Source organism: Onychomys torridus, chromosome 14 (assembly GCF_903995425.1).
Source record: "Onychomys torridus chromosome 14, mOncTor1.1, whole genome shotgun sequence".
Classification (NCBI taxonomy): domain Eukaryota; kingdom Metazoa; phylum Chordata; class Mammalia; order Rodentia; family Cricetidae; genus Onychomys; species Onychomys torridus.
Genome location: NC_050456.1, coordinates 6567344 through 6855701, shown reverse-complemented (window position 1 = coordinate 6855701; position 288358 = coordinate 6567344). Strand labels below are relative to the sequence as shown.

The 288358-nt window shown below is 37.4% G+C and overlaps 1 protein-coding gene across 1 annotated transcript; it reads right to left on the bottom strand.

Moving 5' to 3' along the window:
- Positions 1–89439: 89439 nt before the first annotated feature.
- Agmo (alkylglycerol monooxygenase) lies at positions 89440–255308 on the bottom strand. Its single transcript, XM_036206357.1, has 13 exons — positions 255043–255308; positions 253533–253663; positions 245277–245428; positions 149455–149558; positions 141233–141328; positions 116816–116882; positions 113210–113275; positions 113034–113113; positions 109687–109821; positions 107996–108112; positions 90305–90387; positions 89715–89820; positions 89440–89505 (listed from the first exon to the last, which is right to left on the bottom strand). Exons 1-13 carry the CDS (start codon positions 255166–255168, stop codon positions 89440–89442), a joined length of 1329 nt encoding a protein of 442 aa, XP_036062250.1. The 5' UTR covers positions 255169–255308.
- Between the last annotated feature and the right edge of the window lie 33050 nt (positions 255309–288358).

Sequence of the window (288358 nt, the reverse complement as noted above, 5' to 3'; positions counted from 1 at the left end):
TAAAGCATTTTGCTTAGAAATGTCAATCAACCATACATTAGAGGAGATAATGAGGGAAAATAAGATATATTCTTATTTAAATATTCATAAATACATAGGTGGGATAGTATAAAACACATGAAGTAAGTGAGTATTAATAATTTCAATTGTACCATTTCTATTAAGTTGAATTTTAGAATCAGGAAAATATCTGTTTCATAATATATTTAATGTTTTTAAAGAATTCCAAGTGTTTTGTTGTTTTCTTCTGAAAATTCTGTTGTGTAAGTTTTTTTAAGTTCCTCTGAAAGAAGAGGATACATAATATATCTTTAATTATCTCAGACCATATATATATATCAGAAATCATTTGAAATCTAACATTCACTCATCATTAACATTAAAGACATTTTCTGTCCTAATGTCTATTCAAACATCCATACCAAATAAAGACTAGGTTTTTAAAGCTACACAAGAAAAATTTCTTTCTCTCATATATGTGTGTGTGTGTATGTGTGTGTGTGTGTGTGTGTGTGTGTGTGTGTGTGTTAATACATGTGAGTGTGTATCCTTAACTTTGTTAACACATATACTTATAATGTCATAAGCAACTCCAAAACATTTCCATTCTTTGAAGAAATTGCTTGCACAATAAAATGCAGCAATGGTTGAAGTCAAACCTTTTTTTCTTAATAAATCACTAAGACACAATAGAGTTTATAGTTACTAAAACAGTGGTTCTCAGCTCATGGGTCACAACCCCTTTGCAAACCTCTATCTCTAAAAAATATTTACATTACGGTTTATAGTAGTACCAAAATTACACTTATGAAATAGCAACAAAAATAATTGTATGGTTGGTGGTCACCACATGAGGACCTGTATTAAAAGGCTGTAGTATTAAGAAGGTTAAAAACCACTGTACTAAAGCAATGAAAACATAATGAATTTTAATTGATTTATTTTCATAAAATAATGTTTATTCCAATCCCAGACTATGAGTATTTTAAAGAATGAAAACTTAAGCAGAAAATTCACCATGAACTCCAGGAACTGAAACTTCTGTATATATTGGATGCTATTGTAGGACACAACCCACTAAAAACATTTTTCTTTCTTATTCTTTGACACCCATGGTAAGGGGTACTCCCACCCAATTACTTTCCTCCTTCACTAGATTCAGACTCTCTCAGTCTGTTGCTGTTTATTTTTATATTCCTCTACCTTAAGGTATGGGACTCAAAACTACATCCCATCACACTCTTTGACCAGGAGTAACTTAAAATAGAGCCTGAGTTAGCCTGCCTGACTGAAAGGAGCCTGTGGTTAGGAGCCTTTTAAATTAGTCCTAGATCCCTAATTAGCTCAACAGGGAATGAAATAGCATTCAGACTTCCTTTTTTGTGATCTTCCCTCAACTTGGCAAGACAGAGTGCAGCCCATGAGGCTCAGTAAAAATAAATCACTACCATAGAGGTATGGTGCACCATAAATACTCAAAACCCAGAACTGCGAACCTGTGAATCAGAAGGGTTTCATAAGTATATCTTGAATTCAGATCATTTTATATATGTAAAAAAAAAAAAAAAAAGAGGAAAATACCACTACAATTACCCGTAACAATTTAACCACCTTCATTTTTTAGCTAATTAAGAATATTATTTAACTCTGAAGGGAAGGGCTAATTTTCTAGTACAGAAATAACATAAATGCCTCTTTTTTTCCTTCTTAGGATTAGTACAAAATCCAGAGCTTAAAGGAATGATGGAGGAAGAGAAGGGAATCCCCAAAGCACTAACTAACAGGCCTGCATCCTATATATCATCATCCCTGGACAATCAGACACTCCATAAATGTTTCCATTGTTCGTTTCTTTCATTGCACGTAAAATGAAACTGTCCACAATGATTAAGTGATGTCTCACCACAGAAAAGAAAAGCATTTTTCTAGACTACATCACTTCTGTCTTTCTTTAAAAAAAGTTTATTAAATGCCTCATCTGTTTCATCACAATCCTTCACTTACTAAAGATAAAGAAATCATGCAATAATTCAGACTTCATTTTTATAGATTAAGTTCTATGCCAAAATGATTACATATTTCAGCAATAGCTCTCTAAGGATCCTAGTTTTACAAAATAGCTTCCAGCGGTAAAATAGGTAAGCATTTGCAAACTGAGTAAGCTGCATCAGGTGCTAAATAGACATTTGTTTAACTAATGAGTACATTTGCTCTTTGATATTCTGTTAATTAAAATGGCTCCCTGAATGATGTTTTAGATGCTGACAAAAATCTGTTCAAACCTTGTACCATACATACTTTAATAAAGTAGATTTTTTAAATGTCAATAGAGTTAATCAACAATAGCTCAATGAAATTAAATTGTGCTCCATAATTTACCATATTCTTCAGCAGAATAGCCAGCCACTAGAAGCTTTCTCAAATTTATATATATTATATATTGAATGTATAGAGATACATAGACATGGACGTATATGAGAGAGAGAAGCTAGTGAGCTCCAAGGAACTGTCTTGATCCTCCCCAACTTCCCAGCATGGGGGTTCCTCACATACATATATGGCTTTTTCTGTGGATGCTGGTGACCTATACTTTGGTCCTGACACTTGTGCGGTAAACTTTACCACTGAACCACCTCTCCCACAGCCCTTATAAAAATTATAATTTAAAAGAGTCATATATCACCAATAAATAAAAATTGAAATAATCATTCTAGAAGACAGTTTAGCAAATTGTTTCAAAAATCTAGGCAATAAGCAAAGATGTGTAAGCCTTGACTCAATGCTAGTCTGTTGTTAAAAATATAGGCTAAAACAAGAATATTGAATGTATGTTGTGTGTAATAAGAATATTCATCTCTCATTGTACTGATTTTACTTAGTAAATTCATGAACAATTTTGATATATAGTAATGCAGACAAAGGTAAATGAGTTTTTTATAGATATAAACACTAATCAACCAATTAACATGCTTCATAAAACTATGTATCTATAGTCACGAAACATTTTCAAGTTGAAATGATCAATTGTGAAACTACATAAGTATATTATTGCTGTTTATTTAAGAGCCTGGAAGTTGGGGATTTAGCTCAGTGGTAGAGCGCTTGCCTAGCAAGCGCAAGGCCCTGGGTTCAGTCCTCAGCTCCGGCAAAAAAATAAAATAAAAAACAAAGAGCCTGCATACAAATATAAAATATTGGGGGGATCAAAAATCCCAGTGTTGACTCCTCTTGAATTGCTGGAAGGAACTACAAGGGACTACAGGTGAATCCTTTTTGATTTTTCTTACATGTAGTAAATAAAACAAAAAACAAAAAAAATAAACTTCAAGGATCAAATATTTTGAAAGATGAGAATAACCAGAAAAATATTTCAAATCATTCTATTTGAATAAAAATTTTTGGTTAAAATATTTTGTGTAATTTGGATTTTGACCATATTAATTGAAATGGTTTTTTTTTTTGTGCCTTATTTAGTAGATGTTCGCAAAGGTTTGGTTCAGAGTACAGCAAAATGAGTATGTGAAATAGATTATGGAAATGAATGTGAGCAAAGAATTTCAATTTGAATGACAATTTCTATTAGATAGGTATAGTTCTGGTAAGAAAGTCAAAACCGTTTCAGTACAATAGTAAGACCATGTGATGGTCCACAAGTTTTACCTCCTAAAGCCAGAAAGAAATGTTGGTGTTACTACTGTGGTACATTCAGTTAGAATGAGTAAGGTCAACCAACAGCACTTCTTATGGCTACTGAATTTGAGAGTGCTAAAATACATGAAGCATATAGTTCATGTCTTATAGCTATTTCTGTACCAAAAATGGAGGTTATTCTTTGTAGACGTGTCAGTCAAAGATAAATGAACATGTAGGCACTATCATAATTCTGTTCTGCTGTGTTCACAAGTCTTGAAATGAGTAAAGTTCAGAATTATTGAAGACATTAAGGGACAGCTTAAAAATTCTGTCTCTATAAGCGGGGAGGTGGTGGCGCACACCTTTAATCCCAGCACTTGGGAGGCAGAGGCAGGCAGATCTCTGTGAGTTTGAGGCCAGCAGGGTCTACAGAGCGAGATCCAGGATAGGCAACAAAACGATGCAGAGAAACCCTGTCTTGAAATACAAAACAAGAAACAAAACAAAACACAACAACAACAACAAAACAGATTTTGTCTCTATAAAGACAATGGCTGGACAGTGTTAAATTGTCCTTTTGCTCTACCCTCTCTTTTTCCTTCTAGAACTTCCCACTCTGAGACCAGGAACACATCTGGAAGATTCTTAGAAGGCTCACTCTAACAGATAAGTGTTGACTAACTTTGAAAACTAATTGTTGAAAACTAATATTTTCAATATTAAAAAGGAATATTTAAGGGTACCAAGTAAATTCCCAACATTAATAGACTATGGGACTATGAAAGATTCACCAAAGATATAATTTGAATACCAGTCCCTAGGGAAACCAAGAGTATAAAAGGTTCTTCAAGGAAGAGTTAATATTTAGCTGTATTAAAAACCTTCAGTCATTTTGTAAAAATCTACATAATGATCACAAAATTAAGCAGTTGGAAAGTTACTGCTGAATTACAAAAAGTGATAAGTTGTGGGATTAGGAATGAAGTGAATGACCCAGAATGCAGCCTACTTTAGAATGGAGGATGAGTAGGAGCAGCATGGTAACAAACAAAAATAGAGAATTGAGGGCATGCTCCTTAATTAATACATTCCTGTTTATTATTAGAATATCTGTAGATGAACAATTGTTGTGGATTATTTAATACTTTGTCACTGTTTTCCTACTGGCCCTTATCTTTTGTGTAGAAAAAAATGGGAATTTTAGTCAAGATAAAAGGATAGTTTACAAGATAATTTTGAAGCCTGATGTAGAAAGCCATTTTAGATGAACAGAATGTGAACTAGGCTTAGGTTGTTGTAAGGAATGGATATTTCTATAGAGTTACAGAGATGAGAAGTGGGTATAGAAGGTAGTAGAATGTGAGAGACAAAATGTATCTATTTTCCAATATTTCCTAAACCTCTATACTCATGTCTAGGAGAAGATAGGATCCTCCTTTCTCTCCAGACATTTTTCCCAGATGTGAAATCAGGAAGGAATTATGACCTAATATTGTAGGCTTAATGATCCTAAAATGTAGCTTAAGAACTTTGGGCTTGCAAAATTTTCTCTTAGGAAAATGTCCAAAGGCAGATTTTAAATCTCATCTTAGAAAACATCGTTTGATAAATCGGCTTTTACAAGGTTGCATCTGTCAGTATTTATTGAAGGCTAGTAGACACAAGATTATAACCCACTCATGGATTTGTCCTCAATCTTTAGTAATTGTTGAAGTCTTCAACAATTTAATATAATTGTGCTGTTACCACAATTTGTAAAATTATTAACAAAGCCCAATATTCATATTAGTTGGCTGAGTTAAGTGAACCTAGGTCGTCCCTGGGGAACAACATTCATGAAGTTTTGTTTAAAACATCACAATTTAATAATTTGTTTAAATGACAATGTTAGTTTAAAAAGTCATGTGTTGATTATCCCACTGCAGAAAGAACCTTAAACCATTCAAAAAAGTATCTAGGTTTTCTTTTTTAGAGAAAGCAGACACATATGCATGGAAGATTAATCAAGAAATATTAAAGTATATATTAATTATGAAATTTATGGTCTATTTTATAGCAGGGGAAACTAAAGTCCAGTGGCATTCAAACATTGTTCAGACTGTCTGATGCTTTGGTAACATATTCCAGTAAGTAGAAGTAGAAGGCTCAGGAGGAAATGGGACTAAACAGAAGTTCTCTCTCTCTCTCTCTCTCTCTCTCTCTCTCTCTCTCTCTCTCTCTCTCTCCTCTCTCTCTTTCAAACACATGCAGTATATGCTCTCACACTCATACACACAAACTCCCTCTGTACACATGCACATACACAAATATACACATACACATACTTGTTTATGAGGAATATCAGACAACTCTTTAAAACAATTGAGAAGATTACCATGTGAGTTACTTGGTAAGGTCAAGCAGATGCAGCACAGGGAGTTTAGTTAAGTGAAGAAAATAAATGTGAATATTCTATCATATAAAATTGCTTGTGTGTGTGGTTTTTTAGCACATATACCTATATATTTTTAGCCAGGTCTATATTGCTTTCATATATTAATAGCATATTTGGCAATGCAATTAGAAAATTAAGTTCTCCAACTGTCACCATTGTCCCCTTCTTAAATATATCCCTTTGCTCTTTTCATCAGCCATGTCCTTACTAAAGTTCACTCTTCTTTGCAAAGATGATATTCAGAAGTAGATCCTGGCAGAATATAAACCAACTGAATTTTCTCGAACAGAGATCTGGAATTTTGAACTTAACCAGAGGCTGTGAGTTTGTGCCTACCACGTTTTAACCAGGAAAATATAAATTAGCCTGGGTTGCTAGAACTAAAGGAATTTGGTGCAGCTAAGCTTACATATTTGATGAAAAGGCTGAGACTCAGACATGGGACAATGTCACTGCAGAAGGCAGTCCCTGTCCCTTAAGGGTGGCTGTGTCAACACTACTGGGGGCCCAAACAGCAAGTCCTTCCACTGTGGGATTTAACAAAATTAAGGCGCACAGTAATTAAAATGTCTACATAGCTACCTTTTGGCCCCTCCAAACTGAGTTTAATGCCCCATCCAACTTATAGTTTGCACAGACTCAGGATAGGAGCACAAATGCAGGTGAGGCAGTATCACACATTCCTCCCCGTGGACGTCTGAGAACAGCCAAGTAGAAGGTAGCTTTTGTATAGGTGTCAGGAAATGTGGTCCTCAGAGGTGGGGAAGGAGCTGCTGGCCAGCACAGCTCTGCCTCCAACTTGATGCAAATCACTAAGCACCACTGCAGCATCTTCTGTAAGGTACATGGGTGCATGCTATTAATAAATTTATGACATTAGGAGTACTTTAAAATGTTATATTCTTATCAGCTTTACTTCACTCATTAACCCACATATTCTGATAAAATTTGTCAAACAAAGGCATTATCAGGACATGCAATAGTTTTTCCTCACAATGTTGGAGCCATCTTTAGGCTTTTTCAGAGAAATGTTACTAGGATTTTAATAGAAGGTATAACTTCCATGCAGCAGGAAGGGGGTTGAGGGCTGGTGCCTGTGACTTATCTACCACAGTTAGGACAGTGTGAAGGATGCAGGCTGTCGTTCTACTATGACATCCCAAACACAGCCCCTTCATGTCTGGCTTTGTGGAAGAAGTTATCATGTTAGAAAGACTCAGTGGAAAGGAACTATGGGAAGACTCCAGCCAAGAAACACCTCTTCCTCCAGTATCTCCTGAGGAACTGAAAGCTGTGTAAAACTGTGTAAGAGGAAATAGATTTCTTCCCATTCAAGCCTCAGGTGACTGATTCTGGATATATTTCAGAGGACCAAGCAAAGTAATTTTTGTACCCTTGACTCATTGAAGCTGTTAAAAATAGTGTGTTATTATAAGCTGTCAGACTTGTGATGACTCACTTAGGCAACAAGCAGCTAATACATCTAAATAGTTCCTGTTAATGATGTGCTTACATGACAGCTGGTTTTCAGAAGGAAGGACATTTAAGGAAGAAGGTGGCTTTAGTGAAAAACCCTGGGCGGGTGTAGTCTAGTGCAAGGGAGGAATGTGCATCTGCAACAGAATGAGCAGCAAGAGAGTAGCAGAAGGAAAAGAGAGAGCTCCCTCAGATTTACTAGATACACTAAAGACTTCCAGGATGGAGAACCCCACAAACCGAGTATTTTGAGCAAAGTAAGTAGAACAACATTAAAATAGCCCATATTAGATGCTATGGTGAAAATAAGCTGAAGGAGGGAAAAAATAAGACATGATAGAGATGATCACGATAATGTCAGTGGGAAGGGAGGGTGGCTTGGAAAAGAGTGAATACTGGTGTGCATTAAGAATCGGTTTGATTTGGGTTGAACTCTGAAGATACCATCCACAGGACTTCCAGATAAACTGCATATGAGTGCAAGACAGAGACACCTCCAAGTGACTACAGCATTTTGGGTAGGTGTAGTCAGGGTGAGGAAACTCCTAGTGAACTGGTTTTATATGTTGATTTTTCAGTGAGTGTAATGAAGACTGACACCATTAAAGGCACGAGGCACTTGAAACACACATTAGACTTGGTAGGCATGTCTCATCAGTACCGTGGTGCCAGTGGATGAGGAGTCAGCTTTTTGCTTTCTATAGCTGTGAGCCTGGGTTACCTTCTAAGATGGTGAATACAGAGACAAAGGGGGGCCATAAACTAAGCTTACAACTACTTCAAAATTCAGGATAAGAAGAAACTGATAGCTGCCTTAAAAAAAAAAAATGAAGCCAAAGAGACAGAGGGGATCAAGAGTCTGAGACAGCCAAAGAGAAAGAACCTTCCTGGGAAGAGGCCAGAATCCTCAGTGAAGTGCAGGTAAAGATAAATAATGGGGTTGGGGATTTAGCTTAGTGGTAGAGCGCTTGCCTAGCAAGCATAAGGCCCTGGGTTTGATCCTCAGCTCCACATTAAAAACAAAAAGATAAATAAATGGCCACCACTGTGTTTGGTTGAATCATTCATATATTCAGAAGAGCAGACACAAATCAACAAACAGATTCATTTGAAACAGTCCATAGGCCATGGAACAAACTACAAAGATTAGGATATCACTGAAGATTGGGATATCACTGAAGTTATTTCCAGATGAAATAACAATATAGAATAATTGGCAATGGAAAGAATTGTTAGAAGGACATTGTTGTGCAGATGAGAAGGGATGTTCTCTTTCCCAGATCAAAGAACTGGTAGAAAGAAAGAAAGTTCACTTCTCAGGACAGAAGCAGGTTATCAAAGTTGTTTTTATTTCTTAATGGCTTTTTTTTTTTTAAGTTAAACAGGAAATATAACTATCAGCTAAAAATACGAATGAAAGGAGATTGTGAGTACCTAAATTAGGAATTTTCATAGTGTAAAACAAAACCTTGGAGAATTGGCAAGAGAATGGCTGAGAAAGGAAGAAGTATTTCTGCATTAGAGAAGGATAAGCTTGCATTGCATGATCATGAACTCCATCTTCTTCCTCCTTCTTCCCCACCCCATGCTTTTCTTCTCTTTGTATTCTAGCTACATTCAGCTGGTCAGGTAAAGGCAATGGTGGTTAGAATTAACTAAGGCTGATGTTTTGTAACTCTCCATGGCAAAATAAATGTAGAAAGATAGTTGCAAATACATAAAAATGATTACTTATAAGTGTAAACAATGGCTTCCAAATGAATTCTGAGAGATGTCAACGATAGTAAGAAAAGGAGCAGACAAAAAGCTTTTGGTTAATCAGCATGTGGTAGCAGACTAATAATTACAGCTGCCATGCTACAGTTGCCATGTGGGAAGTGGTGGCACTGGGAGACAGAATTTGGAGATGTCAACAGTTATTAGTAATATGAGTTTCTGTGGTATATCCAACATAATGTGATTCAAGACAGGGATAGAGCTAAATAATTGGAAGAGAATAGATCTGATATTGGCTAAGAATATGACCTGGTATATTTAGAATTTCCAGAACTGAGTTAAGGGTGGTACTAGGTAAAGTGAAAATTTGTAAGAACATAAGAAAAGATCTAGAAGCATTAAGAAATGAGGGGAGCATGTCCTGGCGGCCTAATGATGGACAGCTCTGAGGGCTTGTAGCTGATACGGATTCATGAAAAGAGATTAGAAAGCTCAATGTTTTCGTATACTCAGAAAGCTAGTGGACAGGGATATGAATGAATCTGTCTCCCCAGAAAGCAACTGGTCTCACTTAGAACAAGAAAGTGAAATAAAATGTAGATCAGTGTATTTAGAAATTACTCCTTACATCCTCCCATGTATCCAACAACACAAGTTTCATAGTAGGACAGAGCCATATTTTTATAAAATAAGTAAGATAATGAGTATGTTTTGTTGAGTCAGTCCAGTGACTTGGAATTTTTGCCAGGATAGAGTCTGTGCTCTTCAGTACCATTGGCACTGGTCTGCCTCCCCCATCCTGAATCCACCACATCATCCCTTTTCTTCCACATGCCTAGTACACTGAAGCACGGCAAGCCATGCCCAGCCTTCCACTCTTTGACACATAAGCCATTTCCTTTGCCTAAACCCTATCTCCTTCCATAATTCTTTTCATGTACCTTATTGGCAAGATCCCTTCAGTTCCTTGCTTTAAAAATTGCTAAGATGTTAGAGTAACTCAAGTTTTCCCTAGTACTAATGACCCATCAGCCTGACTGACATCCTGCTAGAAGAACATGCGTATCTCCAGTCATGCCACTTCACAAAGCTATTCTTAAATTTCACTAGTAAATATAATGCCCAACATGTTTATTGTCAATATAATATGAAAGAGCAAGCCAAGAATGGATTCTGGGTACATCATATTTAAATGAACAAGTCTCTGAGGAATGACCTATTTGTATTTTCCTTTAAAAAAGAAGCATAGGGTTGATGGTATATCTCAAATGGCAGAGTGCTTGTCTAGCATTCATGAAGCCCTGGGTTCGATCCCAGCATGATATAATTAAGGTGTGGTTGCCGGTGCATGCTCTCCCAGCACTGGTGAGATGGAGGCAGGAGGATCAGGAGTTCAAGGCCATCTTGGCCTACACAGCCTGTTTGAGGCTAGCCTGAGAGCCACCTGAACTCCCACAAAACGTAAAAGATGAGAAACACAAAACAACCACAAATAAGATTCACAAGTTATTTACATTCCAATCATGTTCAAAAGAAAATACAAAGAATTTTCTCAATGTATTACTAAAGAATCCTTATATTCACAGAAAAATGCATTGAATTAATAGATCTAAGACAGGACTGAAAAAAAATGGACACTGTTTAACTATCTGATATCTAGGAGTTTCCCACAGAAACACTACAGATTTGCATAAATAGACACTCTGACAATGTTCCTCATTTAAGGTTCTAAACAAAGAGATGCTCTTCAGTGAGACTATCTTATTTGTATTTCTAAGATTCAATAGTTTAAAAACCCCTAAATATATATATATATGTATATGAGTAATATGACATAAGCTGAGCATATTGTATTTAGGAATATATAGATATATGCATATTTGCATATAATAACAATTAATAACAAAAGAGGCCCCAAATTTGAAAGAGAACAAGGGCTGTATACATAAAGCTTAAGAGGGAGGAAAGGAAGGTCAAAATGACGTAATAATATTATGATCTCAAAAATAACAGAAAAAAAATGATTAAACAAATTACTATTTAGTCATTTTTTTGGCTTGGTTTTAATATGAATTTTCTTTTTAAAAGAAATGTTCAAACCATAGTGTTGGCAGTTTTTGAACTAAAAATGAACAAGGATCCAATATACTATCAAATATAATATGATATAATAAATTACAAAATAAAAGTTGGTGATAAATTTAATAATCCATTTATGATTTTTCTAATAATTAAGTTTAAATGATCTTAATTTCCTTGTTGAAAATATAAAGAACATAATTTTATAGCTGTCTAAGTCACCAGAGGCTTTAAAATTTTTTCACCTGTAAATTATAAATACAATTTCTTTCAGGCATGTAAATTATTAAAGAATTCATTGCAACAAGAAGAATAGAGTTAAATATTTTATTTGTAAATGTAATTTATCTAAAACACTGTCTATTCAGGATGTTATTGTAATATTAAAAGTGGAGGTGGAGGGCAGGGGAGGACAGAAGAGAATATTCTTTGGCTTCTCTATTTAAATGAAATCATATGCTTTCCCATTGCATTGGAATACTCCTGTGTACAACTGTTGTGGGCAGTGGAGATTACCACCCACTTAACAATCCAAGCTGAAACATAGAGCTGCTGTTCAGCACCACACCCAGGCACATACTCCAAACAGATTTGTTTTGTGGAGTCTTCCTTTGTAGTTAACCAAAACTGTATTTAAATAATCTGCTTAGCATAATGTGAAAACTCAGAATAATAAAGTAAAAACACATGATTCCCAGCTCTTCATTAGACTTGTAATATTCCCACCAGATGATCATTTTACCACAGTCTGGCTGTACTATCCATATACATTACTAGTACCAAGCTGCATATTTAGTTCATAACTGGGTAAAGGTTGAAATATTGTCTTCAGATATAAACCAGAATATTTTTGCTTTAGTATTTCTTCTAATTATAAAACAGAAAACCGCAAATGAACTTTTGAACTGGGTGCAGCGCATGAGATTAAAGGTGTTCTTTCCATTTAGCAGGTTTAGATGCTCAAGATAGCTAGGTTACATTGTGTCCTGATTCATTGTATTTAAATTTTTATTCAGTGTATTTAAAAACACTGACCTAACAGGGGCTGTATCTTCAGTGTATTAGAAAATCTCCAAGTTCACTGGGAATTTCTTTTGTATTATCTAGTCATTCCCATGTTTGTCTATAATAAAATGAGATCAGAACGCATTTAACAAGCATTCTTTTGGGAAATTCTTACAGGTTTCCTTTGTGAGAATATCTCCAGCAGAACACAGGGACCATAAATGAAGTGTGAGTTACCTGTTACGCGGGCAATTTCCCAATAAGAAAGAATGAAGTGTGAGACATTGACACGATGACTGAAAAACAGTAAAGTGAAATAGATTTTGAGAGGGGGGGAGGAGGGAGAGAGAGAGGGAGGGAGAGAGAGAAAGAGAGAGAGGTCAGGAAGCTGAGTGTAGTGACACAGGTCTTCAATCCCAGAGCTCAGAAGGTAGAAAGAGGTGGATATATTGAGTTCCAGGACTGCCAGAGCAACACAAAGATGCAACAAAAAGGAAAACCACAAAACAAAACAAATAAAAAGTAGTATAGGATTATATCCATTTTCTCAAAGTGCATATAAAACATCCATTAGTGAAAACAATCTTTATAATTGGTATTTATTCTTTTCAAACAATAGTATGATAATTCTGGGAATACTCAAAATATTCTTTATGTTAATTTATTTCCACATCAGAATTCAGTGGAAAAACACAGGCATACAGAGAGTTTCCTAAGACAATAGACAGTTACTGTTCATTACACACCTGTATAGCACATGTAGGGTAGCAACCAGGGTAGCAGATGACCCCAGTCAAACAGTAACTTAAAACTATATCTGAAAAAAAAAAAAACACTTCTTGTAGTAATGCACCACACTATTTTTTCCTTACCAAGTATAATAAAGCTGTTGATTAAAAACAAAGTTTAATATTGTTATTTCTGCTCATATTTTATACTTTAATTACCCTTAAAGAGCCATTCTCTCAAAAGAGTCCTTCTTTGTTTGGAAATTAAGGCTTTACAATGTAGAAGCCTGTCTCTGATGGTGATTCATTTCCCTGTCTATCTGGGTTATTGGTACAGTTTCTGTTTCTGTTTGTACTCATCCCACTATTTGTCATTTTCAGACACTCTCCCAGCATCTCATTTTCTGAAAGGCATCCTTGAGATGTCTATGAAACAGACACAAACTTTTAATACTGAAAGAGGTTTGCATGTAGTTTTATGAATACATTCTCACCATTGATACAAATATATATATGTAGCATTTAAATTTACCTGCTTATGGGAAGCAGTCGTTTGTAAAAATCCTAAAATTACATACATACCAATAAACAAGAGAAATTCAGACGACAACATATAATATGTAGAGAAATGAAATATCTACTAATCTCACTAGTCCAAAGATAGCTAAATCAGTATTAACAGCCCCAAAGAAAAGTCAGGTTTCTGTGTAGTACATTGATATAACTCAACAACTGCCATGACTTTTGGTAAACTGCCACTTAGGGGTAGACTGAGGATGAATGTAAAAGGTGCTTTCTTCACTTTCTGGGTGAAATCATTCTATTGGATGCACTTGCTGTTTTTCAGAGAACTTCATGATAGGAAATCATCAAGAAAAGAATTCTGTGAGCACTAGATGAAATAGTGAAAAATTAGCCACTGTTTTTTCTTTGATCTAGTCATTATTTTATTACTTGGAAAATACTAATGTTTCTGGCTATTTCTCACATGTTTCTTGGAAAAAGCCACAAAAGATCATTATAATGAGGCATGTTTGCCACACTAAAATATATCCCATCTACTGGTCTAAATATAGATAGAAGAGTTCAATGAAAAAAATAAGGCTTTGACACTAAGCTCAAAGTACTTTTGAGGATCAGGGCAAAAGTGATTCTCTAAGTAGCAAATAGTATTAGATGCCAGGCATCAAAATGACCATATTGACTTCAACAAACATTTCACTGAAAATGTCTCATATTTATTTTAACACAATAATTTATTTATGTGTAGGATAATTATTCAGAAACAACTAAATTTTATAGTTTTTTTAAATAATACTACACAACTTTATGGTCCACTGCAATGATGGCTTTGCTAATCATTTCTTATGGTGATCTAGTCTCAAAGAAGAGGACAGTGCTTGTAGCTACTTGTAATAGCAGCACAAATTGAAAAATTGAAATGGGTGGACATGTTTATGCAAAAATATTGACATTTAAATGCCATGATTGTGTTAACTGAAGGCAAAAGCATACTGGAATAGTAATCCAAATTTTCATGCTTTCTTCCACAGAATACTATGAGTATTTCCATATCTAAGAAATATAACAAAGTAATTCTTATGGATTCTAATTAGTAACAGACATAATGAAATATAATAAACTATACTCAGTCTACTAAAATTTATTTTAATTTTGCATATTACCCAAATAGATGCTGTTTCACTTATTGATTGGACAATTAATATGGATACCAAACTTGGGCTATATTTTCATAAAGAACTAACATGTTCTTTATTCACATAAACATAGATATTACTATAGTTGGTGGCATTTTTGCTTCTGGGTCTTAGTTGAAAACAAGAGACACATAACTATTCCTTTTCAATGGCCTGTTGTTGTTACTATATCACAAAATAACAAAAATCATTCCAAGTTTGTAGAGATTGAATTGCCTTACATGTGCAATAAAATACATATGGAAAATGAATGTCTTGTATATATATTAAATAACCGATTTAATGCTTTGATTAAATAACCAATTTAATGCTTTTAGTATGCTGCTTTCCTTCTCTCTTCAGGATTATTTCTTTTAAAACCAGACTTCCTTCCATCTTAACTGCCATCTCTCTTCCTATCTTAATCCATTCAGTTACCAATATGAAGTCTGAACATCCTTCTTTACTCATGAAAATTAGGCTATTCCTAATATTTAAAAAAAAAAAAACAGAGGAAATTGTGAGTATACATTCTGCATAATCATTAAACTGTGAGGTGCTTTTTATGTCTTTGATTGGGGGTACCTAAAATTACATTAACTCAGTGATTCTCAAATAATAATAATAACAACAATAATAAACATAATATGCTATGCTTTAAAATAAGCTTAAAGAACATAACATCATGGTAATGAAGTTAATATATTGTACTAAATGGCTAAGAGCAAGATAACCCAACATTTCTACTGGTTTTAACTTTAACTGTCTCCTATTTGAAAATCCAGTATTGCTTCTCTATTCCAATATTGTGTCTTCTTCAGCACACAGTGGGAAATCTTTTTGGCATTGTTTGCTTTGTTTTAGAATGTATTTATAATAGATATTAGATAATATCTAGTAATAGATAATAGATAAAGACAACAAATATTAGTTAGATCTGTTGTCACAAACCTGCAACCCAAGCTACTTGGTTGGGTGAGGTAGGTGACTGAGGCATGAGGACTGTGAACTCAAGGCCTGTCTGGGCCACAGAGCGAGTGCAATGCCAGCGTGAGCAACTTAGCCAGATCCTGTCTGAAAACAAACCAAAAACACTAACATGATTAGGGAATGTAGCTAAATTATACAGTTCTTGCCTATCATGCAAGAGGCTGTAAGTTCAACCCCCAGTATCAATAAGTAAATAAGTAAGTAAGTAAGTAAGTGAGTGAGTGAGTGAGTGAGTGAGTGAGTGAGTGAGTGAATGAATGAATGAATGAATGAATAAAGCATTAGCTCACATTTCTATTTGGCTCTTAGTTTAAGTTACAAAGAGATCAGTCAAATGTTAAGGATGTGTACATTCCATTATTAAAATGAGTTTTATCTATTTAACCTGACATTGGTGAGAACTTGTCATTAATATATAGATGTCTAAGAATATTTACATGAAAACATCAGAGCATCGGCCAACAATTCCATGGACTTCTCCAGTTTCTATACCAGTATCTGATTCTGCTGGGTACCTTAACTCAACAAAGTCATTTTAGATATGTTAGGTTTGGTTCTTATAGAAATGTACCAGTTATACTTCAGCAGAAAACAATGCCTCCCCAAGAACACTTAGATTATTACATTAAATTATTGACATTCTGAGTCAAATCAGTACTTTTGTACCTACAGTAGGTATCTTTGAGTTGCTGTGGAGATTTTGACTCTTAAGTGTTTACACTAAGGTTTCTCATGGTCACTCTCTAAGAGTATCTATTTTTTTTTAAATTAAAAATCAGTTTTGGCTAAGTCTTTATTTTATACACAGAAAGTAATGACTCATTAAATATAACCTCTAAACTTTAAATTACACTGTTCTTCACTTTAGCATTTATAGTATACAACTGCAGGGTTAACATAACATGATCCATTTTATGTGTTGGCCTATGGTTGTTCTTTTGGAGGCATTTATCATAAAGCTTTCCTTCCAATAATCAAGACAGAATGAGTCTTCATAAAAACTGTGGATGGTATGGTCATCTTGTTTTGTCTTCCTTAAGTCAGAAGGGCTTAAAAACAACCCTACAAATTAATGAGGAAAGAGATCTGGCATCCATGTCAATCTTCATACATATTTCTGAAATAATTTACACATTAAAGGCAAGAATGAATTTCCCCTTAAGTTTAGACTTTACATTTCCTTTTCTTTTATAAATACTCTGACATAAATTTTTATCTTTAGTTCAATTTTGTTATTTCTATGATCATTTTTTTAATTTCTTTCAACCAAATCATAAACTGTGTTGAAGAAAAGATTACAGGAATTATATAGGGCTTGAAAAGAAAAAGCAAAACTTGCACATAGAGAAGAAAGAATAACTCCATCTTTATAAACAGAAGAGTTTAAAAGATCTTCCTTAGGGCCTCCAACAGTTTTGGCAAATATCACATAACTCTCCTCCAACTTCTAAGGCTGGGAGCTGTTCCAAAACTCTGGTAGACATAGAGCATCTCAGTGTGTTATTGTTCTAGTACTTAACAAATTTGGCTCTTTTGCAGTATTTTTTATTCACTGTTTTTCCCCCTTTATTGAAAATAGATCTTTTTTCCCTCACATCATATATACCAATCACATTTTGCCCTATCTCCACCTCCAGTTCCTCCCCACCTCCTATCCCATTCAGATCAGCCCCATTTCTGTCTCTCATTAGAAAACAAACAGGTTTCTTTTCTTTTTTTCCCCATTTTGGAGCATTTTTTGAAATCGATTTTCTTTATTTCTTGTTTTCTGCCCTTTTTATTAAAATTTTTATTCATTTCACATACCAATCACAGATCCCCCCTCTTCCCTCTTCCCACCCCTATAGACTTCTCCACCCACCCACTCCCTATTCCCTCCTACAAGAAGGTAAGGCCTTCCATGAGGAGTCAGCAGAGCCTGGCACATTCAGTAGAGGCTGGTCCAAGCCCCTCCTCTGCATCAAGACTGTGCGAGGTGTCACACCATAGGTAGTGGGCTCCAAAAAGCCAGCTCATGCACAAGGGATGGACCCTGAGCCTACTTCCAGGGGGCCCCTTAAGCCAATCAAGGTACACAACTGTCTCACTCATGCAGAGGGCCCAGTCCAGTTGGGGAGGCTCCAAAGGTGTTGGTCTAAATTTCATGAGTTCCCACCAGTTTGGTTTGGCTGTCTCTGGAGGTTTCCCCATCATGATCCTGATGCCCCTTGCTCATAGAATCTCTCTTCTCTCTCTTCAACTGTACTCACAGAGCCTGGCCTGCTGTTTGACTGTGGATCTCTGCATCTCTTTCCATCAATTACTAGAGAAGGGCTCTATGATGACAGCTAAGATAGTCACTGATATGATTACTGGGATAAGCCAGTTCAGGCACCCTCTCCACCATTACTATTATTCTAAGTGGAGGTCATCCTTGTGGATTCCTGAGAACTTCCCTAGCACCTGGTTTCTCCCTATCCCCATGATGTCTCCCTCTATCATGGTGTCTCTTTCATTGCTCTCCCATTCTCCCTGTGAGTGGACCATTCCTCACGCATATACACCTAATGTACTTGGATAAGGTCACAAAGATGGGCTTTCTGCCTCCAGGCTCCCTGCTTCCATTTGAACTGGATATCTGCATTCTGCAAATATCCCCTTTAGCTACATCCAAGGATAGGACTAGCTCCAAAAACAGCATCCAATGACAAGCAACCTGACCAGACCGCCTGCTAGGCACCTGAGTCCTTTGATTTAAGATAAAACAGCCTTTTGGAGACATAGCCTGGCTCCTAGGCCAAGCACCTGGTTCCTAGGTGCATAACTTTGCTTCTGTGAAAATCAAGCTCAGATCCTCTTCCTTCTGACAGGTGAAATGAGATCCCAGAGCAATTGACTTGGAACTAAAGGGTTTTTTGCATAACCAGGTTCAGTAAAGATTGAGGCAGAATTCTTAGAGCCAGGCAGAGTCGTGTGACCAAAGAGAAAGGAATAAGGCAGAGTTTCAGTAGATGGTAGGGATTGGGTCAGGTCAGGAAAGTAGGAAACGAAAGAACAAGCATGGATGGAGAAGCTGAGGACGAGATGAGATGGATAGCAGAAGAGCTTAGTTAGGGCTATGAGTGGACAGGAAGTGAAGGGACAGAGAGGGATGCTAAGTCTGGATCTTTTTGGATTCTCCTATATGCAACTATCGAGTTTGACCAGCAAAATTGGTTAAAGATGCTGGTTTTATTCTTTTTCTTCAACTGTGTATTTCTAGTTTCCTCATCAAAAATCAGCTCCACAGATGGGTGCATTTAAGTCTGTGCCTTCAGTTTGATTATATGAATTGACATATCTGTTTTTGTACCAATACTATGCTGTTTTTATTACTAGTCTTCTGTAGTAGAGGATGAAATGGGGGATAGTGATATCTCCAGCAGTTTCTGCATTATTCGGGACTTTGTTAGTTCTCTGGTTCTTGTTTGTTTGTTATTTTGGGTGTATGTGTTTGTGTATGTGTGTGTGTGTATTTCTGTATGAAGAATTGTGTTGGAATTTTGATGGAGATTGCATTGAATCTGTAGATTGCTTTTGGTAAGATTGTTATTTTTACTATATTATTCCTACTGATCCATGATCATGGGAGACCTTTCCATCTTCTGATATCTTCTTCAAAGATCTGAATTTTTATGATATGAGTGTCTCACTTGCTTGGTTAGTTACCCCAAGATATTTTCTATCAGTTGAGGCTACTGTGAAGGGTGTTCTTTCCCTGACTTCTATCTCAGTTCATTTGTCATTTGAATATATAATAGCTGCTTTTATTTGTGATTTAATTTTGTATCTAGATACTTTGTTGAAAGTGCTTATCAGTTGTAAGGGTTCTTAGTATAATTTTTAAGGTAGGTTATATATACACTCATGTCATCTACAATAAAATTAATTTGGCTTCTTACTTTGCAATTTATACCCCCTGGCTGTCCTGAAACTCACTCTGTAGACCAGGCTGGCCTTGAGCTCACAGAGATCTGCATGCCTCTGTCTCCCTAGTGCTAGGATTAAAAACATGTGCTATCACTGCCCAGCACTACAGGTTTTTAAAGTATATTCTTATGATTTTCTATATTTTCTTAGTTTATTATCTTAAAGATTTTTTTCAAAGAATCAACTCTTTGTTTCATTGGTTCTTTGTGCCATCCTCATTGCTTCTGTTTAATTGATTTCAGCTATGAGTTTGATTATTTTTTGCCATCTACCTCTTTTGGATAAGATTTCTTCTTTTTGTTCTAGAACTTTCAGGTGTGCCATTATGAGATCTCTCCAGTTTATTTATATATATATATATATATATATATATATATATATATATGCATTTAATTCTATGAACTTGCCTCTTAAAGGAGCCTTCATTGTCTCCCATAGTTTAGGTATGCTGTGTATTCATTTTCATTCAATTCTTGGAAGTCTTTATTTTCTTTCTTGTAGTTGCCTTCATTCTGTTCCATAAGTTTGGGTATGTCATGTATTCACTTCCATTCAATTGTAGAAAGTCTTAGATTTTTTTTAATTTCTGTATTTCCCCATTTTTCATTCAGTAGAGAGTTGGTCAGTTTCCATGAGTTTGTAAACTTTCTGATGTTATTGTTTTTATTCATGTCTTTGAATAAAATTTACATCTGGGGTGGTCAAAGAGGATGCAAGATATTATTTAAATTTCCTTGTATCTGTTGAGACTTACTTTGCGTTCAAGTATGTGGTCAGTTTTGAAGAAATTGCCATCTGGTGCTAAGAAAAAGATATAGTCTTTTGTGTTGGGTGAAATATTCTATAAATATCTGTTAGGTCCATTTGGTTTATGACATTCTTTAGCTCCAGCATTTCTCTGTTTAGTTTTTGATTTGTCTATTGAAGAGCAGGATATTGAAGTCTCCCACTATGAGTGTGTGAGGGTCAATATGTGATTTACACAGTATTAGAATTTCTCTTACATTCTTGGCAGTATTTTATTGAGTAATTTTGCATCAATGTTCATGAGGGAGATTGGTCTGTAGTTCTCTTTCTTTGTTGCGTCTTTGTTTGGTTTAGGAATCAGGGTAATTGTAGCCTCATAGGAGGAGTTTGGTAATATACCTTCTGCTTCTATTGTGTGGAACCATTTAAAGAGTATTGGTATTAACTCTTCTTTGAAGATCTGGTAGAATTCTGCAGTGAAAAAATCTGGTCCTGGGCTTTTTTTTTTTTTTAATTGGGAGACTTTTAATGACTGATTCTCTTTCCTTAGGGGTTATTGGACTATTTAAATGGTTTCTCTGGTCTTGATTTAACTTAGGTATGTGGTACCTATCCAGAAAATTATCCATTTCTTTTAGATTTTCCAGTTTTGTGGAGTAGAAGTTTTTGAAGTATGACCTGATGATTCTCTGGATTTCCTCATTGTCTGTTGTTATATCCCCCTTTTCATTTCTGATTTTGTTAATTTGGATGCTCTCTCTCTGTATTTTGGTTAGTTTGGATAAGGGCTTGTCTATCTTGTTGATTTTCTCAAAGAACTAACTCTTTGTTTCATTAATTTTTTGTATTGTTCTCTTTGTTGCTATTTTATTGATTTCAGCTCTCAATTTGATAATTTCCTGGCATCTATTCTTCCTGGGAGACTTTACTTCTTCTTGTTCTAGAGCTTTCAGGTGTGTTGTTAAGTCACTAGTGTAAGATTTCTCCAACTTCTTTATGTGGGCATTTAGTGCTATGAATTTCCCTCTTACCCCATAAGTTTGGGTATGTGGTATATTCATTTTCGTTGATCTATAGAAAGTCTTTAATTTCTTTCTTTATTTCTTCCTTAACCCATTGGTGATTCATTTGAGTATTATTCAGTTTCCACGACACTGTGGGTTTTCTGCAGTTTTTATTGTTGTTGAAAACTAACTTTAAACCATGGTGGTCTGATAGAATGCAGGAGGTTATTCCAATTGTTTTGTATCTGTTGAGTTTTGCTTTGTGGCCAAGTATGTGGTTGGTTTTAGAGAAGGTTCCATGGGGAGCTGAGAAGAAGGTATATTCTTTTTTGTTAGGATGGAATGTTCTGTAGATATCAATTAATTCCATTTGAGTCATAACATCAGACTCTGAGATACCACCTTATACCTGTCAGAATGGCTAAGATCAAAAACACAGAAGACACCTTATGCTGGAGAGGATGTGGAACACGGGGAACTCTCCTCCACTGCTGGTTGGAATGCAAGCTTGTACAGCCACTTTGGAAATCAATATGGTGCTTCCTTTGAAAATTGGGAATCCTTCTCCCCAAAGACCCAGCTATACCACACTTGGGCATATACCCAAGGAATGCTCAATCATATCACAAGGGCATTTGCTCAGCTATGTTCATATCAACATTGTTTGTAATAGCCAGAACCTGGAAACAACCTAGATGCCCATCATCTGAAGAATGGATAAAGAAAATATGGTACATATACACAATGGAGTACTACTCGGCAGAGAAAAACAATGACATCATGAGGTTTGCAGGCAAATGGATGGATCTAGAAAAAAATCATCCTGAGTGAGGTAACCCAGACTCAGAAAGACAAACATGGTATGTACTCACTCATAGTAGAATACTAGATGTAAAACAAAGATGACTAGACTGCTACACAACTCCAGGGAGGCTACCTAGAAAACGGGACCCTAGAAAAGACACAGGGATCGCCCAATGACAGAGAAATGCATGAGATCTACATGAACAACCTGGACAACAGTGGGAGTAATGAAGGGCAAGGTTCGAGGGAGAGAGAGCTTAAGAGAGCGGGAGATCCCAGCTGGATCAAGAACAGAGAGGGAGAACAAGGAATAACAGACCATGATAAATGAAGACCACATGAGAACAGGAAGAAGCAAAGTGCTAGAGAGGTCCTCAGAAATCCACAAAGATACCTCCATTGTAGACTACTGGCAATGGTTGAGAGAAAGCCTGAACTGACCTAGTCTGGTGATCTGATGGCCAAACATCCTAACTGGCGTGCTAGAACTCTCATCCAATAACTGATGGAAGTGGATGCAGAGATCTTCAGCAAGGCCCCAGGTGGAGTTCCAGGTGTCCAATTGGTGAGAAAGAGGAGGGATTGTATGGGCGAGAATTGTTGAGACCAAGATTGGAAAAAGTACAGGGACAAATAGCCAAACTAATGGAAACACATGAACAAGGAACCAAAAGCTGAGGAGCTCCCAACTGGATCAGTCCTTCTGGATAAGGGAGACAGTTGAATAGCTTGAACTGTTTAGGAGGCACCCAGGCAGTGGGGTCCTGGACCTGTCCTTAGAGCATGAGCTGGCTATTTGGAACCTGGCGCTTATGCAGGGATACTTTGCTCAGCCTGGGAGGAGGGGACTGGACCTGCCTGGACTGAATCTATCAGGTTGAGCTGAATCCCCAGGGGAGTCTTTGCCCTGGAGGATATGGGAATTGGAGGTGGACTGGAGGAAAAGCAAGGGTTCGGGCAGGATGGGGGAGGATAGGGGAAGCTATAGCTGATATGTAAATTTAAATTAAATTATATAAAAAATTACAATGTTGTCTTGGTTTATTTTTCTTTGATGAGCCTATAATGGTCTTCTCTATCTCCTCTAATTAGTTTTAGCTTGCTGTCTACTTTGTCAGATATTAAAAATTTTATAGCAGCTTGCTGCTTTGGTCCATTTGCTTAGAATATAATTTTTCTATTCTTTTACTTGGAGATGATGTCTATCCTTGATGCTAAGGTGTATTTCTTGAATGCAGCAGAAGAATGGAACCTTTTTGTACATCCATTCTATTTGTGTGTGTCTTTTTTGGGAGGAACTGATAAATATATAAAATTTATATTGAGAACACTGATACTAAAAGATAACAAAAACAGTGTTTTTTATTTCTTTTTATTTATTTTTGGTGTGTGTGTGTGTGTGTGTGTGTATGTGTGTGTGTGTGTGTATGTGTGTGTGTGTATGCTCTTGATTTGTCAATATGGGATTATTTATCCCATGTGGTTTTTTTGGAGGGGGTGGTTAATCCTTTTCTGGTTGGAGTTTTCCTTCTAGTGCCTTTTATAGAACTGAATTTGCAGATAAATATTGCTTAAATTTGCTTTTATCATGGAGTGTCTTTTCCCTCCGTCTACTGTGATTGAAAGTTTTGCTGGGTATAACAATAGTCTGGGTTGACATCTGTGGTCTTTTGGAATCTGTAAAGCAGTTGTTCAAGCCCTTCTGGTTTTTAGAGTCTCCATTAAGAAGTCAGTGTGATTCTAATAGTTCTGCCTTTATGTATTACTTTTTTTTTTCTTTTCCGCTTGTAGCTTTAAATACACCCACTTAAAGATGATATGGGCTGGAAACCCTTAGAATTACATCATCAAAGACAAGCCACACTGACAAGGACCATAAAGAATTACAAAAATGAAAATAGAAAGTATTTGTAATTCTTATAAAGAGCAAGCATATATAAATCATTGGTAGTACTACATTTTATTAATGTAGTTATTATGGAACACAGTTTCAAATGGCCTTTTTTCTGAAGTCAAATATAGAATAGAAATGGACCTACAACCATAGTGTGGTAAATTTCTAGCACTTAATATTTCATGAATGTAGCTTAAATCTGCATTTCAAAGAAAAGGTGTACTTCCTTCTTGACTTAAAGCAAGGTAATCACAGACAAATTAGTGTCATATTTGGCCATGAAATCAAGAGTAAGACAACTCAGAAGAAGAACATCACTACCCTATCTCCCTCCAAGGCACATTTATTATATGAATATGTCAAAAGTTTTCAAATAATTATGAAAATACTTACTTTAAGCATATTTACATGAAGCTATTGTTACATATGGAAATATAATCATATACACTTTAAGAGGCTGACAGGGAGGTAGGAAAGTTCATAGCAGTGAATAAGCTTTGTGTTAAGAACAAATTATAGATATTAAACTCCCAGAAAGGTGTTCCTGGGGTGATGCTGATTCTCAAGTTCAAAGAAAGCATTTCTGTCCTTTGGGGAGAAGGAATGCCTTCAACAAGGTAAGTCAACAAAATATGAAAACATGTTTTAAGTGGAAGATTTGAGTCAATTCATTAATTGAGGCATAAGAATTTCTGTCTTCTGGGCTTTTGGAAAATTAATATTTAGAACTTTGCACATAGACTATTAATAGTAAACATAGACTATAAAATTATACACTATTGCTGGCAAACAATATGCTACTTAATTTCTTACAATTTTATTAATGAGATAAACATTTAATTAGTTCAATGGCTGTGTTTTATTCAGTCATGTAGTCCTCCAACTCTGCTTTGTCCTCTCTTCAGGACCTGTCTTCACACCAGTCAGCATTCACCAAGTCTGATCCATTTCATGCTCTCTCTCATGTCACTTTTGTTTTTCCTTATTCTCCTATCCATTTTTTTTTTTTGAGATAACATGCCCTATAACCCCAACTGTCCTCCAACCAGAAACACAATCCTCCTGCTCCTGTTGGTATTATGGTGTGCACTACAATGCTCAAACTCATTCATCTTTTTCTATTATCAAGCCTGTCACATATTTCTGGGTATAGTCTACCCCACTTTTATTGGGTTATAATATGAGTGCCTCATCATAAAATGGTGATTTCTTCTTGCTCTCTCTAATTCATCATTTTCTCTTATTGCCATGGAACTATTTTTATTTTCCCTAACTCCCTACACCGTCTTAGCCTTTATACCCTCCCTTGCAGTGTCTCTCAGGTCTCTGATTTCTAAGTATCAGTTCAAGGGTTATCTCTTTTTGAAACTGATCTCTGGTACCTGTTTTATTATACCAAAACTGTTAGTTCTTTTTTCAAATGCTACTTTTAAATTTACTTTAAGTTATGGAAAGACAAAGCCCATCTTTTCTACTTGTGACTTACATGCCCAAATCATTAGTCTGATTCATTGTCAATCACCATATTTATACAATAAACAGCAGACCATATTACAGCGTGGCATGGCCTAACAACATAGCATAACATAACATAGCATAATGTAACGTAACAAAATGCAACATAATATAAACAATCCTTGTATATTAGTGGGAATTGAACCCTGGGCCTCATGCATGCTAAGCAAGTGATCTGTTACAATGTACTATGCTGGCATGCTGGCCACCTTTATAGTACTTGTTTAATGGAAATGAAAAGCCTGCCTGGAAAATTCAAGTCTGTTTGCTTCCTTCCTTCTGTGTTTTCTGGTCACAACTCTCTGGAAACTATGGAAAGGTATGATTGGTATGATTTACCTTCAGTTCTTGTTTCCAAGCAGATTCTGACTTTCTCAAGATTTAATACTATATGCTATATGATGCACTGTGTTATATTGCTTATCTCTGTCCCAACACCAAATCTAGGATGAAAGCCTAATGTTTTCCTCTTACAAGAACACATATTGAGAACTATACTGTCCTCAAATTTCTACAGATTAAAGGTGACATGCACCTCAGATTATTTGTTCTTAAAGACAGAGTCCTGATGGGGAGGTATCAAGGGATGATAGAGAAGATAGGACAGATAAAGCTGGAGCTTGGGAAATCTTGTACAAACTATGTCTCACATCAATCAACACATTGAGAAGGACAAAGCGTTATATATGATTTTCAGGAAGGAAATGGAACAGTGAGCAGAACTTATCAATGGGATGGAGTTAGCAGGAGGCTAATCAATCAATGTTGCACAAGGGAGCATGAGGTATCTCATTGTAGACCCAGCACAGAGCAGCCTTGGGACTGGTAACTCCAGTCTCTTTGAGGAGAAAAGCCAAGTTCCCAAGAACCAAAACATTTACTCCTTCAGGACCAAGACCTCAGGCCCAGACTGGTCTTGCCAAGTCTACCTCTGAGTAAGGACACAGAACTAGGTTCCTTTTGTCCTTTCATCGTTGCCTGTGAGATCAACTTGAATTGGTCCAGCTCTCAATAAGGGGTCTGTCTTCAACTTGTGTTTTCCACTTATATAACAGATGGTGACATTTAAGAGAGAGAAGATGCAGGTAAATAATGCCATAAAAAGGAAACTGGATGAATATTTGAGTGACTGTCTATGAAAGAATGGAATTTAGAAGGAAAAAAGAACGTTTTACTATTATAGGATTTGATCCCATTTATTTGTCCAATTATATTGGTTTCACCCTCTTCAATCTTTTGCATCAAAAGATTGACTGGTTGTCATGAATATTATTTATTATTAACTGGTAGGAAAACTTGAAAAACTTCCAGAAAATATATTTACTACAGTTATACTAGAGTTTCTAAGAGAAAATCAGGAAATAGTTTAAAAAGAGAGAAAAGAGATGATTTTTTTCTGATTAATATCATTGCCATGTAACACTCAAACTACATTTAAATGTGAATAGTACAGAGTGTTACCTCATCTGATGAATGGAAGAAGCTATTTTTCTACAAGAAATGGCATGAAAAATAGCAAAACTCCTGGAGGAAATTAGAAAATCATAAAGGTGTGGATGATGTTCTGTAATATGGCTTAGCCAAAAAAAGAAGAAGAAAACCCCCCAGAAATTATGGAACTGAAGTCTGAAGCCAAATAGCAGCAGACACTCTTCCTCAGTGAAGGAGCCATTTTCCAGGGATCTATCTCTAGCCGTGCCAATACTTTAGGTAATAATGGAACATTAGTACCAGTTAAACTTAGGAGTCAGTTGAATTACACACACACACACACACACACACACACACATACAGAGAGAGAGAGAGACAGAGTCATAATCACACACACAGGATTTCCCACTGGAAAACAGAATAATGTTTTTTTTTTCATGCTCCAAGAAACAACTGTGTGCTTAAAATTTTTTGCCCAAATATTGCTTCAATGATTCCATGTGTTTGACTGATAGCGTCATTGATAATAATCTGAAAGCTTATGTTGACTGCATTCAAAAGTAAAGTCAAATACTTTTTAATGTCTGAGCACCATGAGAAAAATCAGGCAAGTTGTTTTCAAGTGTTCTTTACAAGTAATGGCATGAGTCGTCATTTATAAATTACTTTGTACAGAGGACAACAAAGCAAAATGTATTAAAACACAAAGACAAATTGTATAAAAAAAAATTAGCGACAGGGCTGAGGACCCATGAAACTTTTATGGACTCCAAGAAGTTTTGTAACTCAATAGCATGCAAAAACAGATAAATACAGTAATATTCAACATATAAAGCATAAATTGCACAGAGATTTTTAGAAACATACTTAACACAATAAGTTTTTAACATTTTTATAGTGAAAATGAGCTCAGGTGTACAAACTATACAGGGCCATGAACACAAGGGTGTGTGATCCTACCTGGTGACTTTGGGTGTCAAGAGGGAATGAATATTGGAGAACAGAATATAGATAGACAGGATCCCTGACCTGTTTATGTAATACTATGTTCACTTAAAAATACCTTAAGTAAAGACCATATGAGTTTGGTAAAACTCATTATTGGAGCCACAAGTTTTCTGGTTTGTGTATTACTTCATCTTGTAATAATCATTAAAATATAACTTAAATTAATGTATCACATCAAATTAATTCTATTTTACTCAGAAATGATTGATATTACATATAATATTGTCTGTGAAATAAACAAAACTTCTTTGAAAAGAAATAGTTCATCTCAAGAGAAATGTGATTTTAATTTACAAGCTTATTCATCTAAAATAAAAAAGCTAGACAGTAACCCCTTTTGAAAGTCATGCTAGTTATGGAATTTTATAGGATATGAAAGTTCTGTAATAAAGTAGGTGTGGAGAGAAAGGTTGTAGCATATTTTTGCCAGGTTTCCTTGTTTCATGGTGTATTATTTTGTTCCAACTCCAGGACTCAATAAAAAGAAACTTTGGAATGTAAAAGAGATGAGAAATGTAAAAGTTACTTAAAAATTAAGATCTCTGGAAATATCACTAAGATATATAAATGAAAGTGAGCAGTCTGGGGTTTCTCCTTAGTGTGTGCTGCGGAAGAAGCATTTGTTCCCGTACACTGGCTGCTTCCAACAGGAGGTCGGTCCTACCCCACTAGAGTGTAAGCACCATGAAGTGAAGCTTCTGTTGTGCTGTTTGCAATACTTATGTCCTACCCGCCCCTGAACGGTGTCTCATGTTTAAGCGTGTGCCATTAGACAATGTGACAGGTGACCAATCAGCTAGGGTTGATCTTCAGAAAGAAGGTTAGATGGATAACTTGAATAGTTTTCACTCTCATATTAAAATGGGCAAATTATCTACATGTTTTCCCCCTCCCCCATAATGGTGGTTGTGCTGGAGTTAATGAACAATGTGAAAGATCTCAAAAGATGAAAGGCCTCAGGGATGGTAAGTGAAGAAGCAGCAGACACTAGCCCCTCAGGAAGTACAGCTCCAAGAGAGAGTCACCAAAACAATTGCATCTCACAAATGTGGCTAAAGATGCCAATACAGACACAGAGAAATGTACATAAGTAGTCTTTCAAAGTATGTTAAAAAGAACAAATTTCAGAACTACATGTTCAACCTAAAAATGAGAATCTATATCCTGGAGTTTATCTTTTATCTAAATACCAGTTTTTCAGCATTGTGTGTTTGCCTTTCATGTTTTAAAAGCAGTATGTAGAGAAGTAAACACCATCTCCTAAAAGCTTAACTTAAAATAGCTAGAAAGATTAATGTCTAAGCTTGCGTGCTTGGCATCCACCAAGGAAAAGAATAGAGGAAACCAGAGAGTGGGAGAAGGGTGGTGAACATCTGGGGTGGTTGCTTCTCTACAAACAGGAAAAAGGTCATATCCCACCCAGTGAGAAGAAGTGACCTACTGAAAAATGTAAGTGATCTTGTTTGACCTGTGGCACTAGCATGAAGGTGACCTCTGTTGCTGACCTGCAGTATGTGTTTCTTGTTAGAAAAAGTGAGAGAGCTGTTCTCTGCCATGAAAGAATGTGAGAGGCAGGAAGGTGCTGAAAAGCAGAGCAAAGAGAAGAGAACAAGAGAGTTCATGAAAGCTGTGGAAAATGGAATGTTGAATTGGCCATGCCCTGAAAATATTAGGTAGAAAAAGAATACAAGAAGTGTGTGAGCAAACTTTGCCAGGCATGCATACACACAGAGTTCTGTAATCTGCCAGGATCACTGTTACTTTGCAAATCTATTTATTGCTAAATAACATTCATCTGATCGAGAATAAGGCATTGTAGATAGATTTCTAACAGCTCAGAGTATTAGACTTCCAACTCTAGATTACAAATTAGGTTAGTTTGACTTTCAGTGTTTTTTTTTTTATAAAAAGATGATAATATCAAGTGGACACCCTTGCTCAAAGTTTAACAGGTTTCCTGCACACTTTACTCTGTAAAATAAGTTGGCTCTCTGCTCCAACTAACTGAAAAATCCCTGTACAGAATAAGTGAAAGCAAAGTGTACATGCCTTGACCTATAGAAACTCTTAACATCCATTTCATCTTTTAAAGTCTCTTTCATCCTTTTTTCTTTCTTAGCTCTTCCTGTCCTCTCAGCTTCCTCGAGGTCATCACAGAGACCCATTGTTAGATAAGATTCCCCTCAGAGAAGAGCCGTGGAAGAGAATAGTAAGGCTCCAGACAGAATCATGGGTGCAATCTCAAATCTACTGGATAAGAAAAACTGAAGCCATTCGAGTATTTGATTTGTTTATTGGGAAACAGTGGTAATATCAGAGGGTTTGTAGCATCCATTTTCTTATGGAAACACAAGGGAGATTTACCATCGAAGATATACCAGGCATTTGAGTTTTTCAGGTTATTACATACTAAAAAGTCTTATTTTTTTCACTTTTTGGTTATGTGCCAAATGTTCTGATTATGTATTTCAAATGTCTATGATTGAACATTCAGAGCTTCATGATTTTTTATAGTGCCATGAAGTCAAAAGACAACATTGTTTTTAAGAAGCTGCCTTTATGGATGGAGATGAACAGTTATTAGAGTTGTTTCAATAGACCTAGAAATTGGTACATGTCCTCCAACCCTGCTGCCCAGTATTCTCATAAAACATGAAACACTCTTGTTGTTTTTAACTGCACAAATCATTCAATAAGAAAGTAAAGCCTACCCAGTGACTTGATTAAGCTATCAGAGGAAAGCACTGCCCATCACGATTTCTTCTTGCTTCCCCCTTGCTCTGAGATTTCCTCTTGCAGTTTTTGCTGCGTTGGTTTCTGGTTGGTTGTTTGGTTGGTTTTGAGGCAAGGTCTCACTGTGTTGCCCAGGGTGACAGGCAGCTGGCTGTGTAGACCAGGGTTGCCTCAGACTCTCACCTGCTCTGGCTCCCAAGTACTGGGATTAAAGGCATGCGTCTCCATTCCCAACCCTACAGCAGTCTCAAAGGTGAATGAGACATCTGATAGGCAACAATTAAATTCCAATTTAATATTAAGAATGGTGCACGTTCTTTAGATACAACAATAAACACGTCTCCCAGGTGACTCACTGGCTTGTAGCCCCACCCTGTCAGAGCCCGCCCACCATCTCCCCATATAGTGTCCGCTATGGCTTTCCCTGAGACTCCCTTTTTTCCCATCCTGCTCCGCTCTGTAGGAAGGCAGCGGGGTAATCTGTAGCAGGAATCTTAAAAGTCCTTATAAATAAAATCAAACCTGAGGCCAGTTATTTGGGTGAATGCTGGAAAACCAGAGACACAGAACAAGCCACAACTACTTCACCTTACCAGTTCCTCAGCTGGTCTTATTTTCCTCACACTGGAAGCTTCTGTGTCCTCATTCCAATGGCTCTCAGCTGAACTGTGCTGCTCCAAAGCCTGAATGCTTAACCAGCCAATGCTTAACTAACTTAGTTCCTTGTCCTCATACCTTATATACCTTTCTGCTTTCTGCTATCACTCCCTGGATTAAAGGCTGGATTTCTGGGATAAAAGGCAAGTGTCACCAGGCCTAGCTGTTTCTAAAGTGGCCTTGAATTCAGAGATCTGGCTAGCTCTGCCTCCCAAATGCTGAAATTAAAGGCGTGTGCCACCACCGCCCAACTTCTGCTATGGCTTACTATTCCCATTTTCTAGCCACCATTTGTGGCTTTGTATCTTGTGGCTGTCTGTTCTCTGACCCCAGATAAGTTTATTAGGGTGCACAATATTGTGGGGAACATAATACCACCACAGTAATCCTTTTATGATCTCTGGTTTAAAATATATTAAGACAGGAAATAAAAACAATTATGTAAAACAAGATTGAAGATTAACTGCACACTCTCCTATGCCTTATCTTTCCCTGATATGTGGGACTAGACTACAATACTTCTGTATATAAGCACAGATTGAGTGTGCCTGGCAAAAACACATTGGGTCAGCTCCTTTTACCTGAGAAAGGAGTGATGGTCACATTGTAAACCTTGTGATTTTTCAACTATTCTCTTTGACTCATATGATTACCTAAAACAAATCTTAATTATATTTCCAATTTTACAGTAAGGAAATCATTTCAAAATTACCCTCAGATACACATACTCCCACACATACTTGATCTGGAACATATGATCTGGAATTGTGAATGAAGGCCTACATTTGCTTTGAAGCAAGATATAAATTCATCCTTTCATGAAGGTACATCAGTGTTTTAGTTTTCTACTGTGTCAGTATGAATGAAGTCACACAGAAGATCCTATCAATTATTCTTGACTTTTAATACCTTCTCTGTAGAAGAAATGTTCCAGGTATCATGGGTGAATAGCATTATAAGTAAATGGATGGGCTTAAAGATGAGGTCAAATTTTAACGATTGTTTTTGTTTTATAATTCTGCATAATAATAAAGGGAGAAAAAATTAAATATCTTATTTTTTCCAGAAACTCATACATTCTAAATATTTGAATAGGAATAAAATAAACTTTATGATAAAAAAGAAGAGCATTTTCCCCCAAAGAAACAAACATTAAAGGTGATTTAAGGACTTCCTAAATTCTGATATTTTATTTTAATTATCCACTTCAGTTACCTTGCTGTATTGCTTTTTAAATCATGTTGAACTGAGATGGAATCAAAATTTTTGACATACACTGGCATTGGCCTCATAAAATACCAAGTTTTGACAATTTTAGGAGGCTTTCCTTATTCCATATCAATAAATGGAAAGGTTTTCAATTTCAATGGCTGAAAGGAAGTCAGACTTCAGTTATATGAATTCAGGGTAACTTCATTCATGGATCAAAAGAGACCTCGTGGGGCTTGCAAAGTCTTTATTATTTTCAAGCTACAAGAAATAGTTTGGTGGAGAGCTGGGTAACAGGAAACATGTATCTCTGTGATCACTTCAGTTCCTTCCAGCTGTGAGACAGTCACTCAAACTAAAAAGTTTTCCCAAGTTCACTGGAGCTCAGATTACCTTAGAATATGACTGTAGTTTTTAAATTATAAAATACAGAAATTTTTGTTACCTAGCTAAAAATGTAATGTGATTTATAATACTACTTAGGTTGGTAAATTCTGCAATGGTTCAATTTTAATGATTTGATTATCACAATTTAAGTTTTCACTTAACTATTTTAAACCGCACTAATTGTTATAGAGTTAGCAGCATGTCCCTAAACTAAGATTACTATTTTATTATGTTAAGTAACCCACATTAGAAAAATCTACAGATTAATTTATTATCAAATATATAAAATATTATTAAACATGTCATGATCATGATAACAAAGCAAATGAACTAACTGTATAAAATAGATGACCAATTTAAATGTCAAACTCAAATTCATGAGACTATAAGCATTAAACATACTGAATTGGGTGACTTTTAAAATTAAAAGTTGTGTATGATGAAATTTGTTCCAAATAAGGATATGATCTTAAAAGAAAATATATATTTTTAAAATTTGTACTTATGAATTTCTCCTGTTGTTGATAAGACAATTATTCCAATAACAATGAGATGTCTATTTTATACTATACTGTTGTCTAGTCTAGTCACCTGGCTCTTAACAGCCTCCTGAAAGATAGACATAATTTATATTCCATCAAGGGAGAGTCCTCTGGGGCTTTAAAATGTGGAAATTCTTGTTTGACATGACTTGTCTTCAAGCCAAGCCCATTTATTTGGAAGAAATCTTGAATCACAAACTTTATTACAAGGTAAAAAGTTAAAGAGACCTACACTTTCATTTCAAATTACAATTCAAAACACTTAATTTAAAAGTGTCAGTGTTGATAATGGTGGATAAAGAACGGTTTTATTTAACTGGACAGATCAATTAAAAAATCTAAAATAGTATGATTTTAATAATTGACTGTTTTAAAGCTAATGGAGAACCTCTAAAATAAATCACTGACATACACTAGGCTTTAAAAATGACACCTATGGAGGAAAAGATAATATAATTGCCAATCATAATTGTATCAAAGTCAAAACCCCAGAAAAATTTCCCAAATGATTGTTCTATGCAATTTCCATAACTATCTCTGCTCATATAAGCATGCTCAAAGCCTACTACCTCTAGGTTCATCTATTTCCCTCATCTCCGGACTTCCAACTGTGACTCAGACATCTCAAGTGCCAGTCAGTGAACTCAGCATCTGTGCCTTCAAAGATGTCAGAGAGATTATGATCTGATCAGTCCAGAAAACTGAGAGGACAGGTGAAGCGTCTCCCTTCTTTGTCTCCTACCTCTAGCCAGTCAGTAAGGCGGTCAGATGTCCTTTGTTCTCATCTCTCTCTTGTCAATCTCAATTTGTTGCATTGCCTTATCTTTCAATAAAATTCAGCTTTGTTTCTACTGCCATAATACCTAGCAGTTCCTTCCAATCTCCACTGGCTCAGTTCTCTTCACTCACTTTTCCTCTTCCGCGCTCCAGTCATCACCTCTAAGCTGACACAGTATTTCTCAAAAGAGATAATATGTTCATGTGAATTCTACATTTAAAGAATTCGTATTGTCTTCCTAACCTCGGGAGGAACAAATCCTGTTTATCCTGTGTGAACATCACTGGGAAATCAAACTTAGAACTCATCACACATGCACCACAACTTTAAACCATGGATAACTCTATCGAGAACTCCACAGATTTGCCTATGTATGTTTCTCCCATTTAAAATATGTTCCTGTCTATTTCTTCTGCTTACTTCATTTCAACACTTCTTTAAGCCTTTGGGTGCATCTTTTTTGAGAAGATTTTTCCTAAATGCAAGGCTGTATGTGTCTCCTCTACTGTGATGGCTTTAGCTTACTATCGACCTGCATCATGGAAACTTTCAGTAGTCACAAGAACTGCCTGCTCACTTATTAACCTTGTTTTCTAGAAATTTCTTGTGAACAAAGCCAATGTCTTCAACTTTCTTTTCATCAAGGCATTTTGAATAATAATTTGAACCTTTAAGCAAGTGGGTCCCACCAACTCTTCTGTAAATAAAGCACTTTGATTATTTTCTTCATCTGTCATCTTTGTTGCTACTATAGACTGTATAGTAAAATATAAGAACCAAGATGATAAATAACAGAATATACAAAGGATTTCACATAACTGTTTTCTATGGTTGAGAATTGAGGGAGACCAGCTTCCTCTTTTTCCCCCAGGGTACTCTTGATGAGAGCAAAGTGAGAAATATGTAGATAGAAATATTGAGGAGAGAAACAATTAGAAACACAGGACAGCTCAAGAGGGCCTGGGTCAAAACCCACCAGTCCCTTCTCTGCCTACTCAAGGGATTTTAAAGGAATCCAAGATGTGGAGCAAAAGACCTCTCCTCAGCACAGCCAAGTGCAGACCCTCCCAGACACCTGGTAACCATGCACATGGTCAAGCCATCCCCTAAAACAGCCCTGGTGTGTAAAGCAAGGTCAGATCTCACTAGGAAACCTTTGTGGGCTTCCACAGGGAATAAACTTTTACAGTACTTGGATATTTATTCAAACACAGTCAACATACAGTAAAATCGAGATTCCACCTAAACTAAGTTTGCCTTTAAAAAAAAAACAAAAACAAAACACACCACTGATACATGTCAAGGCAAATGAAAGAGATTTCATTCTAGTCACAACCTAAGCTCATCACTTGTTACTATCAACAGCTTTGCAGTGCATCTCCTTGAATTCAATACATCTCATCCACAGGTCTCGGGCTAAAAATAACTCCCAAAAGTGATTATACCAAACAAATTTATTTCATCTGCAGAAGTAACGTCGAACAGTTCTTTGTCAAATATTTTTTTTTATAGAAAACTCATAATATATTGTAGAAAAATGTGCAAAAATGTCCAATGGGAAACTTTTTAATTTCTAACTTATACTTTTTGTTTGTTTGTTTTTTGTTTGTTTGTTTGCTTGTGACAGGGTTTCTCTGTATAACAGTTCTGGCTGTCCTGGAACTCACTTTGTAGACTAGGTTGGCCTCTAACTCACTGAGATCTGCCTGTCTTTGCCTCTCAAGTGCTGGGATTAAAAACTTGGACCATCACTGCTTGACCTAATTTTTAATTTTTATATTTTTTTAATTTAAATCAAATTATATCATTATCCCTCTTCCCTTTCCTCCCTAGGTATTGCTATTTTTCACAGAATGTTGTAATTTTAAAATATATAACTGCTGGTGCCAAAATAAGAAAAAAATATATATACAATTAAATAATATATATTCTTGTATATATACAATTAAATTATATATATATATATATATATATATATATATATATATGCAAATAAATAATTTAGGAACCAATTTGAGCGAGATCAAGGTGGTGAATGGGAAGGTGGGAAGGATGAAAGGAAAGTAGAAAAATGTTGTAGTAATTTTTGTTTCAAAATATACTTTAGTAGACAGCAAGAAATTATCAAATTGAGGGAAGAAATCAGTAAAATAGAAAAAGAACAATAAGAAAGTGAACCAAAGAATTAGTTTTTTGAGAAAATCAACAAGACAAACAAACCCTCATCCAAATCAACTATTTTTCTTCAGAGAGAAAAATAACAAAATTAATAAAAGCAAAAATTAAAAGGTGCCATAACAGATACCAAATAAATCCAGAAAAATCATAAGGAGATATTTTAAAAACCTGTCTTCCACCAAATTGGAAAATCTAAAAGAAATGGAAATTTATCTTGATAGATATTCCTTAACAAAGTTAAATCAAGATCAGGTAAATAATTTAAATAGACCAATAACCTCTAGTGAAATAGATTGTTAAAAGTCTTTCACCAAAAAATGCTCAGAGCCAGATGGTTTTATCACAGAGTTCCACCAAACTTTCAAAGAAGAATTAACACCAATACTCCTAAAATTTTTCACAAAATAGAAGCAGAAGAAACATTGCCCAGATCATTTTACAAGGCCTCAGTTACCCTGAAACACAAACCACTTTAAGAATCAAAAAAGAAAGAATCACAAACCAATTTCCCTTATGAACATAGATGCAAAAATACTCAATAAAATTCTTGTGAATCAAATCCAAGAACATATCAAAAAGAACATTCACCATGATAAAGTAGACTTTATTCCAGAGATATAGGGATGGTTCAACATATGAAAATAAGTCAATGTAATCCACCATATAAATAAACTGAAAAAAAAAAACAAAAACCCACATGACCATCTTATTATAAGCCCAAAAGCCTTTGACAACATCAAGCATCCCTTCATGATAAAAGTCCTGGAGAGATTAAGGATACAAGTTGATGTTTTTATCTAAGCCGCTATCATTCTATTTTATCAAAAAAGACTTGAGAGCCAGATGTTAGGGTGAAAACCTGCTGATTCAGAGAAACAGAGAAAGCACCCAGCTGCTTCTTCCTCCACCATCATCCCAGAAAGAGTTTTCTTCTATGCCTTCTCAAATAAAACTCCCCCAACTTGATGTGCCTCGTCTACTCTCTCTCTCTCTCTCTCTCTCTCTCTCTCTCTCTCTCTCTCTCTCAACTTCCTTTTCCCTTCTATGGTTTTTTTTCCTGTCAATTGGTTGTTTACTTGTCTCTTGACCTAAGGTTGATTTTATTTAATCCAATTTATAATATTCAAACAGAAAGCACTTAGATTAAAGATATGTGCTAGGGCTGAGCCACACCAAAGCTAACAGCAAGTTTTTTCAATAAATAACAGAATCTTAGCATTCACAGTGTGATCAAATATCCTACAACAACAAGGGATATCTAAACATAATAAAAGCAATTTATTACAAGCCAACAGCCACCATCAATTCAAATGAAGAGAAATTCAAAGCAGTTCCACTAACATCAAAGCAAGACAAGGTTGTCCATGCACTCCAAATCCATTCAATACAGTACTTGAAGTTTTAGCTAGAGCAACAAAACCACTGAAATATATCAAGGGGATAAAATTGGAGAAGTCAAAGAATCACTAGTCAGAGATGATATGATAGTGTGAAGAAGTCACCTTAAAAATTCTACCAGGGAATGCTTACAGCTGATAACCACACTTTCAGCAAAGTGACTGAAAACAATATTAACTCAAAAATAAAATCAGGATACTTACTATGTACAAATGAAAACAGACTAAGAAAGCAGAAAATCAACACCCTTAACAGTAGCCTCCACTAATATAAAATATCTTGGATTGACTAACCAAACAAATGAAAGGCTTATATGATTAAAAACTTCAAGTCTTTGAAGAATGAAATTGGAGAAGATATCAGAAGATTGAAAGATCTCCCATGCTCATGCATCAGTAGAAGTAACATAGTAAAAATGGCTATCCTACCAAGACCAATCTAGAGATAAGATGAAATCATCGAAATTACAACAAAATTCTTTACTGGCCTTGAAAAAATAATTCTCAATATCATATGAAAAAAATAACAATGATAGCTAAAACAATCCTGAATAATAAAAGAACTGTTGGATGTCTCACCATTCCTGATTTCAAGAGCAATTTAATAATAAAAACCACATGGTACTGGCATAACAACAGACACATAGATCAATGGAATCAAACTGAAGAACCAGACATAAATCCACACATACATGGACAGTTGATTTTTAATAAAGAATCCAGAAATACACACCAGAAAAAGACAGAATCTTCACTAAATGGTGCTGGTCAAATTGGATGTCTGCATGTGGATGAGTGCAAATAGATCCATACTTATCACCCTGTACAAAACTCAAGTCCAAGTGGATCCCAGACCTCAACATAAAATCAGACACACTGAGCTTCATAGAAGAGAAAGTGGGGAACAGCCTTGATCACATTGACACAGGAGATGATTTTCTAAACATAACACCTGTAGTGTATGCAATAAAAACAACTAATAAATGGAACCTTATGAAAAAGCTTCTGTATGGCTAAGTACATTGTCCACTGGACAAACCAGCAGTCTATAGAATGGGAAAATCTTCTTGCCAAATCTATATCCAACTCTACATTAGTCTATCCTTTGGAGACTAATATCCATATCCAAAATATATAAGGAACTCAAGAAACTTGATATTAAAAAAAATAAATAATTCAATTAAAAATGGGAACACAGGTCTAAATAGATAATATGCAATAGAGAATATCAAATGGATGAGAAACCCTTAAAGAAATTCTCAGCACACCCTTAGCCCCAGGGAAACACAAATAAAAATTATTTTGAAATTTGATCTTAGCTAAAATCAATAATACAAGTGATAGTTCATGCTGGAAAGTATATGGAGCAAGGGGAACACTCCAATATTGCTGGTGGGAATGAAAACTTGTATAGTCACTATGGAAATCAAAATGGAAAGGTCTCAGAAAACTAGCAATTGATGTACCACAAGACTCAGCTTTGGTACCCAATGAACACTCCATCCTACCACAAAGACACATGTTCAACCATGTTCATTGTAGTTTTATTCATAATAGCCAGAAACTGGAAACAATCTAGATGTCCCTCAGCAAAAGAATGAATATAGGAAATGTGGTACATTGACACAATGCCATATTACTTGGCCATTAAAAAATGACATCATGAAATTTGCAGAAAAATTGATGGAATGAGATAAAAATCACCCTGAATAAGGTAACCCAGATCCAGAAAGAAAATATGGTATATATTCACTTACAAGGTGATATTAGCCATTATGTAAATAATTACCAACTTATAGTTCATAGAACCAGAGTATAAAGTGAGGCGGAGGAGTCTAGGGGAGAAACAGGGAACTCCCCGCTCTGTGAGGGAAAATGGGGTAGATTTTACAGATGGACTGGGGACAGGTAGAGATGGCATCTGGTTGATCATTTGGAGGTGTGGAAGGAGAGAGTGCATGAGAAATGGTTGGAAACGTAATGCAGTAGAAACCTAGTAAGAAATATGCCACGGTAATGGTGGCACAGACTTGTTGGAGTAGCCAACCAATGTCCGATTTGACTTAAGGCCTACTCCAGGAGAAACCAATACCCAATACTGCTTAGGTTCTTGAACCATAGAGAGATAGCCCAAAGACCTAGTATAAAACCAAGCACTGCCATAAATAAATGAAATGATTCTACATACTTATAAATCAGTGCCTCATCTAGTCATCCTCAGAGAGACTTCCTCTGGCAGCAGATGGAAAGAGATGCAGAAACCCACAGCCAGACATTAGGAAAAAGAGTCTAAATTAGAGGTCTTCATCAAACCCCTCCCATCAAAGCTCAGGGAATCCTGCAGAAGAGGAGGCAGACAGACTATAAGAGCCAGAGGTCACGGAGGACACCAGGAAAATAAGGCCCTCTGAATCAACTGAGCATATGAGCTCACACTGACTGAAGCAGCAGGTACAGGCCTACCTGGGTCTGCACCTGGTCCTCTGTGTATATACTGTAGCTATTAGCTTAGTATTTATATGGGACTCATAACTATGGGAAGAAGAAAGTCTCTGACTCTGTTGTCTGCTCTTGGGACTCTCATCCTTTGCTGAGTTGTCACGTCCAACTTTGAAATGATAGCTTTTGTTTCAACTTATTATATTTTATTTTGTTGTGTTTGATTGTTATTTCTTAGAAGTCTGTTCTTTACTAAAAACAGACAGTATGAGAGTGGATCAGTAGGGGAAAGGAACTGGGAGGAGTGGAGGGAGGGGAAATTATAATTAGAAAATATTGCATGAAAAAGTGTCTATTTTTAATAAAAGAAAAATTAAGAAATACTAAAAATTGTTACTCACTAGAGAGAAACCTGGCTTCATAGTTGGTAGAAGTAAAAAGCAGAATTCTCTCAATGTTATCTTCACAGGTTGCCAAATTAACACTGTATACATCTCTATTTCTTGAGCTTCAAAAAAAGTTTTACAATAAAAAAGCATCCTGTGCTGTCTGGAGGAAAAGCTTCCTTCATCCTGCTGAATCTCAGGATTCCAGTCCCAGGCTCTTCCCATGCTCAGTGCCAGTCCTCAGGATTAGCAGCTGCCATGAGCAATGGGTAGTCTTAATGCTGAGGAACCTGGCACACTCTAAATAGATCAGGTTTGGTTTTAATTTGAAGAATAATTTCATTTAGCAATGTTATTTAAACAAATGTAAAAACTCTCATAAGCACTCATATGCAATAAATGATCAAAGCTATGGCTATTAAGCTCCTATTTGCTAAAAATGCCAAGATAATATTTTTAGCAGAAATTTCCATTCCATTCTTAGCTACAACCATGGAGGAATAGAGCCAGCAATAAGGGGGGGAAAAGTCAGTTTCTATCACTTTGCCAGAAATAAGCATATTTGCATACCACTTGGAAAAATTTGTCTTTTGCCTTCAAATTAACATATAAATAGCATAAATCAGTATTAAAAATACTGTTAAAATTGAATCAAATGAAATTGCTCTATATTTCCTTGCTATAATATTAAGTTATATCATCTTATATTATAAAGCTTTGAATAATTATATTACATGTTTAGCATACTGGAAATCTGGAGATAGCACTGTCCTTATTGTCATGGTTTTAGCATTTACATTCTTTATAAAAGAAGATAGAGTTTCTGCTTTTTAGTAAGTCAAGCTATGTTACTATCCCATCAATGATGTTAAGAGTTACAAACCTAATGGCTTAACAGGGTGCAATGGATTATTTTATAGTTGTGTTCTGATATCCACAGTGGGTTTCACTGTTCTAAACTTGCAGTATTGACAGAGCTACACTTCTCTAAAGGAGAATCTGTTTCTCTGCACTTTCCAGCCTCTGGATGCTGCCTACACTCTTTGGCTGTTGACTGTCTTGCATCTTTTGTAATGGTCTACTTTAAACCACATTACTGTGACTCCCTGTCTCCTTCTTTAGACTTTCCCAGTGCTGTGATTACAGAAGTACAGATAATCTATTAAAATCCCCAGAACTGATTAGCTGATTAGCACCTTAGTTCATCTACAACTTTAGATTCTCCTTACCTTGCTAGATAGAACAATTCACAGGTTCTAGATATTAAAACATGGCTGTGCTTGGATTCCATAACTCTGTCTTCAACAATAGGCAACACAACTGCTAATGAGAGCAAAGCCAAAAATGGGTTTCTGAGTTATTAAGTGTACTAAAGAGCTACCAAAAGAATAGCAGAAAGAAAAATCCAAGAGAGAAACTAGTAAACTACAAATCTACTTCAGGGAAAAGGTCATGGGAAACATGATGCATATTAAAACTAACAAATACTACAGACGAAAAGAAAATGCTTAAAGTTCAATAGGCAGAGGGAGCCCAGGCATAATGGTACACACCTTTAATCCCAGCACTCTAGAGCTTGAGGCCAGCCTCATTGACAAAGTGAGTTCCAGGATAGTCCAGGCTAAATAGTAAGGCCCTGTCTCAAAATAAACAAAATTAACTAACTAACTAAATAAGTAAAATAAAGGCAGAGGGAAAATAAAGGCAAGTTTCCTGACAGTGGAGACGAAGGATGACTTCTCATGTACAGCAATAGAAATCCAAGGGAATGTTTGCTGTGGGATGTTCTGTATGTCAAATGTGCTGCTCTGATTGGTTAAAATAAATAAAGTGCTAATTGGCCAGTAGCCAGGCAGGAAGGATAGGGTAGGCGGGGCAAGGAAGAGGAGGAGGCTGGGAACAGGAAGACTGGGAGGAGACACTGCCAGCTGCTGCCATGAGAAGCAACATGTAAAGACACCAGTAAGCCACAAGCCATGTGGCAAAGTATAGACTAACAGAAATACGTTAATTTAAGATAGAAGAACTAGATAACAAGAAGCCTGCCACGGCCATACAGTTTGTAAACAATATAAGTTTCTGTGTGTTTTCTTGGTTGGGTCTGAGTGACTGTGGGACTGGCAAGTGAGAGAGATTTGTCCTGACTGTGGGCCAGGCAGGAAAAATCTAACTACAAATGTTCATGTCCAAATGTTCTGAGAGAAAAGCGCCGACATCGTAGAATTTTATTAGTGTTGACAGGGTGGTGGGGAGACTCGGTGTAAGGGGGAGGGAGTCTTCTAAGGATGAAGTTGAGCGAAGGCTGTTTTAAAGACAGCCCGTTGAGAGCTGACACTGAAGGAAAATCTGAACACAGAAATTCATTTAGAAAAACGAAATCTGAGCTCAACCATGAGAGATAAAGGGAAATGTAGAGGAAGTTGTGATTACACGGATTTATCTATGTGTGCATTGAGAGTTGTTATGCTCACTGTTCTATGGGGCTAAAACTGAAAGGCGGTTTCAAGTGTGCAAGGGAACAACAGCTCTTTGGTGTGAATCCTTTCACTGTAATAAAGGCATAGTTGTCACTGTACTCCTACATTCTTGTCAAAATCCTACATCACTAATTTTCAGTAAAACTTTACTCAAATCCAGGGCTGTGCATTTCACAGTCATGATGCACAGTCTTTCCAGGAAGCCAAGACTAAATCACCTACAAATGAAGGAACCGCCGTCAATTAATATAAGTGTTCAGAATCTTAAGAGTGGCAGGTGATTAGGCTCATCCTCAGTCTTACTTTTGTCTGCTCTTCAGAGCCCGTGTGTTAGAGCAGAGATTTGTGAAAAGAATGAGCAAGTTTTATTACCAGCTGGGTCTGCATTGTGAACATCCAAAGGATTTAAGGTTCTACAAAACAGTACATTTGCTTCCGTGAAGAAACTGCTTAATAAACTGGAACAGGAGAGAGATGAGACGGAGTGGCATCATAGGAAATGAAACAATATCCAGAACCAACACGTGTATTGTTCGGTAAACACAGCAAACCAGTAAGGGAGCCAATCCCACATTTACACATGTCCATTTCATACTACTAATGCGATCAACATTTTGAAAATGAAATGACTTACTACAATTCAAATACAATTCACTCCTCAAAATTTAAAATGGATTTTCTTTACATTTCAATTAATCTAAGTTTCTTTATTTATTGGCACATAGCCTGTGAAACATTTCTTAGTTTAGTTCTAGAATTGTATTATGACATATCACAAAATATACACAAAAATGTATAAAGTGACAGATCCATTAGTTAGCTAAGCTCTACCTCTTCAAAGTCCCACCTTTTCAACAGTAGATACAGTTCAATCCTAAGATTTGTGAGGTTATTAGCACACATGACAGAAGGCACAGGACAGATATAATTAAAGGAGTGAATAATAAGGTAAGAAAATAATTCTGAGTTATTCAGGTAGACCCATTTTATTAATTGAGTTCTGGAAAATGGGGAAATCTTTCTGGCTTAAGGCAGAAGAGTAAAAAAATAAATAAATAAATGGAGTAAACAGGAAAGGAGAGCGGTGTAAGAATGAATGGGAAGGTTTTCTGTTCTGAGCTGACTCCCTAGCAGGGGGAAGAAAAGCACTGTTGTGCAGTGGCCTTCAGGACTTGACAACTGACAGCCAGCAATGAAGCCTCAGCCCTACAACCACAGGGGAGATTCTTCCAACAACCTCAATGAACTTAAAGCCAGCTTTGATTTTGCCATTGTGAGCCCTGGCATAGGAAAACCACAGAGCTGAGCCTAGAAAGTAAGTTTGTGATAATTTGTTATGTGGCTGTGTAACGCAAATGTAGAGCATCTGGAGTATAGTAAAAATGAAGAGGAGATGAAAACAGAGATGGGTGTCTTTTGCATACTTAACTCTGAGCTATTTAGAATCCATGACCAATATAAAACTATAATCTTGTCATATAACAGGTATGAGTTCTAGAAATGAATGAGTTTTCAATTGCATAAGCACAAATATAACCTGTCCTTGGGACTTGGAGAAACTAAAAAAAAAAAAAAAAAAAAAACCTACAATAGTGATGTATATATTCTTCCATATTTATAGAGTAAATAGTTTATCACAAGGCTTTATCTTTTCTCTATTTGTATGTTAATTTCACAATCATTGATCAGCTCAGTAAATATCAAACACAGCCTCTCTGATATCAGAAATTTCACTTACATTGAAGAATGCTTTTGAACTGATCTTTCAGTAAGCATAACTTTTGAAAGACAGTATTAGGCATAACATTACCAGAATACCCTGCAGTTACCAAGGCCAGGCAGAGTTCAATTCCATTGAAGAAGACACATATCACTTTACTAGTAGCCACCAGAAATGTATATTCAATTATATCTATTACTCTTGCATCTTGGTAAGGGAGTCTCCAAGGAGAAAACAACATATTAAAACAGTAGATCAATGCTTTTGCTTTGACAGGGAAAGGAGTGAATGAGGAAGATCAGCTCCAGTGGTGCACATCAGCCGACTGACAGTGAACCAACTTCTCCTTCACCTGCTTTCCTCTTCCCAGCCTACTACAAGCACAACTGCTGCCACAAGACAAGCATTGATGTACCCTACAAAGGAAGGGTATAAATGCTGGCCTGTGAACTATTCAGTACTTGAAACCAAAGTGCAGGAAGATACTTGACCACTTGACTCAGAAAAAGACTTATGGAATCTTAGGCAAAGGAAGACTTAATGGCTAATCTTTAATGTCAAACTGCCTGGATTTCGAATAACCTCAGATAACCTATGGGCATGTGTTGTTAGTATGTATCCAGAGAAGTTAATTGAGAAGAAAAGATCCACCCTAAATATAAGTGTCATTATTTCATGGGTTGAGGTCCAGACAAAGTAAGAAGGGAAACATAGGAAGGTAGCTGAGCATCAGCATTCATTTCTCCTCTTCCCTCTTGACTGCAGAGATAATGTGAAGAGGTGCTTGCTCCACATTCCTGCTGCCAGGCACCCTCCGGATAGCACCAGATCATCTCAAACTATGAGTTAAAGTGAATTCTTCCTCTGTACATTATTTTCATCATGGTAATAAGAAATGACTATTGCAAAAGGCATTCCCTCTCCAGTCAATACAATTAACATAGGTTGTCTGGTCTCTTTATTACTTGCTAGAGAAGGGTTCTAGACCCAAGGGCCATTCCCTTTAAGCCAGCTGCAGATTCTGAAGATTGCACCCAAATAAATAATATTCCAAATCATATTTTCAAAAATAAAAATTTAATAAGTCATGTAAGTAAACAAAATTATCTTAATAAAGTAGGTACTTTGCCATTATTAAGGTCTTTAGTAGGATAGTGTGCATACTATCCAAAGTCTAACTCTAGGCAATGTAATTTTAAGGAAAAATTCCTAGAAAACAAAGAATAAAGTAGATTTCCATATGACTCAATAAACCAGCTCACCTATATCATCTATATGATATGAAGTAACATAAAGTTAAATTATGTGAGTATTTTAGATAGTTTGTGGATGGCAGTGTCCCTGTCTAACAAAGCTACTATAGGTTCATGTTTGTAAAACAAAATTGTCTTCTTTAAAAAGAATATTTACCTTCTTGTTCCCCATTGATGGTAGAATGGACATAGGGACTGCATCAAGCATATCACAATGCCATCGTGACTAAAATACAAGTATTGTAAGTGACTGTGTGTTTATATGTCAAGCAAGTCTTCCTTGTGAGTCCAACTCTTAAGTAGAAACTAGACTTTTAAGTTGATAAATCTCATTATTTCATACAAATCGGAGAACTATTCTAGCACATGGTAACTTGAATATTCATCCATTAGCTTAAGATTGTTTTTGGTAGGAACTAAGGAGATATAGTAATTCTAACATACAGGTATGAAATCATGACCCAGAAAAGTCAATTACATAATCCCCACATAGCGTAAAAGCTTATTTAACCATAGTCTTACAATTGACATATGTCTCCATGAAACCAGATGCTTATATTTAGTGTGGGAACATAAAAATGTTGACTGGAATAAATCATAATAGAGTAATCCTGCTTTCTTTATTAAATCAGGAATGGGGATAGGCAAAGAGGTTCATATTTCTCTCACATTATTGGTACAATATTACCTTGTAATAAGAGAAGGTTCCTAACCTATTGGTTGGTCTAAGCTTTTGTATCGTTTTAAACACCTGTTAAGTCTCCTTAAAAGCTTGATTGGAATGAACATGAACACATTACTATTTAGCTACTAATAGTAAAATAAAATATCCCAGAAGAATTTCATTTATCTATTACTTTCCAAACCCATAAATTATTGAATACAAGTATCCAGGATAGCAAACAATATAAGAGAAATTGCCTTCAATGAAGACCACAGCAGTATTAAATAGATAGCAGCATCAGTCATTTTACTGGAAATGATTTAGAAAGCTTTCTGCTCTTTTCTGTGTTTATAAATATAGAAACTACCATGTCCTGAAAATATTATTTACATGAATTCCATTGTAAAAGAAAGCTGGTCACTTTTCCAACTGAAGAGAAGGATTTTGGGTGTAGTGTTATTATTCAAAGTGATACTATTTAAAAACAGACCAGCATGAAGATAATGTCTTAAGTGACCTTGAAATCAATTCTATGATCAAAACAAGTTAATAATCATGAGACAATGAAATAAGCGTCCACAGATGAGATTTGATTTCATAGAAATGAAAATCATAATACTAAAAATCTAAACTAATTCTTTATATCTTAAAAATTGATCTTAGTAACATTATTGCAAAGCATACTTCTGAATAAATTAAATTAAATTTTAGCCACGGTATGATTTAATCAAAATGTATTTAAATATATGTGCTAGAATTGCTCTGTGTCCTAACTAAACATGCTCACTGCCACTGTAGCTCCACAATAGCTAGGGCACGAAAGCAACACATACGTCCTCAACTGAGGCTTGCAGAATGGAAACGTGAAGAAAATGAAATGTTCTGGTACATGAGTGCAACTAGAAAATGTGTCCTTGAGTGAGGTCAGCCAGACCCAGAGAGACAAATATCTCAACATCTCTCTCATCTGTGGTACATAGTATTGATTCTTAAGATGTGTGAATCAAGAACCTGGGGTAACTGTAAAAACTAGGAAAGTAACAGGAGACTGGTGGGGGATGGGGAAAAGAAGATTCAGAGGTGAGCAGATGCTCACAGGTGTTGAGAAGGGGCAGAGGAGAAAACCCAGGGGGTAGAGGGGCTCCCCATTTACTAGGGAATGGGGAGGATGGGCAATGCAGAGGGGAAAAAGGGGAGGAGCAAATAACACAAAGTCAATTTAGAAAAGTCAAGGGAATCATGTTATTTTGTCTTTAGACAAAATTAATTATATTTGTATACATAATAAAGTTATACCAATAGCAGTGACCTTAATTTCTTAGTTTTTCATTCATACATATTTATACTGCCACTTCATAAATGATAGAGAATGAAAAGGAAAGTTACATATACACTCAGAAATTGTTATCGATTGAATGGCTTGATTGCTTATAGCAGTGAGCTGTCTTCTTTTTCATGCATGTATAGGAAAGTCAACCAAAAACCATATTAAATGATCCAATACAGATCACACTGTGTTATACGTGTGCAGCTAAATGCATAGATACAAGCAAGCTTGCCATAAATCACAAGTTACAAATCTAGGTTTTGCCATTTCAGCCATGGGCATCACCTTGAAGCTCTATTTGAATCAAATAGCATCAATTGCTATGTTTGGATTGTATAGCTGTTTCTCTTTAAGTTTAAAAAGTTGTACAAATCATAGGATAGTCATGTTAGAAGACTCTATCACAAGCTACCAGCCCACGCTGACCTCACAATACACAGAGAAGGACAAACATCTACAAAAGATTATAAGACAAATATGTTATGGTTTATTTTTAGTTGTTTCATAATTCTGAAGTCCACCTTTCTTTTTCTTGGTTGTGGCAGTCCTAAAATGCAAATGTTACTTATGGAACCTCATCTATTCTGCTTTTAAATGATTCATATAAGCTTCTGCAAAAAAAAAAAATGCTGACACAGACTCCATGGGATGACTACATCCTGTACTTTAAACTACGCCCAGTCCCGCATGTGCATGGTGCCAAATGTTTTTAAAGTAGGATGTTTTCCTGTGAACAAGAGTGAGGATATGGTGGCAATGTTCTGGAGGACAACATCTTCTCACAGCATGAGATGGTACATCCAAAACTAATAAAAACTAGAGGCCCCAATGATTTGATTTTGAGGGGAGAGAGGACAAAAGGCATTGGAAAGATATGTTAACATTTTACATTTGTGCAAAGGCTGTTGACTCATAGATTTGTATTTTACAGTACAAGAGGGAAATCTTTTTAAAAGAAACCATCACTGTTACACTAACAAGACATCTATGCAACAAGGATCATCTTGAATAGAGAAGAAAGACAGGATCGCTGAGATGTTTCAATAGTCTCCCTCTCCAGCATAACCTGAACACCAGAAGGTTCCAAATGTGCAGGTAGAATGTAATTACTACTCCCCACAGGCTAGTAAATTACTTGCTTTTTTTTCTACGTTGACTTCACAGCAGGCCCACTCTTGAATGTCCTAGGTTTTGAGGTGCCATAATGAAAAATTAGTGCTGTGCATGATTGATTGATAAATAAAGTGCTAATTGGCCAGTAGCCAGGCATGAAGTATAGGTGGGACAAGGAGAGGGGAGAATTCTGGGAAGCAGAAGGCTGAGGCAGAGGAGATGCTGCCAGCCACAAGGAAAAGCATGATGTAAGATACCGGTAAGCCACAAGCCACATGGAAACTTATAGATTAATAGAAATGGGATAATTTAAGATGTAAGAACAGATAGCAAGAAGCGTGCCACGGCCATACAGCTTATAAGTAATATAAGTGGCTGTGTGTTTATTTAAGTCTGAGTGGCTGCCAGCCCAGGCAGGACTGGAGATAACTCCAGCTACAAATTAGTGGTCTGTTTAATAATAAATTCTTTCTACTGTTTTTTCCAGATTAAAAAAAAGAAAATACAAGTAAGCAAAATAAAAGATTATTTCACAATCTCTATTTGCTTTTCTCCAATTTTCCCATTGCTTAAGTTTGAGCTTGGTAGAATATAAGCAGATGTATGTGACACCCACATACATTGGGATTGGGAAAGCAGGAAGTGAAGAGGATCTTACTAAGGTTCACAGCTTCTAATGTGAACATATGTGACACTTAATCATCATTTCAACCTAATGGAATGAAGAACTACTAAGGAAACACGCTTATGAAAGTGTCTAGGAGGGTGTTTCTAGGAAGGTTCTTCTGAAGAGGGAATACCCAATTTGAATGTGGGCAGCACCATTCCATATCCTGGAATGAACCAAAAGGAGAAAATGAGCTGTGCACTAGTATTCATCTCTTTCAGTTTCCTGACTATGGATGCATGGTGACCAGCTGCATCATGTTCCCACTTAAAAGACTGAGTGCTGGCATCACAGGTGTGCACCAGCACCACCCAGCTCTGATTTCTGTTTAATTGGCTGGCTTTAGCCCAGTATGACCAGAGGACCAATGTTTGACCTTCATCCTTCTCCTTGTTCCTGATGTTGGAGACTATCCTCTAGTGAAACTTTGAATGCCACTTGTAACACATTCTAAATGGCAGAAAACTTTATTTTAAAAATCACATCCTTAATACACAGAAGCACCATAATTATTTTATTGACAAGTAAAATTTGAATTAAAATGGCTATTAAATCTGACTTTAATTTTACCCCTTGAGAATGGATGCTGAATACATAATTAAGTCTTCATGGTGATGCTTATGCTTTATATTCAAATATATACATTCTAAAGTTTCAATGCTACTATTATTGGGAAGGTATAAGACACCAGAAAGCTGCATTAATTTTATCTAATAAACTTACCAAAGATGTGTTTAATTATATAAAATATATACTATGTATATTAGCAATTACATTCATATTATGTATAAATTTTAATGTGTTTTACATGTAAAAATCAATATATAATTTAGATGTAATAAGTGAATCAGTAACAGTCTATGGGCATCTTAGATGAAAATTTACTATGTAAAGCTTATAATTATTCTTTGAGCTAGCTTTTCTCACATGATACATATGCAAATCCATCTACTAAATACTAAAACATTTCACAAAGTACTTGAAATGGTACAATTCAACAGGACTTTAGAAAATACTTAATTCTAGCAACAACCAACCACCACCACCAACAACAACAAAAAGCTGTTGAAATGAAGGCAACCAATCAAAACTATAGAAGAAGCCAGGACGCCATGTAAAGCAGAAAGCAAGGACTAAAAATGTGGGGTCATCTCACCCTCATCTACATTTTTACTCAGTTAATCTAGTCTTCATAGAGCTCCTTTTCAAACTTACTTATCTGTTTCTTTTTGTTTGTGGGGAGTGTGTGACAAGATAGAAATGTGGAGGTAAGAGAATGGTTTGCATGAGCTAGTTTTCTCCTTCCACCATTGGGCCCTGGGATAAACTTCAGGTCATCAGAAGCATGCTGACCCGATGGACCACCTCACCATCTCTTACATAATTTTTTTGGAGCTGAGGATCGAACCCAGGGCCTTGTGCTTGCTAGGCAAGCACTCTACCACTGAGCTAAATCCTCAATTAATTTGGCCTTCATTTTATTCATCTGCCAGGATCTTTTTCAGAAGTTGTACAACTGTTTTTGCACAATTAAAAAATAAGTTAGTTTATGACACATTAGTTTGATGGTCCTACACATCTTATGTCCCAGTAAATAAGCAAGGAGGAAAAAAGATACCACAAGAATAACATTTATGGATGAATATTCATTGATGTGATTAAGCCAATTCTACAACTCAGATAAAATAAAATGTCCACATTGATGGCAGCAAGTTAAATTGTGGACAAACTTTTTACTTTGGTAGTTCTTCTCTCATAAAGAAAATCTACAACTTAATTAATGGCGTCCTTCAGATGCAAATTTATCTGTAAGATCAAGGAACGGTTTGGGGAAAACGGAAAGACCTACAGTTAATGTTCAACCACTAGATGGCACCCAGGCATCTATGGCAAACTCACCATGTGCCCATAGACTGATCACTGACAGAAACATGTACAAATCAGTGTAAACTGAAAGTGTGTGTGTGGGTGTGTGTGTATAGATACCCGCTAGACTGTCATATCCTAACAGAGTGTAAATTAGACATAACTTATTCCCATGAAGTCCTCTTTCCTGAACACAGATTGTCTTTCACACAAAAGATATAGACCTCTTTTGTTCCTTGTTTTCCTCATTCTTCTTCTAAAAGCTCTCTCTATCCCATTAAGTAATTCCTCTTCAGTCATTATAAACCCATTGCTCTTGCTATTTGATGAACTCATTCACCATATGAAACATTCCTTTTGTCATGATGACATGTAGCAAATATATGTGGGTATAGGGACTTAGCTAGAAAGTGTGGCCTTCTTTCCCATGGCAAACCTCTCTGTAACCCTGCAGAATGCATATGCCTTCTAACATACAAAATGCTGCTTGAAGAAAACATACACCATGCATTTTGTTTCACATTACAGTCATGGAAGGAGGCTTCCCACGCACAAAATAAACATAGTAAGGACTAAGAAAGCAGATTTCCTGCCCTGTGCCATCAGTAAATAAGCTGGTCACACTGATCTTCAAAATGATGAGAAACTAGAAACCAATCAAGCTGACGAGGCTGTTGGAGAGTTTGCAGCTTCCCAAGTACAAAAAGTTTTACAATTGTAGTCTAAATATAAATGTTTTAATTGCTTTTGACCAATGATGAGAGTTTATAACAGATAGTATTACTAGCCACGTAGATAGGGAGAGGAATCAGCATTGTTCCCTGAGAACACAGACCAGCCTCTGCATTGAAGAATGAGAATAGTTATCTACCTAGAATGCACATCAGGACTTTGTTCTGCATTCTCAGCTTGCTATTTGTGAAGGGAAAATTATTTTTGCATTTGTGAGACTTAGGTATTTTCTCTTTAACATTTGGAATAAGGATGGATGCTTTCTGTAATGCTCAAGGCATAGAAAAGGATCTTTGAATAGGGACATTGCATCTGCCACGTGGCATATTACAACCTGGAGTTGGGGGGCTGAGCTTTGCCTGAGGCTCAAATAATTTGTGAAGCACCTTCTATGTACCACCCATTGATTAAGACTGTACATGTAGATTTATAAGCAATCAGAAGTTCAGATAGGTTGAAGGGTAATGAGGAAAGAGATTGGAGGTTAGAGAACTGTCTACCATAGTTCATACTACAGGAAACAAATGACATAAGAAGACTATGGGGAGATTTCCCACGGGCTTTCCACACAAGAACAAGAAGCTGATTGTACCGAAGTCCAAAGATCTTCCACACATACAGAGGTAAGGAGGAGAATAGGACTCTCTAGGAGAAGGTCATACAGGGATAAATTAGATAAACAATCCAGCTCTGGAGAGTGCCCCAGAAATGTTTATTATGTTATGTGAAGTACGTAGAGACAGCTTTTGGAAAGTTTGTGAGAGGACTTATATTCTTTATTTCATAGTAACCAGTCAAGTTCCCTTTTAAAAAGTATATTTTTTTAATTTTCTTTGTCTTAGCCGGTACACGTGCCTGTGTGTGTGTGTGTGTGTGTGTGTGTGTGTGTGTGTGTGTGTGTGTGTGTGTGCAGTGTGCACACATATGAGAAAGCCAGATCAGTATCTGTCTTCCTCTATCAGTCTCCATCTTCTGGTCTGGAGTGAGAGTCTACCACTGAGTGGCAAGCTTGCTGCTGTGCCTAGACTGGTCATTCAGAGGACTGACTTATGGGAGTTTTCTATTTGTTCCCTCAACAATGAAGTTCAGTCATTTATAACCACGGCTAGCTTTTTAAATGGGTCCTCAGGATTTAAACTGCTGGGGAAATCACATTATTTAAACTTAAGAAAATAAATCTGAAAAGAAAGATGTTAATGTTTTGTTTTGTTTTGATTTTGCTCTCATAAATAATGTTCCTGAAGCACACGACACATCTCAGGAGCCTTGTGTCAGTGACGTGATAAGCATTTGATTAATGGGAAAATGAGGGCTTCTAGAATTTAAAAAACAGAAAGAAAGTGCAAACATTTCTGTGTGATCAGAGAGAAATGAGGTAGAGGCTCTCTGGTACAGTTTTACGAGGTTAATTTTATCGAAACTATAGATATCGTTTACTGACATGTTACCTATGATCTCTGTAATACATGTGTTCCTTCATCATCATATTTAATAATATTCACTTCAGTGATGGCTTCCTCGTTTTATTTTTTTTTAAAGGAATAGAGGCATGATTAAGATCATAGCTTAGGGAGTGATAGGTTGAGAATTCAGTCCTTTCTGTAAGAGTTCTGGGAGGCCAAGGGCCTTCAACACCATGTGCTCATCTTTCTTTGCCCAGTTACATAGAGGGAAGATTGTAGCTGCATCTAATTAACAGAGATCAGCACTGTGCTTCAGGTAAGAGGACTGAAAAATACATAATACACAGACATTACACTCCAATAACTTACAGTCAGGCAGAAGGAAAAAATCATTAACGTGCTTTAGGGCATTGTGTTGGTTACTTGTTGCTAGGATGCATATGTGGGATAATACCAAAAGGGAGGGATAAGAACTGGGGAGGAAGGATTCACTTTGGCTCAGGGTTTCAGTCAAGGTTAACTAGCTTGGGACTAAAATGAGCATCACCAACAGGGCCTGTGATAAAGGCAATAAACCTCCTGGCAGACAGGCAGCAAGAAGACACATGTGGACAAGCGCAGCACAGAAGTGAAAGGCATGTCCCCAGCAACTGCTGTCTGCAGCAAGTCCTGCCTCCTAATACTGAAGCTGCATGTGGGTGAGCACATTGGTAAAGTTATCATCTTCATGATTCAGTGAGCAATCAGATTGGATTCAGCAGCCAGGAAGGAAGCCTCCAATGGGAGCCTTTGTGGGAAGGGTACTTCATACAGTCATAGAATTTATGATATCCTACAGGTTCTATTACAAGGTGGTGTAGAATGACTTTAAATATTTGTGAGTTCACTAGTTTTTGAACATTGCACTATTCACTTTGGAGACAGAAATGCAACCTGAATTATCTCAAAATGATTTAGAAGTAACCAATACCAATCAATTTTAACACTATGAAAATATAATCTTCAATATATAATGAATTGTATACCTCTCACATGGAGCCATTGTAAATATTAGATATCTTTATCTTTGTAGGATGAGGAAAATCTTGGACAATGTCAGTTAAATTCCAACCCCATGTCTTACCCTGGCTGTTCCTCTTTTACTAGTTATTTTGTTATAAAAATAGAGCTGGTGACTTAATAGAATGTAAGTGGACAGAAAACAATATTTCACAAATTATGTGTGCTGTCATTTCTTGATCTAAGTTACTAGAATGTTTTGAGTATTGATATTAACAATTTTCTTTCAGATTCTGACATTTGAACTATTTGGGTGTCTACAAAAGCCTTCTATTCTGTTTTCTTAAGAGCTGCACACTATTTCTTTTCCTGAAAAAAAAATACATGCCTGCACTGTACATCATTGCCAAATGTAATTAATATAGGATGATATTAATTTTAGTTGTTAATACAGTCATTATTATAGAAAGAGAGCAAATAGGCAATGAGTCTTTGAGAGGGGTTGTTACTAGGTCCTTAATACCCATTCTTACTCAGAGTAAAGCGTTGGTGGCAAGGTTTACCAGAACATGTTATCAAATTGAAAATGCACTTAACTTTGTATTAACATACAAAGGTTTTTAAAGCATTACATTAGATTCCCATTCTTTGGCAGATGTTACAAAGTGAACATCAATGTCTTACATTATGACACTCTTCAGGCATATGAAAGTTATGGGGAAGATTGCTTTGTGGTGCATTTTAACATTTCCCTTCTTAATTTGAAATCTCTCTGGCAGCAGAAACTCTTCATGGATGTAAGGAAAAGCTAATAGTCCAAACACACAGCCAGAGAAGTGCACTCTAACCTACCTTCCTCTGATGCCCCGCACTGATGGGATGGCTCAGCTGACAGCCTGAGGAGCTTGGTGACACTTATCTCAGAGCAGCACTTTGTAGCCTGAAACTGATACTCATTCCAGCAGGTGTCAAAACTCAGCAACAATCCACTTTCAAAGTAAAATACAAATGAGACAGCGGAAGTCTACGGAGAAAGCAGCTCCACTCCTGCCCACTAAAGGGACTTCTTCACTGTTCACTAATGAAAGTGCTCTTGACTGATGTAGTAAATGAATTAGCAAAATTCCCTTCTGATCTAAAAACCATTAGAGTCCACTTCCTAAATGAGAAATAAAAGAAAACATTCCATCCTGTAACCAAAACAAACATCTCATGATGACTCTTTATCATGTTATCAAGGGATTTAGGGTCTTCCTAGCCCCTTTGAACTTGGTAGTAAGTTTCAATGTATTTGGCCTGTTGGTGCTAAATAGAGCCCTGACAAGTGCTAATGTATACTCTCTGGATTATTTGATATTCTGTGCAGAGATGTCCGAAAGCAACAAAATTATAAAAAGGCATTTCTGTTACTGTTTCAAACGCTTAGAACAAGAGTGATGAAGGAAAGTCACCAGTACAAAGGCTTGGTAAAGTAGCAACTAGGTAGCAGTAAAATAACACACTATTTTACAACAACTTAGACACCCGGTCAGAGGTTCTCAACTTGATAGGAAAAATATCTGGAAAACAATTAAAATAATTTGTCCTGGTCATTGATTGTGCAGAATTTTCAATTTCCTGTGGTATTTACTCCTAAAATGTTTTCTTCCAGTAATGTCAATATGTTAATACTCAGATTGGGCTTAAATTTTAATTTTTCAATAATTGTTACTGAATACAAGTAAGTAAAATAAGTGTGTAGGAACAAATTATCAGGTAAAAGAGTAAAATTCCTACAAAGCAAAGGGATTTTAATAAACATTGTCTCTCTAGATGATACAAAAGCAAGGGCCACATACACCACAGTTTCCTATTATCTTCCATATGTAAAGAATTATCAGTAAATAACATTCAAAACAACAAAGCAAAGGTGAGGGTACAAAAGAAGGATGTGTACAGCAAATTTGGAACTAAAATGCACAATTTTAAAACATTCCAAAGTCATTAACGATTGCAGAAAATGCTCAAAAACCATTTAAACACTGACTCATTTTTAAGGAATATTCGCATCTTCTCTTATTTATTTATAATCACCATGAAGTGTTTTCAAGTAGTCATATCTTTATAGCATTAAAAAAATCATCACCTCATTCTATTCTTTATGATTATCAAAGTGACTGAACCATGGGTCATTAGAAACTTAACAATCTGTTGCAACTTCAATGTCTTGCCTTTCCCCCAGGGCACTGGATTATTCCTCCACCATAATATGTTAGTTAATACCAAAGGCTTTGCCCGACTTCAAAGCAGAGATATTAAAGGCTCACTTTCCACTACAAGGCAGGTGTATTTTTATTAGCTTTCTCTTTCAAAATTGCTATGACTTCACCCGCAGATATCCCGCCAACAACCATTATTGAAAGCCGTAATATAATTGCTAAGCTACGTGCAACGTCTGAAGCTAAAAAACAATGTCACTTGCAGCTCTCAAGGACTGACTGAAACCAAGTGTTCCATCATTAAAACTGAATTACAACACACAGTGCCCTGTTTTCCATGTGCTGCATCTGAGACAATGGGAATGCAAAACCTGCCTATAAACAGACAGATTCTTCTATTTATTCCAATTTGTGAAAAGTAAGAGATGCCATGGATCAGAACTAAATGTTTGTTTCGATTGAAGTTAGAAGAGATGCATGCTTTCTGCTGCGGTTTTGAACAACTCGTGACAAAGGGAAACTCACCTTCCTATCACTTTTGCGAGCCATTTTTTTTTTTTAATTGTTTGGTTTAGCAGAAATCAACAAATGCAAAGTGTTCCAGTTTTAAAACCAGCTTTATGCTAAAGTGATGATGGCCCAGGTTTTTAGTGGGTTCAGATCGGATTTCTTGTCTTTGATAGAGTTGCACATGGAACCCATGTGCTCAGATAGTGTTTGCTTTAGGAAGATTGTTTTGGAAATACTTGAAAATACACTAAGACATTCTTCCATGCTGATCAAAGGATGTATTGGCCACACACTTGTTCTACTCTCCATTTTTCCTAATTAGGTTCTACTCATTTTGTTATTTGGTGATCTAAGTGGAAATATTCTTTCTGTCATAGTGGTATGCAGAGCTATTATAATTACTTTTTTAGAAAGGTTGATTTTTTTTTTTTTAAATTTGGCTTCAGTGATTTTATGGTGCCTAGATTCCACCGGAAAATATTTAGTCACTCACTTACTTGGACAGAAATCCATCACCTGGAATAGAAATCATAGTAAGTGTGCCAGCATCTTTGTGCAGACAGCCCTGAAAATATATACTGGGAAAAGTCTTTGCCAAGTGACTTGTGTCTGGCCAGCACTACCTTTGAAATATTCTCTGCATACCAGTTAATGTTAAGATTTATTATAGCATGTGTAAGCATAGTTTTTGCTTGTGTATCTAGAATTTAAATAATACAGTAGCAACACATACTAGATGCATTACCTCTCTTCATTTGGTGTTTTACTAGAGAGTCACAATATTATGGTTTCTTACTTTTAAGATTTCTTCTTTTAAGAAGATCACATTTTAAAAAACATAAAATAATTCAAATTATTGTACAAACCCTTAGAGAAATTAGTGTGACATTTACATGTGTACCCACATGAGAAAATGCATAACAATAAATGAAATACATTGGAGACCAGGGACCTTTCAAAAATATACAATAGTCTTAAAAGTTTTTGTTCAGTTCAGGAAGCTAAGCCAACTACTATTCTTTCTACTTATTTTAAATGTTCATTTAATTCATGTAGGAAGTAAACAATTAACAAAATAAACAAATTGGAAGAACATTCACACTTCCAAGTCCATGGTACCAATTATGACAGCAAAAAGGATTTCTCATACTCACATAGAGCAGGCAGGCTATGTTCTCACCCTAGATATATGTCCACCCAGTTCTTTTCTTTATTTAGAAATTCACAGTGCCAACCGAATCAAGACAGCCATGTTATTTTAAGGTTTATTTGTTTTCTTTAAATTTGGCGGACACTGATCTTTCCTATAAAATTGGTTGACTCAATACGGAAAAAAAAACATACACCATTAACTTTCAGCATGCCCACGTGTTATTCCTTAACTTGGAATCCTCAGACCAGTCCTAATGATTCATGGAGAAAGATGGCTGGAACATAAAAATATTCATGAAATTGTATACCAAGCTAATTACTTGGAGGATAATTCAATGTTCATTTAAACATGTGTCATTGGCTGGATCAATGACATTCTTTGAAGAACAGAGTATGGGCTGTGACACTTATCAAGTATTTGTAATTTTGTTTGTGTTCTCTGGTACACACATTAAGTCATTGAGTAAACTATGTTACTTTCATTTTGTGCATCATTTTTAAGTATTAAACTGTAACATATGATTTAAAAAGATTTTATTAAATAACTGCTTACCTGATTCTATTCATATTTCAACAAACTAAGATGAGCTTGATTTTATTTATATCTTAGACTATAGTGTAATTTTTACAAACCATATAAACAAAACCATTTGACACCTGGCTCTCTAAAGTTCATGAACTTCCACATCTAAAAACATGTGTGGGTTTGTCAAACATTCCAGTGCCCTCCCTAGGGGCACCCAAACATATGTAGCTGTGTATATCATGGTGTCATATGCCAACAAGTTTCCTTAAAGAAAATTACTGTGTCCTTTTATTGGGGCAGCAAAATATCACATCTCTGAATCTGTGAGATGTGAAACTAGGGCTTCTCAAGGAAGAAGTTTAACCATAGACTTTCTGAAGTTTACGTGAAGCACGTTCACTCTTAACAAATCCTTCCCATTCAAAACAATACGGACCCAAATAATAATGCTAGAAGTAAGCAAGAGAGGAGACCTCAAGCCAAAAAGTATATTTCAATAGGGCAGACTTGTCTGTTATATAATTTGATCTCCATCAGGGAAGGCATGGATACAGAAGTCAGGGAGTGTCCCAGGCATTAAGAGGCGGTTGCTCTTAGAGCAGGCTGTGTCTGGTTCACGGAGATACTCAATGAAATCCGTGTTACTCAGCTACTCTTCTCAGGCTCATACAGGATCATTGCGGCTGAGCAAAGATTTTGGAAAAAGAGAGTAGTGGAAAGATTGATGAAAGCCCCTACTACCTGCAACAGATGTGCGGTGTTTCCCGGAGAAGAGCTTCTATACTGTTGCAAGGGGGGATGGGAGAGGCAATTACAACCTGCCTGCTCAGAAGCTTAATGCTTGATAGCCATAAGTTTGCACAAAGCCCCAGCTGTAGCAGCAGGAGCTGCAGCAGCAGCAGCCCTGAAGGGGCACAATCTCTTTAACAGTCTGCCCCACCTGTCTGAGTGCTGCAAGCCAGAGGCAGCAGAGGCAGGGCAGCTGTTTCTCACATCTACCAGATCGCTAACCCCTTTGACCAGGGACAGATAAATCAAGCCACCTGGACAACACCTTACCAACTTTGAACTCCAAGAGGAAGCTTCTTTCCAGTGGCTTCTCAATCCCAGCAATTAACTGGAGGAGGCAATTCAAGACTTTGAGGTAGACATAGGAGAGGATTTGGGCTTATAATTGAGCAGTGATTGGGTCTGTTGAAAGCACTATGTTGGGGAAAATGTGAGCTGGAAAATAATATTTTCTGAAGTACCTTAGAAATACGTTCATGTATATAGGGAAAGGTTTATTTTATTTTATTTTTGTTACCATTTAGAGACAGTTTATGATGGTGAGTTCATATTTACATTGTGATCTTTATTACTGAGGTAAAACACATACACAATAAAATTATTTTCAACATACAACTCTGTGACTTTTACACATGCACAATGTTTTGTGGGCACCTACTTTATCAACCTCTCAGGCATTTTTGTCACTTTAAAATGAAAAAGTCACTTTCTACACATTCCTGTGATCGACAAATATTGACAGTTCTATGAGTCAATGTGAACGACAGATGAGCATCAACCTCTACAGCTCTGTCTTTGGTAGAGCTTTAGCACAGAAACCAGGAGACTTTATCCTTATTAATCTTGAGCCAAGTTTAAAGTAAATTAATAAAATACAGATTAAATTCCTAAAGATGTGTCTGTGGGAGGTGGGTTGAGAGGTAGAGGAGGCATGGGAGGTAGGGGAGAGGTGAGAGGTTCTATAAAACTACTTGTATTAGCTTCCAGAGTTGGCATTCCAGTTCTCTGACTCTTCTGGACTATTGCAACTTCCAGCCTCCTTAGCTCTCTATGGGAAAGGAAACTCTAACCCTGAGCATTTCTACTTCCCCTTCAATTTACACGCCTCACTCATCCAAACAAAAACTGCATAGCACCCTACTTACGTTCAGCCACCACACAGCCACTTCTCTCAAAAACAGAGAAGCAGAGGGCTGGCCTGTGTGTGAGCTGTCATTTCAGATCGGTAGAAAATTCCTCAATTGCCTAAAGCTTGCAATCACTTGGAGAGATTGTGTCTGTAGGCTCAGAGTGTGGGAATGATCACATCATGATTGGTGTGTTAGTTGTGGATCTCTGTTACATATGAGAATTTATCGACTTGGAGGAAGAAAGGATTAATTGATTTTAGCCTCTGTTTTTTTTTTTTTTTTTTTAAACATATCTGTCCATGGTTCTGTTGCTTTTGAATGTATGGCAAAGTAGAACACCCAGTTGTTGGGGAGCTCATGGAGGGTCAAAGATATCTACTATGTGAAAGCCAGTAAGCAAAAGAGTGAAGGAGATAGGGGTCCCCACACCCCCTTAAAGGGCATGCCTGCAACATGTGACTTCCTTCTAGTGGACCTCCTTCCTAAATGTGATACCATTTCCCAGTTATACCACAACTTACAGAACAAACTTTCAACACATGAAACATTGACAGATTTCAAATTCAATTCAATGCGAATGTGGTGGCAACCCTGAGAAGCTGAAGAAATCTTCCTTTTCAGCAGAGATTCCTTTGTCATAGTGGCACATGTTGCTGGGTTGTCAAATGTCAGACTTAGGAAACCCATGGAGAAATTAATGACAGTAAAGATAAATGAATCAAATGTATTATTTCTCACTCCTATATGACAATGATTTAAAAATTCTAGTAAAGTTTATCACTCTTTAGTTTTTTTTTAATTATTAGCTTTATCTGTGGTGTTATATTGTGTACTCTAATAAACTTGCCTGAGGATTAGAGGACAGAGCCTACTACTAGATTAGACGTAGAGGCCAGGCAGTGGTAGCACACATCTTTAATCCTAGTACTGGGAAGCACACATGCCTTTAATACCAGGAAGTGATGTCGAGGCAGAGAAAGATATATAAGGTGTGAGGAAACAGGAACCCACTCTCTTTAGGCTGAGGATTTTATAGAGGTAAGAACTAGTGGCTGGCTGTTCTGCTTCTTTGATCTTTCAGCTTTCACCCTGATATCCAGCTCTGGGTTTCCTATTAATACGATCTCTAAGATTCGAACAACATTTATCTGTTACTCAATATAGATATTGGTCCATTTCCATGTGAACAATAGCAGTCAACCACTTCCACTTAATATTCTATATAATGAAGCTGTACGGCACACAAACCAGAGTAACTTCACAGGGGGAAGTTATGGAAATAAAAATACTTCATGTCCATGCTTCATGATATCCCCACAGATTTGTTTTTGTATATCTAATTACAAGCACCTATAATCCACAAAACTGTTCTCTTCTGAAATCAGAATAGTATTTTTAATGTTTTTAATATCTATACTATACCACATGGATGACTAGACTTACAGAAGAGATTAAATACAGCTAGCCTGCTGCTGCAAGCCACAATAATACGAAGTAGTATTTCAGCTGATTATGACAAGCTAATACCTGGAAGAAGTCTTACAGAGGTCAAGCTGAGGCTCAAGGAGTCTTGGTGATATTGGATTTTGATTATTAGCTGTTTTCCTGCAATAAAATTTCTTGCATGATTCTTGCCTTTTCATTCAATTCCTTTTCTAAGAACAGTGTGTTGAACATTTATTGGGCACCATTTCACCTCTACTAAAGTGATGTTTAGATAACCTTCTGTGCTAATAGCAATATGCAGCCAGAACCCAAGTTTCAAGCCTCCTTGTAATTATTGTCATTAGCAGCATCCAGCCAGGACCATCCCTAGATAGACAAAAGTAGCTTATCAGCAATACTTCCATACTCTAAGAACAGACTTAAGCATCCAGACTATCTGTTTGAAAAGGCCTGGTGGATGTGCTAATTAAGCTTGACTTTCTCCCTTTCCAAAGTCTTATCTCTAGCTTTAGATCTACCTTTAACTATTAACTCAAAACTAAAAGGTTTCTTTTTACAGGTATATCAAGCTGACTCAGGCTGCCCAGCCACCCATTCATTCCTCTGCCCTGCCAGAAATCTGCAGTTGCCAAGATAGCTTGGACAGAGATGGAGCCAAAGGAAAACAAGACAGTTCTATTTTCACTCATCACTCCTAGACTCCTAACACTTTAACTAACCATTTCTAAGAGCGTAGATGAGAACATAAAATCCCCTTTGTTCAGATATTAACCGAATTTAGTTGATTCTATTCCCCATTAGTCACTTCCCTTTTGGGTTGCAGGTGATAGCTGGCAATTAATGCTCTTTTGTGTGGATCTTATTGCCCCTCCTTTTGACCTTGAGGGAATTCATGCCTAGTGACCTTGCTTTAGCCAGAGCATTGCTATTGCATGGGTATATAACTGCAAACCTCGGAGACTTGAGGAGAACATTGCTGAGGAACTAGAAGAATGAGATGGAAAATGAGGAAGAGCCAGATGGAGAAGAACTAGGTGGGTAAGAACAAGAGAAAGACCAAGCTGGGGCAGAACTAAGATGAATGAATGAAGATAGCTAGCTCTTAGAGGGAACAGCAGAAAGATGCAGAGAGGCCAGAAAGGAGCTAGATAAGAGGGAATAGAAGCTGTGAACTGACTCAGAATTAAGTGAATGAATTAAGAGTTTTGTATATGTAGATTTATTAGAGAATTCGGTAGATTAATCCACCACCAGTAGCATCTCTTGGGACTCTAGAAGAAGGCTATCAAGGGGCTAGACCCCAATAGCTTTCGATAGCCTGCCAACCACATACACTTCTATATTACTCTTTATTTTTAAGGAAAGTTTGTTAGGCAAAAATTTCCTCAAATGTTCTTTAATAACAACATAGACCTTTTAAAAGCAACTTTCATAAACCATCACTAGTGGAAATACCAAGCAATTGCTGCATACAAAAGTTACTCAGGTAATGGCAAATGTCTAAATATGTAGCCTTTAAGTTACAGGACACCAGAAAGAGATGGTATCTAACATGCACATGAATGGATGCAAGTTTGATGAAAAAAAGCCCAGTGGTTGTTAAGACTTTAGGTCTCTTCTTACTCGTGTTCAAGATTTTAGCTACTTCAACTCTGCGATTCCACAGCTAGCAGATAGTGAGGGCCACAAATAGATAAACTAATAAAGCATTTACAACATACAATTATTGTGTATGTCACCAATGTATGCCAGCAATTATGTAATATGTTAGGAACTTAAATCAACTTCTACTTATTTAATTACTAGTCATTTACTAATGCAGTACTGTTTTCCTCTGGTTATAACCTAGACTTCGTTGTACGCTCTGATTCTCCTATGCTTTAAAATAAAATTAGGCATGATCAACTTCTTAATCTATCATTAAGGTCTATTTTGAAGCAATTTGATTTTCTGACTGATTAACCCTAACCATGGACTACCTTTTTTTCAAGTGTTAGTTCTAGGCAGAGACTTTTAAAATTGTAAAATCATTAAATGCTATAAATAGGCAAATAAATGAACTTAAAAATAATATGGGTTAGTGCTGAAATTATTTTATATTTACACACATCTAGCCAGGGCATAAAAAGCACCCTGAAGTATCTCCTGTCTGTCCAGGGTTATCAGTTTTCATGGATGTCTCACAAATGTACATCTCCACTTACACCCCTATCATTTCCAGACCTGTACGCCATATACAGAGAAAAGCAATTGGTTGCACGTGTCTGGATTTCAGTGGAGATAACAGAACAAGGTTTATAAAACTTGCTGTCAACAGCGTTTAGAAGGCATTTTAAGTCACAGGGCTGGGAAACGTGTTTCCAATGACTTAAGAGAGAATAATGGGATTAAAACAAAGCCATGAAGCACTGTGAGGGGTGGAAGGTTAGAAAGCAAAGTGGCTGCAGTGGCAGAGAAGGAATAGTCAGAGAATAACAGAACTGGCTAGAGCTCATTGCTTTGGAGAACAACCAAAGGATAAAGGAGAGCAAGGTCAACACTCTTGTTCCCCGAGGCCTTCCAAATCCTATCCGCCTGAGAGTGGATGGGATCCAGATCCTGAGCCTCTCCAGCTCTGGTGTGGATGGCTTCCTGGTAATGTTTCTGGCCCCTCTCACATCCCTCTTCCTGCCGTGAAGCACAAGTCGGGTTGCCAGACCAGGCAGCTTCATTGTATTATTATTATTTTCCAAGGGTTCATTTATGTTCCTCAAGAAAATTTCTCAGAATTGTTTTTGTTCTATGAATAAGAGATTTAGTTTGCTGTCCTGACTACATTTTATCTTTAAATTTTTTTCTCAATATTTAGACATGAAATTGTCATTTGTTTTAATCTATTAATCAAGATAGACATGGCTTTTATTCTCCATATAGGAATACAGCATACTTGTAAAATCATGGACTGAAAAAGAACCTGAAGTCTACCCTTGTAACTGTCTGACCTTTGGTAAGATAATGACCTCTCCAGGCCCCAGTTTCTTCATTTAAGAAGTGTGGTTGACAGCAAGCACAAGCATCTGCAAGTCTGTGAGACCAGAATGGACTGAACGCTGTGTCCTTTCCTTTGAGTACTTCGATTTCTGTGTGTCATGTCCTGCATGTTACACTTTCAAAAATTTCCTACTGTTTTATGTTTTCATGTACCCACATTAGAAGCAGAAATGACACGATATCCAATTAGTCCCAGAAGGCACCACATACAATTGTATGCTAATGTATATCTTGCAACTCATTGTTGGAAAATGATAAATTCTATTTTCTAATACCACATAGCAACTAGGTTCAAGCTAGTTACTTTTCAAAAGATGAAAAAGTGGTTACTTTTATCTTTTTTGTGGTCATTGACAAAAACAAAATAAGGGAAGAAGAGTTTATAGAAGCTTCATTTTCAGAGGTCTCCACTTGTCAGACAGGGAGGAGGCAAGTTTAGAGCAGTTCCCATCAAGCCAGGGAAGAAGCAGAGATGGGAAATCCAGCACCGGCTTACTTCTTCCTTTAGTATGTTGGTCTCAGGACAATGAACGGTGCCAAGCACATTCAGGGAAGGTCTCCTTCCTTATTACATTAACCCTAGAATCACCCTCACTGTCACACAAGACACATGTTGATAATTTTTACATACTTTTCTGTCTATACACAAAGACAGTTAGAATGAGTCATTGCAACCTTAAATGACAAAAAGTATTGATGTCTTTTTCCTAAAAACTTTTGCAGACAATTGTCTTACTGCTAGTAAGAGTTGACTTTTTAAATCACCTTTATTTTAATTGACTTTTCAATATCACATTCCAATAGTCATGGTCTATGTCAAATATTTACTATTTTCTTATCCAAATACCCTGTACTTCTAAGTAATATAAAATAAAGTTAGACAAGTCCAAATATTGAGATTAAAATGAAAGGCTTTGGGTAGAGTTAAAAGAATTTGTGGTAGATGCAGGTTACTTTTTTGGCAGTTATGATATCTTAGTTATTCAGAACTTATTACCATCTAGTAAAGAAAAAGTATTCAAAAGCTCAAATTCTAAAAGAAATATTAGCTGGATAGCAACCACACCACCTTTGTAAAAGATGTGTTTTGCCTTACAGCCTTGCAGAGTGATTCTGAACCATGGAAAGGGAAAGGAGATACATTTGTTACTACTGAAATAGTGGGTAAAACCTGCTTTTGGGTAAGTCTTAAAGAAGCATTTCTTAAGAATTGAAATTTGCATTCATTCATGTGCACAGAGAAATAAGAGTTTTCAATAAGTTTTTCTTTAACTGTGTATACGACTCACTGAAGACATAGGTATTTTCTTTTTACAGACACCTTTTTATAGACACGGGGACTTAAAAATAGAAATGTTGGGGACTCAGAATGTAGCTTAGTGATAGAGACCTTTCCTAAATAACAACCGCAAGGACGTGTGTGGGAGGGAAGGAAGAACAGAAAGAGGAACCAAGAAAGAAAGGAGGGAGGGAACAGGGGACAGAGGGAGGGGAGAAACAAACTTCCCAGTAACTAGAGTTGATACAAATTAAAATGATAAAATCCCAAACTTGAGAGTAAATTAATTAAAAGTATTTTGGTTTTCCATTTAAAAATAATACATAATTTTGTTAACTATGTTTAAAAGGTATGTCAAAGTACATGACTTATAGTAGCCACTGTCACTTTCTGAAAGAGTAAATTACATAAACATGTGTTATAATTAAATAGTGCATTTCTTAAGTTTAAGTTGTTTTATACAATGCCAATACAGCACTGATGTTGCTGGTCTTAAAATAGGACAAATAGTTTCAGGTCTAGATTTTCTCAGGGGAATAAAAATGTAACTTAAATATATAAATATAAATATGGACACAGATTTTCTTGGTTATCAAAAGAAAACTTCTGGTTGATAAACATGGTAGGTCTACCTGGATATTTTAAAGAGTCTGCATGTATCTCTCAACTGAAAAAGGCATTACAATTTTATCTGAAATTTTAACTTCACTTTTTGTTCTATAGGTTTTATGTTGATAGATAAACATAGTCTTATGTTAATGAGATTGTCGTTTTTTTGAGATGCAAAGAATGCAATGTGGAAACTGAGACAAATTCTCTGAACTTTCTCAGGTTTCTGGTCCCGAGCTTCCATCCTCCCAGAGTGACTACTCCATCAACCTGCTTCTGTGTCTTGATGGAATTACTTACTGGAATCTGATATGTCTCCTTCCTCTTGCCTTTCTCTGCTTATTCCTTATTTATAAAGCTACTTTGAATATTGTATTAAAGAGCACATCAAATAAAATGTGCTCCAGTCTTAAAACTCACCAATGGCATCCTGCTTGTTCTTCATCCATGCACAATTTTTCTGGAGTTTATTTTGGTTAATTTTTCTATTTCCGTCCTTTGCCTTTCTTGTATTCTCACATAATGTTACAGCTATGCAGCACCATTCTCAATTCCTCACTGTTAGTTATTTTATCTCTTCCAATCTTTAAATTAAGCTACTTGGTATGGATACCTCTCTCATGTCTCTAAGATGTGAAGAAATCATGGTGAACTCATGCTTACCACATACATATCCACCTTGGAGATTTCATCATGCATCAAAATGGGTTGTTTATGTTCCCTTTATATTTTCATTCATATGACGCTGTGCATCAGTTTAACACAGCATTACAATGACTATTTGATACTTAAAGACTGGTGTGATGTCTAATCGTTTTTCCCTCCAACTCTCTGTGTTGATGTTATTGTTCTCATCATCATGAACAGTAACAACCAGCAATGGTTTAAACTTCCAGTATTTAATATTTACTATTTCACATTGCCATAAAAATGCATAAATGTTAAATATTTACCAAGTAAGCTAAGCTATTTACTAAAAATATTCAATATACTACTTGCAACAATTCTATGGCTCCCCTGTTATTTTTCCCCAAAAGACTTAAAACTTAACAATATTCACACATATGGTAAATATCAAAGTCTAAACCCAAATTAGGTTTGTATGAGTCCTGCCTTTCTGTTAATAGCCACTAGTGATATCCTCTCAAAACTCATACTGAATAGGTATTCCTTGAGGCCATGGATGGATCTACATAATACAAGTAAATGATATGGACATCACACACGGGTGCTTCAATAATAGTAAGATAACTCTTCCTAAATGTTCTAATATAATAACTGCTTTTACACAAAGAAATGTTCATTTAAGCATTTAATGATCTTAAATGATCATTTTGTTGCTAACTTAAAGAAAAGTGCTCTTTTATCATTGGTGTATATAAAAAGTCTTACATTCAGGTACATTTTAGAATCCAGTAGGAGGATTCTTCACCATACAAATGGTATTCTGGAAACAGACACCTCAGACTGGATATGCTGTATATTAGTTTTCAATCAGCAATGTAAACCATAGAATAGAAGCATTACATGGACTCTGCATTAAGATAAACCAAACTGCTCTTGGCAAGCCAGATGTAGTCGCTCTAATTCCCACCGGGAAAGAGGTAGCCATACTACTTGGTCTAGGTCCCAAGTATTTTATTTAGTAAATAACTTGGTCTTTGTATACTCATTTTTTCCTAACACCTATTTCCAACATTTAAACATTACAGTGTTTCAAGTATGCTAAACTTGAAATTCAAATGTAAACAGGACATGTGCTAGTCTTCTGTCCTTAGGCTATTGGGTAAAGCACATCACACACACACACACACACACACACACACACACACACACACACACTATAAATAAATAAAGTTACATTCAGAACCAACCAGCAACTTAATATGAGACAAGATGATAATGTAAAATGTTATTCAACATTGAAATCTAAAAACTGAGTTGACTATATGCAAATTATGCTTTTGAGAATTTTACTTTAATGCTGAAAATGAAATAATTTTTAGTATGAAATTAGTTGTCTCATTTGAACTATACATTCTTATCTTTTAAAAATTAGATCTACTGGTTAATATTGAATGCTTTGGTGATTATGTTTCATATTTAAATGTACATATTATAAGTATTATATTTATTTCTTGTGCCTCCATAGGCAAATTACTTATAGATGTAGGCATTTGTGCAAAGTGAAGATGTCAACGTTTAAACAGCTCAACTGGTGGGAACTGACAAAAGCAGGTAGTTCTTCCCATATTTACACCTCAGGTTTTAATTAGCATCTTTAAACATCTCATTTGTCATGCTAGAACTCTCATCCAATAACTGATGGAAGTGGATGCAGAGATCCTTGGCCAGGCCCCAGGTGGAGCTCCAGGAGTCCAACTGGCAAGAAAGAGGAGGGACTATATGATCGAGAATTGTTGAGACAAAGATTAGAAAAAGCACAGGGACAAATAGCCAAACTAATGGAAACACATGAACTATGAATCAAAAGCTGTGGAGCCCCCAACTGGAAAGAAGTTATTTTAATTGACTCTTATTTTTTTTATGAATGAATCATTGTGAATTGTACCCTAAGGCTATAATACACACAATGTTGTATATAGTCAACTGCTCTTATTTTTTCAGGGCTACTTTTTACTTGGTTTGCATTAGAGATAAAAGTAAACATTACCCTTGAAGGTTCTGGAAATAGAAGAAACCTGAGATAAAAGTGCCATTTTGGGTGGAAAAAAGAGGTTAAAAGTAAGTGGAAATAATATACAAACTTATCAAGCAATTCAAGAATTCATCTAAATAATATTTGGTAAAATTTAAAAAATGAGAGTTGCATTGTGTTTTCCACACTGTATAACTAAAAATATGGAAAAGTAAATCTGCCTAATGTGTTCTGATTAAACACCTCCACATGTTTGTTAGAAACCACTGATGTGTCTCACATTGAGATCTTCTGTGAGTGACACTTCAGTAGCTTATATACTACTTTATTAAAGAGAACAGCAGATATATGCCTCTGGTTACATTCCTGAAGGCTCATGGCCAGTAATTTAATCTTACTGGATGTTCTTTCTGCACACTTATCATCAGTTCTTGGCAATAAGATTCTCTGAAAGCTTTATTACAGACTTTTTCTTCTTTAATCAAAGAAACTGCCTCAATGTTCCAATATCTAATATTGTTCCAGGCTGCTTTCCTATAATCTCAGTCCTTTCCTGTGATCTGAGACCCCCATGAGCTCTACCCTTGCCACTAGGGAGCTTCCCAAAAGGTGAGTTTAAAGCAAGAAAACCAGTTTTCCTTCATCTGCTTTGATTCTTCAGTTATTTGGATTAACTTTCAATGTAGCAGAGGTCAACACACCAAAGCACAGCTCCATTTTCACAAGACACTGGATCACAATCACCTCAATTGTGCCTTCCATGTTCTCACACACTGTAAAACAGAAATTGACATACCCAACTCCCTCACCCACTGCTTTCTGAGTCTCTGGAATTATATTCTTCTCCATAATTACATAAACGTGAACGAAAACAATCTTTATCTTTTTTAAAGGTTTGTTAATTTATTTTATTTTATTTTTGAGGTAATTATGATATAGTCACATTTCTCCCTAGCCTTTCCTCCCTTCAAACTGTCCCATATACCCCTCTCCAATCTCCTTCAGATTTTCATTAATTGTTATTGCATGTATATATGTATATACATAGATATTTCTAAATATACCTTGTTAAGTCCATATAATGTTACTTTTATATATGTTTTCAGAACTCAGGGTTTGGCACTGGACAACCAATTTATCTGCTCTTTCTTGGAAAAGACCTCTCCTATTCCCAGCTTCACTCAGTTGCCTACAGTTCTTTGTGTAGGACTGAGGTCTCATGGACTTTCCTCCATCCAATTTGACGTGTCCACTCATATTGTCCTTTGTGTAGCTCCCGGTGGGCAGTCATACTGGTGAGACTCTATGTTGTAATATTACTGATATCCCTAGGAGTCACAATCTCACAACAAACGTCCTGATCCTCTAGCTCTATAATCTTTCTGGCCCCTCTCCTGTTCTACAATGTTCCCTGAGCTCTGGATGCAGAATAGTTTTGTAGATGTATCCATTGGGATCAGGACCCATAACTCTACATTTTTATTGGTCATGGTTTGGGGTAGTGGTCTCCATTTTTCACAAAAATAAGACCTGCTCGAAATGAGAAGCCATGCCTGGTACGGGAAACCTAGCTAACTACTCAATGCTAGAGAAGGCACGGTTGTTGGAGAAGAACCTCCCGACACTCATTTACTAAGCCAGAATTTTCTCCAACAAACTATAAGCAGTATTCTTTTGTTTTTGTTTCTGTTTTTATTTTGTTTTGTTTTATTTTTCAAGACAGGCTTCCTCTGTGCAACAGCCCTGGCTCTCCTGGAACTCACTTTATAGACCAGGCTGGCCTCAAACTCACAGAGCTATGCCTACCTCTGCCTCCTGAGTCCTTGGATTAAAGGCCTATGCCACCATGCCCTGCTAACATTGTTCTTATAACCACAAATAAGTGTAGTCTTCACCCCTCATCAAAGAAACTTCTCTTTGAAACGAGACCTTTATTCTTTTTTAGTCACACATCTAGCATGGAAACTTAAACAAAGAATAGTATTAGAAAGTTCCTCATTTGTGGTTGATATATTGTGCACCCCAGTAAACTTATCTGGGGTCAGAGAACACAACAGCCACTAGATAGACATAGAAGCCGGGTATGGTGGCACACACCTTTAATCCCAGGAAGTGATGGCAGGAGGCAGAAGGGTATATAAGGTATGAGGACCAGGAACTAGAAGCTTTTAGGCTTTTTAAGCTTTTAGGCTTTTAGCAGCAGTTCAGCTGAGATTAATTCAGATGAGGACTCAGAGGCTTCTAGTTTGAGGAAACAGGATTGGCTGAGAAGTTGGCAAGGTAAGGTTAGCTGTGGCTTGTTCTGTTTCTCTGATCATTCAGAATTTATCCCAATAGCTAGCACTGAGTTATTTTTTTTTATTAATAAGACTGTTTAAGATTCTTGTTACACTCATTCTCTTGATCTCATGGATGATGAAACTGAGAACTAAGGAGCTTTTCTTTTAGTATTAATTCCTAATATTAGTGTATTTGGAATCTGAGTCCAGTTTTTCTATACCTCAAAGTAACTTAATATTGGATTAAGGCTAGGTAGAGACTCGCAGAGATAAACACAGGAAGAGACATTAACTTATTTATTATGCTGTATGTATATACCAGGTCCCCAACAGAGATTCACCAGGATTGGATCTTAATAGGAAATTCGATGTGTATAAGATGCAGCCAGTATAAAAGTCTGTGAAAACTGTGCAGAACCATCTATACCATCTATATGAACAGCCTACATTGACCAATGCGTTAGGATTGTGTCAAGTTATAAAGAAGGACATACCAAGCACAAAGCGAATTTACAAGTGGAGTGGAGAGTTTCAGTCAGCTACTCTGCGCCTGCAGCTGCTTTTCTCTGAACTGCACACCCAAATGCCATTGAATGCTGTTGCTGCCTCACCTTCTGGAAGCCCCTCACAGCCAAGAGTCAGAAAGAGCAGATCTCCTGTCTTAGGCTTGACAGCTTCCCTTGCCACCCTCCCTCCAGCTGCTATTCCTGAGTGTAGGGGTTTCATACTGACCTAAACATCTTTAAGAGAGGTGGTATAGGGAATGCTCCTATACCTATTGGTCAAGATTCCCTTGTTGTAACTGTTTAAACAAGTAAATCCTAGAATATCTTTAAAAGTTGAAAGTGAGATGGAGAAATGGCCCAGAGGTTAAGAGCTCTGGCTGCTCTTTCAGAGGTCTTGGGTTTAATTCCCAGCACCCACAAGGTGGTTCACAATGATCTATAATGATATCTGGTGCCCTCTTCTGGGATGCAGGCATGCATGCAGACAGAACATTAATACATACATAAATACATATATCTATTTTAAAAAGTTGAGTGTGGCTTTTTCTCTTAACTATAGAAAGCCTGGCTTATTGGTAACATGCTGAACATATCTGGATATCAAAAGTCGTAAAGAAGGCATTATTTTTAAAGAATCAACTTTGTTCTTATTGTTATCAGTATGTGTCACTTTACTCTGGAATTGGTTAGGCACAATGTGCCCTTTAGCCAACTTTATGTCAGTGTGGCCTGCACCAGAAATTCATATAATTTCATTACCTACCAAACTTCTGTTTAGAAATCAAATTGATCGTGGGCAATTTTCTCACAAGAAATTAAACTTATCCCTCTTGTTCTGAAATAGATAATACAAGAGGGGGCATAGTACTGCACACCTCAACCACTATGTGCATAGCAATCACAATACTTTAGGGGTAATAGCAGGTGTGAATATTTTAATTCACGGAGTTGGCTAGACAGCTCAGGACTTAAGAGCACTTACTGTTCTGGGAGAGTGTGGTAGGTAATGCAGTTCCCAGCACCTACATCAGATGGTACAACCTCCTGAAACTCCAGTTCCAGAGAACCCAATGTTCTCTTGCAGCTTCTGCAGGTATGAAACATGCATGCACATGTACATATAGGCCCATACACATAAAACACAAATAAAAACATGTTATTTGTCTCCATTTTGACTGTAAGAGGTATATCTAGGGGCTAAAATGCTGCATGAGTGGTACGATTGGATGGCAAGGGGGGGCTGATAGCATTTCTTGACGAAATAATCGATCGGTGTGGTGACAAAATCTTCACTTGGTAGAACTGTTTTATTAGATAGTGTGAGAAATAAAATTAAACTTCCAGTAGATACATCTGTCACATACCAGAGGAAAGGCAAGGCCATGATGGTTACCAAAGTTTAAATTAAATGTTATTGCGTATGTATGTATGCATGCATGTATGTATGTATGTATGCATGCATGTATGTATGTACAACTATAAAGTGTTAAAAATAAAGGTGCACTGTGGATCGATAGAACTTTGCTATTATATAGCAGCATATTAATTGAGTAATGATAAAGGCCCAAATCACATGTAAATTAACATCTACAAATAAATAAGTGTTCTCTTAATTCACATTATTTAAGAAAATGGACTCTGACTCCCATTAGTCTTGGCTGTTTCCACTTGTCAAGCCATTACCATGATTGGAGATAAATTCCCTTCCAGCAAGAATATCCCTGTTCAGATGTCTAACCTTTGGGTACAACCTCTCGAGGAAACGGCAGATTCAGTACAGATCTTCACTCTCCTCATTATGAATGAAATAAACATACAATTCTAATTTAACTTCACTTTCAAAGGCACACAAGATTGTCTCTCAACATGTCTTGCCTATTAAAAAAAATTTTATGATGGTAAATAAACCCTGGAAAATTCCTCCTCAGATTTTACCACCCGAAAATGCAGCTGTTGGCCGCCACTACCACGGCCTCACAGCTCTAAACTCACGTGCAAACCTCATCAAGGGCAGACATTTCTAATTGATTCCAGAAGGATTTCTTTTGCTCAGATCAGGGGGCAGAGGACAAATAATGAGCAGCTTTTCAGAGGGAATTGGGGGTTAGATTGTTGAGCGGAGAGGGGTGGGGGCTTTTAAAATCTTGGGCTTGGTCCGAAATGCGTCGCAATTTTACGGTCCATTGGCCCGAGCATCTGGAATGAGGCTTTCTGGCCTTGTGGTTAATGACGGTGCAACTGCTTTACAGACCATGGAGAGCCCAAACTAGCCCTTGCCATGTCCTTGTAGAAACCATGGGATGCTCTGCTATATATCCCTGTGGGAGGGTGCCCTTCAGATCTCAGGTCTGGAACCTGAAATCCTGTCCATCATGGATCCTCACCTATTTTCATCGTTTTAAAAGTACACATAAGGAAGCTAACCACACATTAAAACATGCATGTCTTTAATTTCAAGTGTGTTGACAAGGTTTTCTATCACAAGTTTGCGTTTGCTTTCATTTAAGGCCTTCTTGAGAATGCATGGGGAGTGTTGGATGCTCAGGTCATAAATCACAGCACAGAGCCAGGCACTCAGGAGAGGAGGCACAATGTGAGCCTCTTTGTTATTTCAAATCAGGGACAGGTGATTATGTGGGAAAAGGTGTGTGGGAAGGCATTCCTTTTCCAACGCCGAGAAGAAAACCAGGAGTGATATGGAAATAATTTCTGTGGAGCAAACGATGTTTACTTTAAGCTGTGGTTAGGAATTCACCTTGCTGTCCTGACAGGCTACACCCACCAGGAGCCAGGAAAAATGCAGAGATGTTGAGTCCAAAGGCTGGAAAGCACAAAGTTAGATTTCAGGCATGCCCTCTATTTTTATCCAAACAATAAAATTAATAGGGATTGTATCCATTTGAGGACTTACTCAAAATTCCAAGGTCTGTGATGTTAAACTAAATTCAATGTGTTTGCCCTTGGCAGAAGATCATTTCCTGTTTTCATTTGAAAGTAAAACAGAATGAAAAAAAAAAAGATAAAATGAAATGAAACAAATACTAAACAAAAATAAAAATACACTTAAACTGATTTTTAAAATATAAAACACGATGTTCCCAGATGCAAAACTTTCCTTCTAACATCTGTAATTTGATCACAACAGTATTTTTTAAATCAGAAGTAGTAGATCTGTGTTACTTAAAATATATATGACAATGTGGAAAAATTCTAGGTAGTAAAATATCTTCGAACATAAAGGGCAAAAGCAACTTCACTTGATGAATTCTTAGTGCTAAGCCTTTTCAAATAATGATGTTGGAAGAAGGGGCAGTAGGTGAAAATACATATTACACCCCTTTGTTTAGTTTTTCTCAATTCAGTTCATTCTCCATCTGGAAGCCAAGAAACTGGAGCTCACTATGTAACAAAAGGTAGCTTCAAGCTAGGTGTGGTCCTCCTGCCTCAGGTTTCTGAACACTAGGCTAACAGACATCCGACTGTGTCTTTTAATTTATAAGTGTCTTAATAAGATAATGCACAGAAAACTATCATGTACGGATATTTCCTTGGCTGTGATATCAATGTTGGGAAATAACACACAAACTCTAGTGCATCATTTGGTCATTTATAATTTTATGTCAATGCTAGTATATTCCTCCCTTTACAAGCAGAGAAATACAATACTTCAGTGCAGTTTTATCTTATTTACCTGGTGATTCCTTAATGGAAAGAAGGGGTCATCACTAACACAAGAAATAGGTTAACGTATATAGTTCATACAAATCACCTCTGATGAATTATCTTCATCTATATCTTGACTTGCTGTGTGTACATGTGACTCTGTCAGAATGGTCAGAGGTGGACATCAAGGTCTTCCTGTTTGGCTTTCTACTTTATTTTCTGAAACTGGATCTCTTCATGGAACTGGAAGCTCACTGCTTAGGCTGGATTTGTTGACCAGTGAGCTTCAGGGATCCTTGTTTTGCTGTTTCTCCACCAATGCGTTACTGATGTGTGCAAGCTTGCCTAGCTTTTAATGTGTGTGATGGAACTGAACTCAGGTCCTCATGTTCACACAGCCAGACTGTCAACCACTGAGACATCTTTGCTGCTCAAGGAAGATACTTTGAGTAAATGTGACAAAGGTCTCATATTATGATCACACACAGAACTTCGGAAAACCGAAAACAAGACAACCAAACAGAAGAGGGTTTAAAAGACACGAAAAGAAAATGAAACATAACATAAGAAAGGAAATTCAAAAACCAGCAAGCATGCAATAATTATCTCCCCAGTACTAAGTGAATACTGTAATTATGGATAAAGTGATGTACTATTTAATATTCTATGTAGACAATGAGTAAGAAATCTGAAAATTATAATTCGGGTGGGAAAATTTGTACTGTAAAAGTGTACTTTGGAAAACAAGTTGGCTTTATCCCATATTTAAACACATACACATTTTAAAGTCTAGAAATTCCGTACCTAGCCATGTAATCCAGGGAAACTCTATGTATATGCACATGTATAATAAGATTTTTACATCAATTTTCATTGCAATACTGAGCTAGAAAGACCTAGAAACAAGCACTAGCATATCTTGATAGAGACACATGGGAAGATATTTTAATAAGAAAAATTAAACAAAATGGTACATTTTAATCAAATATTTTCACTGGAATACATAGGACAAAAAACCACACACAGTATGATAACATTTTAGTGTTAAAATTTTTTTAAATAAGGGCTGGAAGATGGTTTAATCTCACTAGGCACAGGTGATTGAAGACCTCAAGCACAAAAAAGGCTGACTTCAACAGGTTGTTTTCTGAACTCCATATGGCAATATGATGCTACGAACAATTCACTTATCTTATAAGATTATAATGCTTTCTGGACAGGAAACAATATTTTATCTTTTAAAAATAATTTAATATTTATCAAATACTACAAAAGGCTAAAATTGTGGAATATGTAAAGGAAAACATCAACTAAATTTAGTGTAATTGCTACCTATATATGTAAAATTTATAGTTATGAAAGTATTTAAAGTCTGGATAATACCAACATGAATAAGATACAATAATATTTGCTATGAATATTCATAATATTCATAAGTTTGGTTGAATGTGTGTTTTAGTTTCACCTTGAAATAAAAATTTGTATTAAAAGCCATAACGTGTATCCTGATGAAAGCTAGATGCACTATCACCTTACTTGCATAAAAAAACAGACATAAAGTTGAAATGATTTAAGATGGCTGGCTATAAACACATTTGTCTAACTTCAGTAACTACAGATACACTGTAATCATCATTGTGGTATGTACCCACCCATGTGACAAGTAGTTTTTTTTTCATGTCTATACTTTCATGTGTGTCCTTTTACAATTAATTCCTGGCCCTTCCAAGCAACACAAATCAAGGTTTCCGTCACCCATTGAATAATATCTCTTTGGTGATTTCTTTGTAGACCAAATGTGGTAAAAGAGTGAACTCCACAGCAGCCCAGCTTCATGGAGTGTTACAAATTCAGCACTCATGTGATCTGGCCTTGTAAACTGGACAGTGAGGAGCCATGGCGGGTTAATAGTGTCCTCCCCTGGGTTCCTCCTGTGCCCCTTCAGCTCAGCTGACCCTCAACATTTAATGCAGTCAGGGAGCAGCTCAGTGGAAATAGCAGAGCCACCTATACAAGACTGTCAGGAAAGGAAATCTTCATTTTTTTTAAGGCCATTAACTTGTGGGTCAGTTTGTTATAAAGAAACTAGTAACAGCAAGAAATGTTCAATTTTATTATATTAAGAAATGTAGCGGTAATAAAAAAAAATAAAGAAGAATCTATGAAAATATGGAACTGTTAACTGCTGAGTCTTCTGATAATGTGTACTTTTCTCAAATACTTGGGTAATAAGCATATCTGAGGATGCATTCTTTCAAATGTGAAATCAATACTTATTTAATTCAGTCTTCTGTTTTGTTTAAAAATCACATCAATATGCTCACCTCAATTTTGTTGAGTGGCATCTAATGGCAGATGCTGTCACTACAAATTCAATATTTATTGAATAAATGAATATTAAATAGTCATTTTCCTGCTATTGTGAGGGTTGTCTTCCATTTCTGCACATATCATAACTGAGCGGCAATGCACAGGTTTTGGTTTGTATTTCATCAAAAGAACTGAACTGTTCAACCAAGACTATAATGGGCAAAAAATAATTGATAAGTAAGTATGATGCTGAGATCTGAACAGGAAAACAAGTAGCTTGTCTCCAAAAGGATGAATGAAATGCACACTAATGGTGGTGTGCACAGGATTTCAGACAGACCAATTAATCAAGGAGCTAATTTTTTCCCTAAGGATTATCTCTATGAATACAGAAATGATTTGTCACACTTCACATCAAGCCCTTTCCTATCATCCTTAGGAACTCACATGCTACTCTCTCTAGCTCAGCAGGAACTTCCAAATTCCCCAGCAAGGATGCATCTCCTGTCCAACATGCTAGGTAACTCAACCCCAAGTGTCACGTGACACTGGAACATGAGGGCAGGATATGCCTGGGGGGGGGGGACGACACTTCACACACAACATAAACACATCTCTGCAGATTCAGAAACTGTTCACTCATCTTTATTTTGTTTGTTTCTTTAAATAAGTTTTTAAGCTACAACAGAGGAATTGGGACGGAAATATGAAAACTTGAAGTGTTATTATGTTGCTATGCCAAAATATCTGAGATGAACAACTTTAAAGCAGAAAGATGTTTTCAAGTTTTTATATCTTTTTACTTTATAAAATTGTAGTAACTTAAATTTATGTTTTGGGCATTTCTATGCCTTAGTATTCTGTATCTACTACAGTAGCGAAAAACATCTTTTGTTTGAACATGAAATTTTGAGGAAAATGAATGGAACTGGAAAAAGTCTTCCTGAGTGAGGTAACCCCAGTATTCACTTATACATGGATATTATCCGTGATGTCAATGATAACAAAGCTGTAATACATAGAACCACAGAGAGTAGCTACAGATAATGGACTAGAGTGAACAGCTGAATCTCATTAGGAAAAGGAAATGGAACAGACAGTTATGGAAGGATGGTGGGGACTGGAACAGGAGAATCCAGTGGGGAGGGGAGAAGAGAGGAGGTTGTGGGAAGGAACACAGGGGAAAAACAGCTACAACCGAGGAACATTTGAGAGTAGTATGAAAACTTGAAACAGCAGAACTTCCTGAAAGCAGTTGGGTTACATCTAACTGAGTTGTTAGCCAAAGTGGCCCCATGGGAATCCCCAAACTGCCCAGGCTATTCCAAGACTCTAAGTTGCTTTCCACAAACTGACATAAGGCCTCATTACTGACCACCTACACAATATCTCATTGGACATGGAGATATTGAGCTGGTGACTACACAGAACCTCATTCTCTGTTTTAGTGATATTAGCGCATATATATATTCATTAGCTGCTTCTTGCAATGATTTTTCTTGTGCACTATGGCAGCTTTCCTAATTGATGCAAAATTTTCAGCTCCTTCCCCAACACTATGCCTGCCTGCATCATGCTCCCCATCATGACAATGAAAGACTAGGCCTCTAAAAATGTAAGCAAGACCCCAATTAAATGCTAATTTGATGAGAATTGCCCAGTCATGGTGTCACCTCACAGCAACAGAAGCAAGGACAAAAGGAAGACAGAGTAAGCTCTCCAGACCACCCATTAGGTAAATATCCATACAGAGATACCACTGGACATTTTTAGGTACCTAGTAGATGACAGAACAAGCTTTCATGGGTTAAATAGTATCTTAGTATCTTGGTTCTGTTGCTTTTGTCTAGAGCTGGCCCTGGTGGTGAGGATGGGGGAGAACTAGTGGGCTGTCCAACCCTGCAACTGACCAACTGGACCAGAACCAGGGTTTATGAGGGGACCACCCCTGAACATCCACCCCATCTGTGATCTGCTGGAGCATGTGAAGGGGCAGATCCTACAGACCCAAAGTTGCTGGATCTCCACCACACAGGTCAGCAGCACAATATCCAACAGAAGTCCCAAGGAGGGCCCAGCATGGATAGTGTAGGATAGTGTAGCTGAAACCAGAGGCCTCCAACCAGACCAATGACTTTTTTTAATGAACACTTGCTGCATGATTCACTGTGTTACGCTACACTTTCAATGATGAGGTTTTTCCTTTTGTTTTTTGTTTTTTTTTATTTAATTTTATTTGGGGGTGGGAGGTTGCAAGAGGAGTGGGTGTATATGAAAGGAGAGGAAATGAGTAGGTTCGAGATACATGATATGAAAGACACAAAGAAAAAATAAAAAGAAAATTTTTAAATAATAAAAAATAAAACAAAACAAGCAAGGAAAGATATAAATAGGCATCTAAATAATAACAATATAAAATGAAAACAAGCAAACCAGAATAGTACAAAATAAGCAAATAGAAACAAAAGAGACAAATGTACTAATTCTCAAAGTGCTGTCTTAGGCCTGAACATATATGCTTGATATGTAGTATAGAGCAGGAGATATTATTAGTAGAATTCACAACTTACATGTCAGATACTATGTTTTAGATGTAAAAATAGGCTACTTAATACTTTTATTATCCCTTTTCCTGATGGAAATTATATATAAGGGCCAAAGCACAGTTTGGGGAATAACTTTTAAAAGCTACATAATGAATTAAGTGGCAGAGCTGGGATAATAGTATTTACGTTAGTTTGACTTCAAAATGAATGACCTCACTATAGGATGGGTGACATCACAAACTATTTCTGTTCCTCTCTTTAATGAAATATAAGGTCACCTGCACTCAAATGCAAATAATTGTTGAAATATGTACAAATCAGTGTCTCTCTTACATCCCTATGCAAATTCTGTCCAACTTAGGATGTAGTAACAGCCTCAAAAACACATCATAAGTTTGAAATATTGTAAGTTAAACTTTAACTCAAAATTTCTAAACTACAGAGCACCAACACTGAAGAATAGATTATTCCCTGTGTACATCCTGATCATGTGGCTGTCCAGGAAGTGTGAGTGGGGCCTGCAGCCCAATATTTTAAGAAATTATATGGTATATTAAAGATCAGTATTCAAAGTTCCAAGTGTAGTTTCCATTGAGTGTATACCACTTCCATAAAATAAGTCAATCCATGTAAGCTTGACCACACACAGGACCATTTTGTATACATGACTGTGGCAGTTTGAACATAACTTGTCCCCATAATCTCATAGGGAGTAGCACTATTTAGGAGGTTTGGATTTGTTGGAGTGGGCATGGCCTTGTTGGAGGAAGTGTGTCACTATGACAGCAGGCTTTGAGGTTTCCTATGCTCAGGATACCATCTAGTATTTCAGTCAGCTTCCTGTTGCCTGCAAGATATAGGACTCTCAGCTACTGTCTCCTGCATACTGCCATGCTCCAGCCATGATGATAATGGACTGAACCTCTGATACTGCAAGTGAACCATCCCAATTAAATGTTTTTCCTTAATAAGCGTTGCCATTTCATGGTGTCTCTTAAGTTCTAAGAGGTAAAAATTTGAAGAAAGCACAAATTTGAAATGTACGTTTAATGATCTTTGTTGGCTATTAACTTCCAGCTGTTGATAAATGAGTAAATGACATAGAAAAAGAAAGGCTACATTTAAAAAAATTAAAACTGGCTTCTAATGGCTCCAGGGAGTGATACTATTTCAGAAGGATTAAGATGTGTGTACCAGTTGGGGGAAGTGTGTCACTGCGGTTGGGCTGTGAGGTTGCAAAAGCCCACTCCAGGCCCAGTCTCTCTCTCTCTCTCTCTCTCTCTCTCTCTCTCTCTCTCTCTCTCTCTCTCTCTCTCCCCGAAATTCCCTCAAGTGCCCACCCTGAGGAGATTTCTCCCAGAGTCCTGGGGAAGATGCTATGAGCAGCTGGGATTACTAATCTGAGGGCTATCAAATGAATCTTCTTACAGGAAACTCTTAGGTCCATTTACTTTATTCTTCTGAGTCAAATTCTATCTACACAACCTCAAATCTGTTCTCATACTTAGCTCCTCTCTGTCCCTTTTCCTCCTGTCCTCTCGTAGTTCTAAGCTCTTTCCATCCCGATCTCATCTTCATCTTCGTTCCTATCCCCCCTCCCCCCATGACTCATGGCCATACACTTATCAGCAATGCTCCGGCCCTGCTGTTTTCTGGTCCTTTGAGGTAAGTCTGCTTGGAGCTAGGAAACCTGCCTCATAGCTTGATGCACCTGGAGTAAAAACTTTTATTCTAAGTTGCTCAAGGGTGCTACTTGGGCTGTGAGAAAAAGGGGGATGTGAGCTTAATTTGCACAAGAAGCAAAGCTTTTTACCTTAGTTCTATCAGCCCGGCCTAGGTGGTGAAGTGTCTCACAAAAGGAATATTTATCTAGCAGATGGTCAGGTTTATTCTGTCTTTTGCCTTTGGATGCTTTTGTCTGGAGCTGGCCCTATGGCCCTAGCTTTGTGAGCTTGCTAAAGGAGATAATTCCAGAAGGCAGACATCTGAATTCTAATGCTAGAAAGAAGAAGCAGAAAGCGTGGAAGCAGGAAGCCTTGCCTGCCTGTGTGATTGTATCCAAATGCCTTAGTTGTATATGCCCAAGGAATGATCAATCCACACTGTTTTGAAGTTCTTAGGAAAAGAATCAACTGGGAAAGCAGCTTGGTCATGGTGTCACTTCACAGCAACCAAACAGTTTCTAAGATACTATTTAACACATGAAAGCTTGTTCTGTCATTTACTAGGTGGACTCTGGTCAGAGAAGACTTGACTCTCATAGTTTTAACCAGTAGTAGTTCAATGTCATTGTCATTTTAATGACAGTAATATAGCAAGAGTACCAATATTAATGATAACCAAAGAATACTGAAATAGATTCTATGTTGTTTTCTTTGCAATGTCTTTTTTTTTTCCTTTTTTCCTCCACAAATTACATATATTAGTTAGTTTTTAGTTACTCTAACAAAATACCTGAGGGTAGGCAATTTTGTATGAAGATGTTTGCTTGACTCATGGCCTTAGAGGCTGACACACACTTTACCAGCATCATTTTTGCCTTTATTAGGACCTGAAGTGAAGATGACATCACAGTAGCAGGAGCACATGCAAGAAGGGGAGATCACATCCAACAAAACGCCAGAGACAGGCAAGTGGCCAAGATTGTTCTTTGATGACTACATTCTCACAAAAACTACCTCAAGAGTCACAAGAGTGAACACTGTCTCCTGTAGGAACATAGAATTACTTCATTTGGCCCCATATCTTAAAGCTTCACCATTTCCCACACTTGCCACACTGAGAACCAAACCAACAATGTATGCACAATGCAATGAGCACATCCAAACCTTTGCTGTTGCTAGGGTCATGACACCATTTGGGTGGCAAATCACAGTCACATCTATCCTTGAAGTACTGGTCAAAATGAGCAGATGCATATTCTTGAAAGAGTAGTTAAGCACCATGAACATTTATGCCATGATCTACTCCCTCTGTTGAATCATTAAATAACATATAATTCAGAATTAAATTATAAAAAATAATTTACAATTAAAATACATGTTTGCTGTATTATATTTCTTATATTTTTGGTTGTGAGCCTAGCCTTTAATGGCTGAGCCATCTCTCCAGCCTGCTGTATAATATCTCAACAGAAATCCATGAGGTATTTGAGCACTGCACTAAATTAATATAAGAAAAATTTTATTTTATTTTGCTTTTGTTTTTGTTTTTGTTTTTCAAGACAGGGTTTCTTTATGTAGCCCCAACTGTCCTGGAGCTAGTTCTGTAGTAGGCCAGCCAGAATGTTTTCAAACTCAGAAGATCTGCTTGTTTCTGCCTCCCAAGTGCTGGGATTAAAGGTGTGTGCCACCTCCACCCAGCTAGGAAAATTTTCCCCTTCCTTCCTTCCTTCCTTCCTTCCTTTCTTTCTTTCTTTCTTTTTTTTTTTGTTATTGTTTGTTTGTTTGTTGAGACAGGGTTTCTCTGTGTAACAGCTCTGGCTGTCCTGAAACTTGCTTTGTAGACCAGGCTGGTCTGGAAATCACAGAGACCCACCTGCCTCCAAAATGCTGGGATTAAAGGTGTGTTCACCACCTTCTCAATAGAAAAGTCTTCTTAACTATCTTGAATAATGGGATAGAACTACCTTAGTTTGCATCCTTACGTCTTCCCTTTTACTTCTCTTGCTATGTACAGACTAGTAAGTCATTTCCCCTTAATTTTCCATGTTGATATTGTAAAATTGTTGAAGCCCAGGTTGGTTTGAAACTATCAATCAGCCCTCCCTTTCAAAATTAGTTAGTACTGGAATTACAGGTGTGTGCCAACATGCCCCACACCTTATAAATTTATTATTACAAAAAAATATGCCAGGCAGTGGTGGTGCACGCCTTTAATCCCAGCACTCAGGAGGCAGAGCCAGGCGGATCTCTGTGAGTTCGAGGCCAGCCTGGGCTACCAAGTGAGCTCCAGGAAAAAGGCACAAAGCTACACAGAGAAACCCTGTCTTGAAAAACAAAACAAAACAAAACAAAACAAAACAAAACAAAAAGGCATTGTGTTACTTGTTGGGACAAAACATCTGAGACAAAAGACGACTTAAGAAAGGCAGGTTTGGGAGCTGAAAGGGTGGCTCAGATGGTAGGAGCTGCTCTTTGAGGGTCCTTGGGTTTGATTTCCACTACCCACTTGGAGTGGCTTGCAATCTCAGGTAGGTCCAGTTCCAAGAAATGCAAAGCCCTCTTCTGGAATCCATGGGTACCTGTACACATGTGGTGCTTCACATATAAGCAAGCAGGTACACACATACACATGAAAATATTTTCTAATAAAACATAAAAGAAAGGAAGGATTTCTTTGGGTTCACAGTTTGAGGGTAGTATCTATCCTGACAGGAAAGTCTGGTGGCGAGGGCATGAGGGGCTGATCACATTGCAGCCGTAGTCAGGTAGCCAAGAGAGAGAAATGCTGATGCTTGGATCACTTTCTCAGTTTGATTGACTCCAGGTAACCAGTCTGTGAAATGATGCTGCCCACACTCAGAGGATATCTTTCTAGTCCAATAAGCCCAATTTAGAAAGTCCCTCAGAGATGTACTCAGATAGGTGTTTTTCCATAGTGACTCTAAATCCCCTCAGTTGACAAGATTAGCCACATCAAAAAGAGTGAAAGCACATCCTGGGTTGGTGTGAAAATTCAAGGGAAAATTTTGAGCAGTGCAGTTAGAACACTGTGAGAGCTATAAACTTTACCTCTTTTAGAACCCGTTTAAAGGATGAGTACCCTAGGCATAAAGTCTAATGTCAGCCCAAGTGTCAGCCAAAGGACTCAGAAATAGAAGTTTGCATTTCCTTTATTACTTTCCTTCCTGTCTGTGACATTAGGCTCAGACTTTACTTGTGGACCTTGAGGTAAACCACCAACAAATTTCTTTCTGGGTTCTGTGTATTCATATAAATAACTAAGCTGCCGACAACAATAATAATATTGAATATTTACTAAGCATTTGCTATCTGTTAATTATTACAGCAATCCTCACATGGGCAATTTTCTCATGTAATCATCAAAATGTAGTAGATAATAACTGTTATTTTTTCCTTTTACAGGTGAGACAGCTAAGGACGGATATTTAAATGACCAAATAATCACCCAATAATTCACACTAAGGAAGTGCTCAGGGTAGCAATCACATTCAGGTAATGGGGTATCAGAGTTCAAATCTTAACCTGGCACTTCAATGTCTCAACTGAATAAATAAACTAAGCATATTGCTGCTGTAGTTCACCAGACTCAAAAGGTGAACACATGTTCTGCCCCCTACCATCCCATCTTAACCTTCAAATACAATGTGTTTTTGTAATCATGTAGAAAATGATGCTGACATAAAGAGCTATTTGCTTCCAGAGCACTTAAGATTAGCTCCCACAATATACACAACAGTAGGTTCATTAAGAAGGATTTTAACATTTCCTGCTGGAAATAGGAATGTATCCCTTATTTAGAATGTGAAGATTCTATCTCATTTGATTTTAGGGTTTTTCTGCCATATATGCCTGAATTTCAATGAAAAGGTTATGTTTCTAGATTATAATATGTATAAAACACTTTTACACACTATGTAAGTATGTAAGCTTTAGTACCACTTAAACGTAAACTAAGTTTGTGGAAAATGGATGAAGTTCTTTGTGAATGGGTTTTGGTGTCATAACACTGCCATGTCAAAGACCCCCAATGCCTCAGTCTCTTGGGGGAAGACAAGGACTTCCCTAGGTCAAGATCAGAGCAATGGCAAAGCATAGATTTTTACAAGTATTAGATTTTACAACAATTTGGCTGAAACCAATGTTTGCAGAAACTATCAACCACAGCAGCCTCATGCAGGATGACTGTGACCTGAACTGGTCTCCTATAAAGAGCCCCTATCAATATCAGCTGGCCTATTTTCTCCTCATTCACCTGCATGCATTAAACCCATCACCTCTGTCAGAATGGATAGTAAATGTGCTGAGTTGCTGGGCTGCTGGTTTATCTCTATCCTCACACAGCCTTTCCATGTGTCTGTCCTCCCTTTATTCCCCTATTGCCCCATTCAGGTCAAATTCAAAGCTGTGCAGATCATGACACATGATTTTGATACCAAAATTTTATGCTTCACTATTAAAATTCATGTCATTTAAAAGTAGAAAATATATTCTGAGAGCTTAAAAACTTTGAAGGTACTAAAGAAAGTCAATTTAATATAGAATCATCCTTTTCTGTCTTCTAATCACATAATTAACCTTGCTTTTCCACAGTAAACTATGTGTTATGCTCTCCTTTGTTTTCTAAAGTGTATTCAAAACACTCAATAAAATACACTAACTCCCTCATTTGAAATCTTCTACTGCCTGTATTTATAGAGCTATACCCATCACAGTACTGAATATTACACATAGATAATTTATAATTTTGAGACCGATCCATATTTATTTTAATGGGTTACCTGTTTTTATATTCTAGATACTGAATTTGTGTTATGAATACAACAAAGGTGTTAAACAGTAGCCTGTGCATGGCATTAGATGGCTCTCAGTTTTGCACCATTACAGGTGATGATACCCTGAGTTCCATTACATATACATTAATCCATGCATGTGAGCATATCATTCCTATGGCATAAATTCACATATGTGAAATACTTGGTCAAAAGTAGACATATCTTTGCCATTTAAAACTGCTTTCAAAGAAATTGATCAAATAGAATCACTACAAAGTATGTCTCTGCCTTAGCTAATGTGATAAGTTATTTAGGCTGTCAACTTGATACCCCTGGAGAGGGAGACCTGATTAAAGAATTCTCACCATGTCTGGGAGGCAGTCTCTGACCTGATGTAGGAGGGTCTAGCTGCATGTGGGTTCTGGGATCCCTAGACGGGTGGCCTGAGCTGTCTAAGAGACGTAGCTGAATAAGTGATTCCCAGGAGGCAAGCCAGGGAGAAACATTCCTGCATGGCCTCTGATTGCTGCTTCAGTACAGCCTCCAGCCCTGCCCCGATTTTCCACAGGGGTGAACAGACCTTAAAACATGAAATGAAGTAAACTCTTCCCTCCACAATCTGCTTTTGGTCACTGTTTTATCACAGCAACAGAAAACAAACTAATTAATATCTTTGTCCTTTGATAACAGGAATGTTAGGATTTATGATTCCACTTCAATAAGCTGCCGTGTTGCATAGTCTCATAATATTGGTATATTGTTCAAGAACAAAACTTAAAAAAAATTTAAAACTCTGATAAACACAAATAATGAGTGAATCTAGGCATTTCCCGAGTAAGAGAAAACAGACACCCCAAAATTTCTGAGGAATCATTGGAGAACAATCTTAATCATCAGATATCATATCAAAACATATCTATAAACTGGGTGGTGGTGACACACACCTTTAATCCCAATACTCAGGAGCCAGAGGCAGGGGATCTCTATGAGTTCAGGGCAACCTGGGCTATAGAGTGAGTTCCAGGAAAGGCACAAAAACTACACAGAGAAACCCTGTCTCAAAAAACCAAAAAAAAAAAAAAAAAAAAAAAATCTATAATTTTTTAAATCTCGACAAATTTTCATTTGCATATAATTATGTCTGTTATAGGCGATTTGCAAGCATCTCAAACACTTTCCATTGTCAAAGCTTTCTTTAGAAGAATTAGATGGCAGTATCCTTCTTGTAAAGTCACATTTATCACTACTTTTTTGAGGATCTACAGTGTACCCTGGTCTTTTTCAAAATGCTCTGAAATGTATTTTGCCTAATCTTTATGATTTAATGATATTGACCAAAATTTTGGGATAAAAACTCCATGGCTCACCAACATTAACTCTCTGAAAGTTATAAAAATAGAAATTCAAGATACATTGCACAGAAAAATCTTAGCTACAAATACTGGTCACAAATTCAGTAGAGAGAAAACATCATTGAATGAGTGAATTAGTTTTGCTACCTACGTCAAATGTCTTACCTACATCAAATGTCTTACCTATGTCAAATGTCTTACCTATGTCAAATGTCTTACCTATGTCAAATGTCTTACCTCGAATACAAATGATAAAGATGGGACAAGAGGCTGTAAATGGCCAGATCTGTAAAGGGTTAGGAACATCAGGCAACGAAGAGTTTCCACAATGGCTGCCTGGGGCCTGAAATAACACGGCATTAATATCCGTTAGCTTTACATACAGTCTTCATGTGCTTATGTAATAATTTACGCAGCAATAAAAATTTACTTTTGATTTTCAGGAAAGGCGAAGCATTTTTTTTAACATAATTGAGTGGTAGATCTCTGAAGTACTTTGAATGTAGCCTTAAACTAAGAAAGAAAATGTATCTTTTAAGAAAAACATATTTTTTTCAATGTATTGTTTAGTTAAAGCAGTGATGACTGTGGCAAAGCAATGAAATGTCCAACCACTCGATATCTAGAATGCAAGGCATGCTCTCCCAGTAGCCCACTGTGCTTTGATGGCTTTGGAGGAAAACTGATACAGTAACTCACTTCAAACATTGCATTCAGCACTAAGGTCTAAAAGCTAAACTATAAAGTATATAAACATTGATATTTTATAGTAGTGTTGGAAATTTCTCTATTGAATAAAAAGATAACAGAAGAAAGTCACGCCTTGCCTTTGATCCAGAAGGAGACCAATGGATGTCAAGGTCAGGAAAATGAAGCAGACCCTCAGGAGCAGAGCGACTTGAGACAGAGCCTGTAAATAAACACAGAGATCCATGGATCCTTCGGAGGGTGGAGGAGAGATATTAGCAGCTAACACTGCCATGGAACCAGCCTGCATTTCCCAATGTACCAGTTGTCACTCTCTGCACAGAGACGTGGATACTGAGGACTATTTGCTTTTTCTAGTGACACTTAGTGACCTTATCCGACACTTCAGAAAGGAACAGATAATTTCATCATGAGCTTTTGCTTAAACTGTTATGTTTACTTGTCTATTGTAAAATTTTGTCTTTGATAATTACATGAAGCATCAGAACCCCCAAATATGGATAAGTAATTCACATTTAAGAGATAAGTATTTCATTCTAGTACATATTTTCAACATGAACAACTCATTCTGGTGTGAAATCCAAATTTTCTTTACATAAGAAAATATATAAAGGAAAATGTGTTCATCAGTGCTGTATTGGTTTTATTTTAATTTTTTTATTCTTTTATTCTTTCATAAAAGCTAGAGTCATCCAGAAGAGAACACTTTGTCTGAGAAAATGTCTCCATGAGATTGGCAGCCTGTTGGAGGTGGTCCTGAGTTGTGTGAAGCAGCAGGCCGTGTAAGACATGGGAGAAAGCCAGCAAGCACTCCTCCTTCATGGCCTCAGCTTCAGTTCCTGCCTTGGTTTCCATCAATAAACTGTGACATGGGGTGTACATAAGCCAGTTAAACCCTTTCCTTCCCAACATTGCTTATGGTCATAGTATTTGTCAAAGCAATGGAAACCAAATTAGGACAAACATAAACCAAAACTTAAGAGAAAATGCACACATACACTCACTTTTATGCTTTAGGAAATCTCTATATTCATATTAACAATATTCATTTTTAACAAGACAGTTACATCTACATCTGACACCCAATGTTTGTGGTACGAATTCATGAAAAAGCCTCTTGCCTGTGGCCTTGTGGGTCCCAACTCAGGCCCGAGCTACACTCGGCCGGTTGTGGTGATGAACACTGGTTGGATTTACTGAAGAAAGCAGAGGCAGGAGGATCCCTGAGGCCTAGGAGGCCTAGGAAGATTGCTAAGGAGAAGCTTCGGCTGGGGCCCAGACACAAACAGTGGCAGTGGGACCATGGAGGCAGCGGCTGCTGCTCCAAGTTGCTGGATGCTTCTCATCATGTTGGTGACTGCAGTGATGCTGCTACCTGGGAGGAAGAGCTTACTGTTGCTTGTTCAGAGAAGAATTGCCAGGACCATCATGTTATAAGAAAGCATTGACAAAGGTCAGTTTGGAAAAGTTTGGCAAGAGAAATGGTGGGGAGAAATTGCTGTGAAGATTTTCTCTTCTAGGGAAGAGACTCATGGTTCCAAGAGACAGACATTTATCAGACTGTGATTACTCCAAACCACAGAGGACACACACACACACACACACACAAACACACCTTCAGGGAACCATGACCATGCTTAACAGTGACTTTGAAATCTTCAAAAAGAAGACAGGAGCCTACAAAGATGATTCCACATGGACTATGATAAGGCCATTAAGCTGATTAACACTACTAAAAGACTGACGTTGGACTACAAACTGCTCAGGACAATTTTGAGATGGCTAGCTGAGATGATCCAGCCTGACAGACTACTTGAACAAGTACTTGAAACAAGCCCTGCACTTTCTCATTATGCAGCAGCTGAACAAATGATACAGGACTTGACAATTAACCCCAAAATAGAATTTTTGTTTAAAAAAGAAAAAGGAGAATATAAGTATGAGGTAGATCACTGAATCTACCCTGAGGAAAAAGATAAAGAAATAATAGGATAAATGGGTAGATCATTGAATCTACACTAAAAAGAAAAAGGGAAAGATATAAAAATGACAAAAGGTAGATTATTGAAACTTTTATGAAAAGAAAAAAGAGAGATATGAATATAATAAAAAAAGATCAATTTTTGACTCTACTTTTAAAAAGGAACTACATGTTTTAAATAGGATAAGTAATGAAAAATTTTTTATCTGAATTTGTCAAATGTTACTAGACTGGACATTGTTATATATAATGGAGTTTTACACCTGAATCTGTCAAACGTTAATGGACTAGACATCATTAATGTAATCTTGACTATCTATATTGTATATACTTACTGCATATGATTTTTCTTGTATTAGTTATAAGCTTTTTTAAATTTTAGACAAAAACAGGGGAAATGTGGTGGTATTGTGTTCCCCAAAATATTGTGTGTTCACTGAAATAAACTTATCTGGTGTCAGAGAGCAGGATGGCCACAATAATAAACATGAGGATAGGCAGTGGTAGCACACGCCTTTAATCCTAGCATTTCAGAGACAGAAATGCCTCTGGATCTCTGAGTTCAAGGCCACATTAGAAACAGCCAGGCATGTTGACACATGCCTTTAATCCCAGGGAGTGGAGGCAAAAAGAGAAAGATTATATAAGGCGTGAAGACCAGAAACTAGAAGGATTTGGCTGGTTAAGCATTTGGCTGGTTAAGCATTCAGGCTTTGGAGCAGCACAGTTCTGCTGAGAGCCATTGGGATAAGGACACAGAAGCTTGCAGTCTGAGGAAATGAGACCAGCTGAGGAACTGGCGAGGTGAGGTAGCTGTGGCTTGTTCTGTCTCTCTGATCTTCCAGCATTCACCCCAATACCTGGCTTGGTTTGATTTCATTAATAAGAACCTTTAAGATTCATGCTATAGTCATAGTACTTGTCAAAGCAATGAAAACCAAATTAGGACAAACATAAGCCAAAACTTAAGAGAAAATGCACATATATACTCACTTTTATGCTTTAGGGAATCTATATATTCATATTAACATGTTCAAAGTTAACTTTTGAATTATTATATCAAAAACCTTTTTTCAAGAAATTTAAATCATACATTTAGTTTATGTGCCAAATAACTTCCTTTCTTTTTTTTATTGAAGATAGATTCTTTTCTTGTACATATGCCAATCACAGCCTCTCCTCCCTCCCCTCTTGCCAAACCTTTCCCACTTCACCTCTCCCCCTCATTAGTCTTAGTGTCTGCATTGTCGGTGTTCTCTCTGAAGCTGTCTCCTGTGCCAACGTGTTCAAGGTAGTTCTCCACTTTCTCTTCCATTAGGTTGGGTGTGCTGGTTTTATGCTTATTTCATAAGCCTCTGTGTGTGGTTTATTTGGGAGTTGGGTGGTGGGCCCCCCAAAAGAGCAAAAACAATTAACAACACTGGAATCTCTGAATATCTTGGGTGTCTGTTGTTATAGACCCTTTTCATTTCTAATTTTGTTAATTTGAATACTTTCTGTCTTTTAGTCTGTTTGGACTAGGTTTTGTCCATCTTGATTTTCTCAATCAATTCTTTGTTTCATTGAATTTCTTCATTGTTCTCTTTGTTTCTATGTTATTGTTTCAGCCCTCAATTTGAAATTTCTTTCTGTCTACTCTTTTTGGGTGTGCTTACTTCTTTTTTGTTCTAGAGATGTCAGGTATGCTGTTAGGTTGCTAATATGAGATCTCTCCATTTTTTTAATGTATATGTTACATTTCTTGATATGAACTTTCCTCTTAGCACTGCTTTCATTTTGTCCCCTAAGTTTAGGAATGTTGTGCATTTATTTTCACTGAATTCTCAAAAATATTTCTTTCTTTGTCTAGACCCATTTTCAGTCAATACAGAGTTGTTCAGCTTACATGAGTTTGTAAGCTTTCTGTTGTTTGGAGAAAGGTCTGTTGAAGTGCTGAGAAGAAGGTATATTCTTCTGTGTTTGAGTGGAATATTCTGTAAATATCCATTAAGTTCATTTTGTTTATAACCTCAGTTAGCTCCAGCATTTCTCTGTTTAGTATTTGTTTCCTTTTTGGTGAGCTTTCCACTGGTGAGAGGTATTGAAGTCTTCCACTATCAGTTTGTGAGGGTCACTGTGTGATTTAACCTGTACTAGTGTTTCTTTTATAAAAGTGGGTGCCCTTGTGTTAGATGTTAAGAAATGGAATGTCATCTTGGTGAATTTTTCTTTTGATGAATATGTAGTAACCTTCCCCATTTTTTTTTATTAGTTTTTGTTTGAAGTTTATTTTGTCATATATTAAAATGGATACACCAGCTTGCTTCTTAAGTCCAGTTACTTGGAATAACTTTTTCCAACCCTTACACTGAGGAATGACTGCTGATTGTCAAGGTATGTTTCTTGTATTCAGCAAAAGGATGGGTCCTGGTTTTTATCTGTTAATCTGTGTCTTTTCATTGAAGAATTAAGGCCATTGATGTTGAGAGATATAAATTAACTATGATTGTTATATTTTGTTGTTGTTGGCAACAATGGTGGTGGTAGTGGTGATGATGTATGTTTGTGTGTATGTGTGTGTGTGACATACAGAGAGAGAGAGAGTTTGTGTGTGTGTGTGTGTGTGTGTGTGTGTGTGTGTGTGTGTTTCCCTCCTTTATGTTTTGCTGAAATGAGGTTATTAATTTCACTGTATTTTAGTGGGTGTAATTAACTTTCATGGTTTTGATTTTTCCTTCTAACATCTTCTGCAGGGCTGGATTTGGAGATAGATATTGTTTAAGTTTAACTTCATCATCAAATATCTTACTTTCTCCATTTATGGCGACTGAAAGTATTGCTGGGTATAATAATCTGGGGTGGCATTTGTGGTCTCTTAGAGTCTGCAATGCATCTGTCCAAGCTCTTCTAGCTTTTAGAATGAGCAGTAAGGTGTAATGAGAAGTAAGGTGTAATTCTAATATGTCTGCCTTTATATATCTTGCTTGGTCTTCTTACTTGCAGAGCTTCATATTTTTCTTTGTTCTGTATTTTTGGTGTTTTGATTATGTGATAAGAGGACTTCTTTTTCTTTTCCAGTCTATTGGCTGCTCTGTATGCTTCTTGTATAGACATCTCTTTTTTTTCAGGTTAGGAAATTTTTCTTCTTTGATTTTGTTGAAAATATTTTCTAGACCTTTGGGCAAGTATTCCTCTCCTTCTATTTTTATTAGTCATAGGTTTGGTGTTTTCCTTGTGTCAAGATTTCCTGGATGTTTTGTGTCAGGAACTTTGTAGGTTTAGCATTTTCTTTGACCAATGTATCTATTTCTATTACTGTCTCTTCAGTGCCTAAGATTCTCTCTTCCATTTCTTATATCCTGTTGGTGAAGCTTGCCTCTGTAGTTTCTATTCACATTCCTAAACTTTTCCCTTTCAGGATTCTCTGAGTTCATGATTTCTTTATTACTTCTGTTTCTAGTTTCAGGTCTGAGCAGGTTTATTTGTTTCCTTTCTCCAAATATTTGTGTTTTCCTTGAGGTATTTTCCATTACCTGTATTTGTTTTTGTTTCCCTGGATTTCTTTAGGGGATTTATTCATCTCCTCTTGAAGAAGATCTATCATCTTCATATAGTTTGTTTTAAGGTCTTTTTCTTGTGCTTCTTCTATATTGGAATATTCAGGATCTACTATGGTAGGGTAGCTAGACTACTATGATGGTTACAAATTTCTCTTTCTGTTACTGTGTTCTTTTTTTTTTTATTCTCTCATATATTAAATTCCAACTGCAGTTTCCTCTCACTGCGTTCCACCCAGCCCTCCTGCACCACCTCCCCTCTCCTCCAGATCTATTCCTTCTCTGTTTCCTTTCAGAAAAGAACAGGCCTCCCAAGGATATCAATGGAACTTGGAATAACAAATTACAGCAAGGCTAGGCATCTACCCTTGTATCAGGCTGCATGAGGCAACCCAGTATGAGAAACAGGGTCCTAAGTGCAGGCAAATGAGTCAGACAACCCCCACTCCCACTTTTAGAAGTCCCATGAGAAGACTGGACTATACTCCTGTAACATATCCACAGAGAACCTTGAACAGACCCATACAGGCTCTGGGACTGTCACTTCTATCTCTGTGAGCCCTGCTCAGTTGATTCTTATCTGGGTTTGGAGTGCTGATTTCTGTGTTTATTTTAGTTGTGTGGGAGTTTTGTTTCTGTTTCCTCTCGAGATTTTTAGAGTGCATTGGCTGAGTGTTCCCTGTTTAAATGGCCTGCTTAGCTGGTGTGTTCCTGGGGAAATGTTTGCTGGTGTTGGAGGCTGGGGGAAGAGAATGTCAGGGGGAGATGATCTGAGGGATCCACAGGAGGTATGGGCAGAGGAGCAGGAGAAGCTGACTCTGTGTTGTAACGTTAAGGGTGATTCTGAGAATTGTGTCTTGGGTAACAGAGGGTGGGATAGGCCCAAGGTCTGCCTACCTGGTCTTCTGACAGGTGTGGCCTGTTTGAGCAGGAGGTGTCCACCCAGACTGGGGGCTTGTAAATAGCATTGGGAAGGAATGGAATGGGAAGGAAATGGCAGCAGGGAATGGTCTGTGGGATTACTGGAGGCTTGCACAGCAGGGAAGGGAAGCTGGCTAGTGTTCTGTTGCATCACTAGGGGAGAGCCTGAGAACTAAATCTGAGATTGAGAAAGTGAGGATGGTCCAAGGAAAGCCTATCTCATCTTCTACATGCCAAAATTTAATAATAATGCTTATTGAGTATCTGTTATTTCTAGTTTCCAAATGATGTGTTTCTTAACTTTGTTTCTATAATCTCAGTGTTATAGCTGATATACATACATACATATTCTCTGAGATTCAGAGGTAGCACAGTTTTTCCATTATTGCAAAGGAAATAAATGGTTCCTGTGAAATTGAAACTAGGCCTGTTGTGCTCCAATAGTAGAGCAGCAACAGTAGAGCACGCGTGATGAACAGATTAAAGGGGACGGGACAAGTAGAGCCCTAACAACTTACATCATGTAGCCCAGGTTTAGAGCTAAATGAACCCTGCTTCAGGGTGAGAGTGTATCAGCAAATTCAAAGGGCTGGATGCACAGCCCCAGGGAGGTTTCCATGTTCCCTGGTGGTGCTTAAGTCTCATCCTTATGAGAATATCAGAGATGTGATGTCATTGGTTGACTAAATCGTATTCTAAATACTATGCAAACATCCAACATTTCCCCCCTCAATAACTATAGGCAGTTGGAACTGACTTAGCTACTTGTTCTTCCTACAATCTAATTGTACCCACCAAAAGCTACAAACGGTAAGCAAAAGGTGACCAGTTGCAATCCCTTGAAAGCAATTGCTTAGTAGAAGAGTCCTCCTACTAAGTTTGAAATCTCATAACTGTCATTGCATTTCTTAGTGTTGGGATACTGAGGAAGAGAGTCAGAGCCTTTGTCTACTCAGAACACGGAGCTTAGGGACAGCCAGCATGACAACAGGAATCAATGATGAGGTCATCAGTAACTACTGCATTGGAAACATTTTGTTAGCTGTAAGAATAACTAAGGTGTGACTGAGTAAATTAATATTCAATTATGTGAAACAGTTTCTCCTTAAAGAAAAATGCTTTTCTTACCATATTGTTTCACTTCATTTTGCCATATGGACTTACAAAATGATTTCTGCCAGAAAACTATTTATATTTTATTTATTTATACATTATTTTATTTATAAATTTATAAATGCTTATAACATCCTAAGAATTTGAAGTCACACACACACACACACACACACACACACCTACCTATTAGCCATGTGACCATGGACAAATTATTTAACATCTAAAATTTGCCTATATATTAGATACATTTGACATAAAATATGACTTTAGTAAGAACTAAAATAAAATACTTAGGCAAATAATAAGTTCATCATCAGAATACTTATTGCTGTACTTAGACATTTAGGGTAATATTGATTATAATACCACAATGAAGTAAGAAACAAATATCTATTAGTACTTCCAAATATCATAGGAAACTCAAGACAAAGTGTATGTTTTTTTCTGGTTGGAAGGTTATGATGAGAAGAGAAAGGAAGGACTCTGTTGCCCTAATTTGCTCCCAAATTGTGGGAAACAGAGTAGACACCAACTTCATACATGGATCTAGCTACCTTCTGATCAGGGTGCTGGGCTAATAGACATCCACAACAGCCTGTCTGAACATCACATTTGACCTCCTCTTCCTTCTAACCAATCAGGGCTCAGTTTACACCATCTTAGCAAATGTCCCCTCCAGATTTCAATTTGCTCAAAACAGATGTCCTTGAATCTTTCTCTTTCTGCTTCTCATTCATCAGATCTAAATGTCAGCATTATAATTAAGATCTGTCCAGCATTAAGGCATTTTGTGACAAGCACTCCAACTAATATTCTCTTCTATTTCCACATCAATTAATGACATACCTTTATAATTAATTTTCCAGCTTCTAAGAGCATCTCTCTGTTTTCCATATCTTTAGTGTTTTAGAGCTATTATTTCACATTATAAAATATATCATATCACATGAGTTTCAAAACTTGCAGGGGCTTCAGCTAGCACTCAAAGCAAAGCTAAAACTCATCATTCTAGCTATCCATGTTATATTACAATATGGTCTCCTTTCTTTCACACATTTTAGTTTAATTGTTTGATAATCTTCTACTTGCTTGTAATATATTTTGATCAAATATAATTCTTCCCTTATTTTCCCAACCACATTACCCTCCCAGCTTTACTTAACCCTTTAAGGCCTACCTGTATAGGCAAGGGTGAAAGGGCTATCTACTGTCATATGGATAGTCTCCGGGGCCTTCATCAGTGAACAAAACTGACTATCCATCACTTAGCAGCCATCAACTGCCAATAACTTTTCAGCTAAGGATGAGGCTTCATAACTACTCTGCTGCCCATGATGGTATTTGGGCTGACTTGATCTTTTACTGGTCTTATTCATACAGAGTTACTGTGAGTTCATGTGCACAATGACTCTGTCTTGTATAAGTATTGTTTTGCTGCAGATAACTACAGCCTCTGACTCTCAAACTTTCTGGACCCTCTTGCATTATGATTCCTGAGCCTTGGGAAGAGGAGCTGTGATATAAATACACCATGTAATGCTGAGTACACAGTCTTTTCTCTGTATGTTGAGTGACTTGGGATCTATGCATTATCATCTACCACAAAAAGAAGCTTCTCTGATTTGTGTTATGATGTGCATTAACTTATAAGTATGAAGGTTAAAATTTAGAGACAGTTTATTATTCTAACTATCTAAATATCTAAATATCTCTAATATTAGAGTCTTCCCTAGAGTCTATGTCCTGGGCAGCTAAGATTTTTGCCTAGTTAAAGGCATAGGACATAAGTTCCATCTTTTGGGGTGGGGTTTAAATTCAGTGAAAAAGTGACTGGTTACTCCCTCAATGTTTGTGCCATGATTGCACCAATGATTATTGTAACAGGAATCTTAAAGGTCTTATTAATAAAAACAAACCCCGAGCCAGGTATAGGGGTGAATGGTGAAAAATCAGAGAGACAGAACACGCCACAGCTAACCTCACCTTGTCAACTTCTCAGCCAATCCTGTTTCTTCAGACTGGAAGCCTCTAAGTCCTCATCCAGAATGAATCTCAGCTGAACTGTTTGTTGCTCAGAAGCCTAAAAGCTTAGCCAGGCTCTAGTTCCTGGTCCTCATGCCCTATATAACTTTCTGCTTTCTGCCATCACTTCCTGGGATTAAAGGCATGAGTCACCATGCCTGGCTGTTTCCAGTGTGGCTTTGAACTCACAGAGATCCAAGTGGATCTCTGACTCCAGAATGCTAGGATTAAAGGCATGTATGCCACCATTTTCTGGCCTCTATGTGTATCTAGTGGCTGTTTTGTTCTCTGACCACAGATAAATTTATTAAAGTGCACCATATATCGGGGAACACAATATCACCACAGGTTATACCATTCCAGGTCAGTTGTTATTATAACTTGCAAGGTTCTAACATAGGTAAAACAACTGTTGCACTTTCCAGCACTATGAGAGCTAGCCAGTAGGGGTGAAGCTTCCAGATAAAATCCAGCTTGATTTCTGCATTTCCTACGAGTATAATTTTCTGCTGATCAATTGGTTGATTGGTAGATTCAATCATTTTTCTAAGTTGTTTAATCTGGAACATCCTATATAGCCCACACCAAATTTGAACTCTTGGTCCCTCTGCCAGGTCTTCCTGAGTATTGGGATTATAGATGTGCTCTACCACATCCTGGTCCCTGCTTATCATCTGTAAGTCATTTAGAAGTGCAAGTGTTCCTAACAACCTTATTCCCCACTCAAGGCTGTTTTTGTCTACTGTGCCTTCTACTTAGAATGACTTCCTCCATGATCCTTATTGCTCATTTAATTCAGATATTTATGCAAAAATGTGCCTTCATCCATCCATGTAAAAACATATAACACTTCATCCTTTTATAATTATCTACTTAATTGCATGACTTATGACATGTCTTCTGTGTACTTAATCTTTCTGTGAATCCTCTGTTCATTATTTACCTCCTCTCACTAGAAGGTGTGCTTTTTTCATGGTTGTGTCTCAAGTGCCTAAATCCTTGACACATAGTATTCAATATACATTTGTTGAAAAACTAAGCAAATAAGTGTGTACATTTGCATTTAATACTAATCCCTTAATTACACAAAATTGAGTAAATAATTATTATATTAAACTTTAAAACTAATATTTAAGCTTTAATACATATCCAGTTAAACCATTTAATCAGAAATTTAACATTAAGATATTAAATTATTTTAAACATAATTATTTAAAATACTAAATTACTTAATATTCACTTATGCAATCCTTAAAGGGACACAAGTATTCTAAAAATGTTTTGCACTAAAAAATGTGAAAAGGCTTCAATACCCAACAATTGAGTCTGTCTGTATCATATTTATGTTAATTAAGACACATAACTATTTGATCTTCTCTCATTCATACATAGTCCTTCTAGAAATGTATAGGGTACATGTACAGCATGTATTTATGATAAATATGTATGAGATTGTACAGGAAGACAAAAGCTCTGTCACTGAATTCACAGCACCTAATTCTTATTCTCTATGGACAAACCCATAGACCTGCTAGATGAGAATAAAAAGGGGAAGACAATAGCAATTATCTGTTTTGACCAATTTATGTTATAGTCTCCTGAATTTTGAAGATTATATGAGTCACATCTTGTTTATTCACTTTGCATGACAATTATTTTCATTTTCCATTGGATTTATTCCAATTTAATTCTATCTACTACTATTCACATCAAATAATGTATGCCTAACGTGTTAAAATAGAATTATTCTAAATTACATTTGACTTACTGTTATTTATCATAAAAGAACACAAGGAAGTTTCTTAAAAATCTTTAGTGTAGCCCCCCAAAAGCATAATAACTTGCTTCAGAGATAAATTTCTTGTTTTCATATAGTTTGTAGCTAATAAGTAAATGTTAACGTAAAAATTATGCAATCAGACTTTGAGTGTCCAAAGTGAAATTAAAAGGCTGCATTTGCAGTACTGGAGAGATGCCTCCACAGTTAAGAATGTAGCAACTCAGAGACTATGGCAGAATGCACAAGTCCTGACAAGTGCCAACATTGAGAGGGGGAACTAGACACTGGGCAGGAGCATCCATTCTCTCCAGTGGAGTCCTGCTGTGTCTCTCAACCACACTCTAGTGCAAGTTATCTACATATGATAACCCCACAGGAGCATCCATTCTCTCCAGTGGAGTCTTGCTGTGTCTTTCAACCATACTCTGGTGCAGGTTATCTACAGATGATAACCCCATAGGAGCATCCATTTTTTCCAGTGGAGTCTTGCTGTGTCTCTCAAGCACACTCTAATGCAGGTTTCTGTCCCCTCACAGAAATTCAGTGGTGCTTCTGTGCAGTTCTGCTTCTTTTTACCTCACTTTGGCATATTTGTTTTTTGTCTCATTGGTCATTTGCCTGTTTCTTTGCATGCACGCATGCACACGTGTGTGTGTGTGTGTGTGTGTGTGTGTGTGTGTGTGTGTGTGTGTGTGTCTTACTCCCACTTTTGGTTTGGAGAGCATGCTAATGTAGCCCATATTTCTATATCAAGCATTTGTTAATAACATCATCCCATGAAGTGGACCTTATCAGGTTAAGACTTGATCTCACAATTATTACTAAAGAAATTTAAGGTAAAGTCTGTGGGTCCGACCACTAAACACTGTAATTAAGTAGCTACTGCACCAAGTTCAGGGAAAGGGGAATATGCCTCTCACAACTTTCTGGTGGTCATCATGTTAAATTTTTAACTCCAAAAGTTATTTATACAGAAGTTTCACATTTAAAGTAAGTATTTATCTGCTCTAGTATTTGGATAAACACAAAAGCCTCTGCTATTACAGCAGATTCCCCAGCCCCAAATCAACCAGAATCTTTCTATATGATTATGGGCTAGAGTAGATGAGATTAATAAAAATAGTGCAGTTGGATTTTAAAGTCTTCATACACCTTTGGAAATTTCATAATAGAAAGGCATTATACAATTTTGCACATAAGCAAGCTTTCTTCTGAGTCATGTTGCAAGTGTTAAGTAAAGAAAAACATATGAGGGAAATAAATATGTCCTTCTGAATTAACTGTTGTCAGGAATGAAGCTGTCCCAGCTCCAATTTCAGCTTGAAAAAGATTTCAACACTAGATAATTCTCTTTGCCTATCAACTATACCAGCTTTTTCTATACTTTTCTTATGATAGGAGAGAATTCTGAGTTCCAAATATGTCTCTTAATATGTACAATGCCTGCCTAAATTTTACCCAAGAACAAATCACATGCCCCCAAACATTGAAATCTATTGATGAATTTAATATTGAGGATGTCATTTCAAAACCAAAATTAAGGCCCATATTCTTGAAACAGATAATTTTCCAGTTTTAACTTTGTGAAAAAAGAGTAATACAAATACAAAGAATAAAAAAGTACTTTAAACTGTACTTGACATTGAACAATGTTGAATACAATCAAGAGTTTGATATTTTTATGGAGATGGTCTAGGGTTTTTTGTTTGTTTTTTTGTTTGTTTTAGTCTTATGTACATATCTTAAAACTATTACTGTTCATACAACTTAGTCATATTTTGTTTGAATAAAAGTAAATGTATTAAACAATATAACTGATAGACAAATTCTATGATCCCAGAGAAGATGATTCCAACTTATGCCAAACAATGACAATGAGCTTTCTGTGTCTATGGACTCTGTGATTCACCTGACCACAGAATGAACAAACTCAGGGAAATCTTCTGTTTGTACTGAACATATGCACAATGTTGTATTGTCATTGTGCTCTAAGTGGTACAGCACAGATAAGTACAAGAAGTCTAGAAATCATTAAAGTATAATGAAGGATGTGCTTACACTGTATAAAAGTACCATGGGACAAATGTAATAGATTTGACTACCCTTAAATTTTGGTAGTTATGGGGTAAGAAAAAGGTACTGGAATCAGTTCCCCTAGATACCATAGAGAGATTATATGCAATTTAATCATTTAGGAAGGTTGATGTTTACATGTGGCTGCTAAAATTAAGGTAGTTCACATGGCCATTTTGAAAGTCTTACTCATACAAGAAACTCTTGAAGGCAAAATTTGTCATCTGTTGACCTAACAGCAAGCCATTGGTTTCATAATTAGTTTTTGAATATGTAACAAAATCTTAACAGTAGACAAGTATACACTCAGTCATTATACTTTCAGAATATGTTTTCATATAATAATTGTTTTTATTTTCATTTTAAGAAACAGAATCTAGATTTAAGTCATTGTTTTCTGCTAAAACTAATAGTCCATTCTGTTTCCTATAATTTTCCTTTAATTTATTTAAAGTATTTAGACAGAGAACTCATGCAAATTTACCTAGGTGAAATCATTAAAAGAAGGAATATTTGTCTACTAACTTTTAATGAAAAAAGTGAAATAATTCAGAAATGTATATGGGCAACACCAGAAGTTACTGTCTTTAAACTGTGTTAAATGAGCATTGTCTCCTTCCAACTATATAAGAAGTTGCAGCAAATTTCCTTAATTTAACTGGATGCCTTGTGGTATATGCTATTGTTTCCTCACCCAGGATGTGTCTCTCATTTCTTCTATGTGAATCGTTTGCTGAATCTGCTAAGTCTGGCAGGTGCCAAGAGGAAAAGTAAACACACTCTCCTGGGGGCAGCATCACACTTGGTGTGACTCTCACTCTCCTGGGGGCAGCATCACACTTGGTGTGACTCTCACTCTCCTGGGGGCAGCACCACACTTGGTGTCACTCTCACTCTCCTGGGGGCAGCATCACTCTTGGTGTGACTCTCACTCATTTCTAACCCTGACCTTGTACTAGTTACCAGTTTAGTAGAGGCTGGGGAATGACACCCACATAATGAAACATGGAGTTTGTTGACAAGAAATTTTGATTATGTTCTGTAAATTTTGAAATGAAAGCAACAAGATAGTCTCTGAGAATTCAACTTGTTGTCTTTGGCCACAATGTGTGTGAATTTTGGAGGCAAACTAAATCATAGCACGTTCTTTTTTTGTTTTGTTTTGGTTTTGGTTTTTGGATCTCACTCTGTAGACCAGGCTGGCCTTGAACTCAAAGAAATATGCCTGCCTCTGCCTCCTGAGTGCTGGGATTAAAGGCGTGCTCCATCACCGCCCAGCATCACAGCACATTCTATCAGTTAATAAAGAATATTTTTAAAATACAAATGCAAATCATACATTCATGGCTAAATAGGAGATATATATATATATATATATATATATATATATATATATAGTACATCATGTTGAGAATATATGCTTTTATGTGTATGTGTGTGTGTATGTCAAGCAGATGTTGAATTTGCCTCAACTCTATTTTCCTTTTTCTATGTATTTTTACAACCATTTTTCTTCCAAGTCTCCCTGTTCCCTCTTTCAGAACATGAGAATCCTACAGTTGACCCTGCTGGCTTCCCATTCTTAAAATACATTGAATTCAAATCCACTGGCAAATTTGGGGATGTACAAATGAATGTTTGATTCCGTCTTGCATAGTCACACCTGAGTTCTTTGTATGCCAATATTTAAAGCTGGAGTTCCTGGTAGCCATCTTGGTTCATGCAGGAGACTTTACACTAAGAGAATACCAAAGCAAGCAAGGATCTTGATAGATGGAACACTGAGGAGTCAACCATCCCAAAGGTGTAATTGTGTGAGGCAGTAAGCTCACCTGAACAGTATCCTTGTCATATAACCAATGAATTCTGTTCACCACATTCAACAACCTATTTCAAATGGAATTCTATATTCATAATTCAATATATAAATTATGTAGACCCTATAGAATTGTTTCAGTGGAATACTCTATTGATATATAATTATTTAATTACATAGGATTTAGATAATGATATTACTAACAAATAGTCAGTAGGACTAGTTTCAGTGCACATTATTTATTTCAGCTGATGATGTGATTTTCAGAAGTGTTTAAGTTATCTTAGTTTCAAACAGGGCTCATAGGGGCTCACAGAGACTGCAGGGGCAGTCATGGAGCCTTATATGAGTCTGAGCTAGGCCCTCTGCATATATGTTGTGTAGCTTGGTGCTCTTGTGGGACTCCTCACCGTGGGAGCAGGGCTGGCTCTTGCCCACATCGGAACCCTTTTCCTCCTACTGGGTTGCCTCATCAGGCCTTGATATGAGGTTTTGTGTCTGGTCTTATTGTAACTTTTCATCCTGTGTTAGGCTGATATCCCTGGGGGCCTCCCCTTTTATGAAAAGAAATGGGGGAGGGAGGAGATGGGGGGACTGGGAAGAATGGGGAGAGGGGAAAACTGTGTTCAGGATGTAATATATGAGAAGAATAAATAATATATATATATTTTAAAAGGTATCTTAGTTTCTTTTAAATTTAGTCTGTTAATTCAAACAATTTTGCTTAGTATTTTGACTATACTAATTTTTAATACTCTGATAATTTGGGTCTGTGGATATAGTTCAAGTTTTTTTCTGTTTTTTATTTTCCTACTACTATGATTTTATGATTAGTATTTTTTAACTGTCAGTTTGTAATTGTTGGAATATCATCTCCCAACTTAAATTTACGTATTAGCTGGAGGAATAATTTTATTATTTTATGTACCTGAACTCTGATCTGAGACCAGATTAAAATTTTTTTTTAATCTGGAATTTATCCAGTGCATTGTTAGTATAAGCTTCCTTTCAGTCCTCTGTAAAGCGAGAGAGTTAAAATTCTCAAAACTGGTCAGCCCTGAAAGCACACATACAAATAACTTTAAATGGACTTAACAGGGTATAGTTAGGAATATGTGTATATACATGCATGCACACATACACATATACATACATACATGTATACACACACAAACACATTCAATAACAATTAATGAAAAAAGAAGCCATGAATATGAAATGTAGTGGAGAAGATTTCATGTGAGGTGTTAAAGGAAAGAAAGAGAAGAGATAAATGTTGTAATTGTATTAGAATCTCAAAAATAAACCAAAAAAAAAATTCTAAGTATAGGACCCCAAATCTTCCTTTGAATATTTTTTCTTTATTAGTGTTTTGCCCTTGTTTTCCTGAAAATGTTTTAAGTTTTATTTTGGAGTCAGTTACTTTGCCCAGCTGTGTTGTCTGACTGGGCCAGCCCTCAGTCTTATCTCAACAGACCACAGGCAACTGCAATTGCCATAGCCCGACCAAGTAAGCCACTGCACCAGCTTGCCTGCTTCCCCATTCACAGTTCCTCAACATGTTTAACATCTCAGAGATTCTGCATATTTTTCTATCTCTTTTGTGCACTCCAGGAGATATTTTTGTACATTTAATCCACAATTAGTAGAAATTCTGTATATCTTAAAAGTATATATATACCACACTGCAAGGAATAGACTTACTTTAAGGTATAGTCATTATTTGTACAGAGTAATTGTCACAACCTCAACATCCCTGACTCTGAGATTATTTCCTGAGAGTCACAGTTTCTTTGTAACAAGGACAAATTCAGGATCTTTTTCTCCCGTTGTATTTCACCTACTATTAATTTAGTTACCTTATTACCGTTATCTACCTTTTTTAGAGTCCTACACTTTTGTGAGGGATATATTATAAATGAGTCAATGAAACAAAGGAAATTGGCTAAAATATTTATTTTATCATTTTCACAGTTTGCAGTCCATTTTTATTTGCTTTTGGTTACTTTTGTTTTCTCCAGAAAACAACCAGTGTAGATAATGCTCATTAGCTAAAGTATGCTCATTGTTAAACTATTCATACCTCTTAGTTCACTTACATTTCAGTTCTTAGAGGTTGGGTATTATGTACACTTTAGAGAGAAAACAGAAAAGCTGAAAACCTTGCAATGGAAATTCTCTAAACTCAATTTATCAAGTAACTGTCTAAATATATTATGCATCTTGAAATTGATAGAGAATATGCTGTCCTAAACATGTTTAATTTTGATTTTTGAAGTCTTTTATTTCAATTATAAAAATATAGAAAGTAATCTCTTATTTACAATTTAGACAGGTGTCAAAACATTTGATTTATATTTTATATAGCAGCACATGGATACAATTAATCCGTTTACACTTAATAGTCTTGAGGAAATTAATTTGCCTACTTAAAATGTGTGGTGTTTCCCCCAAAATTAAAGCAATCAAGAAGAAAAATAGATCATAGTTACAAAGAAAGAGCTGACTTTAATTTTTGAACATTGACAGGTTAGTTTCATATATGATATTAAAATTGATGCTACCTACCTCTGTGTTTGCAAAGGTCTCTTCATAAAATGCCAGCATCACTGCAAACTGCAGGACAGTGTACATCTTTAATAGCTGGGATGCTGCTGATGACAAGGGGACCTCCTGTCCAGTGACCTAGGTAGACAAGAAGGACACTTGCCATTACTCTGCCATGGCACCGTTCTCTGACTGAAATTCACACTGCAGGAAAAGACGAGTCACAGCAAAAGGAATTTGATATCTTTGCTCCAGAAGGACTCTGACATTCATTTCCTTGGCTAGAAAATTGTTTGAAGAGTAGGAGACTTGCTTCTTGATGCAGAATATTATGTATTCTAGTTCTGATTCAGTCTTCCTTAAACAGAAACATCATAGCTGCTTCATATATATTCATAATTGCAATAGCCAAGGAGAAAAAAATTAGAACCAATCACATTTAAAAATATGTCCAGGAACATTCCAAGAAAATGAAGGCAGGTGAATCTGGACAGCATAGGTAACCATGATACAACATCAAATAGTATTTTTTTTTTTTAAACAAATTTCCTGAACTACTAAGATTTCTAGAAGTACAGTGCTATACTTTTCTTTAGATAAAGCAGATGTAGGCACTCATATAATTTAAAAATATTTACTTTGACTATTCTGTTAAAAAAGGAAAGAAAAGTAAAACCCTCCTTCCTAGGCATTTTAAAGAGGAAATAATCGATGTATTTTTCACGTCTATCAAGCTGACTAATTACAACTAATTATGGATGTAAAATATATGTGAGTAAGTCAAGTATTTAAAAACAATAAAATATTATTCAGATAAAGTATTCTTTAAGACATCACAAGATTTGTATCTGAAATGCCTTCTTATAAATGACAATTAGCTCTTCCAGTTGCTTCTCTACTTGCATTTGTGATCTTTATTTGATAAAGAAGCAGCAATATCATGAACTATTGAATAGAAATCATATTTTTCACCTAGAAGAGAATTTCAGATTTAAATTAAAATTTTCTTGTTTTCATAAGCCAGATGCTAGTGGCACATGCCTTTAATCCAGCACTCGGGAGGCAGAGACAGGCAGATCTCTGAGTTATAGGCCAGCCTGGTCTATAGGGGGAGTTCCGGTCAATCAAGGCTACCCAGAGAAACCCTGTCTCAACAAACAAACAGCAAAAAAGAATTTCTTAGCTTTTTATATTAAATTTCTGTATTTCTTTTTCTCATGTTTTTTCAAGTTATTTCTATACTTAATATTTCTATTCTAATGTCAAATAAATTCAACCATGGTTTGCCAAAGCAATTTGACTGCCATGATATGACTATAATTTTTACTTAGGGGACTTCATTTTGTCCTAAGTGAAATTAAGAATAGACCTGATTTCTAAAGCTCTTTCCATCTCTCAAGTTCTGGGACCTTGCATGGGAGGACATACACCTTTGTTATTCACCAGAGGAGGCTCTTGCCTGTAGGCTTGAAAGGTTCTGAAAATAGTTTCAGTTGTTATACTTCCCAAATTATACTCCCTGTAATGAATCAGTGCCCACCTAGAAGGCAATGCCCTTCTTATTCTACCTCCAAGGTGGTATGTCCTCATTAAGCTCTCCATTTACATCGGGCTAAGGTCGCATCTTTTTATAGTATCACAGGAACATAGCACACATGCAGACTCGCTGCATATTGAGCCTTACCACATCCTTTGCCATGACCTCTACTTACCTCTGGAATTTCTTCACTTAGGCCAAGTCTTGGTTTACCTGGACCCCATCCTGGTCCTTTAAATAGGACAGAAAACTTATGGAAGAATCCAGGTGTAGCCCAGAATGTATTCCATATATAGAGTAAATGGTGAAACTTGGAAAAAAAAAAAAACATGTATAGTTTACTCTAAGTAGGAGAAGCATAACAGATAGCATTAAATATAATTCATTATATACTTCATTATTTTGTTCAGTGTAATTTTCATATTTTCTTTAATATACATCATGCATGAGTAGATAGATAATACATTGATATGTAATCACATTCTGTTTTTTAATTAATTCTATACATCTTATATACCTTTGGTGTGTTATGAAAATCCTTGACATTAAGTGAAATTATAATTTTATTTTAAAATAAAAAGAACATAATTGATTACAAAATCATCAAAGTAGAGTAAATAAGTTATGAGGCTGTATCAAATAAAATTGACTAGCTTGTGTGAAGCAATAACCTGTCTGCTGACTCCTTTTCTCACATCTTACTAGATGGATATTTCAGTTGAACATGGAAGCATCATAAGATTGCTGATCTATTTAAATATTTTTAAAACAATGATTTATTGTGTTACTAATATGATATTAACAAAATATATTCACAAACATTTTAGTTTGTAGAGTTCCAAGTATTAAAAAAAAAACTCATATTCTGTCACACAAAAAAGAAAAGGCTTGGTGACTGAGGGAGACTTTTACAATGAGTGTTACAGCAGGAATACGAAGTCTTTAAATAGCATTCATTTGACATACGAAGAAGTTAAAAAACATGCCCACGTATAAGTGCCCAATAAATTTTAACTGTAAGGAAATTTCACACAAGTGCCCATAATGCACCACAGGATTAAACATATTCATAGGATTTGGGCATCAGCTCTAGACTCTAGATGTGAGGGGTTTATTGAGTATAGAAATGCATTAATGGAAAGAAAAGCTTTTGCTCTCAGAATTTGTGGTCTTGCTGGTATTTTAGCAGTCCCTGGATGAATTTAAATTGCTAGGTTTAGAAGAATGGATTTTATAATTACTTGAAATATTCCAAGAATCAACCTGAGTTATTATAGGGCTTAATGGAGAAGTTTCTGAGGACGAGGTAAATGTTAGATGGATGCTTAGCCTGGGGATTTTCAATACTAGTAATACAGAAATTAGTATATTTAGAACTTCCAACACACATTAAAATACTAAATCATTTGGTTATGTTGTAAATGGATTTCAATTTTCTTTCTACAAATCTGGATACTACCCATGAGCAATATATCATAACAGCTTAATGACATTTTCCTAGTTTACTTGGTTTCCAGTCCCCTGGGACTTTGGGTCTTCCAAAAGAGAGCAGAGTGGTCTACAGCTAAAAAAAGGCAAGCATATCCCTGCTTCTAGTAGGGAAAATTCAAAACACTTTGCAGGTAATAAACCTAAATAAGCAATTTAGCTCTATTCAAAGGGAAGTCACTGAAAATAACAAATTTGTGTGATATAAACTCCTAATTATCATAACTTGCTGACTTGACATTTCGACTAAAATGAGCACATAGGAGAAGAGGCCTTAGACCCACACATGACAACTACCATCCTGAAGAAAACAATTTGAAAGGTAGATACCTGGAAGCTTAATACTCGACTTAATGAGCAGTGGCTCAAAGCTGCCTGCCATTGTCTCACCTGGGCACCTAGTCAATCCCTACTCATTCATCTAACTGTATTGTAGTGCTTACAACATCCATTCACTAACCATTTCTCATGTATGAACCCTTCTCCTCAAAAATCATATATTCCCAAAGCCTTGCTTCCAAAAGTATTATGTATCCATTAACAATGTTGACATCACCTATAATCTATTCCAGATAGTCCACAGTGCTGCTAAACAAAACCTGTACTTCACAAAGATGGTCGCATGGGTCACATTGGCATCAGGGTTAGAAAGCTCTGTCCTAGAGAAACAGGGTGGACTTTTATATTTCTCTTTACTTACTCATTTTAAGGAGACAATCTACCTACATTTAAGAAAGAGGGCCTTTCATAAATATTTTCTAAATTGGTGATAATTTAATAGAAATGGTTGTAAAGATTTGAACACTTTTATTATGTGTCTCCTGAGAGACACATCTTGTGTGAATAGAACCTGGAGTAGAAATGCAAAGAGATGTGCCATGTAGTAGAAGAGAGAGAGAGAGAGAGAGAGAGAGAGAGAGAGAGAGAGAGAGAGAGAGAGAGAGATCAGTAATTTTCTTTTCAACTGTGGACACATAGAAATGATGGCATTTGGCCAAAGTTGGTATGTGAAACCACAGTCAGGTGAGGAGTTTAAATGAATTAAGCAAGCCTTGGTCTTGGCTTCCTAGGGTAAATTTACAGCTGTCAATTGAATCTGGAATTACTTAAACTCTGAGCCTGTGTTACCCATGCTAGAAGATAGAAATCAAAGAGGCACTTCTTCATGAGGTACTACTGATGGTGAGTGAACTGCTTTGTGTTTGCAGGCACTTCACACAGTAGGGATTTAACAGTTGTAGAGAATTCTTCTGTTTCAATGTCGTGTGTAAACTTAAGTGGGTTGCACAGCAGGCCCAACAGGAGCCTGTAATTTTGTTACTTCCGGAACATTGCAACCAACCAGCCCAGTGCACAAATCTGTCACTGGCTGACCATCACATCTTTGAGAGCATTCTTATCTTTCCCTCATTGGTGATTCCTTAACCCCAGGAGCCTTTGTGGTAATCTGATGGTGACACACTGGAACTCTACAGACGTTCTTCATTTCTCACGTGCGGACCACTAAAGCCAGTGAACAAGCAATACCACATGTCTAACAGAAAATTGATCTGCTCCACCAAGTCTTAGCAGGAGAGGTAATATGTGCACCTCACTGATGGATAATACTCCTTGACATCCAGTTTTGAGACAAGAAGGGTAAAGGCCTCATGGTAAATTTCTAACCAGAGGCTGAAGGCTCAAAGCAAATATTTTTCTGACTGTGGGATCAGCCTTAATTACATGTTGTACCACTGTTCCTGAATACATGAATACATTTCAGCTCTATTCTGAGAAAGAACATGTTTCTTAAAGAATCATCTTTTTGCATTTGAGGTATTAGACACATTTGAAAATTCTTATAATAGCTTTTAATGGATTTTACCCATTTGACTCAAGTGTTACTTAACTGCTAAAGTTATTTCAAATTCTTTTATATGTAAAACATTTTTTCCACAGCAATGTAATGTGCTTCCATCTACAATAACCATTTTCCTCTTAAACATAAACTGTGAAATCCTATGCATTCAGAAAGAACAGGGCTGAATGAATTACCTGAACTTTGAATGGCTCAAATGTATCAAGGGGGTGCGTTAGACCATATACAACTTGTTCATTCTCTGCTTCAAATGTCCCTGGAAGATAAACATTACAACAAGATTACTGATTTTCTACCATTTCCAAAGCAGCCTAGTTAGTTATTTTGGTAGTTGTACATTTATTTTACTTACCAAACATTCTATCCCAAATAATAAGAGTGCCGGCATAGTTCTTGTCAATACAGTAACGATTTCTGCCTGTGAGACAAAAGATTAAAAGTAATTTTTCAAGCATATGAAGTTGAGCTTCTGAAACATTTATTTCTCTTGTTTTAAAAACATACAAGAAAAAGTTAAGCAGTAAAGTAGCTCTTAAGGTGTCTTCTCCCCAGTGCTACACAAATAACCAGAAGCAAGTGAGGAAAGTTGGGAGTGATGGAGGTGGTCTTGCCCAGCGAAGACCACAATTGATTGTTCAGTGCTGAACAGTCAGCCTTGACAACATACAGACAAGTAACATTAAACAGACTGAGCAGCCATATTTAAGAATATGCATATACATACATCTTATATTGCAAAGAACCATGGAGTTGGCCTGACCTAGCTGCCTTGAGACACATGTCAGAGGTTTTCAGATGCACAGTCTGGGGCACAATATCTTTCAGTTCCTGAGAGACTGATGCACTCCCTCAGGCAGTGAAGCATCTGTCTGTTCCCTCAGGAGTCAAGGAAGCTTGACAGGACAATGGGTCTTAGACACTGATCTTGTCTACCCTGTATGGCTCACAAACTTCACTGTATCCTGGCAACTACAACTGTATTGATCCTAGCAATTACCATTGTATTCTGTTTCTGATAAAGGTATTAAAAAGTCTGACTACTCTCAATGAAATAGTCACAAAGCCTCAGTTGTTGTGGCCCCTCCAACTGGCCTGATTTAATTCCTCAAGACCATATCAGGTGACCTTAGCCCAGTAAGTATGCACAGGCACTTATAAATATATCATATATCAAACATATATGAAACTGTAATAATTAGTGAAAAAAGAGATCATGAATCTGAAGGGGAACAGGGAGGAGTATATGGCAGGGTTTGGAGGGAGGAAAGGGAAGAGTGAAATATAATCTCAAAAATTAAAAAATCTTAGATTTTATTTGTAGTCTCATTTTAGTTATTTTCTAGCTAATTTTATAAAAGCAATAAAGGTTTTATTAATTTATGCACATTTTCCCAATGTTTTAGTTAAATGTCTAGATATAGTTGCATTATTTTATAAAACTAACAAATAATTGAAGATCACATTGTTTAGAGGAAAGAAACAAGGGGATGAGATGGAAATATATGTATTGGGGGGTTGGGGGACACTGACTGTTCTCACAGAGGACTGATGTTCAGTCCCCAGCACCCATGGTGGCTCACAGCTGTCAGCAAGTGCAGTTCCATGGCATCTGACACCCTCTTCTGTCCCCTAGGGGACTGTATGCATGTGCTATACAGTTAGAGATGCAGGCAAAATACCCCCACACAAAACTATAATAACAAAAATAAATTTTTAGAAAGGAAATGGATTTACCTTTATTTTTTAGTGTTATTTTTAGTCTTGTGCTCTCCTGATGTTTCAGAAAGAAAATTAGTACACTATTTCACTATTTTAATAATAAAAGATATAATTAAAAATTAAATTAGTCTTGGAATTACAACTCTTAGTAATATGTTAATTTTCCAGCTCCCAAACATCCAAATTACAATTTAAACTTAATGTAAGTAACTGGCAACTGTTTTTATTTTATGTGTTTTAAAACTTAAATAGGTACAAAATGTAAATGTTACTAAATCTGAAAGAAAGGAGTTTTAATCTACTAAACTATGTATCTGTATTTGTGTACCCACTTTCTGTGCAGGCCAGCATGGGAACATAAATTCACCCATAATCTAAACATGGTTCTCCACTAAAGGGAGTGTTGGCAATGTCTGAAAACTCGACAGGCCATCATGTCAGAGGAGGGCACAGACAAAGCAGGCATCAATCAGGAACCCTGCTAAGCATCCTGCAGTGCCCGGGACAGCTTTCAACACAAAGTTTTGGTCCCCAGGTACAGGACACTACTGATGCTGACTAGGTCTGATTGAAGGCTGGGGAATTGGAAGATGAGGTAAAGAAGAAATGACCAGCTGTTTGTTTTTCAGTGTGTTCTTCTCTTTCCAGATTTTTCTGTTTATGCGGAAGAATCCACAAGAATCCTACACTCCTTTGCTAACTGTTCCCAGGGGAGGAGAGTGCCGAGTTTGGAAGAGCTTGATCCCTCTCCTATGCTGTTGTGGCCCCTGCCTGAGAAAGGGGGAAGTTCCCCTTGAGAGGGCCATAGTGTTCTAAAACTGCCTGAGGGGGCAGAGACTAGGACAGCAGGAGACAGCTTTCCTTCCTTCGTCCAGTGCCCTCAGCATTTCGTCCCTCAGATTTATTCATGCCAGTGTATATAGTTCCTTGGACAATCTCACTGCTACCTGAAGAGTCTATTATGTATTCATCCACGCGCAGGTCATACACATTCCAAGTTTACTTTTATTTTCCGGTCACAAATAATACACGTTCTTAGTGGTTCCTGTGCAGCCCAAATAAAACACATTCTGATTTTCACTGAACCTGGTGTCTCTATGCCTTAGGCACTAGCCACGTGGAGTCCTCTCATCTGGCCACTGCGCGTGTGCTGAGTTAGACAATGAGCTTAGGCAGAGGAAAGTGTTGCTTATTATGTTTTTTTCCAAGTCCCAGTATGTATTCTTTTAAGTTTATAAAAGGAACTTGTTTGTTTTGTTTTGAGTTGATTTTGTGATTAGTTTCTCCTGTTTTATTTCCTGGAGTACACATGCTTTAAAAAATAAAAGCTTTCAAATCCTACTATTTTTCAAGACTAACAATTTCAGTGTAGACAGGGCAGATCTGCAGCACTGAGTTAGAGTAAGCTACAGAGGCCTCTTCAAGATGTGAACGTTCCTATCTAGCTGTTTGGCCTCGCTTCCTGGCTGCAACTAGGTAAGATGGGAAGCAGTTGAGAAAGGTCATTTCCACTGGGCTGTGCTCTGAAGATGAGGCTTCCTTCCATAGAAGAGGGAAACTACTTATTTATACAATGTCTGCTAATAGTGCATGTGGTGGGTATTGTGTTCCTGAAATATTGTGTGTTCCCCGAAATAAACATATCTGGGGTCAGAGAACAGACAGCCACTAGAACAGAGCCAGAAATGGTGGCTAGAAAATGGGAAGAGTAAGCCATAACAGAAGTTGGGCGGTGGTGGTACACACCTTTAATCCCAGCACTTGGGAGACAGAGCTAGCCAGATCTCTGAGTTCAAGGCCACTTTAGAAACAGCTAAGCTTGGTGACCCACGCCTTTAATCCCAGGGAGTGGGGGCAGAAAGAAAAAGGTATATAAGGCATGAGGACCAGGAACTAAAGAGGAAAAAGCATGTAGTTAGTTAAGCATCTGGTTGGTTAAGCATTCAGGCTTTGGAGCAACACAGTCCAGCTGAGAGCCATTGGGATGAGGACTCAGAAGCTTCCAGTCTGAGGAAACAGGATCACCTGAGGAACTAGCAAGGTGAGGTAGCCGTGGCTTGTTCTGTGTCTCTGATCTTCCAGCATTCACCCCAATAACTGGCCTCAGGTTTGATTTTATTAATAAGACTCTTTAAGATTCCTACTACAAGTGCAAGGTATGTTTTTACTAAAGTAGCCCCAAAATGAAACTGCCAGTTTTAAAGAAATGACGAAAGGAAAAGCAGCAGAACTGCCTTACCGTGGTGAACCCGGTGGTGGCTAGGAGTGTTAAGAACCAGTTCCAAGGGGCCAAGGCTTCCGATGACCTGTTCATAGCAAAAGAGAGAGCCACACACATAGTTATCCCTGAATGTGTCTATGTACTGCACAATCACATGACATTCACACGGGAGATGTGGTACAGAAGGCTTCAAACTCATTCTACCCCTGGGGTATCACAGGAAGGCGGCGGTGACCATCAAACTGTTCTGATGTGTGGTGTGGCAGTAACAGGCTCGCCTGACTCAATTCACTGGCTAGATTCTCATGCTTTACTGTGTCATCCCAGGAAAACCAGTTATGCTCTTTGTAATTCAGTGCCAGCATCTCTAAAATAAAAATAGTAACAGTGCTATAAAACAATATAATTCCAGACTTCTAAATGTGACTGTATCTTGCATTCACTATGGCTAATGGGAAAAACAGCCACTATCAATCATGATATTGATGCAAACTGGCATGTCAGTGGTACAGAGAAAGAGCAGGATGATGGACTTAAGAGCCTGTACTGCCTATAACACAGCAACAAAACTCACCATGGGCATATTATTTGGATATTTACCTGAGACAAACAACCATAAACATTATCTTGTAGGTAATGAGAGGATTAGAAGATAAAACCATTTTACTTAGAGTGATAATAGTATTGGCATTGGGTATGAAAATGCAATTTTCCAATAGCTTAACTGATGAGACCAGGACTTTGCTTGAAAATATTTTGGCAGTGAAAATAGTGAGAAAAGCAGAATGATTGACAGAAACTAATAAAAATCTCTACATTTAATAGAAGCAACAAGCACAAATACATGGCTCTTCCTGCCTTTCTGAATTCTTGACGAAAATGAAGGTAAACATTTACAGAAAAGAATTTATAATATATCAATATATGACAATGTTTATTAAGTCAGTTGAAAGATTTAACAGATGTCCAAACTCAGAAATATACTTCTATTTGTAAGGATTATGTTCTTAATTATGTCACCAGCCTATGACGGCATCCGAGCCTAAAACGCAGGCGTGCTCTCTCTGTGTTCTCTCTTTCTGCACTCTCTCCATCCGTATTTCACCCCCTCCACGTGGTCTCTCTCTCTCTCTCTCTCTCTCTCTCTCTCTCTCTCTCTCTCTCTCCCTCTCTCTCTCTCTCAATAAAGCTCTGGAAAGGTTACCATGACTAGTGATTCTTCCAATAACCTGCACTCACCTCTGTTGTCATGGTTGCCGTAGGTGCTGCTGCTTAACCAACACTATTTATTCATTTATTTATTTTGAATTATGCATATTTGTATGTGTCTTAGTGTGATTTGTGCATCAAAGTGCCACACCCAAGTAGGTCAGGAGAGGATGTTGAATCCCCTAAAGCTGTAGTGCCAGACAGTTTTCAGCCACCAGACCTGGTGATGAGCACCAAATTCAGGTCTCTGCAATAGAGTGCATGTTCCTAACCACTGAGTCATCTTCCCAGACCCAGAAACGTACTTCTTAGTGGAAATTCTTCTTCTACAAGGATGTGTTTTGCTTTATTTTATTAGTCTTTAATGTTAAAAGTACAGGTTTGCAGTTGTTCTGTAGATAAAAGAAGCTGGGCTGGCCCACACTGTTCTGAACTTGTGGTTTCACAGAGCCTCCTGACGTTGAAGCTGGAAGCTCATTGGCAAATGGCCACCTGTACCCTCCACAGCACAGGCACCCACATGCTCTCCATGCTGTTCACTATTTACAGGCCTGACAGGAAGTCCTTGCCTCCATCATTGCTGCTGTTTTCCTAGGGTTTCTCAGTTTCTGTCTGAAATGGACAGATGTCTGCATGCAAAAGAATGTAAATTATTACATGCCATGTGCTAATTTAGATTTCCTAGGTCCCTCCATTCCTCCCCTTGTTTCTTCCTTCTTTCCTCCCTTGAGCCCTGCTCTCCTCTCCATAAGGCTATTAGTGACAAAAATGTTTGGAATTATACAGTGCTGTTACTGGGTATGAATGGAGGTACAGTGGTGCTGTCCTTGGGTGTGAATGGAGGTACAGTGGTGCTGTCCTTGGGTGTGAATGGAGGTACAGTGGTGCTGTCCTTGGGTGTGAATGGAGGTACAGTGGTGCTGTCCTTGGGTGTGAATGGAGGTACAGTGGTGCTGTCCTTGGGTGTGAATGGAGGTACAGTGCTCTACCCCTGGGTGTGAAAACCCCTTTGATTGTTACAGGTATGGTACTGAGAACTGTGTGACACAAACACCAGAGTCAGGCCCCTCCTCTTCCTCTTTTCTTATCTCCTTTCCTCCTTCCCTCATTTTTGTGTTTCCTTTCTATTTTCTTTCTTCAATCTGTCCTTCTTGTCCATCTGTCTTTCTGTCTTTTTTAAAAATATCCAGCCTAGGGTGGGGGGTATTGTCCTACCCACCTATTTTCTGGTTATTTCTAGAAGAATTGCATTTTAATCTCTAAACCCAACTCCTTTTCCTCATCAGAACAGAAGAATCCATTTCTACATTAAGGGCTGTATTTCTTCTTTAAATAATTTCTGCATTTTCATATACTTGGACTCTGTGTCTTGTATTTGTTAAAATATAGTTCTGTGAAATAAAGCATAAGACTATTGTCTCACAAATATATTGTTACTCACTGGGGATTGAGAAGGAGCAGTGTGTTATATTACTTAAAGGCTATCACTACAGCCTGGTCTACTGGTGGAAAACTGTGTGTAAGGAGGGTAGTGATGGTCGGAGGATGGGAGAGTGGGCTCCTCAGCATTCAGAACATTACAAACTGAAGCTTTGGTCTCTGCAGAGAACCAGATGGGAATGGAGAAAGCCATTTCACCCCTGTTTGTCTCTCTGGTGCCCAACATTTGCTACAAAAACAAACAAGAAGAGGGGTGGAGGGGCCTACACTAAGCAGCTTCTGCTGACCAGATGCTTTTCTGAGCTTGAGTCCTGGCATGTGTGCAACCGGATCCAAAGCCACACGAATGAGTGCCTTCAGATGACTGGAGTCTGAGCTATACGGCGGGCTTTTTTTTTTTTTTTTTTAATGTCAAGTTCTTTTCCTTAAAAAAACCTTTTGCTCCTTTAGGCTAAAACATAGTGATATCACTATTGAAAGCTCCTTTTCAAGTTTTTTTTTTAGGTAAAAGCCAAGTACAACACAGTCCACCACAGTTAAATTCTCTGCTACTGTGTCTATGAGTACCATGGAGCTGAGGGAGACCACCACAGGGCTGATGATTCATCATTCAGACAACCCGGTCAGAAGCTCCCATGTAACAAACTCTCTGATTCAAAGTCATAGAGAATTCATTAATATTTAATAAGAGCTGAGCGTAACGATTTAATTATCACCCACTTTTGCAAATTCAGCCATTTGGCAATGCTACCACATCTAGCTGGGATTCACTTCCTGAAAACATGTTAGTTACTCTGGGAAAATTCCACCTATTCTAAATTTTAGAAGATGTTGTCTTAACTTATTAGATATAAATGAGTTATCTGAAAATACATAATTTTATAATTATAGGGCTTAAATATAGTGCAGGTCAATATTCTATCATGAACAAAAAGCATTAGAATGTGAAATTCTGGGGGGCTAAATCACTACTCTTACTTCTAGAAGGTTATGATAAACCTTGAAGTCTTTCTAATTTCACATAAAGAAAGTTTCTATTTTCTCTCTTATCTCTTTGAATCACATATAAAATGATTTTCCATCAAGTAAAATGAATTTTAACCTGTGTCACTCTAATAGGAAGGGACAGCTAATTTCTTGACTACATTGGAGTGAAAATAACTGAACTATTTTGAAAGGTTTCTACTTTTACAAAGGCTTGTCCCACCACTTGTGATTCTTAGATTGTTAAAGAGATACACTTGGTCTTGTAATAGTTTGCTTTGAGTTTTATGATGAGCAACATGGATGCCCAGGAAAGCCTCGGAAAAGCCTCAGAAGGTCAAAAATACTTTGAAGTTTTGTATCAAATTTCATGATTATTTTTCTGGGGAGGAAATATTGCTTTTATCATAGGCTTGAAAGAGGAATATAAATTTTCAAATACTAATCCCACACCTAAGCAGAGATGACTGTTGTTTATTTCCTATGCCCTTCCTATTTGTTTTATGTTGTTAGTTTCCACATCATCAAAACTTGGGTGGGAATTTCTTTCCAAGACTTCAAAAAAAAAAAAAAAAAAAGAAAGAAAGAAAAGAAAAGAAAAGAAAAAAATTAACCATCTTTGCTTATTCTTGAAATCATAACTCTTCTAATGAGACAATTATATAGGGCATTTAATTTGCAGAATAAGAAAATAAAAGTGTGTGGTTAGTAAAAACTAAGATTTTTGTGATAGTGAATTCCATAATAAATTAGGGATCAGACTTTGTCTGTCAGAAGTGCTTTGACTCATTTGTTAGACTAGTCACAGGCCCCTTCCTTCCTTCCTCTAACAGTCACAGACTCCTTCCTTCTTCCTCTAACAGTCACAGACTCCTTCCTTCTTCCTCTAACAGTCAAGACTCCTTCCATCTTCCTCTAACAGTCACAGACTCCTTCCTTCCTCTAACAGTCACAGACTCCTTCTTCTCTAACAGTTCCTCCTTCTTCCTTAACAGTCACAGACCCCTTCTTCTCTAACAGTCACAGATCCTTCCTCTTCCTCTAACAGTCACAGACTCCTTCTCCTCTACAGTCCAGACTTTCCTTCTTCCTCTAACAGTCACAGACTCCTTCTTCCCTCTAACAGTCACAGACTTCCTTCTTCCTCTAACAGTCACAGACTCCTTCTTCCTTCCTCTAACAGTCACAGACTCCTTCTTCCTCTAACAGTCACAGACTCCTTCTTCTTCCTCTAACAGTCACAGACTCCTTCTTCCTCTAACAGTCACAGACTCCTTCTTCCTCTAACAGTCACAGACTCCTTCCTTCTTCCTCTAACAGTCACAGACTCCTTCTTCCTCTAACAGTCACAGACTCCTTCTTCCTCTAACAGTCACAGACTCCTTCCTTCTTCCTCTACAGTCACAGACTCCTTCCTTCTTCCTCTACAGTCACAGACTCCTTCTTCCTCTAACAGTCACAGACTCCTTCCTTCCTCCTCTAACAGTCACAGACTCCTTCTTCCTCTAAACAGTCACAGACTCCTTCTTCCTCTAACAGTCACAGACTCCTTCTTCCTCTAACAGTCACAGACTCCTTCCTTCCTTCCTCTAACAGTCACAGACTCCTTCTTCCTCTAACAGTCACAGACTCCTTCTTCCTCTAACAGTCACAGACTCCTTCTTCCTCTAACAGTCACAGGCCCCTTCCTTCCTTCCTCTAACAGTCACAGACTCCTTCTTCCTCTAACAGTCACAGACTCCTTCCTTCTTCCTCTAACAGTCACAGACTCCTTCTTCCTCTAACAGTCACAGACTCCTTCTTCCTTCCTCTAACAGTCACAGACTCCTTCTTCCTCTAACAGTCACAGACTCCTTCCTTCCTCTAACAGTCACAGACTCCTTCCTTCCTCTAACAGTCACAGACTCCTTCCTTCTTCCTCTAACAGTCACAGACTCCTTCTTCCTTCCTCTAACAGTCACAGACTCCTTCCTTCTTCCTCTAACAGTCACAGACTCCTTCTTCCTTCCTCTAACAGTCACAGACTCCTTCCTTCTTCCTCTAACAGTCACAGACTCCTTCTTCCTCTAACAGTCACAGACTCCTTCCTTCCTCTAACAGTCACAGACTCCTTCTTCCTTCCTCTAACAGTCACAGACTCCTTCTTCCTCTAACAGTCACAGACTCCTTCTTCCTTCCTCTAACAGTCACAGACTCCTTCTTCCTCTAACAGTCACAGACTCCTTCTTCCTCTAACAGTCACAGACTCCTTCCTTCTTCCTCTAACAGTCACAGACTCCTTCTTCCTCTAACAGTCACAGACTCCTTCTTCCTCTAACAGTCACAGACTCCTTCCTTCTTCCTCTAACAGTCACAGACTCCTTCCTTCTTCCTCTAACAGTCACAGACTCCTTCTTCCTCTAACAGTCACAGACTCCTTCCTTCCTCCTCTAACAGTCACAGACTCCTTCTTCCTCTAACAGTCACAGACTCCTTCTTCCTCTAACAGTCACAGACTCCTTCTTCCTCTAACAGTCACAGACTCCTTCCTTCCTTCCTCTAACAGTCACAGACTCCTTCTTCCTCTAACAGTCACAGACTCCTTCTTCCTCTAACAGTCACAGACTCCTTCCTTCCTCTAACAGTCACAGACTCCTTCCTTCCTCCTCTAACAGTCACCAGACTCCTTCTTCCTCTAACAGTCACAGACTCCTCCTTCCTTCCTCTAACAGTCACAGACTCCTTCTTCCTCTAACAGTCACAGACTCCTTCTTCCTCTTAACAGTCACAGACTCCTTCTTCCTCTAACAGTCACAGACTCCTTCCTTCTTCCTCTAACAGTCACAGACTCCTTCTTCCTCTAACAGTCACAGACTCCTTCTTCCTCTAACAGTCACAGACTCCTTCTTCCTCTAACAGTCACAGACTCCTTCCTTCCTTCCTCTAACAGTCACAGACTCCTTCTTCCTCTAACAGTCACAGACTCCTTCCTTCTTCCTCTAACAGTCACAGACTCCTTCCTTCCTCTAACAGTCACAGACTCCTTCTTCCTCTAACAGTCACAGACTCCTTCTTCCTCTAACAGTCACAGACTCCTTCCTTCCTCTAACAGTCACAGACTCCTTCTTCCTCTAACAGTCACAGACTCCTTCCTTCCTTCCTCTAACAGTCACAGACTCCTTCTTCCTTCCTCTAACAGTCACAGACTCCTTCCTTCTTCCTCTAACAGTCACAGACTCCTTCCTTCCTCTAATAGTCCAGAGGTAATAAATAGATCCAGGATAATGGGATTGAAAATCAGAAAAGTAAGAGCAAGCATAACAATTGATCATATATTTTAGCAACTAAAATTTCAGTCAAAATGAAGGTGAAGTGGAGATAAAGACCAATTTCAGAGCAATACAGGACAGAGAAGGGCTAAGTGGTTAATGGGCTAATGGACTGATGGTCATGGGCAGGTGGAGCCTTTTAATAATGCTTGGATTCTTAGAATAGATGTTTGAGACCAACACAGACAAGTGCATTCCTTGTGTCACCTGGCAATTTGTAAGTAATTTCTTGAAAATCCTTACATCCTACTATTCACAATCAATGTCTTAGACAGATGAAAGATTGACGAGCCTACTGTTTTGTCTAAGTGAACAGTCTGGATTGATTTTAATGTGGTGAAATAAAATGCCTAGGAAATCCACTAATTAAATGCCTATCACTAGCTAATCATATGTTTCCCATTTTCTGACTGCCATCCATAACTGAAAAACATTGCCTTTTTCAATTCAAACTGAAAAGTCACTTGGAGTACGAACTATCTTTAAAAAAAAAAATTATTCTCAGTAATTGTCCTATTTTAAATTATTTCATAGGGAGCTAACTTATTCTGTTTTATGTAATTATTAATTATTTTAAAATATTCTTTACAAATAATGACTAGTGTCTATATTCATTGTTCAGTAAGTAAGAGGTAAAAAAAAAAAGCTGTTAACATGGGCGATGGTGGCACATGCCTTTAATCCCAGCACACCAGAGGCAGAAGTAGGTGGAACTCTGTGAGTTCAAGGCCGGTCTGATCTACAGAGTAAGTTCCAGAACAGCTAGAGCTACACAGAGAGAACCCGGTCTTGAAAAACCAAAAAAAAAAAAAAAACCAAAAAACAAAAAACAAAAACAAAACAACAACAACAACAAAAAAGTTTCTAATACGTTGAAATTGAAAACCATCACTTTCAGCAAAAATATTCAGTTAATTTATTACAAATTAATGCACTAACATTGCTCAGAAAATTGCTTTGTCTTGCTTCAGCCCAATGAGAAGTTAGAAAATAATAATAATACTTTCTAATACGTTATAAATCTTAAAGCAAAATGCATATTTCTCCTTTGTTATCAAATTTTAGAAGAATATTAAGAATATCACATGATATTTCTATATTTCAGGTTTTATATCTGCAAATGGCTGTTAAAATAATAAAATATTGACTTGAAAATCCATAGCGATATTTATAACCACTTTTTAGGAAGAATTCCTGAGGCAATGACTCATTTTAAAGTTACTTCCAAATAAGAGATGGTTACAAATAATCTGCCTTCCTGTGTGAGAACAAAAACATCTAATGGGGAAAATCTGTTCTGAGAAGCTTGTGGTGTTTTGTTGTTGTTGTTCATTTTATTTGTTTGTTTTGTTTTGTTTTGTTTTGAGAAGTCTCCATATAAAACTGACTATGCAGCAATTTGATAGATCTTGAGGAGAGACGGGCTTGAGTGTACAGACATCTCCATCACAGCAGCAGTGGTGGCTCTCAGATGAGTATGGCTTAGAGTGGTGACATGGGCTGTAACTCCTCAAGACTTAGGGCATCATGCATGATTGATGGGCCAGAGGCCCAGATCACTGTGGGTCTCCTCATTCCAATGCATACAGTACAAGAGGAATAAATACTATGTCAGTCCCTCATTCATTTATCATCTGTCATTTATCATCATTGTTGTGCTTTATTTCACAAAGAAATATACACCCTAAGTGCCACTGTCAATGGGAAAATTTCTCAGGTAAAGCAGTGGCAAGACTCCATGGAGCTCCGACCAAAATTAAATTATACTGTAATGACTTTTTTCTTCATAGATAATTTAATACCACACTCTTCCTTCTCTTGTTCACTCTCTTCCCACTGTCCTTTTTGCTTATTAATTGAAGTTAGCAATCCACGCATGAATGATTAAACATTTGTACATATAAATGTATATAATACCTATAAAGACTTTTTATCATTTTATATATTACTTGGTGTATCTTTTTGAAACATGAATGGCTATAAATATTTCTGTCACCTTTGAACAGTCATTTTTATTCCAGTTGATAGATACAAAACATGAAGAATGCATGTGTCAATGTACATATGTTTGTTTTATGGTCTCCTTTATTAAATGTATATCTCATATATTAAATATTAAATATATTCTCAAATACCAAATGATCACTACTTTAAGTACTAAACTACCCATAAGCACTTTCTATGCATACTATAAACAATCAAAGCATTAAAATCTTATCAGAATCTTGTATTTAAAGTGATTTTCATATTAAACTGAGCAAGACCTATCTTAGCATTTCTGTAGTCTCATGAATGGCTAAGAAATTTATAGGATTTTAGGAGTAAAATGAAATAAACGTACACAGGAATTTCTCAAGTGCAGTTTGTTTACAAGACTAAGTAACCTCCAACAGAAAGTGTTAAGATTGTGATAAAAATATTAACAAAATATTAAAAATAATAAGTTGCTTTTTCGTTCTCTCTTTGGACAGATAAGAAAATCACTTATCTTGTTTTCTATTCAATGACTACTACATATTTGATTGATTTAAATTTATACTCATTTTGAATTCATTGTTGGCACAAGCATTATCTAGAAGTAAATTGCATTCTTATCAAGATGTCAATGTGAAAAAAAAATGTAGTAAAAATGTGTGTTCTAAAATAGCCACACTGACTTAGAAGTCTTTGCTCACTAACTTCTTCATTGGCCAGGAGGCCATCGACATCAGCTTCATCCATTCTGTGCTTCTTTGGTACACAGGGAGCTTGTTCTAAGATTTCTCAAGAGGACACAGACCAGGACAAAGGAAATCACACTGTAGTGTCCCGGAATTTAATGATTTATTTCAAATGAGTGATGGCATAAAATGCTGAGGAATATTGTAGAAATGTGCATTTCACTCTCAGTAACACTACAGCAATTCTTATTTAAAATTTTATAAAACAATGCTGTGAAATTCTTGAACCACATAGATCTACATTATCAAAAAGAATTTTAGCTGTTGTTTGGGATTAGGTGATTTTTAATTCCTATTGTTTTCTTTGTTAACAGCTTAATTGGTCTGAGCATTTGTGTTCTATTGCTGATTTATGTTATATTGCTGAGGGTCTGGTGAAGAAATGTAAAGACAAAATCTTAATTGTACCCTCCAGTAGTGTTGCTGTTAATTCAAGACAACACACTCTAGTATTTAGACAGATGGTGGTGGCAGCCATATTCGCCCCAATCACTCTACAGGGAAGCAGGAGGAAGCAGAGCTCTTAGGATATGTGCTTGTCTGCCTAGTTTTACACTTTGAAATGCCGGACAAATGCCGATTTATTCATGGCCAGATGTTTTCCTACCTGATTCGGCAGTTTCCTACACCAGTAGGCAAGTAATATGGAAGTCACTGACTTTCTACACCAAGGAGTGAAAAAACAACATTTATAGTTTGGAAGTAAAACAATCATTAGGAATCAAGACTGTTGCAATCATAAAGTGCTTCATAGGGAGTATATTTCTGGTGGATCTGTAGCATAGGGTTAAAGACTTAAAGTCTTGGTTAGAACAAAGACTGGCATTGGACTATGTTTATATAGTAAACAAGTTTTAAAAGACTGGGTTTATAATAAATTATCTGGGAGGCTGATTCTTGTCACTTCCAGTTATGGGAGTCTTCTACAAAAAGATACTGTTAATACAATGTTGGCATTTATTTAATTTGTTCTAACATATTTTAAATAACTTTTAAAATAAAAATAAATACAAGAAAACGCTAAACATGTTCCTTGAAGGAGAGACGGATTCCTGGTGACTTATTTTTTAATAATTATTTTTTTAAATGAAATATAATTACAACATTTTCTTTCACTGTCCTTCCTCCCTCTGACTCCTCCCATGGGTCCTCCAACCTCTTGCTCTATCTTAAATTCATGGGTTCTTTTTCTTTATCAGTGACTTGTCTGTAATACCTATTTAATACCAGGGGGAAACTGGAAGCTTTCATAGGCATAACCACATTAACCATATAAAAGTCCATTTTTAGGAAAAAAAGCCTTGTATCATTTTGCCAGTTTATGCATACAGTGATGAAATAAGCCACATTGCTATAAGTAATATAATGCTACACTAAAAGAAAATGCTTGAAAAGCTGACAAATTGTGCCACGCAGTGGTGGCTCATGCCTTTAATCTCAGCACTCGGGAGACAGAGCCAGGCAGATCTCTGTAAGTTTGAGGCCAGCCTGGTCTAGAGAGTGAGATCTAGGACAGGCTCCAAAACTGCACAGAGAAACACTGTCTCAAAACAAAACAAAATCAAAGAAAAACAAAAAAACAAAATGATAAATTGAGTGGTCTATGTGAGAAATCCTCTCTGAGAGCTAGAGCTCGGTGGTTAAGTGTACCTCCTGTTCTTGCAGAGTTTCTAGCACACACAGAGCAGCTCACAACCATCCACAATGCCAGTTTCAGGAGATCTTATGACCTCTTCTGGCCTCTGCAGGCAATAGGCACACACAGTGCATATACTGACACAGGCAAAACACTGATACACACTAACTATTTATAACTTTAAATTCCACTCTAAGAGTCCTATAATGTATGCTGTGTGCATTTGAGCATTCTAAAACTCTATTTTGACAGACTGTGTTATATCCTATTCTCAAATAAACAAAGCACATGCGAGCCTCCAACTTGGCTTCCCTTCTCAAAAGTTAAATCTCCTTACTGTTATTCATTATTAATACGTTCGTTAAAAGTATTTACAGTACAAATCTGTTTAAAGTCAAACATTTCTATGTGTATGTGAGTGTGTGCCTGCTCATGTTTGTAGGGGTGAACATGCATGTGTGTGCATGCACGTGTGTGTGTGTGTGTGTGTGTGTGTGTGTGTGTGTTTGAGAGAGAGAGATAAAGAGACAGAGTTGGGATAATCTCTTTGTATGCTATATAAAGATGTGTCTCTATTTTACCTCATCTGTGTAAGGCACCTTCTGGTTGGTTTAATAAAGAGCTGAATGGCCAGTAGCTAGGCAAAAGAGAATAGGCATGACTTCCAGGCAGAGATACAAACTCGGGAAAAATCTGAGGCACAGGAGATTTGCCAGCAGACACAGAGGAAGTTGGATATACAGTACTGAGAAGGGGTAATGAGCCATGTGGCAGAATGTACATTAATATAAACTAGATAATTTAAGTTATAAGAGCTGGTTGGGAACAAGCCTAAACTAAAGCTAAGCTTTCATATTTAATAAGAAGTCTCTGGGTCATTTCTTTGGGATCTGGAGGTCCAAAGAAAGACTGACTACAAGAAAGAGCATATTTAAAGTCAAATATTATAAAATAAATTTTCAGTCAGTAGATTAAAACCTACAATGACTAATAGATATTAAAAATTATTTTGTCTGTCATGTCCATCTACATAGTTTTCCTTCTAAAATCAAGGCCTCTTGCTTTAACTCCATCCCTTCTCCTGGACTCTTGGTGCTTTAAAGCCATACATCCTATACAAACAAGGTTACAAAAATCATATTGTAATAATCCCTTTGCTCTTTTAATTGAAACCTGTTGGTTCTTTTGAGTTCCTCTCTACCATTTTATACAGAGACTTAACTAGATCATTATTTTGCTTAATGTGGAAGCCTGCCAGATAAGTAGTGATCAAAAATTCATTTCAAAAGACAACTTTACATAAATCATAAGATACTAATGTTCTGAGCTTTAAATGAGACAGTGTGGGCTCACAAAGATCAGTGAATATAAATACTTTTCTTCTGAGAATTTAATGCATACATTTAATATGTAAAGGTGTATTTTTTTGTCAAACATCATGAACTGAATTCAGTCCAGGCATCTGTAAAGTGATAGAGATAGAGAGAACCAACTCCTCAAAGTTTTCTTTGGACCAGCATCAGCACTGTGGCCCATGGGTCCTTACCCGTCCCCAGGAAAATATAAATAAATGTAAAAATTTGTCTTTGTTGTTTGCTATCATGAGGTTTATAACAGGTAGGCTTTGAGGTCTCATATATGCTCAAGCTATACCCAGTAAGTCAGTTCACTTCCTATGGCATGCAAACCAAGATGTAGGATACTTGGCTACTTCTCTAGCACCTTGTCTGCATGCACAACACCATGTCTCATCATGAGGATAATGGACTCAACCTCTGAAAATGTAAGCCACCTCAATTAAATGTTTTCCTTTACAAGAATTTCCATGGATGGTATCTCCTCACAGCAATAGAGACCCTAACTAAGACAGAGACCTTTCCTCAGATGAAACCAGAATTCTAGACACTGCTACAGAATAGAATTTCAAAGCAAGACATTATGAAGCAGAGGTGGGATTTATTTATTTATTTATTTATTTATTTATTTATTTATTTATTTATTTATTTTCAGTAGTTTGATATTTTATTGTAAGCCCAGGCTTGGTTGAGATTGTTACATTTGTGGGCTTCTCACATGCCATGAAATCATCTTTATGTAACTTACATTTCTTCAGAGAGATGGTATTTATTAGGATGTGATTTTAACACAGATTTAGGTATAAGGTTAATAGAGAGAGAGGTACATAGAAAAATGATAGCTCATACACAATTTAGATTTGGCTTCTCAGGAGACAAAAGGGAGTATGTGAGCAGTGAGTTTAAGGTCCTCTTGGGTAAAACTTTAGAAGATTAGTACCTGAGTAGCACTAGCCATGCAAGCCCTGTGCCTGCCCCTTGAGTCCCTGTGAGCCTGTGCAAGACCATTCAGTTGATTCAGTGGACCCTGCTCTCTTGGTGTCCTCTATCCCCTGACTCCTACATTCCTTCCTGCACCCTTTTGTGGGGTTTCCAGAGCTCTGAATGGGGGTACCTGGTGGAGACCTTCAATTTAGACTCTCTTTTAGCATAATGTCTAGCTGTGGGTCTCTGAGCCCATTCCCATCTGCTGACAGAGGAAGCCTCTCTGATGATGACGGGCAAGACAATGATCTATGACTATAGTACAATGCCAGAGGGAATCCGAAGTGTTTGGTTCTACCCTAGGTCTCTGGATTTTCCATTCTCTAGTTCCTGGCCATCCAGGCAGTATAGGGCATGGTCTCCCTTTCATAGCATGGGCCTCAAATTAAACCAAATACTGTTTGGCCACTCCCACAAGTTCCGTACCACGGTTGCCCCAGCACATCTTATAGTCAGTACAGATTGTAGGTCGAGGGCTCTGTGGGTTCATCAAGGTAGATCAGTGTCCAGGTTCCTCCTTCTGCAGCCTACAGAGTATCTTCTTGTGCCAAAGAGACTAGAATATTGGGTGAAGGCTCCAAGCCTACACTGCTTCCACCTCTGAAAGGTCAATGAGCTGTGTGGGTGCTGTCTTCGGCACCCTCTGCAATGTGTCTTAACACCATTCTGGGTTGTTTAGGGATCTCCTTGGCCAACAACTCAACCAAATGCAACCCATTCCCACTGCTGGAAGCCTTGCCTGGCTACAAAGAATGGACAATTCAGACTCCATATCCTCCATTACTAGAGTTCTCACTGGGATTATCCTCACAAATTCCAGAAGTTTCCACCACCCTATGATTCCTCACCATTCCACAAATGCCCCTAATTGCAGTTGTCTCTCCTGGAATACTCTCCCTCTATCACTCCCCCAACACCAGATCCCTCCCACTCCTGTCCCCACCTACCCCTAGTCCATCCACAAAACTTGTCCCAGTTCCCCTTCCCAGGGAGACCATACACCCTGCCAAATGGCTGATAAACACTTAAAGAAATTGGCAACATCCTTAGCCATCAGAAAACGCAAATCAAAACTACATTGTGATTCCATCGTACACCTGTCAGATGGTTAAGATCAAAAGAACAAGTGACAGCTCATGCTGGAGAGGATGTGGAGCAAGGGGAACTCTCCTCCATTGCTGGGGGGAATGGAAGTGTGCACAGCCACTGTGGAAATCAATATTCCAGTTCTTCAGAAAATTGGAAATCTACCTCAATTCCCATCTATACCACTCTTGGGCATATACACAAAGGACATCCATCCTACCACAAGGACAATTTGTTCAACTATATTCATAACAGCTTTATTCATAATAGCCAGACCCTGGAAACAACCTAGATGTCCCTCAACCAAAGAATGGATAAAGAAAATGTGGTACATGTACACAATGGAGTATTACTGAGCTGTTTAAAAAAATGGCATTGTGAGATTTGCAGACAAATGAATGAATCTAGAAAAAATTTGTCCTGAGTGAGGTAACAAAGACTCAGAAAGACGAACATGGTATGTACTCACTTATAGGTAGATATTAACTATACAATCCACAGACCCAGCCACAGACCCACAAAGGTTAATTTTTTCTTTTAAAATAAAATATCACAACATGACAGAGAATTTCAGTAGAGAAATAAAAATCATCTTGAAGTAAATTGGAGTTCTTTAATGAAAGTATTTAGTTTGTAAACTCTACTCAGAATTTTACAGCCAACTAGAGGAAGAAAGTGAGAGGATTAAATTTTTGAAGACGGGGGGCTATGCAATCATATCAAGAAGGAAAATATTTAAAGTTTTTAAAAATATATTGTCTTAGTTTCATCTCTTTTTGCTAATATAAAATATCCCTACAAGAACAGATCTAGATGCCGGGGTTGATTTTTTGCTCACAATTCCAGGCTACAATCTATCAGAGTAAAGAACCTACAGTGTCAAGAAATTGAGAGAGCTTTTCATATTAAATCATCCAATCAGAAACACAGAGAAATGAATACACACATCCAATGCTTAGCTCACTGTCTCTGCTCCTTTCCAGCACAATACCCTAAGCCTTGGGAATGATGATACTTGCAAGCTGTATTTTATTATGGCAATTAATATTTCCATCAGTCCTACACAGGCATGCCAAATACCAACCAAATCCAGACTAGCACTTTCTTTAATTGTTTTAAAGCTTATGAGACCTGAATTGTATGTCAGACCTGGTTATAGTCTAGTAGTATTTAAGGCTTATTGAGGGGTACTTATTTCCTCCTAGGAAACAATACATGAATACAGATCTGGGTAGGGGCTTAGAATTCTACTTAGATTCAACTTAGGTCACACTAAAGACATGAATGGAATAATTACACCTTGGATGTGGTAATGTCCTTTCACTTCCCAGAAAGTTCTGACCCTGTATTGTCACTTATGACTGAATTAATCCTATCTGATTTTCTGAATTAGTCAGAAAAGCATAACCTTTCTTCTTCTTCTTCTCCTTCTCCTTCTCCTTCTCCTTCTCCTTCTCCTTCTCCTTCTCCTTCTCCTTCTCCTTCTCCTTCTTCTTCTCCTTCTCCTTCTCCTTCTCCTTCTCCTTCTCCTTCTCCTTCTTCTTCTTTTTCTTCTTCTTCTTCTTCTTCTTTTAAACATTATCCCGTCCCTCTACTCCTGCCTTCCTGATGTGACTGCTGGGAGCTTGTCTTTTCCTTTCTCCATCTTCACACTCTTATCTGATTGATTTCCTTTCCTCCATCATCTTCATCCTCTTCACCCTCTTGTCAGCTCCTAAGATTTTCAGCTTTCCTTACCTATTATTTTTTCCCTAATAAATTTGGATTTGAGATTCTTTCTGAATACACTTTTTTTGTGTGTGGTTTTTGAGACAGGGTTTCTCTGTGTAGCTTTGCACCTTTCCTGGCACTCGCTCTGTAGCCCAGGCTGGCCTTGAACTCACAGAAATCCACCTGCCTCTGCCTCCCAAGTGCAGGGATTAAAGGTGTGCACCACCACCACTCCGTCCTGAATCCACTTTGAAATTATTTAATTTATGAGATGAAGAACCCTGAGTGAGAAACTAGTTTCCTTGTTAACACATGGTAGCTCAGGTAAGACTCCCAATAGTTATAGGAACTTCTTCCTGCATTTTGACCTGCTGTATTTTCTGCAATGATCCTCATCTGCTGCCAAGACAAGCTTCTTTGATGAGGGATAAGAACTATACTTTTTTATGCCTCAGTCTCTATTGATACATCTACAACACACCTCCTACACCTAAGGTCCACAGAACATTGAAAAGGTAAGCACAAAAGGACCAGAAAATCTGCTGCCAGATGGTGTCTCTAAAAATAAAAAAAAATAAAAACAAACAACTTCATTCATGATGTCCTAACAGTATGGCTGCCTTAACAAAACCTGACAGGTAGAGCACCAATGAACATTCTAAAGTGGGAGGAGGAAGTCTACAGGGCCACACTCAAGATAAGTTGGGAGTGGGAGAAGCAGTCTTCCCCAGGATGAGCCCCGTACTGAATATCCAATTCCAGTTGGTCATCCCTGATATCATATACAAACAAGTAACACTAAATGAACTAGCCAAGTTTTTTTTTTAAATGTATTTAAGCATAAAATGTATACAAAAAGCCATGAATTCAAGATGGAGTTAGGCCAGGGTAGAGTGCAGAGGTTTACAGGAGACATTGAAGGGAGGAAAGAGAAAGGGGAAATTATTTTAATTTTAAAAAGATATTACTTTTTACTTGTCAAGATAAAAGGAGACTTTCCTTTAAAAAAGAAAGTTAGGCTATTGTCCCATCTTTAAGACCTAATCTGAAAATGAGCCCCAATCCACATGGACAGTAAAATGTCCAGAGAAAATCTGTCCCAAAGACTTTACAAAATTGTCTCTACATAGTTTTTTCTTTTGGCCATTGTCCACTCTCAGTCTTTGAGGGTGCTTCAGTTTTCTCTTCAATAAACTTGGCCTATCGTCTCTGCTGTACCCTATGTGTCTTGTCCAAATTCTTAAAGTGGAGTTTGCAAGGGCTTAGGAACTGAAGGCAGGCCAGAGCAAGATCCTGATAACAGTAGCCTTCAAAATGAAAGGGGAAAAAGATATCTAAAGCATATGACTTGGGAAGCCATATGCTTCTGAGGCCTTAAAAGCCTTGAAAATTACTGTATGGAAAAAAACAGTTGGCATAAAAAAAGGTATGGAAATCTCCCAGCTGAGGTCAACCAAAAGGAGCTCATACCACCAGCAAAGGCAAAGGACCCTCCAGATTGTCTTAATAAGGTCTAAGGCTATTGTAATACTAATACATACCCTTGAACAGAGAGTTACAACATAATACATGCACTTGAGTGAAAGTTTAAGATGCTGATTAGATTGTTCATGTAGATCTCATCCATTTCTCTGTCATTGGGTGATCCCTGTGTCTTTCCTAGGGTCCCGTTTTCTAGGTAGCCTCCCTGGAGTTGTGTAGCAGTCTAGTCATTTTGTTTTACATCCAGTATCCTCCTATGAGTGAGTACATACCATGTTTGTCCTTCTGAGTCTGGGTTACCTCACTCAGGATGATTTTTTCTAGATCTATCCATTTGCCTGCAAACCTCATGATGTCATTTTTTTTCTCTGCTGAGTAGTACTCCATTGTGTATATGTACCATATTTTCTTTATCCATTCTTCAGTTGAAGGGCATCTAGGTTGTTTCCAGGTTCTGGCTATTGTAAACAATGCTGATATGAACATAGCTGAGCAAATGCCCTTGTGGTATGATTGAGCATTCCCTGGGTATATGGCCAAGAGTGCTACAGCTGGGTCCTGGGAGAGATGGATTCCCAATTTTGTAAAGAAGCTACATATTGATTTCCAAAGTGGCTGTATAAGCTTGCATTCCCACCAGCAGTGGAGGAGAGTTTCTTAGTGCATGAGCTGGCTGTTTGGAACCTTGGGCTTACACAGGGACACTTTGCTCAGCCTGGAAGGAGGGGTCTGGACCTTCCTGCACTGAATCCACCAGGTTTAAATGAATCCCCAGGGGAGTCTTGGCGCTGGAGGATATGGGAATGGAGGGGAGGGGCTGAGGGGAAGGTGGGGATGGGGGAGGGAGGGGGGAGGACAGGGGAACCCATGGCTGATGTGTAAAATTAAAACACAAATATAATAAATTTAAAAAAAGGAGAAAAAAGATGCTGATAAGATATATAACACATAAGGATGCATGTATATTTTACATGAAATAAAGCATGCACACAGAATCCAAATTATGCAAATGAGCCTTCAAACCATGCTACTTAACAAGTACTCCTTCCTTTGTGCACTGTAGCTACTAAATTTCCCATGCCCTGCCTGCTCCCTTCCCTGATATGATACATACTAATTTAGAAGACCTAGCAAATTTCTTCAGACAGAAAGAAAATAATACTGGAAAGAAGTTTCAATTTAAAGAAATAAAAAAAATACAAGAAAAGAAACTTTTGGAGACATACACTGGATTATTTAATTTTGTTGATTTCCCTAAAAGAAAACTGACATGTTAAGCCTACAAAAATTTAATATTTAGAGATTTACACTTTATGCATAGCTAATGTACTTAAGAATACTATTCAAAAGATGAAGAGGTTAGAATTATAATTATAACCAGAATGCAAATTTTGGGGATTACAATATATCAGCAGACTCTTACCCCAAAGTCACTTAAAAAAAAAAAAAAAGAAGAAGAAGAAGTGATATTGAAAAGGTCATAAAGACAGAAAGGATGTTAATTAAACTCTTTATTTAGAAAGACAGGAATTTGGTATTCCAGTGTATCTTGCATTACTGACAAAAATCTTAAGTAAACCGAGGAAGAAGGGTGTTAGGGGCAAAGGGTATGCTTAATTAAACATTAACACTCAGCCTAATCATTGCATCAATTCTAATTTTGCAAGGTAGACTCAGACAATCCTCATATTGTCCTGGGACAAGCTGTGTCCTATCAGATGATTGTTCCTGCTGACACCTGCTTAGGAGAGAGGATTCAATGTGTGGTGTCTGTCTGAGAAATCATTTTTTTTTCTAGAATCCAAGGTAAAATCAGATTTGGAACAATGTGTGGAGAATTCCAAGTACTTTCCCAGGGTTCCGGAACACAGCATTTTAAGAGCCTGAAGTAAAAGTGCTCTAGCTCCTCTAATCTAATCTTTGTGCTTTCCACCTTGAGAATGAGATAGATTCTAGTACCAGTTTTTAGAGACTTAGGGCTGATTCTTTAGAGAGGCAGTCAGGAGTCTAATCCAAGTAAAGGGAATACATACAAAATGAAATTGTCATACTGTTATACTGGTTTTAGTTTGTAGGTGTACTCGAGGACTCAAGCATTTTGGCAAAAGCAGTTTCTAAGTGAGTCTTGGGGAATTATGATGCATTAAGATCCCTACATGAATGACAAATGATATTTATGCTGTAAGAGCCAAAATTAATCTAGAAGACCAACTGCCCACCTGTCCGAGGACAAAGTGACTTCCTGGAATGCTGAGAATTGTAGTTCTTGGGAAACAATAAAGCACATGTTTCACTCCCCTAACCAAGTTTGTTTGACCTATCTGCACTGGATATGCTTGATCACAGGTGGGTGGGAGGTTCACAGGCAGGAAATATGTCAGGATGTATGCTTGCCCCTGATTGGATGTAGGGTGGAGGGAATGTCAGGATGTGTGCTTGCCCCTGATTGGACCTAATGGAAATGCAGTGAATTATGTGATTTTGTTTGTTTGTTTGTTTGTTTGTTTTACTTTTAAACCTCTGCAAAAGATATGACTGGTGGCCGTGTCCTGGGATCCCACAGATGAGCCTTGCTAGAGTCCTTTTTATCTGGCCAGTATTTAATAATGGGAAATCAGGATAAAACACAGATGGAGATAGTCTCAGCTGTCAAGAGCACTTACTGCTCTTTCAGATTCCTGTAACTCCAGTGCTAGTGTGTTAAACACCTTCTCACATTTGCACACGTGGTGCCCATGGAGACAAGCAGGCATACACACATATTACATAAAAAGAGTGTTTTAAGTAATGTGTAACTAGAGCAACCATTACTAACAGAAGGAGGGCAAGAGTGAATTTCACAGAAAGACAGAGAAAGAGACACAAGCCCTGAGAACATGCCTGTAACTGCCTCCAGATCTTATCTTCTGCTGTGGCCTCTTGCCAAATTGATAAACCAAGAAAAATTAAAATAAATCAGACACAACTAAAATACTGAAAGAAATAGGGGTTCTCTTTAACATTGTTCTTGAAAAATCTAGTGGAGAATGTTAAACAAATTTCACAAAGGGCACCATAATACTACTAATTACAGTAATTCGTAAAGTGAGAGATCTGTGTAAAGGAAAACCAATGAAAGAGATTGTAAAAACAGAACCACCACAGTCAATTTCTTTTTAAGAAAGGTATTTAGACCAGGCAATATAAAACTGCTGGAGTGAGTGTATATCTGCACAGAGCACTGGATCCCCAGTGGGTCTTGATGTAAACCATGGGTCACGTGCCTAAGTGACAGACATTTAAGAGTAGGGTAGACCTAAAGGTAAAAGTTAAAACTGTAAAAGTTTCGAAGGTAATCTGAGCAGAACATGATTCAGGATTTATGATGATGAAAGAGAGACTAACAGAAAGAAATTAACAACACAACATGGAAAACCTAAGCCAAAGAAGCCATGCAGAGTTAACGTTCGTCAAAAGTTTCAGTTTAATGTTTTAAAGCTCTTCAGATTATGATTCTAGCCTTCCATATCACAGCATTAAATGAATCGTGTGTAGCATTCATCTCCTCAAGAATGGTAACAGATTACCACAAACTAGATTAATTCAGGTTATTACCACTGTCGTTTGATGGTGCAGCTGAATACCAGTAACACTTAACACATGGACATTTATAGCTGTGAAGTTTAAAACTTGTATTTAAAAATGTTCTTGTGCTGTACTCATGCATTTCCAGAAAAAGAGTACACCAAGTATGCATTGCCAGCACCCTAGGTCCACGAAAAGCGAATAAATCTTTAGACTTTAAAAAGTCAGCAACAGCTAGGCATGATGTGCACACCTTCAATCTTAGTACTCTGGAGGCAGAAGCAGGTGGATTTCCATGAGTTCTAGTCCAGCCTGGTTTACACAGGGAGTTATAGGTCATCCAAGGCTATGAAGAGTGACCTTTTACTCCTGCTCCAAAAAGAAAAAAAAAAAGCAACAGAACAGACTGTCAAAGCAAGCCGAAGTTTTCTGTAACTTTCAAAAATGAGAAGGGACTAAGATACTCTTGTTCCTTTACTGAAAGAGTCCACAGTTAAGCAATAACAAAAACATCACGCTTGATTCTGCTCTTCTATATGTTCTATCAAAAGTTTTGTGCTCTTTTCTTCTTTCCTCACACTTGGAGGTGTGGATTTGAGGTGTGTCTCCTTAACCAGCTTGCCATTTCTTAAGAACTGAACTTTAGGGATGGTAGAGAAGAAAACCTGTTTGTGAAAAGACCAAGCTACATAACCAACACTGGCATGCCTGCAGCTCACCCAGGATTTCTTTAACTAGAGAGTCACAACTATGGTGCTGGATACTAGAGGGTGCCAGGAGCTTTAGAGGATTTGAGGAAGAAGCTCACAGGTTTTCAGTCTTAACGTGTACACTTTCTAGACAGAAACCAAACATTTTAGTTTTTACCTTTACTATGTGCGGTAACCCTTAAAAGCACTTAATTAGATTTATTAAGTGTGTGTGTGTGTGTGTGTATTCTGTGTATTGCCCTTGTGTCCTAGGGCTCATGTGGAAGTCTGAGGACACCTTGCTTGAATAGGTTCCCTTCCTCCACAATGTGGGTCTTGGTGATCAACCCCAAATTGTCTGGCTTGGAGACTCAGACTTCTAATTGACAAAGTAGGATAAGCACATGTTGAAAAGATATTCTTTTAAATTCAACCTCCTGGGGAGATGGCTGAGTGATTAAGAGTCCTTCCTTATCACTCTTGCTGAGGACTGGGATTCAGTTTCCAGCACCCAAATGATGGCAGACAACTGTCTGTAACTCCCTGGAAACTCTCTTAACCTCCACAGGCACTTCATGCATGGTGTAATACTATTCAAACACACACATGCACACGCACACGCACACACACAATTAAATACAAAAATATTTAAATACTAAAAATAAAATTAAGTTCCCCACCTGATGTCTATTCAATTTGTCTCTCTCCAGAAACCACCACAGCCACCAGCCTTTTGAGTCTCTTCCTGAATAATTTTCTTACTTATAAACACATGAAACTATGTTGCCTGAATTTCACAGCTGTAGAATTTTTTAAAAATGAATTCATAGCTTATAACACAATTCAAACAATAAGTTATTATTGGGCTTGCCTCTTGTGCAATCCATCTAAGACAACTCTGCTTATTTAAGTCCCTGCAAAGATATGAGGTGCAGAGCATGTGTAACAGGCGCTAACATTCTGCTGTTCAACAGAAAGACAGGCAGCCGGGGAACTGATCTTTAAATAATTCCCCACTGGCATTTGGTCTGCACTTTTCTTCTGAGAAGCCACATGAACATGTCTCAGTCATCTCCTGGAGAGACATGGGACAGACCTAAGCTCCTTGGACATCATCATTGCATATCCTAACTAACACTGGGTCTGATAGCAGGCATGGCCTCGGGCGGAACCACTGTAAAAATGCAACTCCCCTTTAACCCCTTCAAGTAAGTCAGGGGAAGGCTTCCCTTTCCCGACTTAAATACATTTGCTCTTTGACCTCTAGAGTCAGAATTGGCCTCGACAACTCTCTCAGACGGCTGTAGTGTGAGCTTATTTGATGCACGTCAACTATCATAAAACAAAGAGTACTTCAGGACAAATCTTCAAATAATATGCATGTGTCCACAGTCAGGGTAACCGTGTCTCTAACCCAGAGTAAAATACTGCAGACAATGAGGTGGTGCTTCTCTGTGCCAAGATTTGGTGTCTGCTGCAGCTGAGATTGGTGACCCCGTGCACCATACTGCACCACTTACCAATGTGCTTACTGTCGGAACTTCAAAAGGCTGCCAGTAGATGCAAAATGCTTTAAAGATTTCTCCTGTGCTTGTAGCATTTTTTCTGAGTCTATAATATTTCTATATTTAACAGCACAATGTTAAATATAGAAATAGACAAATAGTTCATAATTTAGATGGTTGCTTAGTAATATATCTGCAATCATTCAAGCCTGAAGAGCTGAGAATCTCTAGAAGAACTGAAAAGTTCTATACTCAGTTTTCTAGAGAAAACAAAATAAAACTCTAACATTATATTGAGCATGTTCAAAGAAAACAGGAACTCTCTGATTAGAGTTACCAAAAATATTTTCTTAATTTCTATAAATGCTAAACATTTTTCAAGTGATCTTCACACACACACACACACACACACACACACACTTCCATGTCTAAATTGAAGTGGATTTCAACATCTCTTGTTTTGTAATGTTTAATGAACTGTAATACAGTGAGATATTGTAGCAAATATAGTATTAAAATGTTTTGGTACTTAATAGTTCAAAAATTATTTTATTTAATTGAGACCAACTGGCTTCATTGCATCTTATAAACTTTGCAATATATATTCAGAATAAAAGGAATGAAAATGAACAGATGTTTTTCCTTAAAGAGGGCAGACTAAGATTTTTCTTACACAATAAATCAGCTCCTGGTACAATTCTAGGACATTGCTTAAGTCTGTTTTAGTATAAAATTTTTAGCACAAACACACACTCACCCTTACCTCTGTATGAATCCAAAATTGGTAAAGGAGATTGAATTGGATGTGAACAGCAAACACTGGAGGTGGGATGAAGAGAGCCAAGGGAGAGTAGAAAACCTGTAAGAGAAAAAAGTCTACATCACTTTACAATCATGAGTCCTCAACAGAAGCCTTATTAATGGTCCTTCTTCAGCAAACATAACTTTCCATGTATTTTATGACCATTTTACTTTGCAATATTAATTTTTCACAAAGTGATAGGGTTGCAAACGCTAATCTTCTATTTGTAATTTAATATTTTGTAATTAAAATATCACACACTGTGTGTTAGTTCCTTACTATGGAAAGATTAGATGTGTTTCCTGGAAGTAAAGTGGTGGCTTATAATGCACAAATACTTACTTTATTGAAGCCTTTGTACCTTGACCACTCCCAAATGCTGTTATTGTCTGGCATTTTCAATAATAAAATGTAATCACAATAAAAGAAAATAGGTGGCATAATGAAAGAGTAGAATGTGGTTTCCATTTTGATGTTTATATGATTGAATAAAGGTAAAATATCTCTTCAAGTTTTATCAACATTGTTAAGGTAGGAAGTGTAATGTGAGGAGACCGGAAGCAAGTCTTAAGGGCCCAGACTTCTTAAGAGATAGAAATGTCAATGCCTTCCAAAACCAACCTTTTATTAAGCCACAAAATTGCTTGACTAGTAAGTATGATTTGCTGTGGCATCCTAACAGCTTATTCCTGTGATCATTTACATAGTTTCCTTGAATAAAAACCAAAGAACCAAATAGGTATCAGAAGAATCTTACTTCTCCCTTACATTTCTGATTTTATAGAATCCATACTTCTAAAATGATGCATATTTTCAAAACAGTTCTTCTGAATGCTACAATTTAATTGCTGACTTATTAGGAAGCTTTTGTTCTCAGTCAAGCAGTCATATGAAAGATATTTAGAAATGGGTTTGCCTTGGAATTAGACATTTATATAAATTTTTATTTATGTTTCTAAGTTTAAGTCAAGTAAAATATAAGCTTTTATCACTTGCAAACAGGATTGGTTTTATTATTTTCAATAGAGAAAGAAGCAATGGGGCAAATTAGTAGGAAATAAAGAAATATAGATTTCTTATTCAAGAGTTCAACTTCTCAATCATGATCTCACTACAGACTTCTTTCTTTATGAAGTTAAAAAATTTTTTGCCCTCTGGGTTCCTCAAAGAATAGTAAAGAACAAAAGTTAGAAATCTAGCTATCCAGTTGGTTCCAAAAATTCTATAGTATGTATGATATAGGGTAGTACATGGTATAAATAAAGCATTACTAAAAAAGAATAGGAAATAAATATTTTGAATGTTCAATAAATAACATTTTTATAAAGAAAGTGTCTGACAGATGAGTACTTAGAGTACCTTATATTTACCCAGGTTTAGAGAAATAATCTCTTATGATAACAACAACTGGTATATAAAAGGTGGTTTGATAGCTACATGAAACATATGATTGTTCCATAAAAGGGCCTTTCAGATCCTTTTCCTTGCTCTTGTGAACCAAAGTCTGTTAATCTTTAGAATAGTTTTTTTGTTTTGTTTTATTTTGTTGTTGTTGTTGTTTGTTTGTTTTGGATGAGTTTCCCACAGGATCAGATCGCCTTTAAAAAGTGCCAGAAATCTTCTCTCCCAATAAATTACAGTGATGGACTGATCCTTACAAATCGGAGGCCACCATGAGTTTTAACTCAGTGTGTGTTCTGTTTTTCCCCTGAGGATTGATGTGAGTGCCTGGCACACACTAAGTAAACACCCTGGGCTATGTTAGATGTGGCAGTTTGTTGTACTAAGATAGTTTTTACCATGTAGCTCGGGCTAGTCTAGAACTAGAAATCTGACCACTTTCGCCTCCAAGTGCTGAGCTTTCAGCTGTGCGTCACGTTGCCTTGCAAAAACTCATTTTTTTCTAAGAATTAAGGCCAAAGTTGGGGAATAACTTACATTAACAAACTTAATGATAATTCATTGTGAGTAATACAGAGTTATAAAGGAAACTAATTATACAAAAAAAGAAAGAAAGAAAGAAAGAAAGAAAGGAAGGAAGGAAGGAAGGAAGGAAGGAAGGAAGGAAGGAAAGAAAGAAAGAAAGAAAGAAAGAAAGAAAGAAAGAAAGAAAGAAAGAAAGAAAGAAAGAAAGAAAGAAAGGAAAAGGGAAAAGGTCCTAGTCCTCTCCTCCTGATTGGAAACAAAGTAGTAAATGTGGTTTAAGTGTGAGGATACTTTACTTCCTCTTTCCCATCCTCATCCTTCTTTTATCTCTCCTGGTTTGGTTTGTTGTTGTTTTGCATTTACATTTGCATTTGCTTATGCATTTACATTTGCTTTTGCATGCCTGAAGAATACATCCTAGGTCTTGGAAATCTAAACCCAGTGCTCATTAATGGAGTGACCTCTCCAGCTCACTAAGCCTCCATCTCCAATCCAACTTGATATCCAGTTGTCTACATCCTTTACAAATAATTCAACTCCTTCTTCTACCATAGGTCCTTAAATGTACTTAATCACTTAACTGAAAAATAAATCTTCCTCATAATCCATTAGTACCTGGGATAGTGGACATTGCGCCTGTTTCCTAAACGTGTCAGTTTCTGGCTAGCCCTCACACCAGTGTCATTCTGACTCCAAGGCTCTTGAGGTTTGAGTGACACTATTTACATTAGGTTGATTATTCTATGAGATAATCAATATCCAGTAGAATTATTATGGAACTCTCTGTGTGGGGAAGCAATGAGGAGAAACAAAGCCTAGTCCTAGTACAGCAAAGACAAAGTGAGGGTAATGTGCCCGTTGCAAGCCAGCAGCAGAACAGGGCTTGGGAGTCAGCATCTTGAAGCAATAAACAATGGCATATGGGAGGATTATAAGTATTGTGACGTTGTGTTTTTTAGAAGTAGTGTCAGGGTGACCAGGAAACAGACTACAAATATAACCGAGAACGATCTGGGAGGAGTGTGCATCTCCTAAAGAAGTAATGGATCACTCCCATCTATCAGTCTTCAATGTGTCTGTGACTTGAATAGGAAAAATAATAGAAAGAATGGATAAAGAAAAGGTTGAGTGGCTAAATGAGGGATGGGAGCATTTTAATACCCTTCTAGGGCAGAGAGTAAGATGGGATACCCACTTTTAAATATGTCCAAGGGAAAAAATGAGAGGAATAATGTGGTCAGCCTGAGGATTAAACTAATGAGAGATGAATATTCTCTTTAAAAGTAGAGTACAAGACATGTGCACCTGTGAGTTCATGTTTTGACTGAAGCCATGTGGATGGCAATAGAAAGGGAAATGGCAAATGTTCACATTTCTCTGTAGTCTTTAAAGCTCATGAGGTGTCAGTGAAGAGAGTTTGAATGAATTGAAATTCCAGAAAGGTTTCACCAGGCAGAGAAGAGACACCAGGGAAGTTTCATGCTCAATTTAGGGCTCACTGAGCAAGTGGAGGGCTTTTCTGTATCTGGAAGCCCTGGCCAGAGGAGGAAGCTTTGCCACAGCAGAGCCAGCTGCAGGAATGCCAGCATACAATCCCTGGTGGTGGGCATGCAGAATATGAATGGAGGGACCATTTTGTCATGCCCCAAAGATTTCAAAGTGGAACAAAATGGTGCACACGGGCAGATTTGCCAGTCATGGGAATAAAGCTCCTGAGATTGCCTGGGATAGAAAATGGGACTAGGCAGAGCTGGGAAGAAAACCAGGGCTTGGAGGACAGTTGCCTAATAGTAACCTGTTAACCCAAATGGTTAAACTTCAAGTAAATAATTACTTTATCATTTATTACTATTATTGATTTTGTATGTTTTGGTGGTTTCCCTTCATGTGTCTGTGAACCATGTATGTGCAGTGCCCATGAAGCCAAAAAAGGGCCTTGAGTCTTCTGGAACTAGAGTTACAGGTGGTTGTGAGCTGGAATACCGGTGCTAGAACAAACTCTAGTCCTCTCAAAGAACAATCAAGCAAAAGTTTATTCTCATTGTATTTACCCAAAAGTGAGACTACTAACATGGTATCACTGCTGATGATAAATTTGAAATGAGATCATGGTTCTTTTTCCATACTCTTCTAGTAACCGAAGGAGATGGGCAGCTGATTAAATTCTGTTTCAGGTGGGCCCAGTAGTTTGCTTATTTAGAATTATTGAATGGGCATGCTTAATGTGGTGAATAATATGACACACAAAAACTCTTCCTCAAAAACGGTACCTAAAGAAACCATCTCTAAAGCAGAGGGCAAGCTCTAAGCTACCACTAACTCTGCTGGACCCTTGTGACTGCACTGATCATTTATTTATATATGAAACCAGCTGCCTGAATCAATGTGCACTACTTTAAAGTCATTTATTTCCTACTTTGGATCAGAGCTCTATACACATCTATATATGTAGTATATGTACTATATGCTATAAATTTTGCTGTAAAATTGTCCCAATGTTTTACCTTTCTGGTAAAACTCTTCCTGGTTTGTTCCTCTCTCTTTATAAACCAAGTCTTTTTAGTTTTTTTTTTCAATTCATTTATTTGTTTTTATTGAAACAGATTCTTGCTGTGTATCCCTGACTGGCCTTGTATTTGATATAGAGCCCAAGTTGGCCTTGAAATCATGCCTAAAATCCTGCCAAATTCTCCCTAGTTCTGTAGCTGTAGGTTTGTATGCTATACCTGGCTTTTCTTTTACTTTTGAGCACATGTACAATTATACATTAAGTATAAATTCAATGTAGCTTCTACATGTATCATCTATTATAAAGTTAGAAAAGGATGGCCAGACCTGGTGGCTCAGGCTTTTAATCTTAGTACTCAGGAGGCACAGGCAGGTGGATCTCTATGAGTTCAATTTGGCCAGATCTATACAAGTTCCAGGCTAGTCTGAGTTTTAAAGAGAGACCCTCTCTCAACAACAAGGAAGTGAAGGTTTGTAGTTTGTTGTTCTTTAGTCTTTGGTTCTTTGATCTTTGGGGAGCCAGCTGCCCAGCTACCAAATAAATACACACAGAGAGGCTTATTCTTACTTATACATGCCTGGCCTTAGCTTGGCTTATTTTTAGCCATCTTTTCATAAATTGTCCTATCTATCTTTTGCCTCTGGGATTTTACCTTTATCTATTTCTGTATACCTTTCTTTACTTCTTACTCCATGTCTTGCTGTTTAGCTGAGTGGCTCGCCCCTGGAGTCCTCCTCCTTATCTTGCTCTTGGATCTTTTCTATTCATATCTTTCCTCCTATTTATTCTCTCTGCTTGCCAGCCCTGCCTATCCTTTCTCCTGCCTTGCTATTGACCAGCCAGCTCTTTATTAGACCAATCAGTTGTTTTAGACAGGCAAAGTAACACAGCTTCATGGAGTTAAACAAATGCAACATAAAAGAATGCAACACATTTTTGCATCATTAAAACAAATGTTCCACAGCATAAACAAATATAACAGATCTAAAATAATATTCCACAATAGTTCTTATATAATTATATATTTTATGATAACCATGTTATAGATCTAAATACATTTTGGTATATGTACTAGGAATTACATTACCATTGTATTAAAATGTATAATGTAAGATTAAAGGAGTTTACAAAACTATATATAGCATTATATTGTAAATAAAATGACACTTAGTTTAATAGTATTCTGTAAATTGCAGTTATTTTATATAGGTAACATGAGGCTTAAAATTGTCTCTAAAATACAAATGACATGGTTAGAATTCTAGAAAGTTGAATCCTTATTTTTAATTGTTTCACATGATAGGTCTGCCACTCAAAGTTTTCTATGAAAGAAATATTCTCTGAGCTTAATTTTGCTCCTTTCACACCAATTTTCTTTTCAAAGATATGACCCATTTATTATTTGTTCTAAAATATATGGTTGACTTGGTAACTGTTAAATTATAGGCCTTTTGTAACTGCTGATGAGAAATTTTACAGATAATTCAAGGAAAAGAAAGTGATCTGAAATCTGCCTTTGATTTCAGTAAACAGAGAAAGGACCCCGGAAATGCTGGTCAAGAATGCAGGCTGACTAAAGCCCTCTACCTTTCTTCTTTCATCATGTCAGCTCCTCCATCACCTCTCCCCAAACAAATAGCAATTTGTGACATGCCTGGGACGCATTTCCTAATTCAACACACTTCTTTCTGTGTGTGATAAAATAATATAAAATATTTTACTATGAGGACTAGATAAGTGTGAAGCTCATTTTGCTTGGATTTGCACTCATTTAACTTTGGACACATTCATTTTTGATTTATAGTATTTTATTTGGAAATATTTACAACTATAGAGTGGAAATAAACTTCAGAGATGATGGATGTCATCAATTTATTACAAAAGGGAGGCATGGAAATTATTCAGATGATGAAACGGTTCAGAATGTCAATAGAATGGGCAGCTTCATGTGACACCATTTCAACAATTATTTCTGTCCACATGCTTTCCACAAATGTCACCATTGCTAAATGAAAGATAATCTTAATTTTCTCAAATTACTTTGGTGGCCTCCATGTTCTGGGAGAAGAACTTCCTGTCCAACTTTCACACTAACTAGTGGAATCTCTCTCTCCTTTCCTTCCATGCTTGACCCCACAGCCACTACTGTTGTTTGCAATGCTTTTCCTTTAGACTCTTCTGGAAGCTGCTGCCACCTTTGGTCACAGGTTGGGCTCCACTCCTTTTACCAACACTCCATCAAAGAGCAGAAGAAACGTCCCGATGCTTGTCATGCAGTGACTTCACCATGCAGCTAGGACTTAGTCCTCAGGTACCATTGTACACATTCATTTAATGGCAGGGATGACACAGAGTTGGTACATACTGAGATTATAGTAAACTGGGCTTAAGCATCTGGATTGGCATTTCAATCTAGGATTGTTAGTGCAATATGGCAGAGTGGGGCTTTTCTGAAATTCATTTTTATATTTTTTGAAAAGTAGTCTATATAAAAGAGAAGATTTCTTCAAATTCTGAGGTATATAATGCTCTGATGAATCTTTTTTCTGATAGTAAGTACTTAATTCATTAACTACACTAATGCCCTTGGACAACTTCAAATACAGCTGTATTCTTTCTGGTTGTTTATAAGAGCCAACCACAGGTCCCTCATTCAGGATGACCAGTTCCCTTAGTTTAAAAAGGTCAATTTGAACAAATAAGCAGGAATAAGATGATGGAAAAGCTTGAACGCTGGTTATTTTTCTTTAACAAACCCCAACACAACAAGAGCCTAGGACAGTGTATTACCGCAGATAACCCCTGGGGCCTTGGTGGTAATGTCATTCCGGAAGCACTGAGACACTGCCATTTAGCATCTAGAAATATGAAACAATACTTTTGCTGTTGCTGTTTTAAGTCTCTCAGTTTGTAGCATTTTGCTATAGCAACCCCAAAATAAAGGCATGTTTTAACCTAGGGGTCTTTGGTATGATAAGGTTAAAGGAAGGTTCTTTTAAGATTTGTTCATTAACTATATCATTACAAGCTTATAGGCCTTCTCCCTATTCTGCTAGTTGGGTTAGTACCCAAACCTGCATATTTTCTTCCAGTTAAAAGGCACCTGGTTAGGGTTTGAATTTTGCACTTATCAGCTATATAACCAACCTCATGGCACTTCAGTTTCTGGATAACATTTGATATAACAGAGCTATGAACTTATTAACAAAGATCAAATGAGATAATAACAGAAGAATGATCATTAATGGAGATAAAGACTTCCAATACAGATGAAAAAGTCACCTGTACAGGTGCCAGGCTGGATGAGTTCAGCTGTACTCTCCTTTACCATCTCTGCTACCTAAATGCAGACTTAATTCCATTATCTTAGAATTATTATAGTTCTTATATATTACAGTTTCTATGAACACATTTCTTACTCACAGAGTACTTAAATAATGTGAAATCACTACAAAGAAATACATGAGCAAAAGCCCTCTCTAAAAATGGGTTCATGTAGCACACAATTTTAGATATTGCAAATGCAGAAGTATGGAACAGCAGTAGTGAGGGTACTCTTTTGTATGTGGCCTTTCATTGTGGAGTTCAAGAGCCTGCATGCCTGTGATACTTAGCAATCACCTCTTCAAACAAAAAGCCAGAGGAAGCAACTGAGGCCCAATAATCCCTCCGTGGACGTATGTCCTACTGACATAGGATTTAAAACACAAATGATACTTTCACAGTTATCCAGTTTCCCACAACTTACCCAGGAACTATATGGCTGCAAGACAGATTGTCTCAGTGCTGTGCTTAAGTTATAGTCTTCGGAACTGTGGTGCACTTGGTGTGCAGCCCAAATAATGTTAATCTCTGCAAAACATGTGATTTTAAACAAAGAATGAGAATAAGAAGAGAACAGCTTCCATTCAGTCACAAACTTCAATCTAAGAACAGATGAAAAGCCTGGAACATCTCAGAAAAGGCTAGCCAACAGATCGAGAATTAAAATGAGCTTTCTTGAAGCATTTTTGGAAGCATACAGTATACAAATAATAACTAAATAGAAAATGAAGCATGACCAGTAAATGCACACATGGTATGTGACACAATTATATACCGCCAATGCAATGAGATGACTTCCAAAATTTATGCTTTGCTAACATTTACAGTATCACAGATTATAAAAGCTAATGTATGGTGTTGTAACAATGTACCCAATGGAAAGTGATGAGTTTTCAATATGTAATAACACATTTCTAATTAAAGACAAATTTGGAAGAAATTGGTATATAATGAAATATTACACCATATGATTTCCTGGTGGCTTTTGAGAAGTCTCAAAAGCTGTCTTGAAATAAGCAAACCATAAAAATATTTGATGCTGATCTTTAAGATTATACTTTTATTCACACACTAGTCATTGTTTATGGTTCTTCTCATAGCTTACCAAGATGTTCACCACTTCACATGACATTCATGTGCCCTCAAAATAGAGAAGTAAATCAAGACTGTTTCTTACATCAAGAATTGCCAAGATCATCCTCACAAGGCCTGCTGTCTTTTCAAGCAGGGAGTGTTTTCAGCATCCATTGTCCAATAAGTACTTCAGATTGTGATTGGTTATTATTTTAGTCATTCAATCCCTTCTAATAAACACACTGTACCCAAACAATTCAGGAATTCTTGTTGCATGAATGAGCAGTAATTCATCACGAGGTCCTTTAAAACTACACAGACACAGTATTTGAAACCATTTGAAATAGTTAGGGCCCAAACTTCTGGCTTATTTATTACATATATAGCTACATATAAGAGATTTGCAAAAGCTGTTTCTTTCTATCTTCAGATGTTGTGTGGGTTTTAAGTTGTAATAAATATGACAAATGTCCTAAGTTTTGAAAAATGTTTACCAATTGAGTCCTTGAAATAAGCTAAACACATTTTTCTCCTTAGAAAACTCAATGTCAAGCATTTTAGAGCCTGGTACTTACAATAAGCCTTGAATAAAAATAAACATGTCTTTTTCGACTTACCAATATTTGATTCCAAATATTGTTTTTAACACACCCAAACTATGGGTTCAGAGAGGGGTAGAGGACTCTAGCGCTGTTTCCTCATAATCCCCACAGAAGTAATTGTGCAACAAAGAGTCCATGAAGGTGGAGGTTAAAGACCTGTGTCTGTGGTTGTTTTGAAAGTGTTTTCTTCCCATCACAAACCGTGTAACAGGAGCCCAAGATCAATGAGGCCCAGCTGCATAAACAGTATGCAGTAACAAGATACCACTGGCTCACCTATATCCCTTTCCAGGAATGGAAAAGAGTCAGGAAAATTGGATTTTTTTTTTTTTTTGCACAGTCTATAGTCAGATTTTTGGAAGTAAATTATTTTCAAGCATGGTTCGAAAATTATATTTTATAGAAAATAATTACAATAGTTGTTAAGGGAATGGAATAAGAAAATATTAATAGTTAATATTTTGTTTACCTTCCTTAATGCTTGAATTGGTAAATTGCTTGCTCTAATAAATGAAATCAAATATTAAGGAAAAAATTATATTATTTAGAAAACTTTTTATATGGGAAGATTTAATAAAATTATATATTCTGTTCAATCAAGTCATAGACTTTATGTTCACATAACATTTTATTAGACCTTTGCAATGGCATAATTAGAAATAATTATGCTTTTTTACAGTGCCAAAATGTACATTTGTATGAATATATTTTTTAATATGTAGCCAAAAAATTATACTCATTTAGCTGAATTCTAATATTATATGTATGCTATATTACTGCATTTGTTCATTTTAAACATTTTTAATAAATTCATAAGTTTCAGAGCATGCAGGGATGGCTCCATTGTGAAGAGCACCTGCTATTATTTCAGAGAACCCAGGTTCCCTTCTCATCACCCACACGGGGCAACTTACAACTGCTCCTAATTCCAGTGCCTGGGGATCCAATGTCCTGTCTGTCCTCTCAGACTACCCACTTCCACATGGAACAGCGCACACACACACACACACACACACACACACACACACACACAATCAATCAATCAATCAATCAATCAACAAATCTTTATAAAATGTATACATTCCATTCAAACCCCTTCTTTCTAATATTCAATGCTTGGTGATCAAGTGCAGATATGTAATTACTATTGATACAGAAATTTTTTATCATTCTGGATTTTTCCCATCCATCGCTACCTCTATGGTTGATATAGACACAGTCTAAAATGGTTTTTGACTTACATTATGGAATTAAGGACTTTGATAGCATGATGGAATGGGCCTTCTGGGACCCTGAGTGAGAAGCCTTTGTGTTTGTGTGACATGTGAGTCTCTCCTGCCCACCAAGTGCAAGGCTCTGGTGATTTCGCTCCACTTGTGGTTACACCTTTGATGATCCTTCCTTTTAAATCAGCAGGGTTAAGTGACTCCCTTCTAGGAAACAGGATTTTGGCAAAGATGATGGATGTGATGTCACTTTGGTAATTAAAAAGAGTAGCTGTGTCTCAAGTACACTCTCATGTTCTCACATTCCCAGCTGCCATCATGGGACCTCTCCTTTACTGAGCTCCATCTGAAGGGTAACTGGGAGAAGTGATTGACTAACAAGACATCAAGTGCTATGCTTGTTAGTATAAACACCAGGAATCCAGCCAGCAATCATGCAAGTGAATTTGGACAGAATCTTGTGTAGTCAAGACCATGGATGCACTACAGCCTGCCTGCAATCAGTTGAACAACTTAGCAGCAAATAAACCCTATGAGCTTGGGCTGGTAAGGTTCATATAAGCCACAGGCTGATTTCTGTCTCTCTGAAATCATCTGACAATAGAGTGTTCTTATTTTAAGCTACTGACTGGTTAGTCAGCAGTATATAGTTAAGGCAGCCAGTGACTCACTGACACTCTCAGTTCATGCCACCTTGCAATCTGCTTCCTGTCCTTTTAGTTTTTCTGCTTCAAGGAAGTCAAATAATGAAGTCAAGGAAGTCAAGTTATGAAGTTTGACTTTTTTCATTCAAAAAAAGAAGAGACTGTCCCCCTTTGTCTGTTTATAATTATTTGGTCTTTTTATTGCTGAGTTGCATTCCTAAATAAGACTGTTCACTGTTTATGTTTATTTTCTATTTGAAATGCATAACAGTTCTTTTCAGTGTGTAATAAAGCTTCTGTCAAGATTTTTTATTTTCAAATGTTTTATTTGCATATATTCACTCTACACAGTAATGGGCTTTGTTATGATATTTTAATGCACATATATAACATATTTTGATTATATGTGGTCATTACTCTCTGGGTGCTTCTCCTAGAAATTCTACTGATCCCCTTTCCCTTTCTTACTGGTCCCCATTCTTCTTCCATGTCAGAAGGTGTGTGTGTGTGTGTGTGTGTGTGTGTGTGTGTGTGTGTGTGTGTGTGTGTGTAAAGTTAGTGAAAGAACATCCTGTGTCTTAGTTACTGTTCTATTGTTGTGATGAGATGAGGCACCATGACCAAGACAACTTATAAAAGAAAGCACGTAACTGGGGCTTGCAGTTTCAGAGGTGATTCCATGACCATCACAGTGAGTAGCATGGCAGTAGGCAGGCAGTCAGGTAGGCAAAACTGTTTCTTGGGCAGTTAAAAGAGAACATACATCTTATCTGAAAGTTGGAGGTGGAGAGAGAAAGAGACTGGGCCTGGCATAAAGCCAACTCCTGGTGACACACCTCTTCCAAAGTAGCAAACCCCCTAATCCTTCCCAAAGGAGTTTTACTAACTAATAAGCAAATTTCAAGCATATGAACCTGTGGCGGCCATTCTCATTCACACCACCATAGCATACTAACAGGATTTCAGAAACATCAGTCTATTGTGCAATGAGGATCAAGGAAGATCCAGGTATGCAGTAGGGTACATTCCCTGACTAGAATCTTGGACTGTAGAGGTGGAGAGTGTGAACTGAGCACTACCATGTATGTATTAACCCACTGCTCTGTGTTCTTGATGGAGGTGTAATACGAACTCTTCTATCTAGCTTCTGCCAAAGTGACTTCCCTGACAGGAGGGACTTGGAATTACAACCCGAATAAACATGGCTCCTTTGAATTGCTTTGGGCAGGATACTTTTTTGCAATAGGAAATGAGACTAAGACAAGTAGCATAAAACAGATTGCATTAAAAGAGAAGAAATATTTCCACCTGTAGTCATTTAATTGATGAATTTACCCTATTGTTTAATTCTGTGTGTGTGTGTGTGTGTGTGTGTGTGTGTGCAAGACAGAGAGAGAAGGGGGTAGAGGCAGAGAGTTCTCTATATGTGTATTCTCTAGGTATGGTATATATGTGTATTATATGTATATATGTGTGTTGTTATGAATACTGAATATGTATATAAATATGTGTAGGTGGAGGCCAGAGGTTGATACCAGGTATCTTTTCTCAGCATGAAAAAACAATGTTTTGTCTATGGGAGCCCTGGCTACATGAATCTTCCAAAATTTTTCATAAAATTGATAAATATAAAAGGATGCAAGATGCAATTTGTAGATCTTTTTTAGTATCAAGAATTTACTGATAGTAAGTTGTAAGGAAATATAATTTAAACATTTCAACAAAAAGAAAAAAGTACATCATTTATTATTGAGTTATTGAATAAAATACCCAAAATCTAAATGATATTGATAATCATGTTATTGGTAATTACAGTATTCATTTGTGTTATACATTAAAAAGCTATGGTTTTCACATTTCAGGGTTTTGAGCCAGGGGTGATGCAGCATGTGTATAGTCTGGGCACCTGGAAAGTAGAAGCAGCATTCCAAAGCAAGTCAACATTCATAAAAAAGTAAAGGTGGGTCTGGTTTTCATGCAATGCAGTATCAACAAACAAATGAAGAAAGAAACAATTTAAAACAAAACAGAGCAAAAATTGAAATTTTATGCTAAAAGTACTTGATAAAGCTAAGAATTAAAACTATATTTAGTTTATTAATATTTGTTTCTAGCAGATGTCCATGAATGAGGCATGGAACACACCAGACAGAACAGATGAGTGACCTATCAACCAGCAGAACTGTACCCCTCCCTGGATATTAACCCCAGTGACCCTCCCTCAATCCCATGCATTCCAGCAAATATTCAGCCCCATGGCTGGGCCTTCCCCCAACCACAGAAGACTTCTTGCCAAGCAGGCCCAGGCCAGAACTGGTGAGTGACCAGCCTACCAGCAGAACTATACTTTTCCCTGGATTCTGCACCTGTGACCCTTCTCTAGGCCAACACCATCCCAGCTAGTCCCTTGGCCCTGCTGTTCTGGGCTTTGTCCCCAATCCCAGTGGACTTGTACCACTGAGGTGAAGATCAGATCAGGCAAACCACCCTCACCAGTCCATAAGCGCCCCTTCCTCAGAACTCCAGTAGACTCTGTAAGTCCAGACACAGTCCATACCAGTTGGAAGAACAGCCACCTAAGGCCCATGTACAGTCTATATCAGTCAAAAATATAGCCCCAGTAGCTCTACTGGAGGGCAGGCTGGTCCTAGGTACCCCACAAGAAAACTCATGTACTACTGGAGGTCAGGTTGGTCTTATGTACTCTACAAGAAGACTCAGGTATAACTGGAGGCCAGGCTGGATCTAGAGACCTAAGAAAACATTGGCTTTACCAGAGGCCAGACTAGATCAAGGGGGATAAGGCTCACCAATCCCCAGTGGAGAAATCTTACTGAACCTGGAGACTCATCAGTCACCAGAACCCGTGGCCACTTAGGCCAGAGGACCAGAGAAGAAACAGAAATCAAGGAACAAAACACCCATCTAACAAAGGTAAAACAGAAGCCAACACCTAGACCAAATCCAGATGCCTAAAAGTCAGTGTAAAAACACAGTCAATGACACAAAGGGCAATATGCCACCACCAGAACCCAGCTATACAACAACAGCAAGACCTGAATATCCTAACACAGTTGAAGCACTAGAAAACAACTTTAAAAATAATTTTATGAAGATGATAGAGGTCCTAAAGAGGAAATGGAAAAATCCCTGAAAGAAATGGAGAAATGACAACCAAAAAACTGGAGGAAACAATTAATCTCTTAAAGGATGTCAAGAAAACCAAGAAAAAAATAAATACTTGACAGGAACATATAAAACTGTAAAACATGAAAATGGAAATAGAAGCAATAAAAAAAAAACTGAGGGAATTCAGGAAAAGGAAAACCTGGGTAAGCAAACAGGAATTACAGATGCAAACATCACCAACAGAATACAAGTCAAGGAAGAGGGACTCTCAGGTGATAAAGATATTATAGAGGAAATAGAATTATTTATTGATCAAAGAAAATGTTAAATCTAAAAAAAATTCATAACACAAAACATACAGGAAATCTGGGACACTATGAAAAGACCCAAACTAAGTATAATAGGAATAGAAGAAGACGAAGATGAAGATAAAGAAAAAGAAGAAGAAGAAGAAGAAGAAGAAGAAGAAGAAGAAGAAGAAGAATCATCCCAGTTCAAAACCCCAGAAAATATATTCAACAATATCATAGAAGAAAATTTTCCCACCTAAAGGACATACCTCTAAATGTACAAGAAGCTTACAGAACACCACATAGACTATATCAGAAAAAAAGTTCCCTTGCCATATTCTAATTGAAACCTTAAACATACAAAATAAGGAAAGAATATTAAGAGTTGCAAAAGTAAAAGGCTAAGTAACATATAAAGGCAGACCTATCAGAAATACACATGAGTTCTCAGTGGAAACTCTAAAAGCCAGAAGAGCCTGGACAGATTTCTTGCAGACTCTAAGAGACCATGGATGACAGCCCAGACTACTATACCCATAAAAACTATACATGCAGGAAAAAAGATATTTCATGACAAAATCAAATTTAATTACTATCCACAAACCCAGTCCTACAGAAGGTGCTAGAAAGAAAACTTTAACCCAAAGAAGTTAGCTAGACCCACAAAATCACAGGCAATAGAGAATAGCACATGAAGGGGAAACACACACACACACACACACACACACACACACACTGCCAGCACTACCACTAATAGCATAATAACAGGAATAAACAGTCAGTGGTCATTAACATCCCTTTAGATCAATGGATTCAATTTGCCAATAAAAAGACAAAGGCTAACAGAATGGATATGAAAACAACATCCATCTTTCTGCAGCATATAGAAACACATCTCAACATCAAAGACAGACATTACCAGAGAGTAAAGCATTGGGAAAATCAAATGGACCAAAGAAGTAAGATGATATAGCTATTTCAATATCTAACAAAATAGACGTCAAACCAAAATTAGTCAAAAGAGATGGAGAAGGACACTCATATTCATCAAAGGAAAAAATTCATAAAGGAGATGTCTAAATTCTGAACATCTGTGCTCCACATACAAGGGCACTCACATTTGTAAAAGAAATATTACTAAAGCTTAAATTGTGTATTGAACCCCACACATTAGTAGTGGGAAGCCTTCAACACTCCACTCTCACCTATTGACAGGTCATCCAGACAGAAACTAAACAGAGAAATAATGGAATTAACAGATGTTATAACACAAATGGACCTAACACATCTGCAGAATGTTTTACCCAAACACCAATGAATATACCTTCTTCTCAGCACCTCATGGAACATTCTCCCAAATTAATCACATACTCAGTCACAAAGCAAGTCTTAACAGTCACATACACACACATACACACACACACACACACACACACACACACACACACACACACACACACAATATTAGAATAACCCCCTCTATCTTACCAGATCATCATGAATTAAAGTTGGAGTTCAATAACAACACAAGCTACAGGAAGTCTACAAACTCATGGAAACTACACAGCTCTCAACTAAATCACCACTGGATCAAGGAAGAAATAAAGAAAGAAATCAAAGACTTGCTAGAATTTAGTGACAATGAATGCACACACACCCAAACTTACGGGACACATGAAAGCTGTGCTAAGAAGAAAGTTCACAGCACTAAACACCTTTGCAAAGAATTTGGAGAAATTTCATACTAGTGACTTAACAGCACCTGAAAGCTTTAGAACAAAAAGAAGTTCACATATCCAGGAGGAGGAGATGGCAGGAAATAATCAAACTAGGGGTTGAAATAAATAAAATAGAAATAAAGAGAACAATGTAAAGAGTTAATGAAACAAAGGGCTGATTCTTTGAGAAAATCAATGAGACAGATAAATCTTTATCCAAACTAACAAAAAAGCGAAGAGAGAATATCCAAATTAACAAAATTATAAATGAAAGGAGGCATAACAACAGACACTGAGGAAAGCCAGACAATTATTAGGTTGTACTTCAAAAACAAGTACTCCACAACATTGGAAAACCTAAATTAAATGGACAAATTTCTTGGTAGATAATACATAACAAAATTTTGAAAAGATCAATCAGATAAAAAATTTATACATATAACCCCTAAGGAAATAGAAACAATTATTAAAAACTCCTAACCCCAAAAGCACAGGGCCAGATGGTTTCAGTGCAGAATTCTACTAGACTTTCAAAGAAGAGCTAATACCAGTACTCATCAAATTATTCCACAAAATAGAGACAGAAGAAAAATTGCCAAATTCTTTTTATGAGGCCAAAGTTACCTTGATAACCCAAACCACATAAAGACTCAACAAAGAAAAGAGAATTATAGACCAATTTCTCTCATGAACATTGATACAAAAATAATAAAATATTGACAAACTGAATCCAAGAACACATCAAAAGAAATCCTCCACCATGATCAAATGGGCTTCATCCCACAGATGTAAGGATTGTTCAACATATGAAAATATGTCAATGAAATCCACCATATAAACAAACTGAAAAAAAAAACCACATTATCATCACATTCAATGTGGTGATAAGCTTTGACAAAATCCAATAACCCTTTATGAAAAATGTCTTAAAGAGATCAATGATACAAGGAACACACCTACATATAATAAAAGCAGTATACAGTCAGCTGACAGCCAACATTAAATTAAATGGAGAGAAACTCAAAGCAACTCCACTAGCATCAGGAACAAGATAAGGCTGTCCACTCTCTCCATATCTATTCAATATAGACTCAAAGTTCTAGTTGGAGCAATAAAACAACAAAAGGATACCAAGGAGACATAAACTGGAAAAAAAGAAGTCGAAGTATCACTGTTTGCAGATGATATGATAGTATACATAAGTGATCCCAAAAATTCAACTAGGAAACTCCAATATCTGATAAACACCTTTAGTGAAGTGGTTGGCTGAAAAATTAACTAAAAAAAAAAAAAATCAGTAGCACTGCCATATACAAATGGCAAACAGTTTTAGAAAAAAATTAGGGAAACAACACCTTTCACAATAGCTACAAATAATATAAAATATTTTAAGGTAACTCTAACCAAGAAAATGAAAGACTTGTACGACAAAACTTGTCTTGGAAGAAAGAAACTGGAGAACATATCAGAAGATGGAAAGATTCCCCATACTCATGGATTGGTAGGATTAATGTAGTAAAATGGCCATCCTACCAAAAGCAATGTACAGAGTCAAGGCAATCCTCATCAAAATTCAAACACAATTCTTTAGAGATCTTGAAAGGATAATACTCAATTTCATATGGAAAAACAAAAAACACAGGATAGCTAAAACAGTACTGTACAATAAAAGAACTGCTGGGGATATCACCATCCCTGATCTTAATCTCTACTACAGAGCTATAGTAATAAAAACAGATTGGTATTGGCATAAAAACAGACACTCTGATCAAAGGAATTGAATGAAAGACCCAGACATAAATCTACACAACTATGGACACTTGATTTTTGTCAAAAAATAGCCAAAAATATACAAAGAAAGTGAAGTGTCTTCAACAAATGGTGCTGGCATACCTGGCTGTCTGCATGTAGAAGAATGCAAATAGATCTGTATCTATCACCCTGAACAAAACTCAAGTCCAAGTGGACCAAAGACCTCAATATAAATCCAGTTACATTGAACCTGATAGAAGAGAAAGAGGGGGATAGCTTTAAATAAATTGGAACAGGAGATAACTTCTTGAATAGAACACCACAGCACAGACACTAAGATTGACAATTAATAAGTGGATCCTCATGAAACTGAAGAGCTTCTGCAAGGTAAAGGACAGTGTCAATAGGACAAAACAGCAGCCTACAAAATGCAAAAAGATCTTCACTAACCCTACATTCAACAGAAGGCTGATATTTAAAATATATAAAGAACTTAAGATATTAGATATCAAAACCCCCCAAGTAATCCAATTAAAAAATTGAGAAGAATCTCAAATGTCAGTGAAACAATTAAATAAATGTTCATCATCCTTAGCCATCAGGAAAATGCAAATCAAAACAACTCTGAGATTCTATCATACACCTATCAGAATGGCTTAGATCAATAATACAAGTGACAGCTCATGCTGACGAGGATGTGGAGCAAAGGGAACACTTCTCCTTTGATGGTGTGATGGTGTGAGTGCAAACTTGCACAGCCAATTTGGAAATCAATATAATGGTTTCCCAGAAAATTGGGAATCAATCTACTCCAAAAGCCAGCAATACCACTCTTGGGCATATACCCAAAGGATGCTCAATCATACCACAAGGACACTTGCTCAACTATGCTCATAGCAGCTTCATTTGTAATCTTATTAGATGCTTATAAAAGCCTTTGACAAAAATCCAATACCCTTTCATGATAAAGGTCTTGTAGTAATCAGGGACACAAGGAACATACCTGAACATAATAAAGGCAATATATAACAAGCCTATTGCTAACATCAAACTAAATGTAGAAAAACCCAAAGCAATTCCACTAAAATAAGGAACAAGACAAGACTTTCCACTCTCTTCATATCTATTCCATATAGTGCTCTAAGTTGTAACATATCATTATGAATGGCTTTTGCTCATACAACATAAGTGTAACACAATAAACAAAATATGATGATTTTAGTACAAATTTATAACTCATTACTCAGTGTTTCTTCTATACTGACTCACTTGGATAAGGTAGTTTAGACAGTGTATGGTAACCCAGAGTTTGTGTCTTAAAAGCATTTCCAGCTGGCTAAGCTCAACACTGCACACTTTCTTTTCACTGGCTTTCTAGAAGAAATCCAGAGTATTATTCTTTCATGTCCTTGTGTCTCAACCTCTTGAATCACGTACTATGAGCACTGCCACTGCTGAGGTACAGGATTACAAACATCCCAGGAAGAAAATAAGCATTTTTTGGTTAGTAGCATCTGCAAGCCCACTCACAGGTCTTCCCAGCATTCCACTCTGCTTCCCACAGTGATCCTGTTACTACTTCCCAGTCCTTGATCATTACCCTGCTTTGAAAGCCCAAGTCTACTTGTTTTTCCAAATGTAGACAGATTTGTTTTTATTTCCCAAAGAGCCACCATATTAGTATTTAGATATGATTTTATTTTTGCCTTAACTACCTAAGAATATAAAAGTAGGGTGGTAGAGAAAGAAAGAGTAAATAGTAATGATTCTTAAGGAGAAATGGCTTCAGAACTATGGAATCTACTTGACAGTGAGCAAGGAGAGCCTATACAGTAACATGGTCAAGGAAATGGAGGCTGACTATTACCACAGTGTTGAGGAATAACATCTTGACAACTAGAAGGAGGTCTTAGGTGTAGAGAGCTGCGTGCCACACCCTAGAGATGGCGCTGGCTTCTGCCTTCCACCTTCTCGATGGTGAGAGCTCTTGGTGGTAAACAATTCCATATTAGGCTTGGCTTTAGGATCTGGCTTGCTTCCGTATACCTGGACCTGTCTGCGATGCCCACATGGCGATTTAGGGTTGGCTACCCAGAGGCTATTAGGGCTGAGGGAGGGCTCTCCCGGGGTCAGAAGATTGTTCAAGGTTCCTGAATAAACTCCAGAAAGAAGAGCTCGGTGTTGCATCTTCCTTGCTGGTCGAGGTGGTCGTGACACTTAGGAATGACAAAAATCAAAACAAACACACACACATGCACACGCACACGCATACACACATACACACACACACACACACACGCACACGCACACACTGGCCTTGAGGAAAGATGTTATTGAATTATAAAAAAACAATAAAATAAAGGACCTTTGAGGCCATGCTAAGAACTTAGATCCCTCTGTAACTTAAATGTAATTTTGCTACCAAAAGTCCATCTGAACCTTCATGCAGAGTGCAGTGATCTTGGAGTGGATGAAACCTTAAAGTAGTCTTTGGTTACTTAGGAGTGATGCCCTCTTAGGGACTATGGTAGTTCTTATAAAATGTGATGGCAGGTCCCATGAGAAGATTAATCTACCACCAAGTTACACTCCATGCTCTAATACCAATACTGTACTATGTATATAAAGTTTTAGATACTTAAGAAATAGAAGAATAAAGACATGTATGTTTGTGGAAAGATGAGGAAGATGAAGTAGAGTACTTGTTCTCAAAAAGCCTGAGTCCCAAAGCAGAGAGGGATGCTGGGAGGACCTGTGAGCGGGACCAGGTGCTACTAACACATACATACCCACACAGCGTGTGTATTGTACATCCTGCATATTTATTAGGAGAGACACACAGAGGGTTAGAAAAACTCAACAGCCCCACATTTCCATTCCGAGGCATTATAGATACCTAGTGTGTTGATGGCTGCACCTTTTGGCTTAGTGGAACAAATAATGTGCTGTTCACAGAGATCACTGAGCATTACACCATTATTTAAACTAGACTATGCTTTATAGCTATCTGTATGCCTGTATACTCTTGATAGGATTTTCAACCATAGGTCATTGTAATGTTCAGTCTATTGTCTACTTTATTATCAGGTTATGATGAGAATGAACTATAAATAATGTTATGAATGAGACAGTCCAGTCAATTGTCTCTCTTCTTTCTCTTAGCTGCGCCATTAATAACTGCTCATAGTTATCCTGTGGCTGGTATTGACCAAGAACAGATTTCTATCCATTTAAGACACAGCTGCAGGTCTTGGCCAAGGGCTCCAGAGAGGGAATCCTGATACTAATTTTGAAAATGGAGACAAAAAAGCTCTTGCCTCATCAACAGAGCATGTGTAGGTCACTCCAAAACGCCACTGAATGATATCATCATTGGGATGTCAAGAAATGTAACAGTCTAGGAAGGAGACAATTTTAGTTAAAGGGATTATTTAATTTCTCAAAATTTTAATAAATCAGCCCTCCATATAGAAAACAATTTTCTGAAAAGGCTGGCAAAAATTGAAATTAACTTTATCAGTATAATATTTCAAATAATAGTTAATTAGATGATTTTTTATATCTTTTCAAGGACACCTATTCACTCCATAAACAAAGTTCATGCATGTAGATGTAGATCAGATTAGGAACACCAATGTCCTAAAGTGGACTTTAGCATGTGTCAGTGTTTTTCTTGTTTACGAGAAGCAGATTCCAAGGGATCTGTGTGTTTTGCAAAGAAAGTAGGCATCTCTTTCACAGGAATGGCATGCATAATAACTTGAACAAGCTAAATTAGGGAGCAGAAATTATGGAGAATTGTCATCATGTGAACAGAGTAACCTGAGATTGGCAAGTGCTCCCACACACTCCTATGCATTATGCTTTCCTGTGGGGAGATACAATGAACTTCTGCTACATTAAGCTTGGAACAAAGATTTATATAATTAGTATCTTCAACAAGCAGAAGTCAAAAACAAATAACTACAAAGTTTGTAAGGGGTGTAACACAAAGAAGTGACCAGGTGAGCAAAACAATACAGGCCTGTCAGGAAAAGACAGGCAATTGGACAATACCAGAGTACTTAGATCAAGCTGAATTCCGGCTCTGTGAGCCTCCTGTGTGGATGGAAATCAGCCTTGTGAGCAACCACAAAGCATACCAGGCTCTCTTTGCTGCTAATAAGAACTTCTAATTGCTCTGACAATTTGTCTTTGTGTTTGGAAATCAGTTTTTAGTACTTCATGGAAAACGAGCCTAGTTTTTACAATAGAAATTTTCAATGTTACTGAACTTGTAGAGAGTAAGACTGTCCAGCAAAGAGAGAGAGAGAGAGAGAGAGAGAGAGAGAGAGAGAGAGAGAGAGAGAGAGAGAACGAATGAAACCTGAAAGTCTTAAACTGAGAGTTTCAGTTTTCCTCTGTGGTACCCCTTAAATATAAATGTATAGTTGGTTTACAAGAAAGCTTATCAATGAACGAGGGATACAACTGGAGAGTGTTATGAGTCTTTGGTGCTTGAAACAGTTGTTCACAACAGTACTTCTGTGACTATTCTAATAGGCGTGACTCATATTCCACTCCCGCTTAACTCTCTGCTATGACTTATTACTACCTAACACTCAGTCCCAGATATTTTGTGTTCCACACTCACTTTCCTGTAGGAATCTTCACAGACAATGCAATCAGGAGCATTCATGAAGAGACATCTTCATACTCAAAGGGTATGCAAAGGGTCCAAAACTTTCTTCACAGGCCAAACCTGAGAGCTTGTCTAGCAAGACAACAATTACAATTCGTTTAACACTTTTTAAATGTAAACTTGAAGTAAGATAAGAAGAGCCACATTTTGCTGCACATAAATGCTATATAAACATATGTATTTTCTCCTCATTCATGTATGCTCCATTCTCTGATCTTTTGGACACCACAGTCCCTGCCATTGTGCCCTGTCTGTGCCACCTGTCAACACATTTTCCATCTCTATCATTTTTGTAAGGACTCCTTTTAGTTCTCCCGAGAAGAATGAGTATGTAACCCTCATTGTTCTTAATAAGCAAGCTTCTAGCTTTTGCAAATGCTCTTGTAGAATGAATCGACCACTATTTTATAAGTTTTTGAATATGAAGAATCTTAAATTATCCAACATTTTGTTTATATCAATACACATATGGCTGTCTTTCTATAGCAGCCTGCAGTACATATTCTTGATTACACATGTTGATTTTGTAAAATTGGTTCATCTGAACCATCAGTATTTAAATCACACTATTTGATTTATTTTTATGTGTACTTCATTGGTAAAACTCAGTTCTTTTCCTGATTTTTCTTGTTCTCCATGCTGATCCCTTCTCCTCAAGTTCAGACTTGTGCAAATATTCTACCTTACAACAGGATTCCCTTGACTCCACTTGTCACTAGTTCCTTTTACCTTAAACATCTGAGAAGGGCAAATGAATCACTTCCTCACCTCCCACTCTCCCTGAAGATCATTGCTGATGTCATTTGAATCATCTCAAATGCATTATCAGTTCCCTCTAGCCCAAACAAAAGCCTGCATTTCAGATGTGATTCTAGTTGAACTTTTCTAAACCCTGGAGTCTAATTCTGCTTTTGCATCGTTTTTCTTCTGGTTTCTGCAGCAGCACCTCCTCCTGGTCATCCTCTTACTCTCCAGCTGTGTGCACTCCCAGTCTCCTCACCTGTTCTAACCAGCCTCCAAGGACCTGATTCTTCTGTCTCATAAAAAGTTTGAACACAATTTCAATACAGAAAATCAGCATGTAAAAAGAGTAGCATTGAATGATGAGAAAGAATTCAGGGAAAGAATCTCATTCACAATCACATTAAAAAATAAAGAATATTCCATATAATGGAGCTGAGGAAGTGAGAGACTTTATAATGACAATATTTAAAACACCATAAAAAGAAATGAAGGAGCTTTTTCGAAATGGAAACTCTCATTCATGTATTGCTATAATTTACATTCAGAAAGTGGGTGTACACCTAAAAGCACTCTACAGATTAGATGCAATCCCTTTCAAAATCCCAATGCCATTCTTCATAGAAGTAGAAATAAAATTGAAAATTCATTTGGAAATGCAAAAGAATCTGGATAGCTAAAGCATGCCAAAGAATACAAACATTTTAGTGTTCATTGTAGCTTATTTCAAGATACACTAATAATAAGAGAACATGCTACCGGCATGGAACAGACATGCGGAACAATGAGATAAACAGAGGAGTAGTCCACACCTAAACTTATGCAGCCACAGTCACCTTTTTTTTTTAAGATGTTAAAAATTTTACATGGGAGATAAGATAGTCCTTCTAAAAACAGGGAAAATTGGTTATTGACCTTTAGAATGATGAAACTGCATCCCTCTCAGCCTATTAAAATCACCTCCAAATGGAGTTCCAAAATTCTAAAACTGTTAAAGAAAAACTGGAAAGAGACTTCAAGATACAGACATCAGGTAAAAGAGATCTTCCAGCTGACCCAGCTGTACCACTCCTTGGTATTTGTACTATATATCTATATCTATATCTGTATCTATATCATCTATATCTATTCTATATATCTTATATAGACTTGCAGAGTGTAGTTTTGCCAGCAGTGTTCACAAACACTGTTATGAAACCAATGCATATGCTTAACAACGAAGGAAGGGATGGAGAAAAGTGACAACTGTATACAATGGAATATTTTGCCCATAAAGAAGAACAAATTTATGAGCATTGCAAGAAAATGGTTTCAACTGGAGATAATCATAATGGAGTTGAGCCAGTCTCAGGAAGACAGATATTGTAGTGGGTAGACAATAAGTTATTATGTTTTTTTTCTCATATATAATACATAGACTTTAAGTAGCTACATGAAACCATGTCTGTATGATTTGAAAATAGAAGCAAAATTAAAGAAATAAAGGGAACTAATGGGAGTGGAGAAAGTGTGAGTAGATGTGTGTGGAAGGGAATTTTCTCAACATAATAAACATACTTGTATGAGAATGTCATTATGTTACATAATAAAAAATAGACTATGGCCACAGAAAACACCTCAAATTTGCTAAAAATACCCAAACTGAAAAATAAAGAGATGGTTAGAACATAGGTATGTTTGTGTGTTTCTTATGTTGTGATCTGCATCAGTCTTCACATCTGAAGAAGTCACATGTTCCCCATGTGTCCCTTTCCTCCTCTTCCCTGATTCCTCCACCAATGAGATGTTTGGTTCTACTAAGAACCAGACTTTGTCTTACCCTGTGTGTGCGTGCACACACACACACACACACACACACACACACACACACACACACACACATACACCTATGTACATGCACACACATACACATGAAGAAGGAGTAAGAGCAATTATAGATTGTGCATTTCCCAAGGAATACCATTTTATATTTAACAATAGTTTAAAAACAGGTTTAAGAAAGAGAATATTAAGATAGCATCAGAAACCTTTAGTTTAGCAGTGATACTCCAGGTGCTGTAAGACAGCTTTGTGGTTAAGTTCCCACACTCTCTTGCTAAGGACTTGAGTTCAGTTCCTAGCATCCACGGTGGGTAGCTCACAACTTGTAGTAACTGTAGTTCTAAGGACTCTAAGGCCCTCCTCTGGCCTCTGTTGGTACCTGACATAGTTTTTTCATAACCACATGCTCATAATTATAAACAATAAAAATATTTTAAAGTGATAGTATGTTAAATAGGAGCCAAAGGTGTCAGCTATAGACCATTGTGATACATAATATTGAAGTCTGTGTCTCACGCAGACTAGTCTACTTCCAGTGAGCCATAGCTTTCTCTGTCATCAGCGCTGGACAGCATGCTGTGGCTATGAGAATCTATAAATCTGTTAGTTTATAACATGATGAACTAGTAGAAATCAAAATAACAATTTAAACATGATTGTCCTCTGATAAACCTTTTGCTTCGTGTGATAAACTTTTATGAACCATTGTCAGATGATGTGATTTCATCTATTGATTCCAGTTTTGAGGCTGTGTACCACATAGAATGGAGAAACTGTGACCAGATTTGCATTTTTTCTGTTAGGCAGGCTAATGTGTATGTGTAAAATTTGAGATGCACACACACCTGCAGTTAACTTATTTCCAAATACTGTGTCACAATGAATTAGACTGTAATAAATATATTCATTATAAAAAGACATTGTGTGTGTGTGTGTGTGTGTGTGTGTGTGTGTGTGTGTGTGTGTGTGTTCACAGCCAAATGGGCTCTAAGTAATTTCAGTGCAAATTCCTTTTTGAGAAACTTCTTAGGAAAATGGTTTAGTGGCAATCTTTCTTTCCTTTCTTTCTTCCTTTTGGTTGGATAATGCCCCATTTGTTCTTTTAAGGGTGTTCTTATTTTCCTCAGTTTGGGCTGTCTTAAGGAAGATTGATGTCTGGTGTCACTGCTAGGAAGTGCAAACTCTTCAGACTCACTGCCCTCCACATTCGCCTCCTCTTGCTCAGCAGGATATCACATACTTCAGTGGCGGCCAATATTCAGAAGGGAAGTTCTTTAATGGCAATAAGTGTTGCCAATGAAACCTTCCCCAAATGCTCCAGACTCTTAGTGGCTAGATGTTAGGGTACCAGAGGGCAGGACTAATGGGAATACATTCATATGTAAGCTGAACAGTGCTAGCCAATGCTAAAGGGATTCACAATTCAAAATTTCCTCTATCGTTAAACTTTTCACCAGAATGTCATCCCCATGGTAGCCTGTGAGGGTCTGGATCTATTTAACTACACTCTGACCCTCTTCTTCCAGACGTAAGAGCTTAGTGATCAATTGCATTAATAACAGCAATTGTCAGTGTGCATTTTAGAAGTGATTTCCACAGTGTAACATGTTCCAGCTCTACCTTCACCCCTATGGAGAGTAGAGCAATAAGCGTGAACACTCTGTACTGCAAGGAAAAAGAAAGGAATTTGTATAGAATGACACAAAGCAGGGGTTTAGGAACCATTGAGTGCCATAGTAGGGAAAGTGCTATTGCAGAGTTGAGCCATTTAGAGGGTTTGTGGTCATGGAAAAACCAGGTACTATCTGTTTTGCTTTTGTTCCTTTTTCTGTTATATTTTTAAAGGGGAAGATCTCATGCAGCTCAGGCTGGCCTCATGTGTAGGCACAGTTGGCCTTGATGTTTGGTTAGTAGGTCTGCCTCTACCTACCAAGTGGTAGAATGCTCACTCCCTTGCACGACTGGGTATCATGCTTTCTGTGACCTAAGGAAGTGCCTTTTATGAAGAAGAGTGGGATTACATTCACAGTGCTGAACAGGGATAGGATATGGAGTTTCTTTTTATAGTTTTCTTTAATTCAGTGATACAAAATTATCTTTTGTTTGCTTCAGACTATAAATGTAAAGAAAACCTAAGCCAAATGGAATGAATGATGGGGGAATTTGACTCATCACCTTCCTCGTACCAGTCCTGTGCTTAAAACGTGTGACCTAATCTTTTGACATATCTAACATGGGCTGTTAGAACTGAATGGGTATATGACACAAATTTGTGTCTAGGATCTCACCTAATATAAAGGTGTTGGATATGGAACATATTGAGGAGTATCCAGTGGAGAATGACTGGAGAAACAATTATGTGATTAAGGAATTCAGTCAGTGTCTTTATAAAAAAAAAAAAAAAAGCCCCAGAGAAATCCCTCAGCTTTTCCTCTGCACATGGTCCTTGCTTCACTTAGCTGATACTGAATTGTTGGCCCCTTGATTTGGACTTCCCATGAAAACTTTCTGAACTGTGAAACATTCTGTTTCACATTAAGGCACCAGTATGTGTTGATTTTTATATCAGTGCAAATAGGCTACCATGGGTAGTCTGCAGATTTCAAATAAAATATTCAAACCTAAATATTCAAGTTGGTCCTAACAGAAATTAAATGATTTTTTTTCTAATGAATTTATTTGTATTCTCAATTTTTCCTGTGCCACTTGGCAAAATTGTTATCAAATATAAGTAAAACGTTGCCTTTTATTGTGCTCTCCAACTTGAGACAATAAACAGCCATCATTAAGTAGGGTCAGGGAGAGAGAAAAGGGTTAAAAAAAGGTGATTTTGGGGATTATAGATGAGGACACATGGAAGCAGTGAAGGAGGGAAAAGAATAGAAGATATCATAAGTTAAAAAGCTAGGATGCATAGAAGTCTGTACTAGCCATGGTATTGTCTGATAATTGTTCTAGTGTTTTACTTCCTAGTTTCACTGTTTTTGAGGCAAAAAAGAACAAAACCAAATAACAAAAGGTAAAGAAGCTTTGCCTCTTCAGAGCCACCAACTGACAGATGTTAAACTAAAAGCCAGATGGACGTGGCCTTGGAGCTGGAGCATTGCTGAGCTCCTGTAGATACCCTGTTCTCTGCTCAGCATGAGATTTTACAGTGATATGGGATGAGTGCTCTTGAGCATGTGTTCTTAAGGTGTAAAGAAAACATGAAAATATTCATCCAAAAATGTCAACAGCTCCAGCTAGAGAGCTGCATGCACTAACTCCCATTTACAGTGAAATACCTAGAAACAAAAGTACAGGTTGATCATGAAGTGTCTTCACAAGACGATGGAGACACATAGAACTGACGTGCTCTTCCTCATGTGAAAAGTACTGGCATTTTAACTGGGGGCTTAGCATAACAAGCACACATCTATGTATGTAACAAAAATATTTACCTCAAGTTGCCTTCTTTAAAGCACCCACACATGAACACTGAGATGAACTCAACCGACAGATTGTCCGTTTGGTTTTGAAATTCCAAAACCTATTTTGCTCAATATAACTTTTTATGTGTAATTTTAGAAACTGTTATTAATGAATAAAGTGTAATTCACAAACCAATTTAATAATAGTCCATTTTAGAAACAGATAAATGAGATTCATTCATTTGTATCATCAATTAAACAAGAACTACTTAAATCATATCTTAAAAGCCCCTTTCATAAACTATGAAACAAATAGTTCTGACACATACAAATGAATTTCTGCTTACTCGTTTTTCCAGTTGAAATTTCCATCTTGCTTTGCACAATCACAGAACTCTATTCTTCAAACCTTCTTGGAATTTGACCATACCCTTAATGCCCTTTACTTTCTCTGGTAATCCACTTCCATTCCTATTTTACTGTACATACCATGCTGGTATTCTCTAATTTTCATCAAAATATTTATTTACAATATTTTAAAGAAAACCTAAATTGTCAAACAATATTTATATAAATAAGGTTATGAATCTCAATCTACCTCAAATGACATGCAAAACTCAACACAAATAGTCATATATACACTTACATGGTGCACAGAGTATATTTGTTACTATTATGGATCGATAAAGTATTTGGCTATGGGCAAGTTTAGCAGCGAAATGTCACCCTAGCAATATAATGCTCATTAATATTCATAAGCTTCCTTGGTTTTACTAAAAAGTATATTGCCAGATCTGCAAGTTCCTTTCACAGAATCAACCTATGTGGTCAAGTCTTACTTATATTTGAAAAATACAGTTAGAAATGAAAATTTATTTGCTCTTTTTTTTTGAGCTGAGAATTTATAAAGAACTCAAGAAACTAGACAGCAAAATATCAAATAATCCAATTAAAAATGAACTACATGGCTAAACAGAATATTCTCAACAGAAGAATCTCAAATACCCAAAAGACATTTAAGGAAATGTTCAACATCCTTAGCCATCAGGAAAGTGCAAATCAAAAGGACTCTGAGATACCATCTTATACCTGTCAGAATGGCTAAGATCAAAAATAATGATGACAGCTTATGTTGGAGAGGATATAGAGAAAGGGGAACACTCCTCCACTGCTGGCAGGAGTGCAAACTTGTACAACCACTTTGAAAATCAATATGGTGGTATCTCAGAAAATTGGAAATCAACCTACCTTAAAATCCAGCAATACCACTCCTGGCCACATACCCAAAAATTGCTCAACCACACCACATGGACATTTGCTCAACCATGCTCATAGCAGCATTATTTGTAACAGCAAAAACCTGGAAACAACTTAGATGCCCTTCAACTGAAGAATGGATAAAGAAAATGTGGTACATTTACACAATGGAGTATTATACAGCAGTAAAAAAAAATGTCATCATGAAATTTGTAGGTAAATGGATGGAACCAGAAAAAAAAATCATTCTAGGTGAGGTAACCCAGACCCAGAATGAAAAACACAGCATGTACTCACTCATTAGTGAATATTAGATGCAAAGCAAAGGATAACCAGGTTGCAATCCACAACCCCAGAACCCCTGGCTAAAGAGGAAGACACTAAGAAGGACACTTAGATCATCCCAGGAGGGGGAAAGGGTTAATATCTCCTGGGTAAACTGGGAGTGGGAAATAGAGGGGAGAGTATTGGAGGTGAAACATGGGGGCTTGAGATGGCTGAGTTGAGGGACAGATGGGGAGGGAGAAAAATGAAAGAGATATCTTGATAGAAAGTACCATTAAGGGGATGGTGAGAAATCTGCAGCTAGGGAAAACCCCAGGAACTCACAAGGTTGTCCCCAGCTAAGACTCATAGCAATGGTGGAAAGGGTGCTTGAACTATCCTTCTCCTGTACTCAGGTTGGTATATACCCCAATTGTCACCATAGAACTTACATCTAGTGACCGATAGAAGCAGAGGCAGAGAACCACAGCCAAGCACTTCACCAAAATCCTGCAGTTCAGTTGAAGAGAGGGAAAAGGATTATAGGAGCAAGAGGGTTCAGGATCATGATGGGAAAAAGCACAGAGATAGCTGACCCAAGCTAGTGGGAGCTCATGGACTCTGGACTGACAGGTGGGGAGCCTGCATGGGACCCCACCAGACCCTCTGAATGTGGGTGAAAATTGTTTGGCTTGATGTGTTTGTGGGTCCCTTAGCAATGGGACCAGGACTTATCCCAGGTACATGAACTGGCTTTTTAGAGCCCATTCTCTATGGTTCAATGCCTTCCTCAGTCTTGATGTAGGGAAAGAAACTAGGTCTGGCCTCAACTTGGTATGCTAAAACAACAATTGTTAGAAAAGGATGTAAACTAGATTCTAGAGGATCTTGGATCAAGCAATGGACTCTTCAATATAATACAAAAGCCTAAGTTAAAGAAAAAGAAAACATACTATACTTGATCAAAATTGAAATCGTTAGTTGATAAAGGCCATTGTGGACAAAAAGGAAAAATACATTTCACACAACATAGCAAAATACTTCCAATGCACATGGGGAAGGACATACGTATACATGCATTCATATCATTTTTTTTTTTTTTTTTAGTCATCATGATCTCCTTCAGGAACAGAGAGGAAAGCAATTGTGGGCTTCAATGAAGATTTAACAACGTAATATGCAGTATTCAGCCATTCTATAAAGAATGCCAGCATACCATTGAAAGATTCAAGTTTACACTCCAAGTACATCAGTTACCCAGTATAGAACCTGAAATATTAATTACTTACTTATTCCACATTTCAAAGCCAGTCTTTTCCAGAGTCTACCTCTCAGTGTTCAGATAGCTGTGAGCAGGTATATTCCCTTTTCAGATAACCACAACACTCACTATGCAAACAAAGATTTGTATATATCCTGTAGCAAAGTTAATGTTGGTTAAACCCAGGTTTCATAATTTAAGCTCAGGCTTCATAATTTATTTTTTTAAATGATACATTTTATGCAAAAATTACTGACAAAATTCAGTAGACCTTGTATTCTTTGTAATATGTTATAAGGGACCCTGCTGTGCATTTACCATTTTACTCTGGCAGTATTTTTCCAGATGAAGTATATAATTACTACTCATTGGAATTATGACCAATTATTTTTAAATATCCTGGAAAACAATAACAGTAGATTAATTTGCCGTGGTAATAATATTTATTTTGCCTCACAGTTGGTTAACATACTCAGCACGTATAAGACTATATAGTAGGTACTTTCAACTGTATACACAATTTCTAGGCTATCAGAAATAGACATACATTCATATAGTAAATAATGTCTTTAATATGTGGACTTCAACTCTCAAGCATGGCCATAGTATTTTCTTCAGAAGATAGACTCCTGAATAATACATTTTACCTGCATGAAGTACTACTCTGGCTTGTTCTCTTGTCAATGTGTCAGTGATGTCCTTGCAATACTTCTGCCTTGTCATAAACACAGATGGTTGCTATCCAGCTCTCTAGTGAAGACTGAAGTTGTTGTTCCAGTCATACGTTGACGTTAAATGTAGGTCAATAGGAATAAAAGTTTTCAGAGCTATTCAGATGCCGAAAGTGATGGTCTAACTAACACAGCCGTTGCTTTTCTTTCTTACCTACCATAAAGCATTGCTTGATTTATGGAAATAGTTGCTTTTTTTCTTGCTTGTTAGCCCTTAACCACATGCTGGCACTCCAAAGTACTATCTTCCCTTTAGTGAATTAAGCCAAATACAACTACAGTCCAAAAAAGACATCCTGTCCCTCCCTTGACAGTCAGAGTCTCCTCTCATAGTGCCAAAGAAAAACAAGGGCAAATATTTGCAAAAATTTTTGTCATGAAGAAAATAAAAAAAAAGAAAGGAAAAAAACATAACAAATAAGACCATGCTTAGAGGAAACTGCTGGGAGTATATAAAATGATATTTTAATTTCAAATTGGGAAACATTAATTCATAATATGCAGAGGTATTTTTAGACAGCACTCATAGTTTGCAAGAGGTTGGGAGTGGTGTGACTTGCTTTCATAGGAAAGGAATGGCCTTGTCTGGGGATTTCATTGGCAGATAGCATAGCTTAAAAATGCACATGGGATGTCTTTCTTCTGGACTAGCAAGTATAATATTTTTCTTTTCTCCTTTTATGATAGGAATCAGCTATTATACAAGAGAAAGAACTCCTTGCTTTTCGCATTACTTCATCTCACTTTTGCTGGACATTCCGGGCTCTGCACACCAGCTTGCTTTTATGGCTCTCCCTGGGTTGCCATCAGTCACATACATCACTATCTTTCCATTGTTTAAGAAAGAAATGAGTATCCAAAGGGATGTGTGAATTTCCTATGATTTTAAAACTGAAGAATACCAATGCCATGTCTAAATCCAGAAGAGATACTCTACCACTCCCATGACACACTATTGCTGCTAATAATTAATTTAGTGAAGCTTCACATTTTTCAAATTTTCAACTTATACTTTGTTTTTTTTACCATATATCAGATTAAAGTATACATTATCAATATTTTTTATTTGAAAGATATATACAAGCAAGTTTACATGGTTCAGTCTAATATATTAAGAATTTCTGTGAAGATATGTAAATTTCCTCATACATAAATATTCTGTTAATATGATATTACAAAAATCTATTGTTTCCTTTTTTTATTTCTAGCATTTAAAGATGTCCCTGTCTTTACACTCTATGTTTTGAATAGCATAATAATGCCATTTCTCATGAAATTATCCAATGAATTATTCTGCATGAAATTTGTTTTTGCTTTATCAGTCAGGTTGGTTTTAAAGGATTACTTTGTGTAAAAACAGTTTCAATGATGCAGTGTAGAAAAGGTGTTTGTAGGCAGGAGCTCAGTTCATTCTCAGATGACCATTTTGTGAGCTGAAGGATACTGCAGAGTGTAGTGTTCTGAGTAATTCTCATTTCCTGCCCTCTTCCCTTGGGAACCACAGATATCATAAAAGGTCCTGGAATGAACTCTGAATCTCAGAATAAACCTTCTTGACTTCTTTTCCCAAGGAAAACTAATAGCACAATTTTCATTTATTAACATGTTTATTTCTAGTCCCTTCCTAGAAGCTTTTAAAAAGTTAGGTCCTAAATATTATATTTCATTATGGAATTTTTCAGATAAATTCTTTTCTTCCCCTTGCTCACTTCTCCCCATCTCCTACCCTCCCTGTACCTTCCTGATTTCACGACACATGCGTCTCCATCCTTCCTCAATGTTTGTTGTTCCTTATGGTCTGTTATCCATGTTCACAGGCTGTGTACCTTCCATCACACACCCTTATTTACATACATGTGAACAGTAAATATTAGGACATGCATTTGAGAGAGAACACGCACTTTTTGTCTTTCTGAATCCAGGTGGCCTCATTTAGAGTAATATTTCCAGACATATTCATTTTCCTACAAATTTCATAATTTTTTCTTCTAAACGAATTCCATTGTGCATCTATGACAGGTCTTTATTTATTCATTTGTTGATCAACATCTCAGCTGCTCTTTCTTTAAAAAAAACAAAAACTTGTCAGCCACATTAAAAACACATACAACTCAATACATAAATTTAACACGTATTAACAAAGTTATGTTTATATATGACTTAAGTTAAATAAGGAGAAAAATAAGAATGGAAAGATTAATATACATCTAGCTAAGTCATTAAGCTACTGAAATAATTACTGTTTAAGATGTAGGTACCCTAACTATTTTATATTCTGTCAAGTAGATAATATGCTTTCTAAGACAAATTCTTAACCTATTTTAATTTTTAACCATAATTACTAGCTAAGGACTCTTATTTGTTATATTTTGTTTACTATTATTCCCTCCTAAATGATATCTACTGACTGTTTATTACAAATATATAAGGTTCACTCAGTCATTTCGTAGGTCCAGGAATGCTAATGGTGGAATTTAAAGCAGATACTGGCTTGATTTCACATTTCTTCGTTTTTGTTCTTATTGCTGTACTGAAGACAGAACCCCAGTTTTCATACATACTAGGAGAGAGTTCTACTATGCATTATATCCTCAGAACAAACATGCATGCTTTTGTAATGCAAACTCTATACTGATTAAGAGTTTAGACATTCAACTCACTTTAATGTGACATAAGTAGAACTATCAGGCTGGGCGATGGTGGCACACGCCTTTAATCCCAGCACTCAGGAGGCAGAGGCAGACAGATCTCTGTGAGTTCAAGGCCAGCCTGGTATACAAAACGAGATCCAGGACAGGCACCAAAAAAAAAAAGAAAGAAAGAAAGAAAGAAAGAAAGAAAGAAAAAGTGAAAACATAAGACATATACACATATACAGACAGAATTCTGAGTAAATTGTAATACTTAAAATTCCTTTGACTTCTGGTGAAAATTGAGATAAATGATATAGTTATTAATAAAATAAAAATAAATCATGACTGTTACATGAAATTCTTCCAAAATCATAATCAAGGATGTTCTAATATTTCATATATATTATTGGCCTACTGTGTAACTCACTCAGGTTTGAAGAAGACATTGCAATGTAGCAGACTATTGAAATATGGATTGTTCAGTAAAAGGGGATGCTCCAGTGGGAAGATACATCATCAAGCAAAATGCCTTTACACAAATGTGTTTGAGAAATTCCTGCCACCCAGTTAACTTCCTCTGCATTATAATTCTGGATGTTTTTCATATTGGTATTTTGTGGATTTTGTATTTGAAGATAATAAGAACTATTCCTGTAGTAGGATTCATAGATTTTTGGATGTATATCCAGAAGTGGTACAGATAGACCTGTAGTTATAGTTTTCCTGCCTGGCCCACAGTCAGGACAAATCTCTCTCACCCGCCAGTCCCATAGACGTTCAGAACCAACCAAGTAAACACACAGAAACTTATATTGCTTACAAACTGTATGGCCGTGGCAGGCTTCTTGTTATCTACTTCTTTTATCTTAAATTAACCCATTTCCGTGAGTCTATCTATACTTTGCCACGTGGCTTGTGGCTTACCGGTGTCTTTACATGTTGCTTCTCATGGCAGCGGCTGGCAGTGTCTCCCCCCAGCCTTCCACTTTCCAGAATTCTCTTCTCCCTTGTCCCACCTATACTTCCTGCCTGGCCACTGGCCAAACAGCATTTTATTTATATAGAGTGATATCCGCAGCATTGACCTATAGTAAATCTAATTATTTTTCATTTTCTGGATACCTACACCCCAGTTTCTGTAGTAGTTGAACCAACTACACCACCACAAATACTGAAAGTGTGTGGCTTTCCTAACACCCTGTCATCACTTGCTCTCTTGATAGCTATTCTAATGGGTGAAATGGAATCACAAATTAGTTTTAATTTGCATTTCTCTGAAAGATGCTGTATATTTTTGTTTCTTGCTATTTTTTTGAGAGGTGGGGGAGATTGAGAGAGATTAAGTTGGATGTAGAGGGAGATCAGAGGACCAGGAGGAGTTAGAGGAAAGGAAAATATGGCCAAAATATATTATATGAAAAAAGTTAATAAATATATTCACTAATCATTTGGAGTTTATCTTTTGAGCACTGTCTCAAGTTCATTTGCCTATTTATTGAAAGGCATTTCAGATTTTTTTGTTTGTTTCTTTAGTTCTTTGGTTTCTCCATTCTCTGTATGCTGAATATTAGTTCTGTCTGAAACAGAGCTAGCAAAGTTTTTCTCCCACTTGGTAGGCTATTTACTGTTGATGACGTCTTGCTATTCAGAGTTTTTCAGTCTTATGTAACCACATTTGTCTGTCGATTCTTGAAGCTAATTCCTGGGCTGCCATTCGTGTTTATAACAGCTCTCTTCATAACAACAAGGAAATGGAGCCAGCTTAAATGTCCCTCAATAGATTATTGGATAATAAAAATGTGTCATGTATACACAATAGAATTTTATTCAGCCACAAAGAAAAATGAAATTATGAAACTTTCAGTAAAAAAATCTAGGATATGGAAAAAATATATATTAAGTGAGAAGTACAACAAATAGCCTCTCATAAGAAGACCCTAGCTTCTAAAGGTTAAATGCATGCATTTAGGCAGAAATAAGTATGGGAAGAGACCAGGAAATTAGAAAAGGACTCATGAGACAAGAAAATAGAGGCTTTAGGGAAGGGGTGTGGGGAAGGAAACAGCACAGGATATAACAGGGTAACAGTGATTACTGTGGGTAGAAAAGACACAGAAAGGATGGGAGTTAGGGAGTGGGGACGACTGTGGGGTTACTGCAGCTAGACTGAATGTAAAGATTTTCATTTCACAGTTAATACTATGTTTACATAGTAATTGTATTTTATTAAATATTCAAAATAAAATACTTATAAAACTAAATGGATAGCCCATATTTGACGTTGCCTATTAAAAATGATCTTCATGGTCCCTATATTTTCAAGAAATTCCTGTAAATAAGGTCTGTAGAGAAGCAGTGTTATTAGCACTCATCTAACACTACAACTTTGTCTTAACCCTCAATAGCAACAACATCCATAATGTGTGAAGGACAAGCATAAAATGCTTTAGTAAATCACTGATGGGAATGGCGATCTACTTCAACTGTATGGTGGTCATGAAGGGCCTGTTTTAATCAAGCTTTAACTAGTCTATATATGAGCAGTGGGAGTTTCCATTAACATATATCATGTCCTCCTGCAGAGACCCAAACTGCTGGTCATCCCAGAACAAGTGCATTTTGTAGATCAGCCCTTTGCCAGATCAGAAGGAAGGCATTCTCGGTAAATGATTCAGGGTTTTAGAATTCATTCTCCTTGCCAAGAAAAGAAAATTAGAGTCTTCTGGGAACCTGAAAAGCTTACATATTTGCATATGCATTACTTCAAGAAGCATGGTCCAAATTCCCAGGACTCCTATGGAAGTAAAGATGTTCTTTTATGATCATACTTGACCAAGAGTGACAGGGCTAATATCATGAAGGGCAAATATTATAGTCACTGAAATGAATGAAAGAAAACGTTCCCTTCACTGTACACCACAAATGTTTCAAGGAATCCACAATACTTTCATAACTATTAACACACTTTGAGAGTTAAGACTGAAAGATACTAAGATGGACACAGATTTACATTTTCCTATTGAGAAAAGGTAAAATAATACTAAAAATAGACACAAAATAGGAAAGGTACTGCAACTATATTTTGTCACCTACATCTTCACAGTACTCTATGAGAATAAGTTACAGAACCTATTAGAAGTGTAGTTTCATTTTAATTGCATCCTACTGTGGTAATATTTTGTTAGTACTCTAACAAATAAAATTGCCTAAAGGTCAGAGGACAGAGCCAGCTACTAGATTGAACATAGAAGCCAGGCAGTGGTGGCACACACCTTTAAACCTAGCACTGGTGAGGCGGAGATCCATCTGGATCTCTCTGAGTTCAAGGCCACCATGGATTACACGAGATTAATTCAGTCTAAAACAGAAACAGCCCGGCAGTGACGGCTCACATCTTTAATCCCAATAGTTGGGAGTCAAACTCCTTTATTCCCAGCTCTAGGAAGTTTGAGACAGGAAGTTAGGTATCTGGGTGGAGAAAGGCATATAAGGCAGGAGACAGGAACTCGACTCCTTTGGCTGAGGACTCAGAGGCATTCAGTCTGAGGATTCGTTGAGACAGGACCTTCTCTATTCGGCTGAGGAGTCGGCAAGGTGAGAAGTGGCTGTGGTTTTTTCCTCTGATCTTTCACCCTCATATCTGGCTCTGGGTTTTTATTATAAGACCATTTAGAACTCGTGCAACACCCTACCTCACTGCGTTACACATCCTATACCTTTTGAGTCCAAGCAATTGTCAATAGGGGTGTATTATAAAAGCTTTATAAAAGAATATTATTATTTTATAAATTATTACTTGTTCTACAAAACAGGGTTTCAAATTTGTGAAAAATCAAAGCTATCCTTTTGTACAATTGTTGGATTAGATTTAAGTAAAATTCATTATTCTACTAGAAAGTTTATTTTACTAGTGTGAGACAATTGGAAAAGCTCTCCCAGTTAAAAATCCTACTAATACCCAAACTGTAGAAAAGGTCAACTTAGAAGGAACAACATTTATGACTCTGTAATTAGCATGACTATTGTACTCTGACGATAAAATTTATTTCAAATAGGGCTAGCCATATGGCACATACACTCTAAATTTGAATGTATTTTTTGGTTCATTAACTCTAAAAAACATACAACTCACAGAACTGTTTCTCAGTACAAAGGTTGGTCATATGATTGGTCAAAGTATCTTATATGAAAATTTTACATATCTGGTCAATATGCCAAAAAGAAGAGTGCTGTTTTACAAATGAGTCATGCAAAGTAGGGAGAGAAATTAAAAATGAATTAAGTAATTGCTCCTTTCTCTGCTGAAAGCACCTGGAGAAGTCCCATGCTTTAAGGCAGGTTTCTGAGAGGGCAGACAAACTCAGCATGCTTAGATTGCATGACGTCATAGGCTGTCAGCCTTTCTGAGAAAGATGGTTCACATAGAGCCTAAGCAACGCTTGACATACATGCTGCCATGTTTGGGCTTCTCTCCTCTTCTCTTAGATCTAGACATTGCTTAAGTCTCCATAGCACCGGAACCTCTTCTCTTCTCAGAAATCAGGTGACTGGGCTGCAGTTAGGCAATTAGGCAGTTAGGCAAGAGTAGATAGATAACCCCCAGAGCAACATTCCCTGCTTGCTGAACAACCCATGATTAAAGTCCCCTCCATGCTTGCATACCTCCTTTGCCCCTGTCTATATTTGCCTAAGGAGGAAAATCAAATTTGGGAACTTGATCAGACATCCTGTCTTGCTCTCATTCTTTGTGTCTTTTGTCCCTCTCATTCACTGGCCTCCCTTTAGGTCCCTGTTGAAGACCTCGCTGGCTGGCATAGAACAGTGCTGTAACTTGAATAGAGTTGGCTGTCTAGAAACGAGTGTGTGTGTGTGTGTGTGTGTGTGTGTGTGTGTGTATGTGTGTGTGTGTACATGGTAAATAAGTGCACTAGTGCACAGAGGCCAGAAAGTCAGAAAGTCCATTAGATCACCTGGTTACAAGGTTACTTGGGTCATGAGTTACTTGACACGGGAAGAGAGCTGAAGTCCTCTGGAGGGATGGCCAGCATTCTTATCTCAGCCCTCTTTACAACACCTTCTATTTGCTTTTAAGAGAATACCTGGCAAATGACTCTTGAATGCCTTATAGGCTAATACTAGAGATTAAAGAAGAAGAGTAAGAGCACATCCTTTAATAACTGCTCATTTGAGAACTTTTGTTGTTGTTGTATGCCTGTAGCTAATGCACCTAGGCAGCTGTATGAGATGAGACAACACAGTGAACTTTTGGAAAAAGGCAGAACAGTAGTAAAATACCTCCTCTTCTATGAAATAGCCATAGACAAAAGACATTCCTCCTACTGTTAGATGAAGCTAGCTGATCCCTTGCCACAGATTGTTGGGCCCTGACCCTGGCTCCTTGAGTAGTTGTTGCCTTGCTTGCTGTCCTTGATCAGATGTCCTCCCTATGCTAATTCCCTGTCGGTTTCCTTCCTCCTAAAACAGCTTACTGGAGGTTCCTTGTTTGTGTATCCTGCATAATTGGTGTAAACAGCTAGGATGCAAGTATGTAAAACATCTGTAGCGAACTACTGCCCTCTGGGTTCTCCCAGTATGCTGTAAGCCTTAATTTAAGGCCTCTTCCCTCCTTCAATAAATGGCATTCGGCATTTGACATTCTACTGAGACAAATAACCCGATGTCTTATCTCTGTTTTTAATCCTCAGCCCCTCCCTGGGACATGGTGAATGGGTGGTAGTGTGGGCACTGCAACAGATGAATTAGGTGTTTGGATATTAGAACATATTCTGAGTTTAAACTATAGATTTGTGCTACTTTTTAGGCCACTTAATCTCCAGTCTGTCTCCACTTATTAAAGATGAGAAACTAGCAGTTTACCCAAAAACTCAGGTGCAGGAGTCAGAAAAGCTGGGGTAATTCTTGTGAGAAGTGAATAGAAATGTTAAGGACAAGAGAAGAATGAATGCTTATGAGCTTGTCCTGAGATGCCCTGTGACCATTTTCAATATGTTGGTTAAGCAGAAGGAAGTCCTCTAAGCTTGCCTGTCTAGGAAAAATCTCTTCCCTAGAAGAAAGCAAGAGTGAGGTGAGATTTTAGCAGAGATTTTTAAATGTGTGAGCACAGTCTCTGGAACCATGAGAAATCTTTGACCAGCTTTTTTCCAACGATTTTCTGATACTTACAAAAGAGGTTCCTTCACCTCTATACTAGTTTCTTTCAGCAAGATACACATACTCCTGTTCACTTAAAGAGGATCTTGCCCAGAGATCCTCCAATCAACACTAAGAAGGATGGACATTCTTCAGAGTCATACATGTGCAGTGTCAGACACATTTAGATCAAGCACACAGGAAACATCCTACTGTCAGACAGCATGGCCTGGCTCCTTTCAGCAGACCAACTGGGTGGTTGGATGCCAATACTCTTTTAAATATTAAAAACAATCTGCAGCTCTAACTGCAGAATTTACTAGTGTTTTTAGACAAATGAATCTCCGGTATGTCTCATAAAACATAAAAAGTTAAAAGGTATAACTAAAAATCTCTTAAATCTTCATAAAAGGTTGTTTAAACAAGCAACTCATGTGTTCCAAGGTCCCAGTTTCTCTGGTAGCTTCTCATTTTATATTTCTGCTATAACCCATTAAATACACTGGCTGATTTAGTCTCAGAAATAGTTGGTTAATTCACCTAACAGGAATGTCTTGAAACATGGAAATATTAGTCAAAAAGGTCTAGAAAAAAAATCTAAGTCTAGGTTAAAGGTTCTTTGGAGATTCAAGTTCCAGATATTGTTTGCAGACAACATATTAGTTATAGGGTTAGGGTGTAGTTCAATGGTAGAGTACTTGCCTACAATGTACAAGGATCTGGATTGGTTTCCTCTAATCCTTAAACACACACACACACATACACACACACACACACACACACACACACACACACACACACACAAACACTTTATAAGCATTGTGTATGTGTTATGTTATAATAGTAAGCCCAAAATTTTTAATAAAATGACCAGTAAGGGTACCAATTTAAGAAGAATGACCACTGAAGACAAAACCCAAGTCAATAATGTAACTTCTTGATAGGTAGGGAATAGATTAAACAAATTGACTAGAAGAAAATGACTTGATGTCCTGTAATTTGGCATGTAGACATACATACAAGTTAAAAGACCCAGGAAATACTACTGACAAATAGTAAAAGAATTTTGGTAAGAAGCAGTGTTCTATGATCATAAATACAGACTACTTATCATTGGTGGTAGCTTGACACATCAAGAAGTCACATCACTTTATGGCTTTTCTCTCCTCTATACTTAGAAAAAGCAGTACGGGGAATGCTCCTCTTCTGTGAAGAAATGTATTGAAGTTATATGACCCACAAAAGTCTTTAATGTTTTGTAACAAAGTCGCTTCCTGCTCCTGGTTTTCTCAACCTCATGTCAGCCTGTGTGAGCCACACTTTCCAGGACTAAGATGTGGAATCATTGGAACACCTATGCTATTTCTTCTATGCTCACCACTGCTTCTAAGAATAAAGTTACTCATCTGACTTTTATGTCAGAATAAATACAGAAATCTGTATTAGTCAGAGGTAGCTATCCTGGAACAGATAATAGACAGGTACAATGTTTAATTTAATTATAGAATATTCACATACATGTTACTATTTTTTCAGAAGACCACATTGAGTTTCAGGTAACATGATGAATTTGCCAGTTATTCAGCTAAAGAGGAACTGCTCAGATCCATTTCTAAAGTGTGTTGTTATATGACCACAAGAGTTTATTGGGTCTTTGTAATGTTTCCATTAGTTCTTCAGAGGGAAATTGGTGAACACCCCCTCATTAAGTGACAAAACATTGCAGAGAACAAAAGCAAATATGATCTCTCTGGGAAACTGAAGGCTCTGAACAAGATTCACATAACTGGACAAAACTCCATGAGCAAGAAAGACACAGGAACCTGAGGAGGGGTCTCGGGGAGGAGGCTCAGTGGGTAAAGGACACAGGAACCTGAGGAGGGGTCCTGGGGAGGAGGCTCAGTGGGTAAAGGACACAGGGACCTGAGGAGGGGGCTCAGGGAGGGGGCTCAGTGGGTAAAGGACACGGGGGCCTGAGTAAGGGTCTGGGGAGGGGGCTCAGTGGATAAAGCACTTGAGGCACAAGCAGGACAATCTGACATCAGATCTCCCAAATCCTTGTAAAAGCTGGGTATGGCCACAACAGCCTGTAGTGGTGTTTGCTCTACCCATGACCTTGGGCTGTAGGGCCCAAAGGAATCTGTGAGGCCACTGTCTTTGTATGTTACCTCTTCAAAGGCATCAGGGAGAAGGGACAGTTACAATCTTCTCATATCTTAGCTAGAACATATTAATACTAGAGTTAGAATCTTCAAGATAGGAGAGCTATTGGAGTAATCTCGGTAATTTTCCATTTACCTATGTTCTGGACATTTCAGAAAATTTAGCATGTCTTTCTTGTTCCATATTATTCTTGTTGGTTGTAGTTCAATTTTTGTTTATGTTATTACCCTTTGTTTTTCCTGGAAAATACTTGACAATCATTCTTATTGTATATAGTTTGCATCAAGTTTAGAACCTTCTTATTTAGACAAAAAGGGAAAATGTATTTGCTCTGCCTATGACCTTGAGCTATAGGATCGGAAGGAGCCAGTGCTTGTGTTTGTAAGAGACCTTTTAAACAGCCTGTAGCCGCAGCGATGGGGCCAGGTCAATGCCACAGACTGGCTGGCCAGGTAGCCAAGTCACAATTTAGCTCTGGACTCAGAAACAGACCCAGTCTCAAAAATACTGATGGAAAGGGGTTGAGAAAGACACCTAAAGTCAAACTCTGGTCTGCACATGCACATACATAGGGAAGTGCATGCTCTCCTGTGTGTATGCCACATGTATGGACACATCACATACAAAAGGAAGAATAATGGACGAAGGCTATAGTTGTTTACCATACAAACTTGACCCCTGCCGAGTATTGCATAAAAGAGAAGCAATTTTATACCAACACAAACATATATGAATGTACAAGGTACAATACTTTGATTTGCATCAGGCTTAAAGAATAATGCAGAAGATCTTTCTCTTTCATCCAAAGAAGCGAGCTTGGTAACATGAAACTTACACTTCTATTTTTAGCAAAAAATACTCAATTTCCTTCTTTCTTTCTTTCTTTCTTTCTTTCTTTCTTTCTTTCTTTCTTTCTTTCTTTCTCTCTCTCTATCTTCTTTTTTCTTTCTTTTTTTTTTGAGACAGGGTTTCTCTGTGTAGCTCTGGCTGTCCTGGAACTCATTCTGTAGGCCAGTCTTTATCCTTCTCTATTTGATGATGATTCTCTAGTGGGTATCCAGGGAAAGTTTAACAGAAAATTAATAATTCCAATAGAAAATTCACAAATACATCCAGACTACTATGAAAATTTATCATGATTTAGATACATAGTTCCTGAAATATATATGGAACAAAATATTGATATTCTTCATCCATGTAATCATTTCAAAACTTGGTTTTGAAGCAACAATTGAATTTATAATAATCAAATATAAATTGGAAATACAAGAATGGAAAAATATAACCAAGCTTTCATTCCCAGTTATAACATGTTCAATTATCCTAATACCTATTCTTCAGGCATGAGGCACGACAGTGGTAGCACTGAAGATAGAAAGATAGGTAATGTTTACTGAGTATATACATTATACACTTTATCTATATATAATAATATTTACTGAATATATTTCCCTGGGTAGTACTTAATGGAAAAAAATGTTTAGTCAAATAAAAAATGTTTCTTCTTTTTTTTTCTTAGAATCTATTTTCCAAAAACTAGCATCAAAAGGTGGGTGTAAGGCACAGCTGCAAACAAGTGCTGGAAAGGCTTCTGAGAAGGCATATTTGCAGAGAGACTATGTTGCACATGGAAGCTGCAGCGGGAAGATGAAGATAATTCACTTTGCACGTGTAAGTCTCTCTACAAGACAAGTGAGGGGCTTCTGACCCAACAATAGGTAGAGAGGGATGTGGTATGAATACCACAGGACTGTTTCCAAGCAGTTACCCTGGTGTGGCATCCGAAGTTGTTGCCATTAGAGGTGTCATTTTACAGACAAGGAAAGGCTAAGAAAGGTTGGGGACCTTGCACAGAGTATCATACACAGAAAGGAAGCATGGGATTATGTAAACTCCCCAGGATTGGGTCTCTGCTCTGCTACTGTCCTGTTGAATTCTCTGCAGTGCAGTTTCCTCTTCTTTTAGGAGAGCTGAAGACAGCATTGTAGTGGGTAGCCATCCCAGCCTTGGCCTGGAAGCTCCCACCCCCATTGAGGCTTCAGTAATGGTCATGCCCACAAGGCGGGGCTGAGGGAGGAAGCTGAAGACCCAGGATCAAGAGGAGAGGTCTCCCTTGGCTCTGAGACCCTGGATGCTGGAGGTAGACCGAGCAGAGTTCTCCAGAGAACACGGCCAGACTGCGCCATACCTTTGCCAGACCTTGCAACCTATATCCCTTCATTTGTAAGTTACCCCACAAAATAAACCTTCCTTTTAACTACGTGGAGTGGCCTTAATAATTTCACCAATACAGCATCCACAGTGTAGTATTGATGTAGGATTAAACAAATTAATATTTGTAAAACAAGCAATTGGAAGTATGCATATTTTACGTAATGAAGGTTTGTTGAAGGATAAAGTCAGTTCAAGCAAATGCATTAGTCCATGCTCTTAGCTATGTTCACTAGGCTGTTCTTGAATATGTGAATAGTAGTGGATATGGTAGCAAGGGTTTGGGAAGGATCTCAGTGATCAAGAGTGACTGAGCAATGAAAGAAAACAGTAATTATCAGTAGGACTTGATTTGATTCCCAAGTACTGCTGCAATAGCATCCTAAAATATGGATTTTACACTTTGACAGTAATGCTAAGTTTTAAAATATGTAACAAAGAATAAAAGAATATAAATCCCATTCAGTGGAACACTCTCAGGGGTTCTACATAGAAAGTACATTTGTGACAATGAAATGTCATATTCGTACATTCCTGAAATACGTTGAATTTACCCTGGTTTCCCTCATTTCATAGGGACATGTGGAACATACTGAAAAGTGAATGGCTGCATTTTGAGATTATTAAAGGGCTAAGTACAAGGGGTTCCCATCATTGAGAAAAAGCTTGACCAGACACATGAAATTTAATTTATTGACAAGACAGCTACCATGGCCACTACAACACTTGGCCTGACAACATGATTAGTTAATGAGAATTTTCTAGTTTGGATATCAACATTTCTTAATTAAGATTGCTTTAGTTAAAGAAATAGTTATATTCATCCTTTCACAAAACACTGAACCAAAACATTTTAAAATATATACAAAGGGACTAAAACTTTGCAGTGCTGCATGGAAATTTAATAATGGTAGAATTCCTGAAAATATTTACACCCCAACACTGTGTCTATAATGGCTCTTCCAGACAAATAGAAAATCCAGAATTTTACACAGGGTATTTGCACTATATTAAATAACAAGCTTCACTATTTTTTAGATATTATCTCTGAGACAGTTGAGGGATTTGTTAAACAAATATACATTTGAAATCATTAAGCTTTGTTCATAATTCTATTCATAAATACTATAATTTTAAGAAAATATAAAGATTAAAATATTTAGTTCTTTTATAAGAAGATTTTTATACATTCTTGTTTTTGGCAAAATAGTCCTTTTCAGCCTATTATGTTCTTGAAATGCTGGGTAAGGGATTTGCCCCACCCCTGACCCTGGAAGCCCACACCACCCTCCCACACAAACTCAGCTTCCCCTTTGACCTCAGGAGACCCAGCGGTCTGTTTCTCATTTGTAACTCTTCCTTTACCTAACTTAACAAGACTTTCTAACAGATCTACTCCTTCCATCTACTGACTGAACAAGATGGAAAATTTATTAAAGTCTCCTATGCTTCTGGGAAGCATATGGAAAGCACTAGAGAAGATGCTGATTGTAAGTGCTGTGTTTGTTTGCTAATCCAACACAATGATAGTTTAAAAAAATATAATGACAGCTCTTACATCCTTTGTTAGCATCATATAAGTGGCAATGTTATGTGAGGATGGTTTTTATTCTTACGTTTGCCCTTAGTGATGATAGTAACAGACATTGGAACCAAATGAGGCCATCAAGAAAGTATTTCCTACATACTTCAAGAGTTAATCATCTTATATCAGCAATTTCACCATAGGGAAATAAAGTAAAACCAATTGTATATATATGCATAATAATAAAACATGCATTTAGTATACACACATGACATGCATATCTATTTACAAAAGCCATATATCTGGTTTCGTTTTATAATTGATGAGAAGATGCCTTAGAGAAGCACTCATTTTTAGAATTTACGTCAATTAGTGGTTAAATTTGATTTTCTTGTCAGATGGTGGCTTACAAATGTTTATGAATAGGGATAAAATACACAATGAAGGGTGATTTTACTCTTCAAGCTCTTATGATATTGTGAACTGAGGATAAATGTATTAAGATTCTGCTCTGGGGAGCATGTCGGTATATATTTTCACTAATAAAATATTTCAAGAAATTAAGTATTCTATGCATTGCTAGCAGATTACTGCTCTATTTCCCCCTCAATTTGTTTGCATATAAACAAAAACCTACTTTACAAGTAGACTTTTCAGTGGAGATTGTTGGAACTGTTCCTTGGCATGTTGTACTGTGTGGGCTTTAAAGCTTATCAGATAAATGACAGCTGAATAAAATCGTATTTTTGACTGACATCTGACATAAGGTCTAGAACTTCTCTCAGCTGATGGATGTATGGAGACAACTTCTTCATATGAAAAATAACATTTCATGTTAACTTTCAATTTTATTTTCGATAGGAGAACTTTAAAATTTAAAGTTTTTTAGATTTGTACATGTGTTGGGGGTTGAGAAGTACACATCTGTACAGGTGTCTGCAGAGGACTGAAGAGAGCATCTTGTCCTCTGGAGCTGGAGTTATGAATGGATGTGAGCTGCCTGATGTAGGTGCTAGAAACTGAACCTGGTCCTCACTCTAAACTACTGAGCTATCGAAATGAGAGCTTTTATTAGAAGTTCTCTTTTAAGAGCTATTTTAAACTCTGACCACGTGTACTATGTCCACAATTTGTTTGGAAACCTCATACATAAACACAGAGTTTATTATTATAATTTTTTTGTCCAAATCTATCAGCAGAAATCTTTTCATGGTATAAGAAACTGATATCATATATAAGCTGTGGTAGTTCAGGAAAGTTAGTTAAAAATTAACCCATGCCTGATGCAAGACATAAGTAAAAGCTTGTACAGTAAAATAAACAATGACAAAATAAACAAGTTGCTTCTATTAGAGGCCTACTTAGGTCAGCTACCTGCTGAGACACTGGCTGCCTGTCATGGCTCAAGATCAGAGATGGCCTAAACTAAAGCAGTAGGAATGAAAGGGGGCATTCAAGATTGTCTGAGCACACTGACCAGATTTTGTGGTTGATTAGAAATAACAGTCAAACTTTTTGTACTATGGCAAAGTGCCTGAGATTAATTCCGAAATAGAAAATTTAGTAATGGAGATAGAGAGGACAGGAGGAAACAGGGAGCTCTCTTCCTGTGACAGGTGAATGTTGATGCGCTTGGAGATGGTGAGGAAGAACAATACAGTAGGCAGAATGGAAAGTGGAGGCTCCTGTCTCAGGAGAGAGTGCAAGAAAAGACGGAGGCTGGATTGCTTGCCATGCCTGAGCCACACATGAAAAGACATCCAATACAGAGAAAGCCAAGGCATTGCATAATGCCAGTCAAAACAACTGACTTGGGTCATGGTACCAAAGAACCAAGATGTAATGGACATGGCAATTTAAGATAAAAGAGCTGAACAGGTTAATGACTGAGAAAATGTAGTCAACATGGAAAAGAATTAGAGGCTAGGTCATGAAGTGGAAAGTAGAAGATCTTGAAGGAAAGCATGTGGTGGCATGCTAAGAGTAAACAAAACGATAGCACAGAAATACATGGTGGACTCCAAACACATACACTTAGTCATTGCAGGAAGAGATCTGGGAAGTGCTGGAAACAGAAAATGTATAGAACTGAGTTGAAGACTATGGAATGATAAGGAGAAGGAGGCATGATATTAACAGGATAAAAAGGTACTATGATTTCAGTGTTCTTTGTGTTTGATGAAAAGGGATTATGCATTTTTAACTATTATGAAGCTATAGATTAAGTCTCTTCCTAAAGTTTCCATCTCTGGATATTCATGTTAGAACCATAATTGGTTGGTTCAAAATTAAATATCAACTTATTTATTAAATCTACTAAAATATTAAAGCTATATTAAATCAAAGACGGAAAAACTTTTAGCATATTCTCTCCTGTGACCTAAGTGGAGTTTCTTTTCATAAAACTTGAGGCAATTTTAGATCACTTAAGATCTTTGCTACATATTTTTTATTGTTGGTATTTCTTAATTTTAACTCTGAAAGGGTTCAATCTACAGGAACATAAATACTAATATGTCTGTACTACAGAGTTTAAGAGAGAGAGAGAGAGAGAGAGAGAGAGAGAGAGAGAGAGAGAGAGAGAGAGAGATTCTAAAAGATGAACTACTATTTCTCAAAATACCCACAAATATAAATGTTAATTTCAAATGTTCTCCTTTTTTGTAAAGGTGTGAATACATAACACATTTATTTTCTCTATTGTGAGGGTATAAATGTTTTCTGAATAGCAAACATATTTATCATTTTAGACGTGAACATTTTTCATAATCATTGTAGTCTTCTGGGACAGTCAACTGTTTCCTAGTAAAAATTAACTGCTCTTAGAGGAGTCTCTGCTCTCTGGATTTAGTGATGCATTGTAGTGCCAGCACAGTTAACTGAGCACATTTCCCTAAGTAGTTCTTTGTGCCTCCACAATCCTGTACACATAAATCAGGATTGCACACTATTGCCATCATTATCTTTTTCTCATTTCCTCCACAATTGATTCATAATGGCATCAAATACTGACACTGCCTCAAAACTCTGCAAGCTGGAGATGACATGGGAATTACCATGGCCATTGATGGACAGAGGTAGTGCTCTAAAATGTAGAGCTATAAATTTAATATTTACTGGATGCATTGTGCATCTAGCCCTCAGCTACCACACTAGAACTACAAAGAATGTGAAACATATTGATATTGGTCTACAAGGAACCACTTATGAACACACATTCCATTCATTTCACTATAAGAATGATATCATTGCCCAGGATGCTCCCATCCACTTCAATTATCAGTGAATAATATCATGATTGCCATGAGTCATCCATGCGTGGCAGGGCATGGAACAGAGTCTGAATTCTTGAACATTGTTTAGTAGCTTAAACTGTAACCGAGGATTACTCCCACAATAAAGCAGCATTGTTTCAGAGACAATCTTCAGCTTGTGATTAATGAGGTGGTGGATGAAGAACATATGACGACTGCTTCCAGGTTCATTCCAGCATTTTTCTTAACATCAGCCTGAGCCAGAACTGTCAGTGCTCATGACAAGATGACCAGATAAAGTTTCACCTGTGAGTGAGGCTCTTGACTGCAATTTACATTTTCCAAAACTTCCAAGAAGCACAGTTCTTATGTAAAGCCAAGTTTTTTTTTTTTTTTCTTCCTTCCAAAAGCTTAAAAACAAATGGGATTGTAAATCTCTGAGGAGGAAAACGAGAAATTTGCTTTTCACTCTTGGAACTCCTAGAAGTAAGTGCAGGCTGATTAACAGGAAGAAAGTGTTGCCCAGAAGATGTGGCATGAAAAAAAAAAAAAGAAAGAAAGAAAAAATAGTATTAAGAAGAATCCTAGCAAAAAGAGGATGAATCTGAGCAACATAGTCATTCAAAAGGCAGAAATCCATAGTCTGCAGTGAACATGTTTTGAATGATGTGTTGAGTTTGATCACCTCACCTTATGTTTAAGCTTCTTGAGGTTAAGGACTGTGTCTCATCAAATCCAGAAGCTTACAGTACTTAGTACTCAGTGTTGTGGGGTCCATGTCACCTGTTTGGATGAACTTCAGCCTCAGCAATAATCACCATCCCTACCATCTCATGCTGGGATCAATTTTCTCTTTAGTTCACTAAGGGAGAAAATTCACAGTATATCTAAAATGTATTTTTAAAATGATGACTAGACATGTACTGCCTAAAGGGAATGCTCTGCAGTTAAAATCACATGTATGTAATTACCAAATTACTTTAAGCCATTTCTGCATCTGTGAAGGGAAAACATAGCATTAAATACAGGCGATCCTTTCCAGCACCCTGGAATGCTCTAGAATCACAGTATTTCAAACTGAAAAACCCCAAATGCCAGAAATATTCAATACTGAGTTTATGCATAATGAAATAAAATGCATAGCTGGACTGAGAAAGGTCACATTGTCTAAATTCCCACACCATATTTGATTTTAATTATTATTTTTATGGTCCTGGAGAAATTGAATTAAATATATATAAATATAATTATAATACCGGATGTGGTTTAGGTGGTGGGTGCTCTTTAACCATGTTTTGTAAACAGCTAGTGTCTCTACAGCATTGTATATTCAATTATATTCTCTTCAAAATGGGAAGAACGATACAAGTTCAGGTTGTGCACATTTGATCCATCTTTCCTTTCCCTCTAGCTGTGTGGTAGACTGGGGTTGTAGTCTTTGCTTTTTTCAGGGTTTAAGAGTGCTCAATGGGATGCCTTCTGCCGGGCTTTGAGTTGTTTGCAACACCTTTCTAAGCATTGTAAAGCATGTGTGAACTGAAATGGAAGGTTGCCTGCCAGGTCCTTAAATTCTGTCCTCTGGGGTTGATGAACATTGCTGTTCTACCACTTTTATGGATAAAGAAGGAGAAAGACAAATAAAGCAATCTGCTTTTGAGCTGGCATTGCAGCTCCAGCCTTCTGAGGCTCTAGTTACAGGTTCCTTCCCATCAAGATTTGCTTCTTACCAGAGAACACTTCCAAACTAAAGTCTTCAGTGAGAAGGTGTTTTTTTTCTTTGAATCATGTCAGTTTGAGTTCATCAAAGCAAGAACTTAAGTACATATAAGAAAGTCATCATTCTATCATTGATTGCTTGTTTAAAAATGCTGTTTCTCAAACACATATATTTTCAAGTCTGCTAAGTTCAGAAAGCCATGTGGAAGATGTATGTGGAATTTTGAAACAAACCACTGAAGAGTGGCAATGACAAACCATACAGCAATGTATAGAATTTCCAAGCCTTTGTCTGTAGTGACTGGATGACTGAGTAACGGCTGGAAGTGATAACTAGGGTGATGGAATGTTCCCGATAGATACCAACAGAGTGTTGCTTCAGTCTATTGTTAAGACTGAAACTTTGGAGAAAGTAACATGAAAGCATCATATATGTGCCAGGGGAAGTTTACAAAGATAGTTACCAGCTTTGAAGTAAAAATAAATCAGTTCATAGAGGCTTCCTAACACTTCTGGGCATCTAGGATCCAAGATGTCAGCCAGCTACAAATACACCATGGCACTGTGTTTACTGCGTCAATAATGCTAACTACATTGTTTTTCATAATCTAAAGTTGTTACCATTAATTGTCTCAAGAAAATAGTTCTGGTGGTTTGAATGAAAGGTCCTCCATAGGCTCAGCTATTTAAATTTACACTCTTGGGGGAAGTTATGAGACCATCATGTGGTACAGCCTTGCTGGAAGAAGTACATTACTTAGGATAGCCTTGGAAAGTTTATAGCCTCAACTACCTCCAGTACACTCTCTCTACTTACTGTGTGTGGACAGACTTGCTACCTGCTTCTATGCCCTCCACACCTCGATGGATTCTCCATCTGGAACCATACACAAAAATAACCCTTCCTTCCTTAAATTGCTTTTAGTCATTGTGTTTTATCATAGCAACAACAACGAAAAATAATATATTGGCATTGCCTTCATATTTTCTCCTCAAAAGTTATGCTTTCTTTTCTAATTTTGTATTTTTTCAATTCAATTTTTTAAACATTATTTTCATATATAAAAACAATATAACATTTAAACAAAATTGTCAATATAAAATGGTATACATCACCCTTGATGATTTTGATATCTCAGATTGAAATTAACTCTATCTACATGCTGGTTTAATTTGGGACCAACCTGCAGGCAATGTTAGCTAAAAATATGAGAGGTTGGACCTTAGCAATTTTCTCTTGTTCGGATTGAAAATACATATCCTTTGGAGAAATGCTCATTCTTTGGTCATGTGTCATTCAGTTATTTGTACTGCTAGTTGCCTCAGACATATAATTCTAGCTTTTTAAAAATAATATTGAATTTCTATCCAGTGTGTTTTCATCATAATCATTCCCCTCTATCAACTCATCACAGATCCTCCCCATTTTTATATTCATCCAACTTTATGTTTTTTCTCTTTCTCTAAATTACAAACGAGAAAAGGAAATAACAACAGCAATAACAAAGCAAACTAATAAGATAGAAAATATCAAAACAAAACAAAACTACACACACACACACACACACACACACACACACACAATCAAAAAAACCAGTGTTTTCTGTTGGCCAAAGACTCCTGGGTATGTGCCCCCCGAAGTGTAGCTGATGTGGACAGTGACACTACACTCCATTGGAGAAAATCAATGATAGCTCTTGCTTTCATTTCAATAATATAAGCATAGAAAATTAAAGGAAAGGAAGGGACAATGATGATGATGATGATAAAAGAAATCAAACGCAGGCACCTAATTCCTTCTACAATTTGCTATAGGGCCTAGAGCAAATCACTTAATCCCATTAGCCTTTAATTGCCTTGTTTCTAACATGAAGCAAATTTGGTAATCTCAAACAAGAAAGACCAGATGGCCCATGTACCACTGGAAACACATTGAAATGTTTAGCTGTTTTTTTCCTTCCAAGTGCACTCACTGTGGATCAGACCGTAAAATGATCACTGAAACAAATCAGCCAATATACTGTACAGAGAGCAGCTCAGCACACGCACAGAGTGTGCTTGTGCCTTTCTTGTCTGCTGACAGACATCAGGCCTTGTCACTAGGACAGTCAATGGGGTGCAAAATCCTGTGGAATTTGCTGAGCTGAACAGGATACCACATCCAGTGATGGGAACCCCAGATACCAGCCAAGTCACATGTCATCACCGATGGAGTTTGTGTTCTCACTCCAGAGGCAGCCATAGAGTTTGGTAATGATATTCAAGGGAAGACTGCTCAGAACAGGTCAGATCTTCAGCAATGATTTTGACCCAGTGAAGACTTTCTTTTTCGTATTCAAGTTTGTGATTTTTTTTTCTTTTTTTAGAAGTACACATTCCAGGGCAGTCCCCACCCCTAGGTTTAGTTGGTCAAAACAAAACAAACTCCACAACTTTAGTTTATGTGTCTATTTTTTGCTTTCTTTTGTTTTGGGACTTTTGGTTTTTGTCTTATTGTTTTTTGTATGTTGGTTTTGATTTAGAGTGTGTTGAGAGGAGAGGAGAGAAGAGAGGAGAGGGAGAGGGAGAGAGAGAGAGAAAGAGAGAGATAGAGAGAGAGAGAACATAAAGTTGGGAGTAGGGAAGTGGAGAGGATCTGAGAGGTGGTAGAGTCAGGGGAAAAACAAGTTCAAAATATTTTATATGAAAAAAATTAAGTAAAAATGTATTAGTAGTACACATCAATAAATAACCCAGATTTCCCCTAAATTTAGTGACTGTTCATGTATCCTGCTATTCATCTGAGTAGGTACTAAGAACATAATCATGTGTCATAACTTTTGTGACTTTTGTGGCAAATTAAGCCAATATCCATATTATTGGTGATAGTCTCAAACAAATAAGCCAGAGTTCATGTATAATCTTCATTAGTATTAATACAAATAGTTGTAGAGGACTTAGTTGCTGTTTAGAACTGAGAGGTATAGAAAGAAGTTAATCAGCATGAAAATGAAGGGTTGTCCTCAAATAGGCTATGCTTTTATGTTTGACATAACAATGAGGAAACTGCTATAAGGCAAGACCAGGAAAGAGAGACAGTCAATAAGAACATGAGACAAAAGAACAGACCTAAGACCCCCATGGGTGACAAGGAAATCTCCTAAAAATCATAAAATTCTAGAGCTGGGAAGACATGAACTAGAAAAAAAGGGTGTGGGGGGATTTCAGAGTCTCTCTGGGATTAAGCAGTGCACCTAGAGGACGGCGCTGGCACTAGGATGTGCAAATTTTCATTCAATCCCAGAGATGTGGCTCCAGAGCCACTGAACATTTCCACAGATTACAGGTGGGTCAAATGTGAAGGAGGCCAGTGCTCTTCTCGTGGGGAGGAGTGGGAGGTCAGCAGCACTGTGTTTCAGGTCACCCCTTGCAAGCATATTTTAGAGTCATTTAAATACAAATATGGGTCTTTTTTCAAGTACAGTGCTGTCTACCAAAGCAGAAGGCCTGTCACCTTCCAGAACTATATTAATTGCTAGGGATAAAGCTAAACATATCATAGGTTCTGCCTTTGGAGCATTCCCTTTCTACTAAAGGAGACAAGGGACAAATTGTTGGATAAACTTTGAGGTATGAATGATGATATGATCTTAGTAAGAAGGCTGAAGAGTTTCATAAGAAGCTGGATCATGAAGAATAACACCCTAGGGAGGTTTTAAATCATTTTGACATAAAAGGCCAATAGGTGACTTAATGCAAAATGACAATAAGAACAGTTTTGCTTTGAAAAAAATGTTATGGTGCTTTAATGTCAATAGACAGCAGACAGTGAGATTAATAATTGCAAACACTTTGATGGCCGAGAAACATATTGAGCCAGAAATAAAGGGCAAGAACTTGACTGAGCCCTCACTTGTTTACAAGACAGAAATATTAGTCTCAATCCACATTTATAAAGTGATTAAAAATAGCTAAGTGTAATTAAGGGTTAATCGGAGTTATCAACATTGACTAGGTTATTTGGGGATTCTTTAAAAACCATATCATTAACCTGGATATAAAAGAGAAGGCATTTCTCCCGAGAACACCGCCGGACTGCACCACATCTTTCCCAGACTCTGTAAACTATCCCTTCACTTGGAAGTTACCCTGCAAAATAAACCCCCCTTTTAACTACATGGAGTGGCCTTAATAATTTCACCGATAGCTATGTAATAGAAGATATCCTAGCATTTCCATAAACTAAACATTATGATGTCATATTCATCATAAGGTTATCTTTTAAGATTGTCCTAAGGTTACCTGGGATTCTCTTTTCTGGCTATGTAACAAAACACTTCCTCAAATTTCCTGATCTTTGCATGGAGGTAGAAAACATCATCATTGATACTTTCCTTATCCTTCTATTTCACACTAATTTCATTGTTTGGATCTTAAAGTCTGTATCTTTTATGTCTTTGACATATTTTGTGTTTCAAAAACAAAATGATTGGGTAATGCATTGGATGTCATTACAGAAATGATGTTATATACAAGAAAAAAGAAAACAGAGGAAAGAGTAAGACGTGCTTAGTCATAATGAAAATGGCTGATAGTTCTTGATGTCAAGATCCCATCCCCAGTTCCTAATGATGGGCAGGACTGAAAAAGTACAGAAGAATCTTTGTTAGCAGGAAGGGACTTTGAGAATGCTCTACAGGTGATGTAAGTGTTGTGGGGTTGCAATTCAGTTCCTGAAACTCTGACAAAGCTACTAAGACTTAGTGTGTAGACAGCCCTGAAGTTTTTAATCTTTTAAAAAATTATTTATATCTAGTAAAATTTATAAGGATAAAACAATCTATGAGCAAATCATACTTGTATCATATATAAACAAAGAGGAAGTATTAAAACTATGGGAGAAATAAATTAATGTATATTTAAATAAGGAGACAAAGTATCAATAACTAAGGAAAAGTAGCAGAAAAAAGCCTAACAATAACAGCAAAATTATGTCATTCTTTTTTTGGGTGAAGATTATGGTACAGCATCATCAGATTATTTTCTCTCTAAGAGGTCCTGCTTATTTGGGAGCTAATCAAAGTCACTTAAACCTAATTAAAGTCACTTCCAAAAATTGAAATAGCAAAATAAATTCTCTGGCCACAGTATGTGTTATCTAGGAATTAAAAATGAAAATTTAGCTTGAAGATTTTCAAGTGTTTAGTAATTTAGCAATATATTTATAAATAACAAATTGATCAAAGAAAAAGTCTCAGTAAACATAGTATAATACAAATTGGTGTATACAGACAAAGTTGTGCTTTTAGAGTAACACACAGTTTTAGGGAACATACTAGTAAATCAGAATCCTGAAGATGATGCATATATTCTCACTATGGAGAATATTAATAGATCAAATATTAGAGCTATTGCCAAAGTCTTTTCCAAAACAGATGTATCAATTTATGTATCAAAAAAATGGCACTGCAAAAGCCCTATAAAATAACTCAAAATAAATAAAAAAAACTTCATCATCTATATTCAATCTAAGTATTCTCTTTTACTCTTTAGAATGGCACAAAAAATTATGAACTGTGAGAATTTGTTTGCATTAAGTTCAGAAGTTCAGATTTAATTTGCAGAATTCACATAGAATGGTGGTCACATTGAGGGCTGATGACAGACGAGGCATGGAGAATGAGGCTTTTTACATACTAGGAAAGCTGTGTATAGTTTTGTGGATCACAGTTGCATAGAGAGTTCACATAATAATATCTATCCACCAAATACTGCAATTTAAATATTTAAAACATTAAAGTCCCCAGTAAAAATCATTCTAATCCTTAAATACTTTCCACAGAGAACAAATGTTCTATCCTATCTCACAAAGGAAATTTAATTAAGGCAGTATTGAAGGAGCATCGAAATGTAAGTGTTTAAGAAACTGTACTGCTAACACCAAAGAACAGGTTACAAAAGTCAAAAGATCCCTAAATATAGCAAAATATAGCAAGGAAAACAATATAGAAACTCGGAGAGGAGGAAAGCTTTGATGTCAAGTGTTTAAAACTGGAATAGGGTCCGTGTGGTTTAAACAGTGTTCTCTTTCCAGGTAGATGCAGGCAAGAAATTGTAAAATCTGGTGAGTACAGAGAAGTAGATGAGCTAGGGATAGAGAAAGAGTGATATGGTATGATTTTGGGGAGATGGCAGTCTAAAACTTCTGCTTTGATTTTTAGTTAAGAGAAAATTAGAAACGTAAGAAACAGAGAAGCAGAAGAGTTGTGGCCAGTACTGTGAGCTCCAAGGATGGAAACCAAACTCACAAAGTGACATCACTGGTATTTGAAGGACTAAGCTTTTGAACCTTCATCAATTTTGTCCTGTTCAGATAAGGCCTCTGGGGAGGCTGATGCTTCCGTGGCAGGGAACCCTGTTTGGTCTTAACAAATGCACATTGTAAGTCACTCCCAAAAGCATAGCAGAGGTTTCTCCCACTTTGGTCAGGGGTGTGTGAGAAGTTGGGGCTTGATGGAGATTGATGGCAGCCTTGAAGGAAAACGTGGATGATGAATGACTGGCTTCACACTCTGCCTGTTGTCCTCTTGATCATTGCCAGGGCACATTACTCCTTTCTAGTCTTAGGACCAAGGCTGAGAGAACACTGCTTACCAACAAAGGCTGCTCGATCAGTTAAACACCCTTGTTCCCTTGTAATTCCCTTCAAGTTTGGAAATACTTTTGTAGTTACAGGGGCATGATCTAAAGGTCTTCCTCAAGGAAGTTCAACTTTCTACCCTCTTACTCTTTACATTGCTGTATTTGTTCAGGGTACATACTCTTTTCATCAGCTGTGCTGAGTTCTGTATTTTAAAATAGGATGATCCAAAGCAAGATAACTGATGTACAGATCCAGCAACAGTCTGGACATATATGTATGTCCAAAGTTTAAATCTAAAAATGAAAATATAGACAGATTGACAAAATATGGTAGTTAAAAAGAAATATTAACTTAATCAACCAAAAACTACATTGCAAAAAAAATCACTAAAATATATTCTAGATTATAATCGTAGTTTTTATTGATATGACAAAAATAATAATGATTGTACTTTGTCTTTCTGGAAATAGTGAGTTTCAATGTTTTAGTTTTACCTGAAGAAAAATCCTGATAGCTTCAATTAAAGTATAGCCATTACCACAACCAAACATTTACCGTGAAAACACGGACAGATTTATTCTGCTTTACAGAACCCATTTTCTCTGTTGTCTAAACCATGCAACACATGGAAGTGAGGGAAGACATTTCTTTCTTTTTTCTTTTCTTTCCTTTTTTTTTTTTTGTTGTTGTTGTTATTTTGGTTTTTGAGTCAAGGTTTCTCTTTGTAGCTCTGGCTGTCCTGAAACATGTTCTGAAGACCAGGCTGGCCTTGAACTCACAGATCTGTCTGCCTCTGCCTCCAGAGTGCTGGGATTAAAGGTGTGTACCAACACTCCAGGCTTGACAGAGAATTTCTGAGACATTATTTCTTATCATTTTACTGCTTCCTTAACAATTGCCAGGTATCTTCTGGACCACTCTATCCCACTCAGTCCCTTTATTTGGAGTAGTAAATCACATTTTACTTGAGTAGATGAAGAAAAGATAAGAATAAATAAAAATTATATTATATTTATCATCTGAAAATTTCTTCTAACTTATTTCAAAGATTTTTAAATAAACACATTCTAAGTTCTGACCTGAAAACTGTAATTAATCACAGCAAATAATCAAAATAAAATGGAAAAAATGTAAGTGCAAAGGAAAAAACTCATTGAAAACATAAATTGTAGTAGGGGTATACAATCCGTGATGGACTAGAACAATAAGGAAATGAAAGCTATGCATACTCACATAAGTGTTGTAGTTAACGCATCTGTGTCTTTCCATGTTATCATGTTTAATTTGTGGGATAAGTGACTATATTAAATAATACTGAATGATGTGTATGGTTGGTAAGGAAAGATAAATATTTCAATATCACTTGCTTAATAATTTCACCATCTAATCAATTGCACAGTGTTTCTTTTATATGCCATGTCTTGTTTGTGCAAATGACTTACCTATAACTTAGATAGAAAATAGTTGGATGGATGAATAGATAGATAGATAGATAGATAGATAGATAGATAGATAGATGGTTAGTGATATTAATTACTTTTAAAAGAATAGGAATAGTCTTGGATTCTTGTTCAACTTAATCTAGTAATTTACTTCTCCTTTACAGAATTACATCTGCCAGGTCCTGATTTCTAGATAAGACCCCTTTCAATGTACTGAGGGTTAGGACCTCTGTGTGTTGGGAGAGTGGGATAACTTCAATCCATAAAAGACAGGAAGTACATTGTTCCATAAACATCAGTTTTTATTTTTTAATTTATTCTTCTCTCATATATTATATCCTGACCACAGTTTCCCCTCCCTCCTTACTTCCCTGCTGCTCCCCACTTTCTCCCCTCTCCCCCAGATCCACTCCTCCTCCTTTCCCTGCAGAACAGGGCAGGCCTCCCAGGGAGTTCAACCAAACATGGCATCACAAGTCATAATAAGACTGGGCACATTTCTCTCATATTCAGGCTGGAAGAGGCAACCTAGCAGGAGGGAAATGGGTCCCAAAAGCAGGCAAAAGAGTCAGAGACAGCCGCTCTCCATATTTCATTATGAAAGTAAAAGTGTATACACTAAAAATTACAAACTACACAAATGCACCACAGCCCTTTTTCTTATGAAAACTAACAACAAACAAGCACACAATCACATAGTTCATAGAAACAAGGAGCATATTTTCTCAATGCTCTCAAAACCAGTGCACCTTGAGTTTGAACAGAAAGTAGTACATAATCCTAAAATATACCACTCCTTGAAAATCTGGTTACCTATGGATCTTAACAAAATTAGAATCCTAGTGTGTTAGGCTATGTTTTTAACAATATTCAATTTACAACGAATACTTAGAGCCAGTAGCTTAATGCCAAACAATTTGTTTATGCTTTTGTTTGACTAAAAAGCAATGGATCATCATATGCACTTTATGTTCATGCAATATTTAAAGACTACATTAAGCTAATAGTCTAAATAATTTTGAAAAGGACCATTTCAACATTGCCTAATTAATTATAGCATGTATTGTATACATTATTTCATCATTTATTTGAAAAAAATTGATAAACTACTGCTCTTTCATTAATGCTTGGAACATAATTAAGAGCCATAGTGAGACTTCACTTTAGGCCACAAAGAATGTAATAATGTCAAATGTAAAAATAGGAACTTAGTAAGTATTTCATGATTATTAAATTCAGTTCTCAAAAACTGTTCACAGAGTCACTTACTAGTATAGGCAGAAAGGAAATATCTGTGACATGCTCTGTGTGGTAATAGATATGAAAAGACAATCAATTCTGCCATTGCACTGTATGTGAAAAATAGTACAAAGATAAACCGAACCAAGTTCTCCTCTTAATGTGAAAAGATAACCAGAAAAATGACATCATTAAAAGCACTATATTCATTAAAACTTGTGATTTCTGTTAAAACCCAGTCATTTGAAAAAGGAAGCAGCAGAGGTGCCTTTCACTCAACAGTTGGTAAAAATACAAATATTTTGCACCTTGGATCCTATGTCTTCAAACTATGTTACAGGAAAGATTCAGTCTCTAGTTTTTTACTGATGAGTTTTGAGTTTAAGAGAGGCCCTTAAGCATATTCAACATAAATAACAGAGAAATATCGCTTCCATAATGTGCATAAAGGAACAATAAAATAGGTAGTGTTTTTTCTAAGGCATAGAATCACCGAGAGCCTTAAAGATGCGGGGAGAAATGTGAAAACGGCTTCTTGAAAAGTGCTAACTTGGGGAATTTTTTTGAACACAGAAGGAAAAGACTTCACACTGTTATTAGTAGCCATTGAAAGCAATCAGGAGCTGAGGCTGTGCCTGAGAGTCTTGGCTATTGTTATATTATTGCAGAGTCCCATAGGCAATCTTCACATGTACAGTACATCCTGCATCTTTTGATTCTTTTGTCCGCCCTCCAACCTGCTCAGCCAGAAACCTTCAGCCAACAAAGATTTATGGAGCTCCCACTAACAGGGTCAGCCCTGTTTTATCATCAGAGGACTTCTTCATAAAAATAATAACATCCATCTACTGCTCTGTTGGGCCGATTCTCTTGGCGGCGTCAACATTTTGTGTTTATCTTAACAACCAGTGCATATTCAAAGCCCCTAGTTGAAACAAGTGCCCCCATCAATTCTAGAAGGCACAGTAGCCCAGACTTCTGTGACTTGTCAACCCTATGTCATCTAAGCTAATGGATAGGTCTTAGTGTTTTTATACTTGAAAAGATCAATAGAGTTTGCATATTGAGGTAATAATGAGTTTTCCACAGAGAAGAGTTTACAACAGAAAGCAAAACTATTTTAATAGAAAAATCATGAGTTAAAATGTTACAAACATACATTTTAGAAGGTGAAATATTTTTAAATGAATAAGCTTTTAGAACTTACTGTTCTCCAAGCATGTATGAGTCTGAAATGAAAGATTTAATTTGAAGAGATTTACCAGTATGTTACAAAAGCAAGTATTTTTACATACTAGGGTCATGTGGAAACAGACTCCTGAATTATAATTATTACATAGTTTTTCCAATAGGCAAAATATAGTCGTTTTAACATTTAGCAATTAGAATATATCATAAATCAATTAAATGATTGTTCCTGAAAGTTTGATCATTTGTTTAAATCATTCATTTAACTTTCTGGTAGTATAAATTTATAAGACTTTTACAAAATGTTTTGGGATTTCCTTTTGGAATGGAATGAACATAAAAATCCAAAGCAATGCTCAATATTTTATTGTAATTGCATGAAATAGTTCTTTCACAAAGATTGCTCTAAACAACTCTGTTCCCTTGTGCTGTGAGGAGAGAGGCTTTTCACGGGTCTTGGCCAAAGTGGTTCTCTAGAGTTAATACTCCTACTCTTCTTCCTTAAGTGTCTTGGGATTTTTAACATCCGCAACACAGACAGGAACTTGGTTTTATGCCTCAAGTGCCTCAGGAAAAGAATGGATCTTTTTTCATATAATGATCTGTGGTGCAATTACTAATGAAAAAGTAATATTGTGCACCATAAACTGTAATCTGCAAGGAACATTTTAGTAACAGACAATTCTAAATGCACAGAGCATAAGGAATTTGAATCAAGTAGGAAAATCAATACAAGAATATAAAAAACAATTGCACTATTTCATATACAAAAGGTATTCAGGAGAATAAATGAAATGCCTATTGTCTGCCCTAGAATCTGTGTCTCTCTGAAACCCATGTTTTAAAGCAATCTTATATTAAATAGTCAAATGTTACAAACTGCCAGAACAGTTAATAGTCACCTATGTTGAGAAAACTACTTATGAATACTAGATTCACTCAAGAATGAACATTTTAGTAACAGTATCTCCAACATTAGGATGTTAGACTAAGTGAAAGCATGAAGGATACCTTAGAGTCTATAAATACAAGCACTCTAATTTACCATACTTATAAGTAAGTGAGATTAAATTCATATACCACTTCATTCATTCCTCAGCCTTTGAATCAGGAAAGATGTATTATACACTCACTGTTCAGTCCCTGAAGAAACAGTGATAATGCAGGCAATATCCCAGTGAGACCTCAGAGGTGAAAAAAAGCAAGCAATGTGAACAGGCAAGCAAGTATCCAGGCTAATATGTGCAAAACTATATAAATCATACCTGATGTTAAACCACAGCAGTCCCTCTCACAGTCCTTGACTCTCAGTGATCTTAACATGCTTGCTCAACTGCTCTTGCATTGATGATTACCCCATTTGTCCTCCACTAGGTATGAGACTGGAAATAATTGACTTTATTAAGGTTTCTTTCATTAGACACTTAAATTATGATACAGTCCTGATTATGTGACAGCACAAAGTACATAATGTTCTGCGGACTTTGATATAATAACTCATTCAATTCACTTCATCATACTAGTGACATATGATGAATGACTGTATCCTATAGCAAGCTTAACAACACAGTCCCAGATGAAACCCCCAAAGGCAACATGAGTTATCATATGGGACATTTGAAGGAAATGGTTTAACTAGCTGATAGAAAATTCACAATTTTGCATCTGTGAGGACCATAGAACATATCAAAAGAAATAGAGAAAACAGGAGAGATAATAGTTATATGAGGCATTTTAAATCCTCCATGGATAAACATTATATAGGTCTTCATAGAGGAAGCAAATTGCCACTTTACTAACATTAAGGATAAAAACTAAAGTCTAACTATATGTGGGATGTAGGAGGTGTTGAACTAAATTCATATCAGTTATTTTTTCTGTATAATGTGTTGTAGGATGTTTAGATTGCAGTTTGACACCCCCGAGACTGACAATAAATTTAAACCTTGAATCAGGGAGCAGATCCAGCAACTAGCTGACAAGAATTAAAATAGAGAAATCAGGAATTTGGATAAAGAAGATACAAAGGGGGGAAGGGTGGTTTTGGGGTTTTCAGAATGAGAAAGAGACTCATCTCTTGCTGTGTCTCCAGTCAAACAGCGAGGTCAGCTGGTTGTTTCACAGCCTCTCTGACCTAGCACGTTTTCACCCTCACATCTGACTTCTGAGGCTTTGTTGGTAAATAGAACAATAGAATGAGAGAGACTTAATTTAAACCTACATATCTCTGCCATGGGGCAGAGGGACTGGAAAGCAGGCTGGACTCTGACAGCAGGGCCCGGGGACCAAAGGCCATAGTTAAAACATCAGTAAATTCATTTGCAGCTGCTAAGCTGACAAAAAAAACTACGATAATGTGTAGGTTGTTGATTTTTCTGGTTGAGTTGTTTTTGTTTTTTGTTTGTTTGTTTGTTGGTGTTGAGAATGTATTTCAGAGCTTCACGTGTGCCAGGAAAGTATTCTACCACTGAGCTTCATCTACCAGCCACAGTTACTCATATTCGATGGAAAGTAGAAATATTTGCAGTCCACCTCTAGAATACAGAATAGCAGAGACAAAGGCTTCACCCACTATGAACTTGTACAAGGGTAATGTCAACAGTGATATTCGGATCAGAAGGCTATAAATGTAGATAGTTTCCAATGTTTCAAAGTAATTTCCCACACAAACATTTGCTTGATACTCATTCCAACTCTGTAAATACAGTAAAATACATTCTTATTTGTAAAGTCGACTTATCTGTTTGATATAACACAGCTAAAAGTGATTCTCAAAGCTGTTCAATTTTATATTTTAAACCCTGCATTAGATACAGAGATTTTTAGACTTGTATGGACATAAGCCCATATTGTTCTGCTTGGTTATGAAGATGCATTAACTAAAAATTATGGCAAGACACTGCCAGGTCTTTTTCACATCCTATACAAAACATTACAATAATAAAATGTTCACTAGCCATGAGAAGGCTCTTACTTTCAAGAGAACCACGGAGTTAAGGAAAAGAAAATAATGGAAATGACATTTTCAATTTTTGTCTTAAGGTGCCTCAAGATCTCAGTTACACATGACAGATGCCACTGAAGTTATACATTCAGGGAGTTTTATTTCTGATTGGTGAGACCAAATGCATGATGAAGTGACATGAAGGAGGAGGGCTTGTGCTGGCTTCCAGTTTTAAAGGAGCCCGTGGAGGAATTGCGGTGGAGAGATCGCCGCTGCCCAAGTAGGAGACAGCTGGTTGCATTGTGTCCTCAGTCAGAATGCAGGATGCAGACAAGAAGTGCGACCAGGCCATAAAACTTTAAGGAGTACCACCAGTGACCCGCTTCTTTTGGTGTTCTTCCACGTATCAGTTTAACAGACACAGAAGGAGCTGCATGAGCTGGGAAGCAGCTGCTTAAATCCATGAGCTATAGAGGACTGTGGTATTCTGAGTGAAAGTGTCCCCCATAGGCTCATATATTTGCACGCTTAGTCCTCAGTAGAATTGTTGGGAAGGATTAGGAGGCACAGCTTTGATGAGACAGAACGTGGCCTACTGGAGAAGATCTGTCAGTGGGAGTGGACTTCCAGGTTTCAAAAGCGCACACCAGACCCAGTCTCTCTGTCTATCTCTCTATCTCTCTGTCTCTGTCTCTGTCTCTGTCTCTCTCTCCCCCCGCCCTGTGGAGCATGATGTAGCTCTCAGCTACTTCTCTAGCACCATGCCTGCCTGTGTGCCACCATGTTTCCCACCATGATGATAAACTCTGAAATTGTAAGGAAGCCCCGATAAATGCTTTCCTTGATAAGCGTTGACTTGGTTATGGTGTTTCTTCACAGTAATAGAACATCAAGATGGGGACATTTCATATACAAACTGTCATAATGGGGAAAAAAGGGCATTTGTCCTAAAATTAAAAGTCCCTATAATCTTTAACAGTCCCCAGTCTTTACAAGTCCACAGTCTCTTCTGGGACTCAAATCTCAATTGAATGCCCCTATTTTTAAAAGGTTTCACATTTCCAATTCACAGTAGCTTAGAGTAAATACTCTTATTCCAAAAGGGACTAATGGAAGCAAAGAGAGAAAAGAGCGGACCAAAGAAACACTGACGGCCAGCAGGGAAAACACAAAGTCCTGTAACTCCGTATTTGACACTAGGAGCTTGTGATGACATCATCTGGGAACCAATGGCCTTGTGGAAAAACATTTCTCCAGTTCTACTGCAATATATGTAGTTTCTCTCTTGGATGAACTCCATTCTGTGCCTGCAGCTTTCCTCAGAGTTCATCCTCTAGGCTTGGCATAGAATCCTGGGGTCTCTACTGCAACATGGGCTTCGTATTTTCAGTTTTGTGTATTGGCCATTCAGGACCACTTTGCTGGGAGTTAGACTAAGTGGTACATTGTCTGGCTTGAGCAAGCTGCCATGGTCCTCTCACTCATGCATCTTCTGTTTCTGCAAACTAGTGCCAAGTGAATGATGCTGCTAAGCTTTCCTGCCAGCTAAAGCTCAATTCTGGCCCCTTTCTATCACAGGTGAATCTGGGGAAATGCTTCATAGAGAGTTGCCTTTAAACACTATTCTCAGCTCAGACTCTCTTCACTTAAATCAATTTATATTTCACAAGCTGCCTTTGATGGATGATTTTGTCCCTCACGCATTTTTTTGTGTGTGTGTGTCATTTTTGAGAAGAGGGCTTCCGTTTTATGGTGCCAATGAATTTCTTTAACAGTTACAGCTGCTTCCTAAAAACTCAGTATGTTAGCAACTTTACAGTTTTTCATGCTGTCTTAGTTAGGATTTTTATTTCTGTGGAGAGACTCCTTGATCATAACAACTCTTATAAAGGAAAAACATTTAATTGGGGTCGTTCACATTTTCAGAGGTTTAGTCTGTTATCATCATGGTATGACACTGTGGCAGTAGGAAACATGCTGCTGGAGAAGTAACCAAGTAGTACATCTTGATTTGCAGGCAACTGGAAGTAGTCTGAGACACTGGGTGATATCTTGAGCATATATGAGACCTAAATCCTGACTCTACAGTGATACACTTCCTCTAACAAGACGACACCTACTCCAACAAGACCACATCTCCTAATAGTGTCGCTTCCTTAGGAGGCTATTTTCCTTCAAACTACCACACATCTCAAACTTTTTATGCCTTCATGTTTTGATTGTTGCTTCTAATCATGACAAACCCAAATAAGAGCAGTAAGCATTAACCAGGACTAAGTCTGAGTGCTAGGCTGCCTTGAAAAGCAATTCCAAGCAAATAAATCAAGTAGAGGTTTGTTTTTACAACTTAAATATTTATTCACTCAACAATTTTGCAAAGTGTTTTAAAAGTAATCTTCATAAAATTCATTTTGATCAATTCTCCCCAGCACCCCTAACTCCTCTCAAATTCTCCCTTTGTGCCTACCCAAATTTATGTTCTTTCTTACCTTAAAAAAAATAACAAAGTAAAACAAAACAAACAAAAAAAGCACACATACAAAACCATGGGGTCTATTTGTATGAGCTGTTTCTGGCATGGGGCCTGTCCTGGAGCATGGTTGATATGTACAGTGCTACTCCATTCAGGAAAACAGATCATTTTTCTTCAGCAGGTATCAAATCAAAACTACCTCTTCACTAGGGATGACATTTTGTGCCCATTTCCCCCTCTCTGTGCTGGGATATTGCCTGGTTTGAACTTGTACAGGTCTTGGGTATGCTGTCACAGTCTCTGTGAGTTCCTTACTGTGGAAGGGGTATCAGTACTCTTATGCCTGAGAAATACTGCTTCCTTGGAGTCATTCACTATTTCTGGCCCATATAATCTTCTTCTTCCTCTTCTGCATAGATTCCAGAGTATTCAACCTCACCTAGTTATTCATGACACAGTTGCAGCTGGATTACTGCCAGAATATATCATGAATGAACTCTAACTCAGTTCAAAATAGAGCCCTTGTTCCCTTATGAAAACACATGTGTTGGGCCTCCATTGTCTAATTCTGGTCTTCCAAGTACCTACCAGATGTCGTATTAAGTTCTGTTGAAAACAATCAAGGCCTTGTGGATCTTTTAACTCCAATCTTTTTCATATTCTTTATGTAAACCCCTGTCAAAAGCCTAACAAAATATGGCCACGTTTAGAACAGTAAGAATCTGGTTCCTGATATCATTTTTTTGTGTTATTTAGTGGAAGAAGAGTTTAATTGGGCTTATACACAAACACACACTTCATGATGGCAGGGAGGGGAATGGGGCAGAATGGGCAGCTTGATAAACTGCACCCACCGTACAGAATCCCAGTAGACAGGAAGTGGGGCAGGCTATAAAACCACAAAGCCCATTCCTAGTGATTCACATCCTCCAGAGGGGCTCTTTGTCCTAAAGGTCTCATGACCTATTAACACAGTGCCAGTGCCACCAACTGAAGACCAAGTGTTCAAAACACATGCATCTACAGGGACATTTCACAGTCTCCTCTCAGCAGAGAGCATCCATAATCTCAACCTTACATTACAGGCACTTCCTCTGCCATATCCTGTCCTCAGGATATGCTCTGAAATATATGGGATCCATTTCAAACAGGAACAGGAGAGAACATGTATGCAATTTAATGTCAAGGCTCAAGAAACCATTTGATACCTGAATATGTATACAGACCATCAGGAATAATTCTGCTTAAGAATGAAATACTTTTCACTATATACTTATCATTGTTTTCCAGTTACTAAAATTGCTAGGGCTAAGTACTTTGCCAGTTGTTTGAGTAGAACTAAAGGACTTGTCTTTTGTTAGAGAGTACCCTGAAACAATAACTGGGACATAAGTGCGTCAGTCATAAAGATCGTCCAGTGGTTTCTGTTCTAGAATGAATACCTCATGGTCCCAGGACATGGTCTCCTAAGGTTCCTATATATATAAACAAACATTCAGTACATAAGTTCTGTTTCCATTAAGTACTGGAAACAGATACTGTGCAAAAACTGATTTTGATACAAGTGCACATGCCCATATAATTAAAGTTCCAATAATGAAGACATACACATGAAGAAGAGGTCCTTCCTTCAGTCTGCCATGCTCTTAACAGGGTTGAACATACTTGTTTCTAACTGACTGCTGGTTCTGTTTTGCTCAAAGTTTTATATCATTAAAACTTCTTTTTTTTCCCTCTTTCTTTTTTCTTTTTGGTTTTCTGAGACAGGGTTTCTCTGTATAGTTTTGGTTGCCTGTCCTGGATCTTGGTCTGTAGCCCCGGCTGGCCTTGAACTCACAGAGATCCACCTGACTCTGCCTCCTGAGTGCTGTGATTAAAGGCATGCGCCACCACCACCCAGCCATTAAATACTTCTTATGATTTCTCTATAATTATCTCTTTACTCAACCATAAGCTCAGTGAGGGCACGGATGGTTAGCAGAAATTACCACTTCGTCACAAACAGCAGTAGACAAACAATATGTAAAGCTGTGTTAATGGAAGGGATGGAAGGCCAGAGGAAAGAAGGAAGGAAGGTGGGGAAGGAGGGAGGAAGGAGGGGGAAGAAGGAAGGAAAGAGTAAGAAGGAAGAAAAGAAGGAAAGGAAGGTGCTCCACACTCTCATCTCTTCGCAATGCTCCCCATCCTTCTTCTCTCGCCTGGTACTTTACACCAGCACCTTGACTCCCTTCATCTGCAATTTGTCCACTTCAGAGCTCCTCACTCCTCCTGCATTATGAACTGTTCAGGAATAATAAGTGTTCTTCCAATCATTTGCATAGACCAGATCTCTAAGAAATGTTTTCTGATCTTCCATATACAGACTTTCTAGAGTAATATACTAAGAAATTGCTAGGTTATTCTAATAAAGATTTCTATTAGTCTGATTAATTTATGTTTTACATAATTTCAAATGTGTTTTTAAATGTTGAAGAAAAGTACAGGAATCAATATATAATTTTTATCGAATGGTGCTTTTACTCTATTTTTGCTTCATTCCGGTTGTTTTACCATTCTCTGTCTCTGTCTCTCTCATACACACAAACACACACATACACACATATCCAATATTTCCTGCTCACTTCTCATCTGATAATAACATGGATATATTATGTCCTGTTTGTAACATGAATCTTAAAGAGTCTTATTAATAAGATCAAATCCGAGGCCAGTTATTGGGGTGAATGCTGGAAGATCAGAGAATCAGAACAAGCCATAGTTTCCTCACCTCACCAGTTCCTCAGTTGGTCTTGTTTCCTCAGACTGCAAGCTTCTGAGTCCTCCTCCTCATGAATCTCAGCTGAAATGTGCTGCTCCAAAGCCTAAATGCTAAACCAGCCAAATGCTTAACTAACTTAGTTCCTGATCCTCAGGCCTTATATACCTTTCTGCTTTCTGCTATCACTCCCTGGGATTAAAGGCTGGATTTCTGGGATTAAAGGCAGTGTCACCATGCCTAGCTGTTTCTAAAGTGGCCTTGAACTCAGAGATCCGGCTGGCTTTGCCTCCCAAGTGCTGGCATTAAAGGCATGCACCACCACCGCCCAACTTCTGCTATGGCTTGCTCTGACCCATTTTCTAGCCACCATTTCTGGCTCTGTTCTAGTGGCTGTCTGTTCTCTGACCCCAGATAAATTTATTAGGGTGCACAATATTTTTGGGAACACAATATCACCACACCTCTTAACCTCTAAACCCTTAGCATTTGTTTCCTAAACAGAAGACATTTAGTCACACAATCCCAGTACAACTTGCAAAAATAGGGTAAATTTAGCAATCATTTATATATAAGGTATGTTTCATATTTCCTCTTCAATACTAAACTGGAGGTTCAAAATGAGCACTTTCTGTGGTGTTACATATCTTCTAGATATGGTATTGTATGCCATGCCTAGTGGGAACTACTCATCTCCTAACAGCATTGTTGAGACACAGAACAATAGCTTTCAAGAACTGTCATTAATCAAGATTGGCTTCACAGTGAAGGCTCTTCAGAGAAAGGCATAAGGATTTCTGGATACTCGAGAACAGTTATTCACAGGCTGTGACAGATGTTAAAACAGAATTCAGTACCAGATCCAGTACATTAGAGTTGATTATATTCATGCTACAATTAAAGTAATTACTTCACTTTAAAATTAATGCATTCTAAATATGTTTAATGACTAAAATTAAAAAGAGCCATTATGGTATAAATGCATGAAATTATGTTGTAGTGTGTTTATACTAATTATCCCTTGTCAGCTAAAAGAGCTGAATTGAACACTTGGATGTCTGGCAAAGTTGCTTCCCTACATAGCAGTGGTTTTCAACCTGTGAGTCATGATGCCTTTGGGGGTGGAATGATCCTTTCACAGGGGACACGTGTCAGATAGTCTGCATATCAGATATTGATTGACAAGATTACAGTTATGAAGTAGCAACGAAAACAGATTTATTGTTGGGGGTAACCACAACATGAGGAATTGTTCTAAATGGCCCCAGTTGAGAACCACTGTTATATAGCAAAGGTGTTACTGACTCAAGAACCCATAGAAGAAGCACACCATTCTGGAGGGCTTATGCAGGAAAAAGATAACTTGTTTGTCATTGATGGAGTGATTATACAAACTTGTAGTATCAGAAAGCACACGATGCATGAGAATCCTGTTTCCTAACGTTTGCTAAGTCTAGGACCTAGGGATTTTTACCATGTCAGTATTATCTGAAGGGTGACTTCAGGCTCACTTATTTTAGATTGTAACACTGGAAATAATGTGTTATCTTACAAGCAAAAATAAACATCTCCATCACTGGTGTCTGCTTACCCATCATCAGTTTCCAGTGTTTTGCCTGATGACTCAATTTTTAAAATTCCATCTCGTTAACTCCCAGAGATGCTGGATGCTACCCTAGAGCTATAAAATTCCCTCTCCTTTATTTAAATTCACTCAGAATTTGGCATGCTTCCAAATACCACCCCATCCCTTTATGTTTCTGATGCGGTGTATTTCAGAGATAATTCAATCCATGTGTCTCTGTTTCATTGATTCTCAGGTCATCAAAAACTTGTTTGCTTAGAATTGCTTGGTGCCCAAGTAGTCTTACCAAACTTGTTCATACACCATTTCCCTTTAACAGACAAGGGGTTGGGGGTTGTGAGACTTACAGAGTGGTAGAAAAGCAGTTCTAATGTTCAATTCCTACAGCTCAAGGAATCACATGGCCGATTTTAGGCAAGTCTGTTCAAGTTGCCGTAACAAAATATCACAGGTTTGAAGGATTTAAGCAGTGAGCATTTATTCCTCACTGCTCTGCGAGGAAACAGCCAAAGCACAGGGTTAGGGCAGCTCTGCTGGTTGACGAGACATTTCTTTGACTTGTAGACTGCTCCCTTTTCACTCTTTGGCTTTCTTTGATGGAACATGATGTAGAAGAGAGGTCACCATCTTTTTCCTGACTTCCTTTTTATACAAGATAACATCACAAGAATATGACTGTAGCCGGCCGGTGGTGGTACACGCCTTTAATCCCAGCACTCAGGAGGCAGAGACAGGCGGATCTCTATGAATTCGAGGCCACCCTGGTCTACAAAGTGAATTCCAGGAAAGGCACAAAACTACACAGAGAAACCCTGTCTCAAAAAACAAAACAAAACAAAACAAAAAAATAATATGACTGTCAATTTCTGATCAAACCCCAGATGTCACATTGTTGGTGATTACAAATTTGTCATTCCAATTATTTATGGGGAGGCAAAAACATTTAGAATATAACAAATAAAATTCATTGGTAGTACTATATAATTAATATAGCTTTACATGCTAGGGATGGAGTTACAAAGAATGCCCTGTTAATGGGGAAACTTTAAATCCTATTTGATCAACCAGACGAGCATTCTGAGTTGTAACAACAGAAAAAAAAAAAAAAAAGCAAATGACAAGGCAGAACTGAGAAGTTCCTGATAAGCTGGCCACTAACTTTGCTACCAAATAAAGAATTGCCTTTATACATTAGCCTAGAAGTACATGTTCAAAGGAAGTTAGTCTTACACTTCAGCAAAAAGACAGATCACTACATCAAAGACCAATATTTCCTCTAGAGCAAAGGGCAGGGATGCCTAAAGTCTATTATAAGGGATATGGATTCAGTGACTGGAGAGATGCCTCATTGGTTAAGAATATTGGCTTCTCTTCCACAAGACAGGAGTTCAAGCCCAAGCACCTACAAGGTAGCCTACAACCTTCTGTAAATCCAATCCAAAGAGGTCTGACACTTCCTTCTAACCACTACTGACACTAGGCACACAGGTGGTGCACATACATTCATGCCAAAAAATACTCATATACACAAAATAGAAATAAATGAATGAAAAGATGTGGGTTCAGTAAGTCTGGAGTTATTTCCATGTAAGTAACCAACTGTGTGTTTAGTTGACTTCACTGTGTTCTCATGTTGATTTCTGGGAATGGAAGCTAGAGGAATCATTTAAAAATACTAATATTCACCAGGTAGTGATGACCTACACCTTTAATCACAGCACTCGGGAGGCAGAGGCAGGCGGATCTCTGTGGGTTCAAGGCCAGTCTGGTCTCCAAATCGAGTTCCAGGAAGGGCGCAAAGCTACACAGAAAAACCCTGTCTCAAAAACAAGCAAAAACAAACAAACAAAAAATCCCTAATATTCTGCATACTTAAATGGCCACAGGATCATGGGCAAATAGATAGTTGATAAAGCCAAGTTGATAATGCAAAGTTAATGGATAGAGGTGTTGGATGGTTATGTGGCTATATACTGTGTAATTCTGTTAACTTTATTTGACAGAATGAAAATATATAAAATACTCTTCACCCATACATTGTAAGCAACCCTGTCTGTCTGCTTACACCTGTCCACCACATTGGTTCACCAAATGTGTCTTTATTGGCATCCTTACTTTGGTCTGTTGTCAATTTTCTCCCTGGGTTGGGTAGATATGTGTTCACATCTCTCCTGGAATATGATCCACTCAATAGTAGATGAAGTATGGAATGATGTTAGAAAGGTTGACCTCTATCATCCCGTCCTCCTGAGTAACTCATTTGTTCACTTCTCAATTATTGAGCAGGTTCTCAGTCCTCTTAACATCTGTGGCATTTCATTAAAGAATGTTGTCTATAGCTATGGACGTATCCCTCTGGTCTCCAAACTTATCTATGTGATATGCTATTCTCAGCCAACTCTCTCCATCTTGTGGCTTTGAAAATCATGTGATGAGAAGCTTCTCAGATGCTCTTGGAAGGTAGTGGGTGGGGAGGAGAAGACTCAAAGTTGGAGTGCTAGAGACCTAACATTGCTTCTTTCACTGCAATTATTCCTAATTGTTTAATTCTAAATTGCTTTTGAAATAATTTTACACATTTCATTCTGACTCCAACCCTATTAGTCCTATTTAGCAGATGAGAAAAAGTAAGCCAAAGAGATCAGGTATCTTCAAAGCATTCTGTGCTACAGTGAAGTCTGAAGTATGGCTTGACAGACTCCAAGACCTGGAACTATAATCATTCATTTAGATTATTCTCTAACCTCATTACCTATTGCTTTCTATAATAAAGATACCCTATTTCAGAAATTGTTACTAATATTAAATATGCTGCTGAGAAATATATTTAAAAGTTGAAGAATTATAAACATTTCAATTAAATGTCATCAAGAAATAAACTCTCTACTGGCTTTGTAAGTAAAACATGGCCTTAAAAATCATAACAGGAAAACCTCCAAAAAAAATGCCTCCTCACTTGACTACTTATCCATTCCTTTGACAGCTCCAATTTTGGGGGAAGGTATACATATTTAATCACAGTAAGTTGCCAGCTCCCATGGGAACACAATTATTAGATTGTTTTAAAACTATTGTTGATGATGGAAAAGAAATACAAAGAGCAGAACACATAAGTGAAACAGATAAACCACAGGAACTGAAATAAGATACCTTTGGGACCGTGATAATAATGCCTGAAACTCACTTGACATGGGTTCCCAAGTTTTTCTGCCTCTATCTTCTGAAGAACAATCTTAAATACTATATGAATTCCTTAACTTCAGAGCAACCTGTGACACTCAGTCTTGTCAATGTAATGGGACTTAAAATAACCATAGAATTGCATCTGAGTGTTTCTATGAGGTTGTCTCCAAAAACATTTAAATGACGAGGCAAGATGCATCCTGAATGTTAATGATGCTGCCCCATGTGATGGAGCCCTGCATCGAATGCAAAGGAAAAGAGTGGAGCATCTCTGCTTGGTGTTTCTCCTGTTCCTGCTGCTGTAACTTCCATAATGGTCAATGCCCTCAAAATGGAGCTCAAACCAACTTTCCTTGAGGAAGGATGCTTCGGTCAAGTATTTTGACAGAGAAACAAGAAAACAAACTAATACACTGTCAAAATTGAAAGGCTTAAAAATTCAACAGTAACAAATATTCTTGATTTCATCTCTACAAATTTCCTACAGAGTAGACCTAGAGTACAACTAAGAAGCTGAAATGTAAAGCTCTAGAAGCCACACTATGAGCATGTTTGGAGACCAGAGCATTAACTGGGAGAAGAATATTTAAAGCAGTATTTTGAGGTATCAGATTTTGTTTGATGAGAAAACGATTCAGTGGTAAGAAGGCTCATCATACTATAGTGTTGGCCTCTCTGTTTAATGTATGTGAAAAGTTAGGTGATCATCTAGAGATCACACTAATTTCATAGGTAATTAATACATACAAAAGTTTATCTGATATTCATAAGGCCGTCAAAATGTGTAACACACTTACTATGACAGGAAACAAACAAATTTTTTTCAAAGGAAATATTTCAGATATGTTAGTATTCCTTGCAAAAAGATTTTCATATATAAACAAGTGTGATAGGGGCCATATATTTCATATATTATATAAAAGGATAGCTTACAGAATGCCTCTTTTTAAATTCTAATGTTTGATTCTGAAAACTGATGAATGACTTTTGGAGACTGTTCTGTCTATTTATATTGTTTACATCATTTGTATACATGAAGCAAAGAATGACTTTTCCATGCTTATGTTTCCACAGTTTGTTATAGATGAAAAATAGTTTTGTTTGTATGCATAGAATAAAGGAGGTAAGAAGGATACAAATCATGTTTGTATAAGGTATTACAGCATCTCTCCAGTCAATTGCAAAATTAAACCCACTGATGCACTGACCAAATCAAAACAATGTGCTTTATTTTTTCTCAAGAAAATCCCCAGCCCAAGAGCAATTTGGCTTCCTATTCCTTTGCTTAGAAAGTACATTTTCATTTACCACAAGTGTCTAACTTAATCAAAGATACAAACATAGAAAGAGTGTCTGGTTCTTGTTTCATTGTGTTTCAGAATATAGATGAGAAACAGTGAGAATGTACTTTCTGAAGGCATCTATTGTGTATATTCCCAGCAGTGTTTATGAATTTCAAACATTTTAGCTGTAGCTAGAATAAAAGACATTTTTTAAGTATGAAAAATGTCTGGAGAATAAAAATTCATGTCATTCTTTAAAGGTATGTATGAAGTTGCACCAGTCAGAAATGTATAGAGTAGAAAAATATAAGAGTGTATGGAGTCAAAAAATTCTCCTACTCCTATGATTAAAATCAAATAACACCTAAATTCACTTAAACCATAATCATAATTAAGTGACCACCTAGGAAGTGATAGATTAAAAACTACATGGTAAATGTACATCTGTCTTTCTGACTGGAGTTAAGTTTGGAATCAGTGTGGATAAAGCTGTTACCACAATACAACTTGTCTAAGGAAGTGTTAATATGACTATGACAACACAGCTTTACAGTGTTTTTCAGGACATCACTTCATGTGTTTTCTCTTTATCATGTGGCGTTGACAAAAACTTTTACTTCTGTGTGATAAATTATAAGCCACGTGATCACTAGTCTGATCAACCTGAGATGTCACAACTGTGTTTTCATACTGTTCAAATATTCTAGAGTCTGTCATCACCCATCAGGTCGGCAAATATTGAAGTTTAGTGATGTCCTTTTCTTGGAGAGCAGTTAAGAAAATGGCATCCCTTGTTTAGCTGTATATGGTACACCTGTCTCATATTCTCTCCCCGAAAGGCTCAGGAATCGTGGAGGGAGAGGCGTGAAAAGGTTTCAAGAGTCAGAGGCAGTGGACAACTGTGTTTTAGATACAATGAGACAGTTGTGTTGCACCATGTGCAAGACCTGTGAAAACTCAACCCAAATAAAATCCCAGCAGACAGGGAGGAGGTAACCATGAAGCCCCATATCTAACTGAGAAGTTCTGGGTAACTGATAGCTGGCAGGAGAGGCATACTGAGTTTCCTTTAAGGTAATGGCCACTTGTTGGTAGATTATGCTCTCCCGTGGGCAGCTACACATACAGGACAAGCGCATGGGCAGCACAAACTGGACTTGGCAGGTTTAAGAAAAAAAATGAGGATACAAATTTGGTTGTTGAGGGAGGGGTGAGGGATACATATGAAACTCAAAAAAGAATTAATAAAAACATTTTAAAACAAACTGACCATCTTATACACTGCTGATTTATAAACAACATGACCCTTCTAGTATCGAGTATTTTCCAATAACTATGAGAAAATCGTATGTATTTTCCCTTTTCAGCTACCATTCTAAAAGTGATCTTAGAAATAAACTGTCAAAAAAGAATAAGTGCATACAATAAGGCTGGGTAAAATTACTAGATAGTGAGATCATTCATAATCTAGCAACAGAGAAATGCCTGGCTTAGTTATGATGTCCTCCACAATGCACCACCCACCTATAAGAGAAGTCAGACCGATCTCTTATAAGCAGCTAGAAAATGATCCTCAGTGAATACTCTTCAGCGAAAAATCAAGGTACTAAAACGTACCTCTCTTACGGAGTTTTTGTAGATTGGGAATTTGATTCCTTATATGTTTAATCATATTTTATTGGAGAAAAGTCATTGACTTTTAAAATAAACAGGAGCAAGGCTGTTCATGCAGACGAGGACAGACACATGTGAGTGTGTTGAGGATGAATGAATCGAATTCTCATTACATCCTGTCTTGGAGTTTTCACTTTGGTTTTAAGTGTTCCTTGTAAAAATCCGAGTTTTTTAAATCAATCCTTAGAAATCATACATAAAACCTGCTGAACTGAGTCACATGTTAACTGAATGGCAGAGAAGTCTTAATTCTGGTGATTTTATGTAAATCTTTTTGAGTGTCTAATCTAAGTCAGGAATATTCAAATCACAAAACAATTTTGCAGGCTCTAAGATAGCTTGAACGAGGAACTATTTGCTGCTAGATGCTGAAACATTTGCATTGATAGTAAATGTATTCATTAATAAAACAGAGTTCAACCTAATACTGGGCATTGTATGGTGGCATATAAGTTGGTAGCACTAAATTGAAAGCATTTTTGTTTCTCCTGAATGTGCTGGCTAGTTTTACATCAACTTAAGACAAGCTAGAGTCTTTGGGAAGGAGGAACTTCAATTGAGAAAATACCCCCACCAGAGTGGACTGTGACCAAGCTTGCCATGCATTTTCTTAATTAATGATTAATGCTGTGGGAGGGCCCAGTGCTGGCCAAGTGGTTCTAATTAAAAAATGGGCTGAACAAACCAGAAGAGCAAGCTAGTAAGCAGCATTCTTCCATGGCCTCTGTTTCAGTTTTGGCTTCTAGGTTTCTGCCCTTCTTGAGTCCCTGCTTTAAGTTCCCTTGGTGATGAACCAAGGTACCCGAAGTGTAAGCTGAAATCAATGGGTTCCTCCGCAAGCTGCTTTTGGTCATGGTACTTTATCACATCAATAGAACCCCCAACTAAGACGCTGTTCCTCAAAATTCAATTTGAACTTGGTCAATTGCTCAGTGTAATTTTAACTTTTATCAAACAGCCTGATGACAGAAAACAACAGTTAATGATGTTGTGAGAACTAAGTAAACAAATGTGAACTTGGACAGGTCTTCAACTGAATCATGAAAAGGTATTTTAACAGATAATGGCTGAAAGAATGTAAAGATTTCTTTTTAAAAATAGTGTTATTTAGAGCTAAGTATAAATACACTATATTCATATAAAAGGTCATAATAAATAAAAGCATTATATTGGCCTTGTTTTGATTCTACTTTGCAACTGTCAGCAAAAGCACAATTTAAGAAATGCATCAAAGAATTACTGTAAATTTTTTATATGCAATATGAAATTGTACTAAAACAAAGATGTCATAGCAACATAAGTGAAATGTCAAATTTTGAATTTGCCTTGAAATATTTTAAGCACAAAAAATATATTGCTTTTTATAGATGAAATAAGAATGGTAAAGTTCTGATTATTCTGAATCTGGGTAGTGAAAAACGTTTTTTTAATAATGTATTCCCCATCTCTGCCTATATTTGAATCTCCCCCATAAAATTATAGAAAGAATAATAATATGGATGATTAATGAACTTTTTGTCGCAATGTCTGGATTTAAGTGAGATCAAATTAATGTACAAGTAGTTTATTCTTCCATCTGCCAAAGGGAGGAGTGAGTTAAATTACTGGAGACCAGACCATGAGATTTGCACTAAGTAAAAAGAAGACCAATAGCGTAGGAGTTAAAAAAATATAATCGGCACAGGGCCTGGACACAAATCTAAAAGGAAAGTGGGTGTAACTGGACTAGAGATTAGAAAGCTATGCAACAAAGGACAGGGAGGAAACCGAATGCTGCATCTGTAATGGTGTAATGTTCTTAGAATGTTCCAGGAAAATAGTCTTTATATTTCATGGAGATTTCCCTATCAAGATAGTTAAATGAATTCTGTACTTGATAAATAGTAAAACATTATCTTTAATTTACATAGGAATTTCAGCAAAACATGAATTTAGATGTGAGTACAAGCTAAAAAGATAATTTGGAGGTAGGTGGAATATAATTCTTCTTGTCTGCAACCCATGTATTTCTCTTTTCTTTGTTGAGGCTTTCATTTACTTATCCTCTTTGGGCATACATTTTCCTAACAACAAGATGACAGATTCAAACCAAACGATCCCTTGATGGTCTATGGTTGACATTCTATAATCCTATGATTCAAGTTTATTTTTCTCTTCTCTTTAAAATAGCCTAATCATTTGCATTCTTTCAAACTAAAGTATATCAACTGCTACTATTTCTGTATCTCTAAATGTGCTTTCTGTTTCTTCCAATTCACTCCACTCCACTACAATTAGACACACACACACACACACACACACACACACACACACACACACTGAAAACCTACAAGAGTCAAAGACAAGTCTAGGAAGTAATTTATAATCATAGGAACCTCCCCTGTCACTTCAGAATGAAGAGAATTTATAATAAACAATGAACTTCTTAAAATTATCCAAGCAGTGGTCCTCAACACTCAAGGTCAGTTCCCTAGAGAGTCACTGAGGATTTTGAGTTTCTGGCTAACATTTGCCCCTGTGTTGCTTCTGCATACAATTGACTCTCCTCTCTTTCTGCATTCTGTAAAGGTCACCCCAGCATACTCCAGAGCAAATTTGTTTAAGGAAAAAAATATGAACTGGAGAAAAAAACCCACAAAACTTCAGTATGGCAGAGGAAATGAAAAACAATACTTTATGTAGGTAGATGCTAACTGAATGGGGAAACAATGGAAGGTAGATCAGGCAAATACTTGTCATGAGATACAGAAACATCCTGTTTAAATTTAATCAGTACTTGACACTGTATGTAAGCTCTAGAGATCTGTGTTCTACCACAGCTTTATCCTGTGTTAGGTTACTGACTGTGCTAATAATACAAGGTTCACATTTATGGCGGAGAATGACAGTAATAATTTACATCCCCTGTATTAGTCTGTCAATGACAATGTATGAGGCCCATGACTGTCAATGTCATCTATGGAGTTACATTTACTCAGACTGACAATGCTTGTCAGCGCCAGACTCATTGAGCAACTGTAAGCCATTCACTCCTCTCAACTTTTTAATTCATTCATTTCTTTTGATTTCACTTCTCAGTGAAGACAGTGAGTTAGGTGGGGCAGATCAGAGCATTCATCTGCAGAAGTGACATAGAGATGTTGAGAGCGCTGTGGAATGAAGAGCTGCTATCAAGCCTCAAGTCACATGATGTTCAAAGCAATGCCAGCGAAGACATCTTCCAGGCAGAAGCAATGAGAGCAAAGAAGATAAACTATTTCTGTATTTTTTTTTTCAGACACAGTCGTGGATCTCAAGCTGATCTAAATCTCCCTGCAAAGCTAAGGATGACTCTGATTGCCTTACCTCTGTTTTCCAAGTGCTGGGGTTATAGGTGTTCATCATCATTTTATAATTCAATTATAAATAAATATCTTTCATGATGATGTGTCCCAAGTATTACATTTGAATATCATTAAAACCCATTTAAAATGACAGTGGTACCATGTTAAATTTGTATACTATGAATCAAACATAAATTGACTATAAGCCTCTACTATTGTTTCTCTCTGTAATAATTAAGAAGTGAAAGGCATTTCTTGTTTCAATTAAAAAACCATTGCCGACTTAAATGATACCTTTCCCATTATGAAAATTAAAACATACATATTTCTATTTTTTTCCAATTGTGTAGATTAAATATGATCTTGAAAACCTTTCTTCATTTTTCTCCAAAGAGACTATGGAAGTCATTCTCTCATGTATGTTAAAGTGCCTTAGTCCTTTAAGACAAAAATTACACATCTGTTTAATACCAGTAGATAGACTGGAGCCTTAACACAGGACGTGCTCTTAAAGGCAATTCTGATTATCTAGCACTAGACAAACCACGATTTCAATAAAGTAAATTCTGACATAAGTACAATATCATCTCCTTCTGTCTTCAACTGAATGTATCAGGATTTATAACTGGAATGTTTGGAAAGACAAATGAGAGGGGAAAAGAGTGCCATTACTCTCCAAAGTACATTTGCTATGTGCTGCTCCTGGCCGCTGCGATAGTTTCCACAGTCCTGCGGTTAAGAAAGCAGGCTTTAATCTGTAAAGATGAATCTCAGCCTCAAAACCCCCACTGGTTTTACTGGGGGTGACATAGGCACACGTCACAGCAGACTTTGGAAAGGGACCCCTGAGTGTCCAATTATTTTAAGTGCTTTTCCTATTCCCTGTCACTCATCTGATCACAGTGGATTTATGTGCCTGTAACACTCCTCTGACACGAACTTCCGGGGGAATCAGTCCATAATTCAACTTCAGTTAATGTTGCCTTAAAAATTAAGTGTTTCCTCAAGTTTTAAACAGATAACAGCACTTTCTGAAAACTGCATTTTTGGATGGAAGTTTATTACTTAGACAGGGTTTAAAAAAAAAACCTGGCAAGGAAGTCTTTTCCTTTTCTAGTAAACTGAAAAAGAAGAAGAAAAGGGGGAGGGGTGGGAGGTTAAGAGAAACATCCTGTCCAGAGTCCCAGAAGAATATCTTGAATTTGGAACTGGAGAAGTGATCATTTTCCAATATTGTCTAAATAAACCAGGAATGGTCAATGCAATATTCATCAACTTCAGAAAGGAGTATTGGAGATTTTGTGTTGTCCATAATTATCCTGCCTTCAGCCGAAAAGTGCTTTTCTGGAATTCTTTTGTGCTCCAAATTCTCAATTTTATAATCAGTTCTATTTTCATAATTATCACATATGAATTTAACCCAGTGCCCCAAGTTTCATCTGGCAGCCTGGTTGTATCCACAATTCCAATTACATCACCTGTTACTAAATGACCGTCAGTTTGTCCTATAATCATAAAGATACTTACACATGGGAGAGTGCCCCTTTGAATGGGGAAACAGAAGCAGTTATTTGTTTACCTGTTCATTGCAACACTCAAGACTGATAAGCAGTATAGATAAAATGGAGTTCCAATGAGACACAGGCCTGGTATTCACCTAGTGTAATGCAAAGCTGACATCTTCCTGGAGATGAAATGAGTCATCACCACACCGGCATGTGCAAACATCTCTGTATGCCCAGGTCTGCAGCTAATACTACTTCTTGTCACATTAGTCCAAGAAGAAGATACTAATCCTACATAGGTCTTCCTCACCCTTCTTTCCAATTAGTTTTATATGCCATTAAAATAAATAAAATGGCTTTAGCCATCAAATTCTGCTAGAGAAATGTATGAATTATTATTTATTTTATTTCTGAGGACAAAGAGAAATGACAAGTATATAATAAATATGACTACTTCTATAACCATGAGCTGATATTATATTTTCATGTAGTTGTAACTTTGAAGCAATTTGGAGAATTCAAATCTCTTTACAACGCTTGGAAATACTTTTCTTCTCTAGATTGTGAATAGCACAGGCAATCTAGGAAGTTCAAATAAACTGTATTTCTGTTTCTAAGTGAAAAGGTAAAACAGAAATTGCAATCAGATGAGCCATTTGATTACTTTTTAAATGTAATAGCTTCAACATGATTCAAAATTCAATATTTTGAAATGAAACATCCACCTACACACTTGGCAAAGTGCCCAAGTCCAGACTAGCACAATGGCAGAAGAGGACAGGAAAATACAAGTTTGATCTTAGAAAGATCCAAACTGTTGAAAAAGACTATCCATTTATATTTGAACTATCATTTACTTGGTTCATAATAGCATTCAAATATGAATTAATGAAATTTATTGGAAAACATGCTTTGAGCTCAACAAAATTTCCTTGGAAAATTCAAAGACCTAATGAGTGAAGAGGCAGGAATTGGGTATGAACTGTGTTCCGGGAACTGGATGTAAATGACCTAAATTATCTGCCTTTCTGCAAGTAGATGCTTACTGATCTTTTTGCTTTTCTTTTGTATATTGATTTGTTCTTTACCAAGGAAGCACAGAAGTGGATAGTGGTTAGGATCCTTGTCTGAGTTGCTGTTTCTGAGAAAGGAGCTGAATAAAGCAGGCACTGCATCAGGGCTTCGTCTCCCCTGAGAGTTTCCTGTTGACACTGTGTTCAGCAGCAGTACCCTTCATGGTCTGTTCTCTAACAGAGAACCACGTGTGTCTACGAGAAGCTTGGTTTCCTGTTCTGAGCACTAATTTGATATTTACTTTTACATGTTTGTCTGTACAATAAAACAAAAGAAAAATCATGAAACAATTATTTGGCACTATTTTTCTCCTGAAATATCATTTCTATCCTTGTATGTTATTGTCATGAACATACAAACAACTACAGAAAATAGGAATCAGTAAATTTGGATGAAAGTGGGAGAAAAACAAAACCTTAGCCAGATCTTAGAAAGGATGAGGCACAACTGCACAAGCATATACACTTTCTAAAAGCAACACAAGAGATCTCCAGTGCCCTGCAGCCAGGAGTGAGCCTGCACACTGCACACCATTCCTCTCCAAGTCAACAGAAACTAACTTCCCACCAAATGAACAACTGGAAATGAGTAATTAACTAAGGAAAATTAAAATGAATACAATTTCTATTATACTCATTAAACATTATGGTCAATAGCAGGAGAGCAGAGAGAAACAGAGACAAAGAGACAGAGAAAGAGAGAACTGAACATACACAAGAAAATGTGAACCAGGGACTTCATAGACAGCAAAACTAACTCCCAAGGATAAAAGCCAAGAAGAATTCAAAAATCATGTTCTCACTGGGATCAACTAGAAATCAAGATTTTAAAAGCCCTAAATGGGAACCCACTATGGCCTAGTCATCAGTGTTAATCTCGAAAATGGGAAGTTCGCACAAAATCTTCCTCTCCTGAGGGGAAAAACAAACAAAACCACCATTAATGGAAGGATCTGAGGAATTTGGTCCCCTGAGTCAAATTTGAATCTTCATAAGTATGTAGATTCCACAAGAATTCACAAGAAGGGCAGAAGCAGAGGAGAATGTCAAGCTATCTCACAGGGTGGAGTCCAGCAGTATAAACCAGAGGCTGTGTGTGGAAAGGAGAGCAAAAATCCATCAATTGAAAGTAAGCACAAGGAAATGGAATTACAGAAAAAGTATAGTAACAATTGCAATGAAATTACTTTATTACACCTGTATTAAAAACTACAATAAAAATGACACTAATATGACACAGAAAATTGGGAACACTGAAGAGGCAGCTGCTAGCCAGCGACTATTAGATCTCCTTACTCATTGGACCAGTTGTTAGGATTCTGCTCTCACTCTTCTGGGTCTGGCGTGTTACATCATCAGGGAACTTGGGCAACTAAGCACCCACCTCGTGGTCACGCAGTCCCCGCCTTAAAAAAAGGCAGATTCTCTCTCTCTCTCTCTCTCTCTCTCTCTCTCTCTCTCTCTCTCTCTCTCTCTCTCCTGTTCTCCATGCTTCCTCTGTGCGCCCCTCTCTCTCTGTTCCTGTTCCTGACATTTTTCTTTCTCTCCAGGCATCATTGATTCTTTCTAATAAAGCTTTCTAACTCTGGTCGCTGTGGCCCACGACCACCGACCAACCAGAGCAGTATTAACCATCACCAATCATCTAGCTATAGTCACGACAGTCATTGGACAATCATTTAGCTATAGTCGTCACCACAGTCATTGGACCAATCATTTAGTTACAGTCAGGACAATCATTGGACCAATCAATCATTTAGCTGTAGTCACGACAGTAAACTATTTGCAGACTAGAAAACTGTATTTTCAAATGTTAGGCTTGACTTCTCACTACTGACACAAAGATAGTTGTGGGACTGGACGGGGGGGGTGGGGGGGGGGGTGGGGGGGGGGGTGGGGGGGGTAGCTGCTTGGAGAGATGTTGATCTCCAAGCACCAATTACTGACGTCATTAAATACTTAAAATGGAATAATAGGATATGAATACTAATGATTTAAAATAATTGTCTCTAAGACTGAAATTCCTGCAGAATCAAAACAGCCAGCAAAGCCTCTGCAGAACTCAATCTGAACACAGTTGCTCTGTGATCCCTGTTTTGTTTGTGAAAACTCAGTTTATGTTCAGCTGCAGAAAATAAAAAACCCAAGCTCCCAACTGTAGGGCAATTCCCTTCTTTTTTGGAAGATCAGAAACTGGTGTGTGTGATGCTTATTTTTCTGTTTTTATAAACAATGAGTCTACTGTAATGTATTTGGGGAGGGGAGAGCATTTTCTCCTTTCAATAAATGTCCTCATTCTTCTCCCCACCGTATTCTAGTAGGAAGTGGGTGATAAATACATGCAGAAGGTAGGTTTGTGGACAAGGAGATAAGGATTCGGTACCAAGCTGAACTCAGCTCAGTCCACAGGGAGAGATGCCAGTGCTATCACAACCAAAGGTGCAGAGCACAGGACTCCAGCACTGCCTTTCTAGACACACACCAGCAAATTCAGTGAGTTCTTGCTCCTTATGATTTCTAGGACCAAGTTAGTCTGAATCCTCTTCTTCTTCTTTTTAATTTCAGAGGAAAAAATTAAATATTTTGGTAACTTTCTCTCTGTTATGAGTAATAAAAATATTAAAATACACCTTCATATACTCCATTCAGGTAAATAACATTACATCTAAATAATGGCATTCTAGATAACAGGCTGCACTTCCAGAGGACTTGGATTCAGTTCCCAGAACCTACATGGCAGCTCACAACTGTCTGTAACTCCAGTTCCAGGGAATCCGGCAACCTCACACAGTCATACATGCAGGCAGAACATAATGCTCATAAAATAAAAATAAATAAATCTTTTTTAAAAGGCCTTTAAAAATAACTTAGATTCTTTTAAAGATATTATAAACAAAAAGGTTAGTCAGCTGCCAAACACTGTCCTATCACAATGGCTTATTCATGAACATCAGAAGTTCTGTGTGTACCTACTGTTTATAATGATAGAGTACAAACATGTTTAGCACCAGTTACTTCTTTTTAAGCTAGTATTATTGCTGCTCATTTTTAGATATTGAAAAGAAGACTAGAAGATTAAGTAACTTACCAAAGCATAAATAAATAAGTACTGCTGATGGAGAAAGTTAATGAAGCTAGCACAGTACAAAATACACATGTAGATCAATGGACTAGAATACAGATCCCAAGTAGAAGCCATGTGCCCAGCCATTCCCAGTCATTTTCCAGGCATCAAAAATACACTATGGGCAAGGCAAGACTCATGTAAATAGTGCTGAGAAAAGCCAGATATTTAAAAGGAAAACAAGGAAAAGAAATGTGGCTACCATCGTATTCCAGCCACAAAAATTACATTGAAATGGATAAAAGACTTAAAACAGAAGGTCGGACACTGCCACACTCACAGAGGAAAAGGGAGAAGCTTCTCAGCAGTGGTTCTAACAATGCTCAGTTTTGAATGCGGCACTCAGAGCTTAGGTAACAGTGCAGAGATGAGCTAGTGGCAACAACTCATGCTGGAAAAGCATCTCCACAGCAAACTAGTAACAAAAATGAAGAGGCAATTTTCAGAGCAAATAGATGTCTGATAAGATGTTAATAGACAATATACATTGTGCATATCCAATGTGCAATATATAATTATGCATAGAAATGACTCAACAGAGAAAAAACAAAAAAGTTAAAATAAAAAGTGATCCAGAAATGGGCAAAAGACATAATCAAATATGATTCCTAAGACACACAAATGGCAAAATTGCTTCTGACACCGTACACCAACCATGAAGGAAATGAAAATGTAAGGAAAATGAACTATCACCTCTCATGCATTGGTACGGCTTTCGTCGGAAGGACAGTAGATAACAAATGTTGTCTAGGGTGTCTGAGAAAAGGAGGTGCCATTTGAAAAAAACTAGATAAAAGTTCAGTGTGACCCATAATCCTTCCCTATGATTTGTTCAAACAAAAAATGACATCGGTCCCTTGAAGAAGTACCTGAATTCCCAAGTTAGCCTCAGTATGATTCATAGTAGCTAAGACACCGAAACACATATCTGCAGAAAAGTGAATAGTTAAGGGGATCATGATACCCAGTTGTCTTTCAGGATCCATGGGGTAGGTTCTAAGAAGCAGGTAAATGGTAGAAACTTCTGTGTTCAACTACCTTTACATGTAATGGTCTAGTATTTGCAACGATTTTACTATTCACATATTTTAATTGTCTCTAGATTACTTACAGTGCAACATGATTGTAATTTACCTAATTATAATGGTATTCTAATTAAAGAAAACAGTAAGAAAAAACACCCATACAGGTTCAATATTGTCATATTTTCACTAGTGTTTCAATTAATGATTTGTTGAGTCCATGGATGGATGCACACTTTTCAGTTTAAAGGCAAGAGAGAGAGAGAGAGAGAGAGAGAGAGAGAGAGAGAGGAGAGAGAGAGAAGAAGGAGGAGGAGGAGGAGGAGGAGGAGGAGAAGAAGAAGGAGAAGAAGAAGGAGAAGGAAAGAAGAGAGAAAGATCTCTTCACTATCACAACATGGACAAAACTGAAATAATTAGTTCTAATAAAATAAGCCAAAACAGAAATATAAAGAGTAGTACATTCAGTGATTCCCAAAGGCTAGAGGATGACAGAAATGGGGAGATACACAAGGGTAGTGTTGAATGTATATATGCTGGAGAGCTAACATGGAGTCTAATGACCACAGGTAATAGAATAATTTGCTGACTTGACCTTGGCAAATAGAGTAGATCTCAAATGTTCTCTGTGTCCAGAAAATAACTTTGTGAGATAATGAATATATTTGGTAGCCTGGCTGTGTTAACCATGTCACAAGATATATTTGTCAAACAATGTGTGGTATACATTTTGAAAAAAAAAAAAGTTTTATTGGCTCAACTTCACAAGATTTTCTTTTAATTAATACAAAAAAATAGGAAATGCATATGCACATATACAGAACGAAACAGTCAGTAGACACCTTGTTTCTGATTTATAGTTTTCAAAGCTATGACAAAATGAATTTCTGTTTAATTGAAACAAATGGAAAGAGGGAGAAGGAAGGAAAATGAGAGGAAGAGGGAGCCAGTGAAGAAAGGGAGACAAGAGAGGAGGAAGGGTGCTGAAATGAAGATGCTAATTAAGTTTAGTAACAATAAAATTGACTTTGAAGTAGTTTGATCACTCACACACAAATGCTTCGAATTCAGGATGCTTTAGCAGTTAACGGTCTCTAAACTGATCAGTTACCCGAGTTGTCTTCAAGAGAAAAGCTTGGAGCCTTGGCCTAAATCACAGAAGAGGTGTGCTGTTTCCTGTACACTTGAGGAGTGTAGATGACAGGTGGGCACACATACAACGCAGTTAACACTGAGGAGTTGTCAAGTATCACCACAGTATGTGTTTTCTTTTCATTTTCTGGTTCAGGATCCAACATAAATGGGTTTTCATTGTTTAGGTTTTTAAATAATATTAAATTATATCCCAGGGAGATGAATGCTTAGAGGACCTATGGTGTTTAACATAAGCCAAAGTTTCTGTGATTTCAATCCTTCCCCTTATTTTCCATTCTTTCATGCCCACCCCTGCACTGTGCTGTGAATTGGTCCTTTTATATACCATATTCTCTTCTAACTTATTCAGTCTGTTATGCAATGACTTTAATTTTTAATTTTTGTCATTTCCAGAAATCCTATTTTTTCATTACAAAATTGTAATGTTCCTTTAAATAGTTTTTTTTTTTTAATCTCTCGAAGACTGTTTTTTCTTTAAATGAGTTAAACACCACCCACCCTGTGTCTGACCCTGAATTCTCCAGGTTGCTCTCCTGTTGTTTTTCCTGGTTGTCAAACACAATTGCTTCCTTCCTTGTGTACTAGATTCATGTCGATGTTTACTCACCGTTTCTGTTGAAAACTTATTGAAAAATCTATGATCACAACCAACATATGTCTGAAATAGTGTTCCCCAACTCTGGCTCTTTAAGCTACTTAGCCCGCTCCTTTTACTTTGGCTTGCTTATTTTGCTTTGTTAGGAAAGGTTCTGAGGTTGAGTGTGGTATGATTCATAGGCCATTTTAACCAGGGAGCACTATTTGTGCATTTTGGAATAGTCATTTTCTATCTGCTTCCTCCAAAGTACTAATCATTTCATAAGTACTACCAAACATGTAATCATTACATTAGGAGACTTCTCTCCAGGACTTTATGAACTTTAAGAAAATACAAAACCAAATGGCTCTTTTCTCATTCCTAATGTAACAGCTAGAGAAGACTATGGTAATTTGCAAATAAAATTGACATTTGGAGAAATTAAGTAATTGCTTAATTTTAGATGATGGATTTAGAATTTGAAATCTTGACTATTCAACTTTAATTTTTCTTTTGGTCCTCCCTATCTAAAAGGCTTAGAGAAGAAGTTAAGGACTTCAATAAGATTATGTGATCATGTGAAAATTCATTTATATTTATATCTTCATTGCATGAACTATGATAATGTCAGAGAGAAAAGGACATTTTTTCTAAAGCTAGTGCTAATACTATGTTTTGTACAGATAACTAAACTGTCCCTTCAAGCCAGCATCACTGACTGAATCCTGGTGACTTTTCTCGAGGTTGATAACCGCTGGGACAGATCATGCACTGTTTCTCGTGCTGTAGTTCTCGGTTCATCACAATGAAGAGAAGGAGCAGTGAGCAGTAGCACAGGTTTGTAATCCAGGGGTTTGGTTGGCACAAACTTTAGACCACCCCAGGATACACAGTCTGGGCTACAGAGTGAGACTTGGCCTGGAAATGAAAATACAAATCTGAACAACAAGACAAACAAGGGAAAGAAAGAAGTACCATCTATGGTAAGACTCAGAGAGGACCAGACAAGGGACTGTGTATCCAGTGTTGGCACGTTTCTCTGGAACTTCCTGATTTCTGGGCTTCATCCCCATCTCCACTAGTGACAGTAGTTAAACTGAGGTGGTTCTTTTTGTGGGTGCATTTACAAACAGCAGAGTCACTGGCCTAACTTTGAAAATCCTTTTTTGAGTATCTTTCTACCTGATTATGCTTCTGGAACTTCAGGTATAGGGACAATACCGGAATTGGCATGGCTAGAGGGACAAACCTGTACCCTCACCTAACTCTCTAGTGAATTTTCACGGACAACTCTCTCATTATCCAAGACTTCCTGATAAATTCACTTTGAATTAGCTTCCCTTACTAAGCCCAGTATATTTTTTACTTTGGATGTCATTTTTCTCTCCAGGACTTCGTGAACTTTAAGAAAATACAAAACCAAATGGCTTTTTTCTTATCCGTAATGCAGTTGTGCTTTGGAGCTCAGCCAAAGAAGTGTCAACTTCAAATCTCAGAGCCCTTCAAAATCCCAGGGATTAGGATGTACTTTGTTGTCAGGTCCCGGACCAATGTTTTAGCTTCCAAGAAGCATGCAAGGCGTGGTAACCAAGTAGAATGTAAGAGGATGTTCTGCTGCATAAACATGAATTTCAGAACAATGACTCTGTCTCCAGCTGGAACACTCATTTGAAGTGCTCAGTAGCTTTCTTAACGGGAATTACCAGCATGTGGTTTTCTGGGTTTTTGTTTGTTTGTTTGTTTGTTTTGTTTTTGTTTTTTTTATAAAGAGTCTTAGTAAGTAGCCTCAACTGACCTGGAATCCATGATCTTCCTGCCTCAGCCTCCTGACTGCTGGGGTAACAGGTATGTAGGACAATGTCCAGCCTTTGTCTTGTTTTGCATTTAAGAATTTTATTCTTATTCATTCTTAAGATAAGTAACAGTATACTTCTATACAATGACATGGTTTTGGCTAACTTCTAAACAATGAAGATATTTGTTATTTTTCTTCTATGCTGTTTTGAGTTACTTTAGTCTCATGGAACTAAGAATTTCTGAAAATATCCCACAAAGACCTTCGGTGCTGTGTGAAAGGTGGTTTGCACAGCACGATGTAGAATTGCTACTATTAAGGCTGAAGTCAATTTCAGGAAAATTGGTCAAATTACATAAAATTTCTAGTTACATGAAGAGAATAACTTCAGCAATTATTGTAGAGCATGGCAAGTACAGTTAATAACAATATCATATTCTGAAATTCAATGAGATTCTGCTGTCTCCACTACAAGGATGTTGAGTATGCATGCTTATTAAATCAACTCAGATGTTGGATACATACTTTGAAATACCATATTATAGAAAATAAATGTATATAAATAATAAATTTTATGTCAACTAACAATATTTTTTAGAAATAAGACAAATCATTTTTTTTACCTTTTAAATTATAATAATAAAGATTGCATAGTTTAAAGAACAGCAACAATATAAAAGAAATCCATGGTTATAGATAAGTTTATCAGAAATAATGGCACAAGAATTTTATTCCTATATTAAAGATTATACAAAAAATGTTCAATTTCTAAGTTTCTGTTTAATTTAATTCAATTTACAGTCAACTTTGAAGTAATTTTTATAAATATACTGATTTTTTAATTCACTGCTAAATAAGATGAAAGAGATTAAAAATTGTCTGTTACTTTAAAAAATCTTAAGTCGGATTATACTTGAAACTGAGTTCTGTGTTTACTATTTACAACTTCCTGACTGAAGACACAGGTACTGTACAATATGTCTTTTTTAAAACATAACCCTACACATCTGTTGAGCACACATCTGGACATGTGGCTGAACTCATCATTTCCTTCTGTATATCCAGAAACTGTCAGCTATTTCAAAGGGGAAAACGGAAAAAGTTACATCCTTTTTCTGTCCAGGTTTTATAAACTCTTTTTTTTTTTTATCTTTGCCCCCAGGATATCATCAAATGTGAAAACAAGCAGTCTGAATTCCTTTGCTGCTGAGAAAGCCAGGAGGGAGGATGAAGGGTGTGGGCTGTCGGAAAGTCAGCTTGCATGGGGGAGGGGAGCTGTCTCAGGAAGGAAAGGAGGTTGAATCTTAAAGACCTGGAGTTTCAAAGATAAAGATGTCACATTTTAAAACATTTTCAACTCACTCAGAAAATGTAACTTCAAATACACACCTAAACTTATCTCAAGATACATTAAAGCAAATGGTGGAAGCAAGAATTTAGGATAGTATAATCACAAGGAGAATAAACCTCAGAACATCTCACTAAATTTTAAAATGCATCAAAAAAAAGAGATAATAATGAATAAAAAAAAATCAACCCAGTGGCATATAGTTACATATATATTCATAAGGAATAAGAAATCATTTGACATATATAATGGTGAGTTAAATGCTTTTGAATTACTTCAGGTATATACAACTAAAAAAGGTGTGATCAAAAGGGAGTGAGTGGACTTGGCTTCATAGGTGATTGCTATTGTTAAGGAACAGAGTAGAGTAGAGTCCGTGCAACATTTGCACAATTGTGACTGTGTATGGCAGAGTCCGTGTAACATTTGAACAATTCTGATTGTGTATGGCAATATGCTAAAACAGGAAAGCAAACTGAAAGGGAATTCTAAACTCTCTCATCCTTTCTATGTGACACGATTATGTTGAGAATCTTAGCTGTGTATTTTCATAATTGAATATGTTGATGTGAATGCAAACTAAGACTTTCAGAGTTAGAGGGTAGAAATACAAATAAGCAAGAGAAAATGCTAAACTGTCACACATGAGTTGTGCCGTCAATTGAAATTTTATGTGGGTATGTATATCTACATACATGTACATATGACAGCCCTTTGAATTCTAGTGACAGAAAAATATTGGCTAGTATTTGTAGAAATAACAGTGCTTCTGTTTCTTCCATCATTTGATACTCCAGGATAATCAGTGATTCAAAACCCGGATATTAAAATTGTATACTTAATAGAAGTGAAATCAAGCCACACACCAAAATATATGATAATTAGCAATTTTTTATTAAAATTATCAGCTTTTGACATAGATTGAATACTTTAATAGTCTATTGCATGTTTATTTTCTGTATTGAGGGTTCTTGAACCCATTTATATATACGGCATCTTTTCTAACACTTGGCCTTTCATTTATTCCATGCACATTGACATATGTATAATTACATAAGTTATGATTTTGTAAGCTATATCATACACACACACACACACACAGAGAGAGAGAGAGAGAGAGAGAGAGAGAGAGAGAGAGAGAGAGAGAGAGAGAGAGATTACATGTTAGAGCACCTTATGGACATTCTAATGTGAAGCATTTGCTATCATTTATGAACTGGTTTTGACAAAAATACTTACATGTATCTAAGCAATTCGCTTCATAAATATTTCCAGGGAAATAAGACAAAGGAGAAAGTTACACTAGGAAAGGGTAAATAAATTTATTAGACAAATAATTTTCCAAGGCAATAGTCCTGAGCTCTTTTGATATGACAGGTTAAAAATACATCAAAAAACCGGGTCTGTAGAAAGGGTTCAGTGGATAAAAAGTAGGTCCACCAAGCCTGAGTACATGAATTCAGTCCTAGGACCCACATAATGAAAGGAGAAAACTGACTCCTGTATGTTGTATTTTGATATTCACATGTATATTATAGTACACACACACACACACACACACACAATGCAATAAAAACTTTTTTTGTAGTAGAGTGACAGAATCGACTTAAAGCCACAAAAGGGCTTTAAAAAACTCATGGGAGGGGCTGAAGAGATGGCTCAGCAGTTAGAACACTGCTGCTCCTGCAGAGCATCTGGTTTTGGTTCCCAGCCTCACAGGGTAGCTCACAACCCCTGTGTCTCACGTTCTACAGGATCTAACCCCATCTCTGGCTTCTGATTATCGGATATACAGGTGATACACATACCTGCATGCAGACACTCACAGACAAACAAAATAAAAGTAAGTTTTAATTTATAGAGTCCTATTGTTAAACATTTATGTGATCTAATTAAATTATTCATAAAAATATTGTTTGATAAATTGAGATAGTAAAAGAATAAGCTGACATTAGTTCATTTAATAGATACAAGATTATTAGGTTTTTTTTTTAGAAAAACATTATTACTGGAAAATTCTTTTGTAGGATCTCAGGTATAGTTACACTTGAACAAACTTTGAAATTATTCAATTGTACAAAGATCTATCATCTAAGATTTATCTATCTCCCCATTACCTTTCTATGCTCTATCTATCATCCATTTACCCAAACTTGATCTATATATCGTTCTACCTAATATTAGCCAAAAACCCAAGGAGCGTGTCTTCATGTATCTGTTATCTATCCATAATTTTAGATATGTGCTATTGTGAATTCTCTCAAAGAGCTAAATTGTTTCTACCCCTACTTGTCAAGAATTTCCAATAATTAATCAATATTACATGAAAATAACTGGCCAATTTATAATAGTAAAAATTATAACTAAGTCCAGATCCAACCTGTAGAAACCTCCATATATGTGGTTCTACTATAGGCCTCGGATAAACATTCAAAAGGTTTCTAATAGCAATTGCATCATGTAGCTGGGACATAAAGCAATCAGCTAGCAACATCGTAATCTAACTTGTATCTAACTGCGGTCTGAACACAGGGCTGTGTGGAAACAATGGTCTTATTTTATCTATTCTAATACTGCTGAATCATAAACTGCCAAATAATTTTATACCTAACTGAATCAATAAATTTTCATTTTGTATGCTACAAAAATGTCTGGGGGCTTAAATATATGTTTAAACATTACCCAAAGTATACGGGATAAAAGCTGAAATATTATAAATTGCATTTGGAGATTTTAATATTTTTTTATTGAACCTAAGGAAGTGGTCATGTCCCACAGATCTGGGACCAGCAGCCTGAGTTCAACTGTCTAGGACCAGCAGCATGAGTTCTGTCTGGGACAGCAGCCTGAGGACTATATCCCAAAGCTTTTGTACATGAGAGGTGAGGAAGTGCTTTAACTCTGCTTCAGTTTGCTAACTTGTCAGAAATATTTTGATAGAAATCAGCACCTTGTTTTCTAAGATAAAAGATGAAAATGTACAGCAAACACTTAGAAAACTGTAGTAAGAACTCAGTAAAGTTAGTTACTTGTCAATGTTTATACAGGTAATAATTGTTAAATATATAAAATATAAGAAGGTGTGAATTGGTTCTGACCTTAATATGTTAGTGAATAGTTCATTTTATGATGCCTGACTCCTCGGAAGAACTAGAGCCTGTCTGTCATACTTCAAGATTTAAAAGTGACAAGAGAATATTGTTGCTTACAACCATTTTCCTTATACTCACATTTAAAATTTATTTTTTTTGGTTTATTATGAAAAAAACTTTGAAATAAATAAACATGTGACATATGATAAAATAAGTTTTCAACTTATGTTGATTGTAGTATTTACCCTCTACTGACAAGTATAGGGGAAGCCTATCATAAAGATTTCTCTAAATTCCTTATGGTGAGATTTTTCTAGGTTTCATACATTCTGAAATATCACAGAGGCTTAAAAAATATGTCAGATGCTTACTATCAAAGTCATATGTGCCATTGCCCAAGGCACTCCTGATTCTGCTATGGACAAGTATTTATTTACATCAAGCCTACCTTTATTTATCTCCGTTTTCATTAACTATTTCATTAACTATGTATTTTCTTCACCAAATTGCATTTATACTTTTTCACAATTTTCCTTATGGCACTGTTTTAGTCAAAAAGCAAACTGTGATAGTCAGACAATTGGCCCACATAGCCACTTCTGTTTTATGTTAAATTATATGCCTGCCCATACCACTACATTTTTAAAACGTGAAATCTTTGCTGTTAATATGAGGGAGCCATCACTGCCTCCACACAAGCAACTTGCCTCAGAGACCTCTGCTCTCTTCTTTGTTGTCTCCTTCCTACTCCTTTGGCTGTGAAATTCTTTCTTTGAGTCAGTTCCTGTGCAACATCATCACCATTGTGGAGACCATCAAAGTCTGCCTAACCCTGGTTTCCCAATGATTCCTCTATATTTCCAAAGAAAAAGGAACATCCCTGCTAATGAACTGGAGTACTTCTGGAGCAGGATCCCTGTGGATTTCACTACCACCTGCACATTGTCCATGCATCTGTGGGCTGCTCCTTGTGTGTTTCATTCACAGTGTAAGGCATATCACAAAGCATGCATGTTCTGTAATGTGTCAAACAGTCCAAAGCTCAGAGCTGGCATTTAAAATCAGTTTCTGGGATTTCTATTACCAGTATCTGAGAATATGAAGAAGCAAAAGTCTATACACACTAAGTACAATGACTATTACACAACACCAATTTTTTGAAGAAATACTAATGTGTGTGAGGTTAAAAAATAATTACATTACCAGTTAATGTTAGAGAAGACAGAGCAAATCTGCTATTCAACATTTTTTCAAGTATTTTTCTTGGTTTTGGAAAAGAATTTTAATCTCTAAAATAAAAATGTATTTGGACAAGTTAATACTTAAGTTGAAAAGGAAGCAGAAGAAATTCAGAAAGCAGTCAAAATATATAAATCCCAATAGACTTAACCCCCAAATCCTTCAATATTTTTAAATAATTGATTTCTAAACATAAAGCATTTTAAGAAAAAAGAACATGGATGAGTTTGAGTGAATAAAGAAAAATTTAAATTATACAATTTTCAATTGAAAAGAGACAATTCATAAGACAAACATTATAATTATATCTACTACAGCTCACAACTATTCATCTAGAATAAGACTGACATTATCATATCAGATAAGTACAAACCCAAAGCATATTCTGTGACAGATTCTGCTGCCATGTGTCTATAGTGAGATGAGAAAGATTCATTTTCCTATGGATATGTTGAGTTAAAGACAGATATGTAAGTGAGATAAAATCTACTAAAATAGAAAAAGAAACTTAATTGTATCATGTTAGCACAATAAACATAGTTTCATGAAATTGTATATGTTATTTGTAACATAAATTTTAAATTCATAGCAAATTGATGTCATAAATTTTAAATCCACTAAGCCACACAGCATATTTTCTCAATTCACTCTAAACAAAAATCTACAGATGTACTAAGATACCCTGCCCTACTTTATGGTGTCTCACATCTCTTGAAAGTGAAGTCCATGTGGGTATTGACAATATTTATAGAATGATCAGGAGTACTCCTCTTACAAGGTGACATTTAATCATGCAAGGAAACCTCTCTGAGAGTGTGAGCCTAGGATTCTTGGGAGAATACCTACGGGAGAGGCAGGAGGGAAAAGTCCCTGAACCAGAACACTTGCCTAGGTCAATGACATTTTACCTGAAGTCAACTAAAAGAGAATAAAACTTACAAGAGATGAGGGACTGTTATGTGATATTTTGTTTGTGTTCTGATAAATAAAGCTTGTCTGGAGATCAGAGGGCTGAGCTAGCCACTAGTTAGCCATAGAGGCTAAGCAGTCATCATAAAGGCTAGGGCCTTTAATCCCAGCACTCTGGAGGTGGAGAGAGGAAGTGATAAGGCAAGGTGGAGACAGGATCCCCACTCTTTTGATGGAAGGATCTGTAGAGATAATAAGTCGATGGTGGCTGCTCCTCTGCTTCTCTGATCTTTCAGGTTATTACCCCGATATCTGACTCCTGATTTTTATTGATAAGATTGATTAGGTTCACACTTCATGGGAAGTCTCGAGCGGGACAAGAATCACTCCTAGAATTCACTACATAAATTGACACTTTCTATGTCATTATTTTAACTGATTGTTGGCACCTATAATCCATAGCAGAACAATCAAGTACATGTGGCATCAAGAAGTGACCTTAGGTACCCTGTGTTGAGAGTGATAGAAGTGATCTTAATAATCATGGGAAAAACTAACAAATGAAAAAAATAGATGCATTGGTGAAATTTATAACAGGAGGAAACAATTTCTAAGTACTGGGGTTTATAGAACATAATGGGTAATTATACAATTGAGCTTTGAGAAAAAAATTAACTTTTCCTCCCTTAAGTTTACATGTCACAGTAAATAACTAATAAAGTACTGAATATAGGAATTGAGTACTGAGGAGAGTGATGAACTGGTTTGAAGACAGTGTGGAAGAATGTGGACCATGCATTAGAAAGTCCCGGTTCTTCTGTAAGCAGGGTTGAGTGTGTCATTTCAATGAGAATGTGGAAGACCAGAACAGGGTGTGCAGTGGAAGCTTAGATATTGAGGTTTCAGAAGAGACTAAGGATGCTTGGGAACTGGACTAGAGATTATCTGAATTATACTTTGACTTCATTCTGTTTACATTCTGAGAACTGACTGAGGCTGAAATCACTAGTAATGACTGACCCCTTAGGCAGAGGAAATCTCAAGAGAAAATATCGGTCGGGCTGTATCACAGCTACTGCCTACTGCTCTCATGCAAGTCTACAGTGATAGGAAGAAGTTTGCTGAACAGAAAGAGATGTTTGGCCAGAAAGGATCTGTGGCTGAGTTTAAAGATCCACAAAGGGAAAGTTTGAAAAAACAACTACAATTGTTAAAGAGATTAGTGTGTTATAGAGACAGGAAAAGCCTGGGAACAAGATGTAATTCCTGGCCACTCCCCCAGCTGTGTGACCGAGCATGCACTGTCCAGTAGACAAGCAAGAGACTTAGTCATTTCAGGGGCTTAGGTCCCACATAATCCATGTGCTGAGTGATCACGTAATCTATGTGCATGCTTGGCATAGCTTCATAAACCCATACGCGAATGTGTGGGGACTGGGGGGGAATCCATAAAAAGCAGGTTACAGACTCCTCTCTTCTTCTTCCTCTCTCTCCATGCACAATCTTCCATAGGCCTAAGCACATTCCCCTCTGTTCCTTCTCTCTCTCTTTTTTGTTTTGTTTTGTTTTGTTTTTCAAGACAGGGTTTCCCTATGTAGCTTTGCACCTTTTCCTGGAGCTCACTTGGTAGCCCAGGCTAGCCTCGAACTCACAGAGATCTGCCTGGCTCTGCCTTCCGAGTGCCGGGATTACAGGCGTGCACCACCACCGCCCGGCTTATTCCTTCTCTTAATAAACACTTATAGTGGGCTGGCTTTTCTCGCACGGTAAACAGCACCAGCACCGCTTAATGAATAGCACAGCACCGCATAATAATAACTAACACAAAACCCTACCCACCTTAGGCTGAAGCTTGTGGAAATGCAAATACATCTACAAGGAAATAAGGGATGGTGAGAATGCTGCTGACTGGATTCCTTGCTCAGAAACAACTTCTAGGTATGCATTCCCAGGGGCAGCACACAAGGGCCAATGCAGGTGTAGTCTAAGGAGAGCAGACTTCTCTGCAGAATTTTCTGTAAGATACACATTCATGTATTTACCACCCACAGTAAGATATGATAAACTAAAGGCACCATGGAAGTTTTAGTCTTGTCTTCTTAAGCAGCAAACACTAATCTGTAATATCTTTTTGTTTGTTTTGAAACAGAATCTCACTGTGTAGCCCAGGCTGGCCTAGAATTCTTTATGTAGCTAGGGCAGGCTCTTAAACACCTGGACATCCTCCTGTCTCAGGCTCCCATGTGCTCCTACTTGAGTGACTACAAGTTAGACATCTGGGTACACAGACAGACAGGTGGACCATAGTTGGCTAGGGCTAATTTCCAAGGTGGTCAGCTTCTTCCATACCCTTCTGACTCAAGACAAAAAGCCTGGCAACTTAAAACTAACGCATTGTAGACTCTTTTCTGCCCACAGCAGGCCCCTGCTGATGAACTGACTCCACAGGTTCAAGGCCCCTTACATAACAGTTGGGGGCCAACCAACCCTTTCTTTCTTCAAACTGACCAACCCTAAGTTTGGGGAGAAACACCCTTCAGAGACTTTAAATGCCCCATCCCCTGAAGAGCCTGGGTTTTCTTGATGGCTGAGCACTCTCTCTGCTTTGCATAGGGTCTTTTTCTCTGTGTGCAGAACTTCTGTATGCCTGCGTTTCCTCATCACAATAAACATCGCCAACTGCTGAGTCTGTCTGTTGCTATTTGCGGGGTTTGTGATGCTACCTAAAGCACTCAGAATTTTCTTGTCTTTTAATTCTTTAACTGGTGGGGAAAAAACAAATGCAATCAAAACTCCTGGGCTGTATCACTAGGCTCATATGGCACGGGCCGGCACTCCAGTGAAATCTTTATTTGTTTGCTTACCCTAGCAGTGTGGTCAAGAGAGTACACGAAGCAGAACCCAATGCCAGGGTGATTTAGAGGAGGAAAGACATGCAGAGAGCTAGTTTTAATTTCAGTATTATTTTAGTTTAACATTCCGAATTTCTTTCTAAATTCATCAAAGTAATCTATGGAAATGATTGGGCAACATTCATTTTATACTGGATGTCAATAATTTTTTGTGTTGATCTGTAGGGAGAGAAAATGTAAAGACCTGTATAGCTCCAAAATATGTTTTCTGACACAGATAAAGAAAGTCAGTGTTTTGAGAATAAAGGTTTTTACCTAAAACAGCACTGTCCTCTAACCAGAAGAAAATGCACCCACATATGAGACAAGTGAATGCCAATCACACACAGCAGAACATCAGCAATGCTTTGGCTTAGTAAAGAAAATATTTAAATGCTTATAACAATGAAGTTTCACTTATGTAATTTCTGTTTCCTCATATTTAACATAGTAATGCACACAGAATGTGTGTTTTTACCGAAAATGGTGAAAGGGTATTAACTACATAGTAAGCAGGAAAAAAAACCAAAAAACAAAAAAAAAAACCATAGTTTTTTTCTTTTTCATTCTGTATTATATAAGATGGCATTTGAATTTTGAAATTGTTGACAAATTGATCTGAATAAGTATTCAGTTTGGAATTACACGTTTTTATATTGTAAGATTTTCTTATTGACACATATTTCTAGATCCTTAAAACTATTTTAATATTTTATTACTGTTGGTGTATAAATTTTAAAATCAGCTATCTACATTGATGGGTGACATGTTTAACTACATAATTTATTTTTTCCTACTAGCTTTCCATTACAAACCACAAGTCTTTGAACTTGTGATTAGGTTCTATGGTCTGAGGATTTGAATGTTTTTCCAGAAGGCTTTCAATTTCTTTAATGCCCACGTCTTCCACTGGATTCAGTTCAAATTTTTCTAATAGGAAGCATACTTTCAAAGTACCTTGATTCCACATTTAATGATTTTTTTAAAAAAATTTATTACTTGTAACTCATGATATTCACAATAAAGATATTTTAAAATTTTTATATTTGGTATTATTTTGGTTTTTTTGTTTAGCTTCAAAGATTAAGTAATTTCACATATTTCTCAAATAAAAACATCTATACAGAACAATGTGATATTAGAAGATTTCTGAAATTGAATGATAAAGTCTTTTGACAATAGTGTGGATTACATAGAATATGAGAGAAATCACCAATATGCTTACTCAATGAGGAAAACCAGTGCTTTGCATTAAAATACAGTTTACGGCATTTTTATTCTTAACCATGTTTGATTTGGGAGTATCCTCGTACATTTATAGTAGGGAAATGTCAGGAGCTAACTAATTATTTTCAAAGATATTGGTTATTCCTCACAATATATATTTTTAACTTGCATATTTACTTCAGATTGTTCCAATTAATTGACACTCATACTTTGATTAAATGCATGAATTTAAAGTACTAATATATATATATATATATATATATATATATATATATATATATTCATATGGTGGATATATATTTATATTTCAGTGTGCGCACATGCGCGCACACACATAGTTCAGTGGCCTGAAGCATAGCACTGAGCCATGTTCCTCCCACTTCCCATCATCTTTGTTTGGGAAGGATGTTTGGTCTACTGTACTGCTCTACATTACAAAATTATTCAACCTGATCTCATGTCTCATATTTCCATTTCCCATCTACTTTTCATTATTATTCCAGGTACTTTTCCTTCCTTCCTTCCTTCCTTCCTTCTGCCCCTCATCCCAAACAGCCCTGCCACAGTCATGGTGTCCTTCCCTTGCTCTTTTAACCTTAGCACTTCCGGCACTCCCCTTCAGAACTTTGGCATGGCTTATTGCTCCCAAGAATCGACTTGCTCTGCTTCCCTCTGCATCTCTAATGCTCACCCATCCCTACAGAAGTACAGACCCAACCCTTTGCAACATTTCCCATTTCTTTTTTCCATAACAAAACATTTCTTTGGAAGGTGCAGTTATGAATTTCCAATGCAAATTCAGTGAACCAGCACAGAGAAAAGGCTCTGTATGAGATGAGAAATTTTGTGAAACTATGGCAACAGTACAGTCTGGTCAGTGCTTAGCTGATTGCATTTTCATTTGTAATGTGGAAGTACTGCCAAGAAATTGAGTCGTGCTGACTGTGATGGCAGATGTTCCCTAGAATTTGATGCTGCTTAAGTCTTCTCCAGAATGACCCGTGATGACTGGGATACAAAGTTTGATATTATGCATAATTGCCTCCAGTTTAACAATGGATGGAAACCCATTAAAAAGCAATGCTAAAGCTATCATTTTCTAAAGATATTACAATTATAATCATGAGAAAATGTATCTGCAATAATTTTATTTTTAATGGCTTCAGATTGCATGTGCTGAGATTTCAAAGTTTGTCTTCGTTAGCAATCTTTACATGCTATTGTTCTATGGATTTTTAAATTCTTTCAATAAATACTTACCAAATGCCTTTTGTGTGCTAAACACATTTCATCATCATTGACAGAGTGTATCATTTGTAACTTACCATGGGCCATGCGGTGGAACCAGTAGTAGCCAAAGTCAACTCCTAAGAAGGTCAAATACCATGTCCATGGAGAATCCCAAGGCAAATCAAGAAGTCTGTAGTTCTCCCATATGTAAATATAGCTGGTCACTTCAAGGCTCTTGAAGAACAGACTGGAAAATAAAATCCACAGCAATGGTTATAACTGTATCTATGATTATGCTAACACTGTCTAGATGATGTTCAGTAAGACTATATGCATACATAAAGATGATTCTGTCACCATTCCACTTCTTGCTTTGTCTAATTCTCTACCCCACCATCCACACTATCCCCTGATATTTTCTTTTGGTTCCTAGGCATAGGGAAACCAGTTATTTGCACTCTCAATTTCCAGAAATTTGGGAGACTCTTCCCTTTTCGTGTCTCTTAAAACACTTTTTATGGAACACATCATACATAATAAATCTTACTAAGCTGCACCTTAATTCCTGTTATTGTCATTTCTAAGTTTTAATGAAGAACACAGCAAGCATGGCTGAAGCATGGCTGACAAGAGAAGACTGAAAAGTTGAAAACTACACCTGGAATGTTTCCTAAGGAGCCTGAAAGCTGCTTGCTGTCATTAGATACGATAATCCATCAAATCTACATAGTCTAAAGTGACTCCTTCTGCTCTCTGTCCTTTCTTGTTCCTCTTGCAATCACCCTGTTGTTACCGTAGTGTTACATCTTAGGTCCACATCTTCGATAAGTCATATGAGAAACATAAAATAGAGCTTTCAGAATATTGGGAAATAATTTTCTACCAGAAATGAGGCACATAAATCTAATTAAAATAAACAAGTTAAAAAAAAGAAAAGAAACAGAGTTAGAGAGATGGTTCAGTGGTTAAGAATATTTACAGTTCTTGCAGAGGACCTAAATTCAGTTCATAGTACTGACATCGGGTGGCTTCCAACTTCCTGTAATACTCCAGCTTGAGGGAATCTGAAGCCCTCTTCTGGCCTCTGGAGGCACCATGCACACATTTACATTATAGGCATGCAAACACACACACATACATGTAAATAAAAATAGAAACAAAAACCTGTATTTCTGCCTATTTTATCAAGTTTCTATAAATTTTTGTTTAAATCCTTTCAAAACCATAGACACTTACTAATTTTATATGATATGTATCATTTTGAATTATCTGTGATAAAATTTAAATTCACATTCAAGAAAATGTTGAACAATTTTATAAATTTTACTATACTTACTTTTTACTCTATATTAGTTATTAAAATATGAAGAGTTGATATTTCCAAATATTAATAAAGATACAATTATGAGCAATTAGAAAGTCTGTTATACAGAATTATGAAAAATATTTAAATATTATGATTTGAGGTAAAATTTAAATAAGTTTCAAAGCTTATTTTATTATCAAAATTTCCCCCTTTAAAAGTATTTCTTTTGTAGGCAAGTTTCCATGAATTAAAATGTTGAACCTGAATTCAAAATTTACTCTTTAGTTTAACCATGCTATTGTTTTAATTATAAATTCATATATTTAAAATACTCTCATATTCTTTAACTATCTCACTATTATTATTTAATATATACAGTAAAATACTAGACTAGTTCAATGTAACATTAATATACACAACTTATAAAGTCCTTTGCTTCCCACTTTGTATAGGATAATATATATCCTAATATTTAATTTCCAATTTGAAATGGCATGGCTGGAAGCTTTGCTCCTGAGGTTGAGACCGTAACCCAAAAGAGTTCTTATCTTTGATACTCATACCAATAGCAACCTGAGGTATGTTCTAGATTCACCAGACTCTCTGGCCTAAGAGGCTGGCAGGCCTTCCACGGTTCCTGTTCTTAGAGCAATGTTCCTGAGGTCAGGACTTTGCAGGTATGCAGACCCCCCGCCTTGCCTAGATGCCAAGAGTGGCTGGTTTGAGACAAGCAGAAGAGTACTGCTGTATTATCTAAGATACACACTCACTTCCTCACTGGGTAAGACAGGCCCTAGGCCATGCTCCATGGATTCCTACACTATTTCAGAGGCAGGGAGAACTGAAAGTGTCTGACCTCTTTACTGAGCTATTACCAGGGGGATTCATCAAGAGAGGGTTCTAAACAAGTTTTAATTTAAAGTGCCCAGCTAGGACAGTAACTTACATGTTCAGACCAGGGCATCTCAACAATGCCACTCTTGAAACTTAAGCAGGAGAAAAATCCTTTTGTAGGGGACTGTTCAGAACAAACCTTAAATCTAGATATAAGATCTTCAAATCTGTCTCAAATTTCTGTAAATAGGGTATCAACTGTATAAAGTTCCCTTCTAGGTTAAAGTGTTGAACAAGGTCAGGATTTTTTAACGGTCCAAGTTCCTAACTTCTCTAACAGTGAGATTCTAACCATGACACTGCTGCCACTTTGGGCCAGACGACTCTGGTAGGAAAGATGTCCTAGGTCCACTTAAGCTGGAGGAAACACCCTGCTGTCTCTCTAGGTTCAGCAACGCCACATCCCTCATCATCTGTAACAACCAAACATGTCTCCAGACATTGCCAAATGTCTCCTGATGAGCAAATATGTGTTCCAAGTTGCTAACCACTGTCTTAAAGCAAGAAGGAAAAATTACAAGAAAGGAAGAAGAATTAAAGCAACAAACACTCAACAGAAGTTTACCATTCTGTAAGGATTGTTAGGCAAGCTTTGTTACAAGGTATCAAATTAGACTTAACTGCATATTTACCGGTCATTTGTTAGCTCCATACTGGGAGCTGTTTCAGCCTCAGGGACAGCCCAGGGCCCAGTGCAGATTGTTGAACATGGACTATAATCACCTGGCTCTCGGGGGTTTCATTAGTTCAGTAGGTTCCTAAAGCTTTTGCAATCTTCTTTGTCGGAGACAAGTGAAACAAGATTAAGACACCGTCTAGACCTCAATCAAAGAGGTGCTGTAAAACTTTGATTTGTGAAACCGAGAGAGCCGGCTGGCTGAAATCAAGTGCAGCTTATTTCCTGTATGGGTATCAGGTATTAAACAGACATATTCTCTATTCCTCTGTCAAGTGGGTTATTAGGGTTGACACAAGTCAACCTAAAATATTCTTGGTACACTGTGTCAGATCTTTCTCTTTTCCTCACTTTAGCAAGAGGCCAAATTTTCTTCAAGTTAAATGAACAGAGCAGTATGGGAGTGGTGTCTCCTGCTTTCTCTCAGCAAGAGAAACATGATCCTGTTCCATTATATATATATATATATACTCAGTGCCCACAACTAAAACAATTTGCTCAGGCCATACAGCTGGGAAATGATTATCAAATTCTGGAAAGCCCTTGATGGCAGGAAATAGCACCTACATTTACAAAACTGTTCCCACCAGATCCAGAATCATAAACCAGAGCTCCTTCCTTTGTCTGTTTCCACTTCCTCCACCCCACCCTGAAGCCCTCAAGTATGACTCTGCATTCTGGAATTTTAACTTGAACTCTCTAAATCCCTTTCAGTGGGGAGGGACCTCCATAACTTGAATGCACAGATGTAAGGGCCTCACTTGATCATGTGGAGACAGAATGGTAAGAAACCCAGGGTGTTACTTACAAATACTTATTCTTTTCCACATGGACTGAGGATGTAAGATAAAGGAAATGATCTGAATATCAATAGACATTAGGGGCTACTGTGCAGCGATCTGTGTGTACAAAGGCTTTCGTTTACTGTTCAAGATTTTTCATGAAATCTCCTCAAACAGTGGCTTTCCAAGGTTAGAAATACATGATAAATTCGGGCCAGGGTGTAAAGAGTTCATAGTTTGTCCTCCAACCTCTGCAGGTAAATTGTGGCACAGCACACACACACACACACACACACACACACACACACACTCACACACTCACACACTCAGACACACACGCACACTCAAACACTCTCTCTCTCTCACACACACACACACACACACACACACACACACACACACTTAAAATATATTTGAGTGTTAGGTTTAATTTTTTTTTTTTTTTTTTTTTTTTTTTGAGAAAGGCTATGTATTTATTTCAAAACCTCTCGTAACTGACCTCCGAACTTGGGCTGTCTGTCTGTCTGGTGCTCCTGCCACTTTTGCTCCATCTAGTGGAATATTGATGTTTCAGTATCTCAGCAATAAGATGAACGATACAACTTCTGCTTCCTATAAGCAGTCACAACCTTTTCTGCCTCTTCTTACTGTACAGCTGCACTACGTTTATCAAATGATTACCTCATTTCATTAAAACAACCACTAAGCCATAAATATATTTCATATATTCTTTACAAGAAAATATGCTACTGTAATAAAAGCGTGTATCAGTCCTGCCGGGGAATCCATGCAGCTACATTCACTGAACAAGGTAATGTCATCGAAGGAACAGATTTTTCTTTATTCTCTAGCCCCACCCTAAGGACCTGAAAATATTTCAAAAAAGTTTAATTTCCTCCTTTTAATTTTTTTTTTGGGGGGGGCGGGTCAGGAATGGAAAATTCCATTGCAGGCATAGCCAGTAAAATTCTGTGTACTTATGTTAAACATTACAGAATGAGCACCATAGTCAAAGCTGGCCATGACCCCTAAGTAATCATAATGGGGTATCCTCAACTTACTTGAAAATTTACCTATTTAAATTATCCCTTGAACCTACTGCAATTTGATTTACAATCTGCTGTTTCAACAGAATAAATGAACCCCTTAAAAACCAACATGCTATAGATATTTATATTAGGAATAAAGCTTCTCCGGGGAGGGTGCAGTTTATGGAAACAGTAACGTAGGGAGGAAGTGACAAATTGAGGTCCTGGATTTCTCGCGAAGGAATGGAAATGCAGTTCTGCTTAAGCCAACAGGGAAGATGTGATTATTTTTCACTCATTAAAGTGTAAATCATTAGTACAGTATTTTGAAAATTATGCTTGTAAAAAATAGACTTGGCACACATTTCATTCAGTCAAGTCGAATTTTTATAGTTACATATGCAAATAAATTGGCAGAAACATAATTTATGGCTAAAATACATCTTGTTAGTTCTGGATTCTGGTTAGAAGGCTGCCTACTGCATTTCAAAGGAGCAAACAAATGGCCCAGAATCTGGTGTGAGGCAGATGGACTTTAATATGGATAAAAGGCTTGCCCAACAGGCTTGTATACAAGATACAGTCCTGTCCATGGTTAATATTTTCCCTACATCAAGAGCTCAAAGGTGTAGTATACGTCTTTCCTGTGGATAGGGTAAACAAGCTATTACTTTTAAAGAGACTTAAAATTGTGTGCAATCATAATATCAGAATCATCAAATAGAGTTGTTTTACCTCAAAGTCTCCAGACGACATTTCTATTGCAAGAATTCAGACCTGGAATGAGATGCTCTCTATACTCTCTAGTTTGTTGGAAGTGCTCTAGAATTATTATCTGAAGCACAATTCTCTGCTAGCAGACTAAGTAATGGTATAGTATTGTTTTTCTTGCAATTACATACTTTAAGGATGTGGCAAGCCCCTATTGCTAGTACAGAAAATGAACTCGAATCCTCGGAGAGGCAAGGACCCACGCCGTGTTAATCTAACCCTCAGCTGCTAATGATTTGCACAGGGATTCAAGTGAATGCTGCATCGTCAACTGAAATACTAGTGCAAGTTGATGGTAAGCTGCTTTTCAATTCTCTCTCTCTCTCTCTCTCTTTCTCTCTCTCTCTCTTTCTTCCTTTTTCCTGTTTTCTGTGAGGAGACAGAGTTGAGCAAATCTAGAGAAGCAGCTTTCCTTTTCTGTTTATACTTTCATTTAAAAGTAGTAATGAAATAAAAGAAAATAATTTATTTACGTTTACCTCCCAGGTTGTTTTCTTTGCTGGGATGTTTCAGATAATCTGTATTGAAAACTGAGAAACTTTTTAAATTTTTTTAAAATTGTCATTATTTTATAATTTAGTATTTTTTAAACCCATAAGAAAAAAAAAACAAAGACCAGCAATTTTATTATAATTAAGATATAATTACTATATCTAAACTAAATTACCATTAAAATATAGCCGCAGAAAAACACTGTATAAGTTCAAGTTAATAACGTGTACCTTTCTTCAGAGAGAGACAGAATAAAAAGTTTTTGGAATTTTTTTTAGCTTAAGGAGTCTTAGAAACAGTGGATGAAAGGACAGAACTTCACCTTGTATTCCTGAAGGACTTTGCTTTTACATTTGGACTATCTGCATTGTTCTAAATTTCTCTTTCTCTCTCTCCTTGCCCGCTCCCTGCTCTTCCCTTACAGGAACCCCTTTTCACCCCTCACTTCCATCTGCATTCCTTTCCCAAATAAGTTGTGCATGTGTGTGTATGTGTGTCTCTGCTTTTTGACACATGATTTTGTGTGTTTCCAGGAGTTGAATGTTAGAAGGGGAGAGTCTAGCTTTACTTATAACCAAAATCAAACTTAAAAAAGGAAAACAAAAGCCAAAGGATTAATTCAATGCAATGTCTCTCGAATAACAAAACAATAAGTATAAAAATGTCCTTTCAAGGCAGTAAGACATGTGACCCGTAACTGCACCTGCACAGACAGTACTTCTCAGTTATTAGATGATTTTCACAGTCGAAAGATCAACCAATTCCCAAGAACTTTTAATACATCATGTTCTCAGACTGAGCTACTGAAACCAAGTGAATTATTCTCAATAGAGAAGTCTGTATCTAAATCTACATACCTGAGCGTGTGTATATGGAAGGGGCGCATGCTCATTTCTGATACATGAAACCACATACTACAGGAATTCATCAATAATTTGAATTGTTATTAGGCAATCTGAGACTTACTCAGAAGAATGATCATCCACTAATTCTGACATTCGTGTATTACCACATCTGCAGTTACTCAACTCATTATTTTATGACTATAAACCTGATGACTCAGTTTACTCAAAGTAACACATTGATGGGTATTTTTAAGGCTTACTTTCTACCCTAACATATTATGAAATTATATCAAGTTATTGTGACCTCTTCTCAGATATAATTCAGGTTTAATGTCATTTTTGAAATCCACCTTGATTTCCCACTGTGTGATTCCAAGTAACATTCCGAAGTGATGAGCTCTGATTGGAAGAGAAGCTCCACAGACATTAAGAGGAAGCAGGGGTGGGTGGCTGTACTGAGCACACTCTTCACCAGTTCAAAGCCCCCTAGGGGACTTTTCTCTTGGCATCTCTTCTTTGGCTAATTCACATACACAGAAGGAGCCTCTGTCCATCTGCTGAGTTTTCACCCTATGCCTCTTCACTTTATAAAGTAGATCACTTATTGATTGTTTAATCTCTTATTTGTCTAGTTTTATCTTTAGCATGACTCTACAAAGAATATTATTTTAGAGCACTTGTTATGTACCAGACATCATCCCAAGAGTATGAACTTTGACATGAGCAAAACTCCTGATTTCATGGTGCATGAAAGTTAAGGAGTGAAACATAAAGAGAAGAGCCTTCAGCCCTGGGATTAGTGAGACTGGAGTGAACACAGAAGTCAGAGCATGGAGCAGAGGTGCCCAAGTCAGGGTTAGGAAACAGATAACTTTTGCTGAAGTTATGTGCATTCTTAGTCCTACAAAAGGAACTGGAGACAGCCACGTGGGTGGCTTTCCAAACCTAATAAAGTGCCTCAGAGATGTGCCATGACAGGTAAAGATAATGAAAAGATAGAGAGACTAAAAAAATGACAGAGAAACTAAACCTTGTGTGTTATAACAATGACACTTTATGTCCAGGGAAACAGGGAAGTAGGAAAGGACTTCCTCCTGGTCTCTATGATTCAAATATTGGCTGCCAATGGGACAGACTTCAGACAAAACTCAGAGAGATTTCTAATTGTTTCCACAATTATGTCATTTTCATTGAGATCTAGCTGAGGCCTAGGAAGATACCTGTGGAAATGTGGCTGGAACAGAACACAGCTTCCATCAGGGGTCTGGATGAAAACTCAGAGCAAGCTTACATTAAAGGCAGGTGAAGAAGTCACTTTGGGTAGAAACTGTAAGATGATATGAAAACTGAGTAATTAAGACTGGCAATGTTTAGTATTCTCTATTAAAAATTAAAGATGAAAAGTCAGTGCTGAAAAAAAAAAGGAAATTTGGAAGAATTTTTTGTGAATTCTTCAGGAATTTATGGAGAAATATGTCAAGTGTCCACATGATGTCCACTCTGCTTTACATTTGGGGAGTCATGGATCTTCATTCATCATTCTAAACTGTGACTCACCTTGGAAGCCGAGACACAACACCAGCTGACATGGATGTCAGAATATCATCGAGGCGACCTGATGGCTTCCCCTTGAGAATCCAGCTGGTGACCAGTTCAAGCAGAATCAAGGATATAAAAAATGGAGTGGCCTGGAAAGGAGATTTCAGGGAAGAGATGCTATTCTGTTCGCTATGAAATTCTCCACATTTTCTGATATTTGGGGACGGGGGCACACCTGCAGGAGATGGTCTACATTTATACTTCAGTGCTATTTCCAAACCAATGAGCAGGAAAATTTAGTTACTTTAGATATACACTAATGATATGTTCAAAATATACCATGCAATTTGCAAATGAAATAAAAGCATAAATACAAATATTGTGCCAGGAGAACAATTAAAATCAGGAAGGAGGTGCTCCAAGTTCAAGAAAGTACATTTCAAATTAGTTCAGCCTGTAAGGGCCTATCTTCTGCCCTGAGCAAGTTTGAGTCACTCCAGGAGAACTCCTTAAAAACACCCCAATTAGAGCATTTAAAAATGAGTTTCTAGAACTACTTCTGATAATAACATGAAAGTAATAGAAACAAAAGCCAAGACTCTTAGCAAATAAGATAAATTTCTAGGATTGTATCACCATCAAAGTTTCATTCATTCAGCTTTGATTTTGTGCTTTTATAATAATGAGTATTCAACTATTGATCAATGCATATTAAACTAGTATTGATGGTAAAATATACATAATAATAATTCTTGAAGACAAAAGTGTCACATTTTTTTTCTTCACTGTATAAAAATGGCAATATCAAATCTCAAAAGCAATATGCGCTTCTGTCATTTGGAAACAGATAATGAGTCTGAGGTTTTCTAAACTGAACTCCCAAGAACACACTCTGTGATGTCATGTTTTCCCTATTTCTGGTCTGAACTAGTAAGTGTTGTAGGAACAACTTTCACAGGGTGGGGAACATCAGTCCTCAGATTCTAATTCTGGATATTTCCACTTCCAATCATAGCCAAGCAACAGAAGTGAAAAAATGCCTCAAAGGCTTGAAATGTTTAAAAAAAAAAAGGTTCAAGTTCAAACTCAGGAAGTCAGAATTATACTGTGCCAAGCTGTGTATCTTTCATTCTGCATAACTACCAAATTAGAGAGGAAATACCTTCCTGGAGGTGGTGGACAAGTTAAACATTTTAAAACAAAATTGTTACAATGCTTACTGGTGTGCTATATCTATTTAATATTGCTTTCTAACTGCCAAATTTGCAATGTCACCAGGCCCAGGAAAACCTTGAATTTTTTCCCCCTCATATTCTAGAGTGATGTATAAGGGGATTTACAAACAAAGATGTAGATTTGTACAGAAATTGAATTCTCTTGGAAACTGTACTTTTGCTTCATGACTGTAAGACATTGGATTTTTATGAGGCTGTAATAATTTGAAGTAGGAAATTGAACGAATCCCCAGGATATGTTGAGTTGATGTTGCAAGAAGAGAGCAAGACAGCCTCTTTGAAGACAGCCTCACCTTTTTAACGTAATCGGGCACCTCTTCAACAGTTGGGAAGGTAGTTTCACTGGGCTTCATCAGATAAAACATCATGCGAACACCCTGGGAAATGGAGACATTGTCTTGGGCTCCCGGGCTCTTCATTTCTGTCCCTGTCTGATTCGCAGCTGGAGAGATTTGTGGTTCTGTGGTAGAAGCCTGAGACTGGACGGAGGAAAGGAGCTGTGTAGCACAGAGCGAGCCTTGTCAGACAGACGCCGCCCACCACAGAGCTGCACAGGGCCCTCAGCCAACAGCGGGTTTGTGTGCACAGGCCCTGAATACTCGCGACAACAGGGAGTTCAGAGTTCAGGGGCTGACTCCCCAGGAAGCAGAAAGTCAGAAGAGGAGGAAGGCCCAGAGAAACAAGCATCAAGTGCAGTTTGCCTCTAGCTGAAGCAACTCATCAGCAACAAACAGGACAAATAAATAAATAAAGCACGTCCAGTCGGGCTTGGGAAAGTGAAAAGGGAAAGAGCAAACCAATCAGTTTTGTAACACAGGTGAAAGTTCACTCTGATAAATATAACTGACTTTTGGACTTCTACCGCATTATCAGAGTCCAAAAGTCAGATTACAGGAGGAAAAGTATATTTTTCCTAAACTGCACAATGTCTTTGAATTGATGTTTCTTCACAGAATCCTGTCTTTGAACTGAAGAGGAGTCTGAGGTAGAGTTAGTTGATGCCCTTAAGCTGGAGAGCCTGACTTCTTACTCCCAAGGTATTTCTAATCTGTCATGTGAACTTTTGAACCTTTTGTAAACCGGTTCAGAGTCACCAGGTTTATTGCATAATCTAACTGTTTATTGGAAACTTACCTAGTCACAATTTCTCTAGCCTTCTCATCTTTAAAGGGACTGACTCCCTAAGGAAAATGCTCAGGGGTTGTCATGAGAACTCACTTGTAGCTTACAAAATGAGCTAAATTCACTTCACTCTTTTGGAGGACTGGAGGGCACTTTCTTGACTGCACTGGCAGGGAATGTGTGTGTAGTTCTTGCCTGAATAGCATGGAACTTGTCAAAGTAACCTTCAGTAGCTCTGCTTCCCACAGCATATTTGTTGTGGAGTGTTGAGTGGAACCTGATATCACTTTCCTTGTTACTGTGACAGAAGCAAGGTGAAGAAGGACTGAGGGTTTGTGTGCCATCTCTGTTCTGGAGTGCAGCCCATCCTGGTGGGACAGCCATGGTAGAGGGATTATGAAATGGATGGTCAGATTGTGCCTACAGTCAGAGAGCAGGGAAAGTGAAGATTCCTGGTACTAAGCTGGCTTCCTTTTGCTTTTCTTTGTAATTGAGTCAGAACCCCAGTGTGGGTTTACAGGTTTCCTATGAAAAGGAGAGAGGCATAAGGAATTAGTAGATAGAAATAGAGTAGAGAGGAGACAGACAAAAACACAGGCTAGCTTCGGGAGGGCCTAGATCAAATACCACCAGCCCCTTCTATCTCTACTAAAGGACTTTTTAAAGGAATGCCAAGGAGCGGGGCAAAAGATTTCCCCCTTGCTAGATCAAAGTGTATGGCACATCCAAGTGAAGACTTCTAAATACCTGGTAACCATGCACGTGGTCAGTCAGTCCATCCCCTTATACAACCCTGCTGGGTAAAGCAAGCTCACATCTCACTAGGAAATCTCTGTTTCAGATCTTGAGATAACACAATCCACATTCAAGGTGAGACTTCACCAGTTAAACCCAAAGGGTCCCTGCAGGTGTCAGGCAGGGAAACAAACCAGAAAAGGTAGGAATAAAAACTCAATTCAGGTTATCTTTGTCAACTTGGCTCAAACTTCAAGGAGTCTGACGCCAGGCAGCTTACTGCCAGCATATTTAAACACAATGTAATTTGGAAAAAGTTTCCTGGTGCAGCACAATCCCCAGTGCATAAGGAGGAAATAATTACACCGAAACTTAACTCAAAGTACATGCTATTTTTTCCAAGAAGATGGGTTCTAGAGACAGGCTGCCTGTGCTAACTTAAGGGCTTAAGGAAGGATCTGGCCTGTCGGCTAGCATAGAGGTCATTTGGCTGTTAGCCACCTCCTGTCCTGGTTGTGGGAGCTTCAGGGAGTATCTGGATATACAGATACTGTAAGGGTCATTTCAACTATTAGGTATCTCCTGTCCTGGTTGTGGGAGCTCAGGGGAGCTTCTGGCTGTACAGGTAATATAAGGGTTACTTAGATTATTAGCCACTTTCAATCCTGGTTGTAGGAGCTTGATATTGCCTGACCCAACAGATACTGTAGATCACCAGGCTATCAATTACCTCCAATTTCCAGCTTTCTGGAAAAACAGGTTATATTCTTTGAAAGGACATTTTTATATTGTCCTTCAAAAGGAAATCCTGGATGCTTATTCCTGGTTTCTTGGAGATCTGTGGTGCAAGGACCTTTATGCTCCCAATATAAACCTAAATGGAAACTCCTTTCTAGACATACCCAGAGGTGTGTTTCTAAGGTTACTCCAAAGTCAGTCCATTTGGCAGTAGATTAGCCGTCAGAAGCTCAGAAAGTTTTAACACTAGGGACGGAAATTAGAAGTGAGCACATAACACACAGGAGAACTGAGGCTCTGGAAGGCACATGTGCATGTATAAGGTGGTTGTGTAAAGTGTATGTGCCTGTGTGTGCATACCCACACTTTGTATATTACTATGCTGGAGACTTTTTCCATGTTCAGGACAATATCAGATCTAATGTCACTAAGTCACTTGACGATTTTCACTGAGAAATTCCTAGGGACTATGATGACAGGTTCACTGAACCAATTCCATTTCCAAGTAAACCCACAACATAATTGCTTGAAATACAAACACTCCTCATTGCAGATAAAAAACACATATAGGTATGTGCTGTGGGATGTCTTTCTGTATGCTGTGAATATGGGTTGCTCTGATTGGCTAGTAAATAAAACATTGATTGGCCAGTAGCCAGGCAGGAAGTACAGGTGGGGTAAGCAGATGGGAAGAGAAAAGGCAGAGTCAGAAGTCTGCAGCCAGACAAAGAGGAAGCAAGATGACAAGGCAGAACTGAACAAAAGGTACCAAGCCACATGACTAAACATAAATAAGAATTATGGGTTAATTTAAGTATAAGATCTAATCAGTAATAATCCTGAGCTAATGGTCAAACAGTTATAATTAATATAAGCTTCTGAGTGATTATTTTATAAGCAGCCCATGGGACTGCAGGGGCCTGGTAGAAAACTTCTGGCTACATTTGGCGCCCATTCCAACATTAGTTAACCATGGAGATCTGTAGATCTGTAGAGACAGATAGGAAGTGACAGAGCTGGGCAGGAAGAGGAAGTGATGTTGCTGGGCTGAGAGAGCAAATTAAAGAACAGAACAGAAAGGCATACAGGTGTGGGTAGACAGGAAGTAGTTTGCTTTTTTGAAAGCTGCGGAGTTGGTAAGGTGAAGTTAGCTGTGGCTTTCCCTCTTTCCCTGATCTCTCAGGTTTTCACCCCTATATCTGGCTCTATGTTTTTTATTTAATAAGACTGTTTAAAAATCCATCTACAGGTGTACTCATGTAACAAAAGTGATTATGCAGAGCAGAGTGTTTCTTTTACCTTTTATTCATTTATGAAGTTAAATGTGGTACATGAAGAGATAAAAATCCATGTAAATTAATAATAAGTAAAATGCAAAATGACAACAGCCCTCCGTCTCTTAATGGAGACACTGCATTGACTTCAAAGGGGCATCCTCCCTTCTCAGTGGGTATTTTATTTTATCAATTATTATTTTCCTACAAAAGACAGTTGTTATTGTTGGTACATATCAATTTAGACAACCTATGGGTTGGCATTTGTAGTAGGCTCTATTAACTCCTTCTTGGAGTCACAACTTAATCAAGAACATTCTTCAAGGAAGTCTATAATTACACACTGAGGCTTTGCTTGTTTGTTTGTTGAAACAGACAGCAAAAGGGTGTGGGGAGGCATATATGTGGATACCAAGTAAACAAAATCATCTTAGGTATTTAATGTACAGCAAGATGAATGCAAAGAATCATTTACAGAGACAATGAAATAAGAAAAAGCTAAAGAAAGAAAGTAAAACTGAGGGACTACTGTCACTGGGAAGCTACTAGCGTTCTTAATCCAGAGACAACAGGGGTTACTCTATGAAAAGCCGAGAGCTGCCATAACTCAGTGGAAGCTGAAATCATAAGGAGAGGAAGTAGGGTCCCTGATCAGACCCAGTCTGTGCCAGAAGCAATACCCAAGGGAGAGAAAGAAAAGGAAAATGCACTTGAACTTTCTTGTAATTTACTTGAGGCAGAGTCAACAGGCAATTGAGAGAGGCGTGCAAATGCAAAGTCTCCAGGGGATAGCCCCTAGGACCACGGTGGTCAAGAAGGAGGAAGAGCAGATGTGAGGGAAGGAAAGCAATGGAGAGCCTCTGGGCCCTGCACCACTGATTACAGGCTTCATTCTCCACTGCAGGGAGACCAAACTGTGCTCTGGAGAAGCAGCGCAGGGTCTGATCGCTTCCTATTGGAGTTAACCAGAGGATCCAAGAGTGGATTCCAAGACAGGAAACCTTTGCTTTCCTTGGTGCCATCACATCTTCTGTCCCTGCCTCTTCAATTGAGGAAAAGCAGATTTGTAGGGTGAGGCTCTGTTGCCTCCTCTTTGTCATCCTCTTAAGTCTTTAGAACGAGTTTCTAAGTATTAGATTAGAGACCTCTTCTGATGGTTCCATCTTAACACTGTGGTTCTGCTATTATGAGAAGAATTCATGTTAGCCATAGGTAGTAGAGGAAAAGCAAAGATGATAACCTTGTAAAAGTGTTCCATAACCACACTGGGTGGATTACAATGGCACGCACACCTAAAGGAGCATCTTCCATTGGAGACCGTTGTCTAGAGTATTTTTCTAGCTGCTGAGATTACAGCCTATGAGGCATTTGAGGTTCAACTTGTTAAAATTTAGAAGCCACATGGTGAAATGAAAAAGCCTCAAACTGGAAGGTGTCTGGACCTCTGAAAGGTCCTTTTGAAGACAGCAGGCCATCAAGCAGTCCATCATGTGAGCAAATGTTAAGCTTGTAATGTGTGATGTGCACCTGCTGTAGACTTCTTTACTTAACAGCTACCATTGCCCATAGCAATAAAATCAGAAAGGAGTGGAAGCTTGAAACATGAGTCACATGGTCCAGCTTAAGTGTTAAAACAACCAGTATGGTTTTCTCTGTGGATAAACTAGAACTGGATTTGGGGAGCAAGGAGGAGACCCCAGGACACCCAGGTGACTCTCTCAGGTGAATGCAGTAGAGTGAAATTAGAAAGCTGTGTCTGCTTCTGTAATAGTCATAGAGCAGACAGGGCTGGAGGAAACAACTGATTTGACGACTTTAATCCACTAAAGGAAGAGACATTTTTTACTGAGAGCGGTACACTGAGGGTGAAATATGAGCTGTCTACATACATCTAGATTCAGGCAGTTATAAGTATAAATCTAGAGGTCAAAAATCGAAATAAAAGAATTAGCTATGAATAGCACAGGAAAGGCTGACAGAATAGCTATAGGCCAAAATGATTTTATGTATAACAACTTTAACCATGTCCACAGAAGTAAGTAATTACCATCTTGATCTGAAAACTAGGGCTATTGTTACATTAATTTTATTTTCATGGCAATCGCTTACAGATCATGAAATATAATTTCATAATGATTAAAAATAATCTCATTGTAGAAGTAATTGAAAAAATACTCACTTTGTATTTCAACAAAATGTGGTAAACTTGTTTCAGTATTAAGAAATGTCTAGATTCCTTTTCATAGACAACATGTTTTGAATGTTCCCACCAGTATGAGCGTTTGCTGGGTCTCGTGCTTCTGAAAACCAGGCATGCGCTGGCTTATGTTCAGTGTTTGCTTTCTCTCTCCAGTGCAATTGGCTGCATTACTTATGTAGCACACTGCTGTCATCATGTGAAGATAGCTATTTCCCTTACTACTGTGTTCCTATATATTTTGACATAATTTTCAGAGACTCCAGTTAGTACTGTCTCTAACAGTCCCCCGCCTCCTAGAACTAACACTTTTTCTTAGAAGGGAGCAGCCCAGGAAGCCTTAATCACTCTCCCTACTTTCTTAAATCAGATTTTTATTACTTTTGGCCCAGTCCTCTGTAGTAGAAAAATATCAGGTAGAAGATGAACTTTAAAGAAATTTATGGCATACACTTGAGGTCGGAGCATGAAAAAAAAACAGTATTTCCTAAGTTATTTCTTTACAGCACCATCAAATTGATGCATCTCATTGTTTTAACAGCAGTCAAGTGTCAGAACAGCTTAAAGAGCTGTGTATGTTTCGGCATCAGAACGTGTGCAACTCTCTCTTTATAGGATTGATTTTGAGTCATTGCTGGAATTAATCCAAATTCACAGTGCAGCATGAAAGAATGTCAAGAGATCTCAAGTGTATTTCTTGAAATAGCACATGAGATGCTTTGTAAAGAGAATGGTTTTCTTTGCAAAACAAGTTGGAAAATTCTAGCTACTGCATATGCTTGTCTGAGATTAACCTTAATCTTAATCTTAAATTAACCTTAAAACAATTGTTAAGATTGCAGAATCTGAGGTCAGCAGCAAATAAACTTTTGGTAACTTGCTTAACCTGTAGCATTTTCTACTGTAACCTACTGAAGAATTACTGTTTATCTAGCATGTAGAAACCCCTCTGAAGAGCTGTACTGCATGATATTAGACTCAGTTAGACCCTGCTTATCTATCTAGGAATATGAACATGAACATCTACCTTTGCTGAAGTAACTAACTATTGTCTATATTTGGGGAAAATGGCCTTATAAAAGACTCACTTGTGTTTGAAACTGATTAGGGTATAGTTAATCAAATACTTTTCTCTATGCCACATAGAATGAATTTCTAATAGTGCCCACAAAATGGGCACCATCTCTGGCCCTAGTGTTCACAGATCTTCCTGCCCAATTCTGAAATGACCTGGGGAAACACTTTTAGGAAATTCAGTAGATGCCTTGTAGACTTATCTTTTTTAACTTAAATTCTAGAGTATTTCATATGAGTACTGCATTTATATCTTCTACTCATCTCTCTTCCCTTCTAACTTTTCCCATGGCCTTCTTTCCAATTCATGACTTCTTTTTAATCATTGTTACATATATGTAATTATATTACATACATAAAAGGCTAATCTCCATCTCTTAGCCACTATTTACCTATAGCATTTTAACTAAGAGTAGGGCCTTCCCCATCCACGTTGACATGGCAATTGGTGTTCTTGTTGTGTATGTCTTGTTTAGGTGTCCATATGGTTGGAATTTCATGAGTTAAATTTCCCTCTCGTACACAGAAGGCACATTCTCATAACAGACATTTTGATGCTCTGTCTCTTTCTGTTTCCTCTTTTATAATGGTACCCTGAACCTTAAATGTAGTAGCTGAATTCTAGATGTGCCAATTGAGACTACACACTGGAAGGTCGTTTTTTCTTTGTGTTTTAACCTTTTGTGGATTTCTGTAATGTTCTCTATCTGCTACAAAAAAAAAAAAAATGCTTCTTTGATGATTAGTGAGAACTATACTTATCTGTGGGAATAAAAATAAGTATTTGGAATGCAGTAGTAAGTGGTGCTGGTTAAGAAAATTGCCAGAAATAGGTTTTCTTCAATGGTCCATGATCTCAGCAGCAATGTGGATTTGGCTTATAGTACTAGGCATGATTTTCTTCCTATTGCGAGGCCCTTAAGTCTAATTAGAAGCTGTTGGTTGCTACTGAAATACAAGGGCCACAATTGCATCCTTGGGAATATCTCATCCTGCTGATCTTTGTAGATATTACAGCTAGGTTGGGCTATCCATTGTTTTGTCCCTTTGCAGCTTACATAGAAACTTCAGGTATTATGAGAGCTAGCCCTTAAGGAAGAAATTTGCAGGTAAGTTCTAGTTTGACTCCCCTAAGTCTGCTCTTCTTCTTCTTTTTTTAACTGTTTGTCTATTCTTTGTAAATTTCATGCCATGCACCTCAATCCCACTGAAGCTTCAATGTGTCATGACCACTCTAATGTTTTGCCCAAACAACTTCACTTGCAAACTCTCATTATAATGAGTCATTGGTCTGGTTCAAGGCCTCTGATTTCTGCTACACTATCAATACTGGACCCTCACTGAGACTCCTCCCAGCAACCCTGTTGCTTCCCTGTGTCATGGAGAGCCTGCAGCAGCTTCGATTCTGCAGGACTAGTTCCTTCACATGCTTCAGCAGTTCTGACATGGGGTAGATGTTGAAGTGGGCCAATTCAAAGCCCTTGATATGGGCCTGGGGAGTGTCTGAGTTGGTCAGCCTGCCTGCTCTCCTATGCCCAAGCCACCAGGGCCAGTTCACCTGCTTTGCTCAGGTGAGGGGCAGAGCCAGCTCTCCTGCCTGTGGTAGCAGGCAAGGGGCAAGCTTTGCTCTCTTGTGCTCTTGCGATTGGGGCCAGCTCTCCCACTCCCACTCTCAAGGCTGGCTCTCCCTTTCTCATGGTATGAGAACCCAAGAGGTACAGGGCCAGTCCTCCTGCACTAGCCCACCAGGATGGAAAGGAATGGTTTTATTTGGTTTCAACTTACATATCAAAAATCCATCACTGAAGGAAGTCAGGGAACTCAAAGAACTCATAAAGGGCCGTAACTTAAAGGCAGGACTGATGCAGAGGGGTACTGCTTACTGGCTTGCTCCCCATGGCTTGCTCAGCCTTCTTTCTTATAGAATTCAGGATTACTAGCTCTGGGATGGCACCACCCACAATGGGCTGGGCCCACCACCATCAATGGCCAATTAAAGAAATGTCCTACAACTGAATTAAGCTTGTGGGAACTCAAACTGTAGACTGACAGCTGTAGAGCTTACATGGGATCAGACTGGGCACCTGCATACAGGAGACAGCTGTGTGGCTTTGGTCTGTTGGGGCCCCGGCAGTAGGATCAGGATCTGTCCCTGGTGCATGAGCTGGCGTTTGGAGCCCATTGCTGTGGTGGGACACCTTGCTCAGCACAGAAGCACAGGGGAAGGGCTTGGTCCTGCTTCAACTGACTGTACCAGGCTTTTGCTAACTCACTGTGGGAGGCCTTACCCCTTTTGGAGGAGGGGCTGGGGAGTATTGCTGGGGGGAAGAGCAGGTGGAGGGATGAGAAAGGGATCTGTGTGGTTGGTATGCAAAATGAATAAAAAACTTTTCTTTGTAGTTGGAAGTTTTCCTGTGTCCTGTTTGGTCCTGAAGCAACTCAGACTCAAGTAAACATATAGAGGTTTATATTAATTACCAGTTGTATGGCCTATGGCAAGCTTCTTGCTAGCTAGCTCTCATAACTTAACCCATTTCTATTAATCTATAAGTTACCACATGATGGAGGCATTACCAGTCTGCTGGCATCTTGCTGCTCCTTTGGCTGTGGCTGGCATCTCTCTCTCTCCTCTTCTTTGTTCTTCCTGTCTCTCTCTTCAATTTCCTGCCTAGCTATAGCCTGAGTTTCCGTAGGCCAAATGGCTTTATTTATCAACAAATCAGAGCAACACAAATTCATAGCCTACAGAAAGGCATCCCACAGTACTTCCCCTTTTCTGTCTAATCAAAAAGGAACAGTTATCAAGAAAGAATTACAGTTATAACATCTAGTCTATTTGTACTTGACAAAATTAAAGAAAATATTCTATCAATCCTATATTTGTGAGTGTAAAGTTTCATATCTACTTTATCTTTTATCATGACTAATGAAAACTATAATTATAACTACCTAGTCTTTAACTACATCAAAGATCCCAGAAAAATGTGATATTACCTAAGTAAACAGGAAATGCATTGTAAGCAACTTCCAAAGTTCTGGAAATGACAAGAGACAGCTGTCTGCCTGGATAGTCATCCAAAGTTCCTCTGTAACATTGGGGCATCCATCCTCAGCCTATAAACCTAAAGTCTTTTACTGACTTCTTCCTGTGTCCTGTAGAATATCTGGCAGCCTCCTCTGCAAAGCAGGAACCTGAAGGACCATCTTGTGTAGTGGATAGGCATCCCAGCATTGGCCTGGAAGTTCCAACCCCCACTGAGGCTTCGGTAATGGTCACGCCCACAAGGCGGGGCAGAGGAGGAAGCGGAAGACGAAGGATCGGGAAGGACTCACTCTCTTGGTTCCGGGACGCGGGACGCGAGAGGTGGACCGAGCAGAGTTCTCCAGTGAACGCCGCCGGACTACCCTATTCCTTTGCCAGACTCTGCGACCTACCCCTTCATTTGTAAGTTACCCCACAAAATAAACTTCCCTTTTAACTACCTGGAGTGGCCTTAATAATTTCACCAATATCTGGCGCTCACGTGGGGCAAATTCCAAAGGCCCAGGCGGCTCGCACCCTCAGCCTCCTCCTGCCTGGCGGCTGGCGGGCACCTAAAAACGCCTGCAAAGTTCCATTTAACCAGGGGACGCCTACACGGTCCCATTCCCGAAAAAGGGAACAGCAAGTCGGGTGTCAGTTTCCTGGCTTAGCCCCCAGACCAGCGAAAACCGCTGTGAATGAGGCATTCCCACTCCTCCCTGAATGCCGGCTCCCTGCCACCTTGGCTCCGGTGGCTCCTGCCTTCAGCTGCCGCCAACCAAGGTCACTAGCAGGCCTTGCTTTGGAGCTATACCAACGCCTCCTGCTGGCTGAAAAGTGCTACTGCACCCCCCAAAACCACGGAAAGGTAAGCTTCTTTCAAGTAAAAGTACTTGATAATTTTACACCTTAAAACTGACTAACAAATCTTGAGTAATTCTTATAATATGGCTGACAACATTACCTCACAAGAATTTAAAAACCTTTTTGCCTGTATGATGAATGACATTTTCCTGAAAATATACGACCTCCCTAAGACATATCTGGCCTGTACCATTTTGACATTCATTGTAATAATTCACACAGTGTTCAAACACTGGTTTAATAGTAAGAACAAAGATGAGTCATTGTTGGGACTGATACAGGCTTTAAAAATTAACAATGAAGGCTTACAGAAAAAGATTCTGTCTATGGAATCTGCTGACCAGGACTTACATAAAAAGATTCTCTCTCTGGAATCTGCTAACCGAGATTTACGAGTTTTAAAAGATAGCAATGAAGACTTACAGAAAAAGATTCTCTTTCTGGAATCTGCTAACCAGGAATTACAGGTTTTAAAAGATAACAATGAGGACTTACATAAAAAGATTCTCTCTCTGGAATCTGCTAACCAAGATTTACAAGTTTTAAAAGATAGCAATGAAGACTTACAGAAAAAGATTCTCTTTCTGGAATCTGCTAACCAGGAATTACAGGTTTTAAAAGATAACAATGAGGACTTACATAAAAAGATTCTCTCTCTGGAATCTGCTAACCAAGATTTACAAGTTTTAAAAGATACCAATGAAGACTTACAGAAAAAGATTCTCTTTCTGGAATCTGCTAACCAGGAATTACAGGTTTTAAAAGATAGCAATGAGGACTTACATAAAAAGATTCTCTCTCTGAAATCTGCTAACCAGAATTTACAAAACAAGCTTGTACCCAAAATTGCTTTTATTGATAATAAATATGAGTATTTAATGGATAGAACACTAACTCTCCAGAGTGAAGTTGTAGCTACTCAGACACTATATAAGGAAGAAAAATTATCATTACTTGATAAGATAAGGTCCATGGAATCATGTGTTTCAGAAGAACATAAAAACTTCCATGATTCCATGAAAAATCTGGAATCCCTTACAAGAGAGGAGGTTTACTCCCTGGAACAGACCCTAGGAGCTCGTTTACAAGCCCTGGAGGAAACTCTCAATAAACATGACAAGGGACCTAATAAGCAGAAGGGCAAGACCATACAGGTTGTAACATCTCCAAGTGGCTCTCATACAATGGCTTATCCTGTTATCATCCATGAGAAGCCAACAGATGACACACACCCCGAGCCATATACGACATATACATTACAGCCAATTTCAACAAGGGACTTTAAAAATATAAAGGAAGCAGTAGTTACATATGGGATACATTCCACATATGTAAAACAGATGTTAAATTCGTGGTCTACCTCACATAGAATCATTCCAGATGACTGGCATCAGTTAATTTCAGCTGTTCTAGAATATAGCCAGCAGTTACAGTGGAAAAGCTGGTTGAGAGAAGAGGCAAGAAATTTAAAACAACAAGGTAAACTCAGAGGTTTTGAGGTCTCCCAAGATAAAATACTTGGTGAGGGATGTTTTGCTGACAGGAATGTACAAGCCATTTATGATGAGCATACAATATCCCTATGCCGTACAGCAGCTCTAAATGCTTGGGAAAAAATTCCAGAACCTGGAAAAGCAACTGAGGTATACACAAAGATATTTCAGGGACCACATGAACCCTTCACTGATTTTTTACAAAGGCTAAACACAGCTATAACAAAAGCTGTATCAGATAAAGAATTAAGAAAAGTATTAACTGAGTCCTTGGCATTTGACAATGCTAATGCAGAATGCAAAAGAATACTTACACCATTAAAGATCAGATCAGCTCCTTTGGAAGAATGGATTCAGTATACTAATGGTGTTGAATCTTTTAACTACAGTAATGAGGCTTGGATAGGAGAGACAAATCCCAGAGGTAAAAGAAGGCCCCGTGGTACCAAATGTTTTAGATGTGGTACACCAGGTCATATAAGTAAAAACTGTACATGGGGTAATCCTAGAAGTAATACTCCTTCTAAAAATAGCCTAAACAGGAGACCCCAACCACCTCCTGGATTATGTAAAAGATGTGGCAAAGGCCGACATTGGACAAATGAGTACAGATCAAAAATAGATATACAAGGCAACCCTTTACTGGCGGGAAACGCCTCAGGGGGCCTCTTGCAGGCCCCCAAATCAAATGTGGTAAGAACATTCCCGGCCACTGTGGAAGACATTCCTCTCCAGGACAAGTGAATAAACCAATGCCTATTGTAAAAACCAATACTACAATAGATGATAAAACAGCTCTGATAGATGAATCACAGTTTACAAAGAACCCAATAAAACAAATATTTTGGCAGACTTCCATAAATGAACAAAGACCAAAGCTTAGAATTCGAATTAATGGCTTGGTTCTGGAGGGCCTGGTAGACACAGGTGCAGATGTGACTGTAATTACACCAAAATCATGGCATCCAAATTGGCCTCTTCAAGAGGTAGATGTCCAACTTTTAGGAATTGGCACCCTATCTCAGATAAAACAGAGTTCGAGATGGGTTGAATGCATAGGGCCAGAAGGACAGAGAGGAAGGCTGAAGCCATATGTAGCGAATGTAGCAGTAAATCTATGGGGCCGAGATCTGTTACAACAGTGGAATACCCAGATTAAAATTCCTACACTCTCAGAAAAGGAATACAGGCCAATACATGTTTCTAGGAATAATATCATAACATGCTATAAAAACCAGTCACCAACCATTCAGGCTGTACACAAACAGAGCACAACTGCTGTTGAACTCTCAGAAGTACCAACTGCCTTACCTTTAAAATGGCTAACTAATAAACCTGTCTGGGTTGGACAGTGGCCTTTGACAAAAGAGAAGCTACAAGCTTTAGAACAGCTGGTTCAAGAGCAGTTAAATGCTCAACACATTGAAGAATCTACCAGCCCTTGAAATTCTCCTGTATTTGTTATTAAAAAAAAGTCTGGTAATTGGAGAATGCTGACAGATCTGAGAGCTATTAATAAAGTAAATCAGCCTATGGTCTTCCTATAGACTGGAATGCCCTTGCCCTCTCTGCTACCCAAAGAATGGCCTATAATAGTAATTGACTTAAAAGACTGTTTCTTTACCATACCATTACAAAAAAATGATAGAGAAAAATTTGCCTTCACAGTTCCTAATTATAACAATTCTCAGCCAGTCAAGAGATATCAATGAAAGGTCCTCCCACAAGGAATGTTAAACAGCCCTACCTTATGCCAATACTTTGTGCAAAAACCATTGGAGATAATTCATGTAAAGTTTCCACAATCCATAATTTATCACTATATGGATGATATCCTATTAGCTGATCCAAAGTTAGACACATTAGAAAGCATGTTTGAAGAAGTAAAAAAAGTTTTGCCTCGCTGGGGACTGCAAATTGCTCCTGAAAAAATACAAAGAGGAGATTCTATTAATTACTTAGGATATAAGATAGAGTTACAAAAAATTAGACCCCAAAAGGTACAACTGAGGAGAGATCGATTAAAGACTCTTAATGATTTTCAAAAGTTGTTAGGAAGCATTTCCAACTTATTGGGTATCATGGGAATACCCAAAGATGGACTACAAAATTTGGCTAATACTCTAGAAGGGGACAAAGAATTAAATAGTCCTAGAGAATTATCAGCTGAAGCTGAGAAGGAATTGGCTCTAGTAAAAAAGACAATTCGAGAAGCACATGTGGATCGTGTGGACCCAGAACTTAAATGTATTCTTGTCATATTCCCCTCCAGACATTCCCCCACAGGTATTTTGATGCAGAGGGAAGATATTATATTGGAATGGATATTCTTACCACGTAAACCAAATAAGAAATTAAAGACTTATATAGAAAAGATCTCTGATTTGATTCAAAAAGGTAAATTAAGACTTCGTCAGTTGACAGGAATGGACCCAGCAGAAATTGTAGTACCTTTAACTAATGAGGAAATTTCGTCACTATGGAAAGATAATGAATACTGGCAGAGAGCCTGCAGTAACTTTTTGGGAGAGATTAACAACCATTATCCCAAAAGCAAGAGGATAGAATTCATAAAGAAGACTGAATGGGTCCTTCCTCACATTGTACGACACAAGCCAATTTCTGGAGTCCTCACATTCTATACAGATGCAAATAAATCAGGGAAAGCAGGATACAAATCAGGAGACTTAAGTAAAATGGTACAAAGTCCATACAGCTCTGTACAAAAGGCAGAACTGTATGCCGTTCTTATGGTACTGATGGACTTCACAGAACCCCTCAATATAGTCACTGACTCTCAATATGCAGAGAGAGTTGTTTTACACATTGAAACTGCTAAATTTATTCCTGATAACACAGAATTAACTTCATTATTCATACAATTGCAGAAAATCATCAGAAAAAGGGAACATCCTATATATATAACACATATCAGATCCCATACAGGTCTGCCAGGACCTCTAGCACAAGGTAATGATGAGATTGATCAGTTACTAATAGGTAATGTGCTAGAAGCCTCAGAATTTCATAAGAAACACCATGTAAATAGCAAAGGTTTGAAGAAGGATTTCTCCATTACTTGGCAACAAGCTAAGGATATTGTGAAAAAATGTCCTACTTGTTCCTTCTATAACCAAACTCCATTACCTGCAGGAAGCAATCCAAAGGGTATACAAAGAAATGAAATTTGGCAGATGGATGTGTTTCATTTTGCAGAATTTGGAAGATTAAAGTATGTACACCATACCATTGACACCTATTCAGGATTTCAGTGGGCAACTCCTATGAGTTCTGAAAAGGCTGATTCTGTGATTACACACCTATTAGAAGTTATGGCCATCATGGGAATACCTGTACAAATTAAGACAGACAATGCCCCAGCATATGTCTCCAATAAAATGAGACAGTTCTTTGCTTATTACAATATAAAACATGTTACAGGTATACCACACAATCCCACAGGCCAAGCAGTCATAGAAAGATCCAATCGAACTTTAAAGGATATGCTAAATAAACAACAACAGGTAACAATGACTCCTCGAAATAGATTACATAGTGCTTTATTAACCTTGAATTTTCTCAATGCTGATGAGAAAGGAACAACAGCTGCGGAGAGACATTGGACGACAGACAAAACTCCTGAGCTAAACCAACCGGTTTATTTCAAAGATGTGTTGACCTCAGAATGGAAACCTGGATATGTCCTACGTTGGGAAAGGGGTTTTGCTTTTGTTTCCACAGGAGAAAAAAAGCTATAGATACCAACAAAATTAATAAAAATTCGATTCGAACAGGAGAAACCCCTTGAGGAGGAGAAATAAAAGATCATCCACCAATATAACATCTCTTCAGGTTGTAAGAAAAATTTAACAATCAAAGGTTGGGGTAGGGTTCTGTTTTTGTCTTTCCAGGATAATGGAAATACCCATCTTCCAGAAATCATAAGGCCTTGGATATCCGGATGTTTACAGCAGAAAGAAAGAATCTATTGGTACCAATCTACACAGGGTAAGATATCACTGTCTAACATCTATATCTCTATCAATCTAGAATAGTTGTGGTTCCAATTTAATCATAAACCAAGCTGGCTTTGGAGATGGAACTGGCTCACTCCTTCTCTAAACCCAAGCATATTGATAAAAGAAAAGGTTGAGAGATTCTTCAGTCCCATATCAGAAGAGCCCTCTGGTGTGAGACAGAAGGAAACCAATTATAAGGGACCATTATCTTCAAGATTCTAATTCTCTCCATGCTTACTCTTGATTTCTTGGAATCCTTTCTTACATGTCATGACATCTTTAAATCCAAACCTTCCATTCTGATAAAAAATAAGTTTTTTCCAATAGCAATCTCTGAAGTCTCCAGAAGGAAGATGGGGCCCCAACAACAACAACAACTCTACCCAATCCAGAATGATGCCATGGTAATCATCATCATACTACACTTCTTGCCAAAATTTCAGACAGTCTTACCCATTACTCTGAGAGTTGCTGCAGAATCTACAGTTAGTCTAACTGAGATTTAACTATCTGAGCTTTCTCACAATACCCAACAGAGATACCATCGCTCCCTAAACAGCAGGAAGCAATTCTAAGAAAACAACGCCCCTTCTCCCTAAGGTTCATATTTCTCAGGGTTATGGTTCTAGGGTTGGGGGTGGAAGAAACTGTTAAACTCAGTACTCTCCTTAAGGAAAGAAAATATGTCTCAAAAAAAAAAAAAAAAAAAAAAAAACATGGGAAAAGAAGAAATGGAATGAATAGGTATAAGATATTATGGTAGACTGTCATATACATTAGTAAACAAATTTAGTAATATAGCAGCCTTTGCACTGTTATGAATTCTTATATGTTGATAAAATTATAAACTTTTTACATTCCTATTTAAGATAATTTGTATATTGATACAAATACAGAACTATGTTTGTTATATTGTACACATATTTTTACTCTCATGTGAAATATTTGTATATTGATACAAATGTGAATTTATATCTGTCATACTGTATGTATGTTCTACTTCTGTTTAAGATATTCTGTATACTGATATATATTTAGGATTTGCACTATACATTCCTACCTCTGTTAAAGTTATTTTGTGTATTGTCACAATTTAAAGTCATTGTCCTTTTACTGTACATTTGCTTACAGACTGTTTGCCTTATTTATAGGAAGCTTAGTCCTTAGGTTGTTTAGGTAGATAAGACTTACATAGTTATTGTCACCTATGCTTGTCATCTCTATAATTATGTTAGTTAGGTTATCCAGATTTATAAATACATAGGTCAGATGGACAGGTAATCTTCAAACACTTCATGGACCTAGAGAACATGGCATTTAAATAACTTAGAATTCTGTTGACGTGAGACATAATTGCTCCTGGCAGCACCAATTTGATCCCGAGAGAATGTTGGGCTTCTAAGACATTTCCATTTGAAAGTTTGTCTTCTTGGCACAAAATGGCCTACTGGGCAAAGAATTGCCCTTGCCTCAACTGCTGACAGTACAAATGCTGTCCTTTCTGGACAAGCGGGACACAAGGAAAGCGACCACTATACTTTGCCAAGACAGGGTAAGATGGTCTTTCAGAATTCCTGCTTCTGAAAATGGTCTGTCAGATACTCTAGGCCTGTAGCCAATTTGAATGCACCAACGATACTGAGAAACGTTAGGTGACTGTCCAGGCTGCTAGCTGTCTCTGTCTACTCTTGCAAGACTCCCGAAAGTTGCTTGCGTCCTTCTCTCATTTCTCAGATATTATTATATTCCTTCTCAGGTCTTTGATGAGGTTGGAGATTAGCAGTTATAGTTACAACTTAGTGTATATACATATATAATATCTTAGATAGGATATATTATGTATTAGACTCAGGTTCTTTAGGATAGGACACCTTTTGGAATGATCTTTGTAACACGCCACCTACCCATGCCCTAGACTTCCCTGGATTTTACTATGTGTTTTTTGCTTGATATTGTTTGTACTTATTGTAATTCCAACTTATCTAGGTCATTATCCCTCATTACTCCTGGACAATATTTGATAACCATCTCTTTGTATATAGTCTTGTATTAGGTTAGAACTTTCTTATTTAGACAAAAGGGGGAGATGTAGTGGATAGGCATCCCAGCATTGGCCTGGAAGTTCCAACCCCCACTGAGGCTTCGGTAATGGTCACGCCCACAAGGCGGGGCAGAGGAGGAAGCGGAAGACGAAGGATCGGGAAGGACTCACTCTCTTGGTTCCGGGACGCGGGACGCGAGAGGTGGACCGAGCAGAGTTCTCCAGTGAACGCCGCCGGACTACCCTATTCCTTTGCCAGACTCTGCGACCTACCCCTTCATTTGTAAGTTACCCCACAAAATAAACTTCCCTTTTAACTACCTGGAGTGGCCTTAATAATTTCACCAATAATCTTGCCTTGTCTTGGTAAAATTTAGTGGTCATTTTCTAAGGGTCCTGCATGTATAGTTTATATGACATACTGTCAAGCAGTCCAGGCAAGAGAAGTGCTTTGGCCAGCAGACCATTTTGTGCCAAGAAGAAGATAAATTCCATTGGAATGTCTTTGATGCCCATCCTCCTCTCTGAAGTAAATCGGTCCAGAGCAGACAGGTCTCATTGTCCAGAAAGTCTGTTTTTAAAACATTTTAAATGCTATATTCTGTAGATCTTTGAAGTGTTTGAAGATTAACTACCTAATTGAAATATATCTATGTATACCTAGAAAACTAACATAACTATAAGTTAATCATGGATGACTAATTATTAATCTATGTTTTTTAATTATATATTACAATTTCAAATGAGCTGCACAAACATACCTTAAACAAGAGAAGAAATATACATACAGTATAAGAAAATTAACTTTAAATTTGTAATAAACTCAAATCTATAGCATTGTAAATCACTTTAAGCAAGTTGTTGCTCTTTAAAAGTAGAATCAATAATCTACCCTTTTATCCTCTCATATCTATACTAACCCTTTTCTTTTTTAGAGATTACATTTATAATGAACCCCCTTTTAAAAAAATAAACGTTTAAAAACAGTATTTGGGAAATTTGGGCAAAGCTTCTCCTACTACTTCCTACTGAGTGGGAGTGCTAGTAATCTTATGGGGATCCTGAGACAATTAAGAATTATAGTTAAATCTTGGCTGTAGTCTGTGAGGATGGATCGTCTCAGCCAGCTGCTTTGAAGCTGATTTTAGATGTTGGATCATCCGGGCTAAGGTGTCATCAGAGACCTTTTAGGGGGTCTTGGATAATCAAACCATATTAGCCTGAAGCAATCCACAGGTTCTCATCCTCTGTGGCAACAAAAGCAGCAACTCTCTTTCTTCTAAAACAACTTATCCTTAGACACAAATTTTGAAGTCGATACCTTTAATATATATATATATATATTGGTTTAACTTAGCAGCCTTTATAATCAAATATCTTTCTGTAGTTAAATTCCCAAAGACAAATAATATATGCAGTATCTAGATTCTTTTTGTAATATCCATCTTTATGTGGCTTAACTTTTATATTGCTTTTACTGACTCTTTAAGGATTTTATTTTTAAAACTATTTATTTCTTTATGTAACTGTCTATATTCATTTTTCTTTTTCTTCTAAGCCTACATTTATTTTTACACACACTGTAAACCGTTTAAAGTTTCATTCCATCTGAATCTGCCTTATTGTGAATCTGTAATCCTTTTCTGTCCAGGAGGGATTTTAAACTGCTAAACTTCATGTTTTGGACTGAAATAGCAGCCCTGGCTGCTGACTCTGCCCACTTCAGCTTTTCAACAAGGTGGTGGTACATTTACTACTAGCTCTAGGAAGCAGTGGGTCTGTGCTTCTATCAAGGACAATGTAGCCCAGAAACTTTTAATTTTTTATTGCCTGCACTAGCAAGAGCTAAATCTACCACACAGTGTACTGTGTGGCTTGGAAACGCCACTGTGTACGGTGTACTCCATCATGCTGTGCTCAAGCCCATACACCACAAACCCGCCATGAACAGCATCTCTGTATCAAATGCTGCGGCAGCATCTCTGTTCCCTGGTGTCTTTGTATGCAGCTCACATGGGACATGAAGTAGGAGGCTGTTTTGTTTGTTTTTTGTTTTTGTTTTTCAAGTCCTCTAAGGTTTTAGGTGGAAACTCTAGCCCACATGTTGGACAGCCAAATGTAGATGGAAGATTTCTCTGGTCCCAGAGGCCCCATGTTCCCACGTTTCTCCAGTCCTCTCAGCACCGTGGTCCTGCAGCTGCTTATAAAATAATCATTCAGAAGCTTTTATTAATTACCAGTTGTATGGCCTATGGCAGGCTTCTTGCTAGCTAGCTCTCATAACTTAACCCGTTTCTATTAATCTATAAGTTGCCACATGACCACGGCATTACCAGTCTGCTGGCATCTTGCTGCTCCTTTGGCTGTGCTGGCATCTCTCTCTCTCTCCTCTCCTTTGTTCTTCCTGTCTCTCTCTTCAATTTCCTGCCTAGCTATAGCCTGACTTTCCATAGGCCAAATGGCTTTATTTATCAACCAATCAGAGCAGCACATATTCACAGCACACAGAAAGACATTCCACAGCATTTCTCTAATAAAAAGATACAACTCTAGCTTGTGTCAAGTTCATATAAAACTATTCAGGACACCCTCCTTTTTAATAAAATTGCTAACTCTGTCAGTGTCTCTATCCATGAGTAGCAGCTTCTAGTGACTGTTGGCATCTATAGTCTCGAAATCTTGTTTGCAGAGTTGACTGGAGAGCATCCATGCTAGAACCCAGTGATTTAGTGCACTACTCCAGTCACACATCTTTAAGTGCTGCTGTTTGTACTAGTGTTTTACCATTATTATAGCTATAAAATCTCTTCAAGTGTTTAAGTATTTGTGCTCTTTGCTTTCAAGGGTATATTTTCCCTCCTAATATTATCAGCCTCCTTTTTGCTCCCACCTTTTCTGTTGTTTGCCAGTGCTGTGCTCCACAATGACCTCGGTTTCACATGGCAAACACTGCCTGGGACTCAGTCACAATCCCAACCAAGTCTCACATGACTTGAACACTTTAATGTTTAGAAATGAATAAACAGGGTCTGAGTTAAAGGACTAGATATATATTGTCCCCTCCTGATCAAAAGTCATGAGGATTGTGTATCTTTTGCACTATCAAGAACCTGGACTATGTAAGGAATGTTTGCTCTGTAAGACCTCTTTCAACAGCTTAAAATCATGGCATATTTTAGCTGGTTTCAGACTGGAGGGATAGTTTACTTACATGGCTTTTAAATTTTCCCCAATGTGTTTTATTTTTTTAAGTTAGAACTGTGACTTTATTCTATTATATTTCATTCACACTTTCCAGAAATCATTTGAATATGGCATCAATTTCAGAGGATACTGTCATACTTGTAGGAAAAGAATTCCAGTGGTTCCATAAGGCTTAACATACATAAAAGAAGTCCTTACTTTGCCTCCCCAAGTCTATACTCTTCCAAAGTTCAAAGGCCAGAGAATTTGGAGTTCTGTTCTCCAAGGCTCCAGAAGAAAGGTATCCCAGGTCTAAGCAAATATCCCAGCATGTGGGCAGGTGCCAGTCACCTCAGAACTCTAAGTTAAACCAGAGGGCCAAGGAAAGCCAAACTTACGGTCCCCAGTGCCTTAAATCCATCTCTCTTTCCTCTGTCTTTCTTGTCTTATCAGAATCTCAGTTGTTTTTTTTTTTTTTTTTTAATCTTTCAGCCATGTTAACATTTCTGATGTTTCTCAAGTTAAACCTGCAAATTCCTATGATTCCCCCCAAAACGTTCAAGTGAACTTAAGGGCCCAAACTATTTTCATAATATTACTAAATATCACCAACTACTTCTTTCACTGTGGGCACAAAGAAATGTTTGTGGAAAGCCAGGAAGAAAGTTGTCCTGAAGGTCCTAACTTCCCAACCAGCCAGCAGCAGAAAGGCAGAAGAATTCGGCCATGCCACAGAACACCCAGAGGAAGCAGCTAAAGTAGTAATGTTGTTAATCTCAGCCCTTTAGTGAGGCCATGCTCAAGAGCTCACCCTGGAGCTGCTTCCAAGTATGAGGGTCTCCAGAAAACCAGCTGGCTGGCTGATGGTCTAGGGAAAGTACCTGGGTGTGGAAAAGAAAGAATATGGGAAAGGTTCTTTTCGGCTTTTGTAGGGACATCAAACAATCATCTAAACACTATGTTATGATCCTACCTGTTATGTTGGAACCGCCCCCCCCCCCATTGCTCAGTAACCCTAGCTATGTACTCGATGTAGTTGATCTTCTTTTTTAAAATATGTATTTAAACTTTTATTAAGCATCAGTTATGTATCAGTAACAACATATACCAGCATGATACTGAATTATCATTTTTAACTTTATTTTTGAGATTATAATTTAAGTATAGAATTTCTCCTTTCTCTTTCCTCCCTCTAAATATTCCCATATACCTCTCTCCAATCTTCTTCAAATTCATGACCTCTTTTTTTTCCAGGAACTTATATTGAAAGCACATATGTGCCAGGGTCCAGCCTTGGCTCAGGTTCAGGTCCTGAGACAGGAATGAGGCATCGGTGCAAGGAAAATTTCTGACCACCAGGTGGATTGCACTCAAGTGGCCCTGAATAGTGTGAGCTGTCTTTATTTGTACTGAGTTTTTCTACCAGGCTTACATGAACAGTTTTATTATTGGTTCCTAATTTTAACTTTTAAGAAATACATCATATTTTAAGAAATACATCATAATCATTATAAAAGCCCCCATTGTTCCTCTTTATGCTTCTCTAAATACACCTTCCACACCCCCACCATATAACCTTATTGTAGACATAGACTTCAACATTTTTGCAGCTTAACTAAATATTGAGCCAGACACATCCTGCTCTCATAGCACTCGTGTCAGCCTGCAGCTACATTACAAAGTTAAAAAGTAGTAGACATGTGCACAATTCTTCAAGGACAATATTCAGACCCAAACAATTCTTTCATGTCTGTAAGATATGCTTTTATAGAATTCCTTTTTCTACAAGATGGTCCCATGTCTCCATCTCTCTATCAATGGTTGACTTTGATAAGGCACTCTATTCCCATCATACCATACCATGCTTCTTCCACCAATATAAGCTCCTGTGTATGATAAAGAGGGATTTACTCATCTCATATTTTACAATGCGTTTTTCCATTGGATTATATTAGAGCTTACCATTTATTCTACATACTTGGTGTCCATGGAACTAACTCTCAACAGTTGGCATTATGTGTACTCCTAAGGCTTTTTCCCTATTCTGTGTATGCATGCCTTACTCTCGTTTCCAGAACTGTGAGCCATGATTAATGTTCCAAGTGTTGTTTTCTCATATGTGCCTAACTGTCTCTATTGAGTCAGAAAAAGTTCCCAGGATTAAGCACTGTAGTTAGTAATTCCAGAGAAGAGATTTAAGAAGCATTAGCCCCTGCTGAGTCTTAGGGGGGGGGGATATTTGAGAATAAACAGAAATTTCCAGGGAAAACTACAACATTGTATGTGTGACTGACAAAGTAAAACTAAAAACCGCCCATGAATCTACAATAAACAAGAGAGAAAAGGCCTGCAAGCTGCATGCACTTTTCAAATTCCTGTGCTGCCCCAAGTCTACTGGTCCTTTTCAAGTGAGAACCCATTTTCAGGGGTGTCCTGTCCTGAAGAAACCCATTGAACAAGTTGGACATATGGTGATCTGTGACTAGGCTTCATGGCTTCTGTCACATATGTATATGCATACACTTTTATATTGCTAAATATTATTGTGGGATACCTTATTACACTATATGAAGGTGTGTCACTGTTTTTCCTTGACTGCCTAAGGCACCTGATTGGTGTAATAAAGTGCTGAATGGACAATAGCTAAGCAGAAGAGAATAGGCAGGAATTCCAGAGGGTAACTGAGGGTTAGAATCTGGCATGTCAGGAGACACCAGCAAGACATGGAAGAGGTCAGACATACAGAATGCAGGAGAGGTAAAAAGCCATGTGGCCGAACATAGATTAATAGAAGCAGGTTAATTTAAGTTATAAGAGCTAGTTGGGAACAAACCTAAGCTAAAGTCCATCTTTCCAGGCCCATGCTGGTTCATTTTTATTTTTTCCTTTGTAGACATCTATTGCTAATTCTAGTAAGGTCTAGTTACATTTAGAGGGGGAGTTTCATATGAAATTTTACATTGATTGAGGCTTGTGTTTTATTGCTCTAGTATGACTTTTTTATATATTCTCTGTATAAAGGGAAAATGGTGTACTTTGCTGGTATTTGTTATACTTGTCTATAAATACCTTGAAAACAAGTTGGCAAATCATATTCAACTTTCTATACTCTTACTACTTTCTGCTGGGTTAATGTACTTTTGTATCATATCAAAGCATCTGAATATAATTATAAATTTCTTTATTTTTCAGTTCTGTAAATCATTATATTTTATGACTTTAGATCTGTATTTCTAGGTGATAAATATGAATAATTGTTATCACACATTAGTATATATGGTCTTTATTATCATAACCTTTATTCGTGGTTAAATTACTTACTTTTCTATTGCTGTGATAAAAGATAGTTACCAAAAGTTACTCGCAAAAGGTGGTTTGAAAGAAAATGGCCCCACAAAGGGCACTATTAAGAGGTATGGCCTTGTGGGAGTAGGTGTGTGGTCTTATTGGAAGAAGTGTGTCACTGTGGAGGTGGACTTTGAGGTCTCATATATGCTCAAGCCACCCCTAGTGAGACAGACCACTTCTGTTAGCTTGTGCAAGATGTAAGGAATCTCAGCTCCAGCACCATATCTGCCTGCATGCTGCCATGCTTCTCACCGTAACAATAACAGACTAAACCTCTGAACTGTAAGCAAGTCACCACGGTTAAATCTTTTCCTTTATAAGAGTTGCCATGGTCATGATGTCTCTTCACAGCAATAGATACCCTAACTAAGAAAGAAATTGGTACCAGGGTATTGCTGTGATAGGCTGGATCGTGCTTTTGTTTGGAGTAATATTTCGTTGGGAATTTGGGTTAGGAAAGCAGTAGAATGCTTCAATCACTGTTTGATGAGCCATACTACTGGGAACATGGAAGACAATCTTGATACGAATGATTTGAACTGCTGGGGAGGTGCTTCAAGAGGTTTCAGGGGAGAAGAACGTTAGTCTTTGGCCTAGAGACTGTTCTTACTATGTTTTGGTGAAGAATGTGACTGTTTTTTGCTCTTGTCTAAGGAGTCTGCCTAAGGTTAAAGTGAAGAAGTTTGAATTAATTCCTTTTGCAGAGGAAATCTCAAATCAGCCTAGTATATATTCCATTGTGTGGTTACTATTGTTCATGCTTATAGAGATTTATAATGAAAAGGAGCAAGCTGAGGAGAAAAGGAGTTCCTGGAAGTGGAATAGAGTTAAGTCCTGTGTTCAATGAGATACACAGATTAAGAAATGGAATAAATGGAGTGGTGACCTCAGGGCAAGATCCCACCCAGCTAAGTTTCCAACTTATGAAAAGGAATTAAAGAAAATCTTAGAATCAGGTTTGGTTGTGCCCAACTTTAATCCCAGCTCTGGGAAGGCAGAGGCTGGAGGATCTGAGTTTGAGGCCATCCTTGTCTACAGAGCAAGTTCCAGAACAGTCAAGCTTAGGCAGTGAAGAAAACCATGGAAAACAGAAAGCTGGTGAAGAAGTAATTGAGCAAGGGGATCATGTTTCAGCCCCAGCAAGCAGCACAACCTGGCAGCTTTGGCCACATGGTTATGACTTTAGAGTCAAGGATAGAAGAAAGGCATTATGGAAACTTCTTCTTAACTAAAGAAAGCCACTGAGACCAGGCATGTGTCAGGAGTGTCCCTGAATAGAGGACCAGAGAGACCACTGCATGAAGCTGTAAAGGAGAAGCCTGGATTGCCCTGGAGACCTCAAGATATTAGAGATGACAGAGTTGTGGGATACATGCCTAGGAAAGCTGCTAACAGACAATGGAGCCAGCCCAAGAGAAAGAAGTGTGTTGCAGTCAACAAAGCTGAATGGAGTTGGAGATCTGAAGTGCATTTTGACATCAGACATGAATATGCAGAGTTTGGAGTTTGCCCACATGGTTTTTGGTCTTGCTTTGGTCCAGTGTTTCCTCACTATGCTCCCTTCCCTACATTTTGGAATGATAATGTATTTCCTGCACATTATATATCGGAAGGATGTGATCTATTTTTTTATTTTTATTTTCTAGGGGATTGCGTTTAAGAGATTGCATGAATCTCTGAAGAGACTGAACTTTAGACTTTTAAATAAATTTGAGACTGTGATAGACTATAAGGACTTTTCAAGTTGAACTGAATGCATTTTTTATTAAGATATGCCTACAAGCCTTTGGGGGTCAGGGAGTAGAATGTGGTGGTTTGAAAGAAAATCACTCCCAAAGGGAGTGGCACTATTAGGAGGTGTGGCCTTGCTGGAGTAGGTGTGACATTGTTGGAGGAAGTATGTCACTGTGGGGGTTGTCTTTGAGGTTTCAAGGCATGCCCAGTAAGACAGACCACTTCCTGTTGTCTGTGCCTGATGTAGGACTCTCAGCTATTTCTCCAGCACCATGTCTGCCTGCATGTTGCCTTGCTTTCCACTATGATGATAATAGACTACACTTCTGAACTGCAAGCGATCCACCACAATTAAATATTTTCCTTTATAAGAGTTACCATGATCATGGTATCTCTTCACAGCAATAAAAACTAAGAACTAAGACAGAGCTCATTTGATCTATGTTTCCAGGGGAATAAGAGTTTATTTTTATTTTTTTGGGTTTTTTTGGTTTTTTTTTGTTTTTTTATCATGGCAGGGAAGTGTGGCAGCAGGTGGCAAAGACATGGTGGCACATCCTAGAACTCACATTTTTTTTTTAGTAATTTTTTTCATTTATTTTACATACTAACCACAGTTTCCCCTCTCCTCTCTCTCCCTTTCCCTCCCCCTACCTCTCTTCTCCACCCTCCCATCCACTCCTCCTCCATCTCCATTCAGAAAGGGCAGGCCTTCCATGGGGGTCAAAAAAGCATGGCACATCCAGTTAAGGCAACAGAGCTTCCAGCCTGAACCACAAGCTTGAAGCAGAGACTGTGAAGTGGGCACCGTGCAAGGCTTTAATATCAAAACCTGTACCCAGTAGTAAGACCACATCTCTTTGGCCTACACAAGAACAGCTGCTAACTAGGGACCATGTGTTCAAATACCTGAGATGTGGGGATGATCCTCACTTTAAATACTACAGTGATTATTACATTTCTCTGAAATGTTTCCCCCACCTTTTTTTTTTCAAGACAGGGCCTCCCTGTGTAGCCTTTGCTGCCCTGGAACTTGTTCTGTAGCCTAGGCTAGCCTCAAACTCACAAAGATCCTCCTGCCTAGGCATCCTGAGTACAAAATCTATTTTTTTATATTAATATAAGCATTTTGTGAGCAAAGAATCAAAAATAGACTTTTCAAACATAATTTTGTTTCTAAAGATTATTAGTATTAAAGTGTGGTGTATAATCACGAAGAATGAGTATTCTTTCTAATTTTTGTAGTTCTGATTAAATTATTGGCATGTAAGTATTGACACAATATTATAAAAAATGAACTTATTTTGAACTCCTACCAAAACTCTAAGGGGCATGTCTTTTATAGTTCCTGCTACAAATGTGTATTACATTAGAGGCTTCTTGAGTCAACTCTAAAAATCCCAAGAACCTTTGGATGAACTGAGACACAAAGGAGTCTGACTTTTACAGAATTCATTGATTTCCAGGCCTCATCTGTAAATTACAAAAACGTTTCAAAGAAAGGCAGAGGCAGCTGAACATTATAAGCTCTGAAAATGGAGATGTTTGGATGACTCCTGTCCACAGGCTTATGAGTTCTTAAAATAGAAAGGTTTGTTGCCTAGATTTCACTGAGGCAAAATTGGCATAGAATCCTGCCTCTCTGGAAAAACCTCTAATGTACTGATGTATAAAGCAGAACCCAGGGCCTGTCTCCTTGGAGTAATATGGCCACATAAAAGGCATGCATGGCTCTACTTTAAATAGTTTATCTTCTCAATAAAAGTCTGTGCTTCCCTGAGTTGGTCCCCACTCACAATTTCACAACTGTTTGCATAACTATGGATTGTAAATGTGTTGTTTGTTTTCTTTTCTGCTTTCTTGTTTGTTTGTTTATAGGTACAGATCTTGGGAATTTAGGAAGTCCCAGAACAATACTCCTAGAACAGTAATAAATAAAATTCCAAAACAATTTTCTTTAATGTTGATATCACAGGGCCTTGTCTAGACCTTAACAAGATTAATCAGGTCGTAAAAAGTATGTGTCAAGTTACGCCACCCTTTTCTCAGTATGGGAAACTCTTCTGTGCATGTTTTTCATAATGGATCATTTGTTTTAAAAATTATTATTGAGTGTAAGAAATATTGAACCTCAACCTATGAGCTGCAGCCATTTTCTAATTTAGGGTAGAAAATTCACCTTATCAGCTCCAGCAGGAACCTGTAAATGATGTGTAAATAGAGCTAAAAGAATGAGTCACAATAAAATGCAGTGGCAGAATCAACAGAAGGAGCAGGAACAAAGGGAAAGTTTAGGGAAGCATCCTGAGGCATCCAATGACCAGGACAGCATTTGTGAGGATGAGAAAGGCTTTGTGAGTTCATTTGGAATGTGCAACTTAAAATCCTGGAGCACATTCTAGGAACAAATAAAGGCTTTTGGTTTGCTAGAGCCAGATTAGTGTAACCCTTCAGTGTGAGAGAAATCAGAAAATGCTTACAACAGTAACATCATAAAGGTCTGTGGCAAGTGAACTCTGAAGTGTTAGCAAATTCAAAATGTAGGTAAGGAGATCAACTGAGCAGTCTGATAGGATGGGTTGGAGAGAGTAGACAGTATATAGCCGGGTGAGAATGTGTAGGCTGGACCTGGAAGTGGTGGCACACGCCTTTAATCCTAATTGGGAGGTAGAGGCAGGCAGATCTCTGTGCGTTCAAGGCCAGCCTGGTCTACAGAGTGAGTTCCAGGAAAGGCAGAAAGCTACACAATGAAACCCTGTCTCAAAAAAAAAAAAAAAAAAGAATGTGTAGGCTGCAGCAATAATTTGAGATGTATTCAGAGCCTGGCCATGATGGGAAATAAGATAAAAGAGTGATTAAAAGGGAAGATTGAATGTGTGGGGAGAGAATATTAAAAATATTTAATTTTTGCAAAAATTCAGACCTTTATTCTCCAAGAATGAGGTCACATTTAATGAGAAACTAAAAAGATATATTTTGGAAAGTAATAAGCTACATATTAGGAATTTTGAGTTTTGAAGGCTGGAGATTTTGATCAGTAGTACAGTTCTGACCTAATATAGAAGACCTGGTTCAATCCCTAGTCCTGAGCATACAAATAAATTCTGAGTTTTACAAGAAAAATAAATGGTAAAATTTTGATAGCAAGTTGTGGAAAAAGCAGATTAGGAATTGAATTTAATATGACCCATGGTAGGGACAATGGGCGAACTGACAGAGTGACGCATGGGAGACTGTGAGGTGACAAGGGCTGTGATAAGTGGGCAGAAGCAGAGTGGATCCAGAGGATCCAACAGCTCAGAGACTGCAGACTTGAGCGACGAGAGCATGGTCCCATCAAATGATGATCAGTGTAGTAACTGTAGTCAGTTACAGAAGTGTCAAAGGAACATGGGACTGGGCAAGGTGTGGGATTGGTGATTGGAAGAACTTTGGGAAATAAAAGTGAGCTCAATGGAAGCCATTTTTAGCTGGTTCACAAATTAGATCAGACCTTTGAATGACACCCAACTACTGAAAAAAAAAAAACTACTTAGCAGGGACTGTTAATATTGTGAATATTTGAACTATGCCTTTCTTTAGTTTATATCAAAAGCCACTTTATTTATATTGAATAATGAATTTGAACTATTTGTACTATTGGATATCCACCCTGACAACATCACAAAGGTAGTTTCATATCTCCAAAGCAACATTGCAGTTCTTCACCTACTCACCCTTTCCTCTTTTCTTCACTGCTGGCAAAGGCATTGGCTGTTGCTGTTGTCTTGCAGTTTTGTCCGACATCAAATTGTTGGAGTCACAATATGTCCTCTTTAAGACTGGCTTCATTCACTTACAGATCTGAAATTCAAGTTCCTCCATGTGGTGTTGTTCTTGGTTTAGCAGCTCATCTGCTTTCAGTGCTGTGTAGGTCTCCTTGGGTTACTGGGCCACAGAACCCTGACTCACACATGGAAGGACACCTTGTTTGCTTTTACTTTGTTGATTAAGAAAAAAGTTGCTACAAACATTCATTTTTTTTTTCCTCAAACTTCGTTGTCAAATATCTAAGATGCTGATCTTTGCACCCTTTTGAAAGGCAGTTTAGTTTTCTAAGAAATGGCCAAATTTCAAAGGAAACTATGAGTCTTTTAATTCTTACCCACAGTAAATGAAAGTTGTTTCTCAATTTCTCCATCTTTAGGTATTAGTAATCTGGAATTTTGTAGTGCCCGCGCTACTACCTATTCACCATGTCCGAGAGAGGGGATAAGGATTAAAAACAGAGACAAGACATCGTGTCATTTGTCTCAGTAGAATGCTGAATGACATTTATTGAAGGAGAGAAGAGGCCTTAAATACAGGCTTACAGCACAATGGGAGAAGCCTGGAGGGTGGAAGTTCGCTACAGATGTTTTACATACTTCCATCTTAGCTGTTTACACCAATATGCAGGATACACAAACAAGGAACCTCTGGTAAACTGTTCAGGAGTAAGGAAACTGGCAGGGAATTAACATTGGGAGGACATCTGATCAAGGTCAGCAAGCAAGAGCTACTCAAGGAATGGGGGGGGGAGGGGCAACAGAATTTAATTATCCAAGAGGGACTTCCTGGAATTTCACTATCACTGTCTTGGTCGGTCCCCTAGTGACATAGAGGGCTAACACATTTCCACTGCTTATTTCCAGTGTCTACTCTGTCTTCTTCGTCCATGCCTCTGAAGGTTCTGTTCATGTTCAGCCTACTTTTCAAATTCAGTTGTTCACTTTGTAGTTTATTTGTATACTTGTGATACAGTGACAGTACTTGTTATTCAACCTGTCTCCAACCCCAACCCCTCTGCAACTCCCAGACTCTACATCTGTGAAAATGAAAGACCATTGTAAGAGAAATAAGGAGACCCCCCCCCACCAGCTCTGCTAATTGTAGATTCAGTGGAAAAGTACTGCATTCTGCTCCCACGCCCTATATTGGGAAGTTAGCCTGTCATGCTGTGCTTGCAAGATAATTGCTTTCGAGAATGCTTGCAAGATAACCGCTTGCAAGATAAGCTCGGAATTCGTTTACCCACCCAGATTCCGAGAAAAAACGGCAGAGACATCTGGCCTGTACTCTGGATGACCCGTTCCCCCGCCCTGGTAGAACTGCCTCATAAAAGGCCTGCGAGCCTTAAACTCGGGGTCGCCAGCTTCTTCTCGTGCTGGTGACCCACAAGCTCGTGCTAAATAAAGCTTCTTTTGTGACCCGATATCGGAGTGAAGCTCTCTGTTTTGGACACCGACCCTAACAAAATCAGCCTCTTGAAATTCCACCTGTGAATCAGAGCATTCGTTACCTGTCTTTTTGTGTTTAGCATATTTCACCTAAAATTGTGTCTCCCAGATCCCTTTTCCTTTCAAGAGGACAATATTTCATTATTTTTCCATGGTGTAAATAAAACATATTTCTGTCTATTCACTCACCAATAAACACCTCACTTTATTGAATAGTTTAATGAATGCAAATATATTATGAATAATTTAGAATATGAGTCTTTCTTTGAAATTTTCCAGAGCAAAATAAATAATCAAGAGAATGAAGAACTAGCTTACAAAATTACAGAAAATATTTGAAACCAGACTTCATAAGAAATTATAAAAACTAAGACCAAGGATACTGAAAGCAATACTTCATTTCAAGTTCCATCAAAATGCCACAACAATAAAAATGCAGTGGTACTGGCAGAAAAAATAGACATGCAAATCAGTGAAACAGAATGGAAAAGTCAGACACTTAAGTTAATGTAATTATAGTCACCTGATTCTCAATAAACATGCCAAAAATACACACTAGAGAGAGCATGGTACCTTCAATAAATGATGTAGGGGGAAAACTAGATGTCTACATATATTCAGGGAGGGATGAATAGCACTAAAGACCTTTTCAGTTAATAAGAAAACCTGTACAAGCTTCTTAACACACACACACACACACACACACACACACAGAGCTTTAGTAGAGTTACCTTATAATGGGGTGACAAAGCCCTTACAAGACAACACAAACTAACAAGTAAAAATGGCAGTACCAGCACCTAATAATCTCTTTTAAAGTTGTTAACCAGTGAGCCCCATAGATACCACATATTAAAGTTTATCCACAATTCTCTTGGCTATCTTCCAGAACTTGACAGTGATATCCTTTCACAAAAGACACCACACACTTGATAATATGGCAAGGAGAAATCAAATTAGTTATAACCTAATCTCTCCTGATTAGCTTTTTGTAGTGGTAAAAGGAGTTATGCATGCTAACAGAGAAGAGCAGCAGTTCTAAATTTTACCCTTCTACAAACACAATGAGCTACAATAATATCTGGTGTGGCAAGAAACCTCCACAGATGGAATAGTGGCACTAGTGTCATTGGGGTACCAATCAATTTCTTACTGAATTTAAAGCCACTCCCTAAGAACCCATACCTGGCACCAATATGTGAGCCAAGAACTTGGCTAGACAGAGTATTGGCTCTAAGAGAGAACTGCTCCTATTATTTTACTCTAAGTCATCCTATTAAACCAACTGCTAGTGACTTCTCCTTACACCCATAGGTTAGTGCATCTCTCAAATCTCATCAGAAAAGCTCCTTTTAATAGAAGATACTGATTAACAAAGAAACCAACTGGTCAAGGTGCTGGGAAGGAGAAACTAAATAATCCCCAGCCCTCACTTGAACATCTATGTAAGATCTCCTTCAACCTCCTTCAAAGCTCAGGAATCATTTCAGAAGAGGAGGCAGAAAGA

What these genes read in the sequence shown, in the direction of transcription:
- Agmo (XM_036206357.1), bottom strand. Translation starts at nt 255,168, where the DNA reads ATGAAGAGCCCGGGAGCCCAAGACAATGTCTCCATTTCCCAGGGTGTT. An exon ending in GTTGTGTCTCGGCTTCCAAG is followed by an intron (nt 245,429 to 253,532) that starts GTGAGTCACAGT and finishes TTTATTTTCCAG; the next exon opens with TCTGTTCTTCAAGAGCCTTG. An exon ending in TTGAGCCATTCAAAGTTCAG is followed by an intron (nt 109,822 to 113,033) that starts GTAATTCATTCA and finishes TTTTTTTCCAAG; the next exon opens with TTTCACCATTTACTCTATAT.